Here is a 288358-nt window from a genome sequence, read left to right on the forward strand (position 1 = left end):
CAGAAAAGTTTCTTTCCTATTCATTTGCAAATCATTACTCCCAATTTCAGTGGTTTATTATATTAAATATATTGAATTCTACTCTAAATCATGGAGCTTGTAAACAATTGGCATGAGAAAACAAATGTATAGACTACTGTTATCACCCAGATTCCCGGAGCACCCTGCTGTGTGAAGAACCCATCTCATCAGTCACTTAGGAATGAATAGAAGATTTACAGCCCTTGCAAGTGGAGCTTTAGAGCTTTTCATCTGTGATTGAAGTGTCCATCCATTATTGTTGTTACCCAGGAAGGGCAAGATGGGACTGAGCAGCAAGGTGTTTGGGGACCCAGAGGCACTCTCCTGGGGCCCATAGACAGAGGAGAAGAGAGTGCAGCCAAATTTAAAGTCAGACACCCTCAATCGGCACAGACCTCTGTTCTAGAGAAGAATTGGGCAATGCAGTGTCTTCAAGGTAGTGTTTTGGCCTGTGCCCCTAGAAGAATGTGGGCTGCACTGTGACCATGGCCACGGCAGTTGATTACACCCTTTGGGTGAAATGCTCTAAGCCCTGTTGTAGTGACAGAGAGTGCAGGGCCCTTCTAGATCTTTCTTACAGGGATTTCCAGTTTGGCATGTTTCCTTCCTGGAAAATATAGACGTGGGCATCAGGAGAGTGCCTTCACCCTTGTGGAGAAAATTGCAGCCTCTACTTCTGCAGTCGTTCTGCATAATCCATAACGCTCTGTGACAAGCTGTACACCCCTCTTTCTTTCAGATTGCTATTGCAGTGTCATATGTAAATCTGGTCTTCAAAGTTTATCTCACTTAAAGTCTCTGGGGAGTGCTTGCTATTTAAAGAAAGCAAGTGGCAATCTTGGACAGTGTGAATAATTACTCCATAATTGATTTATTTTGTAAACTTTCGTTACTTCACTTAACTTTTAATATTTGGGGCTGGAGTGTATTTATTTTCAAAAAGCAGAGACTAGCAGACTGTAAAATTACAGCGGGGAGAGTAGGGAGATCTGGGGGAGATAAGAGATCAACCGAAGGACTTGTATACATGCATATAAGTACAACCAATGGACACAAAACTCTGGGGAGGGAGGGTATGTATGCGAGGGGGGGGGCAATGTTAAAATATGTACACAGATAATAATTTAATAAAAAAATAAATAAAAATTAAAAAAAGCAGAGACTAGTTGATTGTTTCCCAAGGTGGCAAGCTATTTGGTCAGGAGATCACAGTCTCCCCAGCTTTCTCCTTCTTTCGGGAAATCATCCCCAGCTCCCTTATCTTTCTCCCCTTACTACACCACACAGCGGCCCAGCAACCTCCAAGGGCTAATTTGGGAGGAGACGAGGGAGCTATCTTTGTGATTCAAGTCTATTAGCCTTACAGAGATGATGGATGGCACTGAGTGACACATCCAATTTTTGAGGCTTGATATTTGCTAACTATATAGCCAGGCCCCCTTGGCTCTCACCAAAGGGGAAACATATGCCATTATCTGAGATTAAGTGACTCATTTCAAGGTCAAACAGTGAATCAGGGATAGAATGAGAATTAGAACTATAGCTCCACAGAGCTACAAAAACAAAGACTTGAAGGCGGGAGGGGGGGGGGGGGCGGCGCGCGCACGCCAGGAAAGGACACATTTTAGAGATTACTTTTTCTCCTCTGGCTACAGTGACTGGCAGCCCCAGTGGTGGATTATTTTCAGGGATTAATAATTCATTTTGAACCTCATAATGAATCAGAGTGTTCATGTGCACGGCATCCTTGTGAGAGTTCTGTGCTCTGCTCTAGAGGAAAACTGAAGTTAATTTAAATGGTCTGCCAACCTCTGCCCACTCTGCTGTCTGCGGTGTTGTTGAAATCAACTTAATTCAGCAAGAATGTATTTAATGCATAGTGTGTGTCAAGCACTGTGTTTAAACAAGACCCAATCACTGCCCACACGAAGCTGTAGTCTAGCGATCTAGTCATTCATTACCTTAAGTTATTATTTGTACTATTCTCTCTTTGACTAGTGTGATTACATGAAGAAGACAAATTTGACTTTGACTTAAATGTATAAAAAAATACACAATGTTCTTGAAGACACAACCGATTATTTTTTATTTTCAGCCAGATGAGTTGGCAATAGCCAACCTGCACACATTGACATTAGTGCTACCCTTCAGTTGTAGACTTGGAAAGCATATTCCAAATCCTCCAGTGAAATGTTTTGGCAGGCGTGTTCATCCAGATGCTACTAACAGCAAGACCAAAACAATGCACACATCAGTGCTGGCTCTCAGGGAGGTCCTTGATGGAAATGTTAACAACTGGAGCTTCAAGCGCTTTTATCCACCCAAATCTCATTTCCCAACCAGTCATAATCTTTTAAGTAGCTTTTCTGTTTTGGGGTAAAGTAGCATAGGCATTTCCTTGTCCAGCTACTTTTTGCATTTCTCATTACTGTGACATTTTTGGAGGTTATGACTGAGCCATGATTTAACTATGTAAGAACACTGTCAAGCAGAAAGGCTGTTGGGAAAAGAAACATTACCCAAGAACAAAACCAACTGGAGATTGGAAAGAACATGGTCTATGCAGTTCATTCATTTAACAAAAATGTTTTGACTGCTCCGCTAGACTTTATACATCTTAGATCAATGACTCTTTGAGCCTCAGCATTCCTCACCTATGAAATGAGAATAATGATCCCTACGCACAGAGTGGTGGTGGAGGTTAGGGCCAGTTGCTATGTGAAAGTTCCCAGACCATTGCCCACAGGGAGGAGATACTTGGTAACTGTGGTTTTCTTTCACTTTAGGGGAGAAGGAACATAAATATCAGTGAAACGTATTTCCCCCCATTTTCTTCAAATAGTCTTCTCCACCTCTGCCTTCTTCACCTTTACCAGATGCAACCCTGGAGTTTTCAATAGAGAGAAAATAGAGGTCATTGCTTGAGAACGCCTTCTGACCTCTTAACTGTCCCCATTCTTACTTATGTGGTCTCAGAACATTGCCATCCTGCCTCTTGGCCAGATTAACTCATCCACCGGTGCTCCCTCCCAATTCCTGAAGACCTGCCATCCAAAACTGGTTTCTCTTCCTGTCTTAGGCACTTTACTTCCTATGCAAAGAGAATCGTGACCCTCCTCGTGGGTTCTATGTCCTCCTCTCTCCTTCACTTCAAAGCCAAGCTTCTCGAAGGACTGTAGATTGGTCATTCCTTCCACTTTCTCACCTGCCACTCATTCTTCAAGTCACAGTTCCCTGGCTTTCATCTCTCATGCCATTGAGATAGCTCTTGCCAAAGAACTGATATTATTTTACTTTATTCTTCGTGGCTCTTTATGACATTTGAGAGTTTTCTTTCTTGAAACTGCTGTTCCCTTGACTTTGGTCGTCCTCTTCATTCCCTGACCACTCAAGTGGTTCCTCATGCATCGTGCCCGATGATAGAGACCAACTTTTATGGAGACCTCAGTAAATGTAGGTAGTTTTCTAAGCATTTTACATAAATTATTGCATTTTAATCTTCACAACAGAACCTCAGTGAGCACTATTATTTCCCACCCTTAATACACAAAGAAAGTGAACTTTTGAAAAGCTAAGCAATCTGCACAGAGCAACACATAAATAAGATGTGGAGCCTGATTCAAACCCAGGCAGCCCAGGCCCAGAAGCTCTTCTTGTCACCACCTAAATGCTCGACCTCTCCTCAACTCTTTCTGTTAATGTTAAGATTTCAATCCCTTCTTTCTCATTCTATATATTCTTTCAGATATATCTCACTTACTCCCATTCTTTTAATTATGACTCCTGTGTCAGTTCAAATTCTCCAAGAAGCAGACATCAAAATGGAATTGGATGTGTAAGAGATTTATTTGGAGAAATGCCTATAAGGGATAGAAGAGAGAAGGTGAGTCTTTAGACCTTTGTGCTAATCAGACATCTCTGAAAGGAGAGTGGGAAGGAAGGAGAACTGGGTAGGAAGGGCCTCGGGATGCTGTACAGTTATGAAAGTCTGTGTTAGAGAAATCCCACAGGGCGCGATGCATGCTCAGTTATTGTGAGGGCAGCTCAAGCACAGTGTGGTGGCGTGGGCAGTGCATTGAAGGCAAAGGAGAAAAGGCTGCCAGCTGCATGCCGTGCAGCGGTTAGCTTGACAGGAGATCTGAGCAGCACACCTCCATGATCACTGCCAAACTCTAATCTAAGTTTTCAGTTCTAACCTGTCTTGGAACTCCAGTCCTCTACCCCAACTGCTTGCACCCCATATCTGTCTCACTCCCATGGAACCTCAAACTCAGCATGTCCAGCACTGACCTCATTTAAGGGCCTCACTCAAAGTTCCATATTCTCTCCTTCCTACGTCAGTAAATGGCACTACAACCCACTCATCATCTTAGGTTTTCACCTTTCTTTTCCTTATGTCTATACTTACAATAAGTAACCACATTCTGTGGCTTTTTTGTCCTAAATTTCTGTTAGATTAGTTAGTATTCTATACTACTGCTTGCTGCCTTTGTTCAGACCTTCAGCATTTCACTGTTATAAGAGCTTCATCTGGTTTCCTTGTCTCTGCTTTCTTCCCATTGAACTGACAACAGAGTAATCTCCCCAACTCAAAACGGGCCTCCTAAACTGATCATCTCAATATGATACAGTGAAGCTTAGAGGTGAGCCCTGAATGCTGAGAATTCAGAGAAGCAGTGGTCAGCTTTGAAAGAAAGTGCAAGGAAGGCTTCCATGAAGACAGCAATTGAAGAAGAAAAAAATCACAGCACAGGTGACCAGAGCCTGTTTAAATAATTGTTCACGCACCCACAGTTGCACAAGGCCACGCAAGTTTCTTGCTGCTATTAAAACAGTGAGTTGCTAAGGGCAAATAATGAAGGCACTTCATTTTCCCTGAAACTTGAGGACCTTTAGGTTTGGGATTTCTGTCTTTTAAGCACAGTCAAGACTGACACATATCTGTTGGATGGATTTCAAGTTCAACCACAGACTTGCCTAGTGCTCCCTGACCTCACTTCACACTTCCCATCTCCTTTTAACTTGAGAGGCAAACTCATTCTCACCTCTCTTCAGAAAGGATTGTTTATTGTCTCTCCAAAGAGAAACCGGAGAAGGCCAACAGTGTGGGCCTCTCCTGCAGGTACAATGAATTCTTGATGCGTCTGAGAAACAACCAGAGTCTATTTCGGTTTTCAAGGGTGTCAACTTTAAAGAATCACTCAAGTTTTGAGAATTTTGAGTTGAATTTCAGAACATGTCAATAGAGATATGACTTTTAATATGCTAGAGGATACTAGATATTTTGCTCAGTGAACTGAGTTGTGGAAGTTTAATCAGCTAACTTATTCTATGTCTCAACCATCCAGAATATAGAAATGCATACTTTCTGTCTTTCAGAGAAATTTATTCTGTATTCTCTATGAGGAAATGTAATAGAAACCATAATTGTCCCATCCAGTTTGGCTCAGTGGATAGAATGTCGACCTGTAGACTGAAGGTCATGCAGGAAGCAATTAATTGATGTGTTTCTCTCACATTGATGTTTCTTTCTGTGTGTCTCTCCCCCTCCCTTCCACTCTCCTTAAAAATCAATGGGTAAATATCCTCAGGTGAGGATTACCAAAATAAAATAACATAAATTTTAAAAAGAAACTATAATAGATTAGATGAACTGATACACATAAAGATGTTATCAACTATAAATAATGCCAAATATCAGCCTTATAATTTTGATATCTAAACATAATTTTCTTAGGATTTCATTTTAATGAGAAGTCACTTATAAACTTGCCTAATATTAGTTTATTTCCTTTTTTAAAATATATTTTATTGATTTTTCACATAGAGGAAGGGAGAGGGATAGAGAGCTAGAAACATTGATGAGAGAGAAACATCTACCAGCTGCCTTCTGCACACCTGGGATGTGCCCGCAATCAATGTACATGCGCTTGACCGGAATCGAACCCGGGACCCTTCAGTTCGCAAACTGACGCTCTATCCACTGAGCCAAACCGGTTTCGGCTAGTTTCTTTTCTAAAAAATAAAAATGATCCCATTATCATCATTTGACTGTAGGAAGAGAGGAGAAACAGCAGGAGAAAGACAACTGGAGGAAAAGGTCAGGGATATTGATTTGATTATTCAGGCAGACGATGAACTACCTCTGCATAGACATCCCCCGGGCCACAGAACATTGATCAATGTAAGACTTTTACAAGTTTTCCTTTTTAGTATTGAAACCTGATCTTTGTTTCACAGGCATACATCAGTAGCTTGATAACTTTATTTTGTTAACTGTCATTTCCCCCCTTATTCAAGACCAGCAAAGCAGGTAATAGCTCTATGCTGGTGTTTGTCTTTGCATGTTAACTCACAAAGAAGAGCTAAGAGAAGATGCCTGGAGAGGTCAAATCTGGAAAACAGAAATGGAGGGAGAGGAAGCATAACTGCCAGCCTAAGTCTGCTGTGGCCCTTTATGCTTTTTTGGAATACTGCGTCAATCCCAGTAGCAAGGGGAACTTTTCTGGTAGACCAAGCTATTGGTTTTCTATGATCCAGGTAAGCAGAGACATCCTTGGGTGTCAGAATCAGTTGTAAATGTGTTTAATAATAAACTTGCAGACTTTTCATTAGTAGCAACCATTATTATTACAAACTAAATGTAAGTAGAATAAGGATTACTCTCTTAGCTGGGTCTGGTGCGGCCAGGCCCAAAGCAGCAGCTGCCAGGCTGGGAGCGGCTAGGCCTGGAACAGCGGCTGCCAGGCTAGAAGCGGCCAGGCCCGGAGCGGCCGGGCCCGGAGCAGCCGGGCCCAGAGCAGCCGGGTCAGGTGCGGCCAGGCCCGGAGCAACAGCAGCCAAGTCCAGAGCAACTAGGTCGGGAGCGGCAGTGACCAGACCCGGAGCAGCTGGTTATGGAACGAACCAGAGCAACAGAGGCCAGGCCCGGAGCAGCCAGGCCTGGAACAGCTCGCTCCTCACCTGGCCCTGCCCCACGGCTGCCTCTCAGACATGGCTGGAAACTTTTGCGGGAACTTGAGGGTCTGCTGAATCAAGTGATGAAGGCTTAGATCTGGATGTGTTGAGTTAGTATAGCGCTGGGGTGTTGATCTGTGAGTGCCTTGGGTGGGGCCTGGATGAGGCTGATTGACATATTTGGAAATGTCTTTTGTGTGAAGTGTATCATTGGGCATGTGGAGGTATTATTGATATGAGAAAATGTTAACTAAGTAACTGATTTACTATCTGAAAAGGGATTTACTATCGGGGAAAGGGAGGGAGGAAGAGACTGAACATAAACTGTGCACCTATGGATGAGGACAATGGGGGATGGGGAGGGGGTGGAGGGTGGGGTGGGAACCTGGTGGAGGTAGGAAGAAATGAGGAACCTTTGTAATAATATGAACAATAAAGATTGATTAAAAAAAAGAAAGAAAGAAAGAAAGTCTTGTATACAAATGCTAAATAAAAAATAAAAAATAAAAATAAAATAAAATAAAATAAAATAAAATAAAGGATTACTCTCATGCCAGGTATCTGTAGTGACGGTCAAGGCACAGGGCAGAGGGACTGTAGAGCCAAAGTGAAAATTACAATCACCTGACAAGACAAGGTAAAAGTCCACATCCCATATTTGCATATTTTTAATTCTGGGGCACAAAGACACTGCATCAAAGTGAATAGGTTTATATAAAGGTGTTATTTGTTTTCAAGATATAATATTTAAAACCTTTAGAGGAAAAATCTTTAAAACAAGGGATAAATCTCTACTTTGCTCATTAGTAAAAAGAATGGCAGAATGCCAATCTGTAATGCATAGATTTTTATATTTTAAATCTTTCTTTTTTTTATATATATCGATATCTCTTTCCCCATTTTATTTGTAGTACAGTATGTGTAGCTGGGGGTGAAGATATATTAGGAAAAATTATGTAATATATAATGACATTGAAGATAGTTATTATACCAAAACAGACTGACTCTCAATAAGAAATTTGCTTTAATTTTATTATTTATATTATTAAGGACTTATTTACTGCATGCAGTGCAAAAGGCATTGCAACAACCTATAAATGTTGTTCTATACTTTTGCAAATAGTTCAACGGTAGATAAATTTGAAATTTTAATTGGGCCTATGTGACAAACATTTTCTTCAGTAGATTCCACCCTTCCCCAATCCACCTGGGAATAAATAAGAAGTAAGAAAAGTAAGATACATTGGTGATTGGAAAATTAAATGTGTTTGTTTTAGTATAAGTATATCACCCAACATTCTTTAGAGTGACTTAGTTACTGATTCCAAAAATTATTGTACATGCTAAAAATATAGAGTAAATATATTAACAAATAATCATTCCTGAAATTATCTGAGGAATAAATTATCTTTATTCTAAGAGGTATGCTATGTTTACCCATTCTTTCTTACCCATGTTATTTGCTTATGACCAGTAAATAATAGAACTGCTTAATTATTCTATTCACTTTTAAAAAAATCTTGCCTAGCTGGTGTGGCTCAATCATTAAACATCTACCTATGAATTAGGAGGGCATGTTTCCATTCCCAGTCAGGGGTTGTGGACTCGATCCCTAGCAGGGGGTGTTCAAGAGACAGCCAATTAATGATTCTCTCTCATCATTGATGTTTCTCTCTCTTCTCCCTTCCTCTCTGAAATCAATAAAAAAAAAAATTACTAAAAAAATCTCTTTGAATGTTGCCAGCTTTTTAATCTGCATTATTAATTCCTTTTTATAGTATCTCCCAAAGCAGTAGTTTTAGTCTTGGTGTCATGAGCCATTGGTGTGTCATCATCATCTGTGCAAGAGGAAGAAAGGGATCATAACTCATAAAATGGAATGTGGGTGGGACTGAGCATAACTCACAGCCAGCCCTGCAGGTGTGCCTGGACCAATAAAACATCTTTGATGCCCATGGGCATCAAGTATGTCCCTTCAGAACAAAGGTTGAGGCCACGTTAACCCAGATGTTCTGCCAGCGTGGGATACAGTGTTATTACTACAGTGGGTATCTTGTAAAGGCCCTGGATGATGAAATGACAATGATGATGACAAGGAAGGTTTTAGTGCAGATGAAAATGTTCTTTGTTTTCAAGTAGTTCCCAATTTCCTCTGCTTCATCGCTTCTTAGCCTAAATCCAGAAAAATTGGGAAGTTGGAAAGCCGAAGAATCCTTTGTCCCAGGAAGAGCAATGAAAGGTAAGAGGTAAGATATACAGCTCTTCTCCTCTGCTTGTTTTACCTGTTGCCTTGGATAGAAATAGGAGCTGTTTTCACACGTCTGAAAGAATTTTAGAGATTTTATGGTATGGTCCTAAGAATTTTAGAGATTTTATGGTATAAATCATCTCACTCCTAGACTCCCCTCACAGCTGGTTTAGGATTCAATTTTCACAAGTGTTCTAAGTTATCACTCATCATCTGCTTTATAGTTTTGTTTTCATGGATATATGCTTATCTTTGCATTTATTTGTTTATTTTTTATTTATTTATATTGATTTTATAGAGAGAGGAAAGGATAGAGAAAGAATCATCAATCTATTTTTCTACACACCTATGCATTATTGATTCCTTAAAAAAAATAAAAAAGTATTAATTGATTGATTTGAGAGAGATAGAGAGAAAAAGAAACATCAATTTGTTGCTCCCCCCATTTTTACACTCAGCGTTTGATTCTTGTATGTGCCCAAACTTACAATCTTGGCTTTTGGAGACAACACTGTAACCAACTGAGCCCAAATTTATTTATTTTTAAAATTTTACTGTCATTTTCAAAGGGTTTGGGGGGAAATTGGAGTAAATGTGTGCTACAGTATCTCAAAGCACAAGTTAATAAGGAAGTATTTGCTAAGAAGAGCAACATGATAAAAACTGAGTTCATCTATAAAACACAGGCTAAATTAAAGGGGCAGAAACGTAGGTCATGGAGTCAGGACAGCACATAAAAACCCAGAAGGGAGCCTGGCTGGTGTGGCTCAGTTTTTGAACATCGACCTATGAACCAGGAAGTCATGTTTTGAATCCCAGCCAGGCACATGCCCAGGCTGAGGACTCGAGCCCCAGTTGGGGACGTGCAGGAGGCAGCTGATCAATGATTCTCTCCTAACATTGATGTTTCTCTCTCTCTCTCCTCTCCCTTCCTCTCTGAAATCAGTAAAAATACATATTTTTTAAAACCCAAAAGGGAGAAAATTAAAGGTTTTTAATATGGTTGTGGAAAAGATAATGAAAAGAAAGAGAAAGACCTTAAAAAAATAAATAAAGAAAAAAGAAAAAAGATAAAAAAAGGAATTGGTCAAACCAATTGACCAAAAGGAAAAAAGAGAAATTCATGTGCTGTTGAACTTGAAACAGAATGATTGACAGCATCCTATGAAATTATAAGGAATAATGAAAAGCATGTGGCCCTGGCTGGGTTGTTCAGTTGGTTAGAGCATTGGGTCAATATACCAAGGTTGCAGGTTCAATCCTCAGGCAGGCCAAATACAAAAATCAACCAATAATTCGTAAATAAGTGGAACAACAAATTAATGTTTCTCTCTCGTTCTCTCTCTTATTCTCTTTCTCCTCATCCTCTCTCTAAAAATTAATTGATACATTTAAAAAATTAAAAGAAAAAGAGGAGGAAAATGTTTTGAGAGCAGCTGATGAGTTCTGTATTTTTTGTTGTTGTTGCTGTTGTTTTATTTGAGAGACAGAAAAAGAGAGAGAGAGAGAGATGGATGTGCAACTGCTTGCCTTCTGTACTCATCCCAACTGGGAATTGAACCCACCATCTGTCAGTGTACAGGACAATGTCCTAACCAACTGAGCCACACCAACTGGGTGGGTTCTGTTTTTATAATGGTGACCATTGAAAACAATGGGGAAAGTATATTATTCTTCTAGAGTGTGAAAAAATATTTGGAATATATAATCAAGAATTTCTAAGTGTAACATTGGAAATGAATAAACACAGAGATTTAGGTGGTAATGTCCTCTCTTTGTTCATATGAAAGTCACAATTTTTTAAGAAAAGTGTTTTTATTTTCTGGGGAGAGTAAATCAGAGGATTTCTGATTTGGGAGTCACCAGGCATAGTTTCAATTTGGGGTACCACAATAAAATCAGGAGGTTAAGAAAAATCCTGCAGCCTTTTCACCCTACTGTTAGCCAGACTGCCTTTTTAGTTAAGAGAGCCTAAGAGCCTTTTTAAAGAAATCTGACTAGCCCAAGAAGAAAACCTAAATATACAGGCAATAGCCGCTCCCTGTGCCAGTTCCAAATCTCCATAGAAACAGAATCAATAGGATATATGTATATTTATTTTAAGCAATTGGCTTATACAATTGTGGGGGCCAGATAGCCCCAAATCTATTGAGCTGACCAGCAGACTGGAAACTCAGGCAAGAGTTGATGTTGCAATCTTCACTCTGAAATCTGAGGGCAGGTCAACAGGCTGGAAACCAAGGCAGGATTTTGCCTGGGAAACCTATTTTTTGCTCTTAAGGTTTTAATTTGATTCCATGAGACCCATCCATATTATTGAGGGTACACTCCTTTAAAGTTAACTGATTGTACATATTAACTACATTTATAAAACTAGAGGCCGGTGCATGAAATTCATGCACTGGTGGGGGGGGGGTGAGGGTTCCTCAACCCTGCCTGTGCCCTCTCACAGTCCAGGATCCCTGACTCCTTACTGCCCACCTACACACTGCTCCTTACCACTCAGCTCGCTGCTCCTTAGCATTGCTGCAGAGGCAAGCGAGGCTATCTGTCACGGCCACTGTAGTCGCCAGCAGGGAGTGGTGCTTCTCCTGTGGGAACACACTACCCACCAGGGGACAGCTTCTGCATTGAGCGTCCACCCCCAGTGGTCAGTGTGCATCATAGCAACTGGTCGTTCTGGTCATTCTGTCGTAACAGTTGCTTAGGCTTTTATTTATATAGATACCTTCACACCAATGTCTAGAATAGTGTTTGATCAGACAACTGGAGATCAGGGCCCTAGCCAAATTGGCATATAACATTTAACCCTCACACTCCTTATTGAAATTGCCTACTTAGATTGCCCCTACACGAAAGCCCACCATCAATGAGGCCCCCTCATGGTCTGCTTTTCAAATGCCCCGTGCTGAAGAAAGAACAGTTAACCAAGAATCAGTAGATATCTGAAGAAAGTCATTTGGAGTAAACAGGAGAAATTCAGGGAGAAGGAAACAGCAACAAACTGCGATTGATATCCTGAGGGAGATAAGAGAAAATAATTCAATTATGAAACAAGAAAGAAACTACTGGGGAACAAAGGAGGTTGGAGAACAAAAAGGAGCTCTTGGAAATTACTAAAATCATAACAAATTAAAAACTCGGTAAGAGAGTTTTAATATAAAAATGAGGAAATCTCCCAAGAAAGTAAGCAAAACAACAGAGATGGAAAATCGACAAAGAAAAAAAATAAAAGGAGATCAATTTAGGAGGATTGTCATCTGAACAAGGTTTCCAAAGAAAATGGAGAAACTATAAAGAGGGTAAACTATCAAAGAAATAATTTTTCTAAATTTCCAAGCATTAAATGTCATGAATTTCCAGATTGAAATAGCTTACCAAGTTTCCAACCCAGTGGATAAATATATATCCACACCAAGTCACTTCACCATGAAATTTAAGAAAACAAAGATAAGAGAGTAAAGCTTTGGGTAAGGGCTGGGGGTGGAGAGGGGGAGATAGATTACATACAAAGGATCCAGAATCAGACTGACTTCAGGCTTCTCAACAGCACCTGTAGAAGGGAATGGAAAAATGTGTTTAAAACTCTAAATAAAAAGATATTTTAACCTATAATTCTATTCCCAACTAAACCTAACAAATTTAAAGGTAGAAGAATAATGCTTTCAGAAATGAAAGTTCCAAAAATTCATTTCCCAACCACTGTTTCTCAGCAAGTAGTGGAGAATGTACCCCTTTTTGAAAAAAAAGGGTGGGGGGAGGACATGAAATTTAGGAATCAAGGGATCTAACAAAAGAGACAGGCAAAGGGAATGCTTAACAAGATGGTGAAGGAAGATCCCAGGACACAGTTGCACCAGACAGAGAAGAAGGTCAGAGGGCTCTGGGAGACATGTCCCCACAAATATGAAATTGAAAGGGTACCTGGCATATTAAGGGGAAAGTTACACCTCTTGGGGACAGAAAACTAAGCAAATTAAAAATATATATATACAAGAAAAATATTAAAGCCTGGAAAAGAGTAAGGTTATTAAAGATAAGTAATAGTGTCAGTACTACTTGGCTCAGGTATTAACAGTATGTATGTAATTAAAATAATGTAAATAGTTTAACCAAATTACATGTTTGTGTGGAGGATATATATTTGTGTTGCAGGCAAGGAAGTGGAGAAAGAGAAAATTCTAATTATGCATTATAAAACAGATACAATAAAATATAATACCAAAAAATCAAGAAGCAGCAGTCCAATAATGTTATTTAAAAGGTTAGAGGCAAAATACAGAAAAACAAACAGTTAAGAGGGTTTATCTTGTGGAGGGAAAAAAAAATAGGAACAGGAAGAGGATTGTTGTTTTTTCATAATAAGCTTTGTAAAACTGTTTGATCCTTCTTGCAAACATAATTTTGATAAAAATTCAAAATCAGAAAAAAACAGACACCCAACTTCCCAAACCTGTAGGATAAAACCCAAACTCCCGGCAGTCTAAGAACTTGGCTTATGAAGTCAGTGTCCTGGGTTTTAATATCAGCGTTGCCATTTACCAGCTATGTAACCCTGGGCAAGTTATCAAAGTTTTCCAAACTCTGTGGAAAGGGGATAATAACAGTTCTCATGGTAACGGTAAATACTGGCTGATTCACAGCCCTGATTGTAAAGAATGAATAAAAGGACCCATGCAAAGTCTACGCATTATGCTTGATACATACTTAGTGATCTATAAACTTTCAGTGATGTTTTTCGCTATTATCAAACTGACATTCGAGTTTCTTTGTCGTCGCTCCAATTTGCTTTTCCAACCTCATCTCTTATTATTCTCCTAGACAGACTCTGAGCTGGGGCCAGGCAGTTCTCAACCTTTCTGAAATATACCAGGCTCCCTCCCATCTCCCTGCTGTTGCTTGTGCAATTGTTTGTTTCCCCGTTCGCCACACTATTTTGGTTGAAATAACAATGGAAATGAAATAAATGTATTACACCCTGTAAATAACTGGACAATATTTACATTCATAGGATCAAAATCCAAGATGTAAATATTTTCTCTCGGGGCTCAGAGCTGGAAGGAGGAGATCCTTTTTTGCTCAAGACATGTTAATCTTGCCATTGCTCCAGGTTGCCATGGCTCCTGTCTGGTGCTTCCAGGACTTCAGCTTATGCCACTACAGCTGAATAAATGAAAATAGCCCCACTTGACTGAGATGGAGACAGGCAGGGTAAGATTCTTGTGGGATAGGTCACTGCTGGAACTAGAACTGTAAGCCAAGATTTTTGTATCTCAGTTACAAAGTGAGCCTGGCTATCCCTGACATTGCCTATCCAGCTTCATTTTTTTCTTGGGGATCAGAAGCAATTTATTTTGTAAACAAAGAGATACTCTTTTCTGTGGTATAATTTAAATGGGGGGAAGATAATAACCATTTGCCTGTAGTTTTTTGTTTTTGTTTTTAAATAAAGGCTTTGATTTTGTATGTAATTTGTTAGAGCCAATTATTATTATTTTTTTTTTACAATTTTAATCTTTGCCCAAAGATATGTTTTTTTTTTAATTGGGTTTTAGAGAGGGAAGGAGAGAGAGAAACATTAATGTGAGAGAGAAACTTCAATTGGTTCCTTCTTGCATGTGCCCAGACCAGAGTTCGAACCCACCACCTAGATATGAGCCCTGACCAGGAATCAAACCTGCAACCTTTGATGTACTGGAAGTCACTTCAACCAACTGAGCCACTCAGCCAGGGCATTAGGGCCAAATATTTTATTAGAAAGACTTTATTACACTCTAAAATAAGTCCTAGTCTAAAATGCTAAAGATGAAACCAATGAAAATTAAGCCATTTAACTTTGACAAGCCACACTGTTCTGTCAACTTTGAGTTTTCAAATTCACAGACATAAACAGAAGAGTCCCTTGAACATCAATGAAAATCTTGTACTTATGAGAATCACTAACCTATCTCTGATGACATTTATGTCTCATGGTATTTTCTTGGTTCTTGTCTAGCCTCTTATTAGAGACTTTCAGTCTCTGGTGGATACTGGAAGTAAATAGAAATGTGGGAATAGTGTTCATTGCCTTGATTGCTTAAAAAGGCTACAAGATTTCATAATTTTATAAATAACTTTATAAGTTTTTCCCCCCACAGATTTAAAGTAAAAGGAGGGATAATATTATCTTCCTTCTAGCCATCATTCTAAATTGAATTCAGATAGATTATTAAGAATCTTATGCAAATTCAACAGAATTTCATTATTTATTATTCTTGCCATCAATGTTTTGTTGATACTTACCCGGCAGGGAGATGCCATAATTACGAAGTGGTTTTCCCAGGGTGAGACTTATCTATTGCATTCCAGATGTGCTGACAGCTGAAATTTCTCTAAATGTGGGAAACTTCACTGCATAATTTGTGGTAGTGGGGTAGTGTTGATATTTGCTGACACTTTGTGAATGTTCTTAAGACATATGATAATAAATCAGTTGTTATAAAATGTATATTTGTATGGACTAGGAATATTCTCTTCCCTCATGGGGTAAATAATTTGTGAAAGGATATTTCATATGATCTGTGTTAATTTTTAAAATATCAACAATGAAGTGAGAGATGAGAACATTGTAGCAAAATAGAACATTTAAAACTCTCATGTTCCCTTTGCAAACCCTTATTTCCTTGGCTTTCAGGAGGGATAAGGGACATATAGGTGAGGAAAATATCCCTAACATTTACCCTTGCGCTTCAACCTCAATCCTGTTTTTATGCTCTCCCTCCCAAGCCAAATACTATTGCTTAGGTTACTTCAGGAACAATTAGAGTGCAATCCAATCTTCATTTTAAATAATTTCTTATAAACTGAGTATTAACCTGTCATTCCCCTTTATTTCATATTACCTTCTTGCTTATTAATATCTTTGTTAATTTAAATATATCTGCTTGCTTAAATCTCACGGTAACAAAATTTTGGATAGTAGACAAAAATATGTTGCCAATGAAAAGTTGCCAACTACAGGTTGGGACTGTTCTTAAAATAAGAAGGTCAAATCCAAAAAAGGACCCATAACTAAGTTCCCAGGACCCTCTAATATGCAGTGGATACCAATGATTAAATATGAAAGTAATACTGAATATGTACCTTTTATGGCTCAGAAATTTCATCTAATAATTGCATCTTCCTTGAGTTCAATACTACTACTTCAAATGTAAGGGCTGCCAACTTTTCAATTAACAGATTGGGGAACATTGTTGAAAAATTGGCAGTTGTCAAGTGGTAATCCTACTAATGGATATTATGTATGATAAATTAATTCTGAGGCTTAACTTCTGTGTGGAGTAGAAAACAATTAGAAAGACAAAGAGAAAAAAGACAATTTCACAAGATACAAAATTAAAAAAAAATATTTATAGCCTCTGATAAAGAAGAGGACAAGAAGACATAGACTTTTCCAGAAATATGGCAAGAGAGACACAAGATGACTATCTTCCTAGATTGCCTCAAGTGTCCGAGTGACATGAAATGCTGCCATGCACAAGAACATGACGTGAGTGCAAAAGCTTTTTGTTCATGATTTTGCTGTTATCTATGCACGACTCATTCAATTACATGTGATGATCTCTCACCTTTTCTATAGCAACATCTACAGAATGTTTACTTTGGATTTTTCAGAACAGCAGTCTAGCCGAAACCAGGTTGGCTCAGTGGATAGAGCATCGGCCTGCGGACTCAAGGATCCCAGGTTCGATTCCGGTCAAGGGCATGTATATTGGTTGCGGGCACATCCCCGGTGGGGGGTGTGCAGGAGGCGGCTGATAGATGTTTCTCTCCCATCGATGTTTCTGACTTTCTATCCTCTCCCATCCTCTCTGTAAAAAATCAATAAAATATATTAAAAAAAAAAAAAAAAAGAAAGAACAGCAGTCTAATGGCCAACAAGGCCTTGCACCCCTTCCCACCAAGTGGTACCCAAGGAACCCTAATCCTGATTGCAGTTGGTAACTGATCATTAGGTTTAATAATTCCTAATTCCTTTACTTTTTATATTCAACTTTTTCCTTCTCTCTTTCAACTTCTGGTGATACACACAATGGGGTAAAACACCTGACACATTATTTCTCCTTTAGTATTCCTCATGTGTGCTTTTTAGACATTAATTCAACCTAGTTCCCTGAGGCCTACAAGGAAGCACTGTTGTTTTTGTTGTTTATTCTGCAGAAGGAAACAATGACAATGGAATAATGATGACAATCAGTAGTAGTGAAAAGGAATAATAATAAAGAAACGCTTCTGATATATTCTGAGCTAAGAAGCTTTTCTGCCTTTCCTCACACCTAAATTCACACTAGTAAGTTTTTTAGGGAAAACTTGTTTCCTTGCGGAGGTTAATATTCTAATTCATCATATTAGAATATGTTCTCATTGACTGTTTTCTTATAGGTGTAACATTAAATTAAATTGAAATACAATCATATAAGAAAAAGTCCACTTTCAGCTTATTTGATTTGACAAAAATATTATTTTGTCATTTGTTTTTCTTTTTAGGCAAAATTCATTCATAATTAAACCAAAATAATTCTAATTTGACCCATTGGCTTTCAAGTCCTATAACTGATCATCTTTCTTATAGAATTTCAATGTATTGAGGCAATTTAAAACAGCCGCTTAGCCTTTAAAATCCATATATAAGTGTATATAAAAGAGTTAAAGAACAAAAAACCTCAGCCACTGGTTGTTTTAACTACATTTACTGAGGTCAAGGAGTACAATTGCTAGTGATATACAAACAAAACAAGACTAAATAAAAAAAACATATAAAACATTCTTTGGAGGAATAATGAATGAAGTAGATGCTTGAGATTTATCCTTTCTTCCAAATTCCACATCAAGGCAAAGAGAATTTTGCTCTTAAAGACAGATGCTGTAGGCCTGTTTTTGAAGAGAGGCAAGACTTTCCTTCAAGTGTAGTGCAGCACAAATCTTTTTAATAGCTAATGGGAACAGAAGCATCGAAGTACAGAAATCAAATTGATGAAGATACTCTTATCTAAAATTTGTATTTTTAAATAACTGCAGACAAAGAAATGAAAAGAGTGAGAACATTCCACAGATATCGTATCAGACAGAAAACATTTAGCATGGGCCAGTTTGGAATGGATGGAGAAACAGAAATGATAGAAGCAAAGGAAGCTTAGGTCATGGGTAAAATCAGGTGAAAAACAGTTTCCTCTATCAGCAGTGCCATTCCAGCCACCAGATGAACAACTAGACTAATTGTGGTAATCTCCTTTACCTTGTCAATAAATTTAGGAATGAACATGTGAGAAAAGTCTGGAGGGTGGGGTGAGGTCTAGAAAAGGTTTCCTCACTCTTGTGAAAGAAAAATAAATGAACTTCCTTCTTTCATTGGGAATATACTCTACCAAACCTATACCTGAAGTTGGCAGAGTGGATGAATGGAAGGAACGTCAGTATTTGATGACATTGCTGAATAACTAAATCAACCAATTTTGAATCCTGCTCTACCTTTATACTTCCATTTATGAGAATGTTTCCTTATGTTTAAACCTAAATCAGGATTTTCTGCTGTTAACCAAAAATTTTCTAATTGATAAAATAAATGAAGACTATTGGGTATTTCACCAAAACTCTTGCATGGATGTATTTTATTTTATTTATTTATTTATTTATTTATTTATTTATTAAATATATTTTATTGATTTTTTTTTACAGAGAGGAAGGGAGAGGGAGAGAGAATTAGAAACATCGATGAGAGAGAATCATCGATCAGCTGCCTCCTGCACACCCTATTGGGAATGTGCCTGCAACCCAGGTACATGCCCTTGACCGGAATCGAACCCGGGACCCTTCAGTCCACAGGCCGACGCTCTATCCACTGAGCCAAACTGGTTTTGGCTGCATGGATGTATTTTAATTATGGTTTCTATCCCTGGCCCCATCCACTGTCAGGGTACATACAAGAATCTCTCTAAAATCAATTAATAAAACATTCCATTATGGTTTCCATCCTATATAATAAAGAGGTAATATGCAAATTGACCATCACTCCAACACACAAGATGGGCACCCCCAGGTGGTCAAAGATGGCCACCCCCATGTGGACACAAGATGGCAGCCAAAAGATGGCTAGCAGGGGAAAGCAGTTGTGGGCAGTCAGACCAGCATGGGAGGGCAGTTAGGGGTGACCGGGCCAGCAGGGGAGGGCAGTTGTGGGGGACAAATCTTGCAGGGGAGGGCAGTTGGGAGGAACCAGGCCTGCATGGGAGAGCAATTGTGGGCAACCAGGCCAGCAGGGGAGAGCAGTTGGGGGGAACAGGTCAGCAGGGGAGAGAAGTTAGGGACAACTGGGCTGGCAGGGAGGGCAGTTAGGGGTGACCAGGCTGGTAAGAGAGGTCAGTTAGGGGTGACCGGGTTGGCAGGGGAGGGCAGTTGGGGATGACCAGGCCTACAGGGGTGGGCAGTTAGGGGTGACCAGGCTGGTAGGGGAGGGCAGTTAGGGGCAATCAGGCCAGAAGGGGAGCAGTTAGGGGTCAATCAGACTGGCAGGGGAATGGTTAGGGGGTGATCAGGCTGGCAGTCAGAAGCGGTTACAGGGCAATCAGGCAGGCAGGCAGGTGAGTGGTTGGGAGCTAGCAGTCCTGGATTGTGAGAGGGATGTCTCTGGAGGGGTCCCAGATTGGAGAGGGTACAGGCTGGGCTGAGGGACACACACCCCTGCCCCCATGCATGAATTTCATACACCAGTCCTCTAGTAATAAATAGTTATACTTAATTCATCCCACAATTAGGGTTCTTTTTTCAATTCTCAGTGATCTTGAGTCCTAACTCAAGAATTCCTTGCTGGAGGAACATGGTGGTCCCTTCTGTGTAATAACCCTGGAGCCAGGCTCTGCTTTGGGCCTTTTATATAAAAACTAGTGGCCCGGTGCACGAAATTCATGCACATTAAAAGGGGGAGCCAGATCTCTCTCTCAAAAATAAAAGGGGGACCCAGAGTCAAGTCCCCACCCACCCACATGCACCTCAAAACTACATGAGACCCAGATCTGGCCATGCGCCGCCCTCCCCCTCCATTGGGCTAGATCCAGACCTGGCTAGTCCTACCCTTATCAAGCCCTGCTGGGCAAAGGGCATACCCTTAGGTTTCCTGGCCCAGTGCCAAGATGGAGGGCGTGGCCTGAGGTCCCCCAGATAGGGCAGGAAGCATGCCTTGAGGTCCCCCATCAAGCCCTGCCAGGTGGAGGACATGGCCTGAGGTCCCCAGTCAAGCCCCGCCAGGTGGGAGACATGGCCTGAGATCCCCTATCAGGCCCCACTGGGTGGAGGACATAGCCTGAGGTCCCCTGTCAAGCCCCACCAGCAGGGGGGCACAGTCTCAGGTGCCCTGTCAAGCCCCTCTGGGTGGGGGGCATGGCCTTAATTCCCCCAACCCCAGCACTGGGGGTTCACCCTGAGGTTCCCCATCAAGTCCCACTGGGTGAGGAGCACAGCCTGAAGTCCCCTGTCAAGTCCCACCAGGCTGGGGGCACAGCCTCAGGTCCCCTGGCCTGGTGCTGGGGTGAGGGGCATGGCCTGAAATCCCCTGTCAATCCCCACCTGGTGGGGGGTGTGGCCTGAGGTCCCACAGCCTGGTGCTGGGGCAGGGGGAGCAGCCTGAAGTCCCCTAGCCCAGCACCAGGACGGGAAGCGCACCTTGAGATCCCCTGTCAAGCCCTACCGGGAGGAGGGGGGGGTGCCCTCAGGTCCCCCAGCCTGGTGCCAAGGCAGGAGGTGTGGACTGAGGTCCCCCAGCCTGACACCAGGTCAGGGGGCACAGCCTGAGGTCCCCTGTCAAGCCCTGCCAGGTAAGGGACACAGCCTGAATCCCCTGTCAAATCCCACAGGGGCAGGGGAGGGCATAGCCTCAGGTCCCTGCTGATTGCTTGTTAAAGCTCCTTAAGGGAACTTGGTCTCAGCTGTGGGTGCAGCCATCTTTGTGATGGAGCGATGGTCAATTAGCATATCCCCACTTTATTAGATAGGAATTTTTACTTTCTTTCATCCAGATCCCCTTCCCTCTGACAGCTGTACCCATGCCTCTGTTTCTATTGTGTATGTCAGTTTATTTTGTTCATTAGATTCTGTATAAAAGTAAGATCATATGGTATTTGGCTTTCTCTGACTGGCTTATTTCATTTAGCATAATACTTTCTAGGTCCATCCATGCAGTCACAAAAGATCAGATTTCCTTCTTTTTTAGGGCCAAATAATATGCTGCTGTGTAAATGTACCACAGTGATAAACTGAACATTCCTAACAGTCCAGGTCTTATTTCCTCTTCCTCCATTGAAATTCATTGGAACAAATGGAAGAGCTAGCCATTGTCTTTAGTACTTGGCTCCTCCTCTTCATCCAAAATGAACATTTATGTTTCAGGAAGAAATAAAGAGGCTATGTTCTAAACCTCCCCCCTGCAACCCCTAAAAAAACAAACAAACAAACAAAAAAACAGAAAACAGAATCACCTTATTTGTTGTTTAGTAGAAAGGTACTTTAACCAATTGACTCAATATCTTTGTAACCAAGATGTTGGTGTTTAGTATGAGAGGATGCAAGTAGTGTCAGTTACAGAATAATGCTTAAAGCACATATGAATGTGTCACATGTTTTTGTCTCCTACATTAGATAACAAACTAGAGGCCTTGTGCACAAAACTCATGTGCAGGTAGGGCCCCTAGGTCTGGCCTGTGATGGGGGTTTTTCAGCTGCCAGTCAGGGCCTCCCTTCCCTGGCTGCAGGCTGTCAGCTGCCGGCCAGGGCCTTCCTTTGTTCCGTGCCACCCCATGCTGGTCAGCGTACATCATAATGAATGATCGAACTCCTGGTCTCCTGATTGAACTCCAGGGGGACACTTTGCATATTAGCCTTTTACGTATATATATAGAGAGAGGAGCTAATAAAGATGTCATAAACCAGCAAACTTGATATTTTAATAATGTGACCAGAAACATGAGTCGATTTATTTTTCTCCTCACCTTTTCTCCATCTTGTAGCTATCTTATTAATAACTTAGTATGTTCTCCATCTTATGCTGATAATTGAGAGCTAAGCATTCACTATAGATATCGACATTCATGTTGCTGGGATTATGAACAACGAATGTTAAAGAATAGTTCTATTATTTCAGGGATCTGCAAGCCAATATTTCTGAAACTGAAAAATTACAGATCTTTCAGAAAAAATATCATTGAATTAAAATTTGACCTTTTAGCGTGTCAAGAATCACCCCTACAATGATTGCAACCTATAGCAAGTTTGAATAGTAAAGCGAAGTAGGATGACCTCTAACATAGGTTTCTTACATCCTGTGGGGCTCCTTCGTGTGTATTAGGACTCCTCTGCCACATTGCCAGGACTCTTTTATCCTTAATTTGACCCTAATAACAAATAGCACATAGGTAACAAAGGGGAGAATATGGTAGGAGAGACAGGAATTCTTGCAGCTATCATTCTTAGGAATACTTTTTTTTCCTTTTATACTTATAGTATTTCTAGGATGTTTAATTGACCTAAGTGCACCTTATAGTGCATCTAAGCTATTTCACCTTCTTGACCTCTGTTACTTCCCACTTGAAAAAAATCTCATACTTCTCTCTGGGTTACCATTTTTGGGGGTTGGGTTTGTTTCCCCCCCCCCCCCCATAGTTCTGATTTATTATCCTCTGACAGCCAGAATAATTATTTAAAATAATTTGCATGCATGTCATTTTCCACCATTTTACTCTCAATCTTTCTGTATCTTATGCTTGTAAGCAACATGTAATTGGATTTTTGTTTTCTTATCCAGTTTGACAATTGTAATTAGAACATTTAGCAAACTTATAGTTAATATAATTATTAATATATTTTGGTTTATATCTTCCATCATATTTGCTATCTGTTTCTTCTGTTCTGTTTCCTCTCATTTTCTGCCATCTTCTGATTTTATTATTAACATTCTAACTTTTTTCTTTATTAGTTTTTGTTATATATTCTTTTATTATTCTTTTACCGCAGAGATTACAATATTAATGTATCAAAGTCTAATGTTAATTTGTATTTTTACCCTCTTACAAGAGAATGTAAAAATTTTAGAACCTTTAAACACCATTTGTTTTTCTCCCAACTTATATGTCATCATTCTATTTTAATTTCATATTTATTGAAAATTTCACAAGAAATTATTTTCATAGTCAATATTTATTTATAACTATCCATATATTTACCTTCTCATTGCTCCTTATTATGTTCTGAATTTTTGGGCTTCCATGAGAAAGGTCATTTTCTTTCTGTCCAAAAAATATCCTTTGTGTTATCTTTACTATGAATCTGCTAATATAAGTTTTATCAATATATGCTTGTGTGGATATTTATTTCAGCTTCATTTTTGAAAAGTATTTTATTTGGTATATGATTCTAGATTGATGGTTATTTTATTCCAAGATTATGTATTAATTATTCCATTTTTTTCTGATTTTCATAGTCTATGAAGAAGTTAGCTATAAATCTAATTTTTGTTGCTAAAATTTGTTGCTCCTTTTTTTCCCAATGATTTAAAGAATTTTGTGTTTGGTTTTACTATGATGAATGGGTGTGAAATTCTTTTATTTATTCTGTGTGGGTTCAGGATAAACAACAACAAAAAAGGAATCCGTGTTTTGATGTCTTTCATACATTTTATAAAATTCTTAGCCATTGTCTCTTCAAATATGTCTTCTCTCTTTCCTGTTGGTACTCTAATTACGTATATCTTGGTGTCTCCCTGCATGCTTTATTCCATACTCTTTTCTCTCCATTTAAGATATGTTCTTCTGCTCTGTCTTCCAGTTCACTAATTCTCTTTTTAGCTTTATCTAATCTGTTTTTAATCTCTTCCATTAATTACTTAAATTTTAGTAGCTGTGTTATTTTTCAGTTATAAAGTTTCTACTTATTTTTAGTTTTTCCATTCACTTGTAAAATCTCAGTCTTGTCTTTTATAATCTTGACATGTTAAATACAGTTATTTTTAAGTCTGTGCTCAAGGGAGTCTGGTGGGTTTGTTCCTATTTTCTCTCGTTTATCTAGCCTTCCATTCATGTTCTCCACCTTGTATACTTGGTTATTTTGGGTGACAGACATTTTTAGAGAAATTTGCTTCTATAGGCATCAAATTTGCTCTATAAGTAATTCAGTTTCATGATTAAGAACATTAAAGCTGGAACTCAGTTCCTGTGAAGTCAGTTGACTCTCAGCTTACCCTTACTACTACCCTTTCGTGATTTCCATTTTTTTCTTCAGCTTCACAAGCCTGTCAAAAACCCCACTTAGTCTCTCAACTTCTCAGCTACTTCTAGAATTGGTAAAGAGCCCTACAGGAAAAGTTCCTTTGTTATGCTTATATCTGTAATTCTTAATTGACTTATTGGTTCCCTAATGCCTTCAATGATTTTTTTAAACATTTTTTCCATGGTTTTTTATTGTTGTTCTCTTTGGGCATGTTTGTTCAATACTATTCAGTTTACTATGACAGATGCCAAAAACCTGATCTTTTACAATGTAAGTAAGTTTGCCACCAAAACTACATGTAGAATAAAATCCAATGTCTTTACAATGGTCCAGAAGATCCAATGTGATCTGGTTCCCAGCTACTTCTTAAAATTTTTAGCAAACGTAAAGATCAACACAATGTAAACTTCTAAAATAAAAAGATTATATGGTCTGTTTATTATATAACCTCCATAAAATTTAACATATTATCAAAGCAATATAACATAAGCTAAAAGAGGAAAAAATCCCCATGTCAGTGACTTTACACAGTTTATTTCCTGCTTACATGGAAGTCTGGAGATAAGCTTGTCTAAAGGCAGCAAGTATCATGGACCCAGGTTCTTTGTATCAGAGTGGGGGAGGAGGGAAGTTAAGAAAGTGTCCCTCCACTTTAGGAGACTTTTCAGAATTACTAAATAACTCCTCTACTTTCTTCTCATCACCTGATCACATGACTTCACTAGATATAAGGCAACGGGGAAATTTAGCCTTTTAGCTGAGAAGCACTGTGACAAGCTAAAAGAATTGGAGTACTTTTAGTAAAGAATGGGAAATAAGATACTGGTTTGTAATAATCCCTGCTGTAAAAACTGAGCGCAATTTTTTTCTGAAATTGAAGTTTCTTGGGTTCTTTTTAAAAAATCTTTATCTCTTCAATTACTACTCAAAGACTAATTTATTCAATGCTTAGACTCTAAGAGCCTTAGAGCATTAAAATACACTATTTCAATCTCCAAAATATTCTTCATACAAAATCCTACAATTAACACTTCTCCACCAAGCAAATCAATCTGTCTTCTCTTTCTTAAGCAAACGTGGAAATATTTTCTTTTTAATGAAATCCTCTTTGGATAAGTGAGAGATGGGCAGTTTCCCCTGAACACTCAGGTTGTCAATCACATATCTCCCGTGACTTCACTGTGGCTTCTAGAGAATGTGCATACTTCCCTTAATCAATCCATATATATATTTAATTCATGTAGTGTGTCATTGTCTTAGTCCACTCAAGCTGCTACAACAAAATGCCATAGAGCTGTCAATATAAGAAACATCCAAGCCTGTAATTTTTATAATAGTTTATTTGAGCCAAACTGATGATGTATGCCAGGGAGCAAGATCTCTAATGATCCAGAGAATGACGATTTTGCAGTCTTTTTAGGCATTTGAAATTAAGGAGGGAACGTAAGGAAGATTATATGGAGGTGGAAAAAAGCTTGGCCAGGATTGGATTACAGGATAGTTAACAGTGTATTATGTGCTCTCTTGAGTGTGGTTACACTGGGTCAATAGCCCTCAATCCTTTGTGCTTCCCCAATTTGACAAATAAATTCCTTTCTTGCGTAAGTTTACCAGAGGCACTTACTGCTGCTTGCAATAAAAACTTTACCTGGAACAGTCAAAGAAGAAGATAAGTGGAAACAAATGCTGAAATGAAGATCTGAAATGAGATTCACTGAGAATATGTTTGTAAAACAGTAGGTATTGCAGACAAATAATTCTAGTTAAAACCAGAAACAATTTCGTGCAAATTAGTATTCAACCATCTAAGCACATTGCTAAGAGCAAATATAACCACACTGGGTTTCAAAAAAGTAAGAGCAATATCCTTTTTCAAGGATAGTACTGACATTACAATTTTGAGCACTGAAGAAGGAATGAATGGGTTTCCTGCAAGGCAGATGTTTACCTCTGTTTTCCCTGTGTAAGATCCTTGTGTCTTTGATAATTTCACATCTTTGGCATGACTAAAGGATTTTTTAAATTCAAATTTAAATCCTTCAACTTGGCTAGTCCCTCCCTTCTCTCTCCTTCCCCTGACTTGCCCTGTGGGATTCTTTCTTTTCGTTGCCAAAGATTAAATTTCCCGTGAAAGTCTTGAAGGCAATAGACATCTATACTGGAAATGAGATACGGAATTGTCCAAAAAGGGAGGAGCAATCCCAAAAGTTAAGTGAGAAAACTTAAATTCTTATATTGGAAAAAAAAAAAAAAAAAGGTCTGATTTCAAACTGAGTTTCTTATTGACTTTTTTTTTCCTTGTCATTAAAAACAATCATCATTTAAATTGAATGAGAAACTGTTATTCTTCTATTTTACCAAAGATGCTAGGTTGTGTATGTTTTAAACATCAAGCAAACGGCTCCATAGAAAATGGCTTGCTGCAAATATCTGGTGTGCCCAGGAATTCTAAATTACCTAATTCTTAAGGCTCATCCTTATATACCAGACTCTTCACATACTAGAATAATAAACATAATTTAACCAAACATCTAAATTGTTTAAAAGGCAAGCGCCTGTGTTTTAAAACCAACGTACAATGTGGGAATGGAATGCTCTTTATCTTTACAATAGGTTGCAAAGTGAAGTACTCTAAGCCCTCCTTATTAAGAGTAAGAGAGCAATCTTTGGGTAGAATGACCCTTCTCAATATGTGCAGCTAGTGGTGACATGACAGACTTTTAGAACAGCCCACATATGCCAGTTCTTTATTGGTGGGTGAGCGATTCAAGAAGGAAGGCTGAAATAGGATTCAGTCCTAATCCTGTCTGGGATGCTGGTTTTATTGGGTCATAGTTGAGTAGTTAGAAAACAACTTCATATCCCCACAATAGCACAGATTCCTTCCTCCCTCCTTAAAGCTATGCACACGAAAGGCTCCACAATGTTAGTAATGTGCAAACATCATATGTAATGATTAAAAAAAAAAGGCCCACAGTACATATTGTAGACCTTAACTATTACCTTGTTATTTTATCAGTCATTAATCTTTCCACTCTCATATATGAAGTAGATTACAATAGTTTTATGTTTTATCAATGGGTGTGTGAAGTCTTAAATTGTGCCAAACTAAATTGGTTGACAGTTTATACATGATAAGGGGGATCATATAAGAATTATGCATTATCAAAACTGTATTATCTCAACTTTAGTCAGCTGTTCAGTCTATTAATCCAAAAAGTTGTGAGAAGCCTGAGGCTGGATATGAGGGAATGTGATTCAATGCACAAGAACTGAGCTCCAGATATTAGCTCTTATAAAATAGCCCCTTGAAAATATCTTTTCTTTATGTTTATTTGCCATGGGAAATGGTATCAATTTTAGTTCTGTGTGAGAAAAATTTAACTTGGAGGAAAAACCACATAGGTTATTATGTCAGGTCTCCCAAGTGATTTGATGACCCTTCAATAAAAAAAAATCAGAAAAACAAAAGACAAGGGGTCCTTTGCTTTTCTTATAATTGCTCAGGCTTCGATTCTATTGAAGTGACTTGAAAAGCCATTTTGTGAAATGACTCTCTAATATTTGATAAATGAGGCAGTCGTATAGGCCTATATGGTCACATCAGTCATGCTTCTCAGCTGAAACTATATATAATATGTTCACCTGGGATGGTCATTAAGCAACCCTTTCAAGATGACAAGAGTTCACTTCTTCTTTCTCATTTACAGAAAGAAGAATAATGGAACAAAGTCTGGAGAGTTCAAAGGAAAAGAAAAGGGTATGCACACATGCACATACACACACATCTTTCTAACCTTGAAAGGCAACATAATTTGTGGCAAAAAGTCACATTCTAAGTGGCAGAGTAAATAGAGAATATTTATTTCTAAATCCTCAGGGCACTTTAATGAGACAGTGGGACAATATTATTTTAGGCCCTTAATGATTGAGAAAATTGAGACAAAGGGATGATGAAAAATATATGAAATACTACACTATTAATCTCAATTAAAACACAAGAATTTGCTCAAATATCCTCATTCAGAGATATGAACCTCTAGCGGAGAATGAATTGAGCAATATATAGATACCAGATATTCAGTTCCATCTAGATCTAGATGTTATTTCCATTCTATTTCAAGTGAGAGAGCACAGACTAAGATAGCTCTGGCAATCAGACTGTCAGATCTCTCCCTTGGATTTCTCCTCTTCACTCCAACCCCCCGCACTCAATGTACTCCACACATACCTACCAGCTGCCCACAGGATCCAGCTGCTGCAAGGCAAGTTTTCGTATGATGAACAGCCATGGCAGCAGGAGAAGCCTTCAGGAGAATTGTTCCTTTGGCCTCACTTCTGACTTTTGACACTAACACAGGTCTGGCAAAAAATGACACATTCCCATAAACAATACTCAAAAGTGGGTTTTTTGTTGTTGTTTGTTTTATTTTTATTTATTTATTTATTTACTTATTTATTTATTTTAATAAATCTTTATTGCTCAGATTATTACAATTGTTTCTTCTTTCCCCCTCCATAGCTCCCTTCCACCCAGTTTCCACCCACCCTCTTCCCTTACCTCCCCCCACATTGCCTTCATCCATAGGTCTGCGATTTTAATCCAGTCTCTTCTTGCACTCCCCACACCCTTTTCCCCCTGATAATTATCAATCCACTCCCTTTCTTTGCCCCTGATTCTATTATATTCACCAGTTTATTCTGTTCCTCAGCTTCACTTGATTTTTAGATTCACATGTTGATATATATGTGTTTGTTAATCGTAATTTTTATCTTTACTTTTTTCTTCTTCTTCCTCTTCTTAAAGAATACCTTTCAGCATTTCATATAATACTTTGGTCCTGATGAACTCCTTTAGCTTTTTCTTATCTGTGAAACTCTTTATCTGCTCTTCAATTCTGAATGATAACTTTGCTGGGTAGAGTAATCTTGGTTGTAGGTTCTCGCTATTCATCACTTTGAATATTTCTTGCCACTCCCATCTGGCCTGCAGAGTTTCTGTTGAGAAATCAACTGATAATTGTGTTCTCTTATAGGTAACTAACTGTTTTTCTCTTGCTGCTTGTAAGATTCTCTCTTTGTCTTTTGCCCTTGGCATTTTAATTATGATATGTCTTGGTGTGGTCTTCTTTGGATTCCTTTTGTTTGGGATTCTGTGGCTTCCTGGACTTGTAAGTCTATTTCTTTCACCAGGTGGGGGAAGTTTTCTGACATAATTTCTTCAAATAGGTTTTTGGTATCTTGCACTCTCTCTTCTTCTGGCACCCCCATAATTCTGATGTTGGTATGCTTGAAGTTGTCCCAGAGGCTCCTTACACTATCTTCAGCTTTCTGGATTCTCCTTTCTTCTTGCTTCTCCAGAGAAGTGTCCTTTGCCTCTTTGTATTCCAAATCTTTGACTTGATTCTTATGTTCCTCTAGTCTGCTGTTGGATCTCTGTATAATATTTTTTATTTCAGTCAGTGTATATTTAATTTCAGTCAGTGTATATTTAATTTCTAGTTGGTCCTTTTTCATATCCTTGAGGGTCTTGTTAAATTTATCGGCCCTTTCTAGGAAATTCTTGAAAAACCTTATAACCATGGTTTTGAACTCTATATCCAGTCTTTTGTTTTCCTCCATTTCTTTTGTTTGAGATCTATTTCCTTGTCTCAGCATTTTTGCTGCTTCCCTGAGTTGGTAGGATGGTTTTGTGTGTTTGGTGTCCTATATGGCCTGGTGGGTCAGCCTCCCCGGTTACTTGAGATACAGCCTTATTGTAGTTAAGTCTTGATTGTTGTTGGTATCACTGGGAGGAATTGACATTCAGGCCAATTAGATGTGAGTATCAGCTTTGTCTATGCTGGGATACGTTCTGTACTGGAGACAGTCGTATAGGATCAGACTTGCAAAATTACAAAAGCCTCTGTGCTCAGCTTGGATGGGGTGGAGTCTCAGGGCTGAGCCAACAGTTTTGGCTTCCCGTAAACCCTGCCCTTGTGCACAGGCCTCAGACGTCTACACTATTCTCTATGCTGTACTATACATTCCTGTGACATTTTTATAACTGGCAATTTGTACATCATAATCCCTTCCCCCTTCACACTCATACACCAACCCCATTCCCATTTGGCAACCATCAAATTATTCTTTGTATCTATGAGTTTGTTTCTGTTTTGTTTATTCCTTTATTCTGTTTTTTACATTCCACATATAAGTGAGTACATATGGCATTTGTCTTTCTTTATATGACTTATTTCCTTTTGTATAATACCATATAGGCCTATCCATGTTGTTGCAAATGGCAAGATTTCATTCTATTTTATGGAAGAGTAATATTCCATTATATATATGCACATCTTCTTTGCCCATTTGTCTATTGATGAACGTAGGTAGCTTTCATATATTGGCCTTTATAAATAATGCAGCAATAACCATAAGGATGCATGTGTGTTTTTGAATTAATGTTTTGAGTTTCTTCAAATAAATAGCCTGAAGTGAAATTGCTGGATCTTTCTTTGCCTCTTATTATAGCCTTTATTATAAAGTTTGTTTTGTCTGATATGTGTATTGCTACCCAAGCTCTTATTTTTTCATTTGCATTTCATCTCTTTATTTTTAGTCTGTGTGTGTCTTTTGGTCTGAAGAGGGTCTCTTCTAGGCAGCATAAGTATAGGTATGTTTAGAAACTCTTTAGAAACATTAAAGATGACATTATCATGTGACCTAATGCCTATCTATAAATAACTATGGCAAGGAAGCACCTTCTTGCCTGTCCAGGTAGCTTATTGGTTAGAGCATTTTCCCATACACCAAGGTTGCGGGTTCCATCCTGTCAGGGCACATACAAGAATCAATCAATGAATGCATGAATAAGTGGAACAACAAATTAATGATATTCTCTTTCTCTCTCTCTCTCTCTCAATAAATAAATAAATAAATAAATAAATAAATAAATAAAGTACTTTCAATTGGATCTTCTCTTCCAATTTTTGACAAGAAGCTTTGTTGGCATCTTTGTAGTTAACTTTATATTTAACTCAATGAAAAGGTTGAGTCAGTTGTATACATATTTATTTATTTATTTTAAAATATATTTTATTGATTTTTTTTTACAGAGAGGAAGGGAGAAGGATAGAGAGCTAGAAACATGAATGAGAGAGAAACATCAATCAGCTGCCTCCTGCACACCTCCTACTGGGGATGTCCCCGCAACCAAGGTACATGCCCTTGACTGGAATCAAACCTGGAACCTTTCAGTATGCAGGCCGATGCTCTATCCACTGAGCCAAACTGGTTTCGGCAGTTGTATACATATTTAATTTTCTTGATTTTGACAAGTATTTATATATTTCATGTAATAAAATGAATCAATTTTGTTGGCCTTTTTCTTTACTTTGAAATTCCATCATTTGCTCATTAATTAGTCTAACTTTATCATTCATATAGAAAGGTTCTGTAAACACCTTCCATATGTAAACAGCACTTTGTCCTTTAATGATATGTGGTCTTGATATTAACAGGATTTTATCTTGTGCTTCTGACTGATATGCAACAATTTAGATTGCATGCAGCTAAGATTTTCTTTTCTTCTTTTTAAAAAACTATTAAAATCAGGAAAGATGTTGGCAGTTAAAATTAACAATTTTCTGTTTTTCTTCTACAATGAAATTACATGGAAATGTCAATTTAAGTATAAGTTACTAAAACCTATTTTATTAATTTTCTTCTCCTTAAAGATAAATCAATTATGTTCAATTAATATTTGACAAAGGAGGCAAGAGCATACGATGGAGTCAAGACAGTCTCTTTAATAAATGGTGTTGGGTAAATTGAACAGATACATGCAAAAAAATGAAACTAGACCACCAACTTACACTATACACAAAAATAAATTCAAAATGGATAAAGGACTTAAACATAAGATGGGGAACCATAAAAATCTTAAAGATTCAATAGGCAGCAAAATTTCAGACATATGTCATAGCAATATCTTTACCAATACAGCTCCTAGGGCAATGGAAATTGAGGAGAAAATAAACAAATGGGACTACATCAAAATAAAAAACTTTTGCACAGCAAAAGAAACCATCAACAAAACAACAAGAGAACCCACTGAATAGGAGAAAATATTTGCCAATGTTATCTCTGATAACGGTTTAATCTTCAGAATTTACAGGGAACTCATACAACTTAATAAAAGGAAGATAAATAATCCAATCAGAAAATGGGCAAAAAACCTACATAGATCCTTTTCAAAAGTGGACATACAGAAGGCCAGGAGACATATGACAGCATGCTCAAAGTCACTAATCATCCAAGACATGCAAATCAAAATGACAATCATGTACCATTTCACACCTGTCAGAATGACGATCATCAACAAATCAACAAATGATAAGATGTTGGCGAGGATGCAGAGAAAAAAAGAACACTCGTGCACTGCTGGTGGGAATGCAGACTGGTGCAGCCACTGTGGAAAACAGTATGGAGTTTCCTCACAAACTTAAAAATGGAACTCCCATTTGACACATTAATCCCACTTCTATGAATATATCCTAAGAAATTAGAAACAGCTATCATAAAGGATATATGGTATGCACCGCTATGTTCATAGCAGCACAATTTACAATAACTAATATTTGGAAATAGCCTAAGTGCCTATCAGCAGATGAGTGGATTAAAAGCCAATGGTACATCTACACAATGGAATACTATGCTGATGTAAAAGATAAAGAATTCTTACCATTTGCAATAGCATGGATGGTGAGTGAAATAAGCCAATCAGAGAAAGTTAAATATCACACGATCTCACTCATTTGTGGAATATAATGAAAACATAAACTGATGAACAAAAATAGATCCAGGGAGCAGCTGGGCTCGGAGCAGCTGGGCCCAGAGCAGGCGGGTCAGGAGCAGCCAGGCCCAGAGTGGTCGGGCCCGGAGCAGTTGGGCCCAGAGCAGCCGGGTCGGGAGCAGCCAGGCCCAGAGCACCAGCAGCCAGGCCCGAGTGGCAACAGCTGGACCTGGAGCAGCCGGGATCGGAGCAGCAGTGGCCAGGCCCGTAGCAGCAGTGGCCAGACCCGGAGCAGCCAGGCTGGGAGCGGCCAGGCCAGGAGCAGCCAGGCCAGGAGCAGCCAGGCCTGGAGCAGCCGGGCAGGGAACAGCCAGATCGGGAGCAGCCAGTCCTGGAGCAGCAGCATCCAGGCCTGTAGCAACAGTGGCCAGACCCGGAGCAGCTGGTTGTGGAGCGGACCAGAGCAACAGAGGCCAGGGCCAGAGCAGCAGGGCCCAGAACAGCTTGCTCCTCGCCTGCCCCAGCCCCAGCGCTGCTTCTCAGACATGGCTGGAAACTTTTGTGGGAACTTGAGGGTCTGCTGAATCAAGTGATGAAGGCTTAGATCTGGATGTGTTGAGATATTATAGCGCTGGGGTGTTAATCTGTGAGTGCCATGTGTGGGGTCTGGATGAGGTTGGTTGATCTATTTGGAAGTGTCTTTTGTGTGAAGTGTATCCTTGGGCATGTAGAGGTATTATTGATTTGAGAAAATGCTAAGTAACTGATTTATTACCTGAAAAATTTAAAGTTCTGAAAGTTTAAGGTGTCTTGCCAAAAAAGAGGTTTTAAAGCTAACACATTAATTTTAATGGAGAAAGGGGAGGACAAGCCCTTCCAGCTCAGAACAGGTAATCCAATTCCAGCCAGCAGCTATCTTTAAATAATATGTTCATTTACATTTGAATGGCTATGCCTTTTGATAGCCTAAGGGCAAGTTTACATGTAAACAAGTTTGCTTCTCAGTTCCCAGGGCAGAAAAAACAAGATTTAAAATTATTAGATTTTAAAATTTATTCTTAAAAATATAAAAGTTTATTAATTAAAAAAAAACAACAACAACAAAAAGGAAATTAAAAAAACTGATGAACAATATTAACTGTTGATTATAATAGAATCAGAGATACAGGAGGGGAGTGGACTGACAATTCTCGGGGAAAAGGGGAGTGGTGGATGTGGGAAGAGACTGAACATAAACTGTGCACCTATGGATGAGGACAATGGGGGGTGGGGAAAGGGCAGAGGGTGAGGTGGGAACCTGGTGGAGGAGAGCAATGGAGGGGCAGGGGGAAAGAGGAACATTTGTAATAATATGAACAATAAAAATTTATTTTAAAAAATAGATCCAGGGGAGAATCCAAGATGGCTGCACAGGTAAACACCTAGTCGCAGCCGCACACAACAATTTCAATAAAATACAACTAAAATATAAAATGGACATTACCCAGAACTACAGGAAAGTCGACTGACTGGAAATTCTACAATGAGAAGCAAGGAGAAAACCAGAAGGAAGAGCAGAGGAGCTGTAAAAGCCTAAGGTACAGAGACGCGCGGCGGGCGGAGAGGATGGACGGAGCGGGAGAGGAGGGAGGCAGAGTGCCTGGCTGGCGTTCCCTAGCAGGAAGGAGATAAAAGCTCCGAGTGGGCTGGGCCCCAGTTCCAACTGCTCTGAACCCCAGTTCTAGGCCAGACCCCGGGGACCCAGGCTCATCCATAGGGAGCTGGGCTGTAAGGCGGAACCCCGGGAGAGTGCCGAAAGGAGGTCCCGGAGGCGTGCACATTGCACGCAGAGAAGGGACGGTTGGCTGTGCCGTGGGATTGCCCTGGCAGGAAGGAGACAAAAGCTCTGGACTGCTCTGAACGCCACCTCCAAATCCACTTCCAAATGAACTGAACGCCAGTTCTGGGCTCATTGGGGGAGAGCCTAGACTGTTTGGTTGCAGGCGAAAATCTAGGGCACCTTTCTCTCAGAGGTGCTTGCAACGAGTACTGAAGGATCCTGGGGATTACTGAGACTCAGGAACCACATAGGGCAGGGCTGACGGAAGCCAAAGCTGTAGGCTCCATCTTGAAACCCCACGCCATCAGGGAAGCTGCAAAAATGCCATCACAAACGAAATAAATGGAAGACAAAAAGCAACTGGATATAGAGTTCAAACCTACGCTTATAAGGTTTTTCAAGAATTTCCTAGAAAAGATCGATAAGACCTATGAGGATATGAAAAGGGATCAACTAGAATTAATAAGGAATCAACAAGAAATGATAAGGGATCAACAAGAGATAAAGAATACATTGTCTGAAATAAAAAATATTATACAGAGTCCTAAAAACAGAATGGAAGATCGCAAGAATCAAGTCAAAGATTTGGAACATAAAGAGCCAGAAGACACTCCTCCGCAGAAGCAAGAAGGCAAGAGAATCCAGAAAATTGAAGATAATGTAAGAAACCTCTGGGACAATTTCAAGTGAACCAACATCAGAATTATGGGGGTCCCAGAAGATGAGAGACAGCAAGATATCAAAAACATACTGAAAGAAATAGTGACAGAAAACTTCCCCCACCTGGTGAAAGAATTAGACTTACAAGTCCAGGAAGTGCAGAGAACTCCAAACAAAAGGAATCCAAAGAGGACCACAGCAAGACAAATCATGATTAAAATTCCAAGAGCAAAAGACAAAGAGAGAATATTAAAAGCAGCAAGAGCAAAGCAGGTAGTTACCTATAAAGGAGCACCTATACGATTGTCAGCTGATTTCTCAACAGAAACCATGCAGGCCAAACGGGAATGGCAATATTCAAGGTGATGAATAGTAAGAACCTACAGCCAAAGATAATCTACCCAGCAAAGCTATCACTCAGAATCGAAGGCCAGATAAAGAGTTTCACTAATAAAAAAAAGCTAAAGGAGTTCATCACCACCAAACCAGAATTATATGAATTGCTGAAGGGGGTTCTTTCGGAAGAGAAAGTAAATAAAGATAAAAATTATGAACAACAAATACGTAACTATCAACAAGTGAATCTAAAAACCAAGGAAATTAAAAACAAAATCTGATGAACAATATTAACTGTTGAATATAATAGATTCAGAGGTATGGAAGGTGAGTGAACTGACATTTCTTGGGGAAAGGGGGAGAGAGGGATGTGGGAAGAGACTGAAGTAAACTGTACACCTATGGATGAGGACAATGGGGGGTGGGGAAAGGGCAGAGGGTGAGGTGGGAACCTGGTGGAGGAGAGCAATGGAGGGGCAGGGGGAAAGAGGAACATTTGTAATAATATGAACAATAAAAATTTATTTTAAAAAATAGATCCAGAGACATAGAAGCATCGAACAGACCATCAAATCTCAGAGGGAAGGCAGGGAAGGATTGGGGGGTGGGGATGGGTAAGAGATCAACTGAAGGACTGGTATGCATGCATATAAGCATAACCAATGGACACAGACACTAAGGGTGGTGGGGCAGGCATGTGCTGGGGGGTGGGAGAAACTGGGGAGAGGTCAATGGCGGGGGGGGGGGGCGTGGGGGGAAGAATACATATGTAATACTTTAAACAACAAAGAATTTAAATAAAAAAGAATATATATATATATATATATATATATATACATACATATATATATATATATATATATATATATATATATGATAAATCAGAGCAGAGGGAGATGAATGACCAAAGGAAAATTCCATACTAAGGAGTGACTTCAACAGCCATTTCTGTTTCCTTGAGCACTGAGATATACAATATGCCTAAATATTCGGGAACCTAATCTTTAAATACAAAGAAATATTGGCTGCTATAATTTCGGATTATGATTTGTTTGTATTCCTTGACTTGGTTTGGGTTCATGTATGGTAAAAAGATGAAGGTCTTATAAAAATTATTACACAAACAAATATCAGAAATGTGTTTATTTCTGTAGCTAATTATTCAAAAAGATGTGTAAATACTAATACAAATTGGTCCTCAGAACATGTTGGAAAGATTGGGTTATTATTGCCTCTATTCTACAGGCTCTCATGTTCAATAAAAGCTAATTGCTAAAATGGGAAAACATTTATCTTGACTTGTATAGACAACTTTCTTCAATTATGTGATTAATGCCTTCTTTTCAACATTTGTTTTTGATCAATGAAGGATCATCCAACTTATCAAATTGTTGTTGTGTTCATTTATGTCCATTTCCTACATGGCCACAGTATGGTTTCTAAAATGTACATTCTTTCTTAGAATATATCTACATCAGGAAAAAATGCTGCTTCTAGGTTCTTTGAAGATGTCTAATTATCGATAGAAAAATTAAAATGAGTATTCTGTATAATTTTAACTTGGGAGTTAGAATTGGCAGGAGACTGATTTAATAAGTCTTGGATGCAGCTATGAAGGGTAGTTGCATTGCATCTTCTTAATATGTTTTCATTGATTTTTATTAGTATTATTTAAAAATATATCTTATTGATTTTTAACAGAGAGGAAGGGAGAGGGAGAGTTAGAAATACCAATCAGCTGTCTCCTGCACACTCCCTACTGGGTATATACTTGCAACCAAGGTACATACCCTTGATTGGAATTGAACCTGGGACCCTTGAGTCCACAGGTCAACACTTTACCCACTGAGCCAAACTGGTTAGGGCTGTTTTCATTGATTTTTAGAGAAAGATGAAGGGAAAGGAATAGAGATACAAAACGTTGATGAGAGCTCTGGCTGCCTTCTGCATGCTCCCTGCTGGGGATCAACTCAGGCATGCACCCTAACTGGGAATTGAACCAGTGACCTCTTGGTTCCTGAGCCACACTGAATTGGCATTAGCCCCACTTCTTGACAAGTTGTAAGATTTCAACCTCTCTGCAGCTCGCTTTCCTCATTTGTTAAAATGGGGTAATTATAGTTCTTACTTTACACAATTGTGTGGCTCAAGTGAGATGAAACACTTAAAACATTTAGAACATGTATATAGCATGGAATAGGCATTGAATAAATATTAGATATCATCTGGGGAGACTTAAAGAGGTATATGGTTATGGACTTTAAAAAATTAAGTTAATGAATTATTTCTTTTTTCAATATCACTTCAGTTTTGTAGCAGAAGTTAAAAATGATTTCTTTAAATTGTAAAAAAAATTCTCCAAATTAACACATTCATGTCAGAAAAGATGGACTATAGAAGAATCTGTAATATTTACATTGGTTCAAAGAGAGGAAAATGTCTTTTATCCTCTTCATGTAAAAGAAAGGCTATTTGCAATTAGTGTGTGTCCAGTTTATCTTCCTGGGTATTCAAAAGCATTAAATGGATACTTTATAATTTACAAGAGAGTTTTCTAAAATACAGTCACTATTGCACCGCCAGTGTGACTCAGTGGTTGGGTGTCAATCTATGAACCAAGAGGTCACCGTTGATTCTTGGTCAAAGTATATTGCTGAGTTGCGGGCTCCATCCTCAGTGGGAGGCGTGTGGGAGGCAACTGATTAACGATTCTTTCTCATCAGTGGTTTCTATCTCTCCCTTTCTCGCTGAAATCAATATAAATAAATAAATACAGCCACTATGGAAAACAGTCTGGCAATTCCTAAAATTAAGAATAGAGCTACCTTGAAGGATCCAAAATGGCTGCTCGGGTAGACATCTAACCGCAGCAGCACACAACAATTTCAATGGAATACAACTAAAATGTAGAGTGGACATCGCCCAGAGCTACAGGTAGTCGACTGACTGAAAATTCTACAACAAGAAGGAAAGAGAAAACCAGAAGGAAAATCAGAGGAGCTGAAAAAAAGCCTAAGGTACGGAGACATGCGCGCGCAGAGAGGACGCAGCCGGAGAGGAGGAGAGGGCTGGGTGCTGCCTGGCGTTTCCTAGCAGGAAGGAAATAAAACCCCCAGCCCAGGCTGAACCCCCGAACTGGGAGTGCTGAGCCCCAGTTATGGGCCAGACCCTGGGGACCCAGGCTCCGGCAGGGGGAGACGGGGCTGTGAGGCGGAATCCAAGGGTAGCAGCGAAAAGCAGGGCCCCCGGAGTCGCGCGCACATTGCGCGCGGAGGACTGAATGTTGACTCTGATGCTGGATTACCCTAGCCGGAAGAAACAAAGCCTCCGGCGGCGCTGAGCCTCAGTCCTGACTGCTCTGAACCCCAGTTCTAGGCCAATCCCTGGAGACCCAAGAGGGAGACGGGGCTGTGAGGTGGAGTCCTGGGAGAGCAGCGAAAGGCTGAGCCCCCGGAGTCGCACACATTGCTTGCAAGGGAAGGAATGTTGACTCTGATGCGGGATTGCCCTGGAGGGAAGGAAACAGGAGCCCCGGCCATGTTGGGCCCCAGTTTTGACTGCTCTGAACCCCAGTCCTAGGCCAGACCCTGGGGACCCAGGCTCAAGCAGAGGGAGACAGGGCTGTGAGGTGGAGTCCTGGGGGAGCTGCGAAAAGCGGAGCCCCCGGAGTCGCGCACACTGCGCGCAGAGGACAGTCTGTTGACTCTGATCCTAGACTCCCCTAGCGGGAAGGAGAAAAAAAGCTCCAGACTGGAGGAACGTGACAAGGAGCAGGAGCCCCTGCCAGACACCAGCCAGCCGGGCACCAGCAAGGAGCCGGGCGACGGGGCCCCCAGGGGGGCGGGGTGCCCCTGAGCCTTCGACTGCTGAGCGCGGGCAACAGAGCCAAGGCTGCTTCCTGGGCGACGCCGACCCCGGCAACAGGCTAAAGCAGCGCGGGAGCCCGAAGAGAACAAAGGGGGGCCACAGATCAACCTGCTGAGCTCCCAGGACAGGAGGAAGAAACCAAAGTTCTCAATGTGAAGAAATCAAGTGAGAGCAAAAGATAGTAAAATTACTTAAGAAAGAATACAAAGATCTTGAAAAATCAAAGATTAAGTCAGAACTCAACTCACCAGCCAACATTGCAACATAAATGCTTTAAAAAAAAAAAAAAAAAAAAAAAAAAAAAGGACAGAATGTTGGAACAGCGGCGGCCAGGCCTAGAGTGGCCAGGCACAAGGCAGTGGCAGCCAGGCCCGGAGCAGCAACGGCCAGGCCCCAGAGCAGCAGCAGCCAGAACCAGAGCATCAACAGCCAGCACTGGAGCAGCCAGACCTGGGGCAGTGGCAGCCAGGCCTGAGGCGGAGGCGACCAAGCCCAGGGTGGCCAGTCCAGGAACACCCAGACCTGGAGTGGCCAGGCCCGGAGAAGCCAGGACCAGAGCAGCTGGGTTGGGAGCAGCCAGGCCCAGAACAGCAGTAGCCAAGCCCGGAGCATCCAGGCTGGGAGCGGCCAGACTCGGAGCGGCCAGGCCCGGGACAGACGGGCCCAGAGCAGCCGGGTCGGGTGCGGCCGGGCCCGGAGCAGCAGCTGCCAGGCTGGGAGCGGCCAGGCCCGGAGCGGCCGGGTCGGGTGCGGCCAGGCTTGCAGCAACAGCTGCCAGGCTGGGAGTGGCCAGGCCCGGAGCAGTCAGGTTAGGTGCGGCCAGGTCCAGAGCAGCAGCTGCCAGGCTGGGAGCGGCCAGGCCCGGAGCAGCAGTTGCCAGGCTGGGAGTGGCCAAGCTCGGAGCAGCCTGGTCGGGTGTGGCCAGGTCCTAAGCAGCGGTTGCCAGGCTGGGAGTGGCCAAGCTCGGAGCAGCCGGGTCGAATGTGGCCAGGCCTGGAGCAGCAGCTGCCAGGCTGGGAGCGGCCAGGCTCGGAGCAGTCGGGTCAGGTGCAGCCAGGCCCAGAGCAGCAGCAGCCAAGTCCAGAGGAACTAGTTCGGGAGTGGCAGTGACCAGACCCGGAGCAGCTGGTTGTGGAATGAACCAGAGCAACAGAGGCCAGGCCCGGAGCAGCCAGGCCCGGAACAGCTTGCTCCTCGCCTGCCCCTGCCCCACGGCTGCCTCTCAGACATGGCTGGAAACTTTTGTGGGAACTTGAGGGTCTGCTGAATCAAGTGATGAAGGCTTAGATCTGGATGTGTTGAGTTAGTATAGCGCTGGGGTGTTATCTGTGAGTGCCTTGGGTGGGGCCTGGATGAGGCTGGTTGACCTATTTGGAAATGTCTTTTGTGTGAAGTGTATCATTGGGCATGTGGAGGTATTATTGATATGAGAAAATGCTAAGTAACTGATTTACTATCTGAAAAGGGATTTACTATCGGGGAAAGGGAGGGAGGAAGGGACTGAATATAAACTGTGCACCTATGGATGAGGACAATGGGGGATGGGGAGGGGGCGGAGGGTGGGGTGGGAACCTGGTGGAGGGGGGAAGAAATGAGGAACCTTTGTAATAATATGAACAATAAAGATTGATTAAAAAAAAAAAAAGAAAAGAATAGAGCTACCTTAAAAAACAAACAACAAAAAAAAACACATCGGCCTGCGGACTGAAGGGTTCCGGATTTGATTCCGGACAAGGGCATATGCCTTGGTTGTGGGCACACCCCCAGTGGGGGGTGTGCAAGAGGCAGCAGATCGATGTTTCTCTCTCATCAATGCTTCTAGTTCTCTATCCCTCTCCCTTCCTCTCTGTAAAAAAATCAATAAAATATAAAAAAAAAAAAAGAATAGAGCTACCATATGGTTTAGCAATCCCTCTCCTGGGTATATAACTGAAAAACTAAAAAATATAACAAAAACAAAAACAAGCCCCACAAAAACAAAAAACATGTATTAGCAAAGACATATGCACCCCTATGATCATTGCAGTATTATTAACTTGGCCAAGATATGGAAATAACCAAAGTATCCTGAGACAGAGGAGTGAATAAAAAAGATGTGGTTCATATACACAATGGAATACTGCTCAGGTATAAGGAAGGATGAAATACTGCCATTTGCAACAACATCCATGGACCCTGAGAATATTATACTAAGTGAATTAATCAGTCAGAAAAAGCTAAGAATCATATGATTTCACTCATATGGGATATACAACTGACACTCAAACAGCAGTCTGGTGGTTGCCAGAGGAAAGGGTTAGGGGTGGGGTCATATTTGGTGATGCGAGATCTGATTTTGGGTGGTGGGCACACAGTGTAAATACAGATCTTGCAACAGGGAAACCCACACCTGAAACCTACATGATCATATTAACCAATGCCACCCCAATAAATTTAATTTAAAAAGGGGAAATTTTTTAAATTGATTTGTTGTTGGTGGTGGTGTTGTTTTTAATCCTCACCCAAGGATGTTTTTTCCATTGACTTTGATTTATCTATTTATGTATTTTTTAATATAATTTTATTGATTTCAGAGAGGAAGGAAGAGGGAGAGATAGAAACATCCATGATGAGAGAGAATCATGGATCAGCTGCCTCCTGCAAGTCTCCCACTGGGGATTGAGCCCACAACCCGGGCATGTGCCCTTGATGGGAATCAAACCTGGGATCTTTCAGTTTGTAGGCCAATGCTCTATCCATTGAGCAAAACTGGCTAGAGCTCCATTGACTTTTAGAGAGAATGGAAGGAAGAGGAAGGAAGAGAGAGAGAGAGAGAGAGAGAGAGAGAGAGAGAGAGAGAGAGAGAGAGAGAGAGAGAGAGAGAAATATGGGAGACACATTGATTGGTTGCCTCTCCTACATGCCTACAACCTGGGCCAGGGATTTAACCTGCAACCCAGGTAAGGCACCTTGACTGGGAATCTAACCCAAGACCCTTCAGTCCATGGGATGATGCTCTAACCATTGAGCCCACCACCCAGGGTTTTTAATTTTTTAGAGAGAGAGGGAGAAGGATGTGAAGTGTGAGAGTGAACATGGATCCGCTGCCTCCTGAACATCCCCCACCCACAACCCATCCCCCACCCCCACAACTCCAGCATGTGCCCTGACACACTGGGAACTGAACTAGCAGCCTTTTGGTGCAAGGAATGATGCCTAACTGAGCCGCACCACCAGGAATGTAATCTTAATGGATCAGTCTGGAATTTACTGGTTAGTACCAATGAGGTAATTTGCCATGTGACTCTCTGTACTTCCTCCACCCCCAGAAGTTCTAACAACCTGCCTGATAACTCCTTTTCCTTGAGGAAAGCTAACCTTGCCTTACACAATGCTGTCTTTTCTTGTGCTGATAACTTTGTTCCACCCAGTTTCTGCCTTTAAAAGCTTTAGTATTGTACAGATTCTTGGAGCACCTCTCTACTTGCTAGGTTGGATGCTGCCTGATTCATGAATTGCTCAATAAAGGCAAATTAGATCTAATTTACTAGAATTTTTGTTAACACCATGCTTAAAATTTTACCTTTTTTTTCAGTTGACATTTATGAGTTGTAGATAATACTGTATGACTGAAGCACTGGTTAGTCAGAATAATTCCTGTAGTAGGACGGTGGCATATTTTCTGTACACATTTTCCTTTAATATCTACCTTTGCCACTCAGTCATTCTGAGTATATTTCCCTCTTGCTCTTTGAGGGCTTTACTTCTGGAGAATTAATTGGCTTTAAATACTGACCTATTTCACAGTTCTCACAAGTTGGTAAATTATATTGTAATGTTCAGTAAATTTTCTATTTTATGGTAGGAAAAAACACTAACCATGGTGACATCTACATGTTAGTTTGCAATGTCCCAATAACTAGACTTAAGTAAAACACTGCACTACCCATTAATATCTTAGCCAACAGAGAGTAATTCAGGGCTAATTCAGAATGCAATTCGTGAAATTCAGTCTTTCAAAAGGCAAAGGATAGCTCTATGTACAGGGTTCAGAGGATTTATGATTTCATTACACATAGCAGTAGGCATTTAATATTAATGTAAAAAAGTCCAAACTTGCCGAAACCGGTTTGGCTCAGTGGTAGAGCGTTGGTCTGCGGACTGAAAGGTCCCACGTTCGATTCCGGTCAGGGGCATGTATTAATACATTGGTTGCCGGCACATCCCCAATAGGGGGTGTGCAAGAGGCAGCTGGTCGATGTTTCTCTCTCATCAACGTTTCTAGCTCTCTCTCTCTCTCTCTCCCTTCCTCCTCTCTGTAAAATACCGGACTTTATAAGTAAGTGGTAGTAACATAACACCTAGTTTTTTTTTTTAAATGCTTCTTGTTTTAATGTGCTTGTATTCATGTATTGCTGGTCATAGAAATGTTGGCAACTAGAAAGGAATTGGGGAAAGACACACACACACAGATTTTTTTTAACTCAGGTTTCCATAATTACAGAGTTGCTCTTTATATCTTAATGGGATGCAAGGCAGCTAAAACAGAAATTTGAAAATGCTATGGCATACAAAAAAGGAAAAACTTTTGAAAAGACCATATTTTCTTATGTCATGTTATCGTAGAAAATCTTTTTTTTTTTTTTTAAATAAAACTCTTTCAAAACTCTTTCATACACCAAAACAGCCAAAACAGCAATACTCTTTACTCCTGATTATTAGTACAATTATCTGCTTTTATAGGATTATTCAATAACTTATTCTTTCAACTTTGGGTAAAACTTTTAACGAAAAAAAAAACCACATTGAAACCTGTAAAGAATTTTTGTGAGTTTATTTGAGCCAAACTTGTGGACATATGCCAGGAAGCAGAACCTCAATGAATTGAGACAATGCTCTGAAGAATGGCGGGTTACATTTCTATCTATCCATTGCAATCAAAGGAGGGACATAGGTGGGTTACATGAAATTCATTGGTGATGGATTAAGGAGGTGGGAGAAAGCAAAGAGGTGAGATTTGGATAAAAGGTAAAATGAAGGACACATACTTAGGTGGGTGCAAGAACAATTTACATGATAGGTAATGAAGGAATTTGAGTTATCTGTCCAAGCTCCCACCACATTAGGTTGTGCCCCAGGGGCTCCAGAAAAAGGGAAGTTACAAGTTAACCAGACATCTCACAGATATGTTATCTTAGAGGCAAAAAGGCCAATGGGCTCATTAAAGAAGATCTAAGTTGATATTTGTCAGGGAAAATATTGGTCTAGGACTTGACTACCGACTATAACCTGTTTGAGTTAAATATTTAATTTTCAAACCATCTCCGAGTTTGCAAGACTGCCACACAACTGCCACACAGGCCTCCCCTGAGCTTGTCAGGTTAGCATGTGGCTCCTTTCGTCCACACTTTATTATAGGAGTTTCTTTTGCTTCTAACCATATCAGCAGGATCATAGAGGGTATTAAGGTGCCTTGAGGGGTGTTGAGCTGTTGTTTGGGATAATTTTTAAAACTCTGACCTAAGGCAACATTTTGAGAGACCAACAGCATTTTCTTTCTCACTGTGGTCCAAAGAAACACATTTTGCCCTTCTATATTCCACCACAGTTGAAATTGGTTAGGAGAGTTTACATTTTCCATTCAAAAACTGTTGAAAAAGTACATCAGATTTGCATTTCAACAATGAATGGCAATCATTACAGGCATGTCACCTGAAACAAAAGCATTTGGGGTATTAAAAAAGAAATGCTTTTGTAAAATACACAAATGGCCAATTATATAAACATATAATCATTCAGGTATTAATGAATATCACAAAACAAACAGAATCTTTTCAAATGTTATTTGATTTTTATTACATATCACTTTCACTATTTCTCAGCACCAAAATTTTGCACCTAGCACAGAGCTCCACATTAGTAATTTAAAGTTAAAAAATTTTTTTGTAGTCGTGCTTTTTGGGGTTAGTGAAACCATAGAAAAATCAACACTATGCGATAGTTTTGATACAGGATATACTTGAGATATTGAGGGTGTACTTGTGTCCAATAATATAAGAGAATGGTGACATGAATTTGAGAGATGAATGAGAGGAAAAGTTTAGAGAAACCTAAAGGCTACAAGTTGATTTGACAACTATGTCTGTCCAGATTCTGCACAAGACTATAGCCATTGTTTACACACACACACATATATATATAAAATTGATTTTTTACAGAGAGGAAGAGATAGGGACAGAGAGCTAGAAACATAGATGAGAGAAACATCGATCAGCTGCCTCCTGTACACCCCCCACCGGGAATGTGCCCCCAACCAAGGTACATGCCCTTGACTGGAATCGAACCTGGGACCTTTCAGTCCGCAGACCGAAGCTCTATCCACTGAGCCAAACCGGTTTCGGCCAGTTTACACTTTTACAAGCACCTCAGAGAGGACTGTAGATGTTATGCTGCAAAAGTTCCCGAATCTAACTATACAGGTTTTGTCCCCCAACTTAGAACCTAGTTAAAAAAATTCTCTCTAGGGTTTGCCATATTATTTTTATTTTTAAAATTCCAGGGCCAGAAATACATTTTCGCCTATTAGTCAAAACAAAACAAAACAAAACAAAAAACACACAAAAACCCCACAAATGCTTATAGGATGTTTTAACATGTGAATGCCAGGGAAGCAACTTATTGCCTCCCATCCAAGGCAGCATTGCTTCGGTAGAAATACGCCCAGACCCATGCAGGTGTTTTGTTTTTCAACTCGAAGTGCCCCTGGTTCTTTCCTAAAAAGCAGTCTCCACTTTTCCCTGCACTCGTGCTGCCACCCAACCTGGGTCCAACCGGCGGGGCTGCGGCCCGGACCTTCCCATGGAGAGCCCTCCTCCACCTGTTGCGGTCAGTTGGCTCCCGAAGCCCGGGACGCGGCTTCTCCCCGCAGGTGGGGACGTTTGCCCAGCGTTCCACCCCCTGGAGCCCCCCGGGGCGCCGGGGCAGTCAGTTAACTGCGAACAGCTGCCGGGGCTCCGCCGGGCGGAGGGCGAGGGACCGCATGGCAGCCGCCGCCGCGCCGCACAAAGGGCGGCACCTACGGAGAGGGGCCCCCGGCGCGCAGCGGACCCAGCGGAGCCCGCAGCCCCCGGCGCCTGAGCGGCATCCTGCGGGGGCCCGGGCGGCGCGGCCAGGGAGGCGCCAGGTGCGCGCGGTCCGCGCGGAGGGCCCCGCCGCGCGCCCAGAAAGCCTGACTCATGTCGTGTCGTGGCGGCGGCGGCGGCGGCGGCTCCTGGGAGCTGGAACTCGTGATGCCGCTGCCGCCGCTGCGGAGAGAAGCCTCATTATCCATTCCGCAGGGGAGGACACCTCCCCGGACGCGCACACCCGGCACCGGCTGCGGCGACCTCCCCGCCGCGCGCCCCGCCCCGCCGCGTGCCCGCGCGACGCGACGGCCGCGTGTGGAAAGGAGCGGACACACCTAGCCCGCGCGCGCCCCGCATCCCGCCCCGCCCCGCCCCCACCCGGGCGCTCTCGCGGTCCCACCCGACCCGCGCCCCGGCGAGGTTCCCCACCCCCACCCGCCCGGGTCTTCGGCAATTTCCGTCAGAACGCCCGCCGCCTCCCTCGCCACCGGACCCGGCTTTATGTCTGCGGCGCCCGCGCGCATGCGCAGACGCCATCTTCCCTCCCCGGCCGGTCTCCTCCCCCCGCCGCCGCCGCCTTCCCCGGCCGGCGTTCGCCCCTCCTCCTCCTCCTGCGCTCGGGCGCTGGTCCCTCCCCTCCCGATGCCGCGAGAGACCGGGGGATACCGTGGAGCCGGAGGAGAGCGCTAGTAACCACCACCTCCGCCCCCTCCCCGCCCGCCGCCCTCCCGCGGCGCTCGCCCGCCCCGTCTGCCGACTCCCGCCGGCCCCACCTCTCGTCCCTTTGAACGGCATCGGCTGCAGTCGCTGCACCAGCCCGTCTGGCCGCCAACGCCGCCGAGTGAGGAGCCGCCGCCGCCGCCGCCCCTCCCGCCCGGGCCGCGGAGCCGCGGTGAGGACCAGCCGGGCGCGGAGGACGAGGACCAGCACGTCTCGCCGCCCGCCCTCCGGGGAGGCTCGGCGCCGGCCCCCCGCTCCTCGAGGACGCGTGCCCCGAGGGAGGAAAATGCTCGGGCTCCATGGCTGCCAGTGATGGAGCGGTCCCTGAGCGCCCGCCGCCGCCGCCACCGCCGCCGCCGCGCCCCGGCCGAGCCCCGCGAGGACCCGGCGCCTCTGCGCGCCCGCCCGCGCCCCGCCGCCGGGCTCAGCGTACCGGGCGCCCCGCCGCCGCCGCCGCGCGCCCAGCCTCGTCGCCGCGGCCCCAGCCTCGGCCAGCGTTCCCTCCCGGAGCAGCCGCCGCGCGCCCAGGGGGTTTGAAAGGGTCCGCGGGGCGCGGGGGGAGGGCCGGGCGGGGACTGCGGGGCCCGGAGGGGAGGTTGGAGCGGCGCTGAGCTCGGCGCTCGCTCGCCGGCGGCGGGGCCGGGGGCGGCGAGGGGAAGGCGACACCCGCTCCGCGCTGCCTCCGTGCAGGGCGACCGGGGGGAGGGCTCCGCTGCGGCCGCCGCCGGCGCTGCGGGAGGAGGGGCGAGGCAGCCTCCGAGGGGTCCGGAGAAGGTGGGCATTTCTTGGTTTTTCCCAGCCCCTCTCCTCCTGTCTCCCCCGCCCCTTGTCCTCCCCTCCCTCCCTCCCTCCCGCCCCGCACCCCACGTGAAGCGGGATATAAAGGGGGTGTGAGCCTAGCGGGGAAAGTGAGTGGTGGCGGACTGAAGGGGTCCCCTCTCCGAGTCCCCGCCCGCCCTGTTCACCCTCGTTCATCCTCCCTTCCCGAAGCTCGCCCTCGGAGGCAGGAGCGGCCCGTGCCTTCGGCTGAGGAGGAGGAGGAGGAGCGTCGGGCCCGTTTTCCTCCCAGGCGTCTTGCATACAAAGATTACCGTGCAGAAGGAAATTGCACTCGCCTCCTCCGCCCCCCCGTACCCGACACAATGCATCAGCCGCCCGAGTCCGCCGCCGCCGCCGCTGCGACCGCTGCAGACATGAGCGCCAGGAAGATGGCGCACCCGGCACTGTTCCCTAGAAGGGGCAGCGGCAGCGGCAGCCCCTCTGCCCTCAGTGCAGCAGGTACCGGCGTGGGTGGGAATGCCACAGCTCCCGAGGACTTTCCGCCCCCGTCGCTGCTCCAGCCGCCGCCGCCTGCAGCATCCTGCGCGCTGGGACCGCAGCCTCCGCCTCCACAAAGCCTGAACCTCCTCTCGCAGGCTCAGCTACAGGCGCAGCCTCTCGCCCCGGGCGGCACTCAGATGAAAAAGAAAAGTGGCTTCCAGATCACGAGCGTTACCCCGGCCCAGATCTCCGCCAGCATCAGCTCCAACAACAGCATCGCGGAGGACACGGAGAGCTATGACGACCTGGACGAATCCCACACGGAGGACCTGTCGTCTTCAGAGATCCTCGACGTGTCCCTCTCCAGGGCCACTGACCTGGGAGAGCCTGAACGCAGCTCCTCGGAGGAGACGCTAAATAACTTCCAGGAAGCGGAGACACCTGGGGCAGTCTCTCCCAACCAGCCCCACCTTCCTCAGCCTCATTTGCCTCACCTCCCACAACAGAATGTTGTGATCAACGGGAATGCTCATCCGCACCACCTCCACCACCACCATCACGTCCATCACGGGCACCACCTCCACCACGGGCACCACCATCCTTCCCATGCCGGTGTGGCCAGTGCGTCCATTCCTGGAGGGCCGCCCCCAAGCCCGCTCTCCAGAAAACTCTCCACCACTGGAAGCTCTGACGGTGTTGTGCCCGCTGCACCAACTTCTGCTGTATCATCGGGTGGCTCACCTGCATCTGTAATGACTAACATCCATGCTCCCGGCACCGCCGGCGGTATAGGTATAAATTCTGCCACTGGCACTAATCCAGTGAATAATGTTAACGTGACTGCTGTGGGTAGTTTTAATCCCAATGTGACAAGCAGCGTGCTTGATAATGCTAATGTAAATACAAGCAATATTCCCAGTGCTGTTAGCGGGAGTGTCGGGCCTGGAGTTCCCGGCGGTGTTAATGTGAATATCTTAAGTGGCATGGGCAATGGCACTATTTCTTCCTCGGCTGTGGTTAACAGCGTCCCGAACGCAGCTGCAGGGATGACTGTGGGATCAATTTCAAGTCAGCAGCAGCAGCAACCAACCGTTAACACGTCAAGGTTCAGAGTTGTGAAGTTAGATGCTAGTTCTGAACCCTTTAAGAAAGGTAGATGGACTTGCACCGAGTTCTATGAAAAAGAAAATGCCGTACCTGTTACCGAAGGTGTGGTTATAAATAAAGTGGTGGAAACTGTAAGACAAAACCCAATAGAAGTGACTTGTGAGAGGGAGAGCACCAGTGGGAGTTCGGTGAGCAGCAGTGTCAGCACCCTGAGCCACTACACGGAGAGTGTGGGAAGCGGGGAGATGGGAGCCCCTCCTGTGGTGATGCAGCCACAGCAGCCGCCACAACCAGCCCTGCAAGGGGTGGCCCTCCAGCAGATGGACTTGAGCAGCGCCGGTCCGCAGAGTATCCCGGCAGTTAGCGTACCACAGAATGTTTCTCAGCCACCGATCTCGCAAGTACAGCTACAGCCTCAAGAACTGAGCTATCAACAAAAGCAAGGCGTTCCACCAGTACCTCTGCAAGCCACTATCAATGCTGCAACTGGTATCCAGCCACCACCTGTTAATGTCGGGGTATCTTCAGCGTTAGGTCAGCAGCCTTCCATTCCTAGTTTGGCTCAACCCCAACTGCCATATTCTCAGACGGCTCCTCCCGTGCAAGCTCCCCTCGCAGGGGCACCCCCCCAGCAGTTACAATATGGACAACAGCCGATGGTTTCCACACAGATGGCCCCAGGTCATGGTCAGCCAGTGACTCAAATTCCTACTGCGGAGTATGTGCAGCAGCAGCAGCAGCCGATTCTTCAAACAGCAGTGCCCGCTGGTCAGCCCAGTTCTGCAGGAGTGGGAGGAGGAACCACGTTGATTCCTATGGTTCAGCCACAGAGTATCCAGTTGCCAGTGCAGCCCCCAGCAGTCCAGGCACAACCTGCAGGGGCACCGGGCCAGCCTGTTGGCCAGGTTCAAACGGCGGTATCTGCTGTACCTCCTCCCGGCAGTCAAGTTGCAAATATTGTTCAGCAAGCAAACGTACCCTCTGCAATGCAGCAGGTCTCTTCCCAAGTCACACCTTCAGTTGTTCAGCAAGGTGCTCCTCCATCTTCACAAGTAATTCCACCTGCTCAAACCACGGTTATTCATCAGGGAATTCAAACTAGTGCTTCAAGCCTTCCTCCACAATTGGTCATTGCACCCCAAAGTACACTGTTAACTGTGCCTCCCCAGCCACAACAAGGAGTAGAATCAGTAGCTCCAGGAGTTGTCTCACAGCAGTTGTCTGCAGTTAGTCCTGTACCCTCTGCTAGTAGCATTTCTGTTACAAATCAGGTTAGTTCAGCTGGTCCTTCTGCAATGCCTTCTGTTCCAACAAACTTGGTTCCACCACAGAATATAGCACAAACCCCTGCCACTCAAAACGGTAGTGTGGTTCAAAGTGTTAGTAGTCAACCTCCCTTGATAGCAACTAATATAAATTTGCCTTTGGCACAGCAGATTTCACTCAGTTCTCAGTTCTCTGCACAATCATTAGCTCAGGCAATTGGAAGCCAAATTGAAGATGCCAGGCGCGCAGCGGAACCCTCTTTAGTTGGCTTACCTCAGACTATCAGTGGTGACGGTGGGGGAATGTCAGCAGTTTCAGATGGGAGTAGCAGCAGCCTAGCAGCCTCTGCTTCTCTTTTCCCGTTGAAGGTGCTACCGCTGACGACACCCCTGGTGGATGGAGAGGATGAGAGGTAAGATCATGCCGTATTTCTGCAGACATCCAACAGACTCAGTTTATTTAGTAGCTATGTGTATATATGTATATATATGCACAACTTAGTCTAAAGCACTTTCTTTTCACTTTTGTATGTGAAAATTCATTTTTGTGATGTTTTCTAGAGCAAGAGTGTTATGGAATGTTTTCAGAGTGGATAGGAAATGGTGTAAGTAATAAGTAAACATTTGAAAGTGTAGTTATTGAGCATTAAGAATAGGTTTGGGAGCATTAAGTGTTTATTTATAAAATGCTTTTTAAAAGATTATGAACAGACACTTAGCTTTTGCTAACCCATATAACACTTTGTTCTTTTGAATTACTAAAATCCTTACCATCTTCTCTTGGGAGGGGTGTGGTTCCCACATTTGTTTCTCCCTTACTAGACTGGACAATCCTTTCCAGTTCTGTTTATCTTAGTCTGTGAAAGATACTGTTACCTGCTTTTCCTAGTCAGACATTATAGGAAAGATGACTTGATCTGGGTTATATAGATTGCTTTTATACTGTAATTAATCAACTTTGTGTTCTTATTTAATGCTCATTTTGTCTGAACAGTGGAGGAGGAATGGGAATTTTCCTTTTTTTTTTTTTTTTTTTTTTTTTGTGGGGGAGGAGGGCATACACTGTCAAAACAGCCAGATTTATTTTGATGGTAGTATGCTCTGCATTTTTGAATAATAGATGGAGGTAGCCATTTTAAGAGTATAAGAAAGTAAGTCTTGGGGGGTTGAATTTAGAGAGACATGGGAATAAGAGACTTTGTTTTGCTAATCTACTCCACCTGTTCCCCGTCTTCCCTTATAAAAAAACCCCATAAAGCTTAAAATTTATTATTAAACTAGTGTTTTCTTAATTGAATTGGAACTAATGTGCTAATCACACTTATTGAATTAAATTGTGTCTTTAAAGCCCACTAGCTAGAAAAGTTGTGAAATCTCTCATGATTCTAAATTGCTATAAACTAAGTTGACTTTAAAGAAATGTTTTCATAGATTGGCCAGTCTGACTAATCTTGATCAAAATAATATCAAAGGAGTTATGACAAAGGCTGTACATTTTCACTGTGGAACTGTAAGCTTGAAAGACATTTAATTATTTTAGTTTTAGTTGGAAGTTTTTTTGATTGAATTTTCATTAAACCAGTTGGAACATTTATATCCTAAATGTATATTTGGGGTTTTCACTTTGGAAGAATTGGAGCTATTTCAAAAGATTGCAGTTTTAGAAAAAGACCAACTTTCAGCCAGGTTTTCATGATATTTTAGTTACTTAAAAGAAGGTAAAGTCATGGTTTATTGAAATAATTTAAAATCTTATTTTCAAGATTTTTATTATTTTTCTAATATTGTTATCTACCAAATGTATTGCGTACCATATACAAAACTGCACTTTAAAAGATAGATCTTTTGTTGGAGGTAGTTTTCTTAATAGACTATAATTATTATTAAACTTTTAATTTTATCATATGCTAATACTCATCTGTAATTGCTAATATTCACCTATAATTTTAAAGAATTATATGTGCCCCAAATATTAATGTTTTCTAAATCTAAAGGGTGAAGTCCCTATAAAATTAGGTGGTAAATTTAGAGAAATGGAAGACTGGTGAAATATATAAATGAAAACCACATACTGTATTTTGAATTCAAACCTGCCATGATTTTTGTTAATTAGCATTTGTGGTCTCCTGGCATGACTTTACCTTTTTTTCCTCCTGGTGGTTGGGCCTGATAGAAATTCCCTCAAATTGCTGTTCCCGACAGTTAAAGTCAGATGTTGCTACCTTCAACTAGGTTTTTAACTGTAGGGATAGAGTTCCAGTTTAAGGTATTAGTACAAAATTAATTTTTCCATTTAGTAGATGGATAAAGATTAATTAGGCACAAATTATGTATAGAAAGGTTTGGAATTAAAGGGACATAAAGAGATACTAAGAAATCTGATTAAATATTGATAACTTAAGTATTGTTAAGTTAAATTTTGTAACTTGAGTTGACTGATTTGAATTTACTACACATTTCAGCTTTTGTTAAGTTAACATCAAAATGAAGTCATCAAACCTGGACCATTTTTCTTTCAAGGTTATTTTTTAAATTCTGAAAAATGAAATGTTTAATCCCTAAAAACACAAAAGGTCAGAAAGGATAAATATATATATTATTTTCTTTATTGTGTTTGGCTACCGATTATTTCTTTTGTCACTATAGTTGGGAAAAAGAAATGTTTTATTTAAATTGCACTTTGAAGGAAATTTGAGAATATCTACAAGAGAAAAAAAGTGATAATGACTTAAAAATGATTTTTTCTCTTCTCATTAGTTTCTGTGTCATTTGCATATTCTGGGCTTGGTCACCTGTTTGTCTCTCATGGGAAAAAGGGGTACATTGTAATTTAAATATTATGACTTAAAAAACATGTTAACTTTTGGGTGGTAGCACAAGTCAAGGGTAGTTATTCAGTAATCTTTTGTAATAACACTCAATACTTTAAATTTTAAAATGTTTATTAGACATGTGGAAAAGCTTTTTGGTCGCTAGGAGAGACTATAAACATTAGAAACATGGATCAGACAGTAAGATTACATACCTTGTTTTTAAAGTAATTCTCACTAAAAAGGTCTTAATTTCTTATTTTAGTGTTTGGCATGAACTTAACTTTTCAACACAGGGAAAGATAGAGATATTTGACACTGATATATATATTTTTTTTGTGTTTTCTGATTATTAGTATAGTCTCTTATGTGAAATTATTCAAACTTCTATTCATTCTTCAAGACAGCTATTCATTCTTCAAGACAGCCCACATGTTCTCTGCAGCATTCTCTTTACCCAAGGAATGTTGTTTCCTTAGCACTTTTTGGTGTTCTTCTGTATAGGTACTCACATTCAATTTATGTTTACTTACCTTACCCACAAGACTGAGTTCCTCCAGGGCAAGAACTAAATATTTTTTCAACAAATTAATGAGCAGACCTTCCCATGCCTTTCCAATCATGATTTAAATTTTATACTGTCATGTGTTAGAGATGCAGAATCATATAATTTATGCAACAAATTGAAAATAAATGAATAAGATTTGCTTTTTGTACCTCTTTTACCTCACCATTCCTTGAGATGAATTGATACTGGCCTTTTAAATATAGTACCTATTATAGAGTAGGCCTCGAATATTTATTAAAGAGAAATGAGAATTATTTATAAAATAGGAGTTATATTCATTTTGCCTATTTTAGAGGGTGGTAGCATCAGCTAAATACATTAACTGTTAAATACTAAATTATAAGTTTTAATTTTATTTAGGGTGTACCTGCGCAGAGTCAAATAATTTACATGGCCATCAAAACAAAAACTTCCTTCTCTCTTCCTTTCCATTTTCCCTTTTTCAGAAGCAATCACTTTCACCTTCTATAAGTGATTATTGTGGTAATACCTTGTAGTCTCTAAATAACTTGTATCGGTTACAAGCATGGACTCTGGAATTAGACTGCTTAGGTTTGTCAATTACTAGTTTTATGTAACGTTGAATTACTTAAACTCTGTGTCTCAGTTTACTCATTTTAAAAAATAGTGATTAGTTGTACCTAATTCATAGGTTTGTTATATGAATTAAAGGAATTTGGAAAGCTCTTAGAACTGTGCTCATATGCCCTGTATAAGTATATGCTAAATAAAATAGATCTTTTGTTTTTGGCATTATTAGCTTCTTGGGTAGAAAAATGAAGATTTCATTTTGTTGTCATCACATGCGTAGCAATATTCCTTCCTCTTAATAATTATGATAATTATATCACTGTTGATTATTCAGTATTCCTGTAAACCATGATTACTTTTCCTTTCCTGTACAATGCCCTGCACTTGCCTGCCTTCTTTCATCCCACCCCAACTGTCTAGTAAATATTGTATACTACAATAGTATAGTATGTAATATATATATAGTTCTACTCTTTAGCATATAGAACTGTTTGTGAGTTTTTCCTCCTCCTCCACTCCCCACCAAGATTTCCTGTATCAGCATAGTCTGTTTCCCTCAAGTGCCTTTTGCCCATTTTTGTATGTTTTGGGCTTCACATTTTGTAATAGAGCCTTTTATTAGGTGTCTAGTAATTCTTGGTTGTCTGTTTGTATTTAAGCGTAAGAGACTAAAGAGCTAATAAGGAATTCTTAGTTATATATCTGTATATCAACAGTTATGACCAATTCAAGTTTCCTTCAGATGTCCTTCAAGATGTTGAGACATATCAGGTATTATCAGTTTTACCTTCCTGAGGAAGTCTCTCAAATCCCTCTGACCTCCATTATGGTCCGCCCTGTAGATTTGGTACACAACTTTTATCATGGGATTCCCTTCATTTTTTCCTGTGGTTGGATCTCTATTTTTCCAGTGACCCATGTAATGTTTATTTTTGGTTTACTTGATGTTTTAAAACTGCTTTAATTTACTTTAACACTCTTTTTATTCTTTGGTTAGGTAAAGAATAGAATGGAAGTTGGTAAATTGTGTTAATTTATAATTTTGTTCCGTTGATAGCTTCTAAATTGCTTTTGAGGAGTTTGAAGCCATTTGATTCCTATAGTGTGTGACCTGTATGTGTTTCGTTTTTCCTTTTTCCCCTCCTAGTTTCCTCTCCTTCCTTCCTTCTCTCTTTGACATCTCTGAAAGCTCTAAAATTGTACTTGTTTCCAGAGTTCTGAAATTTTACAACAAAAATGTTCTAGGGGGTCTCTTTTCATCCACTGTGCTGAGTACTTGACCTGACCTTTCAACCTGGAAGCATATGTATAAATATATATTTATATATATTTTTTGGAAGCATATTTTTAATCCTGGGATTATTTCCATTTTTTCCCTTCCTCCCTTCTCTTTTCCTTTCTCAAACTCTTATTGGAATAATGGACCTTCTTGACCAGTCTTCGAATTTACTTTCCTATTTTTCATCTCTTTTTTTGCTCTACTTATTCAGTTTTCCTTTATTATATATTTAATTTCCAAGAGCTTTTGCTTTCGTCTTTGTTCCTTTTAAATAGTATCCTGTTCTAAAAACGATAGTACTTTCTCTAATATAATGAGTATTTAAATGATATCTTTTTTAAAGGATTTTTTTCCCCTCCCTGTGTGATGTATCTTCCAATTTTCTTTCTGCCTTTTTTTTTTTTTTTTTTTTTTTTTTTTTTTTTAGTTTTTGGTTGTTTTGTCCTTATTTTTCAAGCGATAGCCTTTCCTTAGGTGGTTGGTGGTTTGTATAAGAGTAGGGGGATAAAATGCTGATTAGAAAGTCTTTTTAACTTCCCTGTGTGGCAATCCAGGCTGGGTTGTTTGTTTGGAAGACTTTTGATGTCAGTGTCTTTGGGTCTTTCCTCCTAGCAGGTTAGATTCCCCATAGAAGGCTCTTGATTTCTTGCATAAAGGCCTTACCTACATTTCGGGGGAAGAGGAGAGGAGAATGGGGTAAAGAGTCTTGGGGAGTCTTAGCATCCTCATAAATGTTTCTTCACTCTGTTTTCAGTATGTTCTCCTGCCTACTCCTGTGCTTGATTTCCTCAGTCTTGGGATCTTGTATTTCATATTCTCCAGAGAATGCATTTTCATTTATTTTTGTTTATTTGTTTGGGTTGGAGAGGGCCATTTGGGATCTGTGTGGCTTGTTGCTTAAAGAGACTTAAACAATCGTCCTTATTTTAGCACTCTCTCTCTCTTCCCACATTAGATGTTATGTGGTACTGCCAATTCCTGAATCTTTTGGGGATTTTACAGTTTAAATTGGGTTTATTCTTAGTTTTCTCCACTATTTGCTAGAGATTTGATTTCCTAGTGTTTTGCTAAGTCATTTGTCACTCAGCCATCTGTTTTCCAGCTTTCAAATTTTTATTGCTATTGTTTTCTTAGTTTTTGTGACCTTGTATCTTTATATCTTAAAAAAATAGCCCTTTTGACACTTTTTATGGGAATTTTATGAAAGTAGTGTAAAAATATATGTGTTTACTATTTACAGCTATCTTAACAGTGGAATACTACATTATTAAATGTAAGAACTTTGTGAATTTTAATAAAGTATTTGCTCCAAGATTTGAGCTATAAGATTTATAACGTAAATTTTAAGAGTGGAGTCGCTTGGCTTATATCTAACAGAAATAAGAATAATACTTCAGTTCACAGAAGTGATTAAAATATTAGAATTAGATTCAGTTAAAATTTATTGTCACATTTAACCATCTCAACAGCCTTATGAATTAAATTTTTTCTATTTTACTGGTGAATAAACTGAAGCTTGTTTTGTTTAATTAGAGAAGTCAAGGGAGTTGTCTGAGATTACACACAGCAGTAAAGCAGAGTTAGGATAAAAAGCCATTTTAAAAAAATAAAAATTTGGTGCTGATTGTACTACTCAGAAAGACAAGAAGGGGTAATGCTGATGCCCATAAATAATAGAGTGGCTGAAAACGTGAAACAGGGAGGCTTCCTTGATGTGTGTATTTGTACAAGTAACGGAAATTGTTATAGAACATACCTACATTTACCTGCGAGCTTTTGGCAAGAAAACAGTGGGTAAAGTCATCACCATGGTGTACCTGGGTGCAGTGGAAATTCAAATGTTAAGTGAATTAATGTTAAATTTTATATCTTTTGGAAAGTTATATGAAAATTATCTTTTTAGGAAAATCGTTTTCATTTTCTAATAATTTGAATCCAGTCTTTGTAATATGGATTCAGAATTGCAAAACAATTATATTTATTTCTTGTTTAGAAAGTTTGTTTTAAAAATATGAAACTGCAAAGCATGATCTCTTCTGATCCTGCAATATTAGCATCCTACTGGTTTTTTTCTATGTCACTGTGTTGTTAGGGTTGACTGTGTCATGGTAAGAATATGCTTTAATGGCTTATTGAAAGATTACATGAAGGAAAAAATTTAAGGCATATTTATGTTTTATTTTTATTATTAAAAAGGGTTTTTTAAATTGAATTTTAGAGAGAGGAAGGGAGAGAGAGAGAAAGAAAAATGGATGTGAGAGAGAAACAGATCAGCTGCCTCCTGCACAACTCTGCTTTGCAGGGTGGGGAAGGAGTTTGGGGGATCATTGAGCCCGTAGCCCAGGCATGAGCTCTCACTGGGAATCCAACCAGCAGCCTTTCAGTCAGTGCACAGAGGAAACCAAACTCACAGAGGCACACATGCTAGTGCTGTTTAAATTATTTTAAAGAAATATTTATGAGTTTTAGACTTTATAATTTTTTTTTTCTGGTTCACTTATATTAAAATGTCCTCTTCCTCCTCAAATGTCTGTCTCTTCCCACTCCCCTACACTCCCTTATATTTGTTGTTGTTGTTACAAGTCAGTTTGACCTGGAAATCGTGACTTTTTTGTGACATTAGGCCAAATTGACCTTTGTTTTATTTCCTTCCTGAAACATTCTTACTTTCTATATATCCTTAGTTTCTTCCCACGTTTCTGGCCATTTCTTTTCAGTCTCTTCCAGATTCACTTCCTCCATCAGACTCTCAGGGTTGGAGCTTCTTTGGGTTTCTGCATTCTCTTCCCACTACCTTCACCCAGGTAATCAATAGTCTGTTCTATGGCTTTAACTACGGTCTGTATGCTTTCACCTGAATGCATATCACTAGCCCACTTCTCAGCTCTGACTGACGGATCGATGTCTGCCTTTATAATATCTCTACTTGCATTCTTGTAGGCTGCCTAACTTCTCAAGTTTCCTCCTTTAGTCATCCTTGTTTTAATTTCTTACTCTGAAAAGGCCTCTCACTAGCATTCTGCAAACATTGTTGCCTTTATCTAATCTTTTATCTTGTAGTCAAAATGATATTCTTAAAATGGAAACCTTTTCAGATCACAAACCCCTTTAAAGCCTTCCATTTCTTTTAAGGAAATATCTTTTGTTTTTGTTTGCTTCTGGCTTTATGTGTCATTTTTCTTCCTCACTTTCTCCATTCCCACCGCTGTCCTCCAGTTCCTTAAGTTGCATATATTCTTTTTCTTCTAGGCTTTGGCACATTCTGTTCCGTTCCTGAAGATCCCCAATATCACCTCCCGTTTATTCCTTCAAAAAGCTTAACTGTCACTTTTTTGAGAGGCCTTCTCTAACCTACCAATCTAAGTTGAAGTTTATTTGTTAATATTGTTCAATGTTTATTTTAGTTTGTAATTTTTTTAATTAAAAAATTTTAAAATATGTTTTTATTGATTTTTAGAGAGGAAGGTAGGGGTAGGGAGAGAAACATTGATGTGAGAGAGAGAAATTGATAGGTTACTTCACATAATCTCCCCAACTGGAGATTGAACCTTTAGTCTAGGTATGTGCCCTGGCTGGATATTGAACCCGTTACCTTTTGGTGTATGGGACAGTAGTCCAAAAACTGAGTCCCTTGGTTTCAGTTTTTTTCATGATTATCTGCTTGATGATTTTAAGCTTCAAGATGGGGATGTTTGGTTTGCTGCTGTATAGCTAAACTATATTTCAGACTGTAGGTACTTACAATATGTACTCATTTATTCATGAATAAATGAAGAAAAATATTTTTAATATTGGCATAAGAGAAGGGCAACTTACTGTTTTAAAGTACTGTTGTGACATATTTGAAAGGTAAATAAGTTCTTTATATATGACCATGTGATACTACTGTTTTTTCTTTCAATAGAGATTATTGAGAATTAGTTGATTACTTTTGGCTGTGTGTGAGCCAAAAAATTCAATGGGAAGTTGCTACTTTTAACAAGCATTTTGTTTTATGTTTATGCTAGTCTTGTATTTACTGATGTTTATGCAAATAAATTTCTCCAGTTTGAACAAAACAAAATAAAGTAGAAGCCCATTTATTTTAAAATTAAAGTATCAGTATTCTTATACTGACCCTACTTTTGACTGGGTCAGCTATTTAGCATATAATGATTCTTAAATATCTAAGTGCTACCTTGGAAATCAGTTGGTGCAGTTTCAGTTGTTGAAAATATAAACATTTAGCTGATAAAATGACACTTTTTGTCTTAAGAGAGTTTTCTTTATTTAACAATTCAGTAACCTTTGAGTTAATTATTTGTTTAAAATTTCTAGCTGATCTAGTTTACTTAGATTATTATAGAATTTGTTATTAAACCAGAAAGTATTGGATTATGTTAAAGCAGAGGAACCATGAGAAAGGTTTGGCAGTGATCAAAATTAACAGTAAAGGTTTTGATTATAGATGGGCATTAAATAGGAGTAAAACGCATTAAAAGATGAGGCCTTCAGGTAGGGAATGGAAAATGTGGAATCTGATGTGGTAGTGCAGTGATCCTCAGGGGCTAGTTCTGAGAGTCCCTGAAGGTTTTCTTATACCTTTTGTGGACGTAGTGCTAAATTTGATTGTCTGGATCAAAATTCCATTTTTGTGTAGACTGAGGAGAAAACGTACTGTAGCTTGATTTTTATTGAGTATTAACTTTAGATCATGGTGAATTGATATTGCTTTTTCTCATCCTTGGAGCCATAAGGAGTTACACTTCTTAGAACAGAAACTTTTTATTTTTCCAGGTCTCCCAGATTATTTTTGTATATCGGTTCACTTCTCAGGTTAGAACTCCTGATAACCTGTGTATATGCCTGAGTATTCTTTTTCTGAGTAAATTGTAGATGGACTGATTATAAAATTGCTTACTGTTATGAGACTTCATTTTTGCCCAGCTCATCTGTTTATCTATATTCTTAGGTTATTAGGCTTTCTTAGTATATAATGACATGGTAACAAACAACATATTGGATTTGTTAGGAATTTCTTTGGTTATTAGGCTTTCTTAGACTTTAGTCACATGGTAACAAACAACATATTGGGCTTATTAGGAATATTTTGAAGGTATAAATGTACAATGGAAATAATGTCTAGCATTGCATTTTTGCTATTATGTCTAGGGGTGATGTAATGAAAACCTTATTCTTCTGTGATTTTAGGGGGTTGTTTAACAAAGCATTTTAAAATAGATGTTGTCCTCTTGAGTCCTAGCAGTCTTAAAAGTTAGTAAGATGCTTTTGTTCGTTTTTCACAGAGGAAGAAATTGAGTCTTCCATTCATTTATTTTGTCAGTAATTAAATACTAAGTTGCTGTTCTGTGTTATGTACTGACTTTAGCTTGTTCATAGACAGACTCTACACCAGTTTAGTAATAATAGTAATAGTAATAGTAGTAGGAGTAGTTGAAATTATAGTACTTTTATTCACTTTACATATATCAACTTAATTCTCAGGACAACCTTATTTATTATTTATTAAGTACTGTTATTTATCCCCATTTTGCAGGCAAGTAACTGAAGAATACAGAGATTAAGTAATTTAGTCAAGGTCACATAGCTACTAGGTGAGAGCTGGGACTTAAGCTGGAATTTAAGTTCTGAGTTTGTGATCCTTTTGTGGTCTGTTGCCTCTTTCGCACATGATTAGAACCAAGGCATTCTTTTGTTTCCTCAGTCAACTTACATGCATTGGAAGGCACTGGGAACTGCAAATATTTCTGACCCCATTATATCCTTAAATATTACTGTTTTTATCTTGGAAATTTGGGTGGGGGTGCTAATCTTGTTCTTGTACTCAAGAACATAAACTCCATGAGAGCAAGGACCTTACCCATCTAGTTTACATCTGTATTTCCACTTCATGCCGTAGTTCTTCGTTCATAGTATTTTCTGAAATATTTATTGAATAAGTGAATTTAGACATGTAACAGAAAAAACCCTACAAACATCCAACATAGGGAGGTAAATACTGCCAAGTACTTTGCCATCCTATTATCAATACACAAAAGGCACAGCCGTTTCGATAGATAAGAAGTAAGATTCAGTTCTTTCCAGATATGATATTGTACCTATTATATTAAACTAGAGGCCCAGTGCATAAATTCGTGCATGGGTGTGGTCCCCCAGCGTGGCCTGTGGGGATTCGGCCAAAACCAGTAGTCCAGTGCCGCCTGCTGCTTCTGTTCATCCTTGCCCTGCTGCGCCTGCTGCGGGCTGGTGCCCAGTCAGTCCTAATCAGGAGAGGCTCTCACCACCGCTGCAGTGGTGCTTGCCAGCTATTAGCCTGCATCTGGTGCCCATCCTGAAGGGGATGGAGAAGGCAGGATATGATTTGCCTTCTGGGCGGACGGTGGGATGCCCTTGCTGACCCGGAATTGGATCCATCTCATCGAGTTGGAACTGGATGTTGGGAGCCACCTGGTGGCTGCTTTTATATCGTTTCGCCTAGGGAGGGGAAGCAGCTGCAGTGCCCAAGGACGACTTCCAGGAGGCTGGTGGTGCTGTCGGGATCATGCCATCGGTACTGGTTTGTTGGTGCCTGGCCTGTTCTCTGGAGATTAGACATGCAGGACTTTTGAGGAAGGGAGTGGCTGCCACCTGGCTGGTGGGCCTCTGGGTCAGTCAGCTGAGCGGCACTCCTGCTGTTGGAGCGCACTGACCACCAGGGGGCAGCTCCTGCATTGCACATCTGCCCCCTGGTGGTCAGTGTGCATCACAGCACAGGTTGACCTGTCGTTCAATCGCTTAGGCTTTTATGCACATAGATTCTCTGTCTCCCCTTCACTGATGTTTCAAATGGGTATATTGGATAGGTGTAAATAGTAAAGCTTCAATCAAACACGATTCTTGTCTTCAAAGGTAGCGTATACAGCATATATGTAGGAAAATTATATGACTATACAAATGTAAAATAACAGTTTTAAACTACATGAAATATGAAATTAAGAAATTAGAGCTATAAATCTTGAGAACTCATTCAACCCTTGGTTTATATGATAGATGGAGGAACAAGTTCAGAGAGGCTAAGTGAATTCTCAGACATAGTGCTATAAAATGTTTCTTAGATTGGAATTGGAACTGTAGTCTCCAAAATAGCATTAGGAATTGCATTCAAAGTTCATAGATAGGATAAAATTGACCTTTGATTGGTCAGGAAAGCAGTATTATTTAAACTGACGTTTTGAAAGTTTTGGGTTGAAGGAGAATGTTTCAGGCAGGAGAATAGGAATGAAAATGGGAGGAAGTAAGAAAAACATTCTGAACATCAGTAAAGCAACAGTTGTACTAACTAGTTGGTCTCAGGAAGTGAGAGGCAGTGTGACTGAAGATTTGAATTGGGGCAGTGATTCGGCCCTTAACTCTTGTTGATTAAATGATGTTTGAGGAAGATCGGTTTAAAAGGAATCTATAGTTTGTGCTGGTGTGGGGGTACACCTAGAGACAGGAAAGACCAGTTAGGAAATTAATGTTTTTCTGATATTAATGAATTAAGTAAATTAGGGGCATAGTGATTTCCACTGTAAAATGATTTGGTACAGGAACCCTTTGGTTAGAAAATTTCTCAATTTATAAAAATTCTGTCTGTATTCACTTTCCCAGCTTCTTTCTTAAAGCAATGTGTTTCTCTTCTCATTTAAGAAAGAAAAATATATAACTTAACTTTCCATTGGTTTTAAAGGTGTGAAGGATAAGTGGTTATACACTTCAGGTAGGATTTTTTTGGCCATTTAATATTTTCATAAGGTTTTTCTGTATTTAATCCAAAGGAAATGTGCCCCAAATATATATAGTAGAAAAAGAAATCCAAGTGAATGTGAACGAATATTTTAGGGTGTTTTTTTTTTTTTTTTTACATTTAGTGGTCATAAGACACCTTTGCTTGCTTGCTTTTCATACAACTGGATTCTATTGCCAATCTCTTCCAGATAATGGTTAGAGGAGGAATTATTTTTTCCTGAGCACTCCTAGGTATCTATCAAAAAGGAAATGGTATAGATTTATTTAAAATGTGAAAAGCATTAATATTACCATTGACACTAAATGTGAGTAATTTGTTTATTTTATTGGTATTGAAGTGCCACAAAACTTATTTCTTTATATATTGGCGCCCTTTTTTTCTTTTTTTTTCTTTTTTTTTTTTATAGCTTGTCATTTTAAAATTTTGAGAATGTGTACATACAAAGGAATTTTTAAAAGCACGTTTTGAATTGCCCATAGATTCAAAAGTCTCCTAGATATTTGAAAGTATGTAACTTATTTAATAGTTATATGCAGAGCATTATCTTTATCCTTTTATTTTTAATTAAGAAATACCTTTAAAAATGTGTTTTTGAATTACAGTTGACATTCAGTATTAGTTTCAGATGTTCATCATAGTGTTGAAACATTTACATAATTTACAAAGGGATTCCTCCTGATAATTCTAGTACCCACTTGACCTATTTGTCCTTAAGGAGAACCTACAGTTGAACCCAAGGATAAGTGAGGGTGTGTACATGTTCATACATAATATGCATACATATACATAGAAAAAGATGACAGGTAACAAGTTCCATATATTAGTCTCCTATTATTTTTGGTCCTTTGCTTTAGTTTTTTCACCTACTTATAATTTATTTTCTCTTGTAATATTTATTTTTGTAAGCTGCTTGAATATTTTAGGGAATGACAGGATAGAGATCCAACAAATGGGAAAAGTATGACAAAGTAGGATATGGTAAATTTTAAGAGATACTAATAAAGCAGTATGGGAGTTAGAAGGTGAAGATCACATGCTTTTGAGAAGGTGACATTTGAGAGGAGTTTTATTGCTGTGGGGATTAGTAAGTCATTTTAGTAGAGAAAACACGTAAGAAAGGTTCAAGGTACAGGGAGTACTTATAGAAAATAACTTAGGACATAGTCTAAGTTGGTTAGGAGATAGTGTCTATATATAGGAATATAGAAGATAAGGCTTGCTTTGAAAAGCCTAAAGGCAAGATTGAGAAGTCTGGACTTAGTTGGATATGGAATGGAGGCCCCTTTTAGGTTTTGTGTTGTGTAGTGGCTTGTTCACTACTGTGTTTTAGGAAAGTGGTGACTTGACTTGGAATATGTGGAATGAGAACTCAGTAATTCCTCTTCTGTCAGTGGTAGAAATAGAGGCACATTCTCTTTGTGGTTGGAATCTGAGCTAATGCTTTAAACTAGTGACCTTGGCCTCATTAGGAAAGCTAAAGGAGGTAAGGACCCAGTCCACATATGGTAACACTCCACTTATACAGAAGTTGAACACTAGTAACCCAGTCCTTTAGAACACAGCTCTGGAATGTAAAAGCTTCCAAAACTGCTTGAAATTGTTGTCACAAAATAAAGCCATGTGGAATTTTTTGTGAGTATGGATAGTTTTACATAGCATTTCTGGTCCTTTTAAGACTTTCTTCTTTTTAAGTCTTAGGTTTGCTAGCTTTATCTCAAAGCAGATAAAGGAGAGGAAGGAAAATAAAATGGGATTCTGAGACATCTAAGGTAACATTAGGAAAGTATCAGTTGTATAGCCTGACATCAAGGTAGGAATTAGAAATTAAAACACACAGGCGCACGCGTGCGCACACACACACATACACACACACACACACACACACACACACACACACAGAAACATGATATGGTATTGAATGTTCACCAGTTGAATGTTAGATTATGTTTGGTATATTACTTTAAGGAAGCATGAACATAGCATATTCCAAATAGTATTGTTGGTTGAGCTATGGAAAATATAGAGAGTATCTTTTTAGTCATATCTGACCACTGTATCTTTTAACTTTGACAAATCACTTTACTGCTCCATATTGCTTTTTTCCTATTGTAAAATAAGTGCTTCACATTTTTCCAGCTTACAAGCTAATGAGGTTATTCTGTAAGAAATTAATAACATGTTATAAATAAAAGCTAGTTCTCTACAAATAGAAATTGCTGAGGATACTTTCAGTAGTAAAATTTTAAGTCCTTAATAGATGCTAAAATTTATGTATTAGTAATTTTATTTTTAGTGAAATTACTTATTAATAAATGACATCTTACTTTTTACAAGGTATTTTGTAGACAATTACTAATTTACATATACTATAATAAATATTCTGCAATATTTTCTTTGATATATTTTTAAATTATCTTTCTCAACACAGTTAAATAATTGTATCAGAGGAAGCTGATTTCTTTTATTTCAGATGTTTTTAATCTCTTTGTAAAGAAATGGATAACTCAGACCACCTTCTTGCATACGGAAGTTTTTGCTCATGCTTAATATTAAATTAATTTTTTCTTAGTTTTGTCCTTTTAGACATTTTTGTTGTGGTATTGTCAGCAATGAAGGGTTCTATTCTTATTGAGGAAATACTATTATGTTTTAAAAATTACTTTTTAAATATGGTATTTAGTGAAACTTATAATAGCAAATTTATTTTGGAAAAAGAAGCTTATTTTTAAGTTATCTTTTTGCTAGGTTTTTCTTTGAGCTTTGCTTTGGTTTAGGGTGGTTGAAGTGAATTGAGAAAAGTTCCTGGTTTTGACAAAAGCGCTGTGTTGTGCATTGCTCAGATGCTGATAAGCTACCAAAAGTTTTTGACTTTTCTTCCTCTCTCAAAGGGATTTATCAGTGTGGATTGCCTTGCCTTCTCTTTTAGAGTCAAGCGTAGAGCCAGGTCTTACCTTTGGTTGGTACTCCTGATTTGGCTGATGCCTAAGCTTTTCTTCATCATCATTGTGTTATTTTCCTCTTTGGAGATCTACCAGACATTATTTACCAGTTATGAAATGACAGCAGGATTTGTATTGTTTGTGCAACCAGTTATATTTTATTAGAAATTTTTACCTGCTGTATAGTTTCAGGGAGGAAGGGTGGGTCAAGGTCATGAGAAGATCTGATAAGTCCAAACTAGGTATTTTATTTATTTATTGTCTCCATTCTTTTTTGTTTGTTAATCCTCACCTGAGGATATTTTTCTCATTGACTTTTAGAGAGAGTGGTAGAGGGAGGGATACACAAAGAGACATCGCCTTGAGAGAAACATATAGATTGTTTGCCTCCTGCATGAGCCCAGACCAGGGGAATCTGAGACCAAGGTACGGGCCTTTGACTGGAATTGAACCCGGGACCCGTTGGTCCACAGGCTGATGCTCTATCCATTGTGCAATACCGGCTAGGGCTCATGTCTCCATTCTTGCACCCCATAATAATAAATTATCATGCTGCATTCTAATTCTTTTAGGAGCAAGTATGTTTAGTGCTTATTGAAGATACATAATATTTGAATTAGCTACCTCTTTAGCTCTTCTTTGGTAAGTTTATATAGGATTCATGATAAATCCATAGGGGTGCTGAGTAGTATATGACAGATATTTTTAAAATTTCTTTTACTATATAATTGGCTGAAATATTACTATCAGTAAAATATTGTCAAGTAACTTGGTCACATAATTACTAAATGATGGCGCTAGTATTCCACTAGGTGATTTGATTCCAAAGCTTATACTCTTAATCATTCTGGTAACTGCGCTGGCTCACTGATAAGCAGTAGTAAGAGGTGGCAACTGGCAGCTATTACAAAACAGTCGTTAGTATACCAGACATTTGGCTCTATAGACATAATTGGTTCTTTGTTATAGAGCGGTGCAGTGGCTAATGTTCCTAATGATGATACTCTTAATTTTAATTTATTTTTCTCTGACTACATTTTGAAAATTAAAATTTCCAAATTTTTATGAAAGAATGAACTTTAAATTTGGAAAATTTGCTTAGGTGGAATAAAGTTTCTGAAGAATAAATGAATATAACATAGTTTTGTGACATGAACATTTCAGTAAATCAGATTGGTAGCTTTCCATTAATGTCAGTGAGCTTTCACTATAAGCTATTGATATTTAGGTTATTTTTTTAATGGGTAATATCAAATTACATTATAATAATTTTTAAAGTAGAAAACTCACTTTAATCATTTGAACAATAGCATATTTGAATCAATAGCATATTTTATGACTCAAATCTTTAATTTGTAATGGTTATAGCCTCTATTTATATCGTGTGCTTACTGGAACAAGAAAATGCTAATTTATATGAGTGCTTTTATATAAAAGTTGAAAACTAGGATTTGCCTTGTCTTTTTACTCAGAAATTATAGAAGAAGGAGTTTATTTTTTTAATATAAGAAATTGCATTAGGTATTCTTTTAATTCAAAATTTATAGAGTAGAGCTGCTTTCCTTCACTTTTATTATATTTTTTCCTGATTTATAAACATTTATAGAAGCAATTAGGATTATTTTTGAATTGCAGGTAACAGTAAAGATCTATCGGGTCTAGTAATAATTAATGTCGTTTTTAAACATTCGTTTAAAATCTTGCTTGGCGTTAACTTGTATTGACATAACCTTCAAACACGTGGTATCTACAGAACGTGTGAAGTGCAATTAACAAGTTTTGCTTGAAAAAGTTTGGTTTGGTTTTTGTTGCAAAACTAGGGCTAAGAAGATGGCGGATGAAGAGCATATTCGGCACTGCATGCTTTACGAGTTCCAATTAGGAAGAAAAGCAAGTGAGGCTGCAAAAAACATCTGTAGTGCTCTTGGTCAAGATGCAGTTAGCGCCAGAAAATGCCAGCGTTGGTTTGAGAAATTTCGCGAGGGAAATTTTTCGTTAGATGACAAGAGTGGTCGAGGTCGTGTGTCCAATTGTGATCAAGAAGCTCTTCAAGCTCTTTTGGTGCAAAATCCTCAAATTACCCAACAAGAGCTTGCGACAACTTTAAATTGTTCACAAAAAACAATTTCCAATCAATTGCGTGCACTTGGCAAAGTCCAAAAGTTTGGAAAATGGGTTCCTCATGAGTTGACCGACAACAACCGTAATCAAAGAGTCACAATTTGCAGTTCGCTCCTCTCTCATCAAAACCGTTTGCCGTTTTTAGAGCAAATTGTTACCGGAGATGAACAATGGGTGCTGGATGTTAATTTGAAAAGGCGGCCTCAATGGTTGGACAAAAATGAGGCTCCGCAGCCCACGCCAAAACCTGACTTGCATGCGAAAAAAGTGATGTTGTGTGTTTGGTGGAATTTTAAAGGAATTCATTATGAACTTTTACCATCTAACCAAATCATTACAAGTGCAGTGTATAGTGCCCAATTGGAAAGGTTAGCCCAAGCTTTAAGAGAAAAAGAACCCGCGCTGATTAATCGGAAGGGCGTAATTCTTCACCAGGATAACGCACGACCGCATACTGCAAGAATCACTGCTGAAAAACTGCGCCAGTTGGAATGGGAAGTTCTCCCTCAACCTTCATATTCTCCTGATATTGCCCCTTCCGATTACCATTTGTTTCATTCTTTGCAAAACTTTCTTCTTGGAAAAAAATTTAATAATGAAGAATGCCTCAAAAATGCATTGACCGAATTTTTTGCATCAAAATCACAAGAATTTTACAACAGAGGGATTAAAATGCTTCCTGAGCATTGGGCACAAGTAGTAGAAAACAACGGCAACTATATTGTTGATTAAATTTTGTTGTATTGTTTAAATAAATTCGATTTAAAAAAGTATTAGAAAACGACATTATTACTAGACCTAATATCTTAAAGGACATAACAGTGTAAGTTATTTAATAGTAATATATCATGAATCTTATTCACGTGTTCCATAATAAATAGCCAAAAGTTGCTGAAAGCCAGTAAGTTTTACAAGCTGCATAAGTTAATGCCATTCAAGAAATTTTACTCATTGATATCCTTTTTTTATTTATTTATTAAGGTATTACATGTGTGTCCTTATCACCCCATTGTTGATATGCTTTTGATAGCTTAAATTTGCCATTTTCCTCAATCCATGTAGAAAATCTAATTGAAGAGAATGTTTTTTAAAAATAGGGTACTTTTTGTAAAATGGGCAGGCTAAAAGACCCACTTTGAGTTTTTTTTCTCTAATATTTAAAGGTTTAGTTGTGTTTCTAGTTGTACTCGGATTCTTAGCTCATGAAAATCTATCAGTAGCCTACTAAGTTAACTTATTAAGAAATTACTCCAGTTTGCAAAAACGAAAGCATTTAACAAGTGGACACACAGGCCTAACAAAAATCAAGTTGTGCTGTATTTGAGCTTATTGAATATGTTATGTAAATGGCGTTAATGCCAATTGTTTGAGATAGAGGCTTAACACATGTGTAGGGGAGGAGAAACAGAGAACTGAAAGGTAATAGAAGAATATTAAAAGGGGTGTAGAAGATGTGGTAGTAATTGATAATTTCCTAAACAATTTTGTTGCCTGCATCTATAAATCTAGCTATATAAATTACTTTAGAAAAATTACCTTGTCTAATTTAAACAATTGTCTGTTAGCACTTTTCTCCTTTACTGGCATTGTGATGATTTATTTCAGAAATATTTATTGACCACTTGTTATGTATGTTAGCACTGAAAAGGTACAAAGGATACAAAAAGTCATATTTTTTGTCTGGCATCCTGAAGCATCATAGGATGTTGATATATCTGAATTATTCAAATTATATTATGCTATATTATATTGTCGTGCTATCTGTGGTGTACGTGAAGACTTTTTTATTCAAATAGGTTGATTAAGCTGTAGATTAATGAGCATTGAGTATAATGAGTTTAGCCTTGGCATTTATCTGGTATCTAATGTTGTTTATATTACCACTTCATTGTATGACCTTGGTAAATGTAAATGTTGATAAAGGTATTTCCTTGGTATGAACAGCTATTTCCTTACCTGTTCAATGGGAGCTACTTTTGGTACTTTTGTTGGAAGCATTTAAGTAGGTAAAATATGTAGTTGCACCTAGCTCAGTTCTTCGTTTTGTAAAGGTGACTGCTCTTATTACTGTGACAGATGAGAAGGATTCCTTTCTTTTGAGCACTGTTAATTAAAAGTAAAAGCTTGCCTACACATTCAGAGGCTTTCTCCATACTTTATTTAGCCTTCTGAACCAGTGATTCTGTGTTTTTGTGGTATTTTGGTATAGCCTTTCTTACCTGGGGCTCTGTAAGAAAATTAATCCATACAGGAAAAGAGTGACTGCTTTCTCAGTTCTCCTAAGAATAGTGCATAGACGCACGAGAGAAAATGAACTTATTACATGTAATGGAGTCATCAGGGATTCTTTTGCTGAATTTAGGGCTGCTAGGACTATCCTATATCTAATTATTTGAGAAATGCTTCAGAATTATTAAATTTACAGACATAAAAGTTGTTGAAAAGTTCACCTTCCTCTCTTTTTTGATGGGTGTAGGGGAACAGTACAAGAATGTAATGCCATATAGCAGTTTGTTAATACTCCAAAACAGAACCATTTCCCTGATCAAGTGATTTTAAAATTTTTCAAACATTATTTTAGGTGGAATAATGTCTTTAGGATCATATGCTTCATACTCAAATCCCATTTGGAACTGAAATTAATTAGTTTTTAATTAAGATGAGTTCGTGCCCAGTTTTTAAGTTTTAAAAATTCATTGAGCTGGATTTTAAAACCTAGTATATAAAGTTTCAAAACTGGTGATTTTTGGAATACTAGTTAGCTCATCAAGTGAATAAAATTACTTCTGTAGCCGAAGAATTTGGGGGAATGCTTTTTTGTTACCGTATTTTTCGGACCATAAGACGCTCCAGACCATAAGACGCACCAGTTTTTAGAGAAGGGAAATGAAGAAAAAAAGATTCTGAAACAATCCTAAAATATTTTATGTGCATTAAAACCCAACATCACAGTCATAAACACATGTAATCAACCCTGTAAAGTAAACAGCAGCATTTAGAACCATTTTAGAGCCGGGCAAGCACACAGAGACCACACAGAGCCGGGCAAGTAAAAAAACTTTTTTTTTAAAGTATATGTGTAGGCTATATTTGGACCATAAGACGCAGGGACTTTCCCCCCCCACTTCTGGGGGAAAAAAAGTGCGTCTTATGGTCCGAAAAATACGGTATATTCATCTTGGAGGTTGACATTGCATTTCAGTTTATTAAAGACTGAGAAATTCTGCAGAAGACAGTTTTATTTATTAGCTTCAACTCTTTTGATCCTGTTAACACCTATTAATATTCTGCAGAATCAGTATTCCTTGGAATATTTTTGGAAATGTTAGTCTACTTAATTTATATATGAGAAATGTTCTAGTCATGCACTTAAATGATGACAGTCTTCAATTTGAGCCTGTCTCTCTCTACATTTATTCTACTCTAACAGTTCCTTTTTTGCTGTACTATCCTATTTTCATAACTATTTGGTTTATATTAGAAATAAAGTGTAATTGTTGTCATGTGAGAGTATATACCAAGTGAACCATCTGCCAGAGAACGTATTTTGAGAAGTATAGCACTGACATATTTGCAGCATCATTTAATTGGCCCTGTCATTGTAAATGGTTTTTGACCTTAGGGATAGACTTCACGAGTTAGTATTTTTTCCTGGGAGAAATTTCTAAACAGGATAAAAAAAAGCTAGTTAACTCTGTAAACATTCAGAGATAGCAAAGCTAGTTGACTTTGTAAACATTCAAAGATAGGGAAGCTCATTAGAGTTTGTCTTGTGCTTTGGCTACCATTAACATAGAACATTTTACTAACTTTACTTTGTGTTTCTTATGTTTTAGAGTTAAAGCTTGACGTTGCTAACAAAGTAAAGGAGCCAATTGAACATTCTCGTCTCCCATTTATCCATTTCCTATGTTACACCTACTTGAGAAATGAAAAAAGAAGGAAGTACAAAAAGGGATGTCAAATTCTGAGGAGAAAAATTAAAGTCTTTTGGGGACTACAAGATTTTTGAAAGGGGTGAAAAGAATGGTTGTTGGGAATGTTTCTGAACATACGTTGGTAGATTAAGAAAGGTATTTTTTGGCTCTTTTAGGAATGACCACCATAAAACTGCAGAAATCAGAATTTAAAAATACTAACTGCATTTGATAGTTTCAGAGATTTGATTCAAGTTTTGAAGAAAGAATAGAAAAAAAAAATTTTCTATTTAGAAATACTATAATCTGGTATTAACTTTGGAATAAAATTAAAGGAGTGGCATTTAAACATGTGGAACAATATACATACATTTTATGTTATATTTTTAAAACATTTTAAAAATTGATTTTAGAGGGGAAAGGAGAGGGAGAGATAGAAACATCAATGATGAGAGAGAATCACTGATCAGCTACCTCCTACACACACACAGTGGGGATGGAGCCCACAACCCTGGGCGTGTGCCCCAAACCGTGACCTCCCGGTTCATGGGTTGACACTCAACCACTGAGCTGCATTGATATAGTGACATGAAATTTCCTCATTTGCTAAATTGAGAATTTGTGTTAATAGTAGTTCAAGGTCTTAGTCCAAACATTTTTATGGCTTTTACAAAGGTTTATGATAGCCTATTCAATGTTAACTAAACTTCATATATCTCTTATTTCAAATCATATTTCCTAAATAGTTAACTTGATGATATTCTACTTTTTCACCATTTTCTCTTTGGCAATATTTTCTTTTTTAAGATTTACACTGAGTGGCCAGATTATTATGATATCTGAACACATAATAATCTGGCCACTCAGTGTGTATTTCAAATAATAAAAGGCTAATATGCAAATTGCCCCCTCAACCAGGAGTTGGAACAATAGGCAGGCCGGCTAACCACCCATGTCCCCCCTACCTGGCCATGCTGGTTGGAACCCACCCATGCACGAATTCATGCAACGGGCCTCTAAAAAATAAAATAAAATAAAATAAAATAAAATAAAAAAATATATATACACACACACACACACACACACGTACCCAAGGACGTGTGTGTGTGTGTGTGTGTGTGTGTGTGTTTATGTAAATTAGAAATTAGAATCTTAATTTTAGTACTTAAAATGTGAGAGGGATTTCAAATTATTTCAATATACTTTAGATATAGGCTTTTCAGTAGAAACGTCTATTCCTATATTATTTATGTTGCTGATAATGAGTTTACTACAGTTTACTTCTATGTTTCATTGCCTTGTCAAACTTTCATAGTTTGATAGAAATGGCAAAGCAAATAACTGTCAAGTGATCTATGTTTAAATGAAATTGAAGGGCCCTAGCCTGTTGCTCAAGGGTTAGAGCAGTGGCTGTGTGGGAGGTAACCAACCAATGTGTCTCTCTCAAGTCGATGTTTCTCTCTTTCCCTTCCCTTCCACTCTTTCTAAAAAATCAGTGGAAAATATCCTCGGGTGAGGATTAACAATAACAAAAAAATTGAAAGGATTTTAGAATTCTACTTAAAGCAGAATGTGTTTAGCATTCTATAATATTTTAAAATAAAATATTTGTTATAAAGACTATTATGATTAGAAAAGTGTAACATTAGTTAAAACTCAGAGTCCAGGAAATAAACTTTTTTTGAATTTTCTGCTGTACATATACAATTTAAGTGTTCTTAGGTGAGTGACTTCACTACTTCGTGCCTTAGTTACCTTATCAGCAAAATTTTGATGATTAAAAATATTTATTAATTTTTTACAGAGAGGAAAGGAGAGGGATAGAGAGTTTAGAAACATCAATGGAAGAGAAACATTGATCAGCTGCCTCCTGCACGCCCCCCAATGGGGATGTGCCCGCAACCAAGGTATTGTACATGCCCATGACCGGAATCGAATCTGGGGCCCTTAAGTCTGCGGGCTGTTGCTCTATCCACTGAGCCAAACCTGTCAGGACCCCTCTAACTTTATTTTAAAATAATTTGACCTACCAAAAAGTTGCAAAATACTACAAAAAGTGCCTATTACCTTCATTTAGCTTTTCCTATGTTCATATTTTATATAACCATAAGACAAATATAGAAATCAGTAATACTAACCAATCTGTAAATATTCTACTTAATGACCCTTTTCTGGTCCAGGATTCAATCTAGGATCTTATTTGTGCATAATTGTCATGTGACCTTAAGTCTTTTTCAATGTGGGCTGGTTCTTCATTCTCTGCCTTTCATCATCTTGTCATTTGTGGAGTACTAGCTAGTTAGAATGTCTCTCAATTTGTGTGTCTGATGTTCTTTCATAATCAGATTGAGATTATACATTTTTGGCATGGATACCACAGAATTGATGTTTTGTCCTTATCAGTGCATTATAGAATGAGGTATATAATATTGATTTGTCCTGTTATTGGTGATGATATCATGATCATTTATTAAGAAGGAGTCTGCCACGTTTCTACACTGTTAAATTCCTCTTTTTCTCTGTAAATAGCGAGTGTCTTATGAGGAGATAATCTTGAGATAAAGTAAATACCCTGTTTCTCAACATACTTGCACCCATTAATTTTAGTGCCCCTTGATGATTCTTGCTTGATAAGGATCTTTTGAATTTAATTTGAATTTAGGAACTTGCTTTCCTTAACATCATTTTGTTGACTGGTATATCATATTTTTTGTCATAGATGGATAAGAAAGGAATTAATGTAAAGACAGCCTATTTTATAAAACATCTTTTTCTTTCTGTAGTTTTTTATACTCATATTTTTCTGAATGCTCTTAAGAATGTAGCACAACACAAAAAATCCTGGAATTAAAAATGTGGTAGAAAGCTGATTTCTTTTTCCCTCTCCCCCTTATCTATACTTCAATATACTATATTCTGGTCATCATAAAAACAAAGCTAGATATTTCATACTAGCAAAACAGGTAAAAAAGGTACTAGAGAAGTAAAAGTAAAGAGCTGAATTAATAATGAAAAGAATTTGCCACAGTGATTTAGAGATTTTTCTTAAATTCACTTTCATTAGGATTTTCTTTTTATTGTTAAATATACAATAGAAGCCTTTAAAAAAAATCCTCACTTAAGACTATTTTGATGTTTTTAAGGTGTATCCCATTTGACAATATATATAAGATTGTGGTTTAGAAATAATCTTCTTTTCCTCTAGAGCCAATACAGTACCTTTGCTAACTTGTTGTAAGGAAGTTGGGTTTTGCTTGTTTGCTTTTTGGCAATGTCACTCAATTTTTAAAATTGAACATTTGAATTTGGCAATAGCTGTTTTTTTCCTTACTAATTTTAAACCTGGAAAAAGAATATTGGAAAATCTATAATGGGTGCCATAATTTAGCTAAATTTGGATCATCCCAGGATAATACCTTTGAAGTTTCAGCTTACCATACTAAAAATTAATCCTAAAACCGATCCCCAGAAGAGATCCATGAAAGTAATATTTTTGATAAGTTTTGTTTTCTTTAGGATTAGGAAGTTGAACTCTGCGGTGTCTACTTTAGGTATCAGCCACTTGACAAAATTCTTCTTTTTGTTTCTTGGATAGTAGGCTTTATTATTTATAAAGTATTTACTGAATTTACCTAACTCTTCTAGGAGCTGCAGATACCAAACTCACTCTCTATCAAGGATGTTCTTTCATTTTCTTTTTAATGCCAGCTGGGCTGTTCTGGACACTTAGAGGGATTTGTGAGAAATTCTTTTTCTTTGTAGATGTGCCTTAGAACCAGTAAAATTAGTGATAAAAGATGAATAGGAAAAAGTATTCCATCATGCTTTCAATGTAGCATAGAATGTCTTGTTTGTTTTATGAGTAATCTGCAAATCTATAAGTTAGCAAGTTCAACTTAAGATCAGTTAGTTATAGCACAAGTGGATAGAAATGATAATCTTTGTAAAAATGTGTTACCTTCTATTTCATTGCTTAAAAATGATTAGGTGTAGCTTTACCTCTTTCTTCAATATGAGAGATGTTTAAAACTAGCAGTATGTGCTCATTTAATAGTTTAATATTGAGAACAAATATTGCAAATCATCTAGTTTGTACATTTTAGGATAATTTCTTAGAGTGGATTTATACATAAACTATTTAGGTTTATTGCTTCTGATTTGAATATAAAAATTTAAGCATTAATGGGAAATGCTAAAATGGTTTTATTGATATACTGGAATATCTGTTTCAGCATTGCTGGTTTTGTTGGCTTTGGTTTAGGATTTATTTTCTAGTGGAGTCCTGTGTATTTACTCTTTTTCCTCTTGAAATATCACTTAGAAGAATACTATCTATTAAAATAGAATTAGGTAAAGTTCTGCTGTGTCATTTTTATGACCCTCCATTAAATCTCACAAAAGATGTTCTTTCGCTTTTGATTAATGATCTCATCTTGAATTTGCCTTTACATTTTCTTTATAAATGGTACAATATTAAACCCACAGTCTCCATACAGTATTTACTCCTAAAGCAAAAGTGATACCATCTCTCCTCATTGATTCAAAATAGTGTCTATTTAGGGAAATCTGTTGCTCATTTATTTTTGAGTATAAATATGTAGAATCTACATGTTTTGGTACTTCAGGCAAAAGAAAGAAGTTGTATCCTGAAAGTGGTCCAACTTGGGAGAAGTTTATAAGTAGATCTCTACCTCCAGCCAACTCACTTGCCCCATAACCTAAGGATATTTATTTTGTTGTAGTATATTTAATTTATATATTTTGCAGTATGATAATCAAAGGTTTGGTTCTCCTACTGAAAGAGAAATTGTAGACTTAGCCCAGTATTAATTTGAGCAAGATATGATTTCTTGGGGGTTGTTTTTATTTTCACAACGCAGAGTACTAACCACTATACGATCACTGCCTAACCACTATACGATCACGGCAGTTGTTTTTATTTTCAAAGTGAAAGGAATCTGTAAACTTAAAAAAAAAAAAAAAATGGAACATTTTCTTTTTGCCTATATTTTCATTCAGATATGTTGCTACTGCTGATTAGCATTTAAGAACTGAAGGAAAACTGGAAAATTTGGAAAATCATTTTGTTTATAATATCAGAATATCTTTTTAACTATATCAATGTTAAATTTTAAGATCTCATTAGTTTGGAAATATTGAATAATTTTCCTGGTTTATATTGAAATATTAGATTCAAAAAAGATTGATTTGTCATGGAAATTGATTTAGAAAAGACTATAGGATGATTGTTTAATAGTTTTAATGTAGCACATCTTGTTCCATATAGGTACAATGAAAACATAAATAAGATAGCCCTGGTGTATTAATTTTAAGCCTTTCACATCTGTTAAAGAGCCATCCCCGTAGGCACTCCAGCTATGGAATATTTTGTTAATCTATGTGGGATTTTTGTATTCTTGAAAATACCTAATTAGATTGTATTTCTTGAGGTACTCAGTATTCAGATCTTTATCTAATTTGTATTCCTTTCCTCTTGTCATTCCTCACATAGCTCTCCAATGTGAATATACTGTAAAGTACTGTTTTAAGCTACTGCTCAAAAAATATAGTCTTTAGTTTCTTCAAAACTAAAAGACTTCAGGACTTAAACTCTGTTGGGAACTTAAAATGAAAAAAAAATAGTTGGCATAAAGCCTCATAAAGTATTTTTGTAGTTATTAATTTGATACCTCTTGCTGTTTTACCCCTTGACATTTTTTAGATTTCTTTTTTTCATAATTTCTTTAATTTTTGGAAATTATAGATTTGATGCTTAAATTTGTAGGTTTGTTTTTTTTTTCCTTAGTCCAAACTATGTTCATTTCTCACTTGTACAGAATTCAATATATTCCTAAAGCAGAAGTGTTAGCTTGTTCTTTCATCTTTAGGCTTAAAAATAATTTAGTCCAAATGTTGTTAGGTAATGGAATAACCATTCCTTTTCAGCTATTCGTATATTTCCAAACTGGCTGGCAGAGCCAGGAGGAAGTTGAAGGCACTAAAACATTAACTTTGGTTGGTTGCTACCTTCATAGTGCTGAGACTACAACCTTTTTTGGTTGGTTGATAGAACAAGAGAGCATAATCCTCGTTCCACTAACAGGTAAGGAACCCTTGTGATAACCAGTTGGTGTGAGAGAGAGATTACTTGATAGTATTTTTTTTCTTAATTTATCCCACAATATACTGTGTCCCTGAAATAGGATAGTGTGAACTATGTTCCATACAGCAGAATTATGCAGCACTTTTCTATTTAGAATAAGGTCTGAAATTTAATAGGGATGTATCACTCGATACCACAAAGTATAGTTGATCTGTTTTCCACTGTTAAAATTTATCCTGCAGTCCCTATAACTTTAAATACATGTCTGCCTATCTTATTCTCCTTTCAGCTTTTCCTTGATCAGTTGCTATATGCTTTGAACTTCTTTCTCTTGTTTACCTTATTCCTATAACAATGTATACTATTTTCAGTATCTTTATCATCACCTATTATTTGGGTATATCTTACTGCTTTAATTTCTACGTTGTAGACATTAATGATTATTTCCTGGTCCTATTTGACCTCAAACCAAATGATCATATGTTTTAAAAAGACTTTTAGTCTGTTTACCTATGTCCACTGTCCTGCCTTTTAACTTTTAAATATGAGTGCTTAAAGAATAAATCTTTTTCAGTGTCAGTAGTCATAGCTTGATAAAATTTAGGTTTAGCTTTATATTGCTATATAATGTGGGACTGTAGTCGTTTAAATTATTGAAGACTTAAAAACCAAGAACAAATTCACCTTCTTAAACAGTTCCCAAGGTTTATTAGTATTCCTGTTCATATGCTTGATTTTTCTGCTTCTACTTTTCAATCCATCTTCTTCTCTTTTACAGAAGAATTAACTGGGACTCCTCCTTTAATATATCTGAGGCTGAGAGCCTTTCCCTGTCCCATTTAGGGAACTATGATCTTGTTTCCATTCAAAATTTATCATTTTTTTCAATTCAGTCTTCACCACTTGAAGTTGAGTGGTTTGGCACAAAGTGAGTGTTATGTTTTAGACCAAGATAGGTCCGTCCCTTCTTAATCATTACTGAGGAATTAATCATTTGTGGGGACAGACTTCTGAAATTCACATTAAGAAGGCACTAAAGAAAGTGCACAAAAGTAGCTCCTTTTTATCCTGAGGATAAGTCATTACAAACTCAAATGACCAGAGAATGTAATTTCTTAATAAGAATTTTTCTCTTAAATCTATATTCAGCTCTCTATTTCAGTGCTTCTCTCCTACCAGAGGTGCAAGGAGTGATCCTAGAGCCACAGATACAGCCAAGACCACGGAGAGATTTTGACGCCAGGGGTCCACTTTCTCCACTGAACCCTTGGAGGCAGAATATCCAGCTTCTGGAGAGAGTGGGAGAGGATAATAAACAAGTGGGTGCTTTCCATTATTTACTTGGAAATTTTTTTTTTTTTTTTTTTATAGATTGGAGTGTCCTTCCATTGCCCATTTAATTAAACTGGTAAACTCCTTGGGTTCATATTAGAACTAGGTGGGGCTGCAGTCTGTTTTTCTGAGAATGCTAACTAGTGCCTATTCAAAACAGCTACCAAAAATTTATTTAATTTTCTCTCCAGGTAATTAAAGCAGTGGATAATTTGGGCACTTGATTTAGTGAATGACTTTGTAGTCCACAGGACTTTCAAAAAGGGAATATTTGCCATTTTAGCTTTTGATGGTACTAGTTAACTTCTAAGTGCTCTTTTATATTCCAGTAATTAAGAAGTTTCTGTATTTCATCTTTGGGCAAACTGGACATCTGAACTCACCTAACTTACATAGTCTGATGTCCAAGGTATTATTCAACCCTGTTAGAAAGTTTTGGTCTTTTTCCTACCTCAAACTTTTAGGACTTCATATTAATTAGATCTTTTAGAAGATGAAATGATAGTACTGTTATGACTTTACTGTCAACTCTAGGTTTCATTCTTTAATAAGATAAATATGAATGAATATAAGTTTCAGGATATAATATCCCTGAAAGGCTATGTTAAATATATTCATAAGTAGTTTTCTAGTCCCTAGTGATAGTGTTATTTGTGACAAAAACCTTGTCCTAAATTTTTCCCATGGCATTAAAATGGTTTTCTCTTAGTTTCTTTGATGCCAAGGGTAGGATTTGATTCCAGGAAATTCTTATCATCTACAATGGGTAGAATGTGAACTTGGTGCCTTTGGCAATTTTTTTTTTCCTTGGTGGATTCCTTCTGTGACTCCAGGTATCTTGATAATGGGAGACTGGTTTATTTGTTCTTTAATTGCCCAGATTTCTTTCAACTGGTAAACATCATACTTCTTCAGCACAAGGAACTCTCCTAGCAGAGCCTTCATGGATGATATCTGTCACACATGCAGCACCTGCAGTTTGGAAGGCAGTGGTGAACGGAGCCATGCACTATATCTAGAAGACACAAGGATGAGAGAGCCACCTGATCTTGTCATTTATAAACTTTAAGATTTATTCTGGTGTACTCTTGGTCTGGAAGTGGAAAGGCTCAATTAATGAAATAATTTTTTCAGATTGGATTTTACATGGCCATGAAAATACTCCTTTCTATTCAGAAGACTGAAATAGAGGAAGCATGAGAGACTCCTTTCTTTTAAAAGCAGCTCTCTGTATCTGTTTCACTTAAAAGATTTGAGAGATTGAAAAATCACCTAAAATCAAGCAGGCAACCTTTTTTTGTAGTACGAGAGATCCAAAAATCTTAGTGAAACTTTTTTTTTTTTTCCTCCCCTGACACTGAAAGAAACTAGAAATAAACTAGAAGCTAGAAATTCTTAAATACTCCCAAATTATTTTTAAAATTAAGGCTACACTATTAGCTTATCTTTTGCTGGTCTTGAGTCATACTTTCATTTATCAAATCAGTATAAAAGTAGAAGAGACATCTTTTGAGATGAAAGTAGCTTTTGCTCCTTCTAAAGAAGTAAAGACTTGTCAAACTTGAGGAATTGTTTTGCATTGAAGACATAGTAAAGTTTGAATAATACTGAAACAAAGCAGATAGTAGTACACGTAGTGTTGCAAGATAATTATCAAACTACCAGTTAATTGATCAAAATAGTTATCAAAATTTTTCTACTTCTCTTTTTGATATCTCTTAACTGGTCAGTTAAAAACTATTGAAGTAGTTTTTAAAAGTTACCTGATGGTATCAGTTTGTTTTATTTGGTAAAACATTTTAAGAATGGAAAGTGTAGAATTATTAATATGGAAGCCTCTAAAATGTTTTAGGAATCTAGAAACATTTACCCAGTCTTTCTTGGCTATCTATGAGACCTGTATTTGCCTCATTGCTTATAAGTAAATGTTTGTATGTGTAGTACTTAAAAGGAAGTATAAAAGGTCAACTTAAACTAAAATTTATTTAGAGAGCTCTGAATTCCCAAAATGATTACAGCTTTTTATGCTTGATTTGTTTTTGTTAAATGTTAATAAGAAAGTCTTTACAAATACATAAATTTAAAAAAATAACTGCTCAACATTTTAGAAAGAACTTAGGGGAATTGAAAGTGAGGTTTCTTGGAAATTAAGTTAGTTGAACTCTTTGAACTAGTTTATGGCCTGTGAGATTATATAGCCTTTTGTTTCAGTTTTGAAAGATGAAAATGATTTAATCTCTTAATCTCATGCTTTGATTAAATTTTAGCTCTGTTTCTTAAAGTGTACAAAAGAAATGTAAGTGCATTTCTATTCACCTCATGCCACTAAAAGCTATTTAAAACGGAAACTTTTTGTATATTAATGTAAATTGATTTGTTTATTTAAATTTTTATTTTAATATTTTTTCTTACAAATTTTACGTATTTTGTGTCACAATATGCAATCTTACATTTTTCAGTGTTTATTTTATGAATATTATAAGCTATTTTTTCTAGAATGACTGTAATATTTGTATTATGTGATCATTTGAAAACAAATAAATATTTTCTCCTTGAAAAAAATGCACTTACGATAAATGGCTTATTTTTGTTTCAGGAGTAGAAATTGAAAACTACAACAGTATTTTTAAGTGTATTTTAATTTTATGTGTCTTTCTCCAAGTATTTCTTAATATATATATTACCCTTTGTATGTTAACCTTTTTTGAGAAAACAGTATTTAACCTGTTAAGATGTTATTAGGTCATCCATTGCCAAATTTATGAAATAGGTGATCTATTCAGTCAGTTTTTGCATTTTCATGATTTGCTTCATCTTAGTTTTGTTTCAAGAATTGGATTTTTTTAATGCCATTTAAAAAATATATATTTTATTGATATTTTTACAGAGAGGAAGGGAGAGAGTTAGAGAGCTAGAAATGTTGATGAGAGAGAAACATTGACCAGCTGCCTCTTGCACACTCCCTACCAAGATGTGCCCGCAACCAAGGTACATGTCCCCCACCGGAATCGAACCTGGGACCTTTCAGTCCACAGACCGACGCTCTACCACTGAGCCAAACCAGTTTCGGCTTTAATGCCATTTTTAATGTCAATTTTGCAAACTAGGAAAACTCGAGTCAAAATTATACATATTAGGAGTAATAAGATTAAATCTTCTAAAAGCAAAATTGATCAAAATATAACATCTTACAAAATAGCATCCAAAAGACAGCTCCTATACACAGAAAAACACATTTAAAAATAATGGCTGATTGGAGATTACTTAATTTATAAGAGCTGTTAATAGGAAAAGAAAAATGTTTTATATTTTAGTGTTCTGCGTGAGCAAATAATTATATATCTTTTTGGAAAAATTTAAGAAGGTAAAATATTAAGAGTCTCTTGCTTTTAACCCGGTAGAATACAAATTGGTTTTAATGATCCTGGTTTTTATAGCTACCTAAACTTAATTGAATCCCCTGGAACAATTTACCTTTTCTAAAAAATGCAGAGTGTGCTAGAAGCAAGACGATTTTTCTTTTGATTTGAAGAAAACTTTATAAGAATTGGACTTCAAAGCTTAAAAATAAACATTATGATGGGGTGGGTCCTTGGCAAGAAATAAAAGTTAAATTAATGACAACTTTTGTGTCAAATGAAGTAATTTGGCTTCTCAAAGAATTACTCTAAAAAATATACTCTAAAAAAATTAGAAATGGAAATTATAATTTAGAATAGCTACTGCATTTGGGGAGGTGGGAAAGGAAGTTAAAATTCTTAGCTTTCTGGTAAGTTTGGAAAAGATGAGTAAGGATTCTGTGAATAAAAGTTTGTTTTTAGAGTTAAAGCAATTAAAAAATATACAGACTACATTTCAGCAGGATGCTGTATTTTACTTGAATACAAAAAAAATTAACTACATGTGTATGAAAGGGTAATGTGTCGGAGGTTAAATAAAAATCTTGAACCAGAAACTTCAAACATTGTAAAAATAATGGTGAAATGAGGGTTTTAAATAAATTAGTTTTTATTACATGGGTTTTTCCCTATACCATCAGTAGCTTTAAAATAAACACATTGCAGAATCTTGAACATGGGTTACCTTTATATTTTTGAGGTATAAGAACATAGGCTTAATCATTGATTGTATTAACTGTAGGTACAGTTTTGTTCTTTAGTGAGAAGACAGTTTTTTAATAAGTTCTGTCTTAAAAATGTATAAGACATAAGCAGTATGGTTTATAGTTTATTGTAAATATGTGCACAGATCTTATTTTACTTTGCTATATTGAAACAATTGAGCAAGATGTCAGTTGCTTAGATGTCCTAAGCAATCTCTTGCTTTCTTTTTATTCAGATATTTTTTATTTCCTTTAAACAGACTTCATATTAATTTAGTTCTAAAATGTGAAAGATTTTTATTTCCAAAAATATGCACATAGGTGCTCTAAAGTACCTCCCTCTCCCAATATGTACATCTAAGGTAATTAGGTTACTGCGATAAAATGTTAGGGAATTTGAAGTACGCATCGGAGTTTTCAGGAATTATGACCAAAGTGATCTCTACTCCAGAGGTAAGGTATGGCATAGGTAGAAAATGTTCAGAATATGTTCAATGTGATGCCTGATGATAAAGTGAACTATAACAGATGTCTTTGGATTTTCAGAAATATAGAATTAGAAAAATAATTTTCCCTAGTGATCTCTCCCAGGGAAGAGAGATGGATAAACCACAAATTTGTTTTTGTATGCTTTTGGAGTACATTTCGAAACATATATCCACAGTCTACCCTTTGTGTTCTTGATCTCATTTATTCATCTCCTCCTATCCTTTCTCTCTTAGTGTTTATGATCCATGTTTAATTTAGTATTTCTTAGACTCTGAAAATTTTAAAAATTTTGTACTTTTCCTGGAAAGTTGAGTATGTATTCCATGAAATTATTGCCTGGCTTCAGTTTGCTGTGAATGCCTATTTTTATTAAACAATATCTGAACTTAGAAAACAATAGCTGCACTAATTTTTACTTTGGTTTGAGAAATTCAAGTTTTATAAATATTCCCTTAAGCACTGTAATTCAGGGGGATCCTTGTACTATGGGTTAAGAAAGAATATTTTTTTAAAAAAAATAATATTGATTAGTAGATAAAGTCATTCAGAGAAGAAAGATATACTATTATTCTTTAAAGAATATTAATTTAATGAGTTAAGTGTTAGCATATTTAGTATATCCAGAAACAAAGGAAAATGGCAGTATTCAGTCCATAACTGTAAAAATTATTAGTTTTTATCTAGAATAAATTACTAATTTACTCAGTAGATGGTAACATGCTGAACACAATTACCTTCCATCCTATCTTTTAATTCTTTTTATAAGAACACCAGCTCCTGGACATTTGCTTTTAGTAAAAATAGTTTGCTATGCTATATGCTATCCTACTTTTGTCTTATGTAGAGCAAATGATGATGATATGAACTACTAAGAGAACTTGCTACGTAATAAGGTAGCTGGTTCCATGTTCAGAATCGTCTAATGTTAAGAAGTTGATCCAGAATTTGCTTCTGCATCATTCAGAAATAATCTAGTTTAGCACCCTCGTTTTATATATATAAGATAACAGGAATATCACATATTTCTAATGTCACCCAATTAATGAAATGTCTGGAGGGCTCAAGTCTCTTGACTGCAAGCTCAGAGACCTGTACTTGCCTGCACTTTACCCCCTTCTACTTTGGGAAAACACTGAGCAAGTCTGATTTTTTCAAATATGACAGCCTACAGGACTTTTAACATGACTGTGTTATATCTCAATTCCAAGCCAAGTTGTTTTTTTCTACATATTAAGCACCTATATTTTCTTCCTTTTTTGATTTTTAAAATGAAATAGTGTATAAAGAGTTTTCATAAAGATATCACTAATCAAAAGCTATACTACATTAATAGCAAATTCAAATGCAAAGAATTCCATTTCATCAAGCATCAGAAACCATGAATCTTTTAGTCCTTTTCTTGAACATTATTCTGTATCTCCATCCTCTGTATCTGATTGAATCGCTGGATTTTATTTCATTTTCTGCATGACATTCTCCACAGAGATATGTATCATTGGCTGCTGCTTTGGGGGTTGGATATCATCCTTGGTGTCCATCGTTAGTCCATATCTCCCAAGCACCTATATTTTCTTGCTCTTGTTCATATGGTATAGTTTTGAGATCCTTAAAAGTTTTATAAATCTTTGAACATCACTTTATCATTGTTTTCCTTAACATGTGACACTAAATCAAGATAGTACAGATGTGCTCACTGTGTGTTTGGCTCTGGAAAACCACTTTGTTTATCCTTACATATTTACCGATTACAGTGCTTAATTTTATGCATGTTGAGATTCTGTTGAGTAAAAGAGTTATATAGGGATATACAAAATATTTTGTTTTTCTGAAAATTAGGCAAGTAGTGTGTTTATACAAAGGCTAATATTCACCCTTTAGTGGAAAAGGAAATTGACTCAATGGCTAAGATCCTGAGAAATCATAGTAAAAAAAAGTACGATTTCCATTTCAGTTATTTAAAAAAAATATATATATATATTATTGATTTTTTACAGAGGAAGAGAGAGGGATAGAGAATTAGAAACATCAATGAGAGAATCACTGATCAGCTGCCTCTTGCACACCCCCTACTTGGAATGTGCCGGCAACCAAGGTACATGCCCTTGACCGGAATTGAACCTGGGACCTTTCAGTTCGCAGGCTGACGCTCTATCCACTGAGCCAACCGGTCTTGGCAATTTTCAGTTATTTTTATTTGCTGAATTCTGACACAAATAACCATAAATTCCATATTAAATGACCTTTGTATATATGTTATTTTTCCCCCCAGTTTTTTTTTTTTTTTTTTTTTTTTTTTTTTTCCTAATTTAAGAGTAATCAGGCCCACTGGAGCTAAACTGTTGACACATGATTGACATTGAGAAGAAAATGAACTTGTATTTACTAACAATTAAAATGAGAAATGAAAGGCAGTGCTTTAGTAGAAAAGTATAGAATCTATACCAAACAGCAGAAGATGACAAAGGAAGTAGTCCTAGAAGCCTTAGGTTGGGGCTTAAGTTTTAATGCAAGCATAGCTTTATCTTGCTCCTTGAAATATAGCGCAAGAACTCTGCTTTAGCAATGGTGTTTTCGCATAACATTTTTTTTTTCAAGAAAAATGATTTTAAATATAATGTTACATGCAATAAACAATATTTCAATAATTTTTTAAAAAAAATATAATATTACCAAAACTGTACTAACACAGTATGTCACAAAATTTGTAAGAAATATTAAAAATCTATAACAAAATTTTAAATTACCAGTTAAATATTTAACTTTATTCTCCCAAATTTTAAGTTGAAGGAAGACATGAGTTTTTTATTTAATAGTTGTGTGTACCTCTTAAGTGTACAAGTGCCCTTGTTTGAGAAACACTGGTTTGATATGTAGAAAATATGCTACTTTACCTGAATTAGAAAGAATTTTAGGGTAAATGGGGGAGAAAGGAAGGAACAGATATTTAACATGCCTACTCTTGACCTTTGGCTAAGTGCTTTACTAATATTTTGCCTAATTAATCCAGTTGACCTGTGAGAAAGGGAATTTTTCTGTTTTACATGTGAAGATACTGAAGTTCAAGGGCAACAAAAACTGCCAAGGGCATATAATCAATAAGAAATAAAGATGGCATTTAAAAGATCTGCCAAATTAAAAGAATTCTCTTGTACCAAACATCTTTGCCTCAAAGAATGCGCATTCTCAGGAAAATTACATGTAGAACCTCAGTGTTGAAAGTAGATAAAAGGGATATTTTACTTAGTATGCATTTCTTAATAGACTTATAAAAAGGTTTTAGTTTTATAGAAAAATAGACCAGAAAGTACACATGAATACCAGGTGTCCCCATACTTTCCTCTTATTAACATCCTGCTTTTCTGTGGTGCATTTGCTACAAATAATGAACTTAGTATTGGTATATCATTATTCAAGTTTATAGTTTACATTGGGTTCACTCTGTGTCATACAATTATATGGCTTTTGCCAAGTACATAATACTGTGTCAGTTACAGTGTCATATAGAAGTCTCATTGGCCTACAGATGGCTTGTGCTCCACCTACCCATCCCTTCCCTCACTCCCCACCCATGACAGCCACAAATCTTCGGTCTCTAGTTTTGCTTTTCTATTGTAAAATGTCATATAATTGGATATGTAACCTTTGTAGACTGGCTTCTTTATCTTGGCAATATACAATGCCTTTAAAAAAAATAACATCTTTGGCAAGGTGTCCACACGCCCATTTAAAAATCAATTATTTGTCTTCTTGTTGAGTTTTAAACAGGTTTTAAAAAAAGTACTTTGGATATCAGCCCTTTAGCAGATGAGTGTTTGGCAAATAGTCTGTGGCTTGCCTTTTCATTTTCCCTGCTAGTAGTGTCTGTTACAGAGCAGTTTGAAATTTTGATGAAGTCCACTTAATCACCAAACCAACCTATGTCCCCTAGATTTTTTCCTATCTTATTTTCTGGAAGTTTTACAGTTTTGACTTTTATATTTAGGTCAGTGATCTATTTTGAATTAATGATTCTTTTTTGAAAGGTGTAAAGTGAATGATTGTGTTTGTGTCCAGTTCTAACACCATTTGTTGAAAAGACTGTTCTTTCTCCTTTGAATTTCCTTTGCTTCTTTTTCAAAGATTAGTTGACTGTATTTGTATGAGTCTATTTCTGGGCTTTTATTTTGTTCCATTGGCCACAGTACCACACTGTCTTGAATACTGTAGCTTTTTGGTAAGTCTTGAAGTTGGGTAGTGTGAGTCCTATGACTTTGTTCAGTATTATGCTGGCTGTTCTGGATCTTTTGCTTTTCATTTAGCTTTTGGAAACAATTTGTCTCTATAAAATGACTTTAATTGGGGTTGCATTGGATTTAAAGATCAAGTTAAGAAGAACTGACATCTAACAGTATTTAGGCTTATTAACATGGAATATCTATCCATTTATTCATATCTGATTTTTTTATAAACATTTTGTAACATTTTCTATCTATGTCTACCTGCCTACCTACCTACCTACCTACCTACCTACCTACCTTTGTACATACTTTGTTAGATTTATACCTAGATACTTTATTTTTTGGGTGCTAATGTTAATTGTGCATTTTAAATTCTAAATTTCAATTGTTAGTATATAGAAAAATAATTGATATTAGCTATATTTTGCAACCATGCCACAATTACTTATTGCAGGAAGTTTTTGGTTTTTTGTTTTGTTTTTTTTTATAGGTATTTGCAAACACAGTTTTATTTTTTCTTCTTCTCTTATTCTCCCTGTATTAGGAGGAAAGCATATAGTGTCTCGCCAATATGTATGATGTTAGCTATAGTTTTTTGTAGATTTAAAAAAATATATTTTTTTGTCCAGATTATTACAGTTGTTCCTCTCCCCCCCCTCGTCCCCCCAATAGCTCCCTAACACCCTGTTCCCAGCCCACCCTCTGGCCTTTCCCACTTACCCCCACTGTCCTCATCAATAGGTGTATGATTTTTGTCCAGTCTCTTTCACACCCTTTCCCCCTCTCTGAAAATTGTAAGCCCACTCCCTTTCTATGCCCCTGATTCTGGTATATTCACCAATTTATTCTGTTCATCAGATTTTTTATTCACTTGATTTTTAGATTCACTTGATAGATACGTATTTGTTCATAATTTTTATCTTTACCTTTTCCTTCTTCCTCTTAAAAAATACCTTTCAGCATTTCATATAATACTGGTTTGGTGGTGATGAATTCCTTTAGCTTTTTCTAATCTGTGAAGCTCTTTATCTGACCTTCAATTCTGAATGATAGCTTTGCTGGGTACAATAATCTTGGTTGTAGCTTCTTGCTACTCATCACTTTTAATATTTCTTGCCACTCCCTTTTGGCCTGCCTGGTTTCTGTTGAGAAATCAGCTGACAATGTTATGGGTACTCCCTTGTAGGTAATTAACTGCTTTTCTCTTGCTGGTTTTCTCTTGCTCTTAGCATTTTAATTATGATGTGTCTTGGTGTGGTCCTCTTTGGATTTCTTTTCTTTTTTTTAAATATATTTTATTGATTTCTTACAGAGAGGAAGGAAGAGGGATAGAGAGCTAGAAACATCAATCAGCTGCCTCCCGCACACCCCTCTCCGGGGATGTGCCCGCAACCCATGTACATGTCCTTGACCGGAATCGAACCCAGGACCCTTCATTCCACAGGCCGATGCTCTATCCACTGAGCCAAACCGGCCTCGGCGAGGATTTCTTTTTTTTTTTTTTTTTTTTTTTTTTTTTACAGAGAGGAAGAGAGAGGGATAGAGAGTTAGAAACATCAGTGAGAGAGAGTCATTAATCAGCTGCCTCTTGGACACTCCCTACTGGGCATGTGTCCACAACCAAGGTACATGCCCTTGACTGGAATCTAATCTTGGACTTTTCAATCCACAAATTCTATCCACTGAGCCATACTGGTTTCAGTGTGGATTCCTTTTTTTTTGAGGGTTCTCTGTGTTTCCTGGACTTGTAAGTATTTCTTTCAGGTGGGGAGGTTTCCTGTCATTATTACTTCAAATAGGTTTTCAGTGTCTTGCTCTCTCCTTTCTTCTCGCACCTCCATAATTTGGATATGTTGCTAAGCTTGAAGTTGTCTCAGAGGCTTCTTTTTTTTTTTTTTTTTTTTTTTTAATATATATTTTATTGATTTTGTAGAGAGAGGAAGGGAGAGAGATAGAAAGCTAGAAACATCGATGAGAGAGAGTCATCGATCAGCTGCCTCCTGCACACCCCCTACTGGGGATATGCCCGCAACCAAGGTACATGCCCTTGACCGGAATCGAACCCGGGACCCTTCAGTCCCCAAGCCAACGCTCTATCCATTGAGCCAAACCGGCCTCGGCATCTCAGAGGCTTCTTATACTATGTTCATATTTTTTGGATTCCTTTTCTTTTTGCTTTTCCAGTTAGATGTTTTTTGCTTCTTTGTACTTCAAATCTTTGACTTGATTCTTATAATTCTCTAGTTGGCTATTGGATCTCTAATATTATTTTTTATTTCAGTCAATGTATGCTTAGTTTCAAGTTGGTCCTTTTTCATATCCTCGATCTCACTAAATTTATCAGCCTTTTCTAGGAAATTCTTGAAAAACCTTATAACCGTGGTTTTAAACTCTATATCTAATAGTTTGCTTTCCTCCCATTTCTTTCATTTGTGACCTGTTTATTTGTCTCCACATTTTGGCTGTTTCCATGTATTGATAGAGTGGCTTTGTGTGCTAGGTGTCCTATAGGGCCCAGTGGCTCAGCCTTCCCAGTTACCTGAGGTGGACACTCTTGGTAGACCCCTTTGTAGGCTGTGTATACAGTCTTGAGGTTAAGCCTTGATTGTTGTTGGTATCACTGGGAGGAATTGACCTCCAGGCCAATTGGCTGTGAGAATCAGCTATGTTTATGATGGGAGAGCTTTTGTGCAGGAGACACCCTTATCAGGCAGGACTTGCTTTAGTGGGGCTTTAGTGCTCATTGAGTCTGCCTCCTGAGTGTGTCCCTTATGGATCTGAGGAGTTATAATCTGGATGGTCCCACTCTTGGGTACACTGGCTCTTGGATTTCTAAAGAGGTGCTAATTTAGCCTCTGGTGCCACCCACCAGGAGCTATGGAGAGATCTGCAGATTCCTCTTGTTGGGTTTTGGAGGTACCCAGATGAAGCCCAGCTGTGAAACAATGCAAGCTGCTTTGGGGCCTTGGCCCTTCTTTTGTATGTTCTGTGTCTCTTTGACCCAGCTGGAGTTTGTTAGGTAATTTTAGATTTCAAAGGTCCAGGCCATTCATATGCAAAAGCCTCTGCTCACAGCTTGGGTGGGTGGGGTCTCAGAGAATTAAAGCAGAGCGAACAGCTAGGGCTGATCCTCAGCCTTGCCTTATGAGGCCCTGGGTCTCAATGTCCCTAGGTAATCACTGCAAGCACCTCTGCGAAAAAGCTGCCCTCGAGTTCCGCCCAATGCCAGACAGTCCAGCTTCTCCCCATATGAGTCTGGGTCCCCGCAAGTGGAGTTCAGAGCAGTTGGGAGCTTGTGTCTTTCTCATGCTTGAAAAAGACAACTGTGTACTTCGTTGCTGGCTCTTTCCGTGTGTGCGCACGCGTGTACCTCCATACCTCTGCACTTTACTTCTGCAGCTCCTGTGAGTCTCGGTGTGCTTTTCTCTTTCCAGTTGTAGAATTTTCATTCTGCCAGCCTTACTGTGATTCTGGATGATGTCTCTTTTGTCTTTTAGTTGAAGTTTTGAAGTGGTTGTGTGAGGCAGCAATTTCAGTTTACTTATGTTGCCATCTTGGTTTCTCCTTTGTAGATATTCTTGATCACCTTGAGGAAATCCCCCTCTGATTCTAGTTACTTAATAGTTTTTTTTAATAAAAAACTTGAATTGATACTGGCTTTTGCCAAATGGTTTTTCTAACTCTATTGATACAATCATATGATTTTTCTTTTTGGCCTGTTGATGTGATGTGTTATAAAAGTGGAGTTTTGAATAATGAATCAGCTTTGCATACGTGTAATCAAAATTGGCCATGGTGTACAGTCATTTTACTCATTACCTGGTTTGGTAAGTTAACCCTTTGCACTCCGCTGTCCCCTCTCAGGGGACATCGGAATTCTAGCATATCACTCGGATGTCCCCTCTCAGGGGGGGCATTGCAGTTTATTAGTGATTACGGGGAATTGAGTTAATTCAACGCACGTGTCCGCCGCAAAGTAGCGTCGAGTAGCTGGTAGCCAATGTCCAGAATGGTTCGGAGTGCAAAGGGTTAATATTTTGTCAAGGATATGTTAGTCTTAATGAGAGGTATTGGTCTTTAATTTTCCTTGTAATGCCATTGTCTGATTTTGATATTAAGCTGCCCTCATTGAATGGATTAAGAATTATTTCCTCTGTTTCTACGTTCTGAAAGAGACTGTGGGGAATTAGTATCATTTTATTAAATATTTGCTATAATTCATTACATATTTGATGAGACTATCTGGGCTTGGTTCTTTCTTTTTGGAAAGTTATTATTGATTCAGTTTATTCAATAGGTATAAGCCTATTCAGTTTTTTTCTTGTTAAGTTTTGGTAGGTAATATCTTTTAAGGAGTTGGTCCATTTTATGTAAGATATTAAATTTGTGGGGAGAGAGTTATTCATAACGTTCCATATTATCTTTTTAATGTCCACAGGATCAGTAGTGATACCCCTTTCATTTCTGGTATTAGTTGTTTGCATCTTGTTACCTTTTAGTTGTTGGCCCTGCTAGCGATTTTTCAATTTTATTGATAAAATAAATAGATTTTTATTTTGTTAACTTTTATTTACTGTTTTCAGTTTTATTGATCACTGCTCTAATTTTTATTTCTTCCTGCATTATTTTATTAGGTTTATTTTGCTCTCTCAAAGTACTGATTTTGCTGCATGCCAGAATTATAAGTTGTATTTTCATTTTCTTTTTAAAAATTTTTTTATGAGACTTCTTTTCTTCCAATGTGCTTTAAAAGTATGCTGTTTAATCTCCAAGATTTTGGCTTTTTCCATGTATCTGCCAATATTTGGTGTCTGTTACTGAGTTTTGGTTTATTTCTGTTTTGCTAGGAGCATACTTTTGTATGATTTCTGTTCTTTAAATTTTTTTGTTTTATCGTCCTTACTCTTGGTTAGTGTTCCATGTGGGCTTGAGAAGCCATATTTTATTGTTATTAGATGAAATATTGTTTAGATGTCAATTAGATCCAGTTGATTGGTAGTGTTGCTCAGTTCAAAACATTTGTTCTGATTTTTCTACCTCCTGGATCTGTCAGTTACTGATAAAGCAGTGTTAAAGTATTTAAGTAACATAGTGGGTTCATCTACTTCTCATTTTAGTTCTATTTTTGTCTTTCCTATTTTAAGGCTCTGTTGTTAATAAATACTTATTAAGGATTGCTATGCAGTCATAGAGAATTGAGCCCTTCATTATGCAGTGCCTCTCTTTATGTCTGATAACTTTTCCTTGTTCTGAAGTTTGCTTTTCCTAAAATTAATATAGATATTCTGGCTTTCTTTTGATTAGTTTTATCATAGTGTAACTTCCTTCATCCCTTCACTTTTAATCTCTCTTTATCCTTATATTTAAAGTGAGTTTCATATAGACAACCTATAGTTGGTTCTTTTTTTTTTTTTTTTTTTTTTTTTTTTTTTTTTTTTTTTTTTTCTTTTATCCACTTGATAGTCTCTGTCTTTAAATTGATGTTTCAGCCATTTACATTTAAAGTGATTATTATTATAGTTAGGTTAATATGTATATTTTCTATTTATTGCCCTTATACTTTTAAAATTTATTTTTTCTTCTACTCCTTTGGTTTTGAGCATTTTATGAATTCCATTTTCTCTCAGCATATCATTATACTTCTAAGATTTTTTTTTAGTTGTTGCACTAGAGTTTGCAACATACATTTACAATTAATCCACCTTCAAATAACATATTTCTTCATGGGTAGTGCAAGGACATTATAACAGTATTCCCACATCCTTCCTCCCATTTCTTATAACATTGCTGACCTTTACTTCACTTTTCATAAGCTATAATCATTCGGTATATTGTTGATGTCATTTTGAACTGTGATACGATCAATTTAGAATTTTAAAAAATAAAGTTTTTTTTTCTTTTCTTTTTTTTCCCTTTTAAAATTTCTGATGCCCTTCCAGAAAGAAATTGTGCAGATCTTTTCTCTGGAGAATTTATTTTAGCATTTCTTTCAAGCTGGGTCTAATAGTGACAAATTTCCTCCATTTAAAAAAAATAAATATTTTTATTGACTTAAGAGGGGAAGGAAGAGAGAAAAAAGAGAGAAACATCAATGATGGAAGAGAATTATTGGCTGCTTCATGCACACTCTGATTGGGGATAGTGCCCACAACCTGGGCGAGTACTCTGGGAATTGAACCATGATTTTCTGGTTCATAGGTCAATATCCAACCACTGAGCCATGCTGGCTGGGCAAATTTCCTCCAATTTTGTTTGAGAAAATTTTTTTATTCCTTCACTTTTGAAGGATAATTTTGCTGGATACAAGATTCTAGATTAGAAGTTTTTTCTTTCAGTGTTTTAAATATTTTACTCTACTTTCTTGCATGGTTTTTGAAGATATGGCTATATAATTCTTACCCTTATTTTTCTGTCGCTATTGATACCACTGGCTTCTTTTAGGATATTTGTTCTTTTTTATTTTCTGATGTTTGAATATGATATACCTAAGTGCAAATATTTTGGTATTTATCATGTTTCATATTCTCTGAGCTTCCTGAATCTGTGGATTGGTGTCTGTTAATACATTTGCCACATAATACTTAGCCAATATTTGACTATTAATAGGCACTTAGGTGGCTTCCATATATTGGCTTTGTAGATAATGCTGCAATGAACATAAGGGTGCATGCATATGTTTTTTCTAATTAGTGTTTTATAGTTCTTTGAATAAATACACAAAAGTGAGATTGCTTGGTTCTAAGATATTTCTTTTTTTCTTTTATAGGGCTTTTTAATTGAATTTATTGGGGTGACATTGGCTAATAAATTGCATAGGTTTTAGGTGTACAGTTTATATACATCATCTGTACATTGTATTGTGTGTTCACCTCAAGTCATCTCCATCACTATTTATTCCCCTATCTCATACTGTTTTCCACAGTAGTTGCACCAGTCTGCTTTCCCACCAGCAATACACAATCTTGACAACACTTGTTTATAATAGCCTTTATAACAGGTGTGATATCTCATTATGGTTTTGAGTTATATTTTTCTAATGATTAGTGACTTGAGCATCTTTTCATATGTCCATTTGTATGTCTTTGGAGAAATACCTATTCAGTTCCTCTATCCATTTTTTAATTAGATTGTGGGTTTTTTGTGTGTGTGTGTGTGTGTGTGTGTGTTTTGGTTAATTTGTATTGAGTTTCTTATATATTTTGGATATTATCACCTAATTGGATCTAACATTGGCATATGTCCTTCCTTCGATGTGTAAAGATTTTTGTTTGTAGTTCCATTTGTTTAGTTCCCTTTCTGTCTTTCGCTGGCTTCAGTGGTGGTTTTTTCTTCTGATAAGCTGTGGTATTTGCCTGGTTCTTCAGTATTTGGGGTGGCAGTTTGTCCTGTGACCTTAGTTCTCTGATGGATCTAAGAAGACTTTTTGGCTTTAGTTTAGCTATTTTTACTTTTTTCATTGTGTTCAGGGGGGTGACACCTTATACTGGAAACTAGAATGCATTTTTAAATATTTTAATTTGCCTTCAATTTTGAGTCTTAACAAGTAATAGAGCTTTATTAGGAAGCTTCTAAACCTTTGTAGTTATTATATTTAATTGCATTCATTTAGTCCTATTGAAGTATCTACCTACTAAAGTTCATCCATCTCTCAAGCATTAGCATTATTAAAATACTTCTACCTCTCTTTTCGAAGAACTTTTTTTCATTGTCCTCTGTAATTAAATTGTAATTTAATTCTAATTACTGGATCTATCTCTTGTTTCTTGGCAAGGACTTTGTGGCTTAAGTATGTTCTCAATGAGCAAAACTTCTCTACTAGGATCACTCCTATCCGCATCTAATTATGCGGTCATGTATTGTTTTAAGAAATGGAAACCACCCCTGACCCTTTTCTCACACTCTACTACTGCTCACTTTTATTACCAAGAATTGTCTACTTATGTTATTATAATTTCTCAAATTTTATTTACTTTTCAGTCTATTCCAATTTTACCTTTGCTTCTATTACCCCTTTAACTGCTCTTGTCAAGGCCTCTTAGGGGCACCTTGTTGGCAGATCCACTGTATACTTACCTCCCCTTCCTACTTGATCTTTAGTAGAATTTAATGTAATTAAATGTGTTTCTGAAATGTGTTTTTCTTGACTTCTGGTTTCCTTCACAGCCTTTATTTTTTGCTGCTGCTGATCTTACTCTTTCATTCAACTGTGGAATGTAGTTCAATGCCCAGTCCTTGAGCTTTTTCCTTAACCTCTTCTCCTTTTACACTTAGATGATCTTATCTCACTCATTCCCATATTAACTCTCCTCAAGTTTTTATCTCTCAGCTACTTCCTCAGCTCCAGTCTTGATATCCTCTTAGATAATTTTAAAAAATTCACATGTGCAAACTTGAGCTATTTTTCTCTTAGTCTTCCCTCGTCTCTGTGCAGCAGCAGTGCTCATCTCATATGTCAAAACCTATGGAGCAGTCTCTTCATCTGTCATATACAATCTATTCATTATTCGTTAGTTTAATTGTTTTTGGATTTTATTTTTTTAGTCATTTTTTGGCTTATTGGAAAATTAAGCAGAAAATACAGAATTTTCATGTTAATGCCTTTTTCCCCCTTGTTTCATCTATTAACATCTTGCATTAGTTTGGTACATGTTATAGTTTAACCAGTTTTCATATATTAAAGCCCATCGTTTACATTGGGACTTTATGTCATACAATTCTGTGGATTTTGCTAAATGCATAATGTCATGTATCCACCAGTATGGCCTTATAGAAAAGTTTCACTGCCTTTAAAAATCTTCTCTACATATTCATTCCTTGTCATCCCAATTCCTGCCAACCACTGTTATTTTCTTTTTTTAATTTAAATCAGTCATTTTTCTTTAAAAAAAAAAAAAAGTCTACATTTACCGTATTTTTCGGACCATAAGACGCACTTTTTCCCCCCCAGAAGTGGGGGGAAAAAGTCCTTGCGTCTTATGGTCCAAATATAGCCTACACATATACTTTAAAAAAAAAGTTTTTTACTTGCCCGGCTCTGTGTGGTCTCTGTGTGCTTGCCCGGCTCTAAAATGGTTCTAAATGCTGCTGTTTACAGGGTTGATTACATGTGTTTATGACTGTGATGTTGGGTTTTAATGCACATAAAATATTTTAGGACACTATTTGTTTCAGAATCTTTTTTTCTTCATTTCCCTTCTCTAAAAACTGGTGTGTCTTATGGTCCAGAGTGTCTTATGGTCCGAAAAATACGGTATTTCAGAGAGGAAAAGAAAGGAATAGAAATATCGATGACAGAGCAACATCAATTGGTGGTCTACCACACATCCCCTACTGGGCATGTGCCTTGACCGGGAATCGAACTGGTGACCTCTTGGTTCATGGTTTGACACTCAATTACTAAGCCACACTGGCCGGACCTTTTTTTTTAATCTTTCAGTTATAGTTGACAGTTTCAGGAGTACACTAGTAATTAGGCATTATATAACTTACTAAGTGGTCATTATGATACATCTCGTACTCATCTCACACCATACATAAATATTAGAATACTAGAGGTCTGGTGCACAGATTTGTGCACTGGTGGGGGCTATGGCCTGTGGGAATCGGCCCGCCGTGGAAGTGCTGGTCATCCTGGTTAGCCAAGTGGCATCCCACTGTGGGAGTGCATTGACCACCAGGGGGAAACTCCTGTGTTGAGCAACTGCTCCCTGGTGGTCAGTGTGTCATAGCAACTGACCGATTGGTGGTTCTGGTCTTTGCCATTCAGTTGCTGGACATATATATATATATATATATATATATATATATATATATATATATATCATTGACTATATTCCCTATGGTGTACTTTACACCCTCGTGACTATTCTGTAACAATCAATTTGTATTTCTTAATCTCTTCACCCTTTTCACTCATCCCCTTAACTCTCTTCCCTTTTGGAAACCATGAAAATGTTTTCTGTATCATTTTTGTTTTGCCTGTTCATTTTTTTTTTTTTTAAAGTTCAATTGTTGATATTTTTTGTCCCTTATTTTGCTTTCCTGGAATGTTATATAGTTGGGATCACATAATGTGCAGCCTTTTTTTTTTTAATTTTTTACTGGCTTTTTTTTTTTTTTTAATTTTTTTTTATTGATTTTGTACAGAGAGGAAGGGAGAGAGGTAGAGAGTTAGAAACATCGATGAGAGAGAGTCATCGATCAGCTACCTCTTGCACACCCCCTACTGGGGATATGCCCGCAACCAAGGTACATGCCCCTGACCGGAATCGAACCCGGGACCCTTCAGTCCCCAAGCCGACGCTCTATCCATTGAGCCAAACCGGTCTCTTTACTGGCTTCTTTCACTTAGTAATATGCAGTTAAGTTTCCTCCTTATTTTTTTGTGGCTTGAGAGCAAAAATATTTTTATCACTGTATAGATTTACCATAGTTTGTTTACCTATTCAACTTTGAAGGATATTTGTTTTTTTTCTATTTTTGGCACATAGGAATAAAGCTGCTGTAAACATTCATGTGCACGTTTTTTGTAGACATGTTTTTAGCTCATTTGGAAAAATAACCTAGTAGTGCATTTGCTGGATCTGATAGTAAACCTATACTTAGCTTTGCAAGAAACCACTAACCTATCTCCCAAAGAGGCTGTATCATTTTATAGTATATAAGAGTTCTTGTTGCTCTACATCCTCCTCAGTATTTAATTGTGTCAGAGTTTGGAATCATAGCCACTTTAATAGATGTATGGTGGTATCTCATTGTTTTACTAGTAATTTGTTTAATTTCCTAATGTCAATTTTTTAGTATCTTTTCTATCTGTATACTTTTCCATCTGCATAAATCTTTGGTGAAGTGTCTGTTCAGATCTTTTGCCCATTTTTAAAGTAGTTGTTTATTTTTCTGTTGAAGTTTAAGTCGTTTTTGTATACTTGACCAGATAAGTGTTTTGCAAATATTTTCTTGTCTGGTTTGTCTTTTCACTCATTTAACAGTGTCTCTTGCATAGCAGAACTTTTAAATTTTAATGAAGTACACTTAATCAATTTTTTGGTAATGGATCATGCGTAGATTTTCTACTGTGTTATCTTTTGGAATTTTTATTCTGTAGTTCTCGTTTTGTCTTTTACATTAAGGTCTGTGATCCATTTTGAGTTAACTTTTTTGAAAGGTCAATTGTGTGGTTGTTTAATACCATTTTTATTATTAAATTGTATTGTCTCTTCTCCTTTGAATTTTCTTTGTTCCTGTTTTAAAGATCAGATTTGCCTCCTAATTGTCTCTCAAACTTGCTCACTTCTCATTATGTTCATCTATCAACCAAGGAACCATCATCTCCTGCCTGAAATATTGCAGTAGTCCTACTGGTCTCCTTGCTTAATCTCTTGACTTCTGTGTTCTTCACAGAATATTTGTTATAATGTTAAACCATAAATAAAATCATATGCATTTTGTTCTTGATACGCAATTGCTTTCCTTTGTTAAAAAAAAAAAAAATCCTGAAATCTTTATCGTGGCCTATAAGGCCCTAAATGATCTTGCCTGATTTTTTTTTTAAACCATAGGTTATTGTGTGTTGTTTATATTATTTTTTAAAATTCTATAGTAGCTGCCTCTTAGTAGACACTGGACAAATAATCTCCATGAGGAAGACATAGGCAGCCTTTGAGATGCCAAATCTAGTGAGGGAGATTCACTCATAAGTAGGTCAATTGCATGGACACTTTAGTGATGTTGAAGTTCTGGAAAGTAAGCAGTGAAAGATCAAAAAAGAAAAACACTTCTCTCTGGCTCAGTTTCTTCATCTGTGAAGGAGTTAATACCTCACAGTTGTTTTGAGGGTTGTATGGGCTAATATAGTATATCATTACTAGCCAGGTTGAGTAAACGTACAAGTCTATTATATAAAGGCTTTCTCATTTAAAATTTTATTACATTAGAAAACACATTTTGTAACATGCAGCTTTCTCAACAGATATCTCCTATTTTACAGAGAAAGCATTCTCCTGGTACCATATATAAATCTTACCTTTCATCACCCATCCTTTCCTCTTCCACCTGTGCTCTACCTCATATTACCTTTGCTTTCTTAGAGGCATTAAGATTATTTTATCTTTGCCAAAACCGGTTTGGCTCAGTGGATAGAGCATCAGCCAGCAGACTGAAAAGTCCCGGGTTCGATTCCGGTCAACGGCATGTACCTTGGTTGCCGGCACAACCCCAGTAGGGGGTGTGCAAGAGGCAGCTGATCGATGATTTTCATCGATGTTTCTAACTCTCTCTTCCTCTCTGTAAAAAATCAATAAAATATATATATATATTTTAAAGATTTTTTTTATCTTTAACGTCTTCCTTTCATCTATCAGGCATCTTCAAACTACGGCCCGCGGGCCACATGCGGCCCGCAGAGGAGTCTGATCCGGCCCGCCAGGTTTTTTGGGCAGTGAGCGCAGCCGGGGTGTTACAGTAGGAATTAGTAGTTCATATAGTCCGGCCCTCCAGCTCTCTGAGGGACTGTGATCTGGCCCCCACTTTAAAAAGTTTGAGGACCCCTGATCCTTGTATGCATGCAAACATATTAAACTCCAATTAAAAATTATATCTGTCACTACTGCCTCACCTCTTCCTCTGTTCCCAAACTTAAAAACTGACTATAACATTCTCTCCATTTCTTCAGTGCCACTCACTTCTCAGCCCACTTCAGTCTTCCTTCTACATCTTAGCAACTTTATTCAAATAATAGCGGTGATGTTATCAGTGACATTATCACCAAATCAAAGAGACCCGTTTTCATACCTTGTCTGTCATACATGTGCTGTCAGCAGCACTCATCACGATGGATGCATTCTCTTTATACGTTTTTGGGTCTGTGAGTCTTTACTTCTCAGGTTTCCTTGTATTTTTTTGGCTGTTTCTTAGTCTCATTTGCAAATTCATTTTCACTCTCTCCAGGCTTTACTATGTTGAAGTTTCTAAGGCTGGTCCTTTGGTCATTATCTTTCAATTATTTTGGTGTCTCTAGCCATATTGTATATCACGGAAGTTCCCCCATATCTGCTGGTTCACTTTCCATGGTTTTAATTACCCACAGTAAACCATAGTCCAAAAAATATTAAATGAAACGTTCCAGAAATAAACAATTCGTAAGTTCTAAAATGTGCATGTGCACTGCTTTGAGTATTGTGGTGAATTCTCATGCCATTCCGCCCCGTCCCCTCTGGGACATGAATTATCCCTTTGTCCAGTGTGTCTGCTGTTAGTCACTTAGTAGTCATTTGTTTATCAGATTGACTATGAGGGTATCTCAATATTGTGCTCAAATAACCCTTATTTTACTTAATAGTGTTTCCAAAGGTCAAGAAGTTTGGATTAGCCAAAGAGAAGCCGTGAAATACTTTAAGTAGAAAGGTGAAAATTCTTGACTTAATGAGGAAAGAAAAAGAAATTGAATGCTGAGATTGCTAAGTTCTGCAGTAAGAATGAATCTTCTGTCTGTGAAATTGCCTAGTTTACAAGTTAAACTATCATAGGTATTTGTTTATAGGAAAAAAACATGCAGGATTTGGTACTATCTGAGGTTTCAGGCGTCCCTGGGGAGGTCTTAGCACATATCCCCAGGGATGGATGGGGGGAGGGGGAGGGCGGATACTGTATCTTTATACTGATAATTCACGTTTAATAACACTCGTCCAACTTTATAGATTGAATTACTTGGCATCTCTTTGTGTTCAAGAGCACTTCAAACACATTTTAAAATTTATGGTCTTTACCCCTTCAAATCTGGCTTCCTTTACCGTTCCTCCTTTTAGTGAACATCACCTGTGCCCATCCAGTTATGCATGCCGAAACTCTAGGTATCTTCCTGCATATCTGTGTATTCCTTACACCTTTACCCAATTTTCATCCAGTCCTTTTGGTTTTTGTGTCTAAAATATTTCAGCAGCCTATTTCTGTGTCTCCACTACCCTGGCTTAGTCCATTATTTCTTGTACGACAGCAGTTCTAATTGGTCATCTTATATACATCCTTGTGCTAATTGAACCATTCTTCACAGTGCAGCCAGAGTGATGTTTCTCAAAATACAAATTTAATGATGTTGGTCTTAAAACATTCAATTGGTCTCCTATTGCTTTTAGGATCCATGGTAGATAGCAACAACAATCCTTAATCTAATTTGTGAAATCCAGAAAGACCAAGGTATATCTCTCCAGTCATACCTTTGGCCACTTTTGGGTGTTTTTGTCTCTCTCTCACTCATTCTTTGTCTCAGTCCTGTGATCATTTCAGGAACACATTAGGTGCTCTTGAATATGTTAGGTCACCATCCTGTTTGCTCCTATAGTGCCATATGCATACTGTCCCATTGCTTGTAGGCACGTTTTTACAATTTTGTGGACCATTTCCGTCTCTAGCTAAAAGCCCCTGAGAGACCAAGGATCTTGTTTGCTTTTGCTTGCTGTTTGCCAGTGCTTAGCACAGTTGACTGGTTTATTCCCTTTATTTAATGGAATCTTAAGAGGCCCTCTTATTTTTTTTACTTGGTAAAAAAACAAAAAAAAGTAATCAGTCAAAGGTAAGTATACAATAATGGTACTGAAATAATTTTCTGTAAAAGCTGAATTAACTTGAACTGTAACATTTTTCCAGCCCCCTGACTTTCTATGATGGTAAAAAATGTTACTTGCTAAAAAAAATTTTACAATGTATTTATAGACTCTGATACTTGAAAATAATTGGTACTTAACGATAATATTATTCTCAAAACGGAAAAATTAGATGTTTCTAACTTTGCAAATAAAGTATTTAAGTTGGTTTCAATTTGGCTTTAGGTGTTGGATTGAAGCCTTTCTGAACTTGTAAGCAGTTCTGACTTGAGAGCATCTTGGGGAAGGGATATTTAGTAATCATTTGAGTTTAAGAAGACTATGAGAATGTTTTTTAATTTAGTGTTATTTGTAGTGTATCATTGCTTGTTTGTTTGTCTAGCTCTTTATTTTGTTAATTTATTCATCCTTTTTTCCCTCATACTTTTGTTTCTTTTAGGAAGATGACCCACTATCAGCATTTCTTTTTCATTCCTTTGTTCAGGAAGTCCTCTGCATTCCATAGTGGGTCTTAGAGAACTTTTCCTTACAGATCTACTTGCTGTTTTGACTTGATTTATGCTCCGTATTAGAGAAATTTAGATTAGAAAGAGATTAGAAAGAAATTGGTTTGCCATTTAACATTGTGTGTTTCTCAAAGGAAACTTTAAAGATCTGTCACAGAACCTTTTTATTATGTTAGGGCCTGTCTTTCTAGAGAATAATAAACACTCCTAGTAGCCTGGCACTTGCTAGTTGGAACAAAATAATCGCTTCAGCTTTTTGTAATCACTTAAGATACTCATTAGTTGTGAGTCATTGTTTTGAATATTGTACATTATAGATCTTTTTGTTTTTCTTGAATTGCCTAATGTTTTTTAGAACAGTGTTTGGCAGTTGCTAACTTAGAGTATGTTTTTATTCTGAAAATTGGGTAATACCAGAGTTCATAGCTGGAGAACAATCTATCTATTCCCAGCCAATCAAATTGGTAGTACAGGGTCCTTTTATAAAGCAAAAAGTAACTGAATTGTAGATCTTTTTTTCTTGCTGAGGTACTGATAACATTATTTTAAGAAAATGTACATGTTTGAATTAATAGGAAACTACCTCAGACATCATAGAAAATGTATAAACGTATCTTTTGCCAAAGATGAAATTGCATTTCTATATTAAATTTATAATATTCTTTTGAAAGCAGAGAATAACTTTCATATTTATTTAATAAGTTAAAATTCAGCCACTGTTATTACATTAAATAAAATATATCCACGTAAAATAGTTTATTAAATGCTTCCTAAAATTTCTAAAGTTTTAATTATAAGGACTCTGATTTTTTCATAAGTATGTTTTTTTCAAAAGTTTTGAGTAGCCTATTTTTAAAAAAGTTGATGGCATTCTACTGTCAAGATATACATGTTCTAATATGTCTTTTCTTTATGGAAAATGTGACAATAATAAATTCTTGTGGATTTTAATATTGTCTTTAAAAGAGCATTCGAAACAATTTTGTAATGGCTAACAGGTTTTTAAATATAATCAGCGGCTGTGCTTCCACTTTCCATACGAACTATTAAATTAGAGCCTTGGTATCGTATTTCCAAAATTCAGTGCATTAAACACAAAACTCGATAATCACCTCCTAGCAGTCACTTTCTTTGTTCTCTGAATTCTGTATTGATGGTGGATATAGAGCTATCTGAATGAAGATGGTTTATGCATGCTGTGTAATTAAGTAGTCTAAATTTCAAAATCTTTGTTTAAATTTATTACATTCATTTCCCAGTAGTACAGTTCCTTAATAGAATGTAATATATCAGTATTGCAAATTTAGATTGCCTTTTTCACTCAATCCATTAAAAAGTCAGGTTACCTATAATTAAGAAGAGGTTGTTGTTCCAAAAGATTCAACGCCTCTTTTACATTTTTGGAAATGTGCTCAATTGTGGCATGAAGGCTCCATTAGGAATGAAGACATTTATATTTAAATTCTGTATTTTTTCAGTGAAAAGTTGAATACTATGCTTTTTGGGCATCTTTTTTTTCTTTCTTTTTTCTTTTTTTCTATTTAAGCTTGGCTCTTCTTGATAGGAAAAGGAAAACAAAATATTACATAAATTAGTTTCTTATTGCTCACCTTTATAAATCAGAATTATTTTCAGGTCACCCACAATATAGGTATATAAGTTCAGTGTGCAGATCTCAGAGGTTTCTTAGATCATTGCCAACATTTCAGTACAATCCACAAATGATGGGGATATTTCTAAACACAGTTTGCAACATGCTTCATTTTTTAGAATCTTCATTAAACTCTACGACAATATAAATCTGTTTTTGTGATCAATTTATTTTGACATGCTTTACTTATGGCTGTCAGAGGTGAGTCACAAAAACATCTAAGTGATTCAAATGGTAGTGATTCCTAAATCATAATACTTCGATTTTAATAACATCTGGCACTTGTGCAGAAATTTTTGGTGATATTTGACTAGTTCCTATAGTCTGAACTATCACCTGACTAGAAAGGTGTTAAATTTCTGTCATTTAAAGAAATGGATTAAAAACCTGATATGATTCTTTTGGAAGATTTTGAAACTGGTTAAAAATTTGATTTCCAAGTTTTTGAGTGTGCAAATGAGATATTTTTTAAAAATTGGTCTTCTAACATTTTTTAGTACATATCACAAAATAATGGAATGTTTTGAGACAGTCATCTTTAAAATTCCTTTCCCACTGGAGTTACTTGAAAAGCAGCCACATGCTCACGAACTGTTAGGACAGTCCCTCCACATTGAAGGTACAGGGACAGTGTTTGTTGTTTTGAAGATTCTGTTTCATGGCTTAACCTCTTGCCATCACAGACAAGGTCAGCAAGTTTTGAATGTTGTTCTTTCTGTAGAAGGAAAATCTGTAGTTCATCTTTTAAGTTCAACAACTCTTAAATTCTCAACAATAGGTAACTGGTAAGCTGTAGGGGAAAAGAATTCAGCTACTCCTTATCTCATTAAAAATATCTAAGTGATTCTTCTATTTGAAAGTTAAAAAAATAGTTAACCATGATGGACCATTTAGTGAGCACTTCATAGTTCAATGTCTCTGATGCAAGAACTGACTGAATGGCCAATTGAGTAATTTTGCTGTTGAGATTACATTTTCTCCAGTACAACTTTTAAAACATTCTTCACTTACCCACAGTGTTTTATCATGGAAACAGAATCTAGCAGATTCTAGCAGATACCGTAGGCTGAGACATATAAGATATGTGTTCTCTTGCATCCAACCTTCTGTACTATAATTTACTCTGATACTTCTTCACACATGAAGCAATTTTTTTCAATAATTTCCTGGCAATATTTACTGATTAAGGATTGCATCTTAATTTGTCACTATACTTTCTTAAAATACCACTTCACATATTTTGCCATAGGAGGAAGAACAAACCTCCCAATGTGTATAATTTTATTTATTAGTAATCCTTAATGAGTATTGTAAGATGTTGAGAGAACTAGATTGAGTGTTGTATGGCTTTAAACATGACTATGGAAAAATATAGATGTTTGTCTTTATGCTCCGGATGTTTAAGTTTTAGATGTCTTGCTAATAGTGATGATTTCATATTTTCATTAATTACAATAATGACATATATCTAGGACGGTGATTGTCAGTTTTGGTAGTGGACATAAATCTATATTTTGGATAGAATTCTTGATAGTTTGTGGGTTCTTTCATTGATCTGATTAGTATGATGTTGTGTTTGTGAGATGATGTGGCTAATAGGAAAAGTGTTCAACTCTGCCATTTTCCTGTGTTTTTATTATTAATATTATTCTAATCCTATATTCCTTTGCAGGAATATTTTAAAGCCATTTCTCCAGTTGGCATGAGTTATTTTATTTTAGACAATATCACTCACTTAATCAGGTGTCCATAAACTGCAGTAGAATTTAAAACATTGAAAGTAATCAGGTAAGATTGCTACTGGATTCCTAAACCTTGGGGCAACTTACCATTGGGAAAAACTTGAACTGCAGCACAACTTGAATGCTATAGTTGAAGGAGACCATCTGATCAATGGGTGGGCTGTGTGAGCCAGTGTCAGCTTGCATATTAAATATCAGCAGAGCTCAGAGTCTTAACTTTTGGCTATTTTTAACATAAAAAGGAGTTTTATTATTCTCTTCCTTCCCCAAATAGGTTGTTCCTGTTTTGGAGTTACTAGTTTAGAGTTTGGTTAAAAAATTAAAATTTAATGATTACCTGTATTATAGAAATTGTAGGGGATAATAATTTACACTGGGATATTTTCTAATTTATGTTTCCTATTAATTTTCTTCAGTTTTTACTAATATTTGAGTGTGGAGGAAATACTTTTTTTTACAGTAGTGATTTACCATTGCTCTTCTACATTTTAGATGTAATGGGCCCAATTGGCATAGCTCGGGTTGAGCATCACCTATAAATCAGGAGGTAACAGTTCAATTTCTAGTCAGAGCAAATTCCTGGTTTACAAGCTCAATCCCCAGTGTGGGGTGTGCAGGATGCAGCCGACTAATGATTCTCTCTCATCATTGATGTTTCTCTCTCTCTCTCTCTCTCTCTCTCTCTCTCTCTCTCTCTCTCTCTCCACTTCTCTGAAATCAATAAAATTTATTTTATAAATAGATGTAATTGTCATAGATAAGTAGACACTGTAAGAAAATAAATATTAGTTTGTGAAATGACCTATAGAATAGGTTGTATAAAGAAGTTTTGAAAATTAGCTTCCATTTTAGTTATTTAGATGATTAAAAGGGATATGTGTATATTAATTTGAGAGAGAGAGAGAGGAAAACAAACATTGATCAGTTGCCTTCTATACATGCTCCATCCTTGCAACCTAGGTATGTGCCCTAATTGGAATCGAACCCACAATCTTTGGATGTATGGGATGACGCTCTAACTATTGAGCCACCCGACTGTGGCTGTGTGTGTGTATTTTATATGCATACACACAATCTGGATCTAAATATATTATGCACATACATATATATATATATATATATATATATATATATATATATACACACACATACATACACACGTATTTGTGTCACACAAGCACACACACGTATATGTGTGTGTGTAAACTCTTCATTGGTCCCAGACTAGAAGGGAGCATGGTAGACCAGACAGCTGTAGTTGTAGGTTGCTTTTTTAGAATTGTTGGTGTGTGAAAGATGTAAGGGATCAGGAGGTGTCAGGAAGAGGGGTAACTAACAACTGGATAGGATTGGGGAAGAGACTGATATCCCTTTCTTCCTTTGTCTTGATGGTAATATACCTGCTTTTGCTAAAATGTTTTCTTTTCCTACTTTGAGAAGCTCCTGTACGGCATTGCTGTTTCTAGAAATAGGAAGGGAAAGGAAGGGAATCATAGAGGCAGAGTGCCTCAGTCTGATATTTTCTACTTAATGGATTTCTCCTTTCCCCTCCTCATCTACCTTCCTCCCCTCCCCTCCCTGATTTAAGAATGATTTAGGAATTCTATCTTGTTAATTGATCAATGCAGGTATAAGAAAGGGATAAATTAATAACCTGGTTTTCTAGGTGGGGGGTGGTTCTGTTTCACAGAAATAGGGAATGCAGAGAGAAGGCACAGGTTTACAGAGGGGAAAAGTACTTGTAAGCATGTTGAGTTTGAAACAAATATCCAGTTAGAGATGACCAATGAGCATTCAAATTTGAGTCTGGAGATTCTGATTTGTGAGCTGTCATCTTAATGGTGACAATTAAAGATATGAGAACAGAGGTGATCATCCATAAAGTATGTATAGAATGAAAAGAGCACCCAAAACAGGTAGAGCTTTTGGGAACATTAGAATTTGAGGGTTTGGAAAATTCTAATTATGGCCTTTGATTAGGCAAATTCTCTTTACTTGAATTGCTATCCAAGCTCTTCACCTAACCAAATCTAATCAGTCTTCAGTATAAGTAAAACCTTTTTTCAACATGAAACTGTTTCTACTTTTTCTAGAAATTAGAAAAAACATTTATTGGTTGTAGCATTTATTTTTTTAATTAAAATTTATCTTTTTATTGATTTCAGAGAGTAAGGGAGAGGGAAGGAGAGAACTAGAAACATCAATGATGAGAGAACCATTGATTGGCTGCCTCCTGCATTTCCCACACCAGGGATCAAGCCTGCAACCTGGGCATGTGCCACACTGAGCCACACTGGCCAGGCCCAAAGCATTTATTTTTAATTATAATCAAATGCTTCCTCATAGCATCCCAGATATTTGGCTTGATTGGTTCCTGATTTTTTTAAAAAAATGTGTGTGTGCATCTGCATTTCCTTTTGTTTAGAAAGATGTCTAGATATAGTACTTGCATACTGAGCAACTACTATATGTCAACAATAATTATATATTAAGTGTTAGAGATAAATAAGATGTAGCTCCTGATCTTTGGGTACCAACAGCCAACTGGGGGAAATAAGACAACTGGGTGAATGTGTTACGAAGTTCATAGCTTCCTTTATTTGTCCTCCCAAATGGAATTAAGAATTTATTACTAAATTAACCTTATTTCTCCCTCCTTCCACTATATATATATAAAATATATGTAATATATATTATATATATATTAGAGAAATATGCTAATTAACCAGGATGCCATATCAAATCAACTGGACAAGAAGAGGTTGCACGCACAGTGTAGGGGGCAGGGCAGCAGGGGCCTCGGTTTGCCTGCACTGGGGAGGGTCTGATCAGAGGCTGCTGCTGCTTCAAGGACCCCGGAGGGAGGCAGGGCCGGACCAGTGACTCGAGGGTGGGCAGCCCTGGGCATTTTCTAATCTCGCACTGGGCTGCTAGTAGTGACATAAGTGCAACCATGGAAAAGTAGAAAATTCTAGGCATTGATTTTTGTTTGTGTTTGAAAATGTTTGAAATTACACCTGGTATACAATGTTCTATAATTATTTTTTTCAATATCACATGTTCTTCAGATACATTTTAATTTGCTGTATACAAGCAATACATGGATGTGCCAGAGTTTATTCTCTTATTGCCAGGCATTCATTTAATTTTTCCACTATTTTATTATAAATAGTGCTTTGATGAACTTTCATATTTGTGCATTAATCTTTTTATGCATTTAGGATTATTTCCATAGGGTTAATTCATAGAAATGAAATTACTAGGCAAAAGAGCTTTTAAAACTCCCACTATATACTGAAAAATTACTTTGTAAAGGGCCTTGACTATACTTTTACTAGCAATGTATGAGAGTATTAAATTCCCTTGCCAAGATTACCTTTTACTTTTTTTTTGTTTTTTGTTTTTGCTCATTTTCTAATTTGATAGGAGTATCTTGTTTTAATGTGATCTTCAATTATTAATGAAGATAAATATGTTAAAAGTATAATATTTATTTTTTTGCTTGTTCCTTTTTCGCTTTTAACTCAAGTAACTTAATTTTGTGAGCAGTTGCATATCCTTACTGAATTTCCTTAGCTTTATGTTTTTTTCAGGGACAAGGGGGTACAGGTATTTTAGTCTGAAGAATGTATTGAAACTTCCCTATCTCCCCCCTTTGAAATTATGGTAAACTACTCCCAACCTAAGCCTTACCCTCTTACCCATTTTTCAGCGCACACTGCAGTCGTATCCAGCACATCTGCGTTGTTGTGGATCACTACCATCCTCTCCTCCTGGTCATTTGGCTCCTCCTCCAGCATAATGAGCTGGGCTTCAAAATCCGCCAGTGTTGCCTATAGCATTCTGAACTGTCAGCGAACCGTTCTTTCAATTTCCATTTTTATAGTAATTTTGTGGAGATTTGTTGGCTTGGCTAGGTGTGGAGGCACACTGTCAGGTGCAAAAGCAGAGACTTCTAGTTTATATTGGATCTTGGGTTTTTACTAATAATTTAGAGTCCCTTATGCAGTGAGTATGGGTTATTAGCATTGATTTCCATTTTCTCTAAACTCACTTTGTTCTGCCAAGACTGATGCTCATCTTCCACTACATGCTTCTCACCTGGAGCCTCATGAAATATTTATTGGTGGTGGTTCTTTTTTTTTTTTTTAAGTTCTGTTTTTGTTTTTGTTTTAATCCTCATCTGAGGATATTTTTCCCATTGATTTTACAGAGAATGAAAGAGAGAGGGATAGACAGAAATATCGATGTGAGAGAAACACATCGATTAGTTGCCTCCTACATGAGCCTTGACCAGGGAGGATCCTGCATTCGAGGTACATGCCCTTGACTGGAATCGAACCCAGCACCCTTGGGTCGCCGGCCAATGCTCTATCCACTGAGCCAGACCGACTAGGGCTATTGTTCTTTTTGACTAGACACTTGTCAGAAATTAGACCCATGATAAAGGTAGACCTCTGTCTCTCTGTCCGGGCAGGAGGCACGGGAGGTACAAAGCTCTGCTGTGGGCAGGAGCTTAACTTGCTCAAGGAACAGGAGGGCAGAGCCTGGTGACGGGATAGGGGCAAGGAGGACATGGGTGTGAGAAGTGGCAGAGGTAATAAGCTGGGGCTGGGCTCTCTAGAGCTATAGGAGAGGTTCCTATTGCACTGTGACTAGAAGCCTGTTAAAGGATCAGTTGGAGCTGAGATGGAGGGAGCAACATGGTCTGATATGTTTTTAAAAGATCACACTGGCTGCTGGATGGAGAGCTGACGGTTATAGAGGAATAGGGTTGAAAGCACGATGTGTTGGGAGGTGGTTGTTATCCAGGTGGCAGTGTTACTCTGGTTTGTTTTCTCTCTTGAACTCAATCCATATTGTGATCATCTAACTCCAGGCTAACTATGGTTTGTATATGAATATCAAAAGTTCACTGTCAGTTATCTTTGAACATCCCTCTGAGGGTAAATGAACTTTAAAGGATTTAGTGAATTCAGAAAGATACTTGTGTTCATATTATATACGAGGAATCCTATATACAATAATAAAAGCCTAATATGCTAAATGTCGGGTCATCCAGTTCGCAGTTCAATCAATCAAAGCATAATATGCTAATGATATGCTAAGGCCACTCAACTGCTTGCTATGACATGCACTGACCACGGGGGGCAGATAGTTGACAGTGGCTATGACGTGCACTGACCACCAGGGGGCAGATACTCTGTAGGTTAGCTTTCTGCTGGGGTCTGGCCAATTGGGACTGAGTGAGATGAGCTGGTTCTCCCTGGCTGGCCAACCTCCTGTGTCCCTCCCCAGCCCTGATTGTGCACTGGGCCTCTGGTAGGAAGTATAGTTATTAATAGTCCTGAAACAAAAAGCAAAACATTTGCCAGTTTTCCCTGTCAGCATAATGCTTTCTGTTTAATCCCCTCTAATTCTGTTAACTTCAGGGTATAGATGAAATTTATGAGTTTAATGCACATTTTTGGCATTTATTATTTTGGTGTCCCAAATTAAAGGTCATGTAATTCCTCCAGGAAGCTGTGTCTGACTCCCAAGACTGGGAAAAGGCCCCCCTTAGATGTTCTTTCAGCACTACCTTCCTCTAGGCCCTAGGGTAAGCATCCACCATGCTGAGTTACAGGCTCTTTGAGGACAGACACAGTGACTGGGGAGAATGAAGGCAAACACCAGGGTATCAGGAAAGCAAACCCAAGGGACTTAGACACCTGTAATTTTTGAAGTCTTGTGAATCTTGTTTCACTCCATAATGCAGATTTGTTTGAATATGATGTAGAATCTTAAATTATCTAACACCTGAGTAAAATTGACATTACAGAAAGCCGTACATGCTTACAATGTGGCTTCATCCATTTTTGGCTTATTATCTTCTCTAGGGTGAGGAGTTAAAATTTTAAGTTAGTTTCCTGTTTTGGCTTTAGGGTATAACCTCAATACCCACATGATTAGACTTCATAAGTTTAAAAAAAATAATTTAAGATATGTACTTTGTAAAATTTTAAAAATAATTCAGATTCTTAGTTCTTCAGTATAATATATTACTCTGACTCCTTGCCTTCTTAGATCTCTCTAAGCTTGGTTTTTATTCCTTTTTGAGCCTTCCTTATTTTGACACTTTAGTTTTCTTCTGCTATTTTTATCTCCTGTCTTGGTTATTTACCCTTCCTCCTATGAGCTGCATATAGACATGGAAAAGTTATCTTTTTAGCTCTGTTCCTTTCTGTCAACTTACTCCTGAAGCATGGGCCACAGTTCTTAAACTAAACCCAGCAGATGACTCCAAGTCCTCTTCACGCTCCCGTTGCTCTGTCTGTGTAGCGGATTAACTGCCTTCTGTTTGGAATGAGCTTGTTGCTTGCAGTAGTGGTTGCCCTGATGTTCTATTTATCTAGGCTCCAAAGCATAGTCACCTTTGCCTCTACTTTCTCACGCTTCCCTCATGCTTGTTCTTGAGTCCCCAGTGCCTGGTACACAGCATACACTCTGGGTTATGCAGTTCTGTAATTTGATTCTGTAGTATGTTTTGCTTTTCTCCTTCCATCCCATTATAACCACCTTAATCCAGGCTGTTAACCAGTTTGGACTATTTGTGGGAGACGCCTTACTGACCACTGTGCATCCACTCCCTTCTCCCACCTTCCCAGTTATATGGTTAAACTTATTAAAACATTCCCTCTTAATGCCCAGTTCAGAACTCTTTAGTGACTTCCTATTCTTTTCTTCTAGCTGTCTACTCACTGAATACTTTTAATGCATTACCTTAACATACCCCTTTTCTTATGCATCCTTTTTACCTAGAATTTCCACTCCACTCTTTCCCTGGAACTTACCCATCCTGGAACATTTCAAGCTCTACCTGATTGGACATGATGTTGTGGGAACCCAGTACATATTTGTTTTTGTAGATACTTTAAAACTCCACCTTAACCTTTTTTTTTTTTTTTTTTTTTTTTTTTCCATGTCAGCAAGGCAGAATGGTGGAAGAATGGACTGGGGCTGCATCGCCTCCATTCTCATCCTCTTCCACCTTTTATTAATTCTGTACTTTGAGCTGATTAACTTCTCTGAGTCTCACTTTTCTTCATCTGTAAATTGGGAATAGTAATACTACCTTGCTTGTAGGGTTGTTGTGAGAAATAAATGCTTAGTCTGCCCACTACTAAATAGATGTTTGCTCTTATTATTACATGTTAAAAAAATCATATTCCATAATCTCCTTAAAGGTAAGGAATATATTCTTTAGAATCCATTTATTTAGTAGGCATGCAATAATTATTTACTGAATGAAATTTAAATTTATTAAAAAATGCATTTGTCCTGTAATATAATAGTCACTTTTGGTTTTGAAATAAGGTTGTTTAAATTTGTACGTAAGCAGTTTCAGCAGTCATTAGCTGAGGTCACATTGTTTCCGGGATAATTTAATAGCAGAGTATACCGTTTCCTTAATTATGGTTTGGATAAAAGACAACTATGTAGTTTAAAAATATATTCTTTAAATAAAATATATAAAGGTGAAATAATGAAACTCTGAACACTTTAACACTTAAAACATAAGCTTCAGTATTTTCAACTTTAAAACAGAAACAACTCAGAAATATGTTGGGCAACAATTTGCGTGCAATAGAGATAACCTTCTAAGTGAAGACATCCCAGAGTAGAACTAGCAAGTTATATATAATTTTCTTAGAACACTGGTTTTAGACTGTATGCTAGGATTTTTAACTTTCATACACATTTGGCTTTTCTAGCATATATTTAATAAAGGTTTTGAGTAACTCTTAGAATTGCATAAAAGATGCCTAGGACTAATACTTGCTGTTGGGCTTGTATTTTAAACTTGAATACATTGCGAATTGTAGTAATGCTGAATTAACCTTAAGTATTTGACATCATACCAGGTAATGTTTTAAAGAAACAGTAAACATTATCATTGGGGTGTACATTTAACTACTGTTATCAGTCTGCTTCAAACTTTAATAGAGACTTAGTTCTAAAACTAGACCACGGGTGAAATAAAGAGTAATGTTTGGTTTTGATGGGAAAGAAAGGGAAGAAATATCCATTAAATTTAGGCTTAAGTTTTCTGGTTCCAAGAAGAGAAAAACTGAGTTTTCACTAGTAAATAAGGAGCCTGACTAAATGCTCTAAGAAAGTAAAATTATTTTTTTCACTTTAATATTTTATTACATTTGGAAAGTAGTTTTTCCCCTCTGTAGGTTTTACAGACGGTTTGAAGCATCAGATAAAGAACCATCGGCAATGCCAGTTAACGCAGGAGCTCAGATTCTCAGTGTATAATCATTATGTATAATAAAGGCTAGGCATGTTATCTAACATATTTAACAAAGAGCTAAAAAATCAATTTTCATCCTTATGTTAGTTTGCTTTAGGATTTAATTAATACCTCCTAATTAGTCATCTATTTATTGAAAATATTTCAATATTAGAGTGATTTAAGTATTTCTAGTTGAAATAAAAATATAGATATATTCAAGAATCTATAAAATTAGGTTTTGTAATGGACCAATATTTAAATGAACGGAGGAAAGGTATCAAGTAATTGTAATAAAATATTCATCAGCTGTAGAATGAGCTACTCGTTTCCTTGCCAAGTCTTACTTCTGTTTCTGTTTATAACCTTCGTGTGGAGACATTGAGAGTTTATCCTGTATCTTTCGGCTTTGGAGTTGGAAATAATGAAATAATTTTATATTCTAATACCCCTCCCACACGCACAAAAAAAAAATTGAAGGAAGTTCTTGTTCAAGTAGATGATTTACACACCTAAAGCAATGGCAATATGGAAATTCAAGTGTATTTCTGTACGGCATCTTGGAGTTTCTGTGAACATCATTTATTCTCCTGCCATGTTAACTTTAGTCTAGATTTGTAAATTGAAAATAGAACCCCAGCAGATTTCTAGAGACTTTCATCTTTAACTATATCACTTCTCAGCTGCCTTTTTTTTTTTTTTTTTTTTTTTTTTTTTTTTTTTTTTTTTTTTTTTTTTTTTTTTTTTTTTTTTTTTTTTTTTTTTTTTTCTTTCTCCCCTGTATTCTTTAGGATATATGCTTGGGAACATTAGAAACTATCAAAAGGAACTAGGAAGTAAAATTGCTGAACGAGCAACCTTCATATTGATAACTTGAAAACTGATTGTGATATATCTCTGTTAATGTGAATCATATATATTTTTATCTTCAAATTCAATTGTGATTAATGTGCACATATTTCTGATTGATGATATAGTTTGGTTCAGTTTAGGCTTATGTCAAGTAAACTAGTCTCACCTATTTGAATGAATTCAATTTATGTCTACGGCCATACCACTCTGAACGCACCCGATCTCGTCTGAATGAATTCAATTTATTTATGGCTGTTACTCATTCCAATGATCAATTAAACATTTTGAATACCTTTTTGTGGGCTTAGTCCTATGGCAATACAGGGGAAGTTTATTGCTCTTGTTTTAAACAGCTTGCAGTTTTGTGGGGGGGAAAAAATGTATGCATGAGAAACAATTATAAAAATAGCAAACCATTAAGGATTAGGTCATGAGGCACATGGAGGAAGCTAAGTGGATTCAGAGCAACAGAGTTGGACTTTCTGAAGGACTCTGGAGCTAGACTGTCTGGGTTTGAATCCTGGTTTTACCACTTAGTTACTATAGCTATGTGAGTTTAGTTAAGTACCTCGACCCTTTTGTTTTTTGTTAATCCTCACCAGAGGATATTTTTCCATTGATTTTTTTTTTTTTAAGAAGGGAGGGGGAGAGACAGAGAGAGAGAGAAACATCCATATGAGAGAGATACATCAACTGGTTGCCTCCCGCCTGCCCCTCGACCAGGGCTGGAGGTCAAGCCTACAACTGAAGTATGTGCCTTTGAATGGTATTGAACCTGGGACTCTTCATCCACGGGCCCACACTCTATCCACTGAGCCAATTGGCTAGGCAAGTACCCCAATTCTTGATTCAGTTTCCTCATGTATCAAATGGAGATGATAATATAACTTACCTACTGGGCTTGTTGATTATGTCCTTTCTTAACTGGGGTTGAGAAACTAAAGCCCCACTGACTTCGGGCTTCTGTTGTAGGTAATGACTTCTCCCCAGCTCATCTGGAGGGACACTGGTTATGAACCGCCCTGGAGAGCTTTGAAAGAAAACAGTTCTGTTTGCAGTGGTTCCAATGAAGAACCCTAGCTGAGGCTCAAATGAGTTAACACAGTAAATCACGTGGAACATGGTTTGAAAGTGTTGGTGGTAGTTGGACTCTGTAAAAGGAAGCTGATTTAATTAATCAGAGGTAAAGAGCTTTTCAGCCTGAGAGAAGTGAAAAGTTACCTGAAAGTGTTTTCCATCTCAGACAAGTATCTCATTACTTTGTGTGTCTGGGATCAAGATGGGACTTGGAAAACAACAAGTTAGTCATCAACCAGGAAAGCATGGAACATTTGAAAGGAGGATTACAGATAGGAAAAAGTGGTTCTTGATAAGTATGTTACCTGTATCAAAGTCATACAAATGTGCAAAATCATGTTGAAACTATGAGTGAGCAAGAAATGGCAAAGAAACCATATATCAAAAAGGTAAATTTATACACTTTTTCTTGCGGTTACAGTTTTTTAAAAGCAAGTCAGAGAGAGGTATTTATTTAATACTAGAGGCTGATGCACTAATTCATGCAAGAGTGGGCCTTTCTTCCCTCTGGCCCTGGCAGGCATGTGGGACCCAGGCTCCCCTTACAGCTCAGCTTTGTCTGGAAGGACAGAAGGATGTCTGGAAGGACATCTGGTCTAATTAGCATATTATACTTTTATTATTATAGATGATCTACAGTGCCACGTGAGCACAATTTTAGGTAGGTTAAGTACTAATTGCTTATTGAGTATAAGGTCATTAGTGCCATTGGGAAAGCCATTTCAATGTATCACCCTACAGTGCATGCATAGTGGTCACATAGTGTTCATCTCTCTCTCTCTCTTCCTCTCCCCCACCCCTCTCATTTGTGTGTGCAAAGACACACAAATGTAACATTTGTAAATTTATAGGGCTTTGATTTACTTAATATGCTTATTTATAAGTTAGGTGTTTTATATATGTTTCTATTGCAGTAGGCTCTTAGCTCATTATTCTACATGTAGAGTCCCTGTGCCATGCATTTTGTCCTGCATGTCACTGCTCTGATCATTTTCTTTTATCTGTCCACCTAGTAAACCTCTTCCCCAGCCTATCCTCTGGGACCAAGTTTGACTTGAGGGAAGATTTTAGAAGATCCAGTTTAATTCTCAAGATTGAACTGTAGGGGTAGTTGTTGATAATTTGACATCTTATTTACTAGAGGCCCGATGCATGACGTTCTTGCAAGCGGTTCAACCCTTACAGCCATGGCGGCTTGCCTCGGGCCTCGCAGTCCCGGCTTTGTCCAGAAGGTTGTCCAGAAGGATATCCGGAAGGTCGTGAGGACTTTATTATTATAGATAATTGGTATAGTGCTTTGTTCTAATGCTTAGTTCCCCACCTTGCACCCCAACTCAGATACCTGGGCTACTTCTCTTTACAGAGTCCTCGCTTTGGTAAGTCTAAGCCTATTCATGGAATTCAAGGACTGACCCTCTCGGATGTGTGACATTTGCAGTTTTCCATCTTTTGGGAACATCTGTTAATTTGTGCTGAAACCCCATGATACCAGCCATTTGCCTAATTATTACTATTGCCTGTTTTGTCTGTATTCTACTACTAAATTTCTGACAGTACCTACTGTTGGTTCACCACCTCCCAGTTTCTATTTCTAAATGCTTATCCCTTCCTGTAACATTGGAGGAACCTCTGTCACTGACTAAAAATGACAACGACAGTAAAATGGTCTTCATAAAATTCATCTGGCAAAGGAAAGCCCCAGCCGAATGGATTCCATTAAAAATATGAGAGAAAGTAAGGCTGTAGAAAAAACTGAGAAAGTTTTTTATTTTATTTTTTTAATCTTTATTGTTCAGATTATTACAGATGTTCCTCTTTCCCCCCCCCCCCCCCCCATAGCTCCCCTCCACCCGGTTCCCACCTCTCCCCCAGGCTCTCGCCGCCCCCCTCTCCCCCGAATTGTCCTCATCCATAGGTGTAAGATCTTCGTCCAGTCTCTTCCCGCACCTCCCTGCCCCCCTTCCTCCTGAGAATTGCAGTCCACTCCCCTTCCCTGCCTATTTCTATTACATTCTCCCGCTTCATCTGTTCATCAGGTTTTTTATTCATTTGATTTTTAGATTCACTTGTTGATGGATATGTATTTGTTGTCGCTTAGTTCATGAATTTTTTTATCTTTACCTTTTTCTTCTTTTCCTCTTCTTAAAGAATACCCTTCAGCATTTCATGTAATCCTGGTTTGGTGGTGATGAACTCCTTTAGCTTTTTCTTATCTGTGAAGCTCTTTATCTGACTTTCAATTCTAAATGACAGCTTTGCTGGGTAGAGTAATTTTGATTGTAGGTTATTGCTATTCTTCACTTTGAATATTTCTTGCCACTCCTGTCTGGCCTGCATAGTTTCTGTTGAGAAATCAGCTGACAATCGTATGAGTACTCCCTTGTAGGTAACTGTTTTTTTCTCGCTGCTTTTAATATTCTCTCTTTGTCTTTTGCCCTTGGCATTTTAATTATGATGTGTCTTGGTATGGCCCTCTTTGGATTCCTTTTGTTTGGGTTTCTCTGCACTTTCTGGACTTGTAAGTCTATTTCTTTCACCAGGTGGGGGAAGTTTCCTGTCATTATTTCTTCAAATAGGTTTTCAAATCTTGCTCTCTCTTCTTCTGGCACCCCCATAATTCTGATGTTGGTACGCTTGAAGTTCCAGAGGCTCCTTACACTATCTTCATATTTTTGGTTTCTTCTTTTTGCTCTTTTGGTTGGTTGTTTTTTGCTTCCTGGTATTTCAAATCTTTGACTTGATTCTTGGGATCCTCTAGTCTACAATTGAATCTCTGTATATTATTCTTTATTTCAGTCAGTGTTTGCTTCATTTCTGACTGGTCCTTTTCCATGTTTTTGGTGGGTTTTTTTTTTTTTTTTTTTTTTTTTTTTTTTTTTTTTTTTTTTTTTTTTTGGCGTTCTTACTAAGATCCCTGAAGGTCTCACTAAGTTCCTTGGAGGTTTCTAGAAGATTCTTGAGTAACCTCATAACTGTGGTTTTGAACTCTATATCCAGTAGTTTGCTTTCTTTCATTTCTTTCATTTGTGACATATTTCTTTGTCTCTGCATTTTGGCTGCTCCCCTGTGTTTGTTTCTAAGTATTAGGTAGAGCTGCTAAGTCTCCTTGAGTTGATAGAGTGGCCTTGTGTAGTAGGTATCCTAAAGGGCCCAGTGGCTCAGCCTCCCCAATTATCTGAGATGGACACTCTTGGTGCACCCTTTTGTGGCCTGTGTGTGCAGTCTTGTTGTAATTTAACCTTGATTGCTGTTGGTTTCACTGGGAGGAATTGACCTCCAGGCCAATTGGCTGTGAAGACCAGCTATGTCTACACTGGAAGATCTGTTGTGCAGGAGACACCCTTATGGGGCAGGACTTGCCTCAGTGGGGCTTTGGTGCTCTCTGAGGCTGCCCCTTGACTGTGTAACTTATGGATGTGAGGAGTTGTAATGTGGTATGGTTGCAGATTGACCACTGGGTACACTGCCTCTTGGGTCTCCCAAGGAGGTGCAGTGTCAGCCACTGCCTGGGGCTACCCAGCAGGAGCTACAGAGAGATCTGCAGATTTCTTCTCTTTGTATTGGGTTTGAAAGTGTGCACATGAGGCCCAGTTGTGAAGCAAGGCAGGCTGCTCCTGTCAGCCTTGGGTCTTCTTTTGATAGCTTTGGGGCTCCCTAATCCAGCTGCACCTATTTGACAGGTTTTAGGCTGTGAAAGGACAGGCCATTCATATGCAAAAGCTGCTGCACACAGCTAGGGTGGGATTTTAAGTTAGATAGGGCAGGTCTTGGAGAATCTCCAGGGCAGAGCAAACAGCAATGGCTGCCAGTCAGCCATGCACTGGAGAAGTGACTGCTGGACCCTCTCATTCCTGCCCTGATGCCAGACAGTCCAGTTTCTCTCCGTTTGTGTCTGGGTTCCCCAGTCTTGCCCGGAATTGGACTTCAGAGCAAGTGGGAGCTTGTATCTCCCTCCTGATTAAAAAAGCAGCACACCCGGGTGCCAACCTGTTCCGTGCCTCCACATCTCCGCACCTTCTACCCGTCTCAGTGCTCTTTCTTTTTTACCTCTCTGGTTGTAGTACTTCCACTCAGCCAGCTTTTTCGCAGTGCTGGATGATAGTTGTTCTGTTTTTTGGTTGTAATTTTGATGTGGTTGTGAGAGGCAGCAAGTAAGGGTGTTTATCTGTGCTGCCATTTTGGTTTGTCTCAAAACTGAGTAAGTTTTAGCCGAAACCGGTTTGGTTCAGTGGATAGAGCATCTGCCTGCGGACTGAAAGGCCCCAGGTTCTATTCCAGTCAAGGGCATGTACCTTGGTTGCGGGCACAACCCCAGTAGAGGGTGTGCAGGAGGCAGCTGGTTGATGTTTCTCTCTCATTGATGTTTCTAACTCTCCCTTTACTGTCCTCTCTATAAAAAAAAAATCAATAATATATATATATAAAGAACCCAGATGGGTCCTGGCTGGATTGCTTAGTTGGTTAGAGCATCGTACTAATATACCAAGGTTGTGAGTTTGATTCCTGGTCAGAGCACATACAAGAATCAACCAATGAATGCATAAATAAATGAAACAACAATTGATATTGACCTCTAAAAATAAATAATAAAAAATAACATAGATGGAAGGTTGAGGTTATAATTTAGAAATTGTAAGATGGAGTGTGAGGAGGAAAGTGAGGGAACTTAATGGCGTGACTCTATGACCTCTGAAATTTAGGTAGAGATGTTGGCTATTGATAGTGAAATAAATTGCAATGACTCCAATAGAATGAAAAAAGGAAATATGTAATGGCTTATATGGGGAATGGATATATAGTCAACCAAGAATGAATACAAGGATTGTTGAACAGCTGTGGTTCCTGTAACATTTGGGAGCCCAGAAACATACTGGCTAATAATTAGTCAAGTGTGTTTATGAAGTTTTTCTAGAATTACATACCAGGATTAAAAGCAGTTCACAAAAATATACCCAGTATGACAAATTAAAATTAAGTATATGTTGTGGCAAAGAAGAAAAAAAAGATGAAAAAGAAGAAGATGGAGCTTAAAATAAGTATAATTCTCAGACAAGATATGAGGAAGTCTAGGAATGGACTATAAATAAGCCGAGAGCTTTTTAGTAGCTTTAGCAAATGCAGTAATTAGGCAAAGCACAGGAGTGTTGGCATTGAGAAAATACTGGCCTAAGGTCTTCTCTGAGGACCTGCAATCTAATGAAAATGAGAGATTAACATCAACCCGCTTCCTCCTGCACCCTTCCTACTGGGGATGTGCCTGCAACCAAGGTACATGCCCTTGACTTCAATTGAACCTGAGATCCTTCAGTCCACAGACTGATGCTCTATCCACTGAGCCAAACCGGTTAGGGCCCATCTGGGTTCTTAATGCTAAAACTCTCTCAGTTTTGAGATGAACCAAGATGGCAGCATAGGCAAACACCTGTACTTGCTTTGGTTCTGCAGAAATAGCCCTAGGGAAAATCATTCTTGACTGTAAGAAAGTTTATAGAGATGCTTCATTTTTTTCTGGTGTTGGAAATCTACAGATGTTAGTGGGCAGAAATAGATTGGATTGGAACAATTAGAGTCAAATAAACTCCATTAACAATGAAAACACATATGTCATTCAAGTACTATTCTATAGGAAGTACTTATAAACTTTAAATATTTCAAAATAATGGTTTACTCATGCTCATCAAGGCAGTTAAGATATTTCTGCTCATTTTGGGCTTACATTCAATTTCAGATTGTCAGAGCATTCTCAGACATCCAGTGTTTTCATCAGAAACAATTACAAGGAAAAAGTAGAGAATACTTCCCATGAAAAATATTCTCAAAGAATCTAGTTCTAGCATCTTATCTAATACCAATGAAATGATTGGGTGATCTTAATACAGGGCAGTATGATGTGGAGAATTGGTAGGTAATGGTATAGTAGTGAGCATAACTATATGTCTGATTTTTAAAGACCAAAGCTGATTTGTATTTTCAGTGAGAAAGCAGGTAGTTAAAATTTTATATATAGGTTTTACATCTCAGAAGTAATTAAGTTGTTTTACCTTGACTTTAATCTTATTTAATAAAAAATTTACATTTTCTTAAATTGACTTTGCACCATTCTTTAATAAGAAGGATTATAAATTATTCGTTCATGTATTAAATGCATTAATTAAGTCGGAAGCTCTTGTTTTAATTAGTTGGAGGATGGATTAGTTTGCAGAAACATTGTACAAACAAGTTGCTAATTATTCTCTTAGATATTGGCTAGCGATGAGACCTTATGATCAAGTAGCAACGCGTGAGCAGATCTAGGAATTATTTTATGTTTGACTGACTGAATAATGACTCAATGAATGAACATTTGCTGAGTGAAGTACTTAAGATAAAAATATGAAGGCACAGCCTCTTTTATCAGAAAATAAGCTACTACAGCGTGGTAAGTTCTCTGATTAAATGCTTAGATGCTGGTAAAGTGGTGAATTGGGAGTTGGAGAGTTCTAGAGGATGAGACATTTAGTTGAATTTTGAGAGAAGTTACTTGCTTGTTAAAGGATCTCCTAGTTGGAGGAAATCCAGAGACCTTCCTTACACAGCATAGATCTTTGAAGTGGGAAGGGCAAACCCTCTGTGTGGTAGGGAAAAGACGGGGAATGGCAGGGCAGGAGAAAGGGCTAGAATAGGAAAGAACTTTTGTGCTAGGATAAGGAGTGTCACTCTTAAAAGCTATATGGAAACGTGGGTGGATTTTGAGTAGAAAAGGTATAGGATAATCAATTTGGAAAGACGGCTCTGGCAGCAATTTAGAAAAGGGATCAGATGTGGGGAACAATATCCTTGGCAACTGGATTATCTGGGGGACTGTTGTAATTAGTAGGTGAGCAGTGGTAGTCCTGAATTAAAGCGGGGATAGTATGGTGAGGAGAGTCACATTCTGAGGTAGAGACTCAGTGCCAGACGAGATGTGAGAGATGATGGAATAAAGGGGTTGAAGATAATTTGTGACCTGCGGATTCAGGCCACAGGCTTTTTGTTTTGTTACTTTGAAGTGAAGTTCAATTTAACATGAACAAAATTAACCATTTAAAAATGTACAATTCAGTGGAATTCACTACATTCACAGTGTTGTATAATAATCACCTTTATCAAGTTCCAAAACATTTTCATCACTAGGCCCTGACTGGGAATTGAACTCACAACCTTCTGGTGTACGGGACAGTGATGCTCCAACCGACTGAGCCGCTTGGCCAGGACTCCTCTTTTTCTGTTTAGCGATTTTGCTTGGTTGCTGTAAATATTTTCCAGAGTTCTGAAAAATTTGATTCTGATAATTTTGCTTATTAGGGGCAGACGGGGTTGAGTTTCCTGGAGGGATGGGCCTTGATGCTATCTACTGCATCATTATTTTGCTGATGTCACTCCCACAGATGGCTTTTTAAAAAAAATATATTTTATTGATTTTTCACAGAGAGGAAGAGGGAGGGATAGATAGTTAGAAACATCAATGAGAGAGAATCATCGACCAGCTGCCTCTTGCACAACCCCCACTGGGGATGTGCCCACAACCAAGGTACATGCCCTTGACCGGAATCGAACCCAGGACCTTCCAGTCCGCAGACCGATGCTCTATATCCACTGAGCCAAACCGGTTTCGGCCACAGATGGCTTTTTTACAGAATAAATTTGATGGAAGAGGTAAAGAGTGAGCTACAGAGAGAGATTTGAGAATTATCAGATGCAGATAGCTACCCAGGAAGAACATATTCCTTGAGTAGTTTCCAAGGGAAGTTTCAGAATTCATGTTTATTTATTTTAAGAAGTTTTTTTCTTGTCATTTAATATGGAATTTATATAAAAGAAACCTAACTTTTAAGTAAATTATAAATATAAATACCTATGAATCTACTGCTCAACTTAAGAAAACTAAAATATTATAGTTTCTTTGAAACTTTTGTATTTTATGCAATCCCATTCTTCACCTTCCCCCAGCTTCCCACAAAGGTAACCACTGTATTGATTTTGGGTGCTGTAGAGGGGCTTGTATTCCTGTGCTTTCAAATAAAACAGACCACAAAACAGCTTAACCTGATATGTACATAAGCCCAAGCAGTGTGTTGCTTAATTTTATTTATGATCTTTATAAAAATAGAAACCTGTAGGGAATCTTATATGTTTTACATTTTTCTTTCACTATTGTTTTAATAGTATCCCATATGCCATTCTTTTTAATGAATGCATAAAACTTAAAGGTGTGTATGTCCTACAATTTATCCATTCTCTTCTTTTTTTGAGTTTTTATTTTTCACAATCTTTGTTGTTACATATGTCCCCTTTCCCCCCATATCCATTCTCTTCTTGATAGGCAGTTAGTTGTAGTTATTATCTTTTGGCCGGCATGCACGGTGCTACTGTGTACACTTTCATTCATGTACACAGACATATGCTATCGGAGTAGTGTTTCTATCGGAGTGGAATGCTGAGTCATGGAGGATACACAGGTCATTTTAGTTCCTATTCTAGTCATATTACATTGAAATTTTAGATAATTTTCAAATTTGTTCTTTTAACATTGTAAGCATTTAAGACTAAAATTCTTTGCAATTTGTTACTTTGACAGCATTTTCTTACTGTCTACATTTTGTTTTCATTTCAACTGTTTTAAACTTCCATAATGATTTTATTTTTGATCCATAAATTATTTAGAAGTGTGTTTTGAAATTATCACATGTAGGTGTTTTTAGTTTTTCTTTCTGTTAATAAATTATATATTAGTGAATTGCATGGTGATCTGCAGAGTTGGTTATATAATAGTCTTTCTGGAAATTTAGTCTTTCTGGTTTAGCACATGAGCACTTAATGTAGATGCTCCATGTAGAGGATGCATAGCCTTTAATTTTGAAGTTGAGGATTTTCTGTGTCCATTAAATCAACTTTTAAAATTTCTTTGTTTAGGTACTTAATATTTAACTAATTTTGTCTGTTTGACCTGGCAATAATAGAGAAAAGTAATTTATACTTTTTGCCTAATAGTTTTATCAAAATTTGCTTTAGATATTTATATGTATTCAGTGCATATAAGTTTAGAATTCTTATATATTATTAGTGCATTGAAGCGGTTTAATACTAAAGATGCCTTTTGCCTACTTTGTCTAATTTTAATAAGGTTATTTCACTATTCTTCAGTTGGTATTGCCAATGATTTCATTTTTCCATTTTCTATCTTTTAGAATTTCCACTTTTTAATTTTTTATTTTACTGTGTCTCTTATGTATACTAAATAGAAGAATTCGGATGGCAGGTGGGACTTTTCTGTTTTACCCTCATTTACTGGTTTAGGGTCTATATATTTTACTTATGTTCCTTTGTATAAAATAAAATATAAGGTTAATCAATATCTTAAAATCCACATTTTCAAGAATAAAAAATACAAAAACCTTACCTCATTTTACCACCTTCTTCATTCCCCCAATTTACATGAATATTGTTCATAATTTTCACTTCATTTTTAATAGTGCCACAAATTTGGCATTCTTACTTTCTGTAGACAATGTTTATTTTTCTTTAACTGTATTTTTATTAGCTGTTTTTGCTTACTATTTCTTCTTATTACTCAGACTTTTTTAATGGAGCATTTTCTTTTTAAAAAAATATATATATTTTTTAGAAGTTTCATTAGTGAATGTTAAGTGGTGGTAAACTTCTATTTTATATTTATCTGAAATGTCTTTATTTTACTTCAGTTCTTGAAATCTGGGTGCTCAATTCTAGATTGACAGTTTTTCTGGTCATCTGTTTTTTCTGCAATAGAATATTTTTGAAATATCTTTCTAATGAAAAATGTAATCTGAAGTTTAATATCTGTTAAGTGTGGGCTTAACAAGAATAATCTCACGATGAAGCCTCCTAATAACCTTGTACAAAGTTTTTATAAGGTTACTGGCAGAATTGCTATACATTTAAAAACTGAAATATGAGTTAGAGAACTTTCCATACACATATGTGGTGACTGTCCTTTGGTTTGTGGCTACAATCACTATAATACTTATTATTGTGTATGGCTTTTGTTTGCTTATACTAAGCACTCATTTTTCAGAACTCATACTTTATTAGTTGTTGATAACTGAGAAGGCTGTCTGCATTTCAGTCTTTTAAAATCTTATTTTGTAACTATTACCTTGATTTAAGTCAGTGTAAGTGGAGTTTTAAAAATAATGTGTCACCTATTTTCTCTTCACCATGCTGTTTCCAGTTCTTGTGCATATATTTAAGGGGATGGGATGGGGCGGGGAGAAAGAAGATTAACATAACTGTAATCAGAGGATAGATATTCTGTTTTCTTTTTTTCCACCTAGTATTATGGAATGAATGCTTCCCACCACAAAGGGTTTGCCATGAATCAGCAGACAGTTGGCAAAGCCCAGGTGTGTTTTACCTCTGATGGGGGAGAGCCGCCATTTTGGGCCTTTAGACATTCCAAATACTCAGGTAGATTTACATAATCGGTCCACAGTGCAGAAGATTATAGGGATCCTGAAATAAGCTCTAGAAATTTTATAAAGGTTAAATTGGTTTGGTGTTGGTTAACCAGATTATATTCTCAGCTCCCCTCTTTGGTAAAAACTATAATGTCAATTCGCCTTTTTAAATTTCAGAAACACACTATTTGTGCTTGGTTTTCAAACAATTTTATTTAATCATAATAGTTAATTCAGTTGTTTCCAGTATATTTTTAGTAAATTGTTTTATTGAAGGATTATATGCAAAGAAGTACCCAAAGAGTAAGAGTACAGCTTGATGACTTTTTTCAATGAGAACAGAGCCATAGACCCAGCACCCATCCCAAAAAAGAGAAGACTGGTTTTGGCTATATTTTGTACTCTATACAAATGCACTCTTATAGGTTTGGCTTCTTTTCATACATTATTAGGTTTGTGAAGTTCATCTATGTGATGTGTAGTTCATTCCTATTCTTTGTATAGTGTTCCAGTCTATGTCTGTGCCACAATTTTTTTTTAATGCTTCTTACTCCTGGTGGACAGTAAATACTTCCACTCTGATGCTATTACAAATAGTACTGCTGTGAACATTGTGACACATATCTTTTGGTAACTATATGTTTACATTTCCAAATAGAATGACTGGGTTATAAAATAGTATCTACTGAAGCTGTTAAAGCATGGTTGTACCAATTTACATTTTTGTCAGCACTGTTTCCGCACCCTTGCTTACTGTGTCTTGTGCATTTTAGACATTCTAATGGATGTGTAGTGGTATTACTTTCAGTTCTAATCTGCATTTCCTCAACTAATGTAGTGGAGCACCTTTTCAAATGGCTATTGGCCATTTGGACATCTTTCTTTGTGAAGAGCAAGTCTTACCCAAGTTCCTAATGGGTTGTCTGCCCTTTTTCTTGATTCCCAGGAGTTCTTTCTACAATCTGAATACAAGTCCTCTGTTGTGTTGCAAAGATCTTGTACTCTGTTGCTTATTTTTTTTCTTCACTTTTTAGTTTATTTTGTTGATTGTTTTGCTTCATCCCAGGCCAAGAGATTCTAAAGCTATCAAATAGACAAAAAGCAAACTTAGAAATGTTGGAGGAAAAGCTGCTACTTTAATTACTTTTACTACTCTGCTTAACTCAGCTGCATCATCTCTGACAAGGAGTCTTACTAGATGCCCTACTAAGAAGTACTCTTATGCTATTTAATGTTCAGGTTCTGACCAATAAGGAGACAACTTTCTTTGGTGTCTGTTCACTTTCCATGATTGATTATCTCATCTGGCCCTGGTTTGCATGTCTGGAACCACTGGAGTTAAATGAGTGATGCATTTGAATATGTTGTACATATTTTAGGACAATAATTAGAATAGTTTATGTTTACCTTTTTTCTGAACAAAATTAAAAGATTTTATGCAACTTATAAATAGGAAAAATCAGAGTGCAGGGAAGCTTGGGCATGTCATATAACTACATTCACCACTGCTTCCCATCTGGGGGGTTAAGTAGGTTTATTATTATTATTATTTTTGCCAATTTGTTACTACACTATGATAATTATAATGGTAAGAGAAAAGGGAGGAGATAGAGTCCATATTTATTGATTTTTTTTAATCCCTCATGCTATATGTATATCTTTTCTTTTTTAGTTCTTACTGTAGTGCCACCTTACTTCTATTTTATAAATGAGGAAATAGAATTTGAAAGTTATTGAGGTGACTTCCCAAGGTATCAGAGTATGTAAGTGTTGGGTCAGGAGTCAGGACACAAACGCTCATGTGTTCTCTACAATTCTAGTGTCATTTAACTTAAGATATCCTATGGTGATTTTCTTTATGTCGTTCAGCAGACAGACTGGGTGCCTATTCGTGTAGCTTGATGTTAGATGTGTAAAGAGGCCCCTCCCTTCAACCAATAGTGTTGCTGCACTATCATTCTCTGTTGTTTCAAAGGCTTATAAGTAGATTTACTTCTAGGATTTGAAATGACTCTTATGCCATAAATCACAAAACATGTTTATCATAAGTATCACTTGTACTTTTGACAATTTCTATAACTGTCTGCCTTCCCCTGCCCGAACTCCCATCCTAGACTAACATGGCATATATATATAAAAGACTAATGTGCTAAGTGTTCAACCATCTGGGTAATGACGTCATGTAGCAATGCCTGACTTCCTCTCTCTAGTGACTAGCCTCCTTGCAGTTTCTTCAGCCCAGGAACATGACTTGTTTACAGGAAAAGCTGCTACTTTTCATACTGTAACCAAATGTTTGTGAAGCGTTTTCTTGTGCCTTATCTCATTTGATCCTCACAGAAGTCCTGGAGTAGGTAGACTTAGTGGAATCCTATTTTCTTTTCATTAGCCAGAAAATAGAGATTTAGAAAGCTTAGAAATTTGACCCAACTGAAAAGAAGAAATGATGGACCTTGAAAATGACTCAGGTTTTCTCACTGCGCAGAATATAGTCAAAACACTGCTGCAGTTAAATATTTTACCCTTTGTTCTCCCTGCATGACCTACAATAGTAATATGCTTCATGTTGATATTTACTGCTGTGTTGCTGACAATTACCTGAAAGAGAAATTGGGGTGCTTCACTGGGCTGGAAAAAGTTTAGCTACATCAGAAAGCAGGTCTAATTAAGCAATTTATTCTTTATCTATAAAAGGCTAAGTTGACTTGCACATTCAGGATACATAAATAGCTCTCCCTGGCGCCAATCACACACGTGTGTTTCCATCTGTCATTGTCAATTGTGAATTTGGTTGACACTTCTATTAGAGAAAGAGTGCATAGCAATATTAAAGTATTCTAATTTCCTTTCAATGTGCACCAAATTCATGCACCAGGCCACTAGTATAATAATAAACAAATATGCATTTTTCCTCTTCCAGACTAACTAAAATAACTTACCATGTACTTACAAGCCCAACATTCAGAAATATTTACTTCTGGGTTGGGAAGCACTATTTGTAATGCAGAGAAGATGGTCTGTTTTGGGAGGGGAGTAGGACAGTATTTATCAATAGGAAATTATTCTGCATACTCATAAAGGGTTTGTAGAAAAGAAATGGAAATCTCATTATTATAAATAGTAGAAACTTTAGAGGGATGTTTGAACATTCCTACTCTTTACTATAGAAATAATTTCAAACTCTCAGGCTACTCAAACATCAGAAGTTCAGATATTACTTATTTTGAGTTACTTTTACCTATTTGTATTATTTTGTAATTTTGCAGACTTTGTGATAGTATGTCTGTTGTATTTGTTAACTTTTTATTCTGTATTTAAATTATATTTGAACAAAAAGGCCCAGCCTGGCCAGTGTGGCTTAGTGGTTGAGCATCAACTCATGAACCAAGAGGTCCAGGGTTCGATTCCCATTCAGGGCATATCTCAAGGTTGTAGGCTTTATCCATTAGGGGGTATTCAAGAGGCAGCTGATAGTTGTTTCATCGATGTTTTTATTTCTCTATTCTCCCTTCCTCTCTCTAAAAATCAATAAAAAACAATTTTTTAGAAAAAAGCCCAGATGCTTGTATATAAGATGTCTATGTTTCAAATTGGGTTAGAAATTAAGTTATATAGAATCTTAGGTAAATAAAATTTTACTTAATTTAAGGTAGCCTGGGTTGCATATGTAAAAATAATTCTCAAAGGCTATGGGCAGCTTTTAAAAAATAGGATATAGTGTGTTAGCGCCATCTACTGCTGATTAAGCATAATTGCTTCTGTAATTATGTTTACATTAGGATTTTTCCCAGTCAAGTCCTACATATTACTGTAGTTATTCTCACTTACTTGAGCACTCTGTAGAATAGGGGTGTTGAACTCAATCAGAGAAGGGGCCAAAATCTAAAATCCAGCCTAAATCGCGGGCCGAATGGTTTACTGAACAGTCATAAACTGTCATTGTGATGGAAACGCAGCGGAGTGCAGTGATGACAGCGTGGTGCGGGCCACATTGCAAGGCCTGGCGGGACGGATTTGGCCCGCGGGCCTTGTGTTTGACACATGTGCGTAGAATCTGGATGTTTGGGGGTATTCAAATGATAGTCTGTCTCTGTTTATAGTTGCCCTTTTTGTAGATCTTGCTTCATAATTCTTGTCAAATTTTCTATAATGTTCTTGACAATCCCCAATTTTTAAAATTAAGGCTAGCACCGTCATTTTTAAAATTTTCTAGTTGATTTACTATTGTTATGGAACTAGTGGGTTAAAATCGGGGTTTAAATTGAACGCTCGGTTTGTAATTGAAGGGCTGTCCGTGCAAAACTATGTCTCAGTATGTTACTTACTATTTAATTAATCTAATATCCAAATCTGCATAGCACAGAATTGAGTGTATTGGTAATTTAGAGGAAAAGAAAATACTATAGTCATTTTCTTGGAGTTTAATTTGCTAATGGAAAGGATGTTGCACAAATAGGTTCACACAATACACTGATTAAGAGCATGGGCTTTGAAGTTAGAGTCCTGAATGTAAATATTGGCTTTGCCACTTGTTCTGCTTGTGACCTTGAGGCTATTAATCTTCACCTCTCTGAGTCTCAGTTTTCTCATCTGTAAATTACACTAATAATAAAAATAGTACTTACCTCTTGGGGTTATTGTGAAGTATAACAACTACTCCTTCTGAAGCACATAGCATAGCTTTTGGCACATAGTAAATGTGCAATAAATATTAGTTGCTATCATTGGTCATTATTAATATTGTTCCACTGTTTATATGTTTATAGTGAATATATAAAATTATTTCAATAAATAATTTTTATTTTAGTAACAAATACCCATTTTGAAACCTATAATGTTTGAATAAAATATGTTAAGAATATAACATTCCAAATGTGTACTGTTAGTTTCTGTGCAACATTTGCATAGAAGGAGGTGTGGTAAAGTGGAAAGAGCAAGGCCTTTTGAGTCTCCAGTCCAGCTTGTTAGTTACCAGCAGTGTTACTTGCAGCAAGTTATTTAACCTCTCTAAAGATCAGTTTCTTCATCTGAAAAATGGGTTGTTTTGAGGATTAACTGATATAATGTGTGTATAAAGCCATCATTCTTGGTAGACTAATAACATAAATGTTAAATCTGTCTTTCAGTAACAATATACTACAAGTTTACTAACATGTACATATTTCTATAATTTTGCTTTATATTACTCATATTAAAAAATGAAAAGATATTGCCCTGGCTAGTGTGGCTCCGTTGGTTGGAGCATCTTCTCTCACACCAAAGAGTTGTGGATTTGATTACTGGGTGGGGCACATACCTGGGCTGGGGGTTCAATCCCCTGTTAGGGCACAAATGGGGGGCAGCCGATAAATGTTTCTCTCACATTGATTTTTTTTTTACCTCTCTCCCTTCCTCTTTCTCTATCTCCTCAAAGAAAAATATATCCTCAGATGAGGATTAAAAAAAAAAAAGATATTAAACATCTTTTATATTTGTTGGAGCTTGAGAAGGATAAAAAGAAATTGTGACATCCTCAAGAAGTATAATTGAGGAGATGGGATATAAACATGTAAAGGATTTTATTTTAATTTGAATAATGCAATAGTATTTGTATGTAATTGTTAAATTATACAGAAAATATATATTTTTTAGGATTTCGGAGATTAATGGCCTTAAGGTAACAAGTAGAACAAGTGGTAAAGAAACATTTTTTATTCTGGACCAAAATTACTCATTAACTTTATTATATTTTATTGTAGTAGTAGTGGCCTCTTGGTCATTATAAGAGGACATGAAGAATATAAAATCCACTTATCAGTTATTAGAAGTGTTTACTGATTACATGTTGTCAACCAGCATTGTGAACCAGTATTTAAGGTGATGGTGGGGATGTGTGTGGTGGTAAAACAATCAATTGAGTGTTGTTTCTGAGCATGGGAGATGCTCATAAATATATGAATGAATAAATGAACAAATGCCTCTGTATCAGTCATACTAAAGGAAACTAGTGTTCTTATTACATACTAATTTAAATTTCTGTGTATAATTGTAAATAGCTAATTCCCTCCTGTGCCCTCTGGGATTTACCTTCATCAGGATATGTCTTCACCTGTTATATCTTTCCTCTTTCAATCCCAGCCCAATTCCAGTCCCCCGTCTTCCTCACCCCCCAGCCACCTACAGGGCTGTGGTGAAGCCATTCCCTCTTCCTCGCTACCTGCCTCCCACGCTTCTGAAATTGTCCTTTCGCAGGTATCACCAATGACTAGCTGACTGTCAAGTCTCCAGTCCAAGAAACACTTTTTGGTCCTTACATTATGGATTTCTTTGTCTTTGCACTATTGCCTGTCACTTCCTGCGTTCTCCTGGCCTCCCATGCACCGTTCTCTCCTACTACTCCTCTCCTTTGGCCTTCTGCTTCTAAGTCCCATTTTGCTATTTGTTTTTCCCCTCCCCAGCCCTCTTAAATGTTGGTGTTTCCTTAGGTTCTATAGTTGTCCTTCCTTCTTTTTACTCTCTAGGTTTTCTCTGCATTCCAGGGACCTTACCCATATGCTGATGATTCGGTGCCTCCATTTGAGTTTTAACCAAGTTCACCCGCTGGTCTTACAAGGGGGACTCAGCATGGGCTTTCGCCCCTCATCATGTCCATCACTCGTTAACATAGTACAGCTTCCCTAGGAAACATACAATGTGTGTAAAATAAACAACAAAGAACCATACCAACTTATGTAAAAGGGTCACGTTCGGTATGGAAACTCAGCCTCAAGAAGTGCCTCCTCACCCTCTCTGCCCCTGAACTAATCCTCTGTAGAAATTCCGGAGCTGCCCTGAGTGTCTCCAAATGCCATGTGAACATACCTACTTGCATGTCCCTTCCACACAACCTGCTCCTCCTGTATTCTGCCCACACTGTATCGTAAGCCCAGACCCTCAAGTCACCCTAAACTCTGCTTTTCCTTTATCTTAAATAATCAGCTAGTCCTGGGATCACTGCTGCCTTAATCTTTCATCTATGATGGGATTTTCTTCATTATAACTATTTGATTAATGTCTGTTTCTTTCACTACGATTTTTATGTGTCAGGTACCTACCACAATGTTTGTATGGTAGTAAATGCTCAACTAATACTTTCATTTGTAGAAATACAAAATGTATTAGCAATGCCTAGTTCCCAAGGAATTAATAGCATCACCTGATTGTCCTAGAAAAGCAAAAGCACTGTAAACTAGGTTGTCTAACCTTAATTTAAAAATGTTATATTAATGAATGTTAAATTAATATTAAAGTGAAATATTTTAAGATATTGTTCTTACCCTAGCCAATTTGGCTCAGTGGATAGAGCATCATTGGCCTGCGTACTGAAGAGTCCCGGCTTTGATTCCAGTCAACAGCACGTACCTCAGTTACAGGCTCCTGCCAGGCCTGGGCCCTGGTGCAGGAGGCAACCAATCGATGTGTTAGTCTCACATCAGTATTTCTGTCTTTGCTTCTCTCTTCCACTCTCTCTATAAATCAATGAAAAAATATTCTCATGTGAGGATTAGGGAAAAAAAGGTATTATTATTATTATTATTTTACAGTTTCTTAATTTAAGAGTTTTATGTGCCATTGATGCATTTTGGAACTTGAACACTTCTGACTCTTTCAGTTTTAAAGATGAAATCCAAGCTTTCTTCCTTTCAGTCTTGTCATTGATACAGTTCGTTCCTTCCTTCCTTCCTTCCTTCCTTCCTTCCTTCCTTCCTTCCTTCCTTCCTTCCTTCCTTCCTTCCTTCCTTCTTTCCTTCCTTTTATGAGTTTCTTTGGACCAAACAGATGAAATGTGTTGGGGAGCAAGATCTCAAATGCTCCCCAGTTTTCCCCATTTAATAATATTTCTCAGTATTATTTTTGCTCATTAGATGCTCTCAAGTGGTGGTTTGATAGTTATATTTTTGTTAAATGTGTAACTGTGGCTTCCATTTGTTGTCATTTTTGACATAAGTTGTTCCCATTATACAGCAATCGTTTCAGGGCCAGCCTAGAGGGGTAGACCATTTCCATCTCAGTCCTAAATAAATAGCATTAGAGAGGATGTGTGTTCCAAGTTCTAAGTGGTAACAGCTTATTTACACAGCTTTGCCAGCTGGTTTAGTATTTGACATAAGAGAAATATTCGGATAATCAAAGCTTAAACTTTCGGATAGCTAACCTTATTGAGATGATGCCAAAACCGGTTTGGCTCAGTGGTAGAGCATCGGTCTGCGGACTGAAAGGTCCCGGGTTCGATTCCGGTCAAGGGCATGTACATTGGTTGCAGGCACATCCCCGGTAGGGGGTGTGCAGAAGGCAGCTGGTTGATGTTTCTCTCTCATCGACGTTTCTAGCTCTCTATCCCTCTCTCCTCCTCTCTGTAAAAAAATAAATAAAATATATTTTTTTAAAAATTTTAAATTTTGAGATGATTATGGCTGATGTCAACTCAAGGTCAGCCCTAGGGCGATGAGTTGTCTTATATGGTGTCTACTACTTAATTAATCTGCCTTGTTAGGTTGAAAGCTATCTCTTCCTGGACTGATATAGCAGCTTGCCCTTTTCATTTGCTTTTAATCCCCGGAGTCCAAGAATGCCAGATAATCAAGTTTTAAGAATTGTGTGATAAATAAAGGTCAGTAATTCTCAAACAAGATCAAAGAACCAGAGTGTATTTCCTTGGTGTAGCGGCTTTGTAAGAACAGTTTTCAGCTGTTCAGAGTTGGCTTTCATTCCTGAGTGTCTAAATCAGTGTTTCCCATCCTTCTCTCATGATGAGAATCACCTGGTGGAGTTGTTAAAACACAGATTCCCGGATCCCAACTAAGAAGTGCTAAACTAGAATTTTTGGGAACATATAGGTAAAATTGCATACCTAACTTAGTGCTCTGTATATAAAATCTGTCTTAGAGCACTAGTTAAGTATACAATTTTACCTATATGTTCCCAAAAATTCTAGTTTAGCACTTCTTAGTTGGGATCCGGGAATCTGTGTTTTAACAACTCCACCAGGTGATTCTCATCATGAGAGAAGATTGGGAAACACTGGTCTAAATAACTGAACGTCCATGTTGCTGATTACCTACATGCACTTCCCGTTCGTGTATAGTTCATCTAGTTCTCGTGTTTTCTGGAACCAGTCTTGTGCCGTTTATATCATTGTAGTTTATTTATCATGGGTGTTACTTGTTTTTTAACCTTTCTATAACTCCCTGCCTCCCCCTGCCCAACTCCCATCCTATTTAATGTGACATGTAATAATAAATAACTGCTCTGTTCATAGAGCCCTCTGGGGCAGAGCAAGAGGCCTTAATTTCTTTTCTTTCAATAATATCAGAGGCTTAAACGTTGGTGATGGAGGTCCTGACTGAAAAGCCTCTATTTACACATACATGCACAAACACACACACAGTACATGTGTATGTTTGTGGTTGTATACATCAATCTTGCTGCTTTTGGTTCACTACCAGAGTCCCTGGCTACCGCTGTTCATAAGGAGTATTAGCGTCCGTGTGCATCCTGGGCTCCTTGGAGGTGCATGGGAGGCAGGGAGGGCTAGTTACCGTGGTGGAATGTGGGAAATAAACTGAGTGGGAGTTTTCCATAAATAGTTTGATGCTGGCTGATGTTTTGGCATTGCTGTAAATTTTTGATCACTGCCTTAATTATATAAGGAATTGCTATGCGAAAATGTGAAAAAATTTATACTCCATTCTTTTATTTTTTTTAAATTTTGAGTTGCCAGATTTGTTCTTTGTAGAAGCAGAAGAATATTTACATTCTGCCATCAGGCTGCTAGATTCCAGATCTGATTCAAAAAATTATTCACTTACGCCTTGGGACTTAAGGAACTGCATTTTCAGAGACACACATCCAGCAGGCTTGAAAATGGGCATTCCAAGGGGATTCGGGACTGACCTGCCAATGCAGCCCTCTGGTGCCCAGATGAACAGAGGAGCCCCTGGGACTTCCTATTCTTTTGTCCACACAAGTGATTACAGCATTCATATGCTACAAAAAGACAAAGTTGGCCACAGCTTTTCAGCACAGATTTCAGTACCTCTGATGAACAGAATGGCCTCAGAAAACCCCCAGCCAGACCTTTTTAACCACTTATGCCTTGAGCATGTTACTTAATCTTTTTGTGCCTCAGTTTTCCTGCCTATCAAATGTTAAAAAAAAGATTTGTGGGGGCGATGTGCGATAATCCTAGCTAATAAGGAGGGAATATGCTAATTGTCTGCCCTGCCCTCAAAGATGGCGGTGCCCACACCCACAAGATGGTGGCACCCAGTCCCCTCAGCTCCACTGGGGCAACAGGTGCGTGGCACAGCTGAGCCCGGCTGAGGGACCCCCCATCCAGTGCATGAATTTTCATGCACCAGGCCTCTAGTAGATGTATAAAGGACTTAGAAATGTGCGGAGTTAGGTTGTGTAATATTATCCTATACATTTTTTCCCCCCTGAAGAAAACATTTCAAATGAAAGTAAATTTTAATATATCTTCAATAGACTTTTCAATCTTCTGACATCTCCAGGAGAATGTTGTGGTTGAACTATTGGAGCAATTTTAAGTTCTGTCCTAGCTTTCACAAGGAATCTGGTGAAATTATTTTACCTTTTACATAAGGAACTCTATTTTAAAATACAATAGAACTAAACTGGCTCTATTCACCATGGTCTCTCTTCTCTTTTTTAAACACATCTGGCTTCCAGGCAATGCTTTAGGCACTGGGAGTACAACAGTGAGCAAGCATGCATGTTCCTGTCCTCTGTGAACAAAAGTGTAAGACAGGTGGATACATTCTCCTGAGCAGGTCTCTGAGAGCGTTTGACAGGGCGGTGGCCCCTGGCCCAGGAGTGAGGCTCACTTTGAAGAATGTGTTTTTAACAAAAATAATGAATTCTAATTTTTTTGCAGGGATGGTTTTTTCCTGTTAAATATAGAGGGTGTCTCCCCAAAATATATACATATTTTGAATAATTATTAATTCCAAAGGGTTAAATCTGAAAAGAAACATCAATTGAGCTATCAGCTGTTAAAGTTTGTATAAATTTTTGGGGGTACCCTATGTTTGGTCTAGGAAAATCCATATGTCTTAACACTTTTACATTTATCAGTAAAGTTTTAATAAATTCTTTATATTTAAAAAATGTAAAAAACAATTTTCATATAATCTGTAATCCCTAATATAGATAAATCATAATAAAATTTGACTCACAACTAACTATGATTTTAAAATTAAAGATTTACTTCAAATATAACACATTTTTTCTTGATGACTTGAGTGTCAGATCATGTGGGTTAGAATAATCTTCATCACTTTCTAAAAATAGAGCACATTATTACTGTTCTTGTAAATTGGCATCACTTATTAGGTGATAATAAAAGACAGAATTTTGAGGGGGGGCAATGTTAAAATATATACACAGATAATAATTTAATAATTAAAAAAAAGACAGAATTTTGTTAGTTATTCTAAGTTTATTTCAAATTACAAATTTATAATTTTTGATCTAGAATTATTGTTTTATAATTTTAATGTATTTTTGTGTACTTATAATCTTAGAAATAAATTACTTAAGTTGCTCTATGGTTTGTCTATAGTTATTTACTGTTAAAGTACAAAGTTGAATAGATTGTGTAAAACCTAATTTTTTTACAACAGTAAACAATCATATTGAAGCTAATTTTTTAGAAACGAATTTTTAGAAACTCCATGTTCTTTAAGACTTAAACATTTTTTATTAGAATATTGGTTTTTAAAATTTTTTCTTTATTTTATGTTTTCCCATCACCATATACCTCCCCTATATCCTTTACTTCCTGCACCCTCTTCCCCCCCTGCAATCACCACATGGTTGTCCTTGTCCAGAATATTAGGTGTTTTGTGTTTTTTTTAAAAAAAACAATGTTTTTATTGCTTTTAGAGAGAGGATTGGAGAAGGAAAAGGGAGATGGGAAACATCAGTGATGAGAATCATCTATAGGCTGCCTCTTGCACGCCCCCTACTGGGGATGGAGCCGGAAACCCAGGCGTCTGCCCTGACTAGTAATCCAACCATGACCTCCAGGTTCATTGGTTGACATTCAACCACTGAGCCATATTGGCTGGACTAATCTATATCTTTTAAATTATGGTTATGTTTCTGATATGCTTATTTCTGCCTTCTCTCTTTTTTTTTCTTAATCATACTGGAATTTAAGCAGTTTATTTTTATAGTCTTTTCACAGATCCAATTTTTGACTTTGTTGATCTTCTAATATATATTTGTTTCCTATTTTAATAGCTTTTGATGTTATCTTTATCTCCTTTTCTGTATTTCTTTTGGGGGTATATTTTGCTGGCTTTCACCCCCTGTAATCTTTAGCCTTTATTCTAACATCCAAAACTATACATTTTCCCTGATTGTTAATTTAGTTGCATTATGCAAGTTTTGATATAAACTATTGTTATTGTTAATTTTAATCTCATATTTTTTTTAAAAAAATCTTTCTGCGATGTTGACCCTTTTGCATTATATTTTCTATTATAAATTTTCCTTAGGTTTCTACAGTTTAATCTGTTTTTAAAAAAATCCAATTTGTACATTTACTAATTATATTTGTTTCATAATTTATACCATCCTGCTTTTATTTATGTTAATCTGACCTTTCACTGTCCCTTGGTTGAGTTTATTAGTCTTTTTCTATCTCTGAAGTAGCATGTAGATGGTATAGGAGAAAAACAAATGAAGAACCACGTGTTTCTCTTTATTTCCTACCCCTTCCCCACCTCTGCTCCAGTAAATGGTGTATTTATCGGCTGGAGTGGAGAAGTTTGGACACAGCTGCAGAAAGTGCTGCCAGGTCTCTTGGGAAGGGAAAAGGGGTCAGGCAGCTAGTTTTTCCATCTCTGTCTCAGCCTTTGACAGCCACTTGCTTCAGTTGTGCTTTGCCGGCTGCTTAGTTTTACCTCCCTCCCTCCCTCCCTCCCTCCCTGCCTCCCTGCCTCCCTCCCTTCTTCTCTCCCCCCCTGCTCCCTGCTCTCGGGTCTCCATCCCTTCCTTTATTCTCTCTCTTTTCCTCAAATCTTCCTTCCATTCCTGAATCTTCATATCCCCTTCCCCCACCCCATACCCACCCACCCCCAGCATGCTTCGAAAGCTGAAAAGCCCCTACTAGGTACCCTTGATGTGAGGATCAAGGAGAAATGTCAACAGAGGCCATACATGATGGACTTGTTACGCTCTAAGAAAACCTAAAGAACATCTCCTAAGCCCTTTAAAATCCCTTCTTAGTGACTATAACAAATCACTGTATTCAAAGTACTTTTGTGCTCTCCCAAGCAGTGAGTCATCAGGAATAAATCGGGCGCCTGCCCCTTTAAGCAGAAACTGCCCCGGGGCGGGGAGGGGCACTTCTGGGGAAGCCCCGCCCCCTCCCCGCCGCCCCGCCCCCTCCTCTCGCACCCCCACCCTCCCCAGCAGAGCGTCAGTTGGTCGGGCCGGTGGCTGGGAGGCGGCCTGTGCGCATCATGAGCCCTTTTGTGTAGCCCGCAGCCCTACTGTGAGTGCTGCCCTGAAACCCAGACACCTGTGGGAGGGATGGCCCCTCAGCTGCTCTAAATGTTGTTGCTTTTTTTTACCTTGAAAGACAGTCGGCTTCTAAATAACCCACTTTGGAGGACGAAGTTAGGTTCAGTCTTGCCATTGTGTGTGTGTGTGTGTGTTTCTAGTTGGAACATTTTAAAAGCAGTTATTTGAAATTTACTTAAAATTGTAAATGATTTAGGATTTTGTATTGAGTTTTTCGCTCAGAAAATATTATCTCCATTTATCCATACTTGAAAATGATGCTTATGTACTTAGTCTATTTTATTTTCTTTCTTTTTTCATCCTCACCCGAAGGTATGCTTATTGGTGTTAGAGAGAAGGCAAGGGGTGGGGATAGAGAGAGAGAGAGAAACATCGATGTGAGAGAGAAACACAGATGGTTGCCTTCTGTATGTGCCCGGATTGGGGGCTGTGCTCTGACCTGAAAACCTGGAGCCTGTGGGTGCACCAGAGGATGCTCCAATGGCACCGCACTGGCCAGGGCACTTCAGTCTATTTTCAACATACGGGCCTTTAAATTCATATGGAAAGCATCAGTTGCATGGTTCTTTTGAAATGTTCAAATTTTTAAAAAAATATATTTTATTGATTTTGTACAGAGAGGAAGGGAGAGAGATAGAGAGTTAGAAACATCGATGAGAGAGAGTCATCGATCAGCTGCCTCTTGCACACCCCCCACCGGGGATGTGCCCACAACCAAATTACATGCCCTTGACCGGAATCAAACCCGGGACCCCTCAGTCCCCAAGCCGACACTCTATCCATTGAGCCAAACCGGTCTCGGCTGAAATGTTCAAATTTTTTGTGAATGCTTCTTAGAGCTGGTGAATTCTAGCTTAACGTTTAAAATACATGTGCTGTTTCTCTCTACTGTTCCTATAACTTAAACTGATTTAAATGTTGGCAAAAGTATTTACCCAACTGTATAGTTCTACATAAATTTAAAATACTTCAGAGTAGTTGGTATTAATTATTCAACTTAAGAATTAATTTACAATTACAATTTTAAAACTAAGTTTCAAAATGAGCTGTTAACTGGCTTAAAACTAGAGAAAATAGTTACAGTAATTTTGCAGTTAACTTACTATAGAAAGACAGCTTATAATTAACTTTATTTAAATGGAGGAGCTCAAAAGAATACTAGACGAATAATTTTTTAAGTCTTCCTTAATTATGTATATTCATGAATATTAACAGCTTGAATAAAAGATATATTATACATTAGAACTGAAATTGCAATTAGGAACTTTTCTGCTTAGCATAAATGAAAATTCTTTTTTAAATCAAACTTATTGGGGTTACATTGGTTAATACAATTATATAGGTTTAAAAGATATTGTATTACAATTCTATAATACATCATCTGTATATTATATTGTGTGTTCATCACCCAAGTCAAGTCTTATTACATCACCATTTATCCCCCATCTACCCTTTCCTACGCCTGCCACTCCCTCTTTCCCTCTGGTAATGACCATACTATTGCTGTGCATGAGATTCCTCCTCCTCCCCCTCCCCCCCTTAATCCCTTCATCTTTCTCACCCAGCCTTCTTCTACCCTTCCTTCTGACTGCTATCAGTCTGTTCTTTGTATCTATGAGTTTGTTACTATTTTGTTGTTAGTTTATTTTGTATATTAGATTTCCCATATAAGTGAAATCATATGGTATTTGTCTTTCTCTGATGGATTTCACTTAGCATAAAATTTCAGGGTCCATCCAGGCTATCGCAAAAGATAAAATTTCCTTCCTTACAAGTGAGTAGTAGTCCATTGTTTAAATGTACCACAACACACACACACTTTGGGGCTTGCTTTCTCTCGCTCTCTTTTTCTCTCTTTATTATAAGTGTCCTTAACCCCCAAGTGTACCCCCCCCCCCCCCACTCATGCCCTCACCCCCTGGTTTCTATGTCCATTGGTTAGGCTTATATGCATGCATACAAGTCCTTTGGTTGATCTCTCCCCTTTACCCCCACCCTCCCCTATCTTCCCTCTGAGGTTTGATGGTCTGATCGATGCTTCTCTGTCTCTGGATCTGTTTTTGTTCATCAGTTTATGTTGTTCATTATATTCCACAAATGAGTGAGATCATGTGATATTTATCTTTCTCAGACTGGCTTATTTCACTTAGCATAATGCTCTCCAGTTCCATCCATACTGTAGCAAATGATAAGAATTCATTCTTCCTGCAGCATAGTAATCCATGTGTAGATGTACCACAGTTTTTTAATCCACTCATCTGCTGATGGGCACTTAGATTATTTCCAAATCTTAGCTATGGTGAATTGTGCTGCAATAAACATAGGATGCATACATCTTTTCTGATTGTTGTTTCTAGTTTCTTGGAATATATCCCTAGAAGTGGGATTACTGGGACAATTGAGAGTTCTATTTTTAGTTTTTTGAGGAAACTCCATACTGTCCTCCACAGTGACTACACCAGTCTGCAGTTCCTTTTCCTCTGCATCCTCGCCAGCTCTTGTTATCACAACATTTTTACCCACTCATCTCCTGATGGACACTTGGGCTGCCTCCAAATCTTAACTGTTGTAAATAATGAAGCAATGAACATAGAGATGCATGTATCCCTGAGTATCAGTGTTTTGGGTTTCTTTTTTATATTCCTTGAAGTGGAATCGCTGGATCATAAGGCAGTTCTATTTTCAGGTTTTTGAGGTAACTCCATACTGCTTTCTACTGTGGCTGCACTGTCTGCATTCCCAACAGCAGTGCATGAGGGTTCCCTTTCCTTCACAGCTTTGCCAGTACTTTTGTTTTTTGCTTTATTGATGATATCCATTCTTGCAGGTGTGATGTGATATTTGCCCTTCTCTGATGATTAGTGATGTTGAGCATCTTTTCATATGTCTTATTGGCCATTTGAATGTCCTTTTTGGAGAAGTGTCTCCAAGTCCTTTGCACATTTTTAAATTAGATTGTTTGTGTTGTTTTATAAGTTCCTTATAAATTTTGGATATTAACCCCTTATCAGATGTATTATTGACAAATATGTTCTACCCTTCAAGGGGTTGTCTTTTCATTTTGTTGATGGTTTCCTTTGCTGTGCAAAAACTTTTAGTTTGATGTAGTCCCACTTGTTTATATTTTCTTTTGTTTCCCTTGCTGGAGGAGTATATCAGATAAAATATTGCTATGAGAAATGTCTGAGATTTTACTGTGTATGTTTTTTAGGATTTTTATGGTTTGAGTCTAACATCTAAGTCTTTTAATTTTTACCTATTGAGTATTATGTTGGCTATGGGTGTGTCATATTTGGCCTTCATTATATTGAGGTATGTCCCCTCATTGATAAAAAATTTCTAATTTATTTTTTATTTATGGTTTCCTGAAGTGTTTTTAAACTTTATAATAAAATAGTCACATAATTTTAGAGCAGTAAGGGAACTAAGAGGTCACTTAATATATGAATACTCATGGTCAAATAATGTTTGTTTTTATAACAATACTAGAGGCCCGGTGCATGAAATTTGTGCATGGAGGGGGTGTCCCTCAGCTCGGTCTGTACACTCTCTAATCTGGGGCCCCTTGGGGGATGTCTGACTGCTTGTGGAATCAAGCCTAAACTGGCATTCGGAAATCCCTCTCACAATTAAGAACTGCTGGCTCCTAAACGCTTGCCTGCCTGCCTGCCTGCCTGCCTGCCTGCCTGCCTGCCTGCTTGATTGCTTCTAACTGCCTCTGCCTGCCGGCCTGATTGCCCCCTAATTGCTCCCCTGCCAGCCTGATCACCCCCAACTGCCCTCCCCTGCTGGCCTGATCACCCCCAACAGCCCTCCCCTGCCAGCCTGATCACCCCCAACTGCTTACTCCCCCATGCTGGTCTGATCTCGCCCCTAACTGCTGGTTCCCATATACTGGCCTGATCTTGCCCCTAACTGCCCGCCCCCCCTCCCTCACCCCCCCAGCCTGAGCTCACCCTTAAACTGCTTGCTCTCCTGCCGGCCTGATGGCCCCAACCACCTCTGCCTCAGCCCCTGCCACTGTGGCTTTATCCAGAAGGAACGTGGATGTCCAGAAGATGTCCGGTCGACCTGGTCTAATTAGTATACTACCCTTTTATTAGTATAAATAGGTACAGATAGAAGGCTTTGAAATAACTTAGATTTTAGCAGTCCATTGCCTTAACCACTCGGCCACCTCGTCCACTGAAATAACTTAGATTTTAATTGCTGAAAAAAAGACAGCCAGGGGTGGTTGTATAAAATGTAATTTTATTAAGATTAGCTTGTGATGATATTTATTTATTTTTTCTTAATGTAGAAAGTCACAGAGATAGAAGTGAGCCAGCCAGCTAGGCTGCATGGGCTAAGGAAAGGAAGTTACAGAGGCAAAAGAAGGACCCTTGGAGCTCAGGAGAAAGGAAGCAAAGGGGGAAGAAAAGGAGAAGGAGAGAGGGGCGGGAAAGGGAGGAGGGGAGAGGGGAGAAGGCAGAGAGGGAGAGAGGAGAGGAGAGGGGAGAGGGGAGAGGGGAGAGGGGAGACGGGAGACGGGAGAAGGCAGAAGGCAGAAGGCAGAAGGCAGAAGGCAGAGGGGAGAGGGGAGAGGGGAGAGGGGAGAAGGGAGAGGAGAGAGGGGAGGAAGCTAGCTTGTGATGATTTAAAAAAAAGACACCCTTTTCTTAAACCTGATAGAATTTGTGATTCACAAATATATCAGTGAACTTATATAATATAGTATACATGTATGTGCATATATATGTACATGTGTATGTATTTAACTGATACCATGTTTTATTGGCAATTTAAAATCTGATAGCAGACTGGTTTGAGTGAATCAGCTTTTCTAGAGGGATTTACGTATATCTACTTTTAGGGATTTAGGGAAAGCCCTAAGAAGAATTAAGTATAAATTATGTATAGAATTTATACATAATCCTGGTATCCTTGTTTCTACTCCAGCCGTTTAGTGGATTATTTGAACATTTTAACTTTAAAAATTTATATATATATATATATATAATTTTTTTGTTGATTTTTTACAGAGAAGAAAGGAGAAGGATAGAGAGTTAGAAACATCGATGAGAGAGAGACATCGATCAGCTGCCTCCTGCACACCTCCCACTGGGGATGTGCCCGCCACCAGGTACATGCCCTTGACTGGAATTGAACCCGGGACCTTTCACTGAGCCAAACCAGTCTCGGCATGGACATTTTAACTTTTAGACAAAAAAGATAAGAGATTGTAAATATATTTATTTGCATAATCATTGTTTTTGATAATACATTTTATTTTCTACTTTAAAAATGCCAATCTTGACTCTTTGTAGTACAAGATTTTATACTGTAAAAATAAACACTTGGCAAAAGTAATAATTAGTGCTCTGAAAATATCTGTGGTCCTATATTTTTATACAATATTTTAGACTTAACTTTTTTTATGTTCAACCTGGTATTAAAACATTTAATTATTTAGGTTCAGTGAAGAGTTTGAACAATCTAAAAATTCTAACATAAATTTAGTAAAGATACTATAGAAATTTACCCTTCTTCATTTATTCCTACTTCATAGTTTAAAATTGATCGCAAGCAATACTATCTAGTGGGCAATAAACATTTTACAGTTCCATTTATTTAATAGTTGTTTAACTACCAGGGAGGAAAGTGTGATTCATAACTGATGCTAAGAATTTATTGTAAGTTCCAAGTGTTCACAGTTGCATTTGTACATCTTATGTTTGAAGATGGAATTTTGTTTTGATCTTAGAAACAATTTTATTAAGGTAAACATTGAAAATTTAATAATTTCTATAAATTTTAGTGAACATTAATAAACAGTATTTAATATTTTAAAGCAATTGCATTGATTAATATTTTTCTAAATAAGCACATTTTGAAAAATCAGAATTTGTTTCAAAGTATGAAGTGCTTTTGAATAGTTACCACAAGGTGGCAGGATTGTATTTTTGTACATTATTTTTGCTTCTATTTACAGCAAACCTTACATTATCTAAAATAGAAGTTTTCCATGTGGTTAACTGTTAAACATTTTACATACCAGAACTTTTAAATTTTAACTTTTCTGATGGGAAACTTTCTAAACTATATTCCATACTTTTGTTAACGAAAAAACCATTGAAACCTGTAAAGAATTTTTTGAGTTTGAGCGAAACTTGTGGACATATGCCGGGAAGCAGAACTTCAATGAATTGAGACAATGCTCTGAAGAAGGGCGGGTTACATTTCTATTTATACATTGCAATCAAAGGAGGGACCTAGAAATTAATTGGTGATGGGTTGAGGAGGCGGGAGAGAGCAAAGCAGTGGGAAAGCCCTGGGATTGGAGGTGAGTGGAGGAACAATTAACATGATAAAGAAGGAATTTGAGGCATCTGTCCTGGCGCTCACCACATTTGGTTGTGCCCCAGGGGCTCCAGAAAAAAAGGAAGTTACAAGTTAACCAAACATCTCACAGATATGTTATCTTAGAGGAAAAAAGGCCAATGGGCTCAGCAAAGATCTAAGTTGATCTTTGTCAGGGAAAATATTGGCCTAGGACATGACTACCCACTATAACCGGTTTATAGTTTAAATACAATATTTAATTTCCAAACCATCTTTTGTGGTTATTTTAGGTCTCTGAGATTGCAAGACTGCCACACAGACCTCCCCTGAGCTTGTTGGGTTAGCATGTGGCTCCTTTCTTTCACACTTCCTGAATTCTTAGAAGACTAACTTAACCTTTATTCATGAACCATTTGAATATTAGTTATTGGATTGTGATTACGATGACGTGATAGATAAAGGTGGTGTGGAGGGAATGGGGACAGAGTCCCAGCAGACTCTGTATCTTCTGTTCTTTAAAGTTGTGCCTGAAATTACTTGCTTTCTGCTTATCTACATGTTTTCTTGTCAAAGTGAAGTGAATCATGTCAAGTGCCAGACCCTGGTGTGGTAGAACATGATTGCTTTCTGTCAACTTAAATGGCAAATGAAGGCAGACGTCGCCTCGTCCCAGGGAGTTTGCACCGTGTTGTTTGGGGAAGGAAAAGACGAGGCTTAAGAATTCTTTATCAAAGGCCCCCTGTTTAAAGGCAACCCCAGACCACCATGAATAGGATCGTGTGGTCTGAGGAACATTAGGAATTAATGTAACTGCTTGTAGAACTTCAAGAAATCATTCCTATAATGTTTTAGACTGTGAATTGTACATAATTTGCAAGAATAATAATATATGAGATGTGTCCAGACATGAATCTGTCTGGTAGGTCTGTGTTCCTGCCTGGTCCCTGGAGAGCTGCCAGAGCACTGTGCCCCAGTGTGGTGCAGTGAGCTCTGCGGGAAAGCTCGTCTCCTGGCCTCCTCAGTCCATTCATTTCGGGATGCTGCTGCTTTCTCCAGAGCCTCTCCTTCTCCTCTCCCATACTGCCAGGTCTGGAGTTGTTCTGTGAATCTGTTAAGAAAGATTGGACAAGAGAAGAGGTTTCCTTCTGGATTTGGTCCCTTCCTTAATTATTTGCATATTTTTTTCTAACTTTAAGAAGATATTATATGTATATATTATTCATTAGATTAGATTTCAGAATGAATCAGTTTTAATCCAATATATGCACTAAAAAAGCCACAGTTGAGCTTCACTGACTAAGGGAATAAGGAGAGGACACGGTTTCCAAGAGCAACCCTGTGTTTCTCTGGCTCTCTAACATGTTCATCTCCCTGCCTGTCATTTTCCTCCCTTTTTAGTTACCACCAACTTATGGAGGGTTTCCCCCTCATCTTTCCTTCAGCCCTTCTCTGGTAAATGGGAACTTTTATAAGAGTGCCAGAGAAGCCACAGGAAATGACTGATATATTTGCTTCACCTGAAATAGATATTAGAGCATAGACATCTGATCCTTTTACTTGATCCTTTCTTCTTAGTTCTTGATAATACACTTTAAAAAAAAACAACTAATGGTCGATGAGGCAGCAAAAAATTCATAACTTAAATGTATGGATCAATTTTTCTAGCTTTTCTATACATCTAATTTTTGGATGTATACATTTTCCTATTTGCAAAAGGTACTATGTGTTTTTTAAGTAAAAATGAACTTAAGATTTGCAGACTGATTTTATGGATTATATAAAAAAAAATTCATGCCTTAAGAAACAGTCTTAAATCCTCCCTGTTGCTTGAGCCAATTTTTGTGTAACTGTTTACTCTGAAACTAAATTACCTCTAACTCTGAAATTACCTGAAAGATAATGCAAGAGTTTAGCATGTATTAACAACATCTTCCTACACATTCTGCAAAAAACAAAACAAAACAACAATAAAAACAAAACACACACCCCTTAACTATTAGTAGTAGAAACAGCTCATTCAAAGTGGTACCAAATTTGAATATTTAACTTCAGAATACCTAGAATCTTACTGAAAATATTTAAGGAATTAGCCAGCAATTTAAGTATTTTTCTCATTTTAAATGTGGTTTTAAGATACTTTTATCTCCTTTTTTTTATGAAGGAAATTGGATTAAAAATGCATTGTAGTTGAATTTTTAAAAAAAAGTAGTCAGAGGTAGGTTAGGAGTAGTTGGTTACATACCTTGAATGCTCTGCCAAAGATTGGGATTTACCCTATAGGTAGTCTGTAATTAATAAAGGACTTGTAGTTGAATGTTAAGAAGGCATGAAAGTTAAGAAAGTATTAAGAACATTAGCCTGGGAGATGAATTTACTTAGATCTGGATGGATGGAGATTGGAACCAGGTTGACCAGTGGGAAGTCTTATGTTATGGGTCTGGATTAGGGTGATTGCAGTAGGAATATAAAAGAAATAAAAAACAGAGATATTGTTAGGGAAGAAGTAACAAGACTGTGTTTAAGAAAAAAAGTATTTTATATAAGATTTCTATTCCTGGGCTGAAGAAATTTCAAGAATGTTAGTGGCTAGGGAGAGGAAGCTGAGTGTTGCTAGTGACATTACCGTCATTACCCGGCGCGCACAGCCCGTTTTAGGGCTGGGCTGGGCTGAGGACCACATGTTGCGCCATAGGGTCTTGGCAGCATTGGCTGCGATTTGGTGAGTTGTCGTTCTGGGGTGGCGGCGGGGCCCATTTTACACTTGGGGGTGTGGTGGGGGGGGGGGGCGGGGAGCTAAGTATTGGTTTGTCGGCACCCGTTTCTCTTTAAATGTCCAGTGCGCATCATGGCAGCCCCTGCATTGAGTATCTGCCCCCTGGTGGTCAGTGTGCATCATAGCTACAGGTGAGATGGTCGAACGGACACTTAGGCTTTTATATATTATATATGTAGATGGGTGCTGGATTTTATTAAATGCTTTTACTGCATTTATTGATATGATCATGTGATTTTTATCATTCATTTTGTTTATGTGGTATATCAGATTAATTGATTTGCAGATATTATACCAACCTTAATAAATTTTACTTGATCATGGTGTATGCTCTTTTTAATTTATCATTGAATTTGGTTTGCTAATATTTTTTGAGGATTTTTACAACTATGTTCATCAGGAATATTGGCCTATAATTATTTTTTTTTTGTAATGTCTTTGTCTGGTTTTGAAATCAGGGTAATGCTAGCTTCATTACATGAGCTTGGAAGTATTCCCTCCTCTTGAGTGTTTTTTTTAGGAGGGTGAGGGAAGAGGGATAGTTAAAAATTATCGGTATTAATCCTTCTTTGAATGTTTGATAAAAGGCCATCTGGTTCAGGTCTTTTGTTTGAAGTTAATTGATTATTGATTTGATTCCATTGGTAATAATCAATCTTGAGATTTTGTTTCTTCTTGATTCAGTCATGGAAGATTGTACGTTTCTAGAAATTTATCCATTCCATATTATCCAATTTGTTGACATATAATTGTAGTATTTTCTTATAATCCTTTGTATTGCTGTGGTGTCAGCTGTTAACTTCTCTCTTATTTCTGATTTTATTTATTTGGGTTCTTTCTTTTTTAATTGATGAGCCTGATTAATGGTTTATCAATTTGGTTTTTCTTTCAAAGAACCATTTCTTGGTTTTATTGATCTTTTGTATTGTTTTTAGATTAATTTTGTTTATTTCCACTTTGATTTATTTCCTTCCTTCTCACTTGGACTTTTTTTTCTTGTTTTCTTGTTCCTAGGTGAAAGATTATATATGCATTTATGTTTTATTGTCACCATATGATATGTATAAGTATTTTCCATGCCACTTAGTTTCTATTATTTTTTGGTGACAACTTTCTAGTTTCTTTTGTTTCTAACCAGGAGATTACAAAGTATAGTAGTTATACTTAACTAGAGGCCCGATGCATGAAATTTGTGCACTGGGGTTGTCCCTCAGCCCAGCCTGCACCTGGGATTGGGCCTAAACCAGCAATCGGACATCCCTCTCACAAGCTGCCACTGTTGGCTCCTAACTGTTCACCTGCCTGATTGCTCCTAACCACTTCTGCCAGCCAGCCTGATCACCCCATAACCACTCCCCTGCAGGCCTGATTAACACTTAACTGTTCCCCTGCTGGCACAATCACCCCCAACTGCCCTCCCCTGATGGCCTGATGGCCCTCAACTGCCCTCCCCTGCAAGCCTGATCCCCACCAACTGCACTCCCCCGCAGGCCTGGTTGCCCTCAACTGCCCTTTCCTGCCGGCTTGATCACCCTTAACAGCCTCTGTCTGCCTGATCACTCCTAACTGCCCTCCCCTACAGACCTGATCTCACCCCCAAATGCTCTCCCCTGCAGGCCTGATCTTGCCCCCAACTGCCCTCCTCTGCCAGCCAATTTAGTTCCGATTGTTCAGTTTCTATGCCAGTCAGCAGCAAAAGCTTTGCCTCCTAGACAGCAATTGGCTCCTTGCAATTCACCCAGATTTGGTTCTGATTGGTCAGTTTCTATGCCAGTCAGCATCTCCCGGCCTATCTCTGGGCCTGGTCTTAGAGGTGGGGCTGATCAGCAGCTGCCCCAGGTTGCTGGTGAGTGGCTGAACTGCTGACCTCTAGGAGAGAGGGTTGGCTGCTGGCAAGGGAGACAGAAGCAGGGTCTGATCACACTGCTTCTCTATCTGGGCGTCACCAGCAGCCGCTGCCACTGCTGATCAGCCTTGCCTCTCTCTCTCTTTCCCAGAGGTCAGTAGTTCAGCCCGCTTGCCTTCTGGGTGCATAGCCGGGCATACGGTTGAACCTTCTGGCTGTTGCGGATGTGACAGACCCAGGGTTTTTATATATTAGGATTTTCTCTAAAATTCAACTCAGCAGGCAATGAGTACCTTCTATATACATAGCTAAGCATTTTAAATTTGTCGATATATCCTTAAATATATTAAAATGTAAACTCTGTATATACATGTGAAGTAACTCAATTATGGGTACAGCAAACGAAAGAAAAATGACCTATTTTTGTTTCTTTTTTCTTTCTTGGATGTGATTTACTATTTTGGCATTGTTCTGTGACAATTACTATGGCTGGATTGCATTGCAGTTAAGGATATATTATATCTTTATTATATCTTAAGAGCAAATGAATATAAATTTGTAAATATGTTTTTCACAAAATACTCTACTGTCTCACATTTAAGGATTTAGACATTTGTTTGCAAAAGGCTATCTTGAAAGAGAGAACTATTTTCTTTATATAAACTTACTAATGAAATTCAATAGTTAATCTGAATTTATTCCTGTTGACACATCTCTAAGTTCAAGTGCATTGTGTATTTTACACATAGGCTATTTAACCACCTTAACTAATTCAGAGTTTCATGCAAACAGTCACAGCTGCAGCTTATCTAGAGCTCCTATTTCCATAATTCTGGATAGACAAGGGTAATACAGCTATGTGAGGAGTTTGTCTATGTCAAATGAGGTGAATTTGATTTATAGATGTTTGGGCATTACCTTACTTCGAAGAATTTCTATGGGCTTCATTTTTGTTGTTCTTTGATTTATTGTTCAATTCAATTTGCCAGTATTTTAGGATTTTATATCTATAGTAGATCATTTTAATTACTTCAAGTAAATAAACTTTATATTTTGCTATATTCTATAACATTATTATCAATGATAATTATTTCCTTGAAACTTTAAAAAATTACTTTAAGATTTATTTATGACCATGGACTTCTAAACTGAAATTCCATAATTTTAGGAAATCACATATAGTTTTTATATCCATTTATTCTCTCTATGCTTATGCTTATACACAGATGGTGATATCTATTTTTGTTACTCTGTCAAGTAAATTTGATTCCTTTGATCAAACACTGGAGAAACATGCAAAAAATTTTTCTGTGATCAGCTTTAGTTTTAGAATTAGTGGGGCAAGGACTAAATTTATTAAGTTAATCTCTTTTCATTGAAAAAAGTGGCATGATTTAAATATTTTTAAAATTTCAGAAGCTCTTAATAAGTAACATGCATCTAAGATCTTATTTGTTTTTGTTTGTCTTTTGTTTTTTTAATATATTTTATTGATTCTTTACAGAGAGGAAGAGAGAGGGGTAGAGAGTTAGAAACCGATGAGAGAGAATCATCGATCAGCTGCCTCTTGCACACCCCCCACTGGGTATGTACCCACAACCAAGGTACATGCCCTTGACCGGAATCGAACCCGGGACCTTTCAGTCCCGAAGCCGACGCTCTACCACTGAGCCAAACCGGTTCTGGCTAAGATCTTATTTGTAATTATACATTAACTTTTTATAAATTATATATGTTACACATAAGCTTTGCTTTTCACAGATAATTAAAGAGTTTTCAAATATTTCCAAATATTTACTATATTAATGGACTTGAATTAGTTTTTCCCCCCTATTTGCTATTCTCTTCTACTCCAGTTTTATAACTTTTAAAATTGTTTTTGCCCTTTTGGGCTTTCTCTATATTCTTTATATTCTCTTTTTTTTAATGTGGAAATAGAGTCTATATCAAGTACTCTAAACACCCATATAAATAGGGTAACTTCTAATATCATATCTTATAATAACCTACTTTTAAATACTACTTATATGTCTTTATATTGTACAATGTTTGTTTTTATTTGGAATTTTGGGGTGTATTTGTGCTTACTGCATTTGCAGGCCTATAAATGATTTATTGAAGTAGATGACCCATCTAACTAAAAAGTGGTATGGGCCATAGTATGTCTTGAAGATTTGTTACAAGATGATTACAGAGCAGGACTTAGAAGGTTTACTAGGAATACATCGTTACCACTTTCTTTTGTTGAACAAAGTCTGCTCTTATTTTCCATACTGAGATTAAATAAATTCATTGTGATGTATTCTGCACAGAGCCATATTTTCTACTACACAGCACTTTCTAAAAATAATATGTAAAATAGATGTTTGATTTTATATAACTTGAACAAAAGAAAGTGCTTAATTAAATTATAATAATTGTTCTTGTTATTTTACTGAAATAATATTCCTGTATATGTATGTGGAGTCAGCAGTCTGGATTATTCTTATTATGTAATGGTTCCCATGTAATACGTACTTATTTGTTATAGTGATAGAATCATTGGAAATGATGATTATATTTTGATTATGTATCTTTCTTTAAAGTCACTCCCCCATGCCCAGCAGAGACCCTTTAATTGGGTTTATTCCTAGTCTATGCTTTTTATTCCTTCCATTCAGCCCCCACACTGTATCTGGAATTACCTTTCTAAAGTCCAGGACACTCAGCTGCAGTAAACTCTTCAATGGCTGCTGCCGTATCTTAGAGGCAGCTTGATAATTAGCTGGGTTGTACTAGTTAGGTTCAACTGGCTGTTTACAGCCAGCATCCATTCTGATTGCCTGGAGCTCATGTGTTGTGGGGAAAATTTCAGATTCTTTAGCAGTGTTTTCAAGATTTTTTGGGACCTGCAATGTCTCTGAATACTCCTGCCTCCATTCCCCACCATTTTGTAAGTATTTCCAATGTTCCTACTTTTGGGGGACTTTCCACAAACATGCTTTGCCTTTCTGCCTGTTTTGGACATGCTCTTCATGTTCTTTGAAATGTTCTCTTTTTCCCCTGGGGTAAATAATGATCTTAAGATTATTCTTAAAGATTAAATTTAGGAGAAATTCCTTTGTGAAACCTTTCCTGACCATGTAACACCCATAATACTCCTTCTTACCCTCTCCCACCCCATCTTTACTTGGTTACCGCCTTCTTTGCTCTCGGCACCTGCCATACCTAAGATTTTCTCTTATTACTTTGCTCTATTATTGCTTGTAAATCTACCGTCCCTCTTGGACTATGGACCTATCATAGTGTTTAGCACAGGTAGACACTAAAGAAATAATTTAAGTGTAGTGAAAATAATTTTTTTTTAATTAGACAAATATGAGTTCAAATTTCAGGTTTGTCTTTAGTCAGCAGTGTGACAGTGGACAAATTCATTTTACTTAAGGTTCACTTAACTTATCTATACATGTGATGATAATATGGGTGAGTTAATTATTAAACGAAATAATATGTATAGTTTTTATGCCTTGCCTAGTACACAGTTCAGTAAATGTTCAGTAAATATTCTGTTCTAGTTAAATTTGGTCTAGATATTTTGTTTCGCCTTTATTTTTCTCTTTGAACTTTAATTTGTAACAAGAAAATTATATGAATTTGAATCTGAAAATGTATCTCCTCGTGCTCTGTGATAAACTAGGTAAGTTATCACTCCTGCTCTAAGGAAAACCATTGTTTAAAATTCCTTCCAGCTTTTGGGGGGAAAGCTGCTTTACTCTTCAAAGAAGCCCAGTGACTTGCACAATGCCTGGCACAAAATGTTTGTGCAGTAAATATTTGTGGAAGGGAGCTATGGTGGGAAATAAGAATATCTCCCCCTGTGCTGGGCATAAGGTCGTTGATTTCCTGCTCACAGGAATCACAGACAGAGAAGACATACTAGTAGATGCTGACAGGGACTTTTCTTTGAGAAGAGACTAAAATAGCAGAGGGCCTTAGCCAGTTTGGCTCAGTGGGTAGAAAGTTGGCCTGAAGACTGAAGAGTCCTAGGTTCGATTCCAGTCAAGGGCATATCTAGGTTACAAGTTTAATCCCCTGCCCTGGTTAGGATGCATGTGGGAGGCAACCAGTTGATATATCAGTGTTTCTCTCTGTGTCTTTCCCCCTCCCTTCCACTCTCTCTAAAAATCAATGGAAAAATAGCCTCAGACAAGGCTTACCGAAAATAAATAGATAAAATTTGTATAAAAGAAAGAAAGAAAGAAAGAAAGAAAGAAAGAAAGAAAGAAAGAAAGAAAGAAAGGAGCAGAGACAGCCTATATGAAGGAAGCTCCCAGGACAATAACATAGTTTGTGACATCAGATAAGTAGGTGAAGAAAAAAAAAAAGGGGGGGAGGGGTTCTCTTTAAAGACATAAAATAAAAAAATTAGGAATCACAGTATATATATTATATCATAAGAAATTAAAGCAAAACTTGAGTTGCTCTTTTACTGAAACAATGAAGTCACTTATGAATTGGTTCTTGGGATAATTAGTATGTTAGAAAAAAGAAGAGCAAGTTGTAAAGATGAAGTATCATAGCAAGGGAGAGCTCTTGGATCATATATTGCTTACTGCCCGATCCTATGATACTTCATAGTGGCTTGACTTCATTGGGACTCTTGAATGTCAGATTAACATTTTCTCCCCTTGTTCTCTTTGTTTAGAAAGCTCTTTCATGAGTAATTGCTTCCTTTCTTTCACATCTTTACTCAAAACTTACTTTCTCAGGGAAGCCTTCCTTGATAACTGTATCTGAAATTTGATCTTTGATAATGCATATCCCTGCTTCCATTCTTTAATTTATCTCTCTAGTACTGTTACTATCTCATATATTATGTATTTTCTCATTTGTCGCACTTATTTCTCAACCTCATTTGAATGTAGGTAGTTTATACACATCATTAAAAAAAATCTTTTCTGTTCCAAGCATACTTAATTGTTAAAACAGGTTAATTACTTTCTTAACTTAGTTGTCCTGATTTAAAAAAAAAAATAAATCTTTGTTGTTCAGATTATTACAGTTGTCAATACAGAAAAGACAGAAGGGGTCGGAACTGGGTCCCCGTCCGTGCCCCCCCCCCCCCCCCCGTAGCTCCCCCACCCAGTTCTCCCTCCTGCTTTTACCCTCTCCCACTGTCCTTGTCCGTAGAGGTACAATATTTGTCCAGTCTCTTCTCGCACCCTCACACCCCTTTCCCCTAAGAATTGTCAATCCACTCCCTTTCTATGCCCCTGATTCTATTATATTCACCAGTTTATTTTGTTTGTCAGATTTTGTATTTACTTGATTTTTAGATTCACTTGTTGATAGGTATGCATTTGTTGTCACTTTATTGTTCATAATTTTTATCTTTACCTTTTTTTTTCTTATTCCTCTTAAAGAATACCCATCAACATTTTATATAATACTGGTTTGGTGGTGGTGAACTCCTTTATCTTTTTCTTATCTGTGAAGCTCTTTTTCTGACCTTCAATTCTAAATAATAGCTTTGCTAGGTAGATTAAATTTGGCTATAGGTTCTTGCTATTCATCACTTTGAATATTTCTTGCCACTCCCTGCCTGCCTGCATAGCTTCTGCTGAGAAATCAGCTAACATATGGACACTCCCTTGTAGGTAACTGTTTTTCTCTTGCTGCTTTTAATATTATCTCTTTGTCTTTTGTCCTTGACATTTTAATTATGATGTGTCTTGGTGTGGTCTCTTTGGATTTCTTTTGTTTGGGGTTCTCTGTGCTTCCTGGACTTGTAAGTTTATTTATTTCACCGGGTGGGGGAACTTTTCTGTCATTATTTCTTCAAATAGCTTTTCAGTATCTTGCTCTCTCTCTTCTGGCACACCCATAATTCTGATGTTGGTAGGCTTGAAGTTGTCCCAGAGGCTCCTTAATACTATCTTCATATTTTTGGATTCTTTTTTCTTTTTGCTTTTCCAGTTAGGTGTTTTTGTTGTTGTTGTTGTTTTGTTTTGATTTGTTTAGCTTCTTTATATTTCAATCTTTGACTTGATTCTTGCGATCCTCTAGTCTGCAGTTGGATCTCTGTATATTATTTTTTATTTCGGTCAGTGTATGCTTAATTTCTAGTTGGTCCTTTTTCATATCCTCTAAGGGCTGTAAATTTATCAGCCTTTTCTAGAAAATTCTTGAAAAACCTTATAACCGTGGTTTTGAACTCTATATCCAGTAGTTTGCTTTCCTCCATTTCTTTCATTTGTGACTTGTTTATTTGTCTCTGCATTTTGGCTGCTTCCCTGAGTTGATAGAGTGGCTTTCTGTGCTAGGTGTCCTATAAGGCCCAGTGGCTCAGCCTCCTCAGTTACCTGAGGTGGACACTCTTGATGCACCCCTTTGTGGGCTGTGTGCACAGATTTGTAGTTAAACCTTGATTGCTGTTGGTATCACTGGGAGGAATTGACCTCCAGGCCAATTGGCTGTGAGGACAAGTTGAGTCTATGATGGAAGAACTTCAGTGCTAGAGACATCCTTATGGGGCAGGACTTGCTTCAGTGGGGCTTTGGTGCTTACTGAGTCTGCCCCCTGAGTGTGTCTCTTATGGATATGAAGAGTTGTAATCCTGTACAGTCTCACTCAGACCACTAAGTACACTGGCTCTTGGATCTCCAAGGAGGTGCAAAGTCAGCCACTGCCTGAGGCCACTTAGCAGGAACTACAGAGGGATCTGAAGATTTCTCCTTTTTGTTTGGGGTTTGGAGGTGCCCAACTGTGAAGCAGTACAAGCTGCTTTGGAACCTTGGGTCTTCTTTTGGAAATTCTGGGGCTCTCTGACCCAGCTGCAATTTGTTAGCTTGCAAAAGGCCAGGCCATTCATGTGCAAAAGCCTCTGTGCACTGCTTGCGTGAGGTTGTAAATTAGGTGGGGCAGGGTCTCAGGGAGTAACTAGGGTGGAGCAAATAGCAATGGCTGCCCATCAGCCCTGCCCCCAAGAGGCCCCTGGGTCCCTTGTTCTCTGGCACCGTGCAGAACAATGATTTTTGCAAGCACCTCTGAGAGAAGCCGCCTTCGTGTTCTGGCCTGATGCTAGACAGTCCAGTTTCTCTCCATATGTGTCTGGGTCCTCAGAGTCTTGCCTGGAACTGGAGTTCAAAGCATTCGGGAGCTCATATCTCCCTCCTTATTGAAGCCCAGTTGCCAGCCCCTTTCGCACGTGCGCCTCCGTACCTCCACACTTTCACACCTCCACGTCACCTACCGGACTCAGTGCACCTTTCTCTTCCCTTCTAGGTGTAGAACCTCCACGCAGCCAGCCTTCCCGTGGTTCTGGGTGATGACCGTTTTGTCGTTTAGTGTAGTTTTGACATGGTTGTGCGTGGCAGCAAGCTCAGGTGTTTACATATGCTGCCATCTTGGTTGTCTGTCCTGATTTGTTTTTTAAAAAATCTCTTAATATAACCTAATTGGTTCCCCTCCATGCCCCCAATTTATTAAAGATATCAAAGTTGTTTATGATTAACTTTGTTTTTTACTCATAATATCTATTTGAGGTATTCAAGTACAAGTTTCATGTAATTTGTGCAGAATTATTCTAAGTTGGAGTAATAGATGATAGGACTTAAGCCTTCTCACTGATACCATTTTTATTTTATTTATTTTTAAAAAATTTATCTTTGTTGAATGTATTACAGATGTCCCTTTGTAATATTCCATCCCTGCTCCTCCCAGGCCTTCATTACTCTATGGTCTGTGTCTATGGGCTGGGTATGTATGCATATAAGTTTCCCAGTTAATCACTGACACCATTTTTAATGGCCTTTATAAAACATCTGGGTTTTATTTAAAATGATTGAATTTTAAAAATATATATGTAGTATTTATCTAGTGAAATGAAGGATTTAATATTTTGACATTAAAGTGAATTAGATGAATCATTTTATCTATTTTTTAAACAAGTTTTTTTTATTTTTTAAATCCTTAGTCAAGGATATTTTTTCCATTATTTTTTTAGAGATAATGGAAGGGAGGGAGAAAGAGAGAAAAATCAATGTGAGATGGACACATTGATTGGTTGCCTTCCTCACTCACCCCCACTGGGGCCGGGAATTGAACCTGCAAACATTCCCTTTGACCATAATCAAACCTGCAAACCTTTGATCCTTAAGATAATTCTCTAACCACTGAGTAAAACTGGTCAGGCTCATTTTGTGTTTTAACTTTTCTTTCAACTCAATTTACAACACTGTTAAAATTAAAGCATAATCACTTAAAAGTATTTGGATCTTGGCCCTATTTATATAAATACTAGTGACCTGGTGCATGAAATTCATGCACATTCTGTATGTCCTTCTAGAAGAAGCTATGGCAGCCGGGGCTGAGGCAGAGGTGGTAAGGGGTGATCAAGCAGGCAGGCAAGTGGTTAGGGTCAGGCAGGCAGTTAGGCAGAGTGGTTAGGAGTGATCAGGCAGGCAGGTAATCAATTAGGGACGATCAGGCAGGCAGTCAAGCAATTAGGGGCATTAGGCAGGCAGGCAGAGTGTTAGGGACGATGAGGCAGGCAAGCAGAGTGGTTAGGAGCCAGTGGTCCCAGATTATGAAAGGGATGTCCGACTGCCGGTATAGGCCCCATAGGATTGGGCCTACTCCGGCAGTCGAACATCCCCCAAGGGGTCCTGGATTGCACGAGGGTGCAGGCTGGTCTGAAGGGACCCACCCTCCTACCACATGCACAAGTTTTGTGCACTGGGCCTCTAGTTAAGAAATAAAAAGAAACTTGGTTCATGTTAGAATCAAATCTCTTTTCTCTGTCCACTCTTACTCCCAAAAAGGAAAGAAAACCTTAGCCTAGATTCTAATACCTTGCCATGGGGGTGTTGTTTGGCTTCCCCCTTCCTATACTCAGCAAATAGTTCACTGTCATTGGGTGGGTAGGAAGAACAGAGGCAGAAGTCTCTGGGTGACACTGTTATATTATCCCACTTCTGTGTGTTGGTTACAGCCACATTTCTGTCCACCTCTGTTTGACTGGCTGTTGGCTCTTTCTATGAGGCAGCCATTCACATGTGGACTCTCCCATAGGGCACACTTGGTTGTTCTTTGGAGAACCCTTGGCACTGGAGATCACAGCTGATCTCTTCATTCTCCACCCCCTCTACACTCAAATCACCTCTATCCTCTTGCTTCTTGGTCTAAGAGTAGGCTGCTCTCTAGACAAGTTTCTTATAAAATGGCTCAAGCCTAGTAACCTTCTGTGGTGTTCATAGACTCATGAACAATGCAGGTGTCTTTGCCATGCCAAATGGCTGCCCCAGTGGCATGCGACCCCTCCACTCCACCGTGTCTTTTCAATACATAGTCTTGTGGTAACCTCATCCACTCCCATGGCTAGTTACTGTTACCTAACAACTCCCAAGTATTTTTCTCCAGCCAGACCTCTCTTAAGTTCCCAAATCACATTTCCTACGTTCTAGAGTGTCCTGTCAAAGTTATTTCCCAGAACCAGCCCCTCTCCCGAACTTCAGCAGCATCCTGGTTAATGGCATCACCTTCCAGCCATTCACATAATTCACAAGGAAACCTGGAGTCCTCTTGACTAAAATACCCCCCTCATAAACCAGCCCTGTCAGTTCTATCACCCAAATATCTTATGAATTTATCCCCATTTTCTATCAACCCTCCCCTTGGTTCTGGCCCTCATAATTTTCTTCCCTTTACTTCAAGTTGCATCTCCTTTAGTCTTGTACACTGTGATCAGGGTGACCCTGCTTGTGGGGGGTGTTTTTCCCCCACATCCATCTCCATCATGGAAAAGGAAACAGGTTCCTGAGTGGAGGAGCTGGGGATTAAGAAATTAAAGAAAGAAAAAGACCAAGAGGCAGAAATAGATTCATATAGCTGGGAGCTAGATGGGTGCCATTCTCTCTGATGGAGAGGCAGCAAGGCACTGAACCACCATGCAGCAGGTTTATTTTTATATCCCAAAATACCAGGAAGTAACACCAAAACTTAGGATCAAAGGAGCTTATTTGCATTCTTAACTAGCCCCTACCATTACTGGATTTACATATCTAGACCCGCCCCTGCTGACAACTGGAGAAAGGTAAGTCAGAAACTGAATAACACTCCGTGCCCCCCCCCCCTTCCTTGGGGGGTGTTTAACCGGAGACATGGACTCTGCCAGTGCCTCAGGCTCAGCTGACAATTTAAAGAATGTCCATGTGCCTTCCTAGGAGGCCCTCTACACCTGCTAAAACATTATAGATCCCAGTATCTAATCATCGCCTGCTTAATACCCTTTGTAAGGACCCAGTTTCTCTCAGGCTGAAGTCTGGTTTCTCTCACATGGCCTATGAGGCCCCAGCCTATGTTCAACCATTTTTCTTTTTACTGCTTCTCTTTATACTTTCCCACTCTAACGACCAACTTCCTACTTTCTAGCCACACTCAACAGCTGATAGGTATCCAAACTCATCCTGATGCTTCATGCCCTTTTCGTGGTGTTCTCATTCTCCTGTACCATGTGGTCCGACTGGACAGTCCTGCTTATTTTTTAGGGCCAATAGGGAGAGTCTTCTGATCTTGGAAGCATCCCTTGGCTTCTTTTCTGCTAACCATCATTCTTTATATATACCCAAATGATACCAGACACCATGTGTCTTTCTCTCTTAATCCGCAGTTACTCCTGGATCATTGAAAGCAGGGACTCTGTCTTATTCGTCTTGATAATTTTAGTGTCAAACTTCAATAAATATGGGTGCTTAGTGTTAAATAAACATGAATAAATGAAGGAAGGAATACCTGAAGAGCTAATTCATAGAAAAGTGTTTTATTCTAGTTTATATCCTGCTAGCCAAGATGTATTATTATAGTGACCATTTCTTTTATAGTGTTTGGCAGCAAGTTTAAATACTAAAAAGTGATCATAAGTGGTCATTGTAAATTTATATTTTCCACTCCAATGACCTTGGTAGCCCACTTAGTACTCTACTGTTTTCATTATATTGACTTCTTGCTCTTGCTTGTGAATAAAGGAGAATATTATAATGTCAAAATTCTATTCTGGAGGAAAGCTGGGTAGGAGATCCCAGCTGATTTACTAAAAGCAAAGGCCCATTAGGACTGTACTGGAAAGCCTCAGAGGTTCTCAGAGTGGAATGCTGCTAAGGCCATTTTCTCCTCGTTACTGGCCACAAGCCTTGGAAAGGCAACTGCTTTGCTTCTTTAGGAGTGAGCTTCATTCTCTCTGGTCCACTTGGATTCCACTTGGCCCTTCTCACAGCTCTTAAGAGCTCTCCAAGTAACTGTCAGGGCTTATGAAAGTTTGAAAATCAGTCTTAGGCATGCTCACAAACACATACCTGGCAGCAGCCTGTGTCTGTGTGTGTCTGGTGAGCCTCTTCCCAGTGACTGTGGAACTCGCGGGCACTGGGAGTGCCCGTCCACCTCTCCAGCATCACAATCAATTAATACGAAGCTCAGGAGTGTTGGCTCTCACCACGAGCTCAACATCTCTGCTTAGGACAAAGCCTAGAAACCCGGCACGCAGGCTGCCTGGCTCATACACTGAATGGGTCTTTGGTCTCCACACAGACTCATGGCCTGGTTTTGTCACCTGTGAAATGGGCAGCTTTGGGAGATTGCCAAGATTCCATTGAGATAGCAGGAGGGCTCTCCACTCTACTATCTCTTTGCTCTTCCAGCTCTAATATTTTAGTTTAGATCTAAATATGTGGATCTGGAATTCCTGGTCTGCCTGTCTAGACAACAGTAGATTGGATCAGAAGTTGGTTCTATGCCCCACCCTACAATTATTCAGATAAACCCTGAACAAAATACACAGGTCTTTGATCTTCCTTTTCTAAACCTACAGCATAAGGAAGTTAGAACTAGATGACCTCCAAGGTCCATTTCAGGTTTAAAATTCTGAATAGAACAATTAAAGAAATCTTCGGGCCCCCTTGAAGTTGCCAAACTGGAATCCAGAAAGACCATAAATGGAAATGTGTACCTTGGTCAAAGCAGAAGGTATTTATTAAATATTCACTGTGTCCCTGGCACAGTTATTTTTCCCATTTTGTTAATGCTTACCTAAGTCCGTACTGCACTAGAAATTCCAGTAGCTATGTGATACTCTAGAATTTATCTTCACCTTAATATGCAACACTGTTCTGTTGAACTTCAGCCTATTGTTCTAGGATCTCTAAAGGATCCCACTCTAATGGCCCTGGTGGGCTGTATGCATAGAATAGTGGTTAAACTAGTTCCCACTGGCACCTCTTTCTATACTGCTTATCCTTGTTATCTTCTGGAATTTAACTTGAAAAATTAGCTTAAATTAATGAGTTACTTTTCAAAAGTAAAAGGAAAGTTTGAACCATCTGTCTTCTATAGCTATGCATAAGTAAAATAAAAATAGTGTCCATTTTTGGTAGGAGACTTGCATGAGGTTCTCAAAATAGCATATCATAAGCAGGACGATTTTTCCTGGCTTTATTTAGAGTCTTAAATAGAATATAATTTGGATCCTAAATCTGTGATGCCTCTTTTACCATGGCTTCTGATTTTCATAATTCGCTGCCATTAAACACAAGTGATAATTTATGAAGAAATTTGGCTTTGAGGAGCTTATTTTTCCAAAGATAAAAAGAGTGTAAGCCATTTGAATCCTGTTGCTTAAAGGCAGTGATTCTTTTTAGCATATAGGCATTCCTTTGGAATTAGTAGTTTGTGTTACTCTTCTGTTCATCCAGGTACTTTACCATGAAGCAAAACACATTAGTGTCATTGTTGGCAGAAGCTATGGTCTTCACATCTAGCAGGAGCTTGGCTAGTTCAATTTGCTGAAATTTTGTTAAGAATTTTTACATCTGTTTATCAGGACTGTTGTCTGACATACTTTTTCTTTCATAATGTTTTTTTATTTCAATTTTTAATTTCAGAGCAGACTTGAGAGCTTGTTATCTATCTCAGATCTCTTAATCACCAGAAGGCAGATTCAGATTTAAATATATATATATATTTTATTACTTTTTTACAGAGAGAAAGGGAGAAGGATAGAGAGCTAGAAACATCGACCAGCTGCCTCCTGCACACCCCCCACTGGGGATGTGCCCACAACCAATTCCCTTGACCAGAATCGAACCTGGGACCCCTCAGTCCGCAGGACGACGCTCTATCCACTGAGCCAAACCGGTTTTGGCAGATTTTACTCTCGTATTCTCTTAGATGTCTTATGAATTGCTTTCCATGTTCTCTCTTCACCTCAGTTTGATTTTCAAAGAATGTGGCAAAATGAGGTTCTTCTGGGCCTTCAGTATAATAACAGGTCATCTGTATATATAAAAGGCTAATTTGCTAAGTGTCTGACCATCAGGGTAATGACATCACATAGCAAAGCCCTGCTTCCTCTCCCTAGCAACTAGCCTTCTTGCAGTTTCTTCAGCCCAGGAACACGACTTACTTTATAGCTAGGTGCAAACATTTCACACTGTAACCATATGTCTGTGAGTGTTTTCCTGTGCCTCATCTCATTTGATCCTCACAGAAGTCCTGGAGTACCTACCATGTTTCCCCGAAAATAAGACATCCTCCGAAAATAAGACCTACTTATAGGTTTCCTTCTGAGTGAAATATAAGACATCCCCTGAAAATAAGGCCCCCCTAGGCTAAACATGAGAGATTTGGCCCACTGATTCTGAAAGAAATGGAATCACAAGAAATTCACCAGGAAATTCAGGAATTGGATTGTTATGATGATGTTCCAGAAGATGATGACATGATTGTCATTGAATAAATGAGTAAATTCTTCATACTATAGGATTCACAGTTTGTCTGGTTTGTGTTGACAACTACATACTACCGTACCGTATACAGGTACTAAATTTCCTTTATTTTCATTTAACAATAAATGTGTACTGTATTCTTCTTCATGGAAAAATAAGACATCCCCTGAAAATAAGACCTAGCACATCTTTGGGAGCAAAAATTAATATAAGACACTGTCTTATTTTTGGGGAAACAGGGTAGGTAGATAGTAGACTCGGTGGAATCCTATTTTCTTTTTATTAGCTGGAAAAGCGAGATTTAGAAAGTGTTGAAACTTGACCCGACTAAAAAGAAGTAAGAAATGATGGACCTTGAAAATGACTCAGGTTTTCTCACTGCGCAGAATATAGTCAAACACTGCTGTAGTTAAATATTTTACCCTTTGTTCTCCCTATGTGATCTACAATAATAATCTGCTTAATGTTGATATTTACTGCTGTGTTGTTGACAGTTACCTGAAAGAGAAGTTTAGGTGCTTCACTGGGCTGGAAAAAGTTTAGCTAAATCAGAAAGCAGGTCTAATTAAGCAAGTTTATTCTATATCTATAGGTAAACTTTATGGCTATATCTATAAAAGGCTAAGTTGATTCTCTCATGCACAATATATTGTATATAAAGCTCTTCCTGGTACCAATCGCACATGTGTTTACGTTTTATTTTTTATCTACTCTGCTACTCTGTGCCTCTTTACTGGTGAATTTAGATCATTTACATTTAGGGTAATTATTAATGTATGAGGATTTCCTACAGCTATTTTCTCTTTTGTTTTCTGATAGCTCTGTGCCTCCATTAGATCTGAAATGATTTTTGGCCTGTAATCCATTTCATTTGATTAACATAGCTACTTCAGTGTTTTATGATAGATAAAATGGAATGTGTGCCTTCATATTTGAAGTATATTTCTTATAAGCAGCATATAACCTGACTATTTTTACCTTTTAATTACAGTGCTTAATTTAGAATATTTACATTTACTGTGATTATTGATAGTTGTTTTTTATTGTTTGTATTTCTCTTTCCCTCTAATTCTACCTTCTTTTAGATTGTATATTTTCTTATGATTGGGTTTTCTCTTCTTTATTGATTTATTAGCTATAGCTCTTTATACTGTTATTTCAATTGTTTTAGAGTTTGTAGTATACAATTGACCCTTGAACAAAAAGGAGTTTAGGGTACTAACCCTTCTGCCATCATCAAAAATCACATATAACTTTTGACTTCACAAAACTTATGATATCTGTGGGGGATTGGTTCCAGGACCTCTGTGGATACCAAAATCCATGGATGCTTAAGTCCTCTATATAAAATGGTGAAGATTAATGCATGCGTATAGTTGGTCCTCTGCTTCTGCAGACTCACAACTACAAATCCAAAACAGTACAGATATGTACTGAAAAAAAATCATTTTATAGGTGGACTCACGCAGTTCAAACCAAGGTTGTCCAAGGGTCAACCGCACATCTTTAACTTACCACAGCCTTCTTTCAAGTGGAAAGCCTCTTGGTCTGTATTATATTTTTGTCATACATTTTAGTTCTACATATGTTATAGTCCTCCCCCCCCCAATACATTGCTATAATTTTTTCTTTCTCTTTTTAAAAGAGTTTTAAATAGGGATTTATTTATTTTATTTAATCACTTACCAGTATTTACAATTTCTGTTCCTCCTCACTTTTTTGTATACATCTAAATTTCCTTCTGGTATCCATTGTCCCTTCTGCTTGAAGGACTTATTTTAAAGTTTCTTATAGTGTAGGTTTGCCAATGATGAATTGTTATAGCTTTTAGATATCTGAAAAAGAATGATTTTTGCCTTCATTTTGACTGATGTTTTTATTGGACATTAAGATTTTTCTTTTAGCAGTTTAAAAATATTGCTGTACTGTCTTCTGTCTAGCTTCTGTCTAGTTTCCAATCAGAAGTCTGCTACAATTCTTATTTGTTGCTCTGTGTATTACTATTTCTTTTCTCTACTTTTAAGACTTTTTAAATTATCATTGGTTTTAAGCTATTTGATTATGATAATTATGATATAACTTGTAGTTTTCTTCACAGTTCTCTTTCTTGAGGTTTAAAAAAAAATTTTTTTTTATTGTTGAAAGTATCCCTCTTTCCACCCCCATTAACCTCTTCCAGTTCACTTCTCCCTCCCCTCAGGCCCTCACCACCCCATTGTCTGTGTCCATCGGTTGTACGTATATGCATACAAGTTCCTTGGTTGGTCTCTTCCCATCTACTGTCCCCTGCCTTCCCTCTGAGGTTCAACAGTCTTGCTTGAGGTTGTTTTGCTTCTTTGATCTGTGGATTTATTGCTTAAATAAACTTTGAAGAAAATTACCATTATTTTCTTCTCTCATTCCCTCTTTTTCTTCTTTAGAATCATTGAACTTTGGGGCAATTTCAAACAAACATACACTGAGTGGCCAGATTATTATAATCTATGAACGCATAATAGTCTGGCCACTCAGTGTATATCCTATATAATAAAGGGCTAATATGCAAATTGTCCCCTCGACCAGGAGTTTTACCAGCAGGCAGGCTGGCCAACTGCCCATGTCTCCTCCCCATGGCCAGGCTGGCCGGACCCCACCTATGAACGAATTCATGCACCGGGCCTCTAAAATATATGTGTGTGTGTGTGTGTGTACACACACAGACACACACACACACACACACACACACACACACACACACTGAGTGGCCAGATTATTATGCGTTCAGAGGTTATAATAATCTGCACACTCAGTGTATGTTTGCTTGAAATTGCCCCAAAGTTCAATGACTCTTTCTTTTTTGTTCGTTTGTTCTTTTTTCAGTTTTTTTTCTTTTATTTTGGATGAGAAGCCCGATGCTTGAAATCCGTGCAAGGGGCTCAGCCCTTGCAGCCCCAGCCGCCTCTGCCCGCAAAGTCCTTGCTTCCTCCAGAGGGTTATCCGGCAGGTTGTGCTGCTCTTCAGTCTAATTAGCATATTAGCTCTTTATTATATAGGATACTTTCTGTTGCTAATATTTCACTAATATTTCTTCATCCCTGTCTAATCTGCAGTTAATCCCACGCAGTGTATTTTTCTTCTCAAACATTGTACTTTTCATCTTATTAATCTTATTTGGGTTGCTTTTATACCATCAATACCTCTACTCAATATGTTAATGTTTTCCTCTACTTTTTTGAACATGTAAAATATGGTTATAATAACTGTTTTAATTTCTTTGACTGGAATTATATTATCTTTGTCATATCTGGGTCATTCCAATTGATTGGCTTTCTTTCTCCTTATGAGTCATATTTTCTTGCTTATTTGTATGGTACTTTTCATTGGATACCAGACATTATAAATTATTGGATGCTAACTATATTTTATTTAATATCCGTGAGCTTTGCTTTGGGACAAAATTAAGTTACTTAGAAACAGTTTGAACTTTTCAAGCCTTCCTTTTAAACTATATAGAAGACCAAAATACCCTTCAGTCTAGAACTAATTTTTTCCTACTGCCTTGATAGTATTCTTCTGAATATTTTCTCTAATTAATTCCCTTTTAATGTTCACTGTCTCATCCAGTGTCTAGTGGGAATAAACCTGCGTTTACAAGTTTTTTGTGTTGTTTTTTTTTTAATTCCAGCTGATAGTAACACCAACTATTCCTGACCCTATATGATTTCCAAAAATTGTTCTGCCTGCTTCTGTTGCATGGCTCTTTCCCCAGTCTCATTCCTAAGGTAGCATGTGCTGAAAAGTGCTCAGCCGAAGCCTGGGAGCAGAGGGATCCTCTGCAGATCCCGTTCTCTCTCTCTCTTACTTTTAAAATACAGTGTTTTATTTTTTAAAATAAAAGCAATGCCTGAACATACTGAGAGATCAAATAGAGTGAATAGAAAACAACAACAACAATATTAGCAGATCCTCATTTTTCAGTCCTTGAGTGTATTCCTCAGAAGCAGCTACTTTTCATTTTTATGTCTTCTCATATTTGCCTAAACATGTCCATGTAAAATATTTATATTGTCATTTCCTTTTTCAATTTTTATATTTTCTAATTAAGCTACATCTAATAGATTACAATTTAGCACTTTTAAACCATTGTTACCACACATTTTTTCTTCCCACCATCTTTTCAATAGTTAACCTTTTTAGAAGTTAAACCAATAAAAATAATATAATGTAAATTTTATTCATAAGCATACTATTTTTCTTGCTTCAAACTGTCTTCAAACTTATCTAATTGCTTCATCAGATCCCTCTCAGTAGCTCCCCTGCCTTGTGCTCCCTTACAGACCAGTTGCTGCCTAGGCTTGCTTAGCAGCTGCAGTCCTGAGGTTTCCTTTCCCATTGTTCTGCTGTTGATTCCCTTCTTCCTCTCCAATGTTTGAGTCCCTGGTTCATGTGTTGTCCCCCCCACCTCATCCCCTCCCCCTCTCAACTTTTGGAATATACAACATTAAATGAACAACAGCAAAGCATTGTTGATTGTAGGTATAAGATTGTTTAGCAGATCTCTAGGATTTATTCATCTTTTTTAACCCTTTTTCTATTGTTTCTCAGTTTTGGTGTCTGAAAGTGTTTTTATTCTACTTTTACACCTAGATGATAATTTGGCCAACTGAAAAATATTTTTCTTTCAGAATTTTAAGGATGTTTTCTCCATTGTTCTCTGGCAGCCAACACAGCCAGCCATTCTGATACTAGTCCCTGTGTTTGTAATTTTTTTCCCTTTTCTGTTTTAAGCTTTTAGGATTTTGTCCAAGTGATTTGATTATCATGATGGAAACAAATAGGGCTTGTTCATTTATTGTGGTGGCCATTTGGTCATGCCCTTCAGTTCTGGAAAAAATCTTGAATTATTCTGTCTAATGAAAGAGTAATATGTAAATTGACCATACTTCCGCTATACCCACAAGCCATGCCCACCAGCCAATCAGGAGCAAGTATGCAAAGGGGAACTGGGGGACCTCAGGCCATACTCCCCCCCCCCCCCCCTCCCCCGACTGGCAGTGCTTGACCGGGATCTCAGAAGGCGCCCCTCACCCTGGCACTGGGCCAGGGGATCTTTGTCCAGAGGGCTTGACTGCGCTTCCCACCCAGTGCCAGGTTGGGGGACCTGAGGCTGTGCCCCCCATCCAGAGGGGCTTGATGGGGGGTGTGGCTGGCCGGATCTAGGTCTCACCCAATGGGGGTGGAGCCGGCCGGGACTGGGTCTTGAACGATTTTGAGGCACACATGGTGGGCAGGGACTTGACTCTAGGTTCCACGATGTGCCTCAGACTCTGACAGGAGGGAGATTTTCATACACATTTTACTAATTTTCTTTCATCTCTGACACATCTATTACAGAGAAAGGGCAAATAGCAATATTAAAATATTTCCTCTAATTAATTCCCTTTTAATGCGCACAAATTTCATGCACCGGGCCATTAGTTTCCTTTATAATGTCCTTTCCTCTGTTCTTTGTTTTTGGAATTCATTATATTTTGGTGTTGGACCTTCTAGATTAATTCCACTTCTTTTTCTTTTTCTTTTTCTTTTTTCTTTTTTGCACGGCACCCTTTTCAAATTTTATTGTGCTTTTTACATTACCATTGAATACTGCCGGGCTCTGTGTCCAGAGCTTTGGATTGCAAGACCTGGAAGGGCGAACCTGTGCAGTAAGCAATTCACATGGAGGGGCTGCCCTAGGAAACCAGCGACTGATGACCTAGTTGAAATTGTTGCAAAAACCCATTCATGACTGAACCCTGTGTTTGGTTGCTCTCAGCCATTGGTCCTTGACCAGCCTGTGCCAAGAGAAATGACAAGACCAGTTAAAATCTCTTGACTGTCCATGGGTCACAGGCAGGAAGCCTGGCTGGTGGCTGCAACTCCTGTCCACAGTCCGGGGCCAAATAGTAGATGGTACAAGCCTAGCGGCACAAAGCCAGGTCTTTAACCCCCCACCTCCCACCCCTCAACCCCCACGCTCCACTCTGCTTCCTGGATGCTTCCCTCACACAGGGTTATTCTACTTTTTGATGGAGTTTCTCACCTTTATCTTCCAACTTTTCCATAGAAATCAAGGAAATTTAAAATAAGTTTAAATTTTCTTGTTTTGATTTCTTTTGAATTGCTTCTTGTTCTGACAGTATGTGGGACCCGACACTAAAATATTACTTGTTATTTATCTGCAAGTCACCTTTAACCAAGGATCCTATAATTTCATTTGCTAGACCTGGTAACCCTATTCCCAGAGTCTAGTGAGAATAAACTAGGAAAAGGAATGTGACCTGCAGTCCCAGACAACAAGGATTTGGCAGGTGCAGGGAGATATGCTTTAGCCTCTTCTCTAGCAGTCACTTTAGATTTGTAAGGAGTTTGGACAGGGGAGATGTAGATTATCCTTTTTGAGTGATGGATTCCAAACTGTTAACCTATATTAGTCAAATCAGATCAAGTTTGGAAGAAAAGCACGTTACTGAATTAGAAACACACAGGTCCTGTCCTTGCTCCTCTTCTCATATCCTAGGATGTGTGCTACTGATATGCAGAAGTGATTAAACGAACCCAGGGGAAAAGGCTCTTAGGCAAAATGGAACAGAAAAACAAATACAATAACAACAAAACATCTAATTTCAGTGTCCAGGCTGTTTCCTGTGCTCCAGATTCCTCACTGCAGTGAGACCTGATCTCTGCCCAATGCTGAGGATGGTGATTATCTCCATGCCCTCGGAGTCTCTCCTGGAGGCATGGCAGTGTCTCCGTCCTCTCCACTCGCCTTTGTTGAGCTCTGGCTGGACTTTAGCCTCAGATGTTTTGTCTTGATGTTGTCTTGCAAAGAGAAGAATCTTTGAGAGTAATTAGCCATCTGTGCTTCAGCAATTTCTGACTTATGGGTTTTCCTCCATGGAGCATTCCTCCAAGTTCTTTGCCTTCTTTTTAAAAGTATCTTTTTAGTTTTTATACAAAAATCTATTTTTAAAGGAATCTAGCACATTTATTGAAAAATATGAAAAGAAATGTGTTTCTAATCCTTTCTGTTGCATATCTTTGGTCCTGTAAGTATTCCAGAAATATATACAAAAATGTTCAAGGATGTATACACGAAGACATTTCTTACAATTTTATTTAGAATAGCAAAATATTGGAGATGACTGTAAGATATATGGGTTAAATATGCTTGTATTTTGGCTTCTATAGCTTGATACAATGGAAGATCAGTTGAAATGAATGAAAAACAAAACATTTCTGTTTGTGTTTAAGAACATCATGAATAAATAAAATTCAGTTAATTCAGTAATTTAAACTTCAGCTGGGAATTTTAAATTTATTTCTGTAGATGACTTTAAGGTGTGTTTTTTCCAGCTTTTTAATTGCTATTCTTTTAAATGTATTTTTATTGTTGAAAGTATTACAGATGTCCACCTTTCCCCCCTATTGGTCCCCTCCCCCCCACTCCCTTCCCCTCCCCAGGTCTTCACCACACTATTGTCTGTCCATGGGTTAGCATATATGTTCTTTGGTTAATCTCTAACCTAAGATGATGCTTTAATTTTTTCTGTGCAGTTCAAATATGTAAATAAACTTAATTATAGATAGTTTTAGTGATAACTTTAACCTTTAAATATAGAAACTATTTGTAGTAGGTAATAATTCTGTCTAGCATTCATAGATATAGAGACCATATGCCTGTTCTTCAAATTATGATTTTTAAGCTTCCACATACTGTTTTTGTTTGTTTTTTACTAAAAACTGGATGCCTTCCTCAAATTTCTATCATGATAGTATAGTATACATATTAATTTTTATAAAATAAATATATTATCAAATTTTTCTTGTTATGAACAAAAAGCTTTGAAATTTGGAGAATAATATGAACCTTTAAATGTTATTGCTTTATAATCAATCACTCTTTAGTTTTTAATCAAGAAGAGAGTTGCCCTTTCCATCACCTCATTCACCAGATTTGGTTCCTAATCACTGTGTAGAGTTTTTAAAACCAAATCCTCCCTGGGCCAGTATTGGGTCAATTTAAAATAATGTCTCAAAGGCTCTGATGACAATTAGTGTTCTAAATTAAAAGGGAGAATGCTTGTTTCAGAGAGAAAAGACAAGAGAGAGAGAGAGAGTGTGTGTGTGTGTCTATAACATATCCCATAATCAAATTTTATGTTGGAATTATTTGTGATGACACAACTTGTCCATGGATTAGAAAGCTAGTGTTTTTTGGTTTCTGGTTTTATACTATTATGCCATTAGAGGGCAGTATTGTCGAGGTTAAGTTTGCTTTTTAACTGCATTGAGTTGCAAACTTTACAATTTATAGTAAGCAAATTTAAGGTCTTTAATTTTCATTATTATTGTTACCTCAAATGATGCATCCCTGAAAATATTTAAAGTGAATACAGGAAATATGTAACGGGTTAAGCTATTTTACACTAGATCTCTTGATTTGAATTTGGAGAAGGGAATTATTTGGTCATTGTGGCCAAAAAGGTGAGATACATATTTTACAGTTCCTCAGCCCCTCTGTAGGGTTAAGCTTATAAAAATAGCCATTAAACTCCCAAAATTTGCATTAGGAACTTACTGAAAACAGATCTAAGTAGGATTCAACCTGTAGATTGATTTTTCTAGCTATAAGTGGAAAAAGAAGTGATGGCTATGTTAAAGCTTCCGGCTTTTAGGGATATTTGGGGAGGATCCCCTTGATTTTACCTCGTAGATTACTTTTTGCTTCAATATATATATGTGCCTAGCTGACTATGTAATGTCTTTTCCTACAAGTCACAAATTCACGGAAAGGTAGTATTTCTCAAAAAGCAAATGTGATTTTTTTTTTTTTTCACTCTAAGCTAAAGTGTAAAATTCACTGGCTTTTAAAAAGAAGTATTATTACGGTAGGGTTATTATCTTTATAAATAACGCCGCCTATAAAATCCTCCGTTACTGCTGCCTGTAAGAACTAGATAATTGAAATGGAGACACCCGAGCTCCTGCTAGCCTTAGCGGTGGGACTGGGCATGCCCAGTAGCTCGGGCGGTTCTGGTTGCAAATAGGAAGCTTTTGCGGATCTGCAGCCGCGGGGACGGCAGCTCCGGGGACGGGGTCTGACTTCCATAACCGTAAGCACGTGCGGGGCCCCGAGCGTGTTTTCCCGGAGTCGGGACGTTCTGCCCAGGCGGCGGCCCGGCTTTTCGAGGCCGTGGGGGTCTCGGAGGCCCCGCGCCGGGCCCTGCGAGCGCGGCCGGGGCCAGCCCACCGAGCGGCGGAGCGGGCTGGAGGCTGGGGCGGGGGAGGGGAGGCGGCGGGGGCGGGCGGGAGCGGGCGGGGCGGCTCGGCGGGGCCGGCCAATTGGCGCGGCGCTGCCCGCGCTATATTTTGCGCCGAGCCCCGAGCCCGTCTGTCCTAGTGGAGCCGGCGCCGATCCAGAGGCTGCTCAGCGCGGCATTGTGGTCGGCATCTTCTTCCCTGGTCTCCCAGCCCGGGAACCAGCCGGGTCTCCGTCAATTAAGGCAGCTGTTTCCTATTTCTCCCGGCAGCAGAAAGCTAGGAGGTTTTTACCTAGCTCAGACAAGGCTGCTGAGGCTCCCTCCTTTATTTTATTTTTTTATTTTTGCCGCGAGGGTGTTTTTGGCTGCAATTGCATGAAATCCCAATGGTGTAGACCAGTGGCGATGGATCTAGGAGTTTACCAACTGAGACATTTCTCAATTTCTTTCTTGTCATCCTTGCTGGGGACTGAAAACGCCTCTGTGAGACTTGACAATAGGTAAATGTCGGCTGGGATATGTGTTTTCTATTTACTCGAGATACTTGTAGTAATGCAGGTGAAAGAAAGATAGGCAGGCAAATTCCTTTGTCCATTGCTGAGAGCCTGGTGACATGGATGCTGCTTTTTGCAATGTTTGGAATAGCCTTCTTTTCGCCAGCCTGGCCAGGGAACAAGCTTTTAGCTCATTATGTAATTTAGCCCTTTGTGGCTCACTAAAATAGGGAAATGCCTGGATATTAAGAGAGTGACTTATGTTTTCTGGAGGATAATATGTTCCATAGCCTTAAAGAATATTTCAAAAACGATGCTGGAAACATCACAGAATTTGGCAGTCCTTTTTGTGTGTTTGTTGGACGTTTAAGATAATGCCATTTATTCATCCCCACCCCCCTTTATTTTTATTTTCCAGCTCCTCTGGTGCAAGTGTGGTAGCTATTGACAACAAAATCGAGCAAGCAATGGTATGTACTGATTAAAAATCATTTGTACTAATGTGGGCACAGCACAAAAAGCGAGATGTCTGAGGATGGAAGCAGTGCATGCATAGTTAAGATGACGGTTGCTTTTCATACATTCAGAGATGCCTGCACTGCCTCCGTTCCGCCGCCGCCAGCCGCCAGCCGCCAGCCGGGTGCTTCGGGGAGGGGAGGGGGCGCCGAGCATCGGGGTCTCCCCGGCGCGTGGCCGGCGCGGAGGTCCCTTCGCTGGGGAAGCGCTGGCCCGGCGTGTCCGCCGCGAGCACAGCGCCGGGGACGTGGCTTTCCCGGAGACCCCGAGGTTTGCTGGGGATCCCGGGGTGGGGCGGAGACCCCAGAAGTGACTGGGCACAGATGGACCCAAGTGATAGAGGTTGCTGCACAATGAAAACGAATCCGAAAAAAGTTTTGTCTTCCCAGCCGGCGCTTGGATTTCTCCTATTTTTTATTTCCGCCTTGGCCGTTCTTTGTTATTGGAGCAGCGCCTGTGGCTCTTCTCACGGGATTCTCTGCCCACTGTTGCTAGGCAAACTCTGAACCTTTTAATTCGGAGCTATAAATAAATCGAGCTCTCATTGGCTGCAACGTCTGCCCAGGTTTCTGTGATGTCAGCTTAATCACGAAAAGGGGGGCGGCCGGTGGAGGGAGGAAAATGCGGCGGCAGCTCCCAGGAACTGGCTGCAGCCGGTGCCGGAGGCGCCGGCGGGAGGAGGGCCGGGGGCGGGGACGCGGCTGCAGTTGCCGGGAGCCCGGCGCCTGGACATCCCCGCGCGGCTCCTGCTTGGCGACTGGAGCCTGTGCAAGTTGCCGCCTCACAGAGGGAACGTGGTTGTTTGCGTTGTTGTCTACGGGCTGCAAAAAGAGCATAGACTTAAGAAGTTCATCAGTTACACGTTACACTTAAAGTATTGTACTGTTGTGATTGCATTCAGTAGATTTCCCTCTTGCCATTAAGTGAGCAATAAAGGCAGGCTGTGTGATTTATTAGGGAGAACCAGGCAAAATTATACTTTAGAATACAGTGCCTGGGAAATAGTAAGTAGGAAGTTAAACCCCCTTTTTCCTCTCCCTTTTAGGATCTGGTGAAAAGCCATTTGATGTATGCGGTTAGAGAGGAAGTGGAGGTCCTCAAAGAGCAAATCAAAGAACTAATAGAGAAAAATTCCCAGCTGGAGCAGGAAAACAATTTGCTGAAGACACTGGCCAGTCCTGAGCAGCTCGCCCAGTTTCAGGCCCAGCTGCAGACTGGCTCCCCGCCTGCCACCACACAGCTGCAGGGGACCACGCAGCCCCCCACCCAGCCGGCCTCCCAGGGCTCAGGACCAACCTCGTAGCTCCTACACCCCCCACAGAACTGGCTGCTGCTTCTGAGCTCTACAGACCTGAGATGATATACTAGGGGGAGTCCACCTCCACAACCACCCATTTCATTGCTCGCTGCGAAAGAGACGTGAGACTGATATGTGTCATTATCTCTTTTTGTTTCCAGTATTAAACACCCATGTGCTTTTGGCTTGAAGAAATTTCTTAGTGGGGTGAATTAAAGGTGAATGAGAGAATTAGCATGGATATACTGGGACCTCATGCAGCTTGGCAGATGTTTGAGAAATGGTTTAATTCATGCCGAGGAGCTGTGTGCCTTTCCACCCCTTCCCTGCTCCCTGCCCTCACCACCAAGTCCTCCTGCTCGCACACAGTGTCCGGCATGGGCTTGCAGAGCAGTGGAGCTCCCCTGGACTGTCCTCTCCTCTTCTCCTTGCGAGGAACTTGAAAGGGAGGTAAAAGGAAAGACTGGTGCATAGTCTCTTCTAACATGAGGGGAAACCGTTCATTGTCACCAAAATCCATAAAAACCAACAACTGCACTGTGTGCCTCTTGCTGAACAGTGGATGACACAAAACGTATTAGAGTGACTAAAAGGTGACAGGTAGCTGGGACCTAGGCTGTCTTACCATGAAGGATGTTTTGCTTATTATATATTTGTGTATGTAGTATAACTATTTTGTACCATAGAGGACTAACTACTATTTAGGTTGTACAGATTGAAATTTAGATGTTTCATTGGCTGTCTGAAGAGGTGTGGATTGTCTTTATATAGAAATTACATGAAAAATGCTACGAGAAGAAAACCACACCTAAAGAAATTTTAAGAATTTGGCCCAGTTAGTCACTTTGTGTAATCTGAAATCTTATAGCTGCTGAATATCTTGAAGTAAATTCCTGTTCATTGAAGTGTTTTGATTGAGCTGGTTGAATACTTTGGAAAATGATCAGTTTTAGCTAGAGATGAATTTCCCGGTAGGGGGTTCTGCCTAGTACCTGTATAGTAGTTATATGCATATGTTTCTGTGCATGTTCTCTACACAGTTGTAAGGTGTCACTGTATTTAACTGTTGCACTTGTCAACTTTCAATAAAGCATATAAAATGTTGATAAACAAGTGTTTTCATATTACAGTGTTAACATGATTGCAATCATTCCCACAACTATTTCTAGCTAAAGTTAAAACAGTTTGCCTTGTAAAATCTTGAAGGATAAAAGGGTTGGACAAAGTGGCAGTGCTAGTGGTTCGCCTATAGAAGTAAAAGGACATAGACATTGCATTATTTCAGCCTGTGTGGGTAGAGAGACTATTGTGGAGGGAGACAAGAGCTTAGTTCTTCAGACTAGTGTGACCTGGACAAAAGCTTCACCTCTCAGGACTGAGGTGGGATATTGAAAGAAATAGTCTCTCAGATCACCTGTGTCTTTAAATTTCTAGGAGTCCATGAAAGTCTTAATCTTCCAATATTCACCAGCTGTGGAGAATGAACCTTATTCTGTACATAATCCCACTAAGCAGCTTTAGGATGAAAAGATGGGAGTTAAAGAAGCTAGTTCCCACTTTAAGAACACCCTGAGTTGGGATGTCTTTCCTATTGTGGATTGAGGTTCTGTCTCCTGGTAATGTCCAAGCAAAAGCTGGGTTTCCTCTACTGAAGGTGAAGTGGTATGAACAAGGGTATCCCTCCCAGTTGATTCCTTAAAAGCCAAAGTGTAAAATTTAAAAGCTAAAGCAAATGGGCACCTGAGAAGTGAGCCTGAGGGGTCGCACTGTTCTAGGAGCAAGGCCAGCTCCTGAGACAGTGGATTTCCCAGCTCTGTCATCCGCCCACGGACCTTAGCAAGGGCTCTTCCCGCGCCCCTTCCACCCAGTGGGAACCGGCGTCCCAGCTCGCCGGCTCATCTAAGGCCTTGCGCTACAAGGACTTAATTCTTCTGAATCCTTCATTCTCTAACGTAGAGCTGTTGGGAGATGGACAGGCGAATGCAACATCGGAGTTACCAGAAAAGAAATGGAGAGAGAGAGAGAGAGTGTGTGTGTCTGTGTGTGTTACAAAACTCAAAAGTGACTGGTGTGGCCACACAAAGCTCATGGTGAACAGTAACTGCTGATCACCATAAACCGGTGGCAATGGTCTAAGGCAGTGGTCGGCGAACTCATTAGTCAACAGCGGCAAACCATGGCTCTCAAGCCGCAGTTTGCCAACCACTGGTCTAGGGAAATTGGAAAGGACTTAAAAAAATCTTTGTCAAATTAACTTAAAGATTATATAACTTTAGCTTAAAGGGATATTTATGTAGTAATTATATGTCCTTTAAGAAGAAAACTATAGTGAATAAAATCTCTATTCATTTTACCTTTCTGTTTTCAACAAAGATCCTCAATTGTCAGAGGTGGTAATTGTGGAAAATTTGAAAAATTTTATGTCAATATATCATTCAGATGATAGAGAACTTTCTTCTAGGTTGCTAAATGGAATTTGGGCCTTTTTATTTAAAATGTGGCACTCCTGTCTGGCTAGTGTGGCTCAGTGGATCAGCATTATCCCAGGCACTGAGAGGTCACTGGTTTGATTCCCTGTCAGGGCACATGCCCAAGTTTCCTGTTTGATCCCCAATATAGGGTGTGTAGGAGGCAACCAGTTGATGATTCTCTCTCATCAATGTTTCTATCTCTTCCTCTATAAAATCTATTAAAAAACACACACAACAAAATCATTAAAAAACAACACAAATAAAATGTGGCACTCCTGTGACATTTTGGAGCTGAATATTGTATGTGAAATAAGAATGCATTAAAATAAAAATGTATTTTTCCATATATGTTTGTTTTAATATCACCAAACATGCTCAAGTGAGAAATTTTCAACCTTTTTCATCTTGGGACACGTATAAACTAATTATACAAATTCTGTGGTACACATAAAAACATTTTTTTTGCTGATCTGACAAAAAATAGGTATGATTTTGATTCATTCACACCATACAGTTATTGTGTTGGCTGTTGTCATTTTTTTTTTATTTGACAACCTAAGGGAAAAGATATGAATGCCCCTGAGTAAATATTAGGTCTAGTAATAATTAATGTCGTTTTCTAATACTTTTTTAAATTGAATTTATTTAAACAATACAACAAAATTTAATCAACAATATAGTTGCCGTTGTTTTCGACTACTTGTGCCCAACGCTCAGGAGGCATTTTAATCCCTCTGTTGTAAAATTCTTGTGATTTTGATGCAAAAAATTCGGTCAATGCATTTTTGAGGCATTCTTCATTATTAGATTTTTTTCCAAGAAGAAAGTTTTGCAAAGAACGAAACAAATGGTGAACGAAACAAATGGTAATCGAAACAAATGGTAATCGGAAGGGGCAATATCAGGAGAATATGCAGGTTGAGGGAGAACTTCCCATTCCAACTGGCGCAGTTTTTCAGCAGTGATTCTTGCAGTATGCGGTCGTGCGTTATCCTGGTGAAGAATTACGCCCTTCCGATTAATCAGCGTGGGTTCTTTTTCTCTTAAAGCTTGGGCTAACCTTTCCAATTGGGCACTATACACTGCACTTGTAATGGTTTGGTTAGATGGTAAAAGTTCATAATGAAGAATTCCTTTAAAATTTCACCAAACACACAACATCACTTTTATCGCATGCAAGTCAGGTTTTGGCGTGGGCTGCGGAGCCTCATTTTTGTCCAACCATTGAGGCCGCCTTTTCAAATTAACATACAGCACCCATTCTTCATCTCCGGTAACAATTTGCTCTAAAAACGGCAAACGGTTTTGACGAGAGAGGAGCGAACTGCAAATTGTGACTCTTTGATTACGGTTGTTGTCCGTCAACTCATGAGGAACCCATTTTCCAAACTTTTGGACTTTGCCAAGTGCACGCAATTGATTGGAAATTGTTTTTTGTGAACAATTTAAAGTTGTCACAAGCTCTTGTTGGGTAATTTGAGGATTTTGCACCAAAAGAGCTAGAAGAGCTTCTTGATCAAAATTGGACACACGGCCTCGACCACTCTTGTCATCTAACGAAAAATTTTCCTCGCGAAATTTCTCAAACCAACGCTGGCATTTTCTGGCGCTAACTGCATCTTGACCAAGAGCACTACAGATGTTTTTTGCAGCCTCACTTGCTTTTCTTCCTAATTGGAACTCGTAAAGCATGCAGTGCCGAATATGCTCTTCATCCGCCATCTTCTTAGCCCTAGTTTTGCAACAAAAACCAAACCAAACACAAACTTTTTCTTTTTTTTTTTTTTTTTTTTTTTAAAGATTTTTTTAAATATATTTTATTGATTTTATACAGAGAGGAAAGGAGAGAGATAGAGAGTTAGAAACATCGATGAGAGAGAGTCATCGATCAGCTGCCTCTTGCACACCCCCTACTGGGGATATGCCCGCAACCAAGGTACATGCCCTTGACCGGAATCGAACCCGGGACCCTTCAGTCCCCAAGCCGATGCTCTATCCATTGAGCCAAACCGGTCCCGGCCAAACACAAACTTTTTCAAGCAAAACTTGTTAATTGCACTTCACACGTTCTGTAGATACCACGTGTTTGAAGGTTATGTCAATACAAGTCAACGCCAAGCAAGATTTTAAACGAATGTTAAAAACGACATTAATTATTACTAGACCCGATAGTCAGGTATTGCATGTTTTTACAATTCTTAAAGCACATCGCTGCTTTAGGTGATTGACTTATATTTCAGGAAGTTTAAGGTAATTTAAAAAGGCATTTTGCTACTTGTTTACAGACATGATTAGGTTTTTGTTAGTCTGTGAGTCATTATATAATCAATTATATCACACTTAATGTTCAGTGGAGCAGGAAGAATTTAACGGGAATAGAATGTTGTGCGGGTGCTGTGTGTTCATGACATCAGCAATTGCAGCAGGAGACACTGCTGATCAGTGACGGAGAAACGGAAGGAATTTTACGTGATTTTAATGAATGAATGATTTCTGTTTCAAGTTAACAATGTTCATAATTCATTAATTCTGTGTGTTTTTGCATACTTTTAAAGTAAAAATTTATTTTTCATTATATGATGAATATGCAGTGCCAGAATTAATTTGAAATTTACGTAAGAAATGTGTGAAAGTTAATTATAACTAAAATTAAAAATGAACATTAATTTCAATAAACACTACTCTGCCCTTGCTTTATGCAAAATAAGTACAGTAGTTGGAACTACCAGGGGCCTGGAAACAACTGCTTTTCAACAGCAGTAACGCATTAAAGATTAAAAACAGGCAGAGAAACCAAAGTTATTTCTTATGGAAAAAAGCTCTATGTAAACACAATGCTGTGAAACGCCAGGCAGGCCCAAAGTCACTGTGATTAGTAATTAGACCTTATTTATAGTGGCCATTTAAAATGGGCAAATTACTAATACATTATAGTATAAGCGTATTTCAATCCAGGCGTTTCATTAGAGGCCTGCAAGAGTAGGCCTGCCTTCCCCTGGGTGCTGGCACCGGCTTCCCTCCAGCACCTGGAACCTGGGCTGGCTTCCCTCGGCCGCAGCTTCGTTAAGAAGGATGTCTGGAAGGACGTCCGGTCTAATTAGCATACTACCCTTCTATTTTATAGAAAGGTTTTTATTGATTTTAGAGAGAAAATGAGAGGGAGAGAGAAACATTGATGAGAGAGAAATATTGATAAGCTGTCTGGAAGGACGTACGGTCTAATTAGCATACTACCCTTTTATTTTATAGAAAGGTTTTTATTGATTTTAGAGAGAGAAAAGGAGAGAGAGAGAGAAACATTGATGAGAGAGAAATATTGATAAGCTGTCTGGAAGGACGTACGGTCTAATTAGCATACTACCCTTTTATTTTATAGAAAGGTTTTTATTGATTTTAGAGAGAGAAAAGGAGAGAGAGAGAGAGAGAAACATTGATGAGAGAAATATTGATAAGCTGTGTCCTGCATGTCTCCCACTAGAGATTGCTGCAACCTGGGCATTGATCTGGTGACCTCTCAATGAATGGGACGAAGCTCAACCAACTAAGTCATAATGGCCACGGCACCATACAACCTTTTATTTCTCTCTCTTTTTTTAAAATATATATATTATTGATTTTTTACAGAGGAAGAGAGAGGGACAGAGTCAGAAACATCGATGTGAGAGAATCATCAATCAGCTCCCCGTGCACATCCCCCACTGGGGATGTGCCTGCAACCAATGTACATGCCCTTGACCGAAATTGAACCCAGGACCCTTCAGTCCGCAGGCCGACGCTCTATCCACCGAGCCAAGCCGGTTTCGGCCATACAACCTTTTTGATTAGAAAGTGTGGGCACAGGCTCTGGTAAAAAAAAAAAAAAAAAAAAAAGCAAGCTATGTGTTACTTTATTGAGAGGCGTTAATTGAATACCTTCCACATGCAAGAGATAGTATAGTGAACAAGCCACACTATCTCTGTCCACAAGGGCAGCCCCAGGAGCTGCCCTTGTGTGTTTTTGCATACTTTTAAAGTAAAAATTTATTTTTCATTATATGATGAATATGCAGTGCCAGAATTAATTTGAAATTTAACGAGATACTTTGTTTTCTGGTGAAAGTTGCCTTATGTAATATAACAACAATAATTCTAAATTCCTTCTTGGATGAATCCTTCGGCAAGATTATTTCTGAGAGTTCTTTAAAAACACTTGTTAAATTAGTAGCACTCACTCATGGTGGTATAAACTTCACTACATTTTATAGCTGACTCATTTAGGGACAAAGGTTGTATGTATCTCATATGCTCCAAATTCCCAGGACTAACATATTCCAATGAAAGGAATCTGCCCTATTGTGTCAAGTACATTAAGTTCATGCCCTGATAGTGATTGATGGTTACTGCAGACTAGGAGACCAGGAAAACAGAAGACTTAGTTTCTCTCCATAGGAAGAAAGCAGATGTAATGATGACCAATTGGTACCAGCCCGGGACTGAGGGTAATCCTGGGAAGTGGGACTTACAATGCTAACATGAGGAAAGTCCCAGGCAAACTAGATCCCATTTCCTCTTTTACTTGGACACAACTAAATCACATCTCCCAGCCCCATGAAGCTAGGTGTGACCGTGGGCCTCGGTTTTAATCAATGGATTAATTTAAGAGCTGCAGTGGTCAAACACTTCCAGTCTTGGCCATAAGAAAACTGTTTCTGGATCTGCTGTGCTCCTTCCACTAACACCTGATGGACAAGACTGGTGTCCCTGGAGGTGACAGAGCCTCTGTCAGCCTGGGACCCTGAATGACTCTGGAGTGTCCTCCCCTACTATCCTGGATTCAGCCCGCACAGCCATGAGCAACAGTGTGCCAGTCATTAGGCAGGTTAGAATCTGCTGCTTCCGTGGCTAACCTGAATTCATGAAAATGAATACTCTGAAGGAGGGTGCTGCTGCCAAAAAACCTAAAATGTGTGGCATTGACTATGGGGTGGTGAGTGGTGATGATACTATTGGAGGCTCAAGAGGTTGGGATCCATATTGTGAATTGGCAAAACTTTCCTGTGATGACTTATAATGGTGCCTGTGTGCCTATGTGCTAGTGAGCATGTAGCTCTGGGCATCCAGAAAGTTAGTGCCCGTGGCTCTCTGCTGCGTTTGGCAAAGGCTTTCAGGAAAAGAGTGACATCAGGAGAAAGGAAAGGGAATAAAATGCAGAAATGTGGGCTGTCTAGTATTGGAAACACTGCTTATTCCTAGAGTTTAAAATAAGACGGAAAAGCAGTACAGGGCCTTTAAGATTTTTTGGTTAGACAAAGTACCTGCACTCCTTCAGCAAAGATGGGATAAAGGGCATGGACTCCCCAGGTGTGCCTTTGGTTTCAGATGACTCCTAGGTGCTCACTGTTCAGCTGATGGAGTAGGCAATCAGAGTTCTAAAACAACACAATCGTGTCCAGAAAAATATTTTAGGTCTTGCTACTGGCACATTGAATTGATAGGATAAAAATAGGGAAGAAGCCTACTAAGTGTGAGGGACTTTTATCGCCAAGGAGAAAATAAGCCAGGTTTCATCATGTTGTTGAAAGCTTCAAATGACCCCAGACTCCCAAACTTGCAGGAATTGGAATTAGGTGAAGCCAGTGTTTCAAGCTGTGTAGCTCACAAGGAGAACATATTCCTCAAAACTCACTTCATGTGTGACCATGGAGGAGACTGGACAAGAACAAGAAAGCCTGCCAGAGCTAGGAGCCTGGAGTTTTAGAGAACGATGAGCCAGGGATTTCTTCCCAGAGAGCAGAATCAGAGTCCAAAGAACCCACACTGTCAGGGCAAAGGCCTCCTCAGCCCTCACCAAAGGATTTTATAACGCTGAGGGCTGGGGCCTGCAGTGTCCATAGGCCTCCTCTGGGAGTTTTATTGTCCCAGGTGCCTCCTGTGGGAGTTTTATCGCAGTCATCCTGCCAGGGCTCCACCATTGTGATTGTGGAGATAAATCTGTCTTAGTTCCAGGCCTTTAGGAGCCATGTTCAAACCAGTGCCTCACCTGGAGATCTTGGAATTTGAGTGGGATATAGTAGCTGGATGGGACGTTAGGTTGCTGCCTCTGAGGAAAGTGAAGGTGTTCTATGAAGGCAAGAAGATTAAAAAAAAAAAAAAAAAAAAAAAAAAAAAAAAAAAAAAGTATATTTGTATCTGAAGAAGGACCAAATAAGACTAGAAGTCATTTATTTTAAAAAAAAAAGAAAATGTCTTGTTCCTAGGTGAACAGATGGCAGTTCCCAGACTCCCTTGCAACTGCAGGAGCCCACATGATTGAATCCTCCCAAAGGAGCATGGGCACAAATGCTGTTTTGTTATTTCCTGACTTACAAAAACTTCCCATGGGCAATCCTCTCTGCTCTTGCACCCTCAGCCAACTGGTTGGAGACAACTCTACTACCACTTTGTGAACCTCATGTTGGAGATGGCAGTCTTGCCAGCCCGGGTCCCTGAATGATCAAGTGGAGCAGAACCCCTTTCTTACCTCCCTCCTCCCCAACCCGGAGCTACTGAAAACTGATAGAAGAGAGCAAGAAGCAATTTCAGTCACATTTCAGATGTATGATTTTTAGTCTGTTAACTGGTACACAAACATGGACTACATGAAGCAGTACTACAATGTAAAGGACATTGGAGCAGTAAGTGGAATCAGATGAGTTAAATACATTATAGAGGGGTTCTGGGAAGAGATAAATCTTGAGGTTGACTTTGAAGAAGCTGTACAACAACACATGAGAAAAATAACTTTTTACATAGTTATCAAAAGTAATTGCCTTTCCATGTGATAAGAATGAATTGTCTTCCTATGAATCTGAAAAGAAAAAAAAAAAAATACCTCTATGCAGTGAGAATGACCTGCTGAACTTGTAAGTGTAACTTATTTTGAGAAACAACAATGACAAGGAACCAACTAAGATAAAAGGTCACAATTTTGTTATCCTCAGGCCATATCAAGCCTACTGACCAGAGCTGCCTCTCAGACATGTTTTTACAATGTTGTTGTTTTTTGAGGGGTGGGAGTTGGGATGGGGGGGTTATAGATATCCCTTCTGAAACTTGGATATTGTTCCAAGTTCCGACAACCTCGAATCTATCTATATTCCTTCATGACAGTAATCAGCTGTTGCTGAGTCTTAGCGGTTGCCCACTGTGGCCTCCAGTCTGCCAGAGCCCACCATTCCTGGGATGGCCCCACACAGTCAGTGGCTGGTATGTGTCACTCATCAGGTTACCTACCTGGATAAGGTAAGCATTTGAGGTTGTGTCCCCAAATCAGACTATACACCTGGTTCATAAAGTTTTGTGACAATTCATTTTTTTAAAATATATCTTATTGATTTTTTTACAGAGAGGAAGGGAGAGAGATAGAGAGCCAGAAATGTCGATGAGAGAGAAACATCGACCAGCCGCCTCCTGCACACCCCCCACCGGGGATGTGCCCGCAACCAATGTACATGCCCTTAACCGGAATCGAACCCTGAACCTTTCAGTCCGCGGACCGACGCTTTACCACTGAGCCAAACCGGTTTCAGCTGTGACAATTCATTTTTAAAGTTCACATAATTTGGACCCTTGAAGAAGAAAACAGCTAGAACTTGTTCTATTATCTGTTTGGTTTTGTTTTACCTCATAGATCCAAGCTGTTGGAAATGATGGACGGAGTTCTGCTCTCCCTCACAGGAATGGAATGGTGGAGTCGGGTCACAGCACGGAGACTAGCGCTCTCCTGGGGAAAGGAAAATGGAACCCATGTGTTGTTGTTATTCCATGCTATTGGGCAGTTAATACGTGCTAATCAACTGAAATGACAGTATCTAATTTTTCCTCACATCACCCCTGTGACGAATGTATTATCCTGAATCACAGAAGAAGTCAGTCAGTGTAATGAGCTAAATGTGATGTAAACCAGTGTGTCTGACACCAAGCTCTGTGCTGTTAGCCACCATTTCAACCACTTCCAAAGCCAGGCAGCCCCATCCTGTGGAGCATGCCTGGGGCCTACGGCTGCCCCAGTGCTGGCATTCTGTCCTCCTCAGTGTGTGTCCCAAGGAGGGCTGCACATGAACCCCGTCTCTGCTACCGAGCGGCAATAGACAACACCCTGCCCTGAGCTCTTCCCAGTCTGCCACGCTGCCTGGCTAGCAGAACCCAGGGCCTTCTGTGTCCTCGTAAGGGAATTCTGCACCACAAAGGGAAGAGTAGGTGCCAACTGAGTCAGAGACTTTAGGTGAGAATATAGGGCACTGTCCGGCACGGTGTCAGAGCCACTGTGTAGATGAGACCGCTGCCTTTCCCATTCTAATACCATGGCCACGTGACCCAGAAAAGCCAGAACTGGAGGATGAAATATTCCTATGAAGGTTGTTACTATTCATTCATTCATAAAACCCGCCACACTAATTAAGCACCCACCATATACCAAGCTTAGGGCTTCGTCCCCCGGTACTGTGGGTACAGCAATGAAAACACGTCTACTTTTGAGGTGCCCTAGTCCAGAGGCACAGATATATTAAAAATTATTACAATGCAAAAGATATTTCCCTCAATATCATGGAACAAAGTGTAGGGAAGAATTAATTCTGCCTGGGAGGTGGGTAACAAGACGCAGCTTCAGGAAGGAGGCTTTGGCCTTGTTCCAATTTTGCTCTGAGAGGAGGTGTTGGAATATCACCTGCTGTTGGCTGCTGAGTGTTCACTCTCCTCCTTTCTCTGGGAACCCCCTGCGTGACTACAGAAATGATCTGCTTGACATCCACCCTTTCCTGGCCATGGCGACCCAAGCTGGTGCAGTCAGAGTCAACAAGATTCCACAAAAGACTCGGGATCTTGTCCCCCACCCTCCAGCCCCCCTCTCTCTACTGGATTCAGTTTGAAAATGAACTGCTAATAGTGCTGCAGCCATGAGCAAAGAGCTGGGACTCCTACAGGAGCCATGATGTAGATTCAGAAGATGGAGGAAGCTTAATGAAAACTGGGCAGAGATGTTGATCTTTGCAACTCATCTGAGCCCTACAATCATCCGGTCTGAAGGTACACCGACCCCTGGGCATTGTTCTTTCCTCTGAAGCTGGCTTTAGTTGGGTTTTCTGTGGCTTCAAACTAGAGGGGCCCTAACTAATGCAGGTCCTTTCTATGTTTCCCTGTCAACAGACTAGGATTCTGTTCAATTTCCCTCCTCCTCCCCTCCCCCCCAACAGGAATAATTATTGTTGCATACTTTCAATTCTCAAAGTTCTATAGGAGAGATAAGTCCTTTGTGAGATAAAGAGCTAGAGGCCCCTTCCCATGGTTTCAAATTGCGTCCATTAGCGTGTGAGAAAGCTTACTGATGCCATAGGTGAGGACGTGTTCTTTAGCTTACTTAACTGGTCCTGGTGCCTGAGACCATTCTGCGAAACGACCAACAGTAATTTACATGGAGGTAGTTGTCAACTCTCTCCGGGGAGGTCATAGAAGGCTCCCCGGAAAGTGCTGCCTGAGCTGTGCCTCCTAGGATAAGATTGCCACGAGGGAGAAGGGGGGGGGGGAGGGGAGGAGTGTTGGAGGCATCCTGTGAACAGGCAGAGGAACAGAAACTATGGCTTCCTCTAACTGTAGTGCTGGCTGATGGGGTCTGAGGCAGGGAAGCAGAGCTCAGGGTCTTGTAATATAAGCCCATTTATAAAGATTTAAAGTGGAGTGAGACTGTATGCAGAGAAATCCGTTATTGAACTGTTGAAAGAGGTCAGGTGCAAGAGAAGAATCTAAGAAACTCGCCAGGAAGTAATGTGTCAGGGAGGGGTGGAGAAGGGGTGTGGGATCTTTCCAGCTCAGGTGATGGGTGGGTGATGGTGCTATCCCAGGACTGGAATAGGAAGGCAAACCAGACTGGGAGCTTGATCATTTTGAGTGGGTAGAACAAGGAGCCACCAGATAGGTATCTACGGGGAGGTTCCTTCTCGCCAGCCTGATGACAGCCCTGGGCCCGTGAGAGAGACCTGGGCGTGTCCGCAGAGAGTTGGTGCTAAATAGTGCAGTGCTCTTCTCCTGGGCACAGCCGGGCTACCTTTCTCACAACGCTGGCCATAACACAGCCCTGGAGGACTGTCCGTGGGACCTGCTGGCGGCCCTAAGGTGCTTGGCACAGTCTGGGATCCCACGCTGAGTGGGAGGACTGAGGATGTGAGAGCACAGAGCAGTGCTGCCGTGGGAAGATGTGAGTGCAGGAAAAGCTTCCAAGGGGAAGCAACTGGACTGAGTGTGAAAAGATGAGGTGGGCCAAGTGGAAAAGGACAGCTCCTTGGAGGGCGTGAGAGCCAGGCCAGAAAGCAAGCTGTCTGGGTAGCCCTCAGGTTGAAGAGTGAGGGGTGTGTCCCCTTGGAGATCTGTTTGCCCGGTGGGGGATGTAGTGAGAAACTTCAAAGAGAGGTCTTGCTGCAGCTTGGGGGATGGCTTCACCCCCTGCAGGCCTGGCCAGTGCACATCAGCCAGGGGGTGGGAAGAAGGTTTTCCCAAAGAACGGGAGGGGGCCGAGCACAAAGCCCAACCCTGGGCTCCCAGATCAGCTCCACCCACCCAAACCCCAGACTCCGCACTGGCACTTGGATCCTGGAGGCGAGTCAGATTTATAAATAACACAAATGAAAGGTGGCCGTGCTAAACCCACGAGCAACCATGTTGAGAGAGGGAGCAATTCCACCCAGTTGGGAAGGAGGAGCAGAGGGAGGATCCTGCGGAAGAAGCCGGATTTTGATAGAGCTGATGGGAGTCATAGAGAAACACAAGATACCCCTGGGGAACCATGCGTTATTCTGATGGCATTTCTGCCTTAGGGAGGAGTGAGGATGGATTTCACCGGAGCAGCGCTGGGGCCTGTGTCTTCCCTGAGCCCTGCTCCTTGGGGCTGCCTGCCTCACCCTCTCACCTGCCCGTCAGCAGTTCTGTTACCAGGGCTGTCTGGCTTTGTTTTCACAGTTTGTGTGGCACTCCTTAGGCGTTAAATACATATCTGTTGGATGGTCAAAAATGGCGATGAGAAAATATTTGGAAGGGACTGGATTCTCCCAGCACTACGGAAAACCTTCCGTAGTTCCGGGGTTTTAAACAGAAAGTTCCGTCTGCCCACGGGGCTTCCTTCCCCATGTCCAGTCTATTTTTTGTGTGTCGTCTGATGTTTTTGTGAATCCTTCTGATGTTTGGCGAACCATTCCCAGAACAAGGCGTGTGTATGTCTTTGTCAAGTAGTAGATTCTTTTTATTTTTTAGAACAAAGTAAAATATTATAATGAAATATGCAGGATCATAAAGAAAACCTTTATTAAAATACAGTTGCAGAATATTTAAAAAATAAATTAGTGGTATGGTAATAGAGAATGCTTTTTTTTTAAAACATATTAACTAACAAGATTTAATTGCTGTGATTTTGAAGTAACGATGAGCTTAATGACATTTTGAAATAACTGCAACATCTGTAATAGATCTGAAATATCTATGATTTCTACTGGTAATAAAGTCACAGGAACTGCTAACACTACTATGGCTTGTCTGCCTTTATTACCAAAGGAGATGCTAAGTGACAATTAGAGGTTAGTGAAGCAAACATGCATTTCACCTCCACCCCCCACACCCCCATCCAAGCTTATGCAGCTGAGTTCTCTCCCTGGTCGCATTGCTCTGTCTGCTATTACTGTAACGGCTGTGGTCGCTGGCGCGGGCACCCTGGGAATGGGCACCTGCCATACACAGTCTTAGGGAGCTCAGCAGGGCAGTGCGGGTGCCTGCCTGGGAGTCATGTTGATTCTGTGGATGTGGGAGGAAATGGTTTGTCACCAGGAGAACCCCAGACTCACAGCTTTAACCGTTTGAATAGGCTATTGGGAAAATGTAGGACATGAACGGGTGGGCTCCTGGTTTTAAGTATTTTTTGAATTTTCTCCTTTTCACCTTAGTGAACAAGAATTCAGGGAGCTGACTTCTAAGTTCGTAGAAGTCAGCGGAAGATGTTTGTTTGTTTATTAGATTGTTGTGTTTTAGGCTGTGTGTCCAATTGGAAATGATGAAAACATCGATGAGACTGGGTAGAAACGACCTCATTCTGCATGCGGTTCACATTTCTGCAGGGCAGTTTGGCCCCATGAATTCAAAACCCTGAGTGTGTGTACACCCTTTGGTCCGGCCATCCCACTGCTAAGTTATTTTTCCTCAAGAAAATAACTAATATATGCTTCTTATAAAGATGAATGTACAAAATGTTTATTGGTGTTTTAAACAATAGTAAAACAAAAATGAATCAATGAAACAGAAAACATCATTTACAACACATTGCGAAGAGGGCAAAACCAAACACAGCCAGATCCCAAACAGTATCCCTATTGGGTAGCAATGGGGAAAGCGAAGGCACACTCTGGTGGAAAATGCTAGAAGCACTTACATGAATGCTAAGGTGGGGTTACCACAGCACTGTTTTCTCCACCTGCTCTTGTGGGTTTTCTGAAGTTCCTGCAGGAGCTTAGATCCATTATTTCCCAGGACATGTAAAGGACATTTGTGTGGGCAGAGGACCACTGCATGAGTTTCAAAAATAATTTCTCTACGAATTTATAGCTCAATTCAAATATATCTCTTAACAGTGTGAATTCAATAGGACAATTTAAGAAAAACAACAACCACACACACAAAGGAAAACCAAAGTCCCCAAAGAAGCGTCTGAAGCACTCGCGGTATAACCCTCCAAAGCCAGACTCTCTGGGGGCGTGGGCATCAGGACCCTCCTGCAGGCCCCTCTCCCCTCACCGCGGTGGAGCTGGTGGGGAGACTTGGTCACGCCAGCTCCTGCCAGTTCCAAGCGAGTGCGTTCCCAGCACACGGGTGGCTGGCACTGGGCATGGGCGTGGCGAGCGGCTCCCAGGTCAGGGACCACCGGGCTCCGCGGACCTCTCCTTACTCCTGAGCTCTCACTTCCTCTAACTGACAAGGAACACACACCCTTCTCGCCAGAACATAGCCTTCTGGAACCGCTAACTTCAGATGTCTGTGAGTTCTGATGCTTCGGCTTTACAAACGTTATCTCTCAGAGATTCACTGCGTATCTACTGAGACAAATATTTATAGAACGTTCGGCCTTGGCTCCGCAAATATTTACTGAGTGCTCACGTCACAGCCAGCACATGTCCTCCCTCCCTGCAGGACCCGGGCCCCTCTATCCACCTCCATCAGCAGATTCCAAACATTCTTCCCAGTGCCAGTGCGGGCAAGAGAGGCGCTGGGGGTGAGGAAGCAGAGCTGGGGAGGGGGTTTCCGGGCCTGGGCTGGGTGAGGGCCTTGCTGGGGAGGCAGGAGAAGCAGAACTTTGATGGTGGTGGAGTTGGGCCGGGATGTCCTGGGTGCAGCAACCAGGAGCCCACAAAGAGGCAGAAGCCTGGTTTATGTGCTCACCTGATCGCAGTGCTTTAATCTCTCTCTCATACCCCCCCTCCAACTAAAGAGATCTCTGCATAACTGCTATAGAGCTATAAGCACCTAATATATAGTCCTGCTGCCTGCAGATGGGAGACTGGAAAGAAAGTCATTTCAACCTAGGAAAAAAGCTAGGGGAGCAGAAATTCAAAGGCAGCCTTGGAGCAAAGAAGTAATGACCAGCAAGCAGGCCGGAGGGCAGAGGAGGAGGATCCCCAGGAAGGAAGAGTGGGTGTAAAAGCAGAGGTGTTTGCAATGAGGCAGCACGGCCCAGGAGGCAAGCTGATGGCCCCAGAGCAGGCTCGGGAGTACCGTGGTCACTCTGGGGCTGCAGAGAGCTGAGGCCTCGGGAATGCCCTGCAATCTGCCTGCAGGAATCCTGTGCTGACGGCTGTGGGGGAGGCAGGTGGTGGAGAGGGTTGGGCAAGGCCATGGCCAGTGGCACAGGGGCCGCTTGGGAAACATGCAGTGGAGGTGGTCCTGGGAGGAGGGAGCAGACCTGAGAAATATCTAGGAATAGAATGGACAGGCAGCAGGTGGCGGGTAAGGAAACGGAGGGACTAGGCCTGGCAGCCTGCGCGGTGAGGCAAGAAGCTGCGTTGTTTAGCGTTGGTGTTGGGGTGGCCTGATGGGGAGCCCAGTAGGCAGTGGTTTGCTGGGACTGAGAGCTGGAGAGAGAGGGCCCTGGGCCAGAGCTGAGCATGACAGACAGACCCATCCTGGTAAAGGGGGCCAGGGGCCAGTGCTACTACCGGGACCCTGGGCAGGTTGTTTTCTCTCTTAGGGCCTCAGTTTCCTCCTCTGTATCGCGTGGATGGTGGTGGTGGTGGTGGTGAGAATTAAATGAGATAACCTATGTGCTGTGCTTAGAACAATGCCTGGTGCATAGAAGTGCGCCAAGAGTGTTAGCTGCCCTGTGACTGTGTGGGACCCCTCAGGTTCTGAGCGGTGGCTGAAGCCTTAGGAATGGCTGGGACGGCCCAGGGAGCGTTATGTTTGAGCCGGGAGAAGCTCAGGACAGCTGGACCCCGAGCAAGCAAGGAGGCCTTCCTGCTCAACTTTTGAGAATCTGAGGCAGAACGGTGGCTGGAATAAATCACAGGGCTTCAAATCTTTTAAAAATAAATTCTCAACAGATCTTCTACATATTGCAAACAACTTAGTATTATGAGCAAGTCAAATTAAACATTGACTCTTTATGAACAGAGTGACACTGCAAATACCACACAGGACATGTCTAAGGTCCCTGGGAACCGCTGTTGAGTTGGAATTGGAGGTTAACCTGCTGTGTGACCTTGGGGAGCCGCCCCTCTCTCTGAGCCTGAGCTAGTGCACAGTAAGAGGAGTCGGTCAGATCAGAATCGTCGCTCAGGTTTCTCCCAGCCCGAAAAGTCTAGTTCTAAAGGCAGCTGCTAGGTTTGAGTTACTTGATGAACTTGAAAGTTCAATGGCAAATCTTCTTTAAAACCACGTGTCTACAGAGGGCAGAGACAGGATTTGCCCACCAGATACCAGAGCAGATGGCAGAGGACAGTGTGACGAGGCAGCCAGTGCTCAGTTCTGGGCGCCCCACAGCCCCAGCAGGGACAGCCAGTCGGTCGGTCAGCAGCCGGCTGGGCCCCCTGTGCGAGCCGCGGGGCTTGGGGTAGGCCTCTGCCCTTGACCCCGCAGACATGGTGTCTGCCTCTGTGCACTTGCAGTCTGTGGAGAAGGGAGATGTTGAACAAGCCCGATGGATGGATAGAGTGATGCTAAGACCATGGGCAAGACCCTGAATTCCTTCAAGCTTCTCTATGAAATGAGGACACACATGTTTGATTTGAGGGGTGTTTGAGAGTAAATGCACTATATAGTTTGTTTCTTTACCTGTGGTGGGCCTACAGAGATGCATGGAGTACAATAGAAGTTAATAAATGAGATAATAATATGAAGAAATAATAAGATGAAGAAAAGGTAAATTAATCTCCAAGTTGCATGTGGCTGGCTCTCTATAGTTGCTAGCAGTGGGCTGCCAATCAGTTCTGAGCTCCTAAGCTACCAAAGACAAAGGGGATCAGTCTGATCATATCACTTCTGGTTGAAATTTTTTGGTGGCTTCCTATTGCCCTTAGACAAAAGCCAAGCGCCTTCATCTGTCCTACAGCCTTTTCTGCTCCCACCAGCCCCTCACATTTCATGTCACAGAGAAGCCAAACTTCTCCCTCTGGGCCAACCATTCCTGCTTTCTTGTTCTGGCTTCCCCAGCGCAGCTCACCTGCCTCTTCCTCCAGGAGGCTCCCCTAACCCTGAGGCTGGGCGAGAGGGTGCTGCTCTCTGCTCCCCACAAATCCTGTACTTCCTTCCTCCTGGGCTCCCAGGCCCGTAATGGCTGATCTGTTTTCCCTCTAGTCACCAGCTTCTTTCCCAGAGTGCCTTGCACACCATGGGCTCTCAGTAAATATTAGTAGAATTAATGGATCTGCTGAAAGTCACACAGCTTTCCTGACCCGAGATCTGCCAGGGTCCCTGACAGATCTTCAGAAAGGGGGTGTTATGGGATACGGGGGACACACTGTGTGGTCCTCAGCCTGGCTGGTCAGATTAAATAAATGGTGATCTAGGAGAAATGGAAAATGTTTTACAGTAGGACTCCGAAAAAACTAATCTCAGGTGATAAGAATTCAGGTGGGAGTTTACTAAAAGGGAGGAGAGGAAAGGGGGGAAGAGTGAGTTCAGATAGCTCATGTAAAACCTGCAAAGGCCTGCTTTCTATTAGCACCCCCTGTTGAGGCGTATCTGTAGAAGCTAGGAGATTTGGGAAACAAACAAAAGATCAACCCCAGAAAAGAGAGAGCAGAGGATGGTACAAAACCATAGACCTAGGGGATGTGTTCTAGGTCAAAGGTCACGGAGGTGAATGGCCACTGGCTAATCTAAATTGCCCACAATGTAGATAGATATAAGGTAATCACAAGTTCACACTGTGAAACCTTTCAATTTTTCTGAGCTGTGAAGGTGCTATGATTACCTCATGATAAATATTTCCAGAACCTTGAAAAATCATAATGAACATTCCACACTAACATTTCACAATTGGAGATTGGTCCAAAGATGTTTAATCATTACACGTACACACACACACACACACACACACACACACACACAGGATCGGGCAAAAGGAGATTTACAGTTTTGAGTATACAAAACACAGAGTTTATTCTTGTATTATTATTTATTTATTAATTATTGTATTATTTACTAGCATTTGTATCATTTGCCTTCTTCTTGCTATTATTGTCATTATTTTGTATCCTTACTAATGATTTACTTTTTAGGTAAAGTTGACTGGCAATTTAACCAACTATATTAATAAAATTGGATTCCAAGATACTTAAAAACAGTAAGAACATGTTCTTTTCTTGCATTTTTTACAATATTTATTTTAGAATCTTCAAATCATTTTCTCTTGTTGAATTAAATTGTATTCTGAGATTTAATTGAAAAGGACTGGAGATGTATAGTTTTCTGACGTAGGGAAGTCATACTAAGCTTAATGATGTAGGCCTACGTTCAGATGGGTTAAGAGAATTACTCATTTGTAAAAATATTCACTATCCCATTTAAAAAATGATCCAGAGCCCATGTGGAAAAAAAAAAAAAAAAGACTTAAGGAGTTGTAGACAATACTGTAGTCCATGTGAGTCGTCACTGTGCAATGACGTCCAGGAAGATCCTCAGGACCGATGGCCACGTTCATAAAAGTGTGTGGTGGTTCTTCCCTCCACTGGTCAAACCGCATCTGGAGTAATCTCACATATGAAATCGATGAACCCAGAATGCATTCAGGAAATGTGACTAGGAAGGAGAAGAACCTCAAAGTTATGAGATGTGGGAAACAAGAGAAGTCGCATTCCCTTCATGCTGCTTCTCACCCAAACCAGAAACTCTGAACTGATGCCAGACTTTACCTCCCTTCAGCTCTCTAGCATCCCTGCACTGCTCTGTTCTTTAGTGTCCCCAGCTGAATTCGGATGCTCTCTGCACCAGCCCCCTCCCTCCTGGACTGCTCACTTCAACCTGCACATGGCTCTCAGAATGAACTCTTTGTTGGTGTCACTCCCTACTTAAAATCCTTAATGAATGCTCAATGTTCAGCATTTGACTCAAGCCCACTGCTGTAGCCTTAGCTTGTTACCTACCGTCCCCTCACAAGCACCCTCGGGTCTGTCCAGGCCTCAGACCTAGCAGATCCTCCAATATGCCATCTGCTTTCTTACCTCCACACTTCTCACATACGGTGAGCTAGGACAAACTCAACTCAGCTAAAAAACAAAAAGAGAAACTATTATCATGAATGCTAACATAATCCTAAGTATAAAACACTTCCTAGGAAGAAGATTCTCTGTCCTGCCTCAATTTTCCCCGTAAGTTGAATATTTACACTTACCGGGAGAGGGGAGAGATGGCAGCCAATAATGTCAGCATTACATCCTTCCAGCGTCCCGAATTCAGAGGCAAGAGACAGTTTCCTTTCCTAGCAGGGGATAACTATGGCTCCTGCAGGAGAGAGGGCAGGGCACTGTGCCTGGGACCCGCCAGGACACTCTGCAGGGAATGTGGTTCCCAAAGGAAAGAATGTTTGGGAGACAGAACTATGTCCTCTCTCATGTGAGCCTTCCCTAACCTCCCCTGAAAGGTCAAATGCTTCTTCCTAGGGCCTCCCAGACGCTCTCACTAATATCTCCCTACATGGGTCACCTTGCTGTATTTTTTTGGATTAATTGCCTTTTCATCTAAGGGGTATAAGGCCCTGGAGAGCAAAGGTTTTGTCTGCACCGGTCATCTTCTGTCTGCTCTCAGTGGTCACTCTCTGCTCTTCTTCACTCTACTGGTCCCTACTAGATGACATCACTGGGGCCCTGGGCCAGGATTGGCCAGTGGAGCTCATGGTAGGAGATCAGAGAGAGAGATACTTTTATTCCTCTGGCTACTTGCCTGCAGGGTTCCTGTGAGCTGGCGACCACAGGGTCTCTGGGCAGAAGGCGACAATCCTGTCAGAGAGTCCGCTCCACATAGCTCTGCATTCTGGAAACATCTCCCTTCCCTTGTGCCTTCCAACCTTGCTCTGCTACTCACACCCCAGTTCTGGGCTATCTGTTTAGGTTCCCCTATACCCTGCCCATGCCAGATAAATAGCTCCTTTATTAACCTCTCCTCAGATTACCCAATTAGAGCGTGCCACCTGGTTTCTGCCAGGCCCCTGCCTCACACAGTGTTCTATTCATCTCCCCAGGATCCAAAACAGTGCCTTTCACTCTAACAGCACTTACTAAATCCAGGAATTAAGGAGTGATTGAACATAGGCTGCATATAGGAGAGCTGAGCTCTGTGTGGAAAACAGACCAGGGGAATAGCTTTCAAGTTGTTCTTGGCCAGGACTCACAGTAGGGAACTTGGGTCATGTTGCAGTACCATGCACATGCATATTCATATATAACTAATGAGGAGTTTTGTGAAGTAATACTTACCTTCACTATGTGTAATGCACTGTGATGTTGTTTACTCAATTCTGCTCTATTTCAACTTCGGATTCTCATTATGGTCCACTAAGTTGATTTCATGGCCTGCAAAGTGGCTGACACCCACGGCTGAAGAAGCACGGTCCCAGTGGCCTTTGGCATTCCCCCCATTCTGGAGAGTCTGAGGTTCCAGTGGTAAGATTCCAAGGCATAACTAATGAGATGTAATAATGTTACAGTGATGATGCATTTAACGGGAGTTTGCATCATTGCCTTGAAAAATCAAATGAAATTGCCTTTCAAGTTCCAGTTTTCAGAATCCTTATTCAAAGCTGGTTTTCCTTAGGTTTAGCCTCATTTGGAGGAGGGACGGATCAGAGCTCTCAAAAGACATGCATAGCCCTGGCCTGTGAGGCTCAGTTGGTTGCCACGTCATCCTGGGTAAGGGCGCATGCCTATAGGTTTTGGGTTTAAGTCTCTGGCTGGAGCCTGTATGAGAGGCAATCTCAATGTTTCTCTCTCACATCGATGTTTTTCCCCTCTCTGCTTTCCTCTAAAGACAATGAATGTGTCCTTGGGTGAGGATTGAAATTAAAAAGCAAACAAAACAAAACACTAATGGACATGAACAAGTGTAAGAATCAGGCACATAGAAGTCAGCTGCCAAGGACCACAGGCCCAAGTGCTCCGGAGCAAGCCTGCCTCAGGGTGCTGGGCCTCTCTGCTCGGTCCCTGCTGCCACCAGCAATGCTCTCTCCTCCCCTGCAAAATGCCTCTTTACATAGACAGTTTGACCAAGGGTACAATCTGGGCCTGTCTGTGTCACCAGAGGCTTAGTCACAGCGCCATGGAATCCATTTGTAATTGATGTTGTCTTACTGTTCGAAACTCAGCCCAACTCTGAGGTCCTCTCCGCCTCAAACACTGTGTGATTCTATTTTAAAAAGTGAGTTTTATGTTCTCTAAAATGAACTCCCCATCCCCCACATTCACCATCTGTTTTTCTCCTGGCATCTGAACTGTGAAGCCAGTTAGGAGGGTAGAAGATGGTAATAGTTATTATTTAACTGAAATTCTGAATCAAATCCTCAAACCCGTCTTCAACTAACTGGACATCAACTCCCTGCCAGGTTCCCGAGAGAGACGCATGCAACAAAGACAAGCTCAGATGGGTGGGCATGAGACCAGATAGGGCTCCAAAGTCATTCCTCTAAAACAGTGTTTCCCAAACTTTTGACATATGTGTGCCCCTTCTATAATTTTCATAACGCTGAGTACCCCTCGTACTCATGAGAACGTAGAATTAGGCGCAGCTAAGCACGGTGCAGTGTATATCCCCACCAAACTCTGGTGCAACGCGTACCCCCACCAAACTCTTCCCGTACCCCTGGGGGTACGCGTACCACACTTTGGGAAACACTGCTCCAAAACATTCCTCTCAGCACCTCTGCCTCTGACTGTCAAGCAAAGGGGAGAGACCGTGAACAAAACTGAGACCCTGCGCTGGTGAAGCTCATGTTTTGGCGGGGGATCAGGAAAGAAACAAATAAACAAATATCTGAACATCAACACAAGAGATTGTGGCAAGTGCTGTCCAGAAAGTAAGTCCATCACAGGCATGTGCCACGCAGTGTGTATGTGTATGTATGCGTGTGTGCGTGTGTGCATGTGCTCATAGGAGCAGTATTTTACTTTCTAAAAAAATTTTTTTTCCAACTGTAGTTGACATAATATTAGTTTCAGGTGTGCAGCATAGCGATTAGATGTTTATCTACCTCATGAGGTGATCGCTCCCTAACTCTAGTGCTTATGGGAGCATTACTTCAGTGAGCAGTTTCAGTGAGGGCTCAATGAGGAGTGGCGCTTGAGAGGAGAGCCGAGGTGATTTGAGTCAAGAAAACATCTGGGGAGAAGCGCCTGGTGAGAGGAAGAGCATTCTCAAAGGCCCCGAGACCATTAAGGAGATTCTCCCCGCTGAGGGCAGGGGCAGGCCCAGGGTCTTGAACCAGGCGGCTGAGCAGCCTCCTCTGGCCGTTTTGACACATGAACTCATCAATTTTTTAATCATTTTCAATTTCAGTAAAATATAAATCCCACAAATTTACCATCTTAACCATGTTTAAGTGCACACAGTTCAGTGCATTAAGCACCTTCACACTCCTGTGCAGTCACCACCACCATCCATCCACAGAACTCATTTCACCTGCAAGACTGAAATCTGTGCCCATTAAACAGGAATTCCCTGTCTCCCCCTCCCGGGCCCTGGCAACCACCATTCCACTCTGTCTCTCGGGAGCTGGCCATTCTAGGCATCTCACGTAAGTGGAATCAGACGATATTTATCCTTTTGTGACTGGCTGGTTTCACTCAGGATCATGTGCTCAGGGTCCATCCATGTTGCAGCCTGTGTCAAATTCCCTTCCTGTGTAAGGTGGAATAATAGTGCATTGCACACGCACACCACATTTTGTTTACCCACCCATTTGTCGAGGGGCTCTGGGAGGGTCCTCTCCCATGGCTGTCGTGAATAATGCTGCCTTGAACATGGGTATGCAGATATCTCTTTCAGTCCCTGCTTTCAATGTTGGGGGTATATACCCAGAAGTGGACCCACAGTTTTAGGTCACTTTCCCACTGAGCTGAGTCACTGCTGTCTGCATGCGGCCACCTGTGCAGGATGCTGCTGCCGCTGTCTGCACGCCCGCCCTGGGCTGGGAGTTCCTGGTGGACTCCCTGTGGTTGGTGTTCCCACACCCAATGCTGTGGAAGCCACACAGTCTGCCCTCCAGAAGGTTTATGTATTTATTTATTGAAAAATAAGTTTTGGGTTTTTTGTTTGTTTGTGTTTTGTTTTGTTGTGTGTGTGTGTGTGTTTTGGTTTTTTTGTTGTTGTTTGTTTTGTTTGTTTTTTTTTAGAGAGAGAGAGAGAGAAAAGGAGAGTGACAGAGAGAAAGACACATCAGCAAATGATTGGCTGCCTCCTGTACTCCCTACACTGTACAGCCCACAACCAGGGCATGTGCCCTGACCAGGAATCAAACCGGTGACCTCTTGGTTCCTGGGTCAACACTCAACCACGGAGCCACACCAGCTGGGCTCAGAAAGGTTTATTAATGATCAAATCTGGCCTGTTGCTGAGAGGAGGGTGAAGGGTGAGTGGGACTGAGCCCTCGTGCATGTATTTTTATTGTGCTTCTCTGGTTTTGTTTGAAAGGAGAGCACTGCCCCTAACATAAAAACTGATAAAATACGTTTTCTGTGGAAGGGCTAGAAAGCCACTCAGGTTGAGTGGCCTGGCAGGTGTCCGGAGGATGTTAGTGGCCCTGCCAGGCTCTGACCCCAGACTTCCCGTTCTCTATTAAGCCTCTGCCACCATGGCCTTTGCCAGGAAAGGGAATTTTCTTCTGTTGTTTTCCTCATAGCACCCCTCCTCTCCCCCCACCCCCGTCTGTCTCTGTCCCTTACCTCAAAGGTCAGAGCAGCCCTAAGGACAGAAGAGAGGGCAGCACCTCACCGGGCCCGGCCTGGGCCTGGGCAGCTCCACGTGGAGCAGCAGGGGGGGCGCCCCTGTGCTGAGTGTGCTTTCCTTTCCCACGAGCTGTGATCAGGGCGTGTCTCCCACTGAGGCTCCTCAGCGCGGCCCTGCTGGCAGCTCGGCTGATGCCCAGATGCTGGGCAGCGGGGAGCAGACAAAGTTCCTCAAACCTGAGGCTGTTTCTCCCCAGGAGCTGGTCGGTGTCCTATCCACCTGCACGAGGCTGGGTGTGAGACAGAGGGGCCCGAGGCGTGTGGGGTGTGTAAATGTGAGAGTGTATATGTGTGAGAGAGGCCCAAAGGGTGGATTATGTGTGTGTGAATGAGTGTGTATGAGAATATGTATGTGTGCGTGTGAGAGAGGCCCAAGCTGTGGAGTATTTGTGTTTGAGTGTGTGTATAAGTGTGTGTATATGTGGGTGTGAGAGAGAGGCCCAGGGTGTGGAGTTTACATGTGTATGTGTGAGTGCTGTGAGTGTGTGTATGTGTGTGTTTGTGTGAGAGGCCCAAGGTGTGGAGTGTGAGTGTGTGAGTGTTATGGGTGTGTGTGTGAGAAGCGTGAGGTGTGGTGTGGTGTGTGTGTGTGTGTGTGTGTGAGTGTGAGTGTGAGAGGTCTGAGGTATGGAGTGTGAGAGTATGTGTATATGAGAGAGAGAGAATGTGAGAGGTCCAAGGTGTGGAGTGTTAATGTGTGTGTGTGTGTGTGTGTGAGAGAGGCCCGAGGTGTGGTGTGTGCCTGTGTATGAGTATGTATGAGTGTGTGAGAGGCCTGGGTGAGTGAGTGTGTGTGAGTATGTGTGTGAGTGAGTGTGAGTGAGTGTGAGAGTATGTATGAGTGTGTGAGTGAGTGTGTGTGAGTGTGTGAGTATGTGAGTGAGTGTGAGAGTGTGTGTATGAGTGTGTGTGAGTGAGTGTGTGTGGCAGAGCAGAGACAACAAGAGAGAAGAATGTGATGCAGAGAAGCAGAACCTTCCTCAGAGAAACTGGGAGTTAAATGATCTGAAAAGTCCTTGGCACAGTACCTGGCACCAGTAAGGCCAAGAGGTAGATTGAAAGAGAGAGATAGAGACAGAGACAGAGAGAGAGAGAGAGAGAGAGACAGAGACAGAGACAGACAGAGAGAGAGAGACAGAGAGAGAGAGAGAGAGACAGAGAGAGACAGACAGACAGACAGAGAGAGACAGAGACAGAGAGAGAGACAGACAGAGAGACAGAGACAGAGATAGAGAAAGAGACAGACAGAGAGACAGAGAGACAGAGAGAGAGAGACACACACACAGAGAGAGACAGAGAGACAGAGAGAAAGAGACAGACAAAGAGAGAGACAGAGAGACAGAGACAGAGAGACAGAGAGAAAGAGAGACAGAGAGAGGGAGAGAGGTAGAAATAGAGAGAGGAGGGGAGAGGCAGGAGTCACTAGTCCTTGAAACTCCAGCAATTGGACTGGAGGTGGAAGTTGGGTAGAGGCCCCGTGTCTGCTCGTCTCCCATAACCATGACTATGCTCACCTTCTCCCTGCCGTGTTCTTACATTTAAACAATACAGTGACACTGTGCACAGGAAAATAACGTTCTGTGCTCCTGACGTTCCTCAGCACAGCACACCGAAAATCTGCCCGGCAACAGCCACCAAGTCCCCAAGCCCGAGACAGAGGTGTTGGGGTCTCTGCGCTCCCTCTTAGCCCTCCCTGTCCTGCCTCCCCCGCACATTATTTGGGCTCCATCCCACCCCTGGCGGGAGGGGAACAGCTTCCCAGATGTGCAGGGTTAAGGTGCACGTGTCCCAGCAGCCTCAGCCCTGGGATGGGCTGGGGAGGGCCCTGTGCCCCCTGAAAGCTCGGGGGCAGCTCCCCCTGAGCCTCTGTGCTGCTCCCAAGGCCCATGGCGTCCTTGCTGATTGCCAGCCCAGGCCATCACAGGGGACCTTCCGGTTCACATTTAGAAAGTGCTGTCTTGTTTGTGGATGGGACTGACCGGAGTCCTGCAGGAGGGTTCCTTTCCCAAGGTCGGCTGGCTGGGGACACTGCTGTCCTCAGAGCTGTCACACCCCCCTGCCCCCTGCCCCCTGCCCCTGCCTCCTGCCTCCTGCCCCCTGCCCCCTGCCCCTGCCTCCTGCCCCTGCCCCTGCTTCCTGCCCCCTGCCCCTGCCCCTGCCTCCTGCCCCTGCCCCCTGCCCCCTGCCCCTGCCTTCTGCCCCCTACCCCTGCCCCCTGCCCCTGCCTCCTGCCCCTGCCACCTGCCCCTGCCCCCTGCCCCCTGCCCCCTGCCCCCTGCACCGGGAGAAAAGCGACGGGCCAGACCAAAGGACTGTCTGCATCTGCCCATGCCCCCGCAGGCTGAGAGCTCAGGAAGAGCGTTGAGAGGCAGCCAGGGAGAGGAAGGGAGCTGGCTGCTCTGGAGAGAGCCTGGAGAGCCAGCTCCGGGAGCCGCTCCGGGGAGGGAGGCAGTGTGCAGCCTAGCGAGGGAGGGGCTCTGGGGCCAGCCTGGGCACAGCTAGCAAGGCTGGAGAGGAGATGCTATGGACACCCCGAGCACGGGCGGAGAATAAGCTGTCCCAGAGCAGCACTGCTCATCCTCAGTGGAGAGGGGGAGGGGGAGGGGGAGGGAGAGGGGGAGAGGAAGGGGGGGAGGGAGAGGGAGAGGGAGAGAAAGGGGGAGGGAGAAGGAGATGGAGAGAAAGGGGGAGGGAGAGGGAGAGGGAGAGAAAGGGGGAGAGGGAGGGGGGAGGGAGAGGAGGAGGGAGAGGGAGAGCGAGAGGGAGGGGGAGAGGGAGAGGGAGAGGGGAAGGGGGAGGGGGAGGGAGAGCGAGAGGGAGAGCGAGAGGGAGAGGAGGAGGGGGAGGGGGAGGAGGAGGGGGAGGGGAAGGGGGAGCGGGAGGGAGAGGGAGAGCGAGAGGGAGAGGAGGAGGGGGAGGGGGGAGGGGGAGGAGGAGGGGGAGGGAGAGGGGGAGAGGAAGGGGGGAGGGAGAGGGAGAGAAAGGGGGAGGGAGAAGGAGAGGGAGAGAAAGGGGGAGTGAGAGGGAGAGGGAGAGAAAGGGGGAGGGAGAGGGAGAGGGAGAGCGAGAGGGAGAGAGAGAGGGAGAGGGGGAGGGGGAGGGGGAGGGGGAGGGGGAGGAGGAGGGGGAGGGGAAGGGGGAGCGGGAGGGAGAGGGAGAGCGAGAGGGAGAGGAGGAGGAGGAGGGGGAGGGGGAGGGGGAGGAGGAGGGGGAGGGGAAGGGGGAGCGGGAGGGAGAGGGAGAGGCGGAGGGGCGAAGGGGCAGAGGCAGAGAGGCCGGACACCCGCCTGGGAACGCTGTCAGGAGAGGCTTCCTGGGGCAAAGCACAGCCTCAGTGTGAAGATCGGCCATTGTAAGGACCGAGGACGGAAGGCTGTGCAGGCGTCCTCAGGCCCCAGGGGCAGCCCGGCAGATCCCAGGCCGGTTATTCCATCAGCGACCTTTCCCCACCGGCCGGGGAGGGGGGAGGGGGGTGGGGACCGGCCCTCCCGGTGAAAGCAGCAGGAACCTTTTCCAACACAGACAAACGAGGAAGGCAGGTGGCAGCCTGGACGTTAGAAACCTGGGAGAAACGTCTGATGGGTTTCACTCAGACGGAGGGACGCGGCCAGGGCCCGCCCTCTCCCGGGCTGTTGGCCAATCCAGGAGACGGGGCTGAAGACGTGGCCCCTGAAATACAGGTTCGGTGACTCCCGACAGCAATGGCCCTAATTCACCAGGGGAGCCTTCTGTCCCTTTGCCACCCTTTGCCAGTTTTCAGTATTTGTTGTAAAACAGAAAGAAACACTCAGCCAAGATCTCCCTGTGCCGCGCAGGCAGAGAACAAATGAAACGTTTTCCTACTGTATAAAAAAGCCCACGCTTTCCCATATGCAGAGCATGGAGCAATGTCACCCACCTCTCCTCTCCCCCCAAACCTCCCTGAAGCTAGAGCAAACGCCCCTTTGTGGATGTCTGTCTAACACAAAGATAGCGGTTAGGACCCTGCCATACGTCAGCCGCCCTGACTTTCTCAGGAGGAAGCAGATTGTGCATCCAGCGCTGGTGCGGGGAAGGGGCCCGGACAGTGGGGCTGCACCAGAGCCCAGGGAGGGGCCTGCAGCACCCGCCCGCCCTGCTCCCTGCTCTTCCTGGGCCTCAAAGGCATGCCAGGTCCGCAGAATCAAGGGCCCCTCTCCTGTGCATGAGCCTGCTTACTAACAGCCCTATTGTGGACTGTGGTGACCCACCCTCACAGACAGGCACCTCCATCCTCCTCTCACTGCCCCCGCCTCTCCCCGCTTAGCCAGTCTGAAGATGCTTCGTTGTGGAAATGATAATAGTCAGATGAGAAATGGGAAAAGTAAACCCTTTTCTCATGTGGAAGTATGACAGGTGTTGGAAATGGACACGTTTCTACCATCCCTTCTGGAAACACTTCCCTGTGGGGTGTGGTTCGGAGGGAGGAGATGGAGAACCGGGGAGGTGTAACGTGCAGCCTCCGTAACCTGGCCCAGGCAAACACACCTGGCATTTCATGCGCACCATAAAGCAAGTCGCTGAAATGTCAGAAAGCCCCCGCTCTCCCTCTGTTTTCTTCTCTCTTCCTTTCTTATCCCTCCTTCCTGTCCTCCCTCGCCGCCTCCTTTCATCACCCCCTTTCCTTTCTTCTCTCTCCCTGTCCGCGTCCCCCCTCCCTGCACCCGGTTTTCCACCCGTTTGAGTCTCCCGTGCCGCCTAAGGGCCTGCACGGCGTTCCCTTCAGGAGTTACAGGGAGGCTGGGAGATAACATCATCAGAATGAAACTGGCAGGCAGTCAGCCTGTTAACAGGTACCCGCGGCCCCCCATAGCCCGGAGGAATTCTGAACCTTGCCTAAACGCCACCTCCAGGATCGCTATAAATAACAACAAAAGCACTGACAACAGCAGGCATGTGACCTTTGGCTGCTTTCTCCATCAGCTCAGCTGGCGTGGACTGTGGAGACCCACCCTCACTTTCCAGGCTGCGCATTGTCGCTGATGAGAGCGAGGTGCTCAAAGAGAGGGCCCTGGGAGAGGAGGATTTTGAATATGAAACATTTTTTGTTGCTGTCTCCTCCTGTCCTGAGTAGCAATTATTATATTATTATATGATTGCTAACAATGATTACATACATAATTGTGTACAGAAATGTAATTATATATAATAGATAATTGGTGTAGCGTTTTAGTTTTTTTTTCTTTTTTCAAAGCAATGCCACATGTATCATATCATTTGCTTTCCACAATAGCCCTGTGATGTCGGGGAGGGGCTTGGGGGAGGGGGCTGGGATATCTGTAAATATCCACGTGAGGAAGTGAAGGGCCACAGGGAAAGTAATGAGCAGAAGCCGGGGTAGGAACCCCGGGGCTTGCCCTCCGGCCTTGGGCTGGCTCTACAGTTCTTTGCCTTCCAAAGCTCCAGTCTCGCGGAAACTGTCTACTCAGCAAGAGGCTATTACTTGTTGACTCATTCATGCATTCTCTTCATGAATATTTTTGAGCTCCGGGCGTTATTCTTCCTCTTGGATATGTAACAGTGAAAATAAAAGCAAAGCCAGCTCTTTCTGCCAGCAGGGCAGGCCCTTGCTAAGGGCAGGGCAGTGGGAGCCGCACAGGTGCCGGGGCCAGTCTGCGTGGGTTCAGTCCCAGCTCACCTGTCTGCCAGCGGCATGACCTCTGGGGAGGTTTTCAAACCTCCGTGTCTCCATCTCCCCATCAGCAGGATGGGGTAACGATAGCTCCCACTGAGGGGCCTTTTGTGAGGTTAAAGGAGTCGATACTCATAGGCACCCGAATAGTGTCCCGCACCCAGTAAGCCTTGCACAAGTGTTAGTCGCAAGGGTAACCTGCCTTGTAGGAGAAACACAGTGTGTGTTATTATATTGAGGTAAAACGCTTAAGGATGCTTTGCAGAAAATCTGGGGTGATGACTCTGTGCTCATTTCTTTCTGGGCTCTTCTACTTAGCAGTAACTACTTGCCTTCTCTCACTACATCCAACCTGCTCCAACCAAGAACAAATGAATAAACATTTCATGGCCAATTTGAAAAACATTCATTCAGTGTTCCAGAGCTTTCTGAAGCTCTGCTCAGATCTTACTGTGTCCTAATGTAATATTTAAAGTGTGTCTCTGTCAAAGTAAGATAAAACCTAAGACTTTGTTTATAGATTTGTGTACTGGGGACTTTCAAGATGTCAGTGACATGGCCTATGCCTCTGTTTTGACAAAAGGCATTTTAAAAAAAATAGATTTTATTGATTTTGTACAGAGAGGAAGGGAGAGAGATACAGAGTTAGAAACATCGATGAGAGAGAGTCATCAATCAGCTGCCTCTTGCACACCCCCTACTGGGGATATGCCCGCAACCAAGGTACATGCCCTTTGACCGGAATTGAACCCGGGACCCTTCAGTCCCCAAGCCAACGCTCTATCCATTGAGCCAAACCGGTTTCGGCGGCAAAAGACATTTTGAACATTCAAGGCCGAAACTCTAGTAAAGGGCTTGACTCCCCTGCTCTCTCCACCTCCCGCTCATACTTTGCTTTGTCTTTCAGCACCCCCTGCCCCGCCCCCACGACTCCCTCCCCACTCATACAGAGCCCTGGATATGCTTTGTATTCATCCCAATAGACCCCCCAGCTCTGCCAAGACGGGACAAAGACCTGTATCACTATTATTAATTAAATTCTAAATTTCTTCTTAGAGTCTGCTTTCTGCCCTGATTAAGGAACAAGGGGTTTGCGGGGCAGAAACCTTTCCAACTTAGTCCAGGGTTTCTGAGGTGAGGGCCTGTGCACGGGCCCATGGCTAGGTTGCTGTAAGTCCCGATTTGCCCAGGACAGTCACAGTTTATGTTTGGTGTCCTGGTATAATTTTTAATAGTACCTACTTTCAAATTTATGAGTATCCCGGCTTGCATGATAAATCACGTGGGCGACCTGCATGGCCCACAACAAACATCTCTGAGACCCACTGTGAGCTGCTCACAGCGGGCTCTACAGGCCCGAGGCGCAATGAGATTAAGACCCTGAGAAAAGGTGACAGTTAGAAAGCTGACCACAGCATGTTGCAATCACACAACATGCTAAAAACACGGGTAGAGCCGAAACCGGTTTGGCTCAATGGATAGAGCGTTGGTTTGGGGACTGAAGGGTCCCGGGTTCGATTCCGGTCAAAGGGCATGTACCTTGGTTGCAGGCATATCCCCAGTAGGAGGTGTGCAAGAGGCAGCTGATTGATGACTCTCTCTCATCGATGTTTCTAGCTCTGTATCTCTCTCCCTTTCTCTCTGTACAAAATCAATAAAATATATTTAAAAATAAATAAATAAAAACACGAGTAGAAATGTGGGAGAAATAGAGCTCACCAAGTACCCAGGTGCACCCTGACACTTCCCATTTTACGGGGAGATAAATGGGGCCAAAAACTAGATTTGGCCAATACAGTGGTGAGTGGAAGTGAAGTGTCACTTCTGGGCCAAGGCAGTGAAGGGCTGCTGTCCCTCCTACACCTCTCTCTCTCTCTCTCTCTCTCTCTCTCTCTCTCTCTCTCTCTCTCTCTCTCCTCTGGGTTGACCTTGTGCTGTGATGGCAGCATAACCTACATACTGAGACACCCAGAGAGAAGCCCTCGCCAACCTGCCTCCGACTTGTGTGAGAAGTAGAGTGCATTGTGCTAATGCTGAGCCTTCGGCTGCTGCTCAGCACAGCAGCAGCCCGGTCCCTGCAGTGAGGACACTCAGGGCCCCCGTGAGAAGCAGTATGTAAAACCACCTGCACGTTCTCTCTGAAGTCACATGGATACGGGGGTCTTTCTTGGCTTTGCTCTAATCATGCTGCTTAAAGTCCCATCTACCCTCCCAGTCCCATCATGCTATCTTGCTTCCTTTTTCTTCATACTACTTATTGACATACGTACTTATGTGTTATTATGTATCCACCATGAGACTGTAAGTTCCCATGAAGGCAGGACTTGTGCCTTAAAACAGGGCCTGACACATATAATAGTAGGCACTTAATGTATAATTTTAAAAGATGAATTGTGGGCTGAGAATTCTGTATATAATGATCTTCTCTGAGATGCAAGAAGGTAATAAAGGAATTAAAGATTTAAAATGAAGCAATGAAGAAGTGGAGACAAATCAAAGACATAAACTCTTTTCAAGGGGTTTTCAACCTATTTGTGAGACAAAAACAGAAGCATGAAACAAGCAGGGAGCAAAACTCTAGCTACAAAACAGTTAACAAAGCACTAAGTGTACCTAAAGGTGTGAGGGGTGAAGGGGAAGAGGCCCGTACAGGCAGCCAACCAGGGACAACTCTCTGGAGCAAACAGGTTCGGCACTGGCCCCAGAGCAGTGGTCCTCACACTTGTGCTTGCAATGGAATCACCTGGCGAGCTTTTAAAACTCAGGCTGCTGGGCCCCAACCCCAGAGTGTTTGGGTGGAGGACTGAGGACTTACAGTTCTAAACGTTCCCAGGTGATGGCGAGGAGGCTGGAAGAAAGAGAGGCCAGAGTCTGAGAGCTGTTGCTCCGGAGCAGGGGTTGGCAGACGTGGTTCTGCAAGACCCATTGTTTTAAAAATAAAGTTTTACAGCCTATGTGCCCATCAGCAGATGGGTGGATTAAAAAACTGTGCTACATCTACCCAAGGAAATACTGCGCTGTGGTAAAAAAGGAGAAATTCTTACCATTTGCAACAGCATGGATGGAACTGGAGAGCATTATGCTAAAATGAAGTCAGTCAGTTAGAGAGAGATAAATATCACATGATCTCACTCATCTATGGGAAATAATGAACAACATAGACAGATCCAGAGACAGGGAAACCTCAGAGGGAAGGTAGGGGAGGGTGGGGTAAAAAGGAGAGATAAATCAAAGGACTTGTACGCATGCTAGTAAGCCAGACCAATGGACACAGACAACAGGGGTGAGGGTATGAGTGGAGGAGTTTGGGAAGGTAATGGGGGGATGAGGACACATGTAATACCTTAATCAATAAAGAAATTAAAATGCAAAAAAAAAAGCTGGAAAAAAATAAAGTTTTATTGGAACATAGCACGTCTATTCCTTTATGCACTATCTATGTCTGCTTTCAAGCTAGCAACAGTGTAGTTGAGTAGTCTTGAGACCATCTGGCCACAAAGCCTAAAGTATTTCCTACCTGGTTCTCTACGGAAAAAGTCTGCTGACTCTGGGAGGAAGTCAGACCCAGGGCTGGCAGAGAAAGGGCCGCAGCACCTGAATCTTTTCAAGGAGGGTCCCGTGGTGGAGAGCTATCACCACGTGCAGCTGAAGCCTGAGTGACTGTGCACGGTGAAGGACAGCACCCAAATGACATTTTACCTCCCAAGCCCTGGGGACCAAATGCGGAATAACTGCAGAAATAATACATTCAAATATCCTTGTGTCTGGCCGGGATAAGAAATGTGCAAAGTGTAGCCTACATGTCTGTGTGCATGTTTCCTTTCCTTCCAATCCAGCGAGCACACCGGCCCGCGTGCTGGCCTTGCCAGAGGCGGCATCGGCTCTGTAAGTGTGCCTTGGAGGGCAGGGACCTGGCAAAGCCCTCACTCAGCCTTCCCACCATGCACACTTCTTCCCTCAGACAGATCTGAGTCAAGCAGTAGGCACTCCATTTGTGGTCTACGTGGGACGACCTGAGCAAAACAAGACATAGTGTCTCCTTGTCGCTGAACTCCGTGGAACACCCCAAGTGCTTACAATTTCAGAGGGGGTAATTCTTGTGGATCAGAGCTGATGCAGTGTTAAACTTGGGGGTATTACCTCTGGGTGACCTGGTTTGATTTAATTAAAATGGTGAATTGGTTTTCAAATGCTAATTGGTGGGTGGGCAGCATTAGAATCACCTGGATGAACATTTACATATGCCCATCTTTCATAGAAAGTTTAATGTTTAGCAGATTCCTGCTTTTAACCACCCCCACCCCCATCCCTAGCGACTGTGGTGCACAGCACATTAACGCTGACAAATGGAATCTTGTAGAGGCCCCCTGGGAAGGCACATGGACATTTCTTTAAATTGTCAGCTGAGCCTGAGGCACTGGCAGAGTCGTCTCCCTGATTACACACGCCCTAAGAAGGTGTGTGTGTGGGGGTGTTATTCGTTCTGACTTGTTATCTTTGTCCAGGTGTCAGCAGGGGCGGGTCTAGATATGTAAATCCTGTAATGCTAGGGCCCACTTAAGAATGCAAATAAGCTGCTTTGATCCCATGAAATAAACCTGCTGCATGGCTCAGGTGCTCCATGTTTCTCCATCAGAGAGAATGGCGTCCACCTAGCTCCCAGCTTTATAAATCTATTTCTGTGTCTTGTTCTCTTTCTTTAATTTCTTAATCCCCAGCTCCTCCACTCAGCAACTGGGTTTTCCTTTTCCGTAATGGATGTGGAAAAGAGAGAAACCCACCACAGAATCTGGTGTTTATCTCACATTGTTTCATTGGGTTTAGGGGGTGCTATGCTGTCTCTGCAGGACCTGCCAATGCCCCTTAAATCCCTGAAGAAGCAGCTTGTGTGCCCCTGGGGTACTGTGTGGCCACGGCTGAGATGCGGTGTCAGGCTCTCATCAGGACTCAAACCTTCTGATCTCATGAGCCCTGTTTCTCTATCTCTCACTAGAAGGGCAGTACTTTTCAAACTATGGCTTAGCACCTATTCATGGGTTATTAAATCATTTGAGGAGGGTAGCACCAGCATTAAAGAAAATACACTAGAAAAAAAAATCAGAGTGCACGACGTGTGTTAAGGGTGAGTATCTGGGAGACTTGTGTTTGTGAGTGGGTTGTGCACGGGCTGCTGTGCGTCCCTCACTGTGTCCCAGGCCAAAAGATGTCTGTAAGTCTCTGCGGCACAGCACCAAGCAACGGTGACCCTAGTTTCCTCAGAGCAGGTCCTGTCTCTTCTCGCAGAAGACTGACAGAGGAAGTCACCAGGGCGGGCAGACTGTCACACACCAGTGTTTCAGGGAGGCCGCCTGGACATTAATAGAAAGCCGTTCTGTGGATGATCACGTGGCCTGGGGAGACAGGCCAGCCACAGGACGTCTTGGGAGTGGCAGCTGACTCAGCCCGGAGCACCTGCCAGGTGGGGAGGGCGGAAGTTGTCTGGAGCCCAACCTGACCAAATGTCAGTTTCCCTTTCCCGGAAATGGGGAGAATCTCCCTACTGTTACTGCTTGGAAAAATCCAAATTAGGGAGCGGGGAAAGACCCTCTTCGATAAGGATGAGCCACAAAGCTCGGCTCGGCCGTGGCTTTTCCTGGGGTGAGGTAGGTGTCTTTATAATGGCATTAGGGGAAGGCCCATGCTCAGAGTCCGCGAGGTCCTATGTGGGAGCACGGGCCAGGTAAACCTATGTCAAGGGGCCTTTCTTCTTCTGGCCTCTGGGCAGGCAGCGTGGGGTCCGACCATTCACAGTGCGCTGGTCTCACTCAGTGGCCCAGGACAGCATAGCCAGACAGAGCCAACATGAAGAGGAGACCAGCTCGAAGAGCATGTATTGTGTGCAGCTTCAGTGGTGGGAAGTGATTTTTGTCACCTTGGGAGGGGCTCAGCAGGTGGGAGCAGTGGGCAGAGGTGGTGGTAGTGCCCTGGGGGTGGTCATGTTGGACCAGCCCTGCTACCCTCTCTTCTCAGTGAGAGAGAAAAAGGCAGGAGGATGGGAGGAAAGAAAGCCTTCAGGAATATTACTAAAGGGTCTGAGGTGAGAGGCTCCAGAAGACAAAAAAAAAAAAAAGCCTTGCCCTCTTTTTTGCAGTGTGCCTCTTGCAACAAAGCCTCTTAAATTGTTGAGAGAAGTCCTGGCCACTTCCACCACTTCCATTTTTAAAGTTCTCACAGTATTATAGGATAAAAAAATTGCCAAGAATGCAAGGATGGAATTTAAAAAAACCAACAAAGGCCTGTTTGAATTTGCATGGTGACTGTCTTTAATTTGTCAGAGATCTCTGCAGTTGCCCCTGGCTTCCTTAGGTGACATCAGAAGTCTCATTGAGAAGGTGGGCCAAATACCGCACCCGTCTCCAGGACAGACTTTGCTAAAGAGCAAGCTTTGGCTGCCTTCACTGCTTGGGGATGGGACAAGACTCCTTCCATCTCTATCTGTGTTTTCTCAAGATGGTGGTCCTCAAAAGTTAGAGCACAGAAGCCTCACTCAGGCTTGTACTAAACATTTACTCTTAGCACCACCTGCCACAATTTGGATTTAGCTGGCTTGAGGTGGAACCCAAGAACCTGCCGTTTGTGATGCGTTTCCCCACTCCCTACATGCCGAGATGCCCACGCAGGAGGACCGCCCTGGAGATGTGGTGGGAAAACTGGCCAGGGAGAGGTGGTCTCTCCCACAAACCCTGGGCCTCACCTACCCGTCCCCTCAGCTGACCACCCAGAGTGCAGCTCACTCCTGCCAGCCCCACCCCGTACTACCCCTCCCCATACTCTGTGTCAGGGCAGGGCCTGGCCTGAGGTCAGGCAGTTTTCACAAAGGCCTCAGACATCTGCTTTTCGCCAAACTCTGAGGTGGACTTCAGGGACAGTGGCTAATCAGGACCTTAATACACACTGTAGGTGAGAGTGAAAAAACGAACAACAAAAATCCAAATGACAGAGATAGGGGAGAGAACCGTTACACGTGTGGAAAACCCAAGGTCATTAGAGCCATTGAGGGCTTCCTTTCAGGCACAGACTTTGAGGTTCGCCCAGCATCCTGCTGGGTAAATCTAGCTCGGGTTCCGGGTCACAGATTCCCCGACCCTTTCCCAATTCCACAATCACGTTCCCCACCTCTTGCCCCTAACCCTCGTGGAGCTATTCTGACATCATCTTTACTTCTTTTCTCACGGTAACCAACACATGACATAAGGTTGAACAAAGACATTTATTTATAAAACCAGTTCCCAGTGGAGGGGAGATTGTATCCGTAGAACGTAAGCCGGTGATCATTCAGAGTGCCACATGCAAGCATTCCTGAACCAGAGAGAGCAGTGAGGCAGGCACCGGGAGCTGCCCATCCTGCCAACAGAAAAGCAAGTGTCTTTTCCGCTCCAGAGCACGGATGCACCAAGATGTCCCGCGAGAAGGCAATTTGGTCTGACATCCACGATGAAGTGATCGGGGAATAACTGCAGATCCTTTTTTTCTTTTTTTTTTCTTTCCTTTTTTTCCTATTCTGTGTGGCCTGCTCACTTCCCAGATACCCGGCTAAGAGCTTAAGAGGTCCTCCACCCTCCAGCGGAAGGGGCAGTGCCATATCCCGGGCCTCCTCACATGCCCATCCTTATGCTCTGAATGATCTGGAAGATAGCTGAAAGAGGAAAACAAAACAGTTCAGACAGCAGGCAACACACAGCTGGAAACCCAACCCACAGAGCCCGCCTCTGTGACCCCAGGCCCTCGACACGTTAGCACACAGCTGATTAGGTATTTCCTCACCAGGAGTTGAGTTAACAAAAGGTCAGTGAACTTCTCTAAAAAGCAGCCTTGTTGCTCTGCTGATGGATGCCTCGGGATTCATAGATAACTCCTGCTAATGCCTTCACCAGGAGTGAAGGGCAGAAGTCCCTCCGGGGCTGAGAGGTCTGGTTCCCCTTCCTCAGAGCAGCTGCTTCTGCTGGGGGCGGCCGCCTTCCTGCGGGCGCTGTTCTCCTTTAACAGGCCCGGGAGCGCCTTTTCCAAATGGCCGTGACCTGGGAAGCAGGCAGCCCCGAGCTGGGCAGAAAGGCCGGTGCTTAGAACAGAGCCAGGAAGCCGAGCCCCTGGCTGCCACAGCCCTTGATGCAAGCGGATCTTCTGGCCGTCTGGAACTTTCTGAACTGTGGCTCTCTCATTGAACGCACCCTGACCTTCTTAGGGCTCAGTCTTCACTCCATGGGCCTCCTGGAGAGACTCTGAGAGGGTGCGGAGCCTGTAAACCCCACAGAGCGTTCCCGGGACCTGCACTGACTTTGGTCAGAGCTGGTTACATGGCTGGTTACAGCGACTGGGTTTAAATGCGTCCCAGGAAGAAAAGGCCCCGCTGCTTTGTAAAACCGTGCTCAGCGGCAACATGGGTTAACCCGATGGAGGGAGCAACAGCAGCGCCACCTCACAGGGATGGTTTTTATTTTTGAGGGGACGCGTGTATCCTCTCGTCTTGTGTGTAAAGACAGTAAACACTGAGCGCACAGGATCTTGCCCCTTCTCTCCTCCATAGTCATCCTGGCACACAGCCAGGAATGCAGCTTCCTAAGAACAATAGTGACGCAGGCCATCCGAACCCTCCGGAAAAAGGCACTTGGCATTTCACCTTCCCACGTTACTGAGCACACACCACCCGCAGGCGCTGCGCTTCGGGGCCCACAGCTGGACAACGCAGAAGACTACACATGTTAGTGCACTAATACTTTTTTTTCTAAAAAAAAAAAAAAAAAAGAAAAGAACTCAGCATACATCAGTACTTTCCTAAATTGGATATGTGCCATAAACCAAACATGATTTGATGTTAACTTTTCATGAATGCCCAGCGTGGCCACAATGTGAAACAGCAATCAAGCAGACGGCTGTAATCCTGTCATGGAGAGTGCACTAGAGAATGGATGGCTGCATTCTGGGTTCTCATTTCTGCTTCTTAATATGTGTGTGTTTTTCTTTTTTGTTTTGTTTTTTGTCTCAGTTATTACTATCTGTGGAGTTACCACACTAATCCGCAGTGGGCTTTCTTCCGGTGTGTTGCTGTGGACTAAGCTGAAAACAGACGGTTAGAATCCTGTGTAAAATTAGAGCAGATCCGTCTGTGTGACCATGGCAGGGCTCTTCTCTAGATACAGTAAGTCAGCTCACTCACCACTTGTGATTTAATTCTGGTTGCACAAGCAGTGTTCTTGGCCTCGTCTGTTTTTTGTTTTGTTTTAGAGGAAGGGGAGGGGGGCGGGGGAGGAAGGGGGGAAAGAGAGGGAAGGCTTGACAGAATAAGTTTCTAGATGCACCAGAAAGGACCTTACCAAAATACATAAGCTTGCAGAAATAGTTGATGTATTTGTCCTCGCTACTCAAGGCTGATGAGGAATAAAAATTAAATAAGCATTTGGTATTCTAGCTCAAGAGGAGTGTTGGGAGGCAGCTGTATAGTCAACATTGGGGGAAAAAATATTTACATCTACCTCAGGCTTGTTAGTGAGGATTGGAGAAACACCCCTAACCTTGACAATGATACTGTAGAGTGAAATGTCAGGGCCAGGTGGAACTGGGTGTGAATTCCAGATCTTCACTGAGTATCTGAGTGACGGGCAGATCACTTAACCTCTTCAAGCCTACTTCCTCTTCTGTAAAATGAGGACCGTGGTACTTGCAGGACTGTTACAGAATTAAACAATCTGACATACACGAAGGCTCCTCATACATCCAGGATATGATGTGTGGGAGGCATTGCTATTATAACCACTATTACTATTATTACAAAAATGACGCTGCTTCTCCAGGTATGAGCGTGGAGACCAGAGCTGCAGAACTACCTGCCACCCTCCAGAGGTGTGAACTTGGGGAAATTACTAAACAGTTCTGAGCCCTGAATTCTGTATTTGTAAAATCAATAGAATCAAACGTGCCTCACAGGATTATAAGGAATCTATAGAATGATATAAGTAAAAGATCTGTTCATAATAGATGCTCAAAAATGTTCTTCCTCCCTTAATTTTATCTTTAGACAAGAAATCATTTCAGCAGGACTCAGATAAACAAACCGGAGGCAGTCTGTGCCTTTCGTCCATCAGACCCCATTAGGTTAATTCATGACTTCAAAAGTGCTAGGTAGTGACAAAACCACTCAATTCTTTTTTAAGAAACTGCTGCAAATTTCTCTAAAGAATCAGGAAAATTTGCTTGCCTTAGAGTAGTTGCAACATATTTTTAAAAATCCACCTATTTCTGTGTCTGTTTTAAAAGCTAAAGATTATTCCTAATCCTAATTGAGCCCATGTAAAAACTGATGGTCTTTAACATGCTTATATACCACCCTTTAAAATTGAACCCTTTTGGAGAAACTACTTTGAAGAGTTTATTTTAAGTTCATCATGTGCTTCACATCTAAGGTAATGAAGAGATGGATGTGTTCATTATTCCTTTTTCAGCTGTATCCATGTGTTTAAGAAGCCTTCCACATCTTACACTAATTACATTAATTGTGATTCTGTGTGCCTGCCAATAATGACCCGCAGAGTAACCCCAGCCCTCCGAATGCTGACTTTCCAGGCGGTGAACAGGAAGGGAGCCAGCAGTACTTTCAAAGTGGGAAAGGAAGTGGGGAGTCTAGACCCTGACAAGTTAATAACTTAACAGTGGGTGAACAAAGCTGAGAAAACAGCAGAGCAGGCTGCAGGAAAGGGGATGTGGCAGGCAAGACAGCGGGGAGCAGAAATGCCAAGAAAGGGAAGGACAGCAGGCACTCCAGGTCAGAGGATGGTCACAGAGGATCAGAGAAATTCAGTTTAGAGCAGAATCTACAGAATCCGAGCCTCTATACCACCTATATTTAGGATCCTGGTCACATCTTTCTCTTATTCCACCACCCTCTTTCAATGGAATCCTAAGGTTTTAATATACAAGAACCACTCACACTAAAAAAATCAAACAAACTAGAGCAGTGGTTGGCAAACTCATTAGTAATCAGAGCCAAATATCAACAGTACAACGATTGAAATTTCTTTTGAGAGCCAAATGTTTTAAACTTAAACAACTTCTAACACCACTTCTTCAAAATAGACTCGCCCAGGCCGTGGTATTTTGTGGAAGAGCCACACTCAAGGGGCCAAAGAGCCACATAGTTTGCCGACCACGGAATTAGAGCAATCCTCCTGACTCCACATCTCTTCTCTGGTCCCCATTGCTGAGCACTCCCTCCTTGAAACTCTTTCTTCCCTTGTCCCTTTTGACACTGTCTTCTCCAAGTTTCTAGTTTCTCCCTTCTCTTTGGCTCTATATGCTAAATGCTTTTTATTTTTTTAAAATATATTTTATTGATTTCTTACAGAGAAGAAGAGAGAGGGATAGTGAGCTAGAAACATCAATGAGAGAGAAACATCCATCAGCTGTCTCCTGCACACCCCCTACCGGGGATGTGCCCGCAACCAAGGTACATGCCCTTGACCGGAATCTAACCTGGGACCTTTCAGTCCACAGGCCTACGCTCTATCCACTGAGCCAAACCGGTTTCGGCTATATGCTAAATGTATTTTACAGGGTCATCCTAACTCCACCTGATCAGTAAACAAGAATGCTGAGATTCCGCAATGAGCATTCTGGCTTTCTGCTCTTCATTATATTCTTTTTCCCTGAATGATCTCACCATCTGGCCCACAATTTCAGTTGCCACTTAGCTTTTATGACTCACTCACCTATGTGAATTGCCAGCCCTGATGTCTCCTCTAACTCTAGACTAGAGCCACACCTTTTACCCTCTGACTGATATCTATACTTAGGTACTCAAAGGCACGTCAAACTCAATCTCTTCCCACTGTCAATGTTGGCGTCATTTATCCTCAATCTTGCATGTAAAACAAAATGCCAGAGTCATCCTTAACATCTCCAGGATAATCAAGACCTGTGGACTTCACCTATGAAATCTGTGACTATGCATCCTTCCCTCCATCCCTCCAGAAACCACCTTTGTCCAAGTGACCACCGTATTTCTTCAGGTGCCTATGGTGATCTCAAAACTGGTCTCTTCCTGCAACTCTTCAATCCTTTCTCCATACTATAAACTTATTCTTCAAATGAAAACAAACAGGATTACATCATCCCTGTGTTTAAAAGCACATCATAAGCTTCCTATTGCCCAATCCTTGACGAGGCCTCCCTGACCTGTGCATCCTGGCTGCTGTCAACCTGTCCGGGCTCATCTTTCATCACTTTTCTCCTCTCTTGGATAATCCCTCACGCTTTCAGAAGCTCTCTGCTCTTTCTACAGGGCCTTTACACATGCCATTCTTTCTATGTGAAATACAATACTTTCCCTACCCCACCCTATTGCCTAGTGTTCCTTCATAATTCAAAAGTTATATCTTCAGAGAAGCCTCATTTGACCATCTGGAGCAAGAATTTTCAAACTTGAGTATGTATTCTGATCTCCTGAGGACATATGAAAACATAGATGCTGGGCTCCACCCCCACAGTTTCTAATCTAATAGATCTGGGGATGGGGAATGAGAATGTGTTTTTCTAATTAGTTTCTAGGTAAGGCTAAGGCAGTTGGTCTAAGGACCACACTTAGCCAGAGTATACTAGCCTTTTGTATTACTTGCTTTCACAGCCCTACTCTCCTTCACACACTTTCATGGTTGAAATTTTACATGTTTTAGCATAATTACTTGGTTGACTCCTCTTGCCTCCCCACCTTGTAGCTATAGGACAGCAGGGATCTTGGATGATTTTGCTCATGACTTTACCCCGGACTCTAGCTCAGCACTGGGCACATAGTAGCTCCTCAGAGAAATATTTACTAAAGGAATGAAAGGCGAATAATTACAAAAGGTATGGAGAAAAATACATATTAAAAACCTCAGTTATTTTGCAAACCAAGCATCGACATCAAATAGATACTTTTGCATTCTAATTCCTAAGAATCAGTCCTTGGATGGGAAGTTAAGTCATGACAAATCAATATATCATCTTACCCTGAGGACTGACCTACCCCAGCTAACTGGGAGTGCCAGAAGGACACAGGGCTGATAGAAATAGATCTTCTGGAAATTGTCAGAAAGCTAGACAACAGAAGGCTTCAGAAAGCCACTTTTATTGAAAATAAATACTTGACAAGAGAGATCAAGGACATTTCTGACAAGAGACATTAAGCCAGAGGAACACCCTTTAGAAGTATAAGATGACTCTAGAAATCACACAACTTGATCATTTTTTTCATTAAAAAATTGCTGTCAGAAATGTATGAATCTTGTGAGAGACAAGCAGTAATGTTAGGAGACAAGACATTACAAAGGTGGTTCATTAAGTTCTCTAAAAGAATCAACACAAAAAAAAGTCAAAAGCAAAGCACCATTTTCTGATAGCCTTTCCTGGTGACTTCCCCAGAGATGGTGATGAGAGAAAAGCGAGAGAGATGCCAAGGACAGGTAAAGGTAGGAAGACAGTGTTAAAAGAAAGGATACTATTAGCAAAGAAGGTGATGCTCTGTCTCCACATTGAAATGGCAGACAGAAACTCTCTTCTGAAAAGGAGACCACACACAAACCCACATGCTCCATGGGCACAGGGCAGAGGGTGGCACACAACAACGGAGGCCACAAGTCGCCTTGCAGGAGCCAATGGCTGATAAGATCTTTCCAGATTGTCCATCTCAGATCTTGAACAGGAGTTCCTCAAGGAGTAGATGCATGTCTTCCATCTTTCCTCTGTGCTGAAATAGAAGGGCTTCTCCGGGCTGCTCTGTTTCTCAAACATCGCACTCGCCAATCTCTGGGAAGAGACTCCCACTGGGTATCACAAGTTCAGGAATGTTCTGGTAGTCTCCAGGAAAGGTCAGGGTTTATGTGGTTGACCTGCAAACATGGTGAATTCAAATCTGTCCCTGAGCACGTGTCCAAGAAAAGATGAGGTGATGAGTGCCCGGTGGCTCAGCCCAAAAGCAGCCATGACTTGACATAGGCGTTAACCATCTGGGAGCAGACCCAGGATGACTGCACAGCTGGAATCTCTGGACAGTGCACCTTTTCTGGCAGGGAAAGTAGGAGATGTCTCAACAGGAGTTCTTTTCAAGACACAGTCATATGCTAAAGGTCTAGAGTAGGTGGAAACCTCCTGCTCCACAGTACTTTTGGGGACATGATAAGAGAGAAGGAATGCAGGGTAACAGAAAGCAGTTGAGTTTGAAGTTTAGTTTTGGGTACTAGCTCTATCACTTTTTAACATGGGATGTTGGCAGATTTCCTCTGTGAGCCTCAGTTTTGCGAGCATCACAGCTTCTTTGTAGGGATTGTGTGACTAGAAAGGAGAATGTCTGTGTAGAGCCTGGCGTTATAATAAAGACTCAAATACTGGCTGCCAAAATAGTTGTGTGAACAGATCCTGCTCGTCCCCATAGTCTAGATACAAAGAGTTCTTTCTGGAAATAGAGAAGAGGCTCTAGCTGCTCCTGCAGAGGTGATACCACTGCCCTCTGGCTGACAAGCCTTGCCCTCTGCCAGGCCCGGAGGGAGCTGGGGCTCACGCAGCTTCCTCGGCATCACAGAGCTGTGCTCCGCCCCTATAGGTGCTCTCATCACCACAGAGCAAAGTCACCAGGAAGGTCAAAATGGCACCTTTCCTTGTAAGCATTCAGAATCTTGGTCAGAACTCTGCCTAGGAGGTCAAGAGCTGGGGAGACAGTGTGACTAAGGACCATCACCATAAGCACAATAACAACAAACATTTATAAAACTATTACCGAGGCTGGACAAGCAATAACCCTCAGAATTAGTTTTCATGAGGGTCTTAGGAGTCAGAAACCAGTCCTAAGCCTTTTAAGAATGGAGAACTGAGGCTCAGAGTGGGCATGGGTAACTTGGACAATGCTACAGAGCTAGTAGGCAGCACACCCAGGTTTCAAACCCAGAGAGGTTGGTCCTGGAACTGGCACACACATGATTTAGTCCTTTCCCTCCTTCACATCCTTAATAAAAAACCCAGTCCTAGGAAGGGTGGGTGCCAGTCCTTCCAGGAATGGAGAGGTCCCTAGTGTATCTATAAAGAGAGCCAGGTAGACGGCCTGAAACATGGGGCTGAGAGCATCGAAGTTCAGGCCCATTTGGGAATCACTTCTTGATATCTCTTCTGAATAGGTTGTCCTGAAAAACCAGACCTATCTGTGACACTATCTTTCTCCTCCCACCCTGCCCCCAATCCCTGTGGGCAGAGTCCCTGGAGGATAATAGGAGAGGAGCACTGACAGTCTGTGAACTGATAGACAAAAGGAAGGTCTTGCCCAGAAGCATTGCAGCTATTTACAACTGACGGTGCCAAAAAACCTAGTGGGCTCTTGGCTGAAAGATATTAACTCTGTACAGCAGAGGCCAGCTCTGGGTCAGACACAATTTCCTATTTATGGGCAAAGAGGGTCCAGCTGGATATTCCTTTCTGGGAATGAAAAAAAATCAGAATATACAGTAACACAGGAAGTACACACATGCATAAACATGCAACACACAAACATGCAACATTCATATACAAGCACACAACATACATACACAAACATGTACACAAACATGCTCATGTACACATATACACAGATCTCATTTCAACCAGAACAGCTGCTCTTTCATTTGTTTCCCTATAAGATTTGAACAGAGTGCTGCTGCTTTAAGAAAAGGAAAAAGCTACAAACCACAAGTCTTGATGTTTTGTTCTTAAATCACACTTAATTTTTTCTAAATATGCAAGTAATATATGTTCATTGACAAAATGGGGAAGATTATGAATAAAATAAGTCACTGGTGCCTTAGAGGTTCCATTTGATGTAGAATAAAAGCTCCTCAGCCTCAAGAATACCCTGGCTTCAGTAACTATTGACATTCTCATGATCACTAACTAGGAAATGAACATCAAAACTGGCTAGAAAGAGAGAAATAAAATTGAAATTAGGAATACATGAGGGAGAAGCCATCCGAGGGAGGGAAGTGGGGCTTGGCTGGTATGTAAGAGTTCCCATCAGAATCGAAGGATGATGGGAATTAAATGGTGGCCCCATTTGTCCCAGCTGAAACCTCAAGGAGGGATAAGAACAGAGAAGGATACAACCATGTTGCAAAGAGTGCTAAGACTGTGGCTTCCTATCGGAGCTTGGGAAAGGTAAATCCTACTATAGGATCACAAGAAACATGTATGATGACAAAATGACAAACCTGTTAGGGAAAAGATCTAATTTCATTGACTCCAGTAGGCATGCAAGTTAAAGAGAAGTTAAAAATGCTGAAGAAGGTTGTCCTGTGAACACTGTGGCACTTACATTATAAAAAGGTTAGACCAGGGACAGCAAAGATGAGCACGGGACCCTGCTGTTATACCATGCTCATGACAGACAGTAGTAATCAATTGCAGCACACTTTCCCATAGAGCTTTGGGGTTGCCTCAGAATCTTTCTCAATAAGGCTTTTAAAAGAGCTGAGGATAAAAGGGAAGAAAACCCAAGGGCTAGGCACTGAGCACAAACAGTGGGGACTGGCTTCATTAATGGCCTGGGGAGGTGTGTCTAGCCTGCAAGTGTCTTGTGAAGATAGTGGTCGGCAGATGTGTGACAGTGTTTGCTGTTTCAGACAGACATTCCAGGTCATGCTTGTCTCTGAGTCTCAAGATAAAGCAAGAACTCTTCAGAAGCTATTACACGGAAGCTATTAAAAAGGGCAGGCTTTGAAACCAGGGACTAAGAGAGCTGGAATGAGCTGCTTATCTGGAGAGAGGCCCCCTTGCCTGCAAAAGTGGAAGATAATGTTTTTATAAAAAGGAGTGTGTTTTAATGTGGATCTGGGTCCCAAGAGACCAAAACCAGATAAATGCAACCAGTTAAAAAGGTTCCAGCAACACAAAGTCCCAGGACAAGACTTGAACAAGAAAAGTTTTGGCCTATTTGGAATAATCACCTGAGGGGGCCCATCACAGGTATTTGAGAAGCAGGTCTGAGATTGCCGACAGAATATCTAATACCAATAACAAGGTTGGTTATCAAACTGAGCAAAACAAAGCACAAAATGGCCCTGAAGGGACCTATTTTGATAATATTGTGGCTCAAAAGAACACAGGGTTCCCAAAAGTTTTCTATTTCACAAAGAAAACTCCTCTAGCCAAACAGTGATGTATGTGGGTTGTGCTAAGGAAATGAAACTTACATTTCACTCTGAGACTCAACTTAAGGTACAAACTCCATTCACTGATTTGTGTCTGCACATGTGTGCCTCCTTTTCCTTGCGTGGGGAGGTGACAGATTTTGAGGCTTTATCAAGGGAAGACAGTCGCATGTACCCACTGAACTAGCTCACACCCATCCTTGGAGTTAAGGGGCAGGGCCTAATGCTTTCTGAAGGTTCCAGAAAAATATGATTGCAGAGCCTGCCAATGACAGGCTTAGTCTGGGAGGAAGGGTGATGAATGGAAGCATGAGCACCCCCTGGCACAGCATTCCCAGCCTTGGTGCCACTGGTTTCCATGGGGGGGAGGGGGTAGAGGTGGTGGTGACTGAAGCTGCAGGTGTCAAGCTTACTGGGCCAACACTTACATCCCTGAAACCTTCAAGGCCATTACCACCTGTGGAGGGGCTCCTATATCCCTATTTGATTGAAAAGGAAATCAATACAGAGAGAGTAAATAACTTGTCCATGGTTATTCAGCTGAGAAATAGCAAATCTAGGCTCCGAACCCCTATCTGGCAGATTCCCAAACTGTCCTCCCCTCTGGGGCACCAGATGGTCAGATTTCAAAGAAGCGTCTTGCCTCAGAGACCTTTTGCAATGGTAGAAAGTGGAAATTTACTTACTTCTGGGGAGGGATGTATTTAGATAAACCTCCTTCAACTGCCTCTTTACTGGGTAAAGTATTAGAGATTACAGCTGACTACTCTGAATCCGATCTTGGGGGCCTGGGCATGGCTCCAGTGCTCTTATCTAATTTCTTGGTGAGGTGGTGGGTGTTCCCTGAATGCTGGTTGGGCCAGGGGTCCCTGGGTGCCATGCTCCTGTACTTCAGGTTTCTCTTCCTTCCCTTTCATTATTTCGCTCTTATCACCACTGTAGGCATGAAAGGCATGAAGGGAGAATGAAGCAGGTCATAAGAAAGAGAAGCAAGGGATGAAAGTTTGCTATGACACATCACTCCCTGTAATAAAGGGATCCTGAAAACTCTTGGAAGTTTGCTAACTTGTTTTTCCACATAAAGTGGAGTAAGGGTGACCAATAAGTGAGCATGTACTTAAACACCAACATTTTACCAGCCCAATTCCTTCCCAGAATATTGCTAGGGAAACAAATAAGATGTGCTCTCCTATTCCTTGCCTGACCTGACTGTTTACTGACTCTACTTCTAAAAGGAGCACTTTGCCCAACCAGACATCAGTTAGAAATGTGGGTTAATGAGAAAGGTAATGAAAGCAAGTGAGTCTATCAAGAGAATCAGATCAATGATCAGCATCTTCCTTAACAGTAGAAGATCTCATATTTTTCCTGTCTGTATAAAAATATACAAAATAGGAATAACCAATGACATGAGCTCAGAGAGGGCAAGTGACCTCATAAGTGTCAATGGAACTCAGTGAGATGGAACTGTAGCCTGGCCTATGGGCATGCCTTGTTCAAAGGAAAGAGACCCAAGGGACACGAAGGAGCATGTGTCTGAAGAGGTGCAGAAATCCTACCAGAAACCATAGTGTGTTTTGCATGAGTGTCACAGACAAGAGCAGGAGTGAGGGTGTGCACAGCATGGATGGATGGTCAGAAGTGAGGCGCAGGGGGTCTCTCCTGCCTTGGATCACTGAACTGGGACAGAGGTGAGAGAGAATGGTAAGGAGGGGTTCAATCATCATAGCACCAAGAAGGTTTATTACATAAAGCAGAGGGACTGATGAACTTGAGGAGATCACATTCTTTTGAATGTAGACAAAAGATAGGTGGGAGCCTGTGGCCTGCGACCCTGAAAAGGGAGAGACTCAAGAGGGACAATGGCTCTGCAAAACGAACTGAATTGTGACTAATTCCCGAGAAGTGGCAACGGGCATGCATTGATAGGTGCCATTGTCCTTTCTTTGACATGACTGGTTTAGAAAAGGACATGTACAAAGAGAGAAGGAAGGGCACAGCACCAAGGACAAACTGAGGAGAGTGGCACATTTCTGTGAGGACAGTGCCCAACTTCAGCTGAGGCTTGCAGGAAAAAAATATGGTAAAGTTGGCAGGAAACAACAACAAAACAAAACAAAAAGGGTGGTAGTATTAGATTATTCTTATGATTATAAAGGGGATGAGGCCCATTACTTAAGGATCCTTATAGCACGTAAACAGGATAGAGAAAGTAAGACCACCCAATTCCCATTTTATTTATTGCTCCTCATAATAGCAAAAGTGGTCTTAACGAGGAAGTTGAAAGAAGCATTGCTAGATGAGCACCGGACACAAGGTGGGGGGACCTGGCATGCCCACCGAGTGTTATATTTCCTTCATGTCCAAGTCTTCAGGCCCTGCAGCCTCCCATCCAGGCCCCTGGACAATCCTGCAGATGGGATAACAGAGCCTTTGTGCTTGATCCTGAGAACACTCCTGAAGACTGGTTCCAAAAGATTGTTGGATAGGGTTCCTGCTAAGTGAACCAATAGGTCTGGCAAAATTTTAATTAAAGTGAAATTTTTAAAAAAATGTAATTTAGAGGAGGTTTTTTAAGCCCTTTGAAAAAAATGACGACTGAGAACTAGCACAGGTTTGAGAAAAACAAGCCAGACCAAATAATTCTATAGTCTCCCGCCACTTCCCTCCCACTAAGGGCTCACAGATCCTCACAGCTGGGCTTTGCCATTCTTGAGCCACTATCTGCAGCCTCCGTGCCTTTGCCACGCAGTGTTCCTTCATGTGGAATAACCTACCTTTGTCTGGCTGTTTGGCCTTCAACACTCAGCTCAAAGGGCAACCTCCTCTGGGAAACCTGTTCTTCTACACAGCATGGTTTAGAGGTTCCTGCTATAATTCATTGTGTTCTTCCAAATTCACACGTACCCTCAATATGATGGTGGTAGAAGGCAAGGCCTTTGGGAGGTGATGAGGCCATGAGGGTGGATGGGACCATACTTTTAAAAAGGAGGCCCCAGAGAGTCACGGTCTCCCTCCGCTACATACGGATGTGGTATGAAGATACAAGAAGTCTAGGACCAGAAAGAGGGCTCGCGCCTGACCATGCTGGCCCTGAAATCTGACTTCCAGCCTCCAGAACGGTGAGCAGTACATTTCTGCAGTCTGTAAGCCTCCCAGGCTGCGGCATGTTGTTACAGCAGCCTGAAAGGACTAAGACAATCCCTAATGCGCTCTCACCAAGCACTCCGCTATCACAGTGCTCTTTCCGAGGTTACAACGGGCAGCTTTCTTATCTGCCCTCTCCAGAGCCTGTAGGTTCTGAAGGAGGTTGTAGTTTCAAAGCCCAGCACAGTGGCAGGCACTGTGAGGGGACCCTCAACGCGTGATGATTGCTTGCAGGAGTTCTGCGGAGAGGTTCAAAGTCAACCCAAAGGGAGTTGTCTCTAATTGTGTCCCATGGACTTCTCCGGGTCTAGACTTTTATCAGTGGCTTGGAGAAATAATATACTTTAGAGATTGTAAGGCTCAGAGAAAAAGGTAACTAGATAAAAGGCTCAAGGTTCAAGATTTAACAGTCTACAGGCTGGCTATAAAACCTGAAAAGATAGACAACTTTATTAGATGGATTGATTTTGTATTTTTCTGTGGCATGCTAAAGCACAGGTTGTTTTGTTGGTTGTTGGCTGAAAATCAAGAGACAGATCATCTGAGATAATGCCTAACAGATGACTCTGTGGGCCTGATGGCAACGCTGCATCGACGCAGCAGAGTCACTGCAGTTTCGTACGGTGCTCGGAACTGTGCATTGCTAACGACAATACACTGAACAGATGATGTAGTGTCACTGACCATATTGTACATTAAACTGTAATACCGATAAGCCATTTATCACACATGTTCTTCTGTGTTTCCAGACTTATAGTTACTCTGTAGAAGGACAACTGAAACCAACAATAAACTTTTAATAGAAATATTCATGAAGCTTTATGTTAGGTCTCAAAAATGTCAAGTGGATATTTACAATATGCGGAATATCTGGCTTTATTCATCCATCCATCCAACTGTATTGATCACAATACACCAAATACTGTAGTAGAATCTACAATTTTAGTGGAAAAGGAACACTGTCTTTCCTGAGCTTATATCTTGGGAGGAAAATGGATAATAAATAAGAAAACAAAATACTTTCAAATGTTGATGAGGGCCATGAATAAAGTAAAACAATGTGTGATAGGAAAGGAGACAATTTTGGATGGGATTACGTAGCTGCCTCTGAAGCTTGCAGGAAGTTTATGTACAGAAGATCTGGGTGGGGCCTGCCTGGCCATTAGCTCTAAGTGAGTCTGGAACGTGCTGTGACTGTTTCAATATAAACTGCAAACTGGGTCATATTAATAGAAGCAGAGCATTGATATAAGGGCAGTGACAATCCTAGTAACTCTGTAGCATTTACACCACTTCTGGACCAACTTCTACAGTTGCAAATGCTACTCCTGGCGTATAATTAGAAACCACATCTTATGAGGACTGGTTGAGAAAACTGGGAAAGCCAGTAGAAGGAACCACTAGGCAGTCATCTTTGAAATATCCGAAGATTCAAGATGTTCAGAAGAGAATGAGTCCTGTAGAGTGGTGACTCCAAGGGTCTACCTTGAATTATTGAGAAGACAGCACAGTATTGTTCAAAAGGGGAAGGAAACATTTCTAAAAGAATTAGACCTACACAGATATGGGATAGGCTTTTTGAAGAAGCGAGTACTCAGCCCTCTGAAGTATTCCAGCAGAGGATGGGTAACTTGAACTCTGTTAAAGATGAGGAATCCCCATATTGGGCAAAAGATTCCCTTCTAGGACACAGCTTTGGGACTGGGGTACAGCTTCATTTCTTTGAGTGGAAGATATTCTCATCTTGGGAAGCCAAATCAGCTTTAAAATATTTGAGCCTCAAGCAACGATCATGCCAAGTCCTTTGTATCCCTCCTTTCTCCTAAGAGCTTTTGTTTCCTTGGAAGAGTGGTTTCTTGGAGATCAGAGGCACTGATCTATCTTCAGTCATAGGTGTCTCTTGCTATTGGGACAGAATGATGTCCTCATGGGAGGCCTGGGTCTGTGCAGGAAGATGTGGACTCCTGGTCTTCCCTATCCTCAGCAACAGTGAGGTGATGAGGATGGGACGCTCTGATGGCCTATCTATTGATGGGCAGGAATTATGTCAAGACTCCCAATAGCAGAATTTACTAGAAACGACTGTATGATCCTTCTGCTCAAATCTCCTCTTTGTATGTGTGTGTCTGCCTGTCAGTGTAAGGAAAGCTCTCTGAGCCTGTCAGCTTCCACTATGAAGTGACTGCACCTTGAGGCTCAGGTCAAAGGCTCAGTTCTGTGCAGAGCACTGAGGAGGTCCTCTTCGCAGAAGGCCGCTCCCTCTCTCTGGAATGTGGGTTTATCATAGGCAAGTGCTCCACTTTCTGTTTTAAATGCTCTTATACTGTGTCTTCACAGAAAGGTGTGATTGAACTCTAAACTCTATATAGCTGATTTAATTGCTCAGCACAATCATTTCATGATTACAATTTGATAGCATATCAATTCTATCTCTACTCATATTTGGTCTGCTGGAACAGAAATTAAATCAAAACCCATTAAGATTAATACCTCAGGCAGAGATTAACTTGAATCTTAGACTAATATAGTTTTTGTCTATTTGCCTTCTGAATAAAACATGTGTATTTGAAGGACAGAGGGAAACCTGGGATAGAGGGCAGTGAAGAATCCATACCTGAGCCACAGACAACAAAAACAAACAGTGCCAACAGCCATGGTCCCACAGGATACTTCTCTTCTTGCGGCCTCTAAAAGAGAAGGGGAGAAAGTAAGATTAGGTTCACTGATTTGGGAAACATTTATTGAGTGCTACTTGTCACTGTGCTAGGGGCTAGAGCACAGACTCAGTCTCAATGCCCAGTAGGCAGATACAGATGAATAAAGTCAATTGTAAAGGATCAAGATAGGTTTAAAAACATTCATCAATAACCTGTAACTCAATGAACGTGGTGGTCTTAAATATTCTGGGGTCAAGGTCTAAATACATAAAACTAATACAGTAATTTGAGAGCCAAAGATGATATTACTAATAATTGCTTCCATTTGTTGAAAGCACTCTCTATGACAGAAACCTACTACATCCATTATTTCCAGCACTCACAACCCCATACAACTCCATTCTGTAGTTAAGACCTGAAGCTCAAATTTGTTAACTTGGGCAAGAGCTGGAATTCAAATTTAGGTCTGCCTCATTATAGAGCCTGGGTGTTTCCCACTGAGAGCTTCATTTTTATTTTTTTATTTAAAAAAGAAATATATATATATATATATATATATATATATATATATTATTATTATTATTATTATTATTATTGATTTTTTACAGAGAAGAAGAGAGAGGGATAGAGAGTTAGAAACATCAATGAGAGAGAATCATCAATCAGCTGCCTCTTGCACACCCCCTACTGGGGATGTGCCCGCAACCAAGGTACATGCCCTTGACCAGAATCGTCCCGGGTCCTTTCAGTCCGCAGGCCGATGCTCTATCCACCGAGCCAAACCGGTTTCGGCTGAGAGTTTCATTTTTAACTCCCACATCCGTGAAATCTAAGTAGGGTCACAGAACACAGCCATGTTCTCAAAACCTTCCATAGAACAAAAATTTTCGGAAGGCAGTACAAGTGAAAATCCTTGAAATCCCAGACGCACCACAGCAACTGTGAATGGATGTGAGCAAAGCAGCGTTTTGTAATAAAGCTCCTAAATCTTTGTGAACCTTACACTTTGGAAATTTCTGCATTCTCTGGGAAGCAGAGGGGGCTATTGTATCCACACTAATCTAGCCTTTATACCTCCTGCTCTTCTCAAACCAAAAGCATAGAGTAAGAATGTCTCTCTGCAACCCCTGTAGGTCTACTGGCAGGTAGAGCTTGGTCCTTAAAAATAAAATAAAACATTCTGAGAGGCACCTGAAACACTGGCAAATTTCTCAAATAAAAAGGGACAAGGTTGAACGAAAAAAAGTAGCGTCTTTGGTTCCCAGCTCACCTGCCCACATTCTTAGAGAGCCTTCTCTCTTCTGTCTCAATTGGGTTCACTTGTCATGTATAAAGCCATATTCTTTTCCTTGGCATTTACCACAGTTTGTATCTCTGCTTATTCTTGTGATGATGTGTTCAATGTCTGGCTCTTCACTAGATTCTAGGCCCCACAAGGGCAGGCACGTTCTCTTCCATATGTCAATGTATAGCAGTGCGCAATACAAAACTTAAACATAGTAGACATTCCACAAATGTTAATTGAAGAATGAATAAGCACTCATGCTTCATTAAACATGGTTTCTTAGGTCAAGTAGAATAAAGACAGGGCCTAGGAAGGATATTGTCTTTATTATTATACTTCCTAATTGACTTAAGGGTTATCCCTTCATTTCTCTTACCAGAGAAGTATGGATTCAGGTGGCACTGGCAGGTAGATTCTGACTAAGGACTGAAAGCATTTGCTTCTCTGTCACTGACAAGCTTGTATCTACCACTCTTGTGTGGGGGGGCAAATCACACTGCAAGGAAAGACGTGGTTGTCCTTGACTAGAAAAGGACAAAGCCATCTTAAATAATTGCATAAGATAACTTTAATCAGCATTTTTATCAGGTCATTCTTTGGCACTAAGACCAGGTCAAGGTCAGATCAAGTAAATAGAGATATTAAATAAAATTACCCAGAGTGTGGCTTTCCCCTCCCCACTCTTTTACCAACTTCCTAACAATTTGTCATAGTTGCCCAGAAACCAATTCTGTTGCTGTCATCCTCCTAATGTTATATAAAAATTAATTTTTCTCCATCTCCAGCAAAGCCAAGTGAATTCAGAAGCCTGTAAATGAATTATTGGTCGAGTCAGATACCAAATGAAGTCCTTTATTTTTCCTTTGCTGAAAACATAAATTACTAACATGCAGAGCTTGGAGCAAAACCTTTTGGATGATATCTGCCAGTGAATCAATATTACTTGGGGCCTTTCAGCGCTCAGGAATGCCTGGGTGATAATACCAATATATTCTTTTTGAGAGCTTCAAGTGTGTGTGTGTGTAAGTGGTGCCCAGCACAGTCCCAGTGGGAACCTGAACCTATTGCTGGGAGAAGCAAGACAATCAGCGGAATCCTGCAAATGACATGGTTCATTTCAAACAGAAGTTTGCCATTTCCCAAGGCTCCCAAGCGTCAGGGGATGGCTTTCCCTGTGATAAGATAACAGCAGGGTGACTCAGAACTTTGGAATTTAAATTCCCTCTTCATTCTGAAGAAGTTACTACTGTATAATCATGAAATGATTATCCCATTTCTCTGTTTCTTGGCTTTATCTGCTATCTGGGAGAATAATTTTGATTCACTCCATAGCTATTAACTAATAACAAAATACTGAGGCATCTGCATATAATCAGAGGGCTTTATTTCTGAGTGATTAATCTGAATTTTCAGTTAGAATCTGTTCATCTGTCCCCATTTATTGAATTTCATCTGAACAAGTTCTCCCTTGCAAGTTAATTCTTTCAAAGTATAATGTTTGGCCTGTAACTAGGAAAATGAAATTTAGGATTTAAAGTATTGCTTTTTGTTGTTGTTAATCCTCACCTGAAGATATTTTTCCATTGATTTTTTAAGAAAGGGTGGAAGGGAGGGGGAAAGACAGAGAGAGAAACATTGATTGGTCCCTTCCCACATACTTCCTGACCAGGGATGAAGCCTGCAACTGAGGTATATGCCCTTGACTCGAGTAGAACCTGGGACCCTTCAGTCTGCAGACCTACACTCTATTCGCTAAGCCAAACCAGCTAGGGCTAAAGTGTTGCTTTTTAAAGGAGAATTTCATTTTTCTTTTTGGATGTTGATCCATTTATAATAAAGTTAACCAAAAGCCATTCCAACCGAAGGAAAAATAAACATACATTGTGGGTTGGTTTGGAAACCCTTCATTACAAATTTAGTGGGGCCATTTAAAAACCTTCAGAAGCGCCCCACACTTTTGAAGGGCCTACTCCATGGTATATGTGAACTATTAAAATGCACTCATACCATAGATCGAACATAATTTGAATGCACCTCTGGAAGTTGAGTTGAACTGCAGGTGACTACATTTTCTAGGTATCTAAACATCTCTTTCTCCAAAATTTTCCATTTTCTTTTCTTATTTTTGGAGCCAATAATGTTTGTCTCAGCTCCCAAATATTTTCTAGTGGTTTTGAAAAGCTAAAAGTGGCAGACACTGAGTTTACCAAGTCTAACGGATAAAACAGCTCCACAAATTAGTTTGTTTTGTTATTTTTATAGTCAGATAAGTTGTTAGCTTAATTCAGTAAACAACTGAATCCTGGTTCATTAAAAAGAAATGCACAACTAGAGATTTTCAGTACTGTATATATGAATATATACAGTATATGTGTGTGTGTGTGTGTGTATATATATATATAGTCTGAATATATGACATTCTAGACTATATATAGTCTGAATATATGACATTCTAAAAAGAATTGATATCCTTGGGATATAAAATTCTGAATGCTTTAACATCAATTAAAAGTTGTTTGTCAACGTTAATTTGAACAGCAAGTTTATTTATTTATTTATTTTTTGAGTAAAAATAAATAGGGAAAACATAGGTCTTGGTGAAAAAAATGTTACAATTCAATGGCACATCAGCATTTTGCTGATCAATCATAAGTAAATGGTCTAATTCCCAAGTGAAGGAATTTCAAGCATGACTTCAGCCTGGAGCTGTGCATAAAGCCCTGAGTACAGCTCAGTTTAATCCTCAAGTTTCTCTGCCACAGTGCTGCTTGCTTTGCAAGAATTCTGGGGTAATGACTGTAGATGCAGCTTTTTGCTCAGTTAATCAAAGCAGCTTTATTTCTTTGGCTAAAAGGAATTGTCTCGTCAAGTATGCAGGCTTTTCCAGCCAAACCCCAAGGCTTCAGTTGGACTTCCACTTAAGTGCCTGGAATAATAGATTCCATGTGCCTTTGCTCACAGGCTTGGAGACCCACACTGCCCAGCAAACTCGTTCGAGGCATGCCTCTGAATGTCCAAAATCATAGGCCTGGCATTTTCTCTTGGAGATAATTTGCATTGCCAAAAGAAACCCCACTGCAGAAGGCACAGATTTTTACTTAAAAGTCATTATAAAGCTTTAATATACAGTGTTGGGGGCACAGAATGTCTGGTAATTAGCCTCTAAAGTGCTGGATCAGAATAAACCTGAATTCACAGGGTGATCAAGAGGACAGTTGCATTTAAACCTTAACCCAGTGTGAGAGGCCTCGCTGGAGAAAAGGCAAGCTAGAGGAGGATGGAGGGTAATATGGGTTTGAATCTCATTGCACTCTTCCATTTAATAGGGAGACCATTACAAAGGGGCTGGAAAGAAAACCTTACCATGGTGTGTATTGGGGAGTATGGAGGGCAGGGATGCCGCCTGGGAGGGGACATGATATATGGCCTGATTTACTCATTTACTCGTTCATTCGTTCATTCATTCATGCATCACTTTTTTTTTTTATTATTGATTATGGTATCACATAATTGTCCTCATCCCCCCATTCCCATCCCAAACCCCTCCCTACATATGCCCCCACTCTCCTGTTGTTCATGGCCACTGGCTAGGCCCATAATGCATCACCTCTTTAACATTCTAGCACCTGAGTCAGGATTCAGGACCCTGAGTCAAGCAGATTCTGTTACGTTCCCGTAGCTGCTGCTTTCCGTTTATCCCAGAGACACAGGGCCCATTTCTCTCTTGGGGAGGTTCCTCCTTGTCCCCGTGGCAGCCCCAGCAGCCCCTCCCGGAGGGGCCAGGACCCACAAGGCCCTCTGTGCCCAGGAGAGCCCGGTGAGGCCAGCGCCCCGGCGAGCTCTCGGCGCCCACGGGGCGGGCGGGGCGGGAGGAGCTGGGAGCCCGCCCGCCCCGCCCCGGCCGCCCCGCCTTACCAGGGTTTTGGCCACGTTCCCCCTCTGGGTGATGTTCTTGCTGTGCTTCTCGTTAGCCATCCGGATCCGCTGCTTGGCCACCATGGCTGGGGCTCTTGGAAGAACTCTGAGCGCCACCTGCAAGGACCCCCGCCCGCGTGAGCCCCGGGCGGGCCGAGCGCGCCCCTGGGCCCGGGCGCTGCAGGCGGCCAGGCGCGCCCCCCGGCCCCGCGGCCCGCTCCCCGCCCCCCGCCGAGCAGGCTGGGGAGAGCCGGGCGCCCGGACGGAAGTAATCTTTCATCTCAGGAAACCCGCTCCCACTTCCTCGCATCCTTCCGGTCCCCGCAGCCACCTGCCAGCGCGGCCCAGGCTGCTGCCGGGACCTCCCGCACGGAGCCGGGGCGCTGGCCGCGCGGAGCTCTGGGCCGCGGTCTCCGCGGGGTCCGGTCCCGCAGCCCAATGAGGCGCGGCCGCGGCCTTTGTGCGCGCATAAGGGATGGGGGCTCAGGCGTCCCGGTCCCTGACCCACCAAGGCCTAGGTTTCACCTGCACCGCGTCCCTCTCACCCAGGGCTGGGCCAGAGGCTGGACTTGGGGGGTGGGTGGGCGGGGGTCCTCAAAAGACAAGTAGAACCGGGGCAGGGAAGGGGAGTCCAAAGGAACCTTCCCTTTAGGGGTCTGGGGAAGGCCCCTGCGCTAGGGAAGGCCACTGCAGGATCTTGCTCAAAGGATGCAAAAAGGGCCAGATCTCCCCAGGGGTGGGGAGAAGGGGGAGTGAGAATGGAGCTGGAACAGGTTTTCTTGCCTTGGTAGTTAGGGGGGGGGGGGGGGGGGGCAACAGGCCAGCAAATACCTCTGCAGCCCAGGCCAGATTGGGTGGTCACCCAGCTTTGGCTCTCCAGCTGCCCCAAGTAACCAGATAACCAGGACCAACTCCAGCCACTCTTGTCCCAAGGGACTGATCTGGGAAGTCCCTTCAGTAGAGTGATGTATCGCAAGGATCTTACAGTGTGAGTGTGTGTGTGTGTGTGTGTGTGTGTGTGTGTGTGTTGGGGGGTGGGGGTGGCGGCAAGGCGAAAAGGGAGGGGTTCAGTCCTTTACTTGTCCACCTGCTGAATGGAGTGGAGTAGAAGAGCTGAGAAGAGGTAAAACTTCAACCTGGAAGACGTGGGGCAGTGGGGAGAGCTAGGGAAGAGGAGCTGAGGCCCTAGACCAGATGGCTAATGCACCCCAGTGCTTCCCTCGCAGGCACCGTGGCTGGTTCTACAACGTTTTGTGTGGGTAACGTTCCTCTATGTCCGTGGGAAGTTAGGGAGACTCCTTTTCTCTGTGGGGGCCCTTTGCTAAGCTCACCCCAATGCTCTCCCCACTTCTTGTCATTGAAGCTTTAACACAGACCGTTCTGGGGCTGCCTTTGGTAACTGAGAGGAGATAGGACCCCCCACCCCCATCCCCCCAGGGTCATTGGTAAAGTCTGGTCATTCTTTTTTTTCTACTCTAGAATTAAATTTCCAAACTAGATTCTAGCACCTTCTTAAGCATTACCACCAACATTACCATCATTATTACAGGACTACAAACCAAGTAGGCCCAACTCTAGTCCCATGCTTTTAATAACAATTGACTTGTTCTTGGGGTGGGGGTAGTGGCATTGAGGGGGCACCCCTACCTCAGTGACATGGAGCCTGGCTGTGGGGTGAGGCCCAGCACACACCTGGGCAGGAGGCAGAAGGTAGGCCCTCACCTGAGTGGAATACAGGCTTACCTGGCTCTGAGGTTAAGGAAAAGATCGAAGATGGGTTTCCCTTTGGGCCTGCAAGCAGAAAAGATTTCTAAAATGAGAAAAGCCTGCGTTTCCACAGGCTCAGATGAGCTGCCTTATTAGGGGAAAATAATTTATTTGACCCTGCTTGTAAATGACCAATTTTACTCCTTTCCCGGCTATGTTTCATTTTTATAATATTTTAAGTTAGTTGAATTATAAATAGACTATATTCTCACAGTAAATATTCAAACAGGAAAAGGATATAAAGTGAAAAGTAAAGACCTCCCTTTCCTACCCACTCCCCAACTCTCATTTCCAACAGTTTCCAGGCTATTGTTCCGGTATTTTTTACTGGACAAGCCTTCCTGTGCATTCCCTTTTTAAAAACCAACAAAATCATACTATACACACTGTTCTGCCACTTGAGCTGCTCACTTAATCTATTGACAATATTATCACAAATAATGGCACCTCTTTTTTAATAGGTGTGTAATGCCTCATGGTATGATTATAGAGTAATATATTGAACTAATTTTGGGCGGTTATTTCTAGTTTTTTGTTTCTGTGGAGGCCAGTAATGCTTTGGTGTGCCAGTAAGTATGCATGCAATAGATTGCTGGGGGCGAAATTGCTCTACCTTTGCGGTGCGTGGGTGTTTTGGATGGGGCAGTATCCTGCTGCGACCTCCGCTTTGCCCACCTGTATCCCGCTTTTGCCCGGTGCAGCCAGGCCTCTCCTCTGCAGTCTCCGTCCTGTTTGTTGCCTTGAGGCTCGCCATTCTTTACCAAGAAAGGTTTTCCTTTAGGCATGAGTCCTGCCCCTTCCTCTGCACGGCTGCCAACAGAAGCTGAGCTGCTCATCCCGGAATCCTTTCTCCCTAGGACCTGGGCCACGGTCTGAAGCGGTAGTAGATGCGATCATTAGCCGACAGTATCTGAAAACTTCTAGTGACATGAAAGTCATTCCAGATCTGGAAAGAGAAATGACTAAAAAGGACACTGTTTTTTTTTTTTTTTTTTTTTTTTTTTTTTATGGGCATTAGTCAGGATTCTTGGATGTAAACAACACCAACAAATTCTGCCCATTGGAAGAGAAGAATTTATTTCAGAAAAAAGAGACATGTGTAAAACTTTCAACAATAAAGAATTAAAAAAGAGAAGAATTTATTTCAAGAATCCCAGGTCCTTGGACTTCCAGAGTCACCACTTGGTTGAGAAAGAACAAGGCTGGAGCCATCTTGCTTTTTTTTGAGACAAGAGGACTTCTGGCGGAACAGAAGGGGAGTGGAAACTTGATCAAGAGCTGAAAGTTCCCTGGGTTAATCGGAGCTGGCGGTAGGGTCTTATAACAGACCGGGAGCCTGCAGTGCTCAACCGCAACTTCTAAAATTGCCTCGGATAAAGTAGCAGGAAACTGCTAGCTGATTAAAATTTAATTTTGGTTGGTAATTCTTTCAACCTTTAGAGCAAGAATTCCTAGCAAGCCTGTGTACATTAATCACGAGTCTGCCCCACTTAGGGCCCTGGGTTTGTGCCTGCAGAGACTGAGTTTACTCGTCTCTATAATCTACCTACCAGCAAAGCACACAGACGCCGGGCTGCTGAGCTGTGATGTAGGACACTTGACATTTTTCTGTGGCTAACACGCGGGCAAACTTCCTTTCTACTCAGGCCCCACCGTGAGTGAGCTAGGACCTTCCTTCCCACTCTGGGAGCCGGATGGAGACAGATGCTGGCTGGGGGTGGGGTGGGGGTGGGATGGGGGTGGTGACTCAGGTTGGCCAAACAGATGCTTCTTATTTGAGCTGACAGTGCAAAGATAAGGGGACAAGTGAAACTTCACCATGGTGGTGGGGTCCCTAAGAGGCAGGTCATACTTAGCAGAGGGGTTTGTGGAGCTGGTGGTAGAGGAACAAGTTTTGGGATTCTACTTATTCTGTGGTACCTGGAAATCTTGAAATAAATTATTTAAAATTTTTTTTTTTATTGTTGAAAGTTTTACACATGTCTCCTTTTTCTGAAATAAATTCTTCTTCTTTGGATGGGCAGAGTTTGTTGGTGTTGTTTACATCCAAGAATCCTGACTAATGCACATGAAAACAAACAACAAAGCCCCGAGTATCCTTTTTAGTCATTTCTCTTTATAGGTCTGGAATGACTTTCATGTCACTTGAAGTTTTCAGGTACTATCAGCTAGTGACCACATCTACTTGCCTCCCCAAGAAGGGAACTGAGTACAGAGGCCTTGGTGACAGGTGCTATGGTGGCCAGTCTTCATTATGGATGAGAGTGATTGACAGGCACAGCCTGCTAAAACCAGCAGCTCACTGACTCTTCATGTTAATGTTTGCAGTTTCTTCCTCATCCAAACCATTTTCTATACTGCCAGAGAAGAGGAAGTGTGGCAGATATCAGTATCATCTCCTTTTGTGCATATTTCTGATATTCCAGTAGATTGTTCATGAAGGTGCCTCACAGTGGGCAGAGAAAAGAAGAGAGAGCTGACAGACAGTGTGGTCTGCTGCATGCGTTGGAATCCACTCAACATGTTAGATTAGGATTTCATAGAGCCATGCCATGTTGTAGCAGAAGGAAACTTCAGTGTTTTATTGAGTGTCTACTGTATGCCGACACTCTTCTAGATGCTGAGAATTCAATGATTGACACCAGAGTTTCTGCCTTCAGGGAATTCTCAGTTGTGTGGGGGAGACAAGTAAACAGTGGGAGGCTGCCCTAATTCACCAAAGGAGCAAAGGCCTGGGAGTTGCAAAGAATTGTAGCAGAGGTGAGAGAACTGAAGCCCGTTGGCTTTCTGTTTTCTCAAAGGAATCATCAGGTAAACATGAGCGGGAGTGAGGGTGACAGGGCACCTCACAGGGCTGAGCTTTGGAGCAGCTTTTACATGAACCATATATATCACTCATACACACGCACACACACATGCATGCATGCTCGCTCCTGCATGCACACGTGAATACTACAAAACAAAGATAAATTACATTCCAGACCTCTAAGGCTTTAAATACAGTCCATAAATGCTAGCCCAAGATAGACTCTGACCATTATGAAAACTAAATCCTTGACCCTCGAGGTGATCAGATTAAGCTTTACAATGCAAAATGTGGCTGCCCATCTCCAGCCTGTAATTGCCTGGCCACATCTGTTAGTAGTAGTGCCCAAAGCCACCATATCCCAGGGGGAAAGAGTGCAGTGCTTTCCCTAGAGACCTCCCCTGACATCCTCTTCATGGCTGAGGAGCTGTGAGGTGCTTCCACGTACGTGTCCAAGCTCAAGTTATGGCTCTGGATCACTCATAACTATATCCCTGCTGATTTCCATGTGATTTCAGGACAAAGCCGCCTTGTTTCTGTTCAATTTGGTGCATGTTTTTAATGGCTGGAGAGTTTCCTGGCGGAGAGGAAATATCGGTAGTAATAATATCTAATATTTCCTAAGCATTTCCAGAGGGCCAGACATTGCTAAATACTTAACCTGCTCTTTCTCACTTTTTACACAACCCTGCAAGTACATGGTTTCTGGAAACTGATAAATCCTTCGGATAAAGCAGTAATGCTTATTAGATAGCGTTGGTTTGAGTTGAGATAAAATAATACATGTTAGAAACACTGAGCACAGCTCTGGCTAGAGCATCGTCCTGTACATTATAGGATTGAAGGTTTAATTTTTGGGTTGCAGGTTCGATCCCCAGATCAATGTTTCTCTCTCTCTCTCTCTCTCTCTCTCTCTCTCTCTCTCCTTCTCTTCCTGCCTCCCTTTCTCCCATTCACTTTCTCTGCAAATCAATGGAAAAAATATCCTTGGGTGAAGATTAACAACAATAACAAAGTTATTTTTTAAATATGGAGAACATTTTAACCATTACTATACCAAAGGGATACAGAGAAAAGTCAGTCTTTTCATCCCTGACCTGAAATTCAAAACAACCATTCATTGTACATTCAAGCGTGTATGCATTGCATGTTTTAATAATGCACATATATGTATACTTCTTTATGTATAATACTAGAGGCCTGGTGCATAAAATTTGTGCATGGGAGGGGGTCCCCTCAGCCCAGCCTGCACCTTTTCCAATCTGGGATTCCTTGGGAGGATGTCTGACTGCCTGGGATCCAGCCTAAACTAGCAGTTGGACATCCCTCTTATAATCCTGGACCACTGGCTCCTAATTGCTCACCTGCCTGCCTGACTGGTTGCCCCTAACTACCCACCCTGGCTTGATCACCCCTCACTGCCTCTGCATACCAGCCTGATTACCCCTAACTGCCCTCCTCGCCAGCCTGATCACCGCTAACTTCCCCCCTCCCCCCCTTGCGCCCACCTCCTGTGCCCCCTCCCCCGCTGGCTTGGTCACCTCTTACGCCCCCCCCCCCCCTAAACTGGCCTAGTCACCCTCAATTGCCCCCCATGCTGGCCTGGTCATTCCCAACGCCCCCCCCCCCACCCCCCACCCCGCCAGCGTGGTTTCCCCTCAGGCCCCTGCATCGGCCTGGTCCCCCCACACAGCCTGCTGTTCAGTCATTTGGTTGTCCCTCACTAACCGCCCTGCCAGCCTGGTCATAGGCAGCTATCTTGGGAGTGTGTGACAGCCAATTTGCATATCACCTCTTTATTATTTAGGATATTTAAATAAGCTCTCTACAAATTCCTTCAAATCCCATTTAAAAACTCTCAAATAATAAGTGAAGCTGTTTTCTCAAAGGAATCATCAGGTAAACATGAGCGGGAGCGAGGGTGACAGGGCACCTCACAGGGCTGAGCTTTGGAGCAGCTTTTACATGAACCATATATATCACATGAGTTCTTTCCAGGCCCTGTGAGTCCCAGTGGGGACCAAAGGAAAAAGATGGACAGGGAGGCAATGTTTCTGACTTCCTGTATTTACTTAAGATTCTGCCTTTCTAATAATATATTTTATTATTTTTTTAATTTTTAAAAAATATATTTTATTGATTTTGTACAGAGAGGAAGGAAGAGAGATAGAGAGTTAGAAACATCGATGAGAGAGAGTCATCGATCAGCTGCCTCTTGTGCACCCCCTACTGGGGATATGCCCGCAACCAAGGTACATGCCCTTGACCGGAATCGAACCTAGCATCCTTCAGTCCCCAAGCCGACGCTCTGTCCATTGAGCCAAACTGGTTTAGGCTCTAATAATATATTTTAAATGATGATAATAATATTGCCTATGTTTTAAATCTTCATATTGTTTCAAGACATAGTTATATCTATTACAGAGCTCTGAACAATTTAGAGAAAAAGGGTTTATATTTATGAACAAACCTTAGTGTACAGAAAATGCATTTATTTTTATCTTATGTTATTATTATTATTATTTTTAAGTCCTCACTTGAGGACATGGAGAGAGAGAGAGAGAGAGAGAGAGAGAGAGAGAGAGAAATAGCTATATAAGAAACATTGATCTCTTGCCTTCTGTACATGCCCTGACTGGGATCAAATCCTCTACCCTGACCGAGCGTCACACCAACAACTTTCCAGTGCTCAGGATGATACTCAACCAGCTGAGCCACTCCAGCTGGGCCAGAAATCGCTTTTAATAGATTGTCAGCTCCTTCATGGCATAGACTGTGGATGGTCACCATGGTATTTTCAGAAGCTTCCTGATGACATATATTAGGTATTAAATGAACATTAAATGAACCAGTAGTGGAACACTGAAAGGATTTGGTGGAGTCACATAATAATTGTAACAAATACCTCTTCAGTGCTTTCTATAGTTTGTACTTCACTCATTGAGAGGACATGTCAAGTTGTGTTAGGTTTATGCTCCAAGTTGTGACTCAGGCATCTACACCAGATAACAATGTAAGCCCTCATTTAATTACCTATGTTATTTTCCTTTGATCTAAATTAAAAGCTAAATTACCATTTTAAATAACATAACATACATGTTTTACTGATCCAATTCACTTATTCTTCATTATAGTTTTTATCTCTATCGTGTCAGATTTAAAGGAAAGTCCAGTCTTTTAATAACTTCATGGTAAATTGCTTGGAAGGAACTTGGTGGATGATCAGGAATGTGGCTGGCCTTTCAGAATGCCAGCACATTAGACCCAGGACCCACGCTTCTGGAAAGCTGTCACATCTAATATGCTTTAAAAGGGTTTTGCAAAGAGCTTACTGGCAACGACACGCATGGGTCAGTAAACCATCTGTAGAAAGCCCAGACGTTCGCACGCAACTGTTTTCACAGAAACCACAGCAGCTTTTCCAAAACAGCAGCCCTGGGAGGTTTTGTGTGCAGAGAGCTCTGTGGCTCTCCAGCTTTCCAGATTCAAAGTGACACCTGAGCCTAACTTAGGAAACAGGTAATGGAATAGGAAGAGGACGCTTTGAAGGTAACCCTTCCCAGGTCACTGTAGAAGCCTTAGGACTCCCCTGTCACCTGAAACAGAAGCCTGGGGCCGGAGGCATTGTCCAGTGGACATGGGCACACCCGCGGGCACACCCGTCTCACATGGGGCAGAACTCAGAACAAAGGGAAGAAAGGTAGTGAGTGATTCAGAGCAGCTGGCCATCAGCAGCGCTAAGCTTATTCCCAGGAATCCCTCTGAGTAGGATGTTGGGTATGCGCTTCACACTGCCCTTTGACTCCAGAGCTAATTATCCAAGTGGGACAAAATCTGAGCCGAGTGACAAGTGCTGGGGCAGGAACAGTGTGAATTCCTTCTGACAGTTAGGCAGAGAGTTCTACTGTCTGCTTTTCAAGACATTTTACTGGGCTTAATTAGTCAATCCACATACCACAACTGGGGGAATAGGTCAATCTTTTTATTACCCCAGGTTCACAGCTGAGAAACTAGCACGCAGATGGCGACGCTACAGAACTTCCATATTGGAGGACCTTAAGGTCAACCATCTGGTCAGACGGGGGTGAGTGGACAGTGGCAGGGCTGTCTTCAAGTCGTGTTTGCATGGCATATCACATAAAATTGAAAAAAAAACAACAACCCTCAAACATGCCCAGGCTCTACCCCATGCCCTGTCTCCCTGGCACTATCATTGCCCACAATGGTTAACGTGCCTTTGCTGGGGGTTGTTTCTCACATCTGTGCAGTGGTGGCATCGGGTGAGGGTTCAGATTGCCTGGCCCCGGCTCTTTGTCAGAGTTTCTCGTTTGACAGTCCATGGTCCCATCTCCTTCCTAGAGTCATGGGACTTCAGGGCTAAAAGGATCTTGGGGATTATCCAGCCCAACACCCTACTTAAAGGTGATGCAAAGCAAACGTCAAGAGAGAGAATTTAATCATGATAGTTGCTTGGTAACTGAGAGTGATCGTTTTTTATGCAAAACTGTACTTACAGAATTTGAGTGTGTGTGTCTGTTCATGTGTGTGTCTAGTGGGCTGGGGTGGGGCTCATTTTCTGCTACTTTATCATTTTGACAATATGTAGGATATGTTATGACAAAGGTTTTTTTTTATTTATTATAACACAACTCATTATCATTCTCTAGTAAAAGTCATAAACAGCTGGGCAGTTAAAGGAACAAAGTGTAGAAGGAAGGAAATATGACTGGTTTGACTGAGGGTGTTTGTTCCTTTGCAGTGAAGAAACAAAAGTATGTTTCTTTAAGAGTAATTGTGGTTAATGTTACTGTTTTGATAATAAATGGGCACAATTTTATTGGCAAGCCTGGTTCTCCAGGAAGCTCCCGTGATTGATTCCATCTAAATGCTCTTTCCCTGGTCACTCAGTGCCTTGGTGTTACTTTTGTGATTTAATCCTTTGTCATAAATGACATGCCATGATTGTACTCATTTGGTTTGTGTCTGCATGATTTGTTTGCTTTTTTTTTTTTTTTTTTTTTTCCAGATCACCTTCTCTACAGTGCTTTTTGCAGTGTTGTGCGTGGTGGACATTTCAAAGGCACCGACATCAGGCACTGAGATGTCTGATTGGCAAAGTTGTCCTCTGTTAGGGATAATATTGCCTGAATGCACATCCAACAGTTTCACTCAATGCAACTGGAATGAGTTGAATGTAATACTGCTGTCTCCTGCAAGGCCAGGCTCAAGTTACAAACAATGCACCAGTGTATCCTGCAGCTCTACTAATATAAGAAAAGAAGGCCTTAACTCATCTACAATAATTTTTAAAAAATCCTCATCCAAGGAGACATTTATTGATTTTTGAGAGAGAGGAAAGGAGAAAGAGAAACAGAAACATATATGTGAGAGAGAAACATCAGTTGGTTGATTCCCATGCATGTCCTGACTGGGAATTGAACCGGCAAACTTTTCAGTGTAGGGGATGACGCTCCAACCAACCGAACCACGTGACTGGGGCAAACCCAATGATTTCTGAAGGCTCTAGTTGCCGTTGTCTTTGTTCATGGCTCTGTGAGGAGCTCATGGAAAGGTAAGGTCCCTCTGGGTCCCTCTGTATCTCTCGATGGCTGAGTGTGATGGAGGCAGCCTGTTGGCCTGCCCAGGACCAGTATCCCTCCTGCTTCTTCACCCTACTTCCCAAGAAGCTCATCCCTGGCAACACAGGGGAGGCTTGCGGTGGGTGGCCATGTGGCTTTGTGGTCTCTGTGCTTGGTTTAGTCCAATCTTGTAGCTCTGCTCCAGTGAGAATCAGAGAGGTGTAAGGCCATGACTGGAATTTTATCCCTTTTCCTTCCCTGCCCAAACCCACAGAATCTAAACCGTACCCAATGTGTTTTATTACAGACTTGGCTTTCTCAGTGACAACTTAATGAAAGGGACCTTAGCTCCCTTTCTTGTTTCTCTCCGTCCATTCCCTTGCCTTTGTCTCCACCCAAGTGAGTGAGCTCACTTCAATAAACGGTGTGGTTTGCTCTCTCCAACCCTGGCCTGTTGAGATCTGGAAACACTTGACTCCTCTGACATGTATTTCCACAGCTGAACATGTCTAAGTCAGATTGCCGTCTCCTGTTTCACTGGCTATTTGTTTTCTTACTCTGAAATGTGCTTCCCCCTCACAATCCCCCTCCATCCTGCGTACTTTGTTTATCCACTGTAGGCGGTTGCCAATACACGTAAAAGAAAGGGAATGACTGGTTAGGGCTCTGAATAGGTTAGGAGGAAGGGGAGGAAGGAGACAGGAGGCCAGGGAGAGAGGGACTGGGCCACTAGGAAGACTTCTGGCTGAATAGGACCTTCTCGGCCACAGATTGGGGATGGACATCTGCTGAGCAGACTGGCTAAAAGCTGCCACTTGTTGATAACAACCTTTTTTTGTGAAATAGTCCCCTATGCATGCCCCCCACCCAGTGTCTACCAATTCTTTCTTAGCCTTTCCCCTTAGGGTTCATTCCACCCCCTCATACCCCAAGTGTATCTTTATTCCATTGTTATTTTAAGTGGCTGAAATTGTCTACCTTTAAAAAAATTTAAATTTTGTATTGTGGAAAAATATACAAAACACAAAGTGTAATAGTTTTAAGGAGTATAATTCAGTGACATTAACCTTCACTATTATTTCCAGAATTTTCTTGTGATGTCAAACAGAAACTTCATACCTGCTGAGCAGTAACTCCCAATTCCTCCTCCCTGCCCCTTTCCAGCTCCTGGTAACTTCTGTTCTATTTTTGTCTCAATGAATTTGCCTATTCTAGGTACTGAAAAAATAGTTTTGAAATCTTAGTTTCCATAAATGGATAATAATTGGCTCAAAACCTCAAAGCAGTTATATTAGATTGCTGAATGACCAGCTGGTGAACTGAGTTGTTCCTTAAATAATCCAGGAAATGACCATGGTTCACCTGAATTACTCATACTGTGACTCTTAGCAAACAATTGGACTTTTCTTCATATTATGCTCGTTAAAAGCCTTATTTTCTCCCTTCCCTTCATTTATGTTATTTTTAAAATATTTTACTAAAAACTGGTGTGTCATAAAAAGGTGGCAATTGCCCTGGTCATTAGGAGATGATTCAAATAACCAGCTTTGAAACAAATTCCCTATACCCCTTTTTAAAAATTGTAATAAAATATACAGCAAATATAATTGAGCATTTTAACCATTTAAAAATATTTTTTATTGATTTCAGAGAGGAAGGGAGAGATAGAAACATCAATGATGAGAATCATTGAATGGATGCCTTCTGCAAGCCCCCCTACTGGGGATTAAGCCCACAACCCTGTGCCCTTGACCAGAATCGAACCCAGGACCCTTCGGTCCGCAGGCTGACACTCTATCCACGGAGCCAAACCAGCCAAGGCAAGCATTTCTACCATTTTTAAGTGTACAGTTTTGTGTTGTTAAGTACATCCACATTGTTGTGCAACATCACCACTGTCCCTCTCCAGAACATTTCCATTTTCCCAAACGGAAACCCTGTCTCCTCAAACAGTAACGTTCCATTACCTACTCCCTCAGCCTCTGGTCACCACCATTCTACATTGTCTTTAAGAAATTGCCTATTATGGGTACCCCATACAATTCTCTTTGACTCAAGTCTATCAATATATCTACATTTTGCCATTTTCTTGTTCTTCATTACTAATTTTTTAAATTGAATTTATTTATTTGAGTGACATCGGTTCATAAAACCATACAGATTTCAAGTATATGGCTCAACAAAACATCATCTGCACCCTGCATCCTGGGCCCATTACCCCCAACAAAGTCTCTTTCTGTCCCCATTCCCTACCACCTTGGCCCACCTCCACCTCCCCCTCCCCCACATCATTCCCTCCGGCTAACACAACACAGTTGTCTGTGTCTATGTGTTTTATACATATATTTATTGTTTAATCCCTTTCATCTTCTTTCATCCAGCCTCCAACCCCTCTCCTCTCTGACAGCTGTCAGTCTGTTCCATGCTTCCATGACCAGTTTCTAAAAGATAAAAGAAAACCTTACCTTCTGTAGCAGCATGGATGGACCTTATTATGCTAAGTGAAACAAGCCAGGCAAAGAAAGACAAATACTATGTGATCTTACTTATATATGGACTCTAATGAATGAAATAAACCGATGAACAAATAGTATTCCATTGTGTAAATGTACCACAGCTTTTTTATCCACTCATGTACTGCTGGGCACTTAGGTTGCTTCCAGATCTTAGCTATTGTAAATAATGCTGCAGTGAACATAGGGGTGCATATATTCTTTTGAATTTTGTTTCAGGTTTCTTCAGATATATTCCTAGAAGTGGGATCACTGGGTCTTAAGGCAGCTCCATTTTTAATTTTTTGAGGAAACTCCATACTGCTTTCCACAGTGGCTGCACCAGTCTGCATTCCCAACAGCAGTGCACTAGAGTTCTCTTTTCTCCACATCCTCCACAGCATTTGTTGTTTTTTGATTTATTGATGATAGCCATTCTGACAGGTGTGAGGTGATGTCTCATTGTGATTTGCATCTCTCTAATGATTAGTGACATTGAGCATTTTTTCCTATGTCTCTTGGCCAATTTGTATGCCCACTTTGGAGAAGAATCTATTGAGGTCCTTTGCCCATTTTTTAATTGGTTTGTCTTCCTGGTGTTGAGTAATATAACTTTTTAATATATTTTAGAAATTAACCCCTTATCAAATGTGTCATTGGCAAACATGTTCTCCCATTCAGTGGTATCTTTTCGTTTTGTCGATGATTTCTTTTGCTGTATAGAAGCTTATGAGTTAGATGTAGTCCAGTTTGTTTATCTTTTCCTTCGTTTCCCTTGCCTGTGGAGACATACCGGCAAAAATATTGCTATGAGGAGTGTATGAAATTTACTGTCTGTGTTTCTTCTAGGATTTTTATGGTGTCATAACTTACACTTAAGTTTTTAACCCATTTTGAATTTATTCTTGTATATGGTATAAAAAGGTGGTTTAATTTTTTTTGCATGTATCAGTCCAATTTTCCCCACACTATTTATTGAATAAATTACCTTTGCCCCATTGTATATTCTTGCTTCCTTTGACAAATATTAAATTACTTTAAATGCATGGGTTTATTTCTGGGCTCTATTCTATTCCATTGACCTGTACGCTTATTCTTGTGCCAAACCATGCTGTTTTGTTTACAGTGGCCTTGTAATATAGTTTCATATTGCAGTAGTATGATATCTCCAACTTTGTTTTTCTTTCTCAAGATTGCTGAGGTTATTTTGGTTTTTTTGTGGTTCCATTTTTGGAATATTGTCCTAGATCAGTATTTTAATGGGAATTGTGTTGAATCTGTAGATTGCTTTGGGTAGTATGGACATTTTAATGATGTTAATTTTTCCTATTCATGAACACAAATATATGCTTCCACTTATTTACATCTTCCTCAGTTTCTGTCTTTAGTATTTTATAATTTTCCTAGCACATGTCTTTAACCTCCTTGGTTAAATTTATTACTAGATACCTTATTTTTTTGTTGCAATAGTAAATGGGATTATTTTCTTAATTTCTCTTTCTGATAGTTTATTATTAGTGTATAAAAATTCCACCAATTTTCTGAATATTAATTTTGTATCCTTCTCCATTGTCAGACATCTATTTTGACACAACTGGACTTGTAGATAATTAGAACTCTGGGATCTATATAAGCTTTTTGAGATTCTATTACTGTGGCAAGGAAACCACTTTAACAAATATCCATATTGGGTTAGTTTCTTCTTAAGAAATAGGAATCACATAGACTATGCTTAACTATAGGCAAGGCTTGCTCATTTCTAAAAGGGAGATTATTTCCTTGAGGAAATGTTGATTTAGTTAACAGTTGGAGGGTGGACCCTTGGGCATACTTGGAGCACTTTTAACATTTTTGGAGATGGGGGTATAAATAAAACTTATTCTTGTGGCATGGGAAGGACAGCTACTAGAGCTGCAATAGGCCACTCAAACAGATCATCTCAATGTTGTATGTAGAGAAGTTGTCATTATTTTTCACTTTTTGGAGAGTGAGAAGTAGGAGAGAGGAAAGAATTTAAATTTGTTTTGTCACTTCTTGGCCCAGAAGGATCAGAATGAAAAGGAAAGCAACAGCATAAAATGATTCTCTTAGTAGAATACTCAGCATCCATCTGCCCTCAGGAAGTGCTTTCTGATAATTCAACCTGTAACTTTTGCCTCCTCTGCAATCCTCCTACTCTTTTCTGAGTTACTCATCTAAAAGAGATAGTACATTGTCTTAAAAAGTTACTTACCTGTCTTTAAGGTTTGACTTTCTCCCCAACAAGATTATAAGTTCATCGAAGATAAGAATCAAGTATTTTAGCAGGTGTTTACCATTGCATCTGCCCTCGAACTACCTTTTATTAAACATCAGGCCTAGCACTTTGCACATAGAAATCAACCAATCTTAATTTGATGAGATTGCTATGAGAAGAGAAATTATCTGGTTTGGGATGTCTGAACTTTATAAAATGTTGTTTTTATGACTTTTTGTTTTATACCTTCACCTTCATGTCTTTTTTTCCTCAGCACCTGTGGAAATTCCTTTTATTCCCTCTGTGCTACCTACAGCAGGATTCTATGGGATTTCAGGGGAAGCTATGATGAAATGGAAAGAATATTTAATTTGGAACCAGAAAAGATAGATTTGAGTTCTGGAACTCTATGACCTTGGGTAGGTCTTTGTGTTCTCATCTGTAGAAATAAAAAAATATATCCTTTTGTAATAGAAACAAAGTTTTGGTACCTGCTTCTATACAAGCTAAACTCATGAGACAGGTGCTGGTGAAAAAGGAAAGAGGTTTATTCATGTGCTGGTTACCTGAGAAGATGGGAGACTATTTAAAAAACAATTTTTTTTTTTTTTTTAATGTTGACATTATTTCAGGAGTCCCCCTTCTCTCAGGGTACTCTTTTCACAAAGCCCATATTCCTACCTCAATGCAGGCAGAGGCTTTTATAAGGAAGGAGCATGAAAGCTGAACAAAGAAATCAAGGGGAGGGGATTAAAAAGTTCTCTATGTGCAGGCCAGCACAGTCCATTCCTATAAGGATCTTGAAATTGCTCAAGGGATGGTCTGATGTGAATCATCCTGATCTTTGTCACCCTGGTTCTATGGCTGATGGTCAGCAAACCTCCTAGATGACGGAAGGTTGGAGTCTGTATCTTCTGAAGTTAGTTCTTAGAATTCTTCTACAAATATGCTGTTTATCTACAAACTACATATTAGTCAGAGTCAGCACTGGCAAATACAATGCCAAAAGAATGGTGGGGTGGTTTACAATTCCCCATTGTTACACTCTGTAAGGTTGCTATGGAAATTAAATGTGGAGTAGGATGTTTGAGGGCATTGTAATCCTTAATACTATGTAGGGAGGCCTTAAGAGTGGTTAGGAATGTGGCCTTGGGAGCCAGATTTTCTGGGTTTAAACCTGGTTCAGCATTATCACCTTGGCCATGTCACTTAGATTCTTTGTGTCTCAAATTCCTGATATGTAAAATGGAGATGATAATAATACCCACCAGAGATTGTTCTGTGACTTCAATGGTTAATATATACACGGACACGTAGTAATAACCATGTGAAATGATAATGATTATTGTGTAATTTAAAGAGTATTATTGCTGAATGCAAATAAATTCCAGTCTTAGTCCCACTTTCATATTTTGTTCTTTTTTTCTCTTCCAGTTTACAAGGTGTTTCCCCTGGATATTTTATCGTCACTTAAATCTCTATGTCTAAAATTGAATATATTATAATCCAGGTGTTCCCCAAATGCTCACTGATATTCAACTCTACCATTGTTGGTGAAGGAAAGTGCTCAGTTTTTATTTACCCACATTTATGTTCTCTCAGTCATTTTGGATTTTGTTTTTGCTGCCATCCTCTATGCCCGAGTCATTCACAGGATCAATTATTTCAAAGGTACATAAGTATAGCTGAAAGAGATGGAGACAATGTCCTGGAGTTGCTCTAGGAGAATACTATGGGACCATGTCTGAAGAGGACATACTAGATTCAATTAAAAATTAAAAAATGCTGACCACCAAGTACAGTTGGAAATTCTGATTATTGTTGCTATTTCCTCAGCTTTAGAAGCAACAAGGAAGTATTGTGCTTCATGGGTTAGAAACTTTTACGTTTCCTACTCTGAAATCTTTGGGACTTCTTCAGATCATGTACCATCTCTCCTTTACAGGAATAAATGTTATATAGGATGATGGAGAGTAGCTGTACATTAATTTATTTGTGTAATTATTTGTTTAAGGTTGATGTCCTCTCTGGGCTGTAAACTCTATGAAGGCAGATACTATATCTGCTATTACCATTTTATCCTTTTATCTCCAGGACCAAGAAGAATGCAGGAAAATGGTATCAGTTGACTGAATATATGAAAACCAAAATATGCTAATATGGGTAGAACTATGTCAGAGCTTTTCAGTCTAGATACCTAAATCTTTAAATCCCATTTTAAAGACAAAACTTCAGGTCATATTAAACTCTTAGAGTATTAAGGGTATAGGCTTTATTTTTTGTTTTTTAAGTATATTTTTTATTGATTTCAGAGAGGAAGGGAGAGAGAAAGAGAGAGATAGAAACATCAATAATGGGAGAGAATCACTGATCAGCTGCCTCCTGCATGCCCCACACTGGGGATTGGGCCCACAAACCAGGCATGTGCCTGACCAGGAATTGAACCATGACCTCTTGGTTCATAGTTTCATGCTTATCAATGAGCCATGCCAGCTGGGCCCTCGTTCTTCTTGAAGAGCAAAACCCAGGTTTAACTCTTTTAGCTGATTTAAAAAATATTTGTATATTTATATTTATTTCTTAAAAAAATTTTTTTAAACCTCATTTTAGGCAGTACCTGTTGAAGATCTTAACTGATACGGAAATTAGCTTTCTTCAACTGACCTCACTACCTTGGACCTCCTAACCTCCACTGTATTTTCCAAATAATTTTAGTATATTACTATTAAGTGTTTTTATTGTTATGAATAAAATTTTGGGCTGATCTATAGTACCTATAATTAATTTCCTTTTGCTGTATAACATGTTGTTTTCCCTAGGATTAATATTTTAAAGTTTGCCTAATTATTTATGTACCAATCACTACTTTAATATTAACCTGTCCATTAGTTATCTTAACCCCTTCATTGTAAATTTATTCTTATCAGATTTTTTTTCAATTTCATTTTCCCTAAAGTACTAAAGAGCCTTCTGACCTGCCTGTAATATGGTGCCTTGTGCACTGCTGTCATCCAAGTTCCCTCTTCGTCACCGTCCTGGGGAATCCTCTCTGCTCGCTCTTCTATTATGTCTGCTTCCTTTATTCCCCACCTTCCTCTTCCTTGGTTCACTCATTCACTTTATTTATCATTTTTCCTTTTTAAAAAATATTTCCCCTTCAAAGTATTACATATTCCCCTTTTTTTCTCCCACTGACCCCTTCTAGCCAGCCCCCACACCCTGCTCCAGGCTTCCACCACTTTGTGCCCATGGGTTATACATAAACGCATACAAGTTGTTTGGTTGATCTCTTCCTATCCATCCACCCACCTTGCCTTTCCTCTGAGATGCGACAGTCTGTTTCGTGCTTCTATGTCTCTGGATCTATTTTGTTCAACAAGTTTTTGTTTTTGTTTTTCCCATTAGATTCCCCATATGAGTGAGATCATGTGTACTTGTCTTTCTCTGGCTAATTTCACTGAGCATAATACTTTTCAGGTCCCTCCATGCTGTCTCAAAGAGTAAGAGATCCTTTTTTTCTACTGCTGCATAGTATTCCATGGTGTAAATGTACCACAGTTCTTTTCCCACTCACCTATTGATGGGCATTGGGCTATTTCCAGACGTAGCTATTGTAAATTGTGCTGTTATCAACATAGAGTTGCATGCATTCTCTCTGATTGGTATTTTGGGTTTCTTAGGCTATATTCTATCACAGAAGTAGGATCACTGGGTAAAAGGCAGTTGCATATTTAATTTTTTGAGGAAACTATTGCTTTCCATAATGGCTGCATTCCAGTCTGCATTCCCACCAGCAGTGTACTAGAGTTCCCTTTTCTCCTCATCTTCACTAGCACTTGTCATTTGTTGATTTGTTGATGGTAGCCATTCTGACAAGTGTGAGATGGTACCTCATTGTCATTTTATTTTACATCTCTCTGATGGTCAGTGACTTTGAGCATTTTTCATATGTCTCTTGGCCATCTCTACGCCCCTTTTGGGGAAGTGTCTATTTAGGTCCTCTGCCCATTTTTCAATTGGATTGTTTGTCTTCCTTTTGTTGCATGAGTTCCTTATATATTTTGATATTAACCCTTTATTGATGTATCATTGCCAAATATGTTCTCCCATACAATGTGCTCCCTTTCATTTTGTTAGTACATAGGCTTCGAGTTCAAATCCTGGATTTCCATTGATGAGCTGGGCTACCTAAGGTAAGTTATTTTATTTCTCTAAACTCAGCTCCATTGCTTATTATTAAGTTTAACAATACTTAATCTCCTAAGGAGTGTGTAACATGGCGCATGATAGGCATTTAATGGAAGGTGATAACTGGCTGGAATTTCCATAGAAGACAAATTAATCTTCTTGTGTCATTCCTGCACAAGAAAGTAATAAATAAATGACCAGTAATGGGCCATAACAGTAAGCTTATTAAAGATGAAAATCACTTTAAAAAACTCTGGAATCTCACTTTCCTGGTTTGAAAAAAAACAAAACAAAACAAAAAAAAACAGATGCCTTCTTGATCATGTATATATACTAGTCTTATCTGGACTATATTTTAAAAAATTTAACACATGATAATCTGCACACATATATATGACTACATTTTTTTAGAAGTGAATTCCGTTTCAATGTGTCATTTCACAGGTTCTGTTGCTAGTGAGTTAGAAAAGATAGAAAATAATTACCAATTAGATATGTTAGCTAGATGATTACAGAAAAATGTTGCAGGAAAATTCACTCATAGATGTAAGAAAGTATTCTGTAAGTTGAGCAGTAATTTTATCAGGATATGCCAGAACACCCAGGCAAATTGCCAGGCTGGGGTATGACAACAGTGAATACATTGACTTTTGCTGTCATGACAAATTGTCAAATATTTTTAAAGAAATGATTGTATGAATTCATAAGATAGAAGGAAAGAAAAAAGAGAGGAATTCATCTGCTGTTGCTTATGAAATGGGTTGAAAGGGCGACCAGAAGAACAAGAACTCTAATAAATTATTTGGCATGAGGCCTGCTGGTAACAGACCACAGAATAAAATCTTTGGCCGGGACCGGTTTGGCTCAATGGATAGAGCGTCAGCTTGGGGACTGAAGGGTCCCGGGTTCGATTCCGGTCAAGGGCATGTATCTTGGTTGCGGGCACATCCCCAGTGGGGGGTGTGCAAGAGGCAGCTGATCGATGACTCTCTCTCATCGATGTTTCTAACTATCTTTCTCCCTTCCTCTCTGTACAAAATCAATAAAATATATTTAAAAAAAAAAGAATAAAATCTTTGTAATTGGTTTCTTCTGGGATGCTCTTACAGTAGAGTGAAAAGGAAGTTAGATTGAGGATTTGAACAATTGGATTCTACTTCTATTTTTACTATTTCTACTATGTGATCTTAACAAAGCACTTATTTCCAGGCCCCATATGTCTGATTTGTAAAATGAGAATAATATAATAATATTTATTCTCTTAATGCACAATGTTGTGGTGACTACATTAAATAAAACAGTTCAAAATCTTTGAAAAATATAAAGCACAATATATGTTCCTGTTATATATGTTTCCCCAAGATTTACACCTATTTCTCCATTACAATTTTCTATTTTCAAAAGTTGCGCAAATTTCCCCTTATCTCTCAGAAATGCTTAGCAAATACTTCTGTTGTGTATTAAGAAGAGCTTGGGGGTTGTTTACAGCTGTTTCTATGCACTTAATACATAGAAACCTGTCTCTCTCCCCAGCAGTCCTGCAGGAGAACCATAAAGCATGTGGAAGGTACGATGATTAATTTTAGAGATACAGCTTATCTAGAGCCAGGAGGTAACCCATTTCTTTTTAAGGAGGCTGGGGTGAATAATTAGAATGAGGTAAATTTTTATTAGCAATTTTCTTGGGGTTTGGAAACATAGATTAGATACTAGCCTAATAGTGTTTCTGATTTATCTTGTTTTACACATAGCTACCATTTAAAACAGGAGGATCGGAGGTTTTGGAGAACCAAGATGGTGATGTAGGTAAATGCCAGTACTTGCTGCCTCCCACACCACATCAAAATTATAACTAAAATACAGAACAATCATCATTCAGAACTTTCAGAAATCTGGCTAAATGGAAGTCCTCCAACCAGAGAAGTAAAGAAGAAAGCACATTGAAACTAGTAGGAGGGGTGAGGCACAGAATGGGGTGGTTCAAACTTCACAAGTGGTGTTTTTTAATCTTGGTTGTGGAAGCCTCCTGGGAGGAGCAATTGGTCCCCACCCCAGACTATATTCCCAGCCCAGGGAATAGAAGCCCCCCATAACTTCAGCCTTTAAAAGCCAGTGGGGATTGTAGCTGATGCCAGGGAGGCTGCTGGAGCCCCAGGCAGTTATTCTTACTAATAGATGGCTGTGGCATGGACTTGCTCCCCTGAGCTCCAGCACTGGGGCGGTGGCTCGGAGAAATCCAGGGACATGTGGGCAGGAACTGGACTATCTGGCATTAGACAAGCACTCAGGGGTGGCTTTATCCCAGATAGGGGTGATTGCAGGGGTCATTGTCCTTATGCTGAAACCTCCCCTATCACAGAGCTGACTGGAAACCATATCTGAGTTTCCATCAGCCTAGCTCACACTGTTTTCTCCATCCTGATGACTTCCTGGGACCCTACCCCATCCAATTTGTAGCTCCATCCAATCAGTTTTCAGTAGACTCTGCTAAAATCTCTCAAACAAGCAGCAGCTGGCATCAGTGTGATCCATACCTATCAATAAGAGACCCAAGAACTGTCACTAGCAGCAGACTGCCTTGCTTCACAGCTTGGCCTTTCCTGGGCACTTCTGAGTCCAACATAAATAGCAGTCATCTGCAGATTCATCTAGAGTTCCTGCAAGGTGGCATAGGTAGTGGCTGACTTTTCACCTTCTGGGAGGCTCTAGAGCCAGTGCACCCAGAGGACAGCATCATACCATACAAGATTACAACTTTATGCATCCATGAGTGACACACTCAAGGGGAAGACTCAGTGACCACCAAAGCCCCACTGAAGCAAGTCCTGCTCCAAAGGGGTATCTCTTACACAGCAGTTCTTTCACTGTAGTCACAGCTGGTCTTCAGAGCCAATTGTCCCGAGGTCAATTCCTCCTAGTGACATCAACAGCAATAGAGGCTCAACTACAGTAAAAATATACACACAGCTCAGGTGACTGGGGAGCTGAGCACTGGGCCCTTCAGGACACCTTTACACAAGGCCACTCTACCAATTCCAGGAGACATACCCTGTTTCCCTGAAAATAAGACAGTGTCTTATATTAATTTTTGCTCCCAAAGATGCGCTAGGTCTTATTTTCAGGGGATGTCTTATTTTTCCATGAAGAAGACTACGGTACACATTTATTGTTAAATGAAAATAAAGGAAATTTATTACCTGTATAAGGTACAGTAGTATGGTAGTTGTCAACACAAACCAGACAAACTGTGAATCCTACAGTATCAAGAATTTACTCATTTATTCAATGACAATCATGTCATCATCTTCTGGAACATCATCATAACAATCCAATTCCTGAATTTCCTGGTGAATTTCTGTGACTCCATTTCTTTCAGAATCAGTGGACCAAATCTCTCATGTTTAGCAATAACATTCTGAGACAGAGCCTAGGGGGGCCTTATTTTCAGGGGATGCCTTATATTTCACTCAGAAGGAAACCTGTAAGTAGGTCTTATTTTCGGAGGATGTCTTATTTTCGGGGAAACACGGTAGAAGCTCTACCTAATACATAGAAACAAACATAGGGAAACAGCCAAAATGCAGAGATAAAGAAACATGTCACAAATGAAAGAACAGGAGAAATCTCCAGAAAAAAGAACTAAAAGAAATGAAAGCAAAAAAAAAACCCCAAAACAAAACAAAACAAAACAAAAAAACCCAAAACAACAACAACAAAACACAACAACAACAACAACAACACCTACTAGATACAGAGTTCAAAATAATGGTTATAAGAATGCTCAAGGATCTTAATGAAAGCTACAAGGGACTTAGTGATACTTTCAAAGATCTTAGTGAGAATTTCAAAGACATGAAAAAGGATCTGTTAGAAATTAAGCATACACTAATTGAAAGAATAATTTACAGGGATTCAACAGTACAGTAGAGGACTCCAAGAATCAAACAAATGATTTAGAATATGAGGAAGTAAAAATCCCCCAAGCAGAAGAGCAAAAAAAAATAAAAAAAAATAAAAAAAATATGAAGATAGTGTAAGGAGCCTTTGGGACAACTTCAGACATACCATCATTTGCATTATGGGAGTGCCAGAAGAAGAGAGAGAGCAATATATTGAAAACCTATCTGAAGAAATAATGACAGATAATTTCCCCTACTTGGTGAAAGAAATAGACTACAAGTTCAGAAAGCATAGAGAGTCTCAAAAAAGAGGAATCTCAATAGGCCCATACCAAGACACATCATAATTAAAATGCCAAAGGTAAAAGACAAAGAGAAAATCTTAAAAGTAGCAAGAGAAAAGCAGTTATTACCTATAAGGGAGCACCCATATGACTGTCAGCTGATTTCTCAACAGGAACTTTGCAGGTGAAAAGGGAATCACAAGAAATATTCAAAGTGATGAATAGCAAGAACATACAACTAAGATTACTCTACCCAGTTAAGCTAAGCTATCATTTAGAATTGAAGGTCAAATAAAGAGCTTCATAGACAAGAAAAAGCTAAATGAGTTTACCACCACCAAAACACTATTATAGGAAATATCGAAGGATATTCTTTAAGAAGAGAAGGGAATAAAAAGGAGAAGAAGAAAAATATGAACAATAAAACGGCAATAAATAAAACGGCAATAAATACATACCTATCAATAATCGAATCTAAAAATCAAACAAGGAAGGAATCTAATGAACAAAATAGAACTAGAGGGATGGAAACATAGAACAGACTGATGAATCTCAGAGGAAAGGGGGGAGGAAGAGAGGGAAGAAATTAACCAAAAAACATGTGCATATAGACATTACCTCTGGACATAACAATAGGGTGGTGTAGGCCTGGAGGAGGGCAATAGGGGGAAAAATGGGAATATCTGTAATATTCTCAACAATAAAGTTAAAAAAAACCCCACAGATTAGGAATTAATATACAGGGTGGGGTAAAAGTAGGTTTACTATAAGTTTGTGAGTATGCAAAACACAGTTTATTTTCATATTATTATTAATTATTGTATTATCGATACTTTCCATAAGAACAACTGTAAATCTACTTTTGCCCCATCCTGTATTTAATAGAATCTAAGATACCATTGTTTATAAGATATATCTTTATTTGGTTTCCTGTGAGAAATAACAAAAAAAAAAAATACCACTGGTTATAATTTTAAGATAGTGATAGTAAGCAGACCCTGATTTCAGAGATTTTGAAGTGGGGTAAACTGTGACTTAGAATAAGGACTTGCCTTATTCATTCATTCACTTCCCACAACCAATCTATGAAGAAATTTTCCTTTTCCACACTTTATAGACAAGGAGACTGAGATGCAAGTTATCTGCAAAATGATTCTAAACTATTAGGTCTAGTAATAATTAATGTTGTTTTCTAATACTTTTTAAAATCGAATTTATTTAAACAATACAACAAAATTTAATCAACAATATAGTTGCCGTTGTTTTCTACTACTTGTGCCCAACGCTCAGGAAGCATTTTAATCCCTCTGTTGTAAAATTCTTGTGATTTTGATGCAAAAAAATTCGGTCAATGCATTTTTGAGGCATTCTTCATTATTAAATTTTTTTCCAAGAAGAAAGTTTTGCAAAGAACGAAACAAGTGGTAATCGGAAGGGGCAATATCAGGAGAATATGCAGATTGAGGGAGAACTTCCCATTCCAACTGGCGCAGTTTTTCAGCAGTGATTCTTGCAGTATGCGGTCGTGCGTTATCCTGGTGAAGAATTACGCCCTTCCAATTAATCAGCGCGGGTTCTTTTTCTCTTAAAGCTTGGGCTAACCTTTCCAATTGGGCACTATACACTGCACTTGTAATGGTTTGGTTAGATGGTAAAAGTTCATAATGAAGAATTCCTTTAAAATTCCACCAAGCACACAACATCACTTTTTTCGCATGCAAGTCAGGTTTTGGCGTGGGCTGCGGAGCCTCATTTTTGTCCAACCATTGAGGCCGCCTTTTCAAATTAACACACAGCACCCATTTTTCATCTCCGGTAACAATTTGCTCTAAAAATGGCAAACGGTTTTGACGAGAGAGGAGCGAACTGCAAATTGTGACTCTTTGATTACGGTTGTTGTCGGTCAACTCATGAGGAACCCATTTTCCAAACTTATGGACTTTGCCAAGTGCACGCAATTGATTGGAAATTGTTTTTTGTGAACAATTTAAAGTTGTCGCAAGCTCTTGTTGAGTAATTTGAGGATTTTGCACCAAAAGAGCTTGAAGAGCTTCTTGATCAAAATTGGACACACGGCCTCGACCACTCTTGTCATCTAAATTTCCCTCGCGAAATTTCTCAAACCAGCGCTGGCATTTTCTGGCGCTAACTGCATCTTGACCAAGAGCACTACAGATGTTTTTTGCAGCCTCACTTGCTTTTCTTCCTAATTGGAACTTGTAAAGCATGCAGTGCCGAATATGCTCTTCATCCGCCATCTTCTTAGCCCTAGTTTTGCAACAAAAACCAAACCAAACACAAACTTTTTCAAGCAAAACTTCTTAATTGCACTTCACATGTTCTGTAGATACCACGTGTTTGAAGGTTATGTCAATACAAGTCAACACCAAGCAAGATTTTAAACGAATGTTTAAAAACGACATTAATTATTACTAGACCCGATACTAAGTAATCATCCTGGAACTTAGCTCTGGCTCTGTCTGATTTCGAAGCCTATTAAGCCATATGTTGGGTTTGCTGTATATTGACCTATCAGTAAGTTCAACTCTTCTTCTGACTGCATTGTAGGGGTAGAAAATGATTGGCTGGCAGAATTGTGTGTCCTAGATAGACATTCTTCCTTTTAAAATCATGAGTCACATTTGACTTTCACAAGATAACTGACTCTAGAATTGGACAAGAGTGTTCTATAGAGTGAACTTAACACAAAATCAAGTAACTCCCCTGCTCTGTCTATCAAATAGGATGTTACAGGAAACCTTTTTGTACGTAGCTCCTTGAGCACTTAAGTGGCATTTCTTTAAGTGTAGATACCTAGAATCATATAGTTGGGTTATAGGCTGTGTTCATTTTTAATATTACCAAACATTCTTAAACATTTGAATTCATTTACATTTTTATGTTCTGTGAATGAGAATTTCCATTTCCCCCACATAATTTGACAATATTTGGCATTGGTCAGACTTTTCAAAATTTGCAAGTACAATGAGTGGGACATAGTAACTGTTATTTTAAGTTACTGGTGATATTTTATTTCTGACATGAATTAAGGCTCATTGAAATGGTGGTCTGTGCCCACAGCACCAGAGCGCTCAGTCTCCCAGGAGTTGCATCACACTCTCTCCTCACCTGAGTGTCCGAAGCAGACTCGGAGGGGTGGGCGAGCCAGGGGCCAGGGTGTGGGAGACTTTTCATGCTCCCAGGATGATGACTGCCTCTGTGCCCACATCCTGTTAGTCAGCAAGACTGCAAAGCCTTACAAATATTGACCCTAATTTTCTTAAGTGTAGGCTTCATTCCATTTATTGGTTGAGTACCTTTAGGAGCCACTCTTCCTGATGAGCTTACAGAGTCCAAAACGCCTCTAGCCAAAGGCCCTTGGCAGAAAACATTCTGCTTCTGATGTCTCTTAAGAGTCTATGCCAATTAGACATAGTGACCAAGTAGACATAGTGACTAAGTAGACGTGGTGACCAAGTACACATGGTGGCAATAACTTGTTGATTGTTCCTTAACTCTTCAAATTCACTTAAGCATTAGACTTGGGGTAGACTAAGATGTGGAGCACACATTGGCTGATCTCAGATCCACCTCTTAACAAGTAGATACTCTTGGGAAAGCTATCTCTAAGCCACAGCTTTCTCATCTGCAAAATAATGATCATAACAATACTTGTTCTATAGGATTTCTGGAATTAGGTGGGTAATGCAGGCACACAGTAAGAGCTCATTAAGTATTAGCTGTTTGTGGTATTATAATAACCACCTGATTTATGTCTGTGGATTAAAAGTCTCAGTAAATGACACAAGTGCCATAGGATGTGCATTGGTCTCCAAGTTCAGGCCACCATATAATGCATTGTACTGGTTGCACTTTTATCTTGTATAGAGATTTCAAGCTGGTAATGTATTTTACTTGACCTGCAAAATATTATTATTTATTTAAATTTGATTATATTTTTTAAACTGGGAACTCTCAAATCAATCTTGATTTCTTGCTTCTCTTTAAAAATTGCAGCTTTAGTAACAGTAGGTCAAAGACTTACATATTTAAGATAATTGCAAGAGGTCCCTCTCAGTGGGCATGCTTCCTCCTATTTGTCACCGTCCCCATGTCCTCACAAAGGATGGATGGATTGCCATCTCTCATCTGGCCCTAGTAGGAAGCTGAATGTACAGCTCCTGCTTCTTGTGTTTGTCCCTTCATGGTTCTTCCAGGATGATTAAGCTGTCCTTCTCTAGCTGGGCCTTACGATCCCTATCCACAGCTGTCAGGGACAGAGGGAAAGAGGGACGAGAACTAATGCTTGCTGTGGGGCCAGCTTTGTGCCAGACATTCGTGCTCTGCACTTTACACACCCTGTATTACTTAATCCTCACAATAGCTGTGAGGTAATTACTATTATCCCCAAATACAAATTACAAAACACATATTATAAGTGGTGAAGCAAGCTTGATAATTGAATAACTTGCAGCAGGTCGCACTGCTACAGAAAGGCAGAGCTGGGATGGGAGGCTGGCCCTTTAGAACTCCTAACCATTTTCTACTCATTGGGTTGTGCCAAAGGATAGAAAATTAGCTTTTCAGAGGTTTTGGTGTCCATCACTGTTAAGCCTCCACCTACATGTTCTGGTGCTATTATCCGTTTTAAGTCTGCTCCTGGGAAGAGGGGCCAGGATCCTTGAGGAGGAGCTGCCCATATGTGAGCCCCAGGGCATTACTTACTATGCCTAGATTGATGCAATCCCTCTTTCAGTGAAGCACCAAGGGACCCCTCTCCCTGGTCGGAGTGTGCATCCAGTCTTTAGGAATGGTTTAAGTTTGTGTCCCAACATGCTATGTGGTAGAGGTTTAGAGCTTAAAGAGTCAGCCTCCTCTTTGCCTGTCTGACGTCCCAGCCCAGATCTGGAAAGTTAGAGTCTGAGCAAGCGGAAACAGGATGTGTCCATACTGGTGGTAATTACACAGCCTGTGTAGGAAATGGTAATGAGGTGGGAGAAGTCACACAACAGAGATGCCTCTGATTGGCGGAGAAATGCTTCTCCTGCTTGGATAAATATTTTGCAGCAGTTACCTGGGTAAAAACTAACTTTTTGTAAAGGGTTGATTTAAAAAAAAAAAAAACCCACACAGACTTTTGTGGGTTGAGTGCTCTGTACTATGTAATTATTTCCCAACTAACGATGCCAGCTCAGTTTTATGCAGAGAAGTCTCAAAAACAATTCTTGTTGGCCAAGGAATTTTCCAAAGTGTTGGAATAACTATTGCTTCATCGCTTCAAAGGTGAGGGCCACTTGATCCTTTGTTCTTCAAACACAATTTACAGTTAATTAAAAAAATAAAAAAAAATAAGTGCCACCCCAGCTGATGTGGCTCAGTGGTTGAGTGTTTGAACCAAGAAAGAGGTTGAGTGTTTGAACCAAGAAAGAGGTTGCTGGTTTGATTTCCAGTCAGGGCACATGCCCAGGTTTTGGGCTCAATCTCCAGTAGGGGCTTGCATGAGGCAGCTGATAGATGATTCTCTCTCATCATTGATGTTTCTATCTCTCTCTCACTCTTTCTTCCTCTCTCTTAAATCAATAAAAACATATTTTTAAAATTATATTTTTAAATTTAATTTAACACTCATAATAATAGAAAGTTCTATGTGGCCTTAGGAATCAGAATACTTTATTTAGATTGAGGCCCTTGATTAGAAAAACCTAGCTTCTTTAAGCTTTTGTTTTCAAGTACTTAAATAAGATATGTCCATTTCTGTTTTGTGCTGTGAATTCAAGTGAGATGATGTTCATTTCAGGCAACCAACATTCATTGAGTGTTAATTATGTGCCAAACACTATGCCAGATGCTGGGAACAAAAGATAAAAACAATTCTTGAACCTCAAGCACTCCCAGCTTACAGGGACAGACCCTTTAATGAGTGAACTGTTCCATTTTGAAGAATGGCTGTGGACACAGAAGTTCATTCTGTGCAATAGGAGTCCAGGGAAGCCCTTGGTCCCACTCTGGATGGCAATGGGTGGGAGGTGGCACATGCTGAGTCTTGAAGGTGCATGGAGGTCTACCAGAAACAGAAAGGGGTTGACAGGGAGGGGAACAGCATGTGGGTATGAAACACCATGAGGAACACCTGCAAGCCCTGTGGTTCCTCAGAGTGAAATGGGACACTGGGAAAAGTTGGAGGCAGGGAGATGAAGCTGGGGAGATGGGAGTGCAAGACTGGGCTAGGCTAGGTGAGTCCCACTGCAGGATTAGGTGCTTGGGCTTCCTGCTGCAGGTGAAGGGCCTCTACTGGAGAAGGGATATTGGCAAATGCTAGCAGTGGGAGTAGACAACGGAATATTATCAATAGTGTTGTCATCATCAGGTAACATGCAGTCAATGGGAACATAGTTAATTATGTAAAGCAGATCTCCTCTGGATTTTCTCACTCTGAAATCTGCTCTTCTATGCAGTTGTGTTCCTTTTGTCCTTCCAGGGACATGCCCTGGCCTGGCCTGGACTTGCCCTCAAGCATTCCCACTGCCAGACCTCAGCATCCTCACTGCCAGTGTGCCATGTGCATATTTTTCCTCTACCTGTTCTGGAGAGATTCCAGGCCTCAGCTGAGGCCCGCCTCTTTGAGCATCCCAGGACCCAGTTGCTCCTGAGATTCTGTTGCCTCATCCAAGTTAGAGGTTCGCCCTGACTTTGCCTCTTCAGCACAACCTTGGGAAGCTTTCAGTCTCGTCAGGGGCTGGAGCCAAACTTCCTCAGCAACAAATTGCAGAAAGAGCCACCGGTCCCTCTCTCTTCCATTCCTTCAGGGGCAAGAAAGCATGGAAGCTTTAAGAAAGGAGGGAAGTAGGGAAGAACTTTATCAATCAGGCTGGCATGGGAGTGGTTAGGGTGATGAGGCTGGCAGGCAGAAGTGGTTAGGGGCAATCAGGAAGGCAGTCAGGTGAGCATTGGGAGCCAGCAGTCCTGGTTGTGAGAGGGATGTTCGACTGCCCATTTAAACGGGCAGTGGGACATCCCTTGAGCGGTCCCAGATTGGAGAGGGTGCAAGCTGTGCTGAGGGACATCTACCCCCAGCCCCGTGCACAAATTTCGTGCACTGGGTCTCTAGTAGATTATAATGAATAAATTTTCGAATCAAAATAATTTAAGTAGAGCTGAGTTTTTAATTTTTTTGAGTATTTGAATCCTATTATATATTTTATGAAAATAAATCTATATGAATTTCTAGTATTAAATGTCTCTTTAGTTGCCAACATAAAGAACTGATATCATGTTTTATGCATGTCATGTATATGTTTATAAATACATAAATTTAAGAGTAATATGACTTGTTTAATATTGCAAAATGTTTTTTCTGTCACTCTGTTGTGATTGCCCTACTAATTTTGGAGTACCTCCAAAACCACACACTGGAGCACAAATTAGTCCTCTGGCACTACTGCAAACCAGTATTAAATTTCACAAGAGTCTATGTCTTCCATACCATCTGACAGGAAGGTCTTGGCAAGCTAATTAATTTGTCTTTTTCCTTCATGCTTCTGTCACTCAAAAATTCTGGCACTTTGAGGCAGTGTTCACCTTTGACCTTGGCAGTGGTCCAGCCTACAAACCTTCTCTACATTTGGATGCAATTGTCTTTCATTTCAAGGACATATGAAAGAGGAGAAGATGGTGATCCCCTGGGGCCTGAATGGTGTTTGCTATGAGAATAGTTTAGTTATGAGAGAGAATGTTTATTTGTTTGTGTTAAATGTGTTTATATTATGTAAGGTCCTCTAAAGCATGGGACAAATAAAATATAGGACATACAATTAAATTTAAATGGAAGATAAACAATGACTATTTTTTAGTATAAGTTTGTTCCCAAGATTGCATGATATATACTCAAACTAAAATTTTATTTATTGTTTCTCTAAAATTAAAAGTTAGCAGAATTCTGTATTTTTATTTGCTAAATCTGGCAACTCTAAGGGCCAAGAGCCTGCTCTTTTATGCCCACGACTCAAGGTGGTACTGAGCCAAAGGGTGTTATATGAAAAACAAGAATGAGAAAAGCAATAGAAAAGAAAGTTCATGAAATGTTGCTTATTATTGATCATTAGAGTAACGTAAATAAAAATACAATTGGATACCAATACATGCCTACTAGAAAGTCTATAACCAAAAATATGGATGACAATACCTATGTTGAAGAGAATGTGGAGAAATTGGAATCCTCATACATTTCTGGTAATAATGTAAAATGTAATAATGTACAATCACTTTGAGAAAGAGTTTGGCATTAAAAAAAACACCTAAATGTAAATATACCATAAAACCCAGCAATTCTAGGTATTTACTCAAGAGAAATGAACATATCTATCCACAGTAAGATTTCTGTACATGAATGATTGTATCAGCATTATTCATAATAACCCAAAAGTACATCCATCAACTAATGAACAGAAAAGCTAATAATATATTTATACCATGGAATACTCCTCATCAATAAAAAGAAATGAACTGCTAAAACATGCAACAACATGGATGAAACTAAAAAACATAATACTAAGTGAAAGAAGCCAGCCAGACACAAAAAACTATATATTGTATCATTCAATTTATATGAAATTTCTGAAAAAGGCAATACTGCAATCTAGGTTTGGGAATGCAGCTGGGTATTAACTACAAATAGGTAAGGAAACTTTAAGGTGACAGAAGTATGCTAAATGTGAATTGAGGTAGTGGCAATATAATTGTATATGTTATATAACTTAATCATACTGTATTCTTAAAATGGGTGACTTTATGGTATCTAAGTAATACCTCAATAAATCTTTTTAAAAATAAATGTTGTCTTTAGCCAGTCATATTACTCTGCTTGATATGGCTCCCCCCCATTCCTTAACATGCCAGGATTAGTAGTCAGCATTTTGGATTAGTAGTCCAGTAGAAACTTATCTGCAAGTGGGTTGGCCTGATTGCTGTGTGTCTTAGGGGTGCTCTGAACCACTGAAGAAAAGTACTTCAGAGTTCTATAGAAGATGGTTTCTTACGATGCCAAATTTGGATAAGAGGAGGAGAAATCACTCAAGGAAGCCATTAAACTCTTAAATTCTTATTTGTATAACCGAAAAGAATTCTGTTAGGTTCAAATTTGTCAAGGACTGAGTCATTGCCATTTGCATTTGTAGGGTTCTATTGACATAAGCAGAGAAGACTGCACCTGTGATTCAAGGTGTGAAGACCTATTTCTCACCAAATGCTACAGAAGAAACTTATCTAACAGGAATGCAGTGTTCATGAAACAGCAGATTACAAAGAAACTATCAAGTTCCTGAACGACAACAATAAAACGCAACACCAGCTGCGGAGGGAGTACCTTTGCTAGTGCTCTTGATCCCACCCTTCCTGCTCCAGAGGAGGACAGTGGCTTCCCTCAGCCACCTTCCTTTACAGCTTTCTCCTGGAGGTAAAATAAGGATCCCAGTGGGCAAACCCGATCCTGTCATTTCTCTGTTTAAACCTTCAAGACACCCGATTCAATAGCCCAGAGCAGTTTCTCAAACTTTAGTCAAAATATGATTTTTATTTATTTTTTGCTTTATTCTAAAGCCAACACTGCCCTTGCTACTTAAAGCGTGGTTGGTGGACCATCAGCAGACATCACATGTGAGCTTTCTGGGAATAGGAATCTCGGCTCCACCTCTGACCTCCTTAGTCAGAATCTGCATTGAAACAAGATTCCCATGGGTCTGCACTTTTCTAATATTATTCTTTAAAATGTTAGTTTTCTAAAAATAAAAAGAAGTTTATGTTTAAAGAAAACAATATCATTATAATAATATAAATGTGAAACTAATATCATTGTTTATAAACTAGGGGCCTGGTGCATGAAATCCATGCACTGGGGGTGAGGGGTCCTTCAGCCCAACCTATCCCCTCTCACATACAACCTGCCCTCTCTCCCAATGGGAGCAGGCCTAAGCTGCAGTCTGGCCTCCCTTTGTGGGAGGCGACCTGGCTGATCGGGGGAAGGCACCAGCCCCATCACCCCACTGCATCAGTCACTGCCATTCACCACAGTCACCAAGGTGTTTTCATCAACACAGACTCCAGTGCCTTCACCAAGAAAAAAATGACAACTTTATTTAGGCATTTTCAAGATGCGTCTTTCATAGGATATGCATTTCTTTCTTTTTATTTTATCCTCACCTGAGGACATGTTTCCATTGACTTTTAGAGAATGTGGAAGAGAAAGGGAAAGACAGAGAGAAACATCAAAGTGAGAGGAACACTTTGATTGGTTGCCTCCTGCATGAGCCCTGATCTGGCGCCTGGCCAGGGAGGAGCCTGCAATCTAGGTACATGCCCTTGATCAGAATCGAACCCAGACCTTGCTGTCTGCAGGCCGAGGTATTATCTATTGAGTCAAACCGACTAGGGCAGGATATGATATTTCTTAGCCCTCCAGCAGTGGACCTTTGTTTTTCTCCAGAAGTGTGGTGGAAAAACCCTGGACCACCTTTTTGGATTCTTATTACGCAAGTTACTAAGAATATTACCAGGGGCATACAGGGAGCTTAGCCAATGTGCAGTCAGAAAATGTGTTTCCTATATAGTTCAAACCAATCGCAGGCTGGGCCCTGCCCAGGCCTAAAGCCTCTTGGGCAGGAGCAGACCACTAGCTCCCTGATATTGATCACAGGGGGCTGCTCCTACGCCAGGAAGCAGACCGCCAGTTCCCTGCAATCAATTGCAGGGGGTCCGCTCCTGCCTTACCTCACAGTGGGTGCCAGGATGTTCCTCGGACACAGGCGCTGGGTGCCTATGTATGCAAATTAACTGCCATCTTTTTTTGGGTTAATTTGCATAGTCACTCTGATTGACTATGGGCATAGCAAAGGTACAGTCAATTTACATGTTTGTCTTAGGTAAGATAGGATATTATCTACAAAATTAAATGCAATAAAAAATTTTTAAATGTCAGAAAAAGTTGTGAAAGACTTTAAAATGGGCAAAAGTGTTTCCTGGTGTCTTATGTATTGCCTTGTTTTATGCTTTTCATTGTCTTTGAGCAAATTCCAACATTATAAGTTTTAGAAAATGTATGTATAAGAAATTTATGTAGTACTGTATACACAATTCTTGTCAGTAGAGAGGCAAACTAATTTTATCTGATGGGATGGATTGGATTATTGCCCTGTTGATATTGAATAGTTTTATATCTACTTATATATCCATCTGGATACTACTTATTTGTTATGTAATGAGTTCTCCTTTGAACTAGTTATAATATCTGCTGGTTCACTCGTTAATTAGCTAAATAAAATGTTTGACATCTGTTATTTTATTTTTGTATGAAAGCCATAATTTTATATTTTAAACAATTACCCATCACATATACAATTTCCCATTCTAAGTTTATATTGATGCCTTCCAACATTTCTAATCCTGATGCCAATCCTCTGATAAAAATGGAGATGAACACATTTTAGGTAGGTATTCATTCAGCAAATATTGTTTTCACACCTGTTGTTCATTTTAAAAGCTGGGAATTCAGTAGTGAACAAAATGTCAAGCATACCTGCCACTGATGAGCTGATATTTAACATATATGCTAAAAAAATAAGTTTAAAAAGTATGTAGTATCAGAGAAGGGGTTATAATTTTATGTAGCTGGTGTCAGGGAGGGTATCGCTGGTAAAATTAAATGTACACAAATACTTGAAGGACGTGAGAGAGTGAGCCAAAAGGTATCCTGGGAAGAGCATTCCAGGCATGAGAATGGAGAATGGAAAGGTCCCGGGGTTCAAGGAACATCAGGAGCCTGGTGTGGTTTCAGGGGCGTGCCCGAGGGAAGAGCACTAGATGAGCTCAAGCTGCCATAGGCCTTGTAACCCACTGGGCTGTTGCTTCAAGTGAGGCGAGGAGCCTCACACCGAGACTTCCTCCTTGATGCATTAGAAGTTCTAAAACAAAATGAAGAGAATAATATTTTTCACTACATGATTAGATATCATTTCTCTCTGTGGGAGAACCACCCAAAGAGCCTTGATACTCTTTGGGAAAGAGTAGTTCATTGGAATCAGTCCAAACTTCTTCCCCTGGCATGACCTTCAATGCTCTTAATCCTGAATCTCTTTAGACGTTAAAGTTCCTCAAGTTGTATACACACACATGCAGCAGGCAGACTGCTTACCGTTCCCTGGGCCCTTTCATTTAGCTCAAGTGCCACCTCCACTGTAAATGTTTCTTTCATTTCAGTTCCCTCTCTACTCTCAAAGCACTTGGTAGATATCCAAATTAGTCAGAATAGGTGGATAATAAACACTTCCTAAATCTTACACGTCTAAAACAACAAAGATATATTCTTGTTGATGCAGTTTATTGTAGATTTGGGAGGCTGACCTCAGATGTTGGCTCAGTGTTGCTCTTGATTTTAGCTTACACTTCCATAATCACCAAGATAGATGAAAACTCTGAAGAGTTTCACATGGGCAGTGAAATATTTTTTGCCTGTATCCTTTTCTCTAACATTTATTGACCAAAGAAGCTTGTCCCTGCTTGGAAGGGGAACTAGGAATATTGATAGATGCTATTCCTGTTATTATAATACCTCCTCAGGGGTGCTTGACAGGCTTATTGTGGTGGTTTGTTTCTATCTGTGTCTCCCCCACACCACCACACTCTGAGTCTCTAGAGAAGGTATTACAGCTCATCATCTCCATCCATATTGGCAGGTGCCTGGCACTTGTAGATGCTGAATAAATGTTTTTGGGTTTGTTTGTATTTTTGACACATATATGTTCACCATCGAAAGCTCAAAAGTGTGGCCCAGAGAAACCGTGTGTTCTGTATTTTTGCATTTTACTTTCTTTCTAGTAAAAAACAGCCAACATTCTAAAGTTTCCACTTGCTATTCCATAAGCCTTAGGTTGACTAGCTGCATTTCTCACAACTTGGCTGGGTTAAACCATGAGGTTTATGATTTTTTTTAAAATACATGAAAGACCATTAGTTTCTTATGGTCTTGCAGATATTCCAACAGTATAATTTTTGCTTGTACCCATTCTCCATGGAGCACAGTCTAGTTACAGGCATTGCCTAATGCAGTAAGGTCTGGGGAGGGGAATGCAGGTATAATAATACCCATTGTCAGGGAGGAAAGCTCAGGAAGGATCAGTGGTGTGCACGGGTATACCTGTGAGCCTATAGGCCTTCATTTCCTGACTTTTGGTCATACATCTCTCCACTCTCTCTAATCTGGCTTAATTGTTCAAATACAATAAAAAAAAATGTATGGAAGTGGCCAATTTTAATGAGTTTCTTTCAAGGTGAATGTTTTTCCTTTCCACTATCTTTCTTATGTTCTAAACAACTTGTGTTAAAAATAATTATAATAATTATTAAAGGTAATAATTATTATCTATACTAATAATAGAGAAATACGCAAATTATCCATTACAGCATCACGTCACTACCTGATCAGCAGGCTGTGTCCCTGCCCTCTGCTCAGGTAGCTGCAAGGCCTGGGGTAAGATAGGATATGATAGGAGGGGGTAAGAAAGGAGAGGGAGAGGAAGGCAGGCCTGCATGCAGACAGGCCCAGAGGAGAAACAGAAATACAGGAAGGGAACAAGAAAAAGTTGCAGGAATGGAAAATGAAAGGAAACACAGGACTACATTTTAGGAAGCAAACCAACTCTCTCTGAAGGTCACAGAATTTCCAGTCACATCTGTGCAGCCAGATGTGTGCTTTAAACTACTCCAGAGAGAGGACTCTCTGAAAGCCTACAGTCTCCAGGGAAGAAAATGCCACACCAGCTTTTATTACAATGACCTTCAATGTTTCACAACCCTGTGATTGCAGAGTGAGTTTTATTTTTTAAATTTATCTTTATTATAGAATACTTGAAAGTATTATAGATATCAGCTTTTTTCCCCCTCCTTTATCTCCCTCTTCCCCCTACCTGCCCCTCGCTAGCTTTTGCCACACTATTGTCTGTGCCCATGGGCTATGCATATATGCATATAAGTTCCTTGATTAATTGCTCCCCCGTACACCCCACACCTTCACCTTCCCTCTGAAATTCATCAGTCTGTTCAGTTTCATGTCTCTGGACCTATTTTGTTTCTCAATTTATTTTTTTTTCATTAGATTCCACATATGAGTGAGATCATGTAATATTTGTCTTTCTCTAACTGGCTTATTTCACTTAGCATAATACTTTCCAGGTCCACCCATGCTGTTGCAAATGGCAAGAGTTCCTTCTTTTTTACTGCCATGTAATATTCTATTGTGTAAATGTACCACAGGTACTTTTTAAATCCACTCATCTGCTGATGGGCCAGAGTGGGTATTATTAATTGACTGGAGTCCTAGCATTGGAGTTGAAACTCAGACCTTGTTTTGCCTTTGGTGTGGCTTGGCTTGTTCTCTCTGATGTTCATCTTCCCGCAGAATGAGTGTTTGGGAAGCCACGATGCAAACATTATCACCAGAGCTTCTCCGTACACAGCACGCAGATACATGAGCTGAGTCCAACTCTCTAAGAGCCTGTTTGCATCTGAGTCTGTGGTTGCAATTAAGCATTGGAGAAATCTCCTTAGTGCTACTCATGAGAACTCAGACACTGGTCTGATTTGATTGGCATCAGCATCTGGACAACTGAGAACTCCGGGCTTTGGATATTCTGTAGCAAGTGGATGCAGGGTCTGTTCATGGTTCTCCAACATTGGTGTATTAGGAAGGAATATAGAGCATCGGGCTCTTTTAAATAGGAAGTTCTGCAGGAGAGTCTAATGCAAACTAAAGTTTGAGAACCACTGCTGGAAACACAACACTAATTATTATACATCTTCAAATTTAGTTACATGTTAGTGAGATGAATGAAAGTATGTACTCTTGAGGGTAACCTTTTACAAAATGGTTTCTTGTTACAGTTGGAAGGTACCAAGGTACTATCTTTTTACAAGGCACTGAGGAGAAAGCCTGCATCCCAAGCCCCACTTGCTCAGCCAGGGTAATAAAAGTACTTCAAGTGAGAACTCCTTGGCCAAGGAGAGAGAACTTTATGCTCCACTTAATTGTTAGTCACTTGGATTTTGCTTCTATTATTGTTTAGCTGGTAAGTACACTTAAAGAATCATCTTTATCAAATACTTAAAGAAAGTAAAAAAAAATGATATTTCAAATGAAAGCTAAATAATTTATGCAAGAAAGTAAAAACAGAAGACAAATAAATAGTTCTTGGTGAAGGTAACTGAATAAACTAATGTGACTTATGTATGAAGTTTTGCTAAAGGACTGTTTTCTTAAAGGAATGGACAAACACATTGCCTGTTAAGATAACTGAATTTTGCACAGGGAGCTCTTCAGTCAGTAGAATGCTCCAACATTTACTCCTTTCCCCTGCTGCGGGGCTAAGTGGTATTCAGACAAGTGGGATTTGAACATTTGGATCTGAGAGTGTAGAGGGATTTCCATGCTGCTACTTGGGTCAAGTACACCTGCACTGCCTCTCCTATTCCCATGATAGGATCCAACAGGCTGGGTATGGGATCTAAAGCAAAACATAAAAACAAAAGGAAAACTGCTACTGAATGTTCCAAGAGACTTACTCCTATGTTGGAAAATTTTTGCAGGAGTCCAGTAACTGCTGACATTCCCAGAGATAGCTGTGTGCATTTTTTGGAAAGGCTTAGGCTTACAGCTCTGTGAAGAAGTAAACCTTCAAAAGTACGTAGTTAATGCCGGCTTTCTATTAGTCCTGAAGGACTAATGTGACTCTGCAAGGGTCTTTTCAGGCCCAACTGTTAAAGCGAGAACTGATGGGGCCGCTAAACATAGTGGACCTATGCTTATCCGGCCACATTTTCTAAATTCAGATTTGCAGCCTGGGCAAATATTTGTTTGTGGGAGCAACTACACAGAATATTTGAAGTCAAGACTGCTGTTAGAAACTGCAGACATATAAACATTTCACCTAATTTCAGTGTTGGGGTTCAATCATCATCTTCTCAAACATAAGGCAAGTAGAAGATTGTCTTGGGCAGTTTTTTCTACAAACATGTGCCACCTGGGAAGGACTTGGAGGGGCTTATTTAAGGTTCTTTGCTAATGTTCCAGCTACAATTCTATAAACAACGAAAAAGAATGCCTTTTATCTAAGCAGCTCCTACATCTTTCTATTAGGAAGAGAACACTTTATTTTTCCTGGATTAAAAAATAAATAAAGCTAAAAGAGTACATCATCAACAAACCAGTATTACAAGAAAATGTTAAAGGGTCGTCTTTAAGAGAGAGAAGGAGAGAGAGAGAGAGAGAGAAAAAGAGAGAGAGAGAGAGAGAGAGAGAGAGAGAGAGAGAGAGAGAGAGAGAAAGAGGGAAAGGAAGAGAGAAAGGAAGAGAAACATAAAGAATAAAATTGGCAATAACTATTTACATATCAATAATCACTTTAAATGTAAATGGATGAATTGCTCCAATTAAAAGACATAGGGTAGCTGAAAGAATAAGAAAAAAAAAATACCCATATATATGCTGTCTACAAGAACCCACCTCAGAATGAAAGACACACACAGACTGAAAGTAAAGGAATGGAAAAAGGTTTTTAATGCAAATGAAAACAAAATAAAAGCTTGGGTAGCATAAGACAAAAAGAATATAAAACAAAGTCTATAATAAAAGATAAAGAAGGGGATAACAAATGATAAAGAGATCAATTCAACAAGGGAAAATAACCCTTGTAAACATTTATGCATCTAATATAGGAATATCTAAATGTATAAAGCAAATATTGATAGACATAAAGGGAGATACTTAACACCCCACTGACATCAATGGTTAGATCATCCAGACAGAAAATCAACAAGGAAACAGTGGCCTTAAATGACACATTAGACCAAATGGATGTATATATTTTCAGAGGATTTTATCTCCAAATGCAGAACATACATTCTTTTCAAGTATAAATGGGACATTTTCCAGAATAGACCACATGTTAGGCCACAAATACATTTCAATACATTTAAGAAGTTTGAAACCATCTCAAGCATCTTTTCCAACCACAGTGGTAAGAAACTGGAAATTAATTGTAAGAAAAAAACTGAAAAACACACAAACACATGCAGGCTAAATAACATGTTACTAAACAATGAATCAGTTGACGAGATCAAGGAAGAAATCAAGATACCTCTACATAAATTAAAATGAAAACACAACAACCTAAAGTCTAAGGGACACAGCAAGAGCAGTTCTAAAAGAGAAATTCAGAGCATTACAATCTTATTTCAAGAACCAAGAAAAATCTCAAATAAACAATCTAATCTTACACCCAAAAGAACAACACACAAAGCCCTAAGTGAATAGAAAAACAAACAAAAACAAAAACAAAACAGAAAAAAAAACAGACTTCAAATAAAGTAAAAGTTTTAAAAAATAATACAAAAGATCAATGAAACCAAGACCTGGTTCTTTGAAAAGATAAACAAGATTGACAACTATTCCATCAGAATCACCAAGAAAAAAAAGGAGGACTCAATTAAATAAAATAAGAAGTAAAAGAAGAGAAATAACAACTGACACCACAGAAATACAAAGGATTGTAGAAACATATTATAAACAACTGTATACAAACAAATTGGGCAATCTGGAAAAAATAAATAAATCACTAGAAATGCATAATTTCTTAAGACTGAATAAAAAACAGAAAATCTGAACAGACTAATTACAAACAATGAAACTGAAGCAGTAATTAAAAACATCCCAACAAACAAAGGGGAAATAAAAAGCATATACCTCAACATAATAAAGTACATTTCTGACAAACCTGTGGGGGGCTGTTTCTCTGTTTTCCGTGTCCATCACGAAAAATGACAGGTTCCTGAATGGAGGAGCTGGGGATTAAGAAATTAGAGAAAGAAAGAGACAAAAGGCAGAAATAGATTCATCAAACTGGGCGCTAGGTGGGCGCCATCTCTCTGATGGAGAGGCAGCAAAGGTGACCCCCCAAGCCACGCAGCAGGTTTATTTATAGGGTCAGAGGAGCTTATTTGCATTTTTAACCAGGCTCTAACATTACTGGATTTATATATCTAGACCCGCCCCTGCTGACACCTGGACAAAGATACTCTGCCAGTGCCTCGGGCTCAGCTAACAACTTAAAGAATGTCCATGTGCCTCTCAGGGGGCCTTCTACACAAACCCACAGCTAACATCATACTCAATGTAAGATTAAAAATATTTCTCTTAAAATCAGGAACAAGACAAGTATATTCACTTTCACCATTCTTATTCAACACAGTACTGAAATCCAAGCCATAGCAATGAGACAAGAAGAAAAAAAGATATCTAAATTGGAAAGGGAGAGGTTAACCTCATTATTTGCAGATGATATAGTATTTTATATAGAGAACCCTAAAGATTCCACCAAAACACTACTATATAGAACTAATTCAGTAAAGTAGCAGAATACAAATTAAATATTCAGAAATAGGTTGCATTTTATATGCTAATAATAAATTATTAGAGAAATTTTAAAAAGCAATCCCTCTTACAATTGCATAAAAAATACCTAGGAATAAATTTAACCAAGGATGTAAAAGACCTGTACTAAAAAAATTATGACATTGAAGGAAGAAATTGAAGAAGATATAAATAAATGGAAGCATGTCCTGTGCGCATGGATAAGAAGAATTAAGATAATTAAAAGCACTACTATAGATTACTATCCAAAGAAATCTATAGATTTAATGTATCAACATACCAAATGGTGTTTCTCACAGAACTAGAACAAATAATTTAAAAATTTGCATAAAAATACCACAGACCCTAAATAGCCACTACAATCTTGAGAAAGAACAAAATTGGAGGAATCATGCTACCTGATATCCAAATATACTACAAGGCCATATTAATCAAAACAGCATTTTACTAGCATAAAAGCAGACATATAGATCAGCGGAGCAGAATAGAGAGCCCAGAAAGGGCACAGAGCTTCATGCCCTCTTTGAGCAGTCCCCTCTCCCAAGCTTACCATCTGGAAACTCTCTGAACCCTGTCCTTTTCGATCTTTATAGCCTATTCACTGCACAGGTAGGTGTGGCTGATTAAATCAGTGACTATTGGCGATGGACTCAACCTCTAGCTCCTCAGGGGTCAAGTAATAGAACTTAAAATTCCAACCCTCTAATCACAGGGTTGATTCCCCTGCCAACCAGCACTATCCTTAGATTACTGAGGGGCTTTCTAAAGTCACCTCATTAACAGAAGACACATTTGTGCCTCTTATCCCTTGGGAAATTCCAAGGTTTCAAGAGCTCTGTGACAGGAAAGGAAGAAAGACCAATATATATATTGCTCATATCATCTTACTCATATTTCAATGTCCACCCAACAGCCTACCCTGGTCACAACGTCAGCTCACAACATATTCTTCCTCCTCTCAACCCCTAGCTCATCACTATTCACAGTGTGGCCCGAGACTGCCAGCATTGTGTCTCCTGGACACTGGTTAAAGATACAGAATCTCGGGTTCCACTTCGACCTGCTGAATCAGAGCCTGCGTTTTAACAAGATCCCCGAGGAATCCTAGGCACATTGATGTCGGAGAAGCACTGCCCTAGACCCCTAGAGGCTTGAACATTTCTCTACTGGCTTATTTCAAGCCCCCTCAAAGGCCAGGCCCATATATAGTAACTTTTTGTTTCCTCAGAATACTCAGCACAAGTCTTATGGATGGTAATTAATAATTCCTCTTAATTGGCAGTTATTATACTTGTACCAACTGATATGGGACAGATCTTCAAATGAGAGAAATATTCAGGAAAATGGATTCCTTTATCCTCCATACCTGTATAGTCTCTCTCTCTCTCTCTCTCTCTCTCTCTCTCTCTCTCTCTCTCTCTCTCTCTCCCTCTCTTTCTCTCTCTCTCTCCCTCTTTCTCTTTCTCTCTCCCTCTCTCTCTCCCCACACACACACTGACTGCCTGGTTACTGGATTGATCTCTGTGGGAATCCTACTGACTACAGGCAGAGACAGTCAGCAGTAGACATCACTGCAGGAGATGCGGAACATCCCCTGGGCATTTAACAAGTAGCTTGGCATTTGTTCACTGATACCCACCAGGGCACTGTCTGGACACATCCTTACAGCCTGACTTGTGCCCCCCCCCCCCCCCCATGGCTAAAAGCCTCACCATACCCATGCCTTGTTTATAGTTTAAAAGGAATCTGGGTTTCCCAAGCCTAACTTTAACAACCTTCCCACTTTAACAACCATGGTAACTCTCTGTTTTCTTTTCTTTTCTTTTTCCATCTAAGGGCACAGAAACTCTGCAGACGTGATATTAATCCTCATGTCTTTCTGGGAAGCATGGAGGAGAGAGGACTCTTTCAACACCTTTTAGATACAGATTCAAAAATAAAGACACAGGGAGAAGGGACTTTAAACTATCATGTACTTAGCCCCTACATTTATCATAAATGATTTCAGGCCCTTTACATTCATTCACGTAAACCCTATGGAGAATCCCTTACCACCAGGTCTCTGAGGAGAAAATATCCCAACCTGGGTTTCCAGGAGAGTCAACTTGGTATGTACGTGCCAGCTGAAAATGGATGGCACTGGCACTTTAGCCTGACTTGGGAGAGGCCTTGATAGATATTGGTTAGGGAAAATACTTCCAGTGGACAGTTTCTCTTGGTCCACTTCATGTGGAAGGATAAATGGCCAGGCGCTATAATTTACATAAATTTCAGGGCAGTGGTGAATGGACTGGTCAGGCTTGAAAAGAGAAATCTTGGAAGATCAGGGAGAAGGGATTCCAGAGGAGAGTAGTGTTTAGACTTATGGGAGTAGGCATTAGGGAGAAGATCTTTATATCTGATGCTGAGCTATCCTGAGAACTACAGAACAGGCACCAATCAGCTAAGTGCACAGAATGACACAGGAAGTTATCACCAGCCAGACTCCATTTCAGCCATCCCAATGCTGGCCTGTTAGGCAAATGAAAAAGTAGCCATGTGTGAGAGATGGAGAGAATCTACAGTCCAGAAGAATGGGCTCCCACTTACTCATGCTGATTAGTTACTGCTGCTTCCAAATATTCAGCCTGCCAGCAACTGAGACCAATGCTGGCCTTTCAATACTGAAGCAACCACTTGTCGGCAACTTGATTACATTGGACTTCTTTTCTAGAAGGGACAAAGATTTGTTCTAATAGAAAAAGTTACATATTTCAGGGACCTGTACATCTTTTCCTTTTCTTGACCAGTCCTTAGCCAACATTACTCTCTCAAAGTGTATATAATTCTTGAATTACAAGCATGGAATCCCACATAATATGGCATTTAAACTGGGAACTCACTTGTCAGCAAAGGAGACGTGAGAGGTGACCCATGACCATGGAGCCCTGGCCATAACATATACTATAGCACTCAAGAGCTAGTAGTCTGAGAGATTGGATGATCTGGTGAAAGCCAAGTTAAAGAATCAGTTCAATGATAATATGCAAACATGGGGCTCCATTCTCCAGAAGGCAATATGTACACTGAATGAAAGGTTCTTTTATGGTGCTATTACAATAAGAGGTATACATGGGCTTGAAAACCAAGGGGTGGGGCATGAGTAATGCCACATACCATCACTCTCAACATCCCACTGGGGGCGTTTGCTCCCCATTGCCACAACTGTTGGCACTTCAGGGTTAGAGGTTATGGTCTCCCAGAGGATACAGCACAAATCTCATTAAGTATACAACTTTGGCTGCCAACTGGGTGTTTGGATTCTTGTGTAGAGAGACCAGCAGCAGAAGAATCACTGTCTTTGCGGGGGGCTCTTGATCCTCATCATGGAGAAAAAGCAAGGCTGCTATCACACAATGAAATGGAGGAGGAATATGTGTGGCCATCAGTGATATATTTGGGCACCTTTGAAACTCCCTTCCTCAATTGTGATGGTAAATAAAACAGTGCTGCAACCCTGGCCTGAGAAGGTCAGGGTGGGCTCAGGATTCATACTTCCCAGGGAGGAGAGCCCAGGGCCAGTAGATGTGGTGGCTGTGGATCAGAGCAATCAAGTAGGCATAGCAGAAAAGTGAAATGCTGAGTATTGGCTTTGTTCCAGATAAGAGACACGGTGTTGAGAGCTATAATTCATTACACTTCTGAGTTTCTGCAGGAAAAGGTGTTCTCTGGAATCCTGAAGAGTTGTTCCCTGAATGGATATGAAGTGGATCTGAACACGGCAATAGATGGATTATTCTGGGTGCAATAATGGGCTGCTCAGATCCCTCTTCAAGGAATGACTTACAGCGTATGTCTTCAACCTGTCAGCTCCTTCCGGGTTTACCTCAGTTACAGAAAGCTGCCTCACATGAGGATAGCTTACCTCCAGTGACTGAGGTGGGGATAAAGGCCTCGCCATTTCAGCTCCCTGTGGTGCAGCCCTTATGGGTCATATATACCACTGAGTTCCTAGTTCCTGTGGGGTTGGCAAAGGTTTTGTTGTGCTTGTATTGTTTTGACTTTCCTATCTGGCCATTCCTACTCCCCCTCTTCCACAGATGTTGATCTCTAATAAATATTTTGTATGCAAAAACTCCATCTCAGAGTTTGCTTCACAAAAACTCAGGATCACTAACAACCTGCAAGAGTTGGTGCTGTGATGGCCCAGGAAAACAGGCAATAGAAGGAGGTTTTGAAGCTGCATCACTTGCCATCCCCTGATTAGAAGGACCCCATGGGCAGTGAGAGGTGGAGCACAGAGAACTCCTGAAACAAAGTGGCCTCGTTGCTTAAACTCTCCCCTGTGGTCCATTGGGGGAGACTATATGGATTGAAGAGGATGCATCAGCTACAGCAATTTGTCAGACATTTGAGAAGAATTAAGGAAACAGTCTTATAAGGACTGATTTTGCTCAGGGACTTTGAGGAAGCCCCTCAGCACAATAATTCAGAGATAGTTAACCGAAGTTGTTGCAAACCTTATTGTGAAGTTCAAATAAATTCTTGGCAGCTATAAGAATTTTCATTAGCCAGGAAAATGTCAAGATGTCACTGTCATTGAAATAATGCAACTGAAAGTCAAGAACTTTAGTACCTAGGCAGTCTCTGGACACCCAAGAAATATGAATTTTCTCACATTGAATAAAGAATTGCAAAACTGGTGCTAAGGTTAAGCGATCAAATTTTAAGCTTCTGTAATTACTAGCTATACGTGAGTTATCCAAATTTTATTTTCATTGATTGAAGTGATCCACCCTCCTTTTGGGAAATACTAGTGCTTGGGTATTAGTGAGCAGCCTCACGTAGAAATCCTGACCCCCAATCACTGTTTTCATGCTCTGAGAGGGACAGACACCTGCCTTATGCGTCCTGCATGCACCCACCTCCCTAGTTGAGTGTTTGTTGAGAGGCATACCCTTTGGACCTCTTGATGCTAAAGAACATGCTATAGAAAAACTTGCCCACTTGTCTCAGTCAAAAGACTTTCCAGTTTGGATATCAAGACGCATTCTGTCTTTATTTGCTTGTGCACAGTTCTGAGGAGCTTCAGCTTCATGAGTTGGCAGCTGCACTTACCCTGAGCTGTTTTGTTGCTAATAGCTGTGAGGAGCCCTGAGTAAACTTGCGAGCATCTACCTACTTGCAGAAATAATAATGCATTCAGGCAGGTAGAGTTCTGCTGCATGTCTAGATTCTCCAAGGAACACATCTAAATTGTGAGTCATTGCTCTTTACCTATGAAAACAGTTCTGCCAAGAACTTGGAGTATGTAGGTTGATGTAGATTCTGGGCAGCTGTTTTTTGTTTTTTTTCTTTCTTTTTTCTTTTTCTTTCTGTGTTTTTATGAAGCATTTTATACTTTCCAGGCCCCTTTAAACTGTGATCTTATTTTACCCTCTTAATAGCCCTGCAAAATAAACAATTATTCCCTCTATTTGCTACATGAAGAAATAAACTTCAAGTTCATCTAATGTGATGTTTAGAAAACTTGAGTAATGAATACTTTTAAAAAAGTTCTTACAGATTTCAAGTGTTGACTTACATTATTTTTATATATGGAGTTACATAAAAGTGAATAAATATTCTATGTGTTTATATTTATTATATAATCATTAAAACATCTACTAATTAAATATAAATAAGAAAACTATCAACAGTATTCAAGTTAAGAAGATAAGTTTCATATGTTAGGTGGTATTTTGTTGAAAGTACATTGCTACTATTGGGTTTTATAATAGACTCATATGTCTACATTTTTTATACCTCACTTGTTATTAGCTTGAGTCACTGTGCTTACCATAGTCATTATTCTCCCATTTTAATGTGACCTCATTTTAAACCATGAGTCCATGATTATGAAGGGCCAATCAATTGAAAGGCATAAACCAAAATTTCATACTGGCAGTAAAAGCAAACAAATAAACAAACAAACAAAAAAACCCCAACACAACTATATGTGACATAATAGTTAAGATCAAAGCCTTGGAATAAATAATATCTAAAGCCAAAAAAAAAAAATTAGTATTTAATGAAAAAGTTCCCATTGTGTGCTTGCTCAATACTCACCATTGATGAACTGCTGGAGATGGGTGCAAACAGAAATAGAACCCAATGAAAACATTCACTCACAGAGGGGCATGGCTGAGCTGTGGCTTTGGGACTCTGCTCCATTCTCCTGCCACATCTCTCCAGTCAGCAAAGCCTTCCAACACCCCCATTCTTCAATGTTTATTCAAAGCTGTGCATTCCACAGGGCCCAATTCCCTCTTCAGGTCAGAATTGCTGCTCCTGTCCCCACACTCTCACAGTTTGTTCGTCTGCTTCACTCTGCCTTGAGTGTGTGAAGATGTCAGATTCCCTCACTGGGTGGAAATCACTGTGGTCCTCAATATGAATGAAATGTCCCAGTTTTAGAGGAAACTAAAGTGAAGGACCTTCATAGGATATGAACTCCACAAGAAGCTGGACTCTCTAAATTGTTTGTTTTCTGACATAATGGCAGTATCTCAGCATAGATTGGTTGACACAAAGCTTTAAACATTTGAAGCCTGAGCAGATTGAGGACTCATATGCTACAATTAATCTAATCCAAATCTCTTACTTTATAGAAGGATAAACCAAGTTTCAGAGAAATTAAGTGACTTGCCTAAGGAGAGGTCACACAGCTAAGTATTTGCAGCATCAATAGTTAACTCTGAGCTCAGCATGCTCTGCTATATCAGACAGCTTCCCTGCATTCAACTCTTCATTGATCCCCGAGAAGCCATTCAAAGCACAATGCTCAGATCTTAAGGAAGAGGTTTGATCCAATTGCTCATCAGAAGTTCTTGAAATTGATTTATACTACCTACTACTGTCCAACTTTTTATTGTCCTAACCAATTCTACCACATCATCAAAAAATGCAATCTTGGGTTACATTTAACAGATAGAGGCAAGGCCAATTAAGGACAGATCGGGTGTGTCCATAATACAGTAGGCACCAAAATATGTTTAAATATATGAATAAATCATCACCCATATCCTAAATCTCATAATATTATAAATTAACTCACTGATAAAATGGATCAGTGAGCTTGCAAACATAAATTGCAGATGGCAAGAGTACAGAGCTGATAATTATGGCAAGAATACAGAGCTAGTAAGGGCTTTCATTTAACCATTCACACACTGGATCAGGGGTTGTCAAACTCTGTTCCTTGGGTGAAATCCAAGATTTCTTTTTGTTAAAAAAAAGTTTTATTTGGACTTGGTCATGCCCATTTGTTTACAAATTATCTAGGGCTGTTTGTGCAGGTTGAGTTGAATCGTTGTGACAAAGACTATATGGCCCACAAAGCCTAAAATATTTGCTATCTGGCCTTAGACAAAAAAATTTCTAGATCCTTGAACTTGATGTATTTCTTAATCTGGAGTTTATAACTTTTCTAGGACCTTTAAACATACTTTTTGAATTTTACCAGAACTTTGTGTGTTTATGTCTATGATTATCTGGAGTTAAAAATGAACATAAGCATGCTCTGTATTCTCTGAATGACTAGTCTAGAACCCAGTCATGGAGCCTTGTGTTTTAGTGTCTGCATTTATATTTGTGTAATGGCTGCTAGAAACATGAGAAGGTGTAAAATCCTCACAGCGAGCTAGACAAAGTCCCTTTAGTAGCATCGAGGGCTGTGTTACCACTTTGCCTATGACTTAGAGGTGTCTGCCCATGAGTTAGGTAAACTCAGAACCAGAGAAAAATACCCAGGCTTTCTCCACCCCAAGAGATGACTCCTGACAGTTGGAAACTGTGCTCAGAGTCCCTGGCCAGTGGCCAGCTGAGGGGGTGTCAGAGCTGGAGCCTGAGCTGCTGCTGCAGCAGGCCCTGAGAATATGGAGGAGTGCAGAGCTACTGGTTGGAGCTGGGCTAGAGGCTGCAGGGACTGCCGGAGGCACAGAGGCAGATCAAAGAGAGTGTGTCACAGACAAGAGATGTCCTCAAACAGCATTTTAGTGGTTTAAAGGGAATCCTTGGGAAGCCCCTGGATGAGAGACTGGTGGCCCTTTTGCAAGAGTTAGATACATTGAACAAGAGATCTTATTCCCTTGCCTTTTTATATATGTCTCTAGGGGCTCAGTGCATGAATTAATGCACATTAAGAGGAACTGTGGACTGCGAGGCTGCCGTGGACAAAAGGGCAGATCTTGGCTCATCCTCTGTGCCTCTGCCCTGCCCCTCCCACCACAGCCCAGTCCCCTCTCTGCTGGCAGCCCCTATCCTGCTGCCTTTGCTCCCATGCACTGATGGCACAGGCCCCGCTTGCACCTGCTGATCACCCCGAGCTATCAGGACTGGCACCAATGCCAGCAGCGGGTGTGAGCAGCAGCTCTGGAGTCAGCTTAGGGTGCAAGTGGGGCTGGTGCCAGCAGCAGGTGCCAACGCTGGGCAGGACAGCGGCTTCGGGAGCAAAGAATTTTCAGTAACCACCATGACAGTGACCAGTGACCTCTCTTGGTTTGACACCCCTGCTCACCTGCTCCACCATCTTCCTGCTGCTGATGCCTGCCATGTTCCGAGCTCTGTTACCTGCTGCCAATGCCTGCCATGTTCCACGTGCACCCCTGGTGGTCAGCGCACATCATAGCGACCAGTTGTTCAGTTGTTCCACTGTTCAGTCTATTTGCATATTATATATATATATATATATATATATATATATATATATATATATATATATATACTGGAATGTAGAAGCCTCATCCAGTTGTCTGAAACAAAATAAAAAACTAAAAGTTAAAAGAAGAAAAAAAGGCTCCTCCTGCCATAGCCAAACTCACGGAGAGTAGTGATTTTTGCTACAGGAGGGAGTAAGGAGGGGTCCACATTAAACTTTGCATGGGGTGCATTTTTCTTAGTTACTTCACCTATTAATGTCCCAGGTTTTCATGAAGTGGTTGGTGGGTTTCCAAGGATTTGGGCTTTTGCCAGGGGAGATCAATGTACTGCATCTGGATAGAGTGATTGTACCATTTCTCTTCCAGACTAGAAACGTGCCTCTTATGGGAAGTATGAAGTTAGGCTTGGTCATCCATTTAAAATGATGTCCTTGAGCCATTTATACATCCTTGGGGGTCTATATCAATCCAATCAGACTCACGAAGAGAGAGGGAAAGATAAAAGCAGACTGGCTTTTAAAAGTTCATGGCCTGTGAAAAATAAGACTGATTGGTTCAAGGGGGAACTTTCAAAG

At 40.3% G+C, this 288358-nt stretch overlaps 2 protein-coding genes, 1 non-coding gene and 1 pseudogene across 15 annotated transcripts; 2 read left to right on the forward strand and 2 right to left on the reverse strand.

Moving 5' to 3' along the window:
* The first annotated feature begins 15500 nt into the window (after positions 1-15500).
* On the forward strand, positions 15501-15665 carry LOC118731127. The gene has a single exon (XR_004991818.1). It is a non-coding gene; the product is annotated as a U1 spliceosomal RNA (small nuclear RNA).
* Positions 15666-48342: 32677 nt separating this feature from the next.
* TSC22D1 (TSC22 domain family member 1) lies at positions 48343-179724 on the forward strand. 10 transcript variants are annotated; one of them, XR_004991096.2, is made up of 3 exons: positions 48343-51840; positions 80613-80782; positions 81676-83270. XR_004991096.2 is itself a non-coding variant. In XM_036456188.2 (3 exons), the coding sequence occupies exons 1-3, from the start codon at positions 48938-48940 to the stop codon at positions 81691-81693; spliced, it is 3078 nt and encodes a 1025-aa protein (XP_036312081.1). In that variant the 5' UTR covers positions 48343-48937; the 3' UTR covers positions 81694-83270. The 10 variants fall into 10 exon arrangements, 8 of the variants coding, with proteins under 8 accessions (XP_036312081.1, XP_036312080.1, XP_036312082.1 ...); XR_006742945.1 differs by lacking the exon at positions 81676-83270 and adding an exon at positions 79307-79463 and having other exon boundaries at positions 80613-80745; XM_036456188.2 differs by having other exon boundaries at positions 80626-80782.
* LOC118728997 lies at positions 86749-86924 on the reverse strand (annotated as a pseudogene).
* Positions 179725-216440: 36716 nt separating the features above from the next.
* On the reverse strand, positions 216441-237920 carry SERP2 (stress associated endoplasmic reticulum protein family member 2). Of its 4 annotated transcripts, none has more exons than XM_036456213.2 (3): positions 237386-237704; positions 232143-232215; positions 216441-216885 (listed from the first exon to the last, which is right to left on the reverse strand). In XM_036456213.2, the coding sequence occupies exons 1-3, from the start codon at positions 237467-237469 to the stop codon at positions 216845-216847; spliced, it is 198 nt and encodes a 65-aa protein (XP_036312106.1). In that variant the 5' UTR covers positions 237470-237704; the 3' UTR covers positions 216441-216844. The 4 variants fall into 4 exon arrangements, with proteins under 4 accessions (XP_036312106.1, XP_036312107.1, XP_036312103.1 ...); XM_036456214.2 differs by lacking the exon at positions 216441-216885 and adding an exon at positions 222859-223105 and having other exon boundaries at positions 237386-237720; XM_036456210.2 differs by lacking the exon at positions 216441-216885 and adding an exon at positions 223114-223278 and having other exon boundaries at positions 237386-237919.
* Positions 237921-288358: the final 50438 nt, after the last annotated feature.

The sequence above is a fragment of the Pipistrellus kuhlii genome, unplaced genomic scaffold (assembly GCF_014108245.1).
Source record: "Pipistrellus kuhlii isolate mPipKuh1 unplaced genomic scaffold, mPipKuh1.p scaffold_m20_p_3, whole genome shotgun sequence".
In the NCBI taxonomy this organism is placed as follows: Eukaryota; Metazoa; Chordata; class Mammalia; order Chiroptera; family Vespertilionidae; genus Pipistrellus; species Pipistrellus kuhlii.

What these genes read in the sequence shown, in the direction of transcription:
- TSC22D1 (XM_036456186.2), top strand. Translation starts at nt 48,938, where the DNA reads ATGCATCAGCCGCCCGAGTCCGCCGCCGCCGCCGCTGCGACCGCTGCA. An exon ending in GTGGATGGAGAGGATGAGAG is followed by an intron (nt 51,841 to 177,219) that starts GTAAGATCATGC and finishes TTTATTTTCCAG; the next exon opens with CTCCTCTGGTGCAAGTGTGG. An exon ending in ACAAAATCGAGCAAGCAATG is followed by an intron (nt 177,272 to 178,362) that starts GTATGTACTGAT and finishes TCTCCCTTTTAG; the next exon opens with GATCTGGTGAAAAGCCATTT.
- SERP2 (XM_036456210.2), bottom strand. Translation starts at nt 237,469, where the DNA reads ATGGTGGCCAAGCAGCGGATCCGGATGGCTAACGAGAAGCACAGCAAG. An exon ending in GGAACGTGGCCAAAACCCTG is followed by an intron (nt 232,216 to 237,385) that starts GTAAGGCGGGGC and finishes CTTCTCTTTTAG; the next exon opens with AGGCCGCAAGAAGAGAAGTA. An exon ending in TTTTGTTGTCTGTGGCTCAG is followed by an intron (nt 223,279 to 232,142) that starts GTATGGATTCTT and finishes TTTCCCTGCCAG; the next exon opens with AAAAGGTGCACTGTCCAGAG.